Here is a 288358-nt window from a genome sequence, read left to right on the forward strand (position 1 = left end):
ATTTAAGATAATTATTTTTTATTGCTTATTTTGGGTAGATCACATCCAAACCCATTTTAACTACAAGTTTTGTTTGATTTGGTTTTTTAGAACCCAAAAATGTTAGAAAGTTACAAGGGTTTTTCTAATCTTTTAAGGTAATTTTGAGAAGCGCTCTTGCTTTAAGAAGAATTTAAATAATAAATTTGAAATTAATGTTATTTCTCATGAAAATTTATTTTAATTCAATTTATGTGACAAGTTATTTTGTTATAACAAAACTTTGGTTATTGAATAAAATTTAGATCATTAAATAAAGATACAAAAATAAAGAAATACGATAGAAATGAATTAGGGTAAAATTAAGGTACAAATTACAAAAGAATGAAACCAAGGTTCAAATAAAATGAAATCAATACACAACATGATGGGATCAAAGTATAAAGCAATAAAATTTATATGTAGTACAAATAAATGGAACTTGAATACAACTATGAGACCCAAATTGATGATACCTTGAGGATAGGTATCAAAAAGTTATCTTTTTGGTAGGTATCGAAAAGTTGTCTTTTTGGTAAGTATCGAAAAGTTGTCTTTTTGATAAGTACCGAAAAGTTATCTTTTTTATAGGTATCGAAAAGTTGTCTTTTTAGTAGATACCGAAAAATTGTTTTTCTAGTAGATACTGAAAATTTGTCATTAGATACTTAACAGGTTCATGATATTTATGACAAAAATCCATATCTTATTTTTTATATTAGAAAAACTATTTTAAATCTTTTAATTAATAATTTTTTACAATAAACTCAAATAGAATAACTTAATAAAAACATGGAATTCAAACCCAAATAATTATTATAATAACTTGAAAGTTGATGGATTTTGTATCAAATTATTTTTACTTTTTAACTTCTTCAAGAATTTTAGACACTTAAATCATATGTTTTGTATATATTGTTACTACAAAATGTATGCTATGCTATCAAAATAGATATCATATGGGACTTCAAATTTGGACCCTTGAAGTGTAACTAAATTTGAGCCATTGAATAATGATTAAAAAAATAAAATTTAAGTCTAAAATAATACAATCATTATAAGGTATAAAATAAAATAAAAAAGATGTTACCCAAAATGTAGGCATCAATCATAAAATGTCTTTAATTCAAGAATATCTCATTGACTTTTTATAGTTTGGGTCTTATTATTTTGTACATTATTTTTTTTCTTTCAAAAAATATTGAGGCAACAAAATAAAATATTAAAAAAATTAATATGTAATTTTATAATAAAAAATGTAAAAAAAAATCAGATATAAAATTAAAATTAATTCAAATTTATACCGTTTTAAATTATTTAAGCTTCATATAAAAAATTAAAATAAATAAAATAATTTTAAAATAACACATATTATAATTTATTATTTATAAATCTATTTTTATTTTTCTTTATTTTTTTCCTTTTTTATAATATTTTTGTCAAAATTTTGCAGAATCACACATAATTTCCTATTTATTTTTATTATTATTATTATTATTATTATTATTATTGTATTTTTTGGTGGAGGTGGACACGTGGCATTAAGATTCGGCGCAATAATTTTTTAAAAATACGGCCGAAACTAAAGTGTGTCGCCGTGTCTCACATAGGGGTTAGGACTTTAGGGTAGGTGTAGGTGTCTGTGTGGGTACTCACATCACGTCCACATTCATTAACGCACGTGCCATTATCTTTATTTGCCTGATTTTATTCCAATAGTCCGCGAAGCACGTGATCCGTTCCCGCCCAAAAATAAAGCCCCTCATCAATGGTGGGACCCACGCCAGTAGTGGGGTGGGTACTTTCGAGGTGGACGCGACGAAACAGCGTCCCCTACCACAACATGCTGCGAAAGTACAATTGTGCCCCTCTTACATACTTTTCTTTCTCCCTTCGATTGTGGAAAATGATGCATTCAACCTGCGCAGGTTGGTCGATTGATAATTAATCTAAAACCAATTCGATTTAAAAAACAATCAGACCAATTCGAAATTGAAACTTTTTAAATGTATTTATATAAAAATTTACTATTTTTTAAATGTATTTATATGAAAATTTAATTAATAAATAAGACAAAATTTCAATATAATAACACAAAAGAATTAATATAAATTTATATTTAAAAAAAATAAAATATATATATAATATAATATAATTTTATCTTTTTCTTAAAAATAGAAATTTTTTAATATTATTATATAAAATAATATGCATTATAAATATTATAAAAATATTAAATTGAATTCAGATTAGATTCAGGTTATTCAAATCTTAGTCTCAGTCTAACCTAAATTGAGGTCAAGATTGAAAAAATTAAATCCAAGTCCTACTTGAGTATTGAAAATGATTGTCCAATCCCGTCAAAATATCAGACTTTTAAATTGTACCCCTAGAAAAATAGTGGGAGAATTACCCAAAAGGGTGGACTGGGCAAAACAATTACTAGAAATTGTGGTATCTTTTAATAATTCTTGGAGAGGACTTTAATAGGCTTAATATGCCAAAACTGTCATTTAACTAAAACTTTTAAAATTCAAAGTATTTAAAGTATATCACTTGATTTGTCAATACATTTATGATACATGGGTCCCACATTTATTGTAATTATTGATATTTAAATTTTAAATCAAAATTTTGGGTTTAACCCTTACAATTATATATAATTTGTTATTTAGATTTACTATTTAAAACAAAAATACTTTTAAAAAATATTTTCAAAATATCATTTATTGTTTTTTTTACCTTTTTATTTTTATTCTAATTTTTAATTTTATGAAGAAAAAAATAAGTTTTATAATTATATAATAAAAATGATGATTTTTTCATATATATTATATAATTTTAAATTGATAAATTATATTTTTGTATTAAATTTAAGGAAGATAAAATGTTTAATTTTTCATTCGGATTCTCTAAAAAGAATAAGAAAATGATAGAAAATATTTAATCATTTTTTATTTTTATAATAAAATAATTTTAAAAAATTTATATGATTTTTTTTTTCCTTTGCATAGTGTTTTTTTATTTTAATTTTCATATAATTTTTTTTTTCTCAATGCATCTAGTGGATGATGTTAATATATTTGATATGTTGAATATTAATAAGGTATAAAAGGTGATCCTCAATATTATTACTTTTATTATAAAATACAGGCATAACAAAAATATGTTATAATTACAATATAAATACACTTACATTACAATACATTACAATAAAACCTAATTAAGAAATTTATGATTTTTTTTTATAAAAATGGTAATTTTGTATGATCATACTATATTTCACAACATACCTATATCATAAATAATTTTTGAAATCAAATAAAATACTAATTTGAATTCACGTAGTTTATATATATATATATATATATATATATATATATATACAAAAATTATTAAATAATTTCAAAACACTAAATAAATGTTGTTAATATATTAATACGATGTATTAATACCAATAGGGTATGAATAAACATTTTTAGAATTATTACTTTTATAATGAAATATAGATACGACATAAATGCATTATATTTACAATATAAATACACTATCATTACAATATATTACAACATAATTTAATTTATTTTTATTTAATTTTTTCACGTGCTATATTACCCAATGAATAATTGTGAGTTATTCCATTTAATAGGTGTGTGTTAGTCAATTGAATATTTATATATTATTCAATTGATGAGTGCTCGTAAAAAATAATTATTTATTATATTATAATAACAAAGTTTTTAATTGTATGTTTTATATATAAAACGATATAATAACTTTAGGATATGGTTTTTATTTATGAGATATTAAAATTTATTTTTTTTACAAGGTTCTTTAAAAAATCTCAATTTTTTTTTAAAAAAATAGCAAATTTTTAAACAATTAATTGTTCAAAAGTGACAACAATTTTTTCAAGTTGAAAAATGTACCGTTGATTGTCTATCAACTTGTACTTATCATTATGTATGGGCCCCACATCATTTATCAACCTGTATTTATCATCATGTATGTACCCCACATCATTGACAATCTCAATTTATTTATAAATAATATAGAAAACATATTCAAGGGTAAAATTGTCCTCTAAAAAAGTGAGCCTTCATAGTCATTATTTTTTCTAACCCACCCTTTTGAGTAATTCTCCCAAAAATAATATCCACTTAATAAAATTTATAAATATATTCTTAATTTTAAAGAATTTTTCATTTTTGAGAAAAATACTTAAATATGAATGAGAATTAAAAAAAAAACAAAAATATTTTTTATTATATATATATAGCTATGTTTAGTTTCCAAAAAATATTTTAAAAATATTATGAAAAATGATTTTATCATATTTGGTTAAATTATTTAATCTTTATGTAATAGAAGAAAATAAATAAAATAAATTTGAAATAACATATAAAAATAATTTATTAATTTCAATTTTTTTCTTTCTTCCTAATTTTTTTTTTCTCTCTATTTTCTCTCAAATTTCCTAAAAAAGTAATGGTCATTTCACATCCATTTTCCATTTACTAAAACAAATAAGAGCTTATGTTTGGCTTGAAAATGAAGCAAATTCTTGTACAAATTTTACTAAATATGAAGTCCTTTCACACTAAATGATGGTAAAAGAAATGTGCAAAATATGTTTTTATTTTTTTTTTAAATAACATTTTTCTTTGGCCCCATCACCACCATCCATACCATATGAGTAGGTGTTGAAAAAATGGATAAAATCATGGTAGGTTGGTATTGAAAAAAATGGTTAAGTGATGGCACCATATATATTTTTCATAAAATAATTTGATATATATTAATTTGGATTTGGATAATTATTATTATTAATGTGTGAAATGATAAATAATATAAATATTTAATTCTAGAAGAGTCTAAATACTAAAAAAAATATTATTCCATATTTAATTATATTAAATACCTTTGCAAAGAGACAAATTCCATTCATTAATTGTCATGTGTCAATAATTGACTAATAATATATCCATTCACATGTCATACAAAATAATTTGATAAAAAAATCAATCAAATCAAATCAAATATTATAATGATCATAATTAATTAATTTTAATAATTATCATAATAAATAAAAACTATTCTAGATATTGAAATAATTAAAATAAATGATAATTATCTCTAAAAAATCAAGGGATAATATTAAAATAAAATAATAAAATCCTTAAGTGTATAAATAGAGGTTTCTCTCCTTCCGAGAAAATTTGAAGAACTACTAAAGAAATTTCTTACGACTCAAGACTTCAAGAACATTCAAAGATTTCTTGAAGAATTGATGAAGAATTTGAATCAAAGTTTTCTTCTTTTTATTTAAAGACTTCATGATGTACTGTTTATTAAGGAGATTTTTTCATCCAAAATTAAGCATCAAATTACTTAAAATGATATTTCTATATTTGTAAGGAGAATGGGAAGATATATTGGAGATGATTTTTTCATCCATAAATTTCTTTTATTTTAACAAATTTGTATTTCCAACCTTATCTATGATCTCATCTACATAGTGGCATTTAGATGGTGTTTTTTTTTTCTAGTTTTTTCAAATTTATTTAATTTTAAATATAACTTAAAACTATAGTGTTAAGTATTAAGTAATTTATTTTTTTAATATTTTATTTCTATTAAGTATTAAAAAGTAAGAAAAAATTAATAAGCTACTTTAATATTTAAAAAAAAGAAATCAATATTTTGAATTTTTTTTATTTAGTAAAAAAAATTTAAGAAATAAGTAATTAGTTAAATTTGCTTTCACCAAAAAGTTTAAAAAACAATTTAAATTAAATTGTTAACTTAAAACTTATTACTTATTTTTTTATTTTTAGTATTAATGTTATTTAGTAAAATTAACTTAAAAAATTATTTTAAGTTATTGAATTGACATATTTACCCCACTTAGTCATAATTAATGTTTATTATTAAAAAATTTAACTTAATATTAAATAATGAATTTGTTTATTAAACATCCGTACTTAAAAGTATTACAGATTTGTAAGATAATATTAACATATTTATTAGAAAAAAATGAGTCATGATTTGGTAAATATATTCTCATTAGATGTGGACAAACAAGATCAAAAAGAAATTTGGGATTAGGAATAAGATAACTAATTTGTCTTAATACTTAAAGTCATTTTTAACATTAAGTTGTAATATTAATTTATTTTAACAAATATGTTTAATTTACTTAATAACTTAAGTTAAGTTATTAAGTTACTTTTAAGTCATTAAGTTAATTTAACAAACGCCTTCTTAATTTGTATCTAGTAACTAAGAAAAGAACTAATTTTTATTTGAAACAAATGTATAAATGTATATGAAAAATTACCATAAATTTTTTTTTCTTTTTTTGGTAAAATATTATATATAGTAAATAATTCATAAGGAGATAAATAGAATAAGATATAAATATTTTATTTTTTTAATAGGATAAAAATATGTTAGAACATCTCCATCATATATTCCAAGAAATGCAACTTGTTGTACCAACTAAAAGTGAATTTATATATAAATGGAATTTTTATTTATAAATGGATTTTTTTTTCCACAAAAAGCCATCCATTTAAAGTAAATATTTTGAAAAAAACCAAAAAAGGAAAATTTGTATTGAAGGGCACAAATTATTTTCTTTTATTCCTCTTCTTATTAATGATGGTGCTTTGTTCTAAATATCCAACATTATCCATTGGGATACTTCATAATAAGACAAGGAGAAGAGTATTTATCCTCACACTTAAAAACTATATATTAAAAGTAAAATAATTTTTAAAAATAAAAAATTGAAATAAGAAAAAAATATATATTAATCAATCATTTTTTATCATTCCCTTCTCAAATTTTGTTTCTACCATAATTGAGAAAATAAAGTATAATAAAGATATATTTTGTTTTTTTTCCTCAAATAATTTTATTCATTTCTATCATAAAATTTAAGAAAAAAAATAAAAACTTATATAAGTCTAAAAAAATTTGTCATTTTATATCTATATATATATATATATAAAATAAATTGTGAAAAAGTGATTAAAAAAAATTATTGATGTAAAGAGAAAATACAAAAAATAGAAGTACACTTCACAATTTTTTTATTTTTTTTTATAGAAACCAAGAAATTAAAAAAATATAAATTTATAAATAGTTCTATTAGTTTTAGTTTTTTTTATTAAAACCAATAAACCTTATATAATTTCATTGACACTTGAGTTTTGGTGTAAATACACTTAATTGTCATTGACTTTAAATTTCCGAAACTAATACTTTTATAAATTTATTAAATTTATTTTTTTTGAGAAATTTTAAATAAAAACATTGGAGATAGATTTTATTATTTAAAAATAAAATTTATATATGAAATATATTTATAGGGGTGTTATGGGTTAATGTATTTATAGTAAACTACTGGTTATCAATGAAATTAACCCTAATATATATATATATAAAAGAAAATTTAAAAAATATTAGGCTGGCTGGCCAATCAGCATGGGAAACCATTTTTATATGATTTTCCTTCTTTCCCACTTTCTCTGAACTGCTATACTTTCCAACTATTAATGGCCCCACCTTTCAAGGGCAAATAGTAAATTCGTAAAGGGAAGAGCAACTATAGTTAGTTAATTGAATCCGAGATTATAAAAATCCAATTTTCCAACAACTTTTGAGACACCACATCACCATGGCTTCCGTTTCAGCCAAAATCATTTTCTCCACCGCCGCCGCCGTCGCCACCGCCACCGGAGGCAACACCACCACCACCAGATCATCCTTTCTCCCCGTCTTCCGCCGCGGCGCCGCCACTCCTCTCCCCCTAAAACTCTCCCACCGCCGACGCCATCATGTCCGCCACATCACCAACGTCTTCAAAACCGTGGAGTCCCCTGCGGCCCCTCCGGCGCTTGATCCGGTCCGGCAGGTTCAGAAGCCGACGATTCTGGTGTCGGAGAAGCTGGGCGAGGCAGGGCTGGAGGTGCTGAGAGAGTTCGGGGAGGTGGAGTGCAGCTACGATCTGTCGCAGGAGGATCTGTGCAAGAAGATCTCGCTCTGCGATGCGCTGATCGTGAGGAGCGGCACGAAGGTGACGAGAGCGGTGTTTGAGGCCGCCAAGGGGCGGTTGAAGGTGGTGGGGAGGGCCGGAGTCGGGATCGACAATGTGGATCTGCAGGCGGCGACGGAGTTCGGATGCTTGGTGGTGAACGCGCCGACGGCGAACACTATCGCCGCGGCGGAGCACGGCATCGCGCTGTTAGCTGCCATGGCCAGAAATGTTGCTCAGGCTGACGCTTCGATGAAAGCTGGTATATATTTGTACCTCCCCTTTTTTTCCTTTTTCCTTTTTTCTTTAAATCTCGAGTTTATTTATTTACTTTCGTTCTTTTCATCTAAAAATTGGCATATATAAATTATAAACCAAAATCGATAGAGAATTTGTTAACTTTATGTTTTTTTTTTAGTTTATGATATTTATTTTATTATAAAATGTTTATTTTACAAATATCAAATATTGTAATTTATTTATTATAAAATCACGGAAATATTCTAAAAATTAAAGCTCCAAAACTTGCGGTTGACGTTGTACACTTGTGCCTCAAACGTCTCTCAATTAAATTAAGTGGCATGTATTTTGCCCTTTTTGATAAAGGGTATTTATGTACTTTAACTTCTGAATTTTGGAAATAAAGAATTATGCTCAAATTTTTTAGGAAATTATATCGTACCCCACAATCATCTTTTTTACATCCTAACTTATATTCCCACTATCAAATCCATTTTATCGTTCATTTAGAATATGTTTGATAGTGATTTTAAGAAGTATTTCTAATTTTTTTTAAATTACTTATAATTTTTCAAGTATTAGAAATATTAGAAACATTTTTTAAAATCAATGTGAAACATATTTTTATTTATTTTAATTGTTTTTTATTTTTAAGTGGGATAGTTGTGAAATTTAAAAATTAATTAAAAAAAATTGATCAATGAAAAATGGAATTATGATACTATGATCTTGGATAGAGAGGTAAATTATTGTCTCAGATGACAAAAGAATAATCGTATGTCTTGAAAGATAGATTATTACGAGTTTAAGAAGAAACTTGCCTGAAACTACCTTGGTGGTCGAGATCGAGCTATTATGTGCGATGGATCTAGAAAAAGGGTGATTCTAGTTAGAAAATTAGCAAGTTTGAACTGATTGAAGGTGTGTGGAAATAGTCAAATAGAACTTTCTATTTTTCTTTAATAAAATGAAATTTTATGATTTTTTGCCACAAGATTATGGAAATTTATACATTTTTTATACTAAATTCTTTTTTTGAATATTTTATATATTTTTACGAAAAATTACAAAGTATGCATATTTTGCTATACAAAGAGTATGATTGAAGTAAACATCATCTCTCTTGTTCTCAATGCTTTTATCTGGGGTCAGGGGAGCAAAAGCCATGGACCCCTCCACTGAAGTCTCTCACTCATGAACAAGTGGGTCAATAATTATCTGACTGCGACCCAACTTCTCTAGTTCCAGTGACTTGGGTTTTAATCTATTTCTTCGTACCATGCGGCGAAGAAACCTACCAAAACCTACCGAAATAATTGAATGCCAGAAAGTCACTGCTGTGCCTATTTAACCAAAACTTGTCCACAATGTGGGTCCTTGTTCTTGAAAATTCTAAAAATGGCGCCATTTGTCATTTTTTTTTAAATACCTTGATGTATGATACGATTATATTTGGGCCCACCTGCAGAAAGTTTCAGAACTTTGATTTTTCATTAACATTGCCGTGTTAAATGCTGCAAAAATATCTCAAAGTAATTGAATATTCGACAGGTTTGTTGAGAACTTGGCGAAAAGTGTCCATCGAGTCCCCGTTCTGGAGAAATTTACAAATTTTTTTTTTTTGGTATTTACAAAAATACCCCCATTATATGTGATGGTGATGGAGATGGGGATGAGGTGCATCATAGCATTTTTAGGTCACTGTCCAGATATCTTGTGATTTCTGTGTATGCAGAATAGTATAGCCGGGGGGATTGAATCTTCTCTTGTCGGTTTCTATTATTAGTGTTGGAGATTTTCTTTGCCTGTTTGGTTGGTGGCATGTCTTATTCATTTGTTCTTTGGTAGTGGGGGTCTTGAATTTTTCTGATCTGTTGCTTTGACTAGATGCATTTCTGGATGGCATATCAGCACATGCCCATGTGGGCGGTTGCACATGGTACTTATGTGTGGATTCTGTGGAACATGTCAAAATCATATCAAGAATAATGCCATTCAAAGATTATTCAAGTTTTAGAATTTGAACTGATTAGAAAGCTGTTGTGGGTTTTAACTGTGTTGTTGAAGCATTGTCACTGATCAGATGTTGAATGATTGCATGCTCATAAACACTCATAATCTAATTTCCTTCTCATTTGCTTTAAAGATGTATTAGATATAGATTCTGTTTATTGTGGATAAGGAACTGATGAACTATGAGCTTAATCAGCGATTGCAAGGATAGCCCACTTAGATTTGTCCTTGAAATCGGCCTTAATTTTTTAATTTTTGATGCTAGAGTTGGATCTGTACCCTATTATTCAAGAATCTAGCTCTGTTTTTCTTGTCCTTGACTGTTGTCTTGTTGCTCTCAAATTATAATTGGAACAGAACTCTGCATCTTGACCCTGCAGGATAGATTCTTTTATTTCATTATTTTGTTACTTTTTGGTCTTGAATGAAATGTTTCGAGTATCACCCCATGAGGCCAAAGGCAGAATTGAAACCTTAAAATTTAAAACCTACCAAAACCCTAATTCCACCTGGATACCATCTGAGTGTAGTCTGATTTGAAAGAAAATGCATTTGCCGAATGCTTGTTCGCGAAACTCCTTAGAGAATGACAATGAGGAAACAGCCATGAAATTCTTGATGGTTAATGATATGTATTATCTCAATGGCTCGATAAACAATTCATTGGAACTCTAAGTGTGAACAAATATTTCTCAGTATATCTGCCTACACTTGCCTAAAAAGCTATTAGACCAGAATGGTTCTTGCAGACAGGTATAACCAATGGTTTCTAGTTGAAGATTTATGCCTCCTACTCCACCTTGTCTACCAGAAGTTGCTTGAGAACTGATTGAACTATTCTTTTTTCTTAGCTTGAAATATGGCACCAAATTTTAGTGATGTGCCACATTCTTCATGATAAGACTTATTGTGCTACTAACCTTAAAAATTTGGAGAAGGGAAAATATAACTTGCTGCACTTCTGCAGGAAAATGGCAACGTAACAAGTATGTCGGTGTCTCTTTGGTTGGGAAGACATTAGCTGTTATGGGATTTGGAAAAGTAGGATCTGAAGTTGCAAGACGAGCAAAAGGCCTGGGAATGCATGTCATTGCACATGATCCATATGCCCCAGCTGACAGAGCCCGAGCTGCTGGTGTCGATTTGGTCTCTTTTGATCAGGCTATCTCAACTGCTGATTTCATCTCTCTGCATATGCCACTCACTCCTACTACCAAAAAGATATTCAATGATGAAACATTTGCAAAGGTGAAGAAGGGAGTCCGCATCATTAATGTCGCTAGGGGTGGAGTCATAGACGAAGATGCATTAGTGAGGGCCCTTGATAGTGGAGCAGTTGCTCAGGTATGATAAAAGCAAAGATTCCAATGTTTCCAGTAGTCTCATTAAGATAATCTAGAACCCCTCTATAGACATTTGTCCTTTCATTTGCCTATAAAGTAATATTCTTGTACTGAGAGAGAATTTTTTTTCTGGTAATTTGTGGGACAGGCAGCACTTGATGTGTTCACAGAGGAGCCCCCACCAAAGGACAGCAAATTAGTGCAGCACGAAAATGTTACTGTGACACCTCATCTTGGAGCTAGCACAAAGGAAGCACAGGTTTGGATCTTCTCATGGAAATTAGATATGATTCATCTCCTTTCTCGATTTCATGTTTTCATCTCACTGTTTTATTCCCTAACCTTTCTAACCTTCTGTACCAAACATAACATTTCAGGAAGGTGTAGCCATTGAAATTGCAGAGGCTGTAGTTGGAGCTCTGAGAGGGGAACTCTCTGCCACTGCTGTCAATGCTCCTATGGTCCCTCCCGAGGTAAAGATTGCCTATTATTTCATGTTGTACACACAGAGGTCTAAAGCTTACATATAAATTCATGTTGCTTATAGGTTATCTCGGAGCTGTCTCCTTATGTTGTGCTAGCAGAGAAGCTGGGTAGGCTAGCTGTACAACTAGTGGCTGGAGGGAGTGGAATTAAATCTGTGAAGGTGGTGTATAAAACAGCCCGGGACCCAGATGATTTGGACACAAGACTCCTCAGAGCCATGGTCACTAAAGGCATCATTGAGCCAATATCCAGCTCATTCATCAACCTGGTGAATGCAGACTTCACAGCCAAGCAGAAAGGCCTCCGCATTAGTGAGGAGCGGGTGAGCATCGACTCGTCCCCTGAGAACCCAGTCGAATCAATCCTGGTGCAAATATCCAACGTGGATTCAAAATTCGCAAGCGCTGTATCCGAGAGTGAATACATAAGCATTGAAGGGAAAGTGAAAGATGGGATCCCCCGCCTCACATGTGTCGGCTCTTTCAGTGTGGATGTGAGCCTGGAGGGAAATCTCATCCTGTGCCGACAGGTAGACCAACCTGGCATGATCGGACGGGTTGGCAACATACTTGGAGAATGCAATGTGAACGTGAGCTTCATGAGTGTAGGAAGAACCGTCAAGAGAACACGCGCCATCATGGCTATTGGTGTGGACGAAGAACCCGACAAGGACACCCTCAAGAAGATAGGAGAGGTGCCTGCAATTGAAGAGTTTGTGTTTCTCAAACTATAGAAGAGCACATTGATCCAATGCTTGTGATATAAGTTCAATTTTTGTCAGGCAAATAAAGCAGTCAGCTCTGCGTCTCCATAATTGCCCAGAATGTGAGTTTATGCAGTGATAGTCCGTCACCCTGCTATATAAAAGAAAACGGGAGGTAGTTTGTGTCGGTGTGGTGGCATTCATCATCAAAGTCTATAGTCAGGTGGTGGCATTCATCCACTTATGTGCCATCTCTTTTGTTGTCTTGTACTAGTAGTAAGCTGTTGTCCGTGTTTTTGTTGTTTTCGGTATTGTTGAAGGGGAGCAGTTCCATACAGGCGGATAGTATGGCTCCTAGGATTTTTAGTTGTGAGAGTTACAAGCTGCCAAATGAACTTTCCTCCAAGTTGTAATTCACATTTGTAGGAAAAATGGTATGTGAATCATAGAGGTTGCTCCATTTTTTACTTAGCAAAAAGGTGTTGCCTTATATGTAATTGGCTATTCACAACTCTGTTTTCTACTTCTTTTTTTTAATCATTGATGAAGCTATAGAAGTCCTTCCAAATCATCCTTTATTTTTATCAAATCCAATTTTATCAAAATGTAGTAAAATAAAATAGTAAGTATCAAACAATTAATAATGGATCTCATCATAAATAACTAATTAAAAATATATTTTTAATCTTGTTTATTTTTAATCCTGCATACCAAGCATATGCCAAAAAAAAAAAAATGTGGCTCATGATTATTTATATTTGTATAACTATCGACAAAAATTTTATAATCGTGAAATTAAAACAATTTTCTTTTAACTTATATAAGCTTGTCTATGGGCTTAAACGCCATCTTGGGTTAGGTTGCTTAAATTAGCCCACTGTGTCTTAATTAATTAATTAGTTTATTGGGCTCAATTAATTAATTAGTCCAATTGAGAAAAACCATTCATATTTATCAAAATACCTTTGTGGACACATATGAATAAAAAACCCAAATATTCCTTAAATAATGTGTTACCAAGGAATATGAACTCAAGTGGGGATAACTAAAACTCATAGAAAAATATTAGCTTCTTTCAAATCTAATTCTAAAGTTGATTCAATATCCCACTACAAAGAGTCAACTGCATTCTACCATCCTATGATATTAAATCAAGAAATAAAATTTGAGTCTTTGACATACCAACAACTGCACAGAAGCTCATTATGAACTGATATTCGTAATCTAAAAAGGTGAATGTTATCAATCTCTCAAGATTACCCCTATTATCGTTGAGTATCAAATCCTCTTATTATGTAATCAATTAACTTACTCTAGTCCTCTAAGAGCATATATCAAATTCCATTTAAGTAATTATTACGATCATAGTTTTCATGATCACATATCCCTAGGATCACCGAAGAGGATACATTGTCTCAAACCCATGAGATATCGTGATATTTATATTGAGAATGCATATTGTTAACTACCTTAATCAATGATGACTTAATCTATAAGGAATATGTTGTCACTTTTGGGTCTCACTCAAAATTACCCCTATAATTATTAAGTCTCAAATCCTTTTATTATGCAATTAACTGACATACTCTAGTCCTCTAAGAGCATATACCAAATTCCACATAAACAATTATTACGACCATAGTTTTCATGATCACATACTCCTGGGATCACTTAAGAAGATACATTTTCTTAAACCCATGGGATATCATGATATCTATTTTAATAATACATATTGTTAACTACCTTAATCAATGATGACTTAATCAATAGGGAATATGTGACCACTTTAGGGTCTCACTTGTAGACTACCGATAGTCAATCTTCTGACTTACTATTGATACTATCCCATGTGTAACCATACACTCTAGTGCACTCACCATAGAAACTCCATTTCGATGACCAAGAAAACTATCATTTCACTTAAAAGATAGTACACTATAATCTCAAATGGATTGCTTAAATTCATGGATCAGTTATGAATTACTCATCTACTTACAAGGAACCCATAATTTAGATCTTCCTCGCAAGTATTAATATACATAAGTCATATACAATGCAAGTAATATAAAGTTTAAATGTTCAACATAAATAACACATAAATAATATAATAAATAAAAAATCAATTATATTATAAATAATAATAAAATTAATTTATTATTATATCGTGTTATGCTTTTATGGACTCTATATGAACGAAGCACTTGTGTGGTTTTACAACTTGGGATAATGGTTCTCAACTTGTGATGTTGACTTGATCAACAATATCTTGAAGACACTATAGTTACATCATCGACGATGGTGGTGGTGGAGTCATGGGGCTCACGTGGCAATGAGTGAACCTATGAGGTAATGGTTACTTCATGTATGCACCTAGGATATATAAAAAAAAGAGCCACGTGGAACTCGATAAATTGTATAATAAATAGAAAAAGAATAAAAAAAAGTATTTTTAATTTTCCATAAAATAATTTTTGAGACTATTAAATGCTTTGTAATTTTTATTTATTTATTATTATTTTTTGGATTTTGTTTATACCAACTATTACCAAGTTTTCTTTCCTACAAATCAAGCCAAAAGAAAAGGCTCTATTAGGGTTTTAAAAGTGGCCAAATACTCAAGGTCTCCACTCTATCCCATATTCCAAACCCTCTGAAAATGGCCGGTGCCGGAATCCACCCCTACCACCAGCAGTGGCCGCCGGCCCCGGCTCCTCAGCCCTCCGCCCCCGGAGCCCCTCCTGCCCCCGCCCACCCTCCTCCCATTCTCGTCGAAAACCCTAACCGGCCCAACTCCGACGAGGTCTCTCCTTTCTCTATTTCTCTCTCTAAAACCAACCCCTTCCTCTCTGGGATTCATAGTGAATCTTTACGTGTGATTTTCAGGTACGTACGATCTTCATCTCGGGTCTACCTGAGGACGTGAAGGAGAGGGAGCTCCAGAATCTGCTGAGGTGGTTGCCGGGATACGAGGCTTCGCAGGTGAATTTCAAGGGGGAGCATCCCATGGGTTTCGCGCTTTTCTCCACGCCCCAGCTCGCGGTCGCTGCCAAAGATGCGCTTCAGGTCGATCTCTCTATCATTTTCATAGATTTTGTTTATTGAATCGGTTTGATTATGGCCTTTTTTTTTGTTTTTATTTTGCAAAAATTCTCACTTGATTGTATTTAATGCCCTAAACGCATGAAAACTGCTTACATAATGCTTAACGAAACAAACCTTAATTGAAAGATTGTCTTTTGGTAGTGTTGTTCTTGCTTTTAAGAGAAGGTTTGCTTTAGTTTCTGCTTTCAAAAGTAAGAAAATTACTTTAGAAATGATTAGGCCTGGAAGAGGAAATGAAAATGATCTTTAAGTAGTTTCATTGCCCCTTTTCTTGAAAGTGAAAATTGATATGATTTGATTGCATTTGGTGCCATAAGAGTACGAAAATTGCTTAGTAAAACATGCCTTCTGTCAATCAGTCCAATTTTTAGATTTTTAGTTTTTTTTTTCTTGATTTTAAGAGAAGCTTTTCTTTGGTTTTTTGCTTCAAGAACAGTCCATCCAGATGATTGTTTGAAAAATGTTATTTTCAAAGATGAAAACAGGGAATATGGTGAAATTTTCATCCTAGAAAGTGATTTTGTTGCTTTATATCATTTTTCTTGTGGGGGTTTTTGAAAGTGAAATTTGATTTGTTTGGATTTGGTTCTCTATGAAATTTTCTTTCAATATGCTGTCAAAGATAACCTAATTTAACCCAGTAATTTTGTTGAATTGTATTGAAAACCTTTACTTTTGTTTGTACTTTTAAAAGCAAGAAAAATACTTTTGAAATGCTTAATTACTTATAAATATAAGAATATAGATTGTGTTTTTTTATGGAGATATTAATTTTGGTTATGGGGTCTAGGAAATGGTTTTTGATGCAGAGTCAAAGTCAGTATTGCACACCGAAATGGCAAAGAAGAACCTTTTTGTTAAAAGAGGTGAGTTTTCCCTTATTTGATTGATGCCTTTACTTTTTCTTCCCTTCATTTCAGAGTGGAAATTATGTTATCCTCTGTTTAGCTGAATTCTATTATATTTTTCATGTACATGGTTGCGTAAATGCCAATTTTTATGTTTGAGGAAGGAACTGAATAACTTGCCTTTTTGGAATTCATTATTTCTTGAAGATGGTGTTAATTGATGATAATGACTTCTTTTCCTTTGGTTGAGTTGGTAATGTTTCCAAGAAGGTGATGGTGTCCTACCAGAAGTTAGTTTTCCCTAAAATTATTTCCTTTTATTAGGTGGCCTTTGTACAAGGATTTGGGCTTTAAGTTTTCATTAAGCTTGCCTTTTCCCAAATAAGGATTGAGGTTGTAGGAGGGGCTTGTGAGGTTAATAATTGGAAAAGGCTTATACTCTGCTAGATAAGGTTTCTTATCATATGTTTTTACATTGTACTTTTTGTTGAGATTGAGGTGGCTAAGGGAGTGGTGCTTGTCATCTTTTCTTCTGACATTTTGCTAGTCATCTATCTTAACATCCTCATTCAGTTACTCATTTTTGGACTGTTTTGATTAGGTGCAATGTCTTATTATCCTCTCCATCCCATTGCGGGCAATCAATCTCTAGTACTGAAAGTGGTTCTTTTGTATCCAATATGTATCATTTCAGTCCTTCTTATCCTAAAAACTGAAAACTCTAAACTTTCTCTCAATAGTTCTAGTTTAGAAATAATACCTACTCTTATCTTAGATGCTAAAACAATGTCCTCAACAAGCACTATGCATTATGCCCCACATGACCTTGTCTTAGATAATATGCCTACTGAATTCTGATGAGTTCGAAGGTATGGTCAATGTAAGTCTATGTTGGTAACAAATTGACTCATGTCTCCTCCAATTGTTTTGCAGTAGTTCCCTCTCTCATATATTTCATATTAATCCTCTCCTCCAGTTGTTTTTCATTAGTTCTCTTGTCCAATTGTGTCATTTTAGTTCTCTTCACTAATAGTTGTAGGCTAGCTAGTGCTTTGTAAACATGATCTGGAAAACATTAATGTATGCAATTGTATGATGGAGGTTTTGAATTTGCAGATCAACTCTAATCTCTTCAGATAGCTTTATTTTCCCATGTATGAAAGGAAGAAAGTAATTGGATAGAGCTCTATTTCTAAGAGGATGAAGGATCCTTGAGTAAAATGGTTTAAGAGGAAGGAGGGAGGAGCTTCAAGCTAGAGCATTGTAGTAATGGAGTTGGTAGATTCATTTGATGCTCTGTTAGCTTTATGAAGGCCAAGAAGTTTACTTTGATTTTCCTTGAAGGTAGGGGTTTCCTAAGGGGATGGATTATCCTTGCTGAAAAATTTGGAACTCTTGGGGTGATTTCGTACTCTTAGGGGTCAAGGTGAACAATGTGATATTGGCAGCTAGTAGTGTGAGTGAGGGTTATAGGACTCCTATTGCATTGTGGAATGGGAGCTATTCAAAAAATTAGGAGATAGTTGAGTTTGTTGTGGTAGATGAAGACATTACTCATATTGTAATCGACAATGGTTCAACGACACGAATGTTCTCGAAATTTTGTCGGTAGTTGTGGGATCGTCTACATTGCGAAGCAAGTTTGGTGGGAAGTCCCACCATGGCTATTGTAGGTGTCCTCATCAAGTGGCTCAGGGGAGCTTGAGCTTAGGGGTGAAGAGGATTGGTCGTCATGTGCTAGGGAGAAGGTGGAGGGTTAGTCCTTGAAAGGTCAAAGCGTGCAGTCTCTCTGTCATGCCCTGATAGGAGGAGAGAGATTAAAGTGGGAAGCAACTTTGCATCCTCTAGTAACGCGTGGAAGGATATGTCAGTCTTGGAGAAACAAGATGATGGAGGCTCTCAACTGGTGGGTCCTTGGTAAAGCAGGGATGCTTGGCTGGTTCAAAGGCCTAAGCTGAGGTGAACAAGGTTGGCAGAATGGGTTGAGGTAAAAGTGGCCCATTACAAGGTATTAATCGGCTAAGATCTTCAAACTAGAATTTTAAGGGGTTGAGCTGTTTGCAATCTTATGAGGCCCATGCTTGCATGGGCTAGGAGATAATTTGGTTTGGGTCTTTTTGACTTTTAAAGAAACAAAGAGATCCCAAAGCCTAATGGAAAGCTTTTTATGGGTTTTTGTTGGAGGGGAAAACCCTTGACCATCATTATTGTCACAATGTGGAGTTCTTAACTACAAACAATGGTGGCGATTTAATAGATTTTGTGTGGAACGGAACCGAGGATGACCGCGTTGGAGTCTTGTTGGCAGGTCGCACAATTAAGGGGTCATTCTTTGTGTATGAATGAAGCTTTGATGGTGATTTCAAGGTTCTTTAATTCTTTGGGAAAACTCTTAGGGGTATGGTCTTCTCCTCCTCTTCTCTAGGAGTTTCTGATTTCTTGCAAGTGGAGGGAAGTTTTGGAAATAAGGTTTCAAAGGTGTAACTCCATGTAAGGATGAGGGTCCATTAAGAATGGTTTTGTTGGATGTCACTATGGAGGAGAAGGTTGTGGAATCCTTGAGGAGTTCAAAGGTGGGGGTTCAAATAAAGGGTTTTGGAGATGATTGGGAAGGGGTAGTTTTTTCAAAAGAGTGGTCCAATAGTAGCTTGACTTTTTTGAACAAGTGGTTAGGTAATGCTGATTGTGGGCTTTGAGGAAGATATGTTAGCTCTCCTAATAAAAATAAAGGAGAGAAAGGGGTGGAAGGGCCATGAAAATTTAAAGAGAAGGGAAGCATTCACTTCAAAATTGAAAAAGAGTTAAGAAGGTTGGAATGCTTGGTGAATTATAGTGGAGCAAGAGGAAGGGGAAGTGATTATGGTAAGGTAGGCTGGGAGTTGGTTTCTATTGGCCAATGAAGCTAAGAATTATCTCTTGAAATGTCAGAGGGTTCAATGACAAGGATGAGAAAAATTATGAAGTCAATGGTGGTTAGAGCTCAAGAAGTAGAACTAGTTTGTATCTAATCTATTTTAAGGGATGGAAGGTGCTTCTATTGGTGTACTAATGGTGAGGAGCCAAGTAATGGGAATATTCTTGGGTTTGGGTGCAAAGGAGGCAAAAATGGTTGGTTAGGGGCATTGGTTTTGTATGGGGTGGTGGCTGTTGTTGCTATTTCCCTTTTGCTTGCCTTTTGCCACTATATGTATACATTGTGTATGCTTTGGTGTGCCCTTTTCAAGTGCTTTTAAAATGGCAGAGTTTTTTTACCTATCAAAACAATGATAATGATAATGATTTTACTTATAAAAAAAATTGATAATGATAATGATTTTATCATGATCTTACCCACTAGGGTAGCCCAGTTGGTTAGGGTAGATATTGGGAAGTGTGGTCTCAGTAAGTGGTACATGGTCTTGAGTTCGAATTTTGCCATTGATGATACCTTGAATTTACCTGGTGCTGGTTGTTGCTGGGTGGTTAGTACCTCGAGATTTGGGTCCCCATGGAGAGTCTTTAGGGTTTGGCCATGGAAGGTTCCTCAATTATAAAAAAAAAAAATGATTTTATCATGATCTTTATCATGGTGATAATGATATCATGATCATAATGTTCATAATGATGATAATGTATCCATTGGATGCCCTATGATAATGATAATGATTATGATCATAATGATGGAAAAACCTATGTTCTAATAGAGTAACACTCAGAGGGAGATGAAGGATGTTTCTTAAAGATTATAATATAGGGATTGAAATTCTTAACCCAGTCAAAACAAAGAGTGGGAATTAAGCCTCATTGAAACAATTAAGTCCTATAGGATATTATGAATAGGTAATAGAACACATCCATACAAGACAAATGATTTTATGTGGAAAACCTCCACATCAACTGTGGAGATCAAAAACCACAAGGTCTTACACCTCTAATCTAACAATCTGTTATATGAAATCAAAATACATAGATTTATCTAGCCGCTTATCCTAAAGACTTACTCTCCAATGCTTATATTGTGATCCATATCTGCAATGCAACACCTCCAATGCTCCTATGAGGGGATGCAAGTTCTTCCAACAACTTGAAAATTGAATCTGTGAGACTTGGGAGTTTAGGGAATGATAGGGCAAGTTAGGGTTTTCTCTTAAGAAAGCATCAACACCTAAAACAAGTTTAGAAAGAGTATATATAGGCCCAAGGGCCTAGACGGTCAAAAACGAATTTTTCTTCAAAAAATAAAATCTCTATTTTCCAAAAATTAATTAAAACATTTTAGCTCAATTTATAAAACGGATTCAGTCCATACCCTTCAACATACTAACTTGCATCTAACAAACCTTTTCGGACTGATGTGACAATCTGATTGAATGAACAACAACCTCGAATCTTTAATGGAGAGTAAGTTACTATCTAAAAAGATTCTTATGTCAGAATGAAAAGAAACAAAATTGCTAGCAAATAGAATGGAAACATAATACCTTAACAATAATAAAGATGATGATAATGTATCCATTGGATGCCCGTTTCTTTTCTAAGGGTCACCACATTACCTCTCTAGGAATCTATAATATGTTAACCTTTCTATCAGTTGCTTACATGCGTCAATAGTTTTCATGATTTATTTCCTTGACATGAAGTTAAAAATTAGTTTCCTAATACTCTTCTTTCATGTCTTATTCTTTGTCCAATTATTTTCCTACAAAAGTTTATGGAACTAAAGATACGCATCAAAATGGAATGTGATGTTGAGTTGTATCAATAATGAGCATGTATAACATAATAGGCAATATGTTAACTCTAATTAAAGAAGCCTCAATCCCACCTACTTGGGGTTGTTTTGACAAATCCTTTGTTGCCATTCAGCTCTACTTAAAGCATAATTTTTGGATTACATCTGTTCTATACGTTTCGGTTGACTTATTTCTTGAAAATCTATTGTTTTAAGCGTCATTATGGACTAACAAAATAAGAATGAAAGTTTGTATTTCTTATATTGGGAACTTCAAGTTGAGTGGCAATAACACCTTTGTAATAGTGAGTGAGGTTATTTTGGCCTATTGTTGTAATTTGAGTATCTAGAAGGAGAAGTCATTTGTGCACTTCTCCACTGTGACCTGTGAAGTGAGGATTAGAGAGGATATGTTCATCTTCACAAATGTAAGTGAGAATTAGAGAGGATTAGTGATGTTAGAACAGTTGGATGGGTATGAATGCTTATTTGATTATTTCTGTCATATGCCCTGAAATATGTAAAAGCAAGTGTCACAACAATCTCTGTGTGTGTAGAGGCACAATGGTATCGGGAGTCAAATTTTCTTCAAACTTCTAATCATGTTAGTAGGTGGGCTACTCAGTATCTTGTCTTCATAAATTTTCTGCATGTATATTGTTGTGCTTGAGAACATTTGTGTATATTTTTTTTTTTATCAGAACATTTTTGTATTATGCATGTCATTTTCCAGGATGCTTCTTGTTCTGTAAATATGGTTAACTTGAACTATTATGCTATTACTTCTACAAGCTCCCTTTGGCTTACAGACATTAGTTGAAATAATTGAGACTGCTGGTCAATGATCCTCCATAACATTGTGGGATGGCAGTTTTACTTATAAAAAAAAAACATTGTGGAATGGCTGTTTAGCATTTGCTAGTCTGTTTTCCCTTGTCCCGAAGTATGCTAATCTTAGTTGATCTGTAGGAATAGTAGCAGATTCAAGTGCATATGATCAAAGTAAGCGCTTGAGAACTGGTGGTGACTACACGCATACGGGTTATTCAAGTCCATCTCCTTTTCATCCTCCTCCAGCACCTGTTTGGGGACCACATGGGTAAGAACATCTTTCTTGATTGAGCTTTGCTTCTACTGTTATGTGGATACACCAAACAGAAGGAAGTACCATAACCTGGAAACAAGTGTAGTAATGTTCTGTTTATCACATAGTTGCTGTATTTCTAAGCGCTTATTAACATTGTTGCTTATTTGGTCCAGGTATATGGCTCCAGCTCCTCCTCCATATGACCCATATGGAGCTTACCCTGTCCCTCCAGTACCAATGCCTGCTCCTGCTCCTGTACCAGCACCCAGCAGTTATGTGCCTGTTCAGGTGATGCTTATATGCCACATTTCTGTTTTCATCATTAAGTTTATGATAGGTCTTTGCTGTCATTACCAGAATGATCTCTCTCAAGATCTAGCTTTTGGGCAAGTAGTGGGACAAAATGAAGGGCCAAGTGTCATGTGACTTTAATCTAACTGAGATGGAAGTCTAAAACAAAAAACCAAGATGCATGAAATCTCATGGGGATTGTTGATATGTTTTACAATATCATTTCGTTCCTTGCCCTCAATATCTCTGTTGATGTAGAAATTTAAGACACCAGCACATTAATTTGGTACCTGGTATTTTGTATTTGTGCTGCATCCCTGTATGCATGCCTAGTTAGCTTTGTCAAAGGTTCTCAATTCCATCATAATATGCTGTGTATGCATGAATTATGAAACAACAAAGTTTCTTGTTTGTGCCTCAACATCTCAGCTGTGACTTAGATCTAAGACCTTGATTATGAGCACAATAATCTGGTACTTCATATTTATGTATTTTCACTGCATTCTTGTATAAATTGTTGTCTTAGCTTGTATGAGGTTCACAAATTAATTCCATACCATAGGGTGCTGTTTATTCACAAATTATGGGACAACAAATTTTTTTATTTTTATTTTTTTTCTTTTTGTCCTCATTGGGACTTGAAACCTAGAACCTCCCATAAATCCACCCAAACTCTTTATCACTTGAGCCACAGGCCTCATGGACTTGGACAATAAAATTTCTTGTTCTCTAATCAATGAGTTCGGTTCAGAATGTTTGCCATTCATAAGGGGACAACAAAAATTCTGGTTGGTTTCCCATCTTGCTGTCATTGTTAATAAATCTGTTGAGATTTATCTATTTTAATATGGTAATGCTGTTTACATGCCACTATGATGGCAAGACAGATTCTTCTTCGAAGGATGCACCTCTGTTGGAACATGGGAACCATTGGATACTTGTGCTGGTTGGACACAATTGGATACAGGCAACAGATACTGTAAATTCTAAAATAGCATTTGAAAAATCAGATACTTCCTTAAGACTTAGGATGCACTTAATACACAATCTGATGAGCTTAGGATATGTTATAGTTCAAAAGAACATTTCTTTTTCTTAATAAAAAACTTAGTTATTATGAAATTATAGAAGTGTGCGCCAAATGTGAAATGTATAAATAGGTAACTCTTAAACAATAGTTTAAGTGTGGCCCATCTATTTGTTTATTTATTTATTGAGAAAAAAAAATATGCATTGAAACTCTTATGTATCATGTGTTGGATTTATTGCTGAATTGAATGCAAATTCATGTGCACATAAAAATTTTAATATTTTATTGACTGGATAAGAGGGAGCTAATGCCTTTTTATGCATTTGAGTTTGCCTCTCATTGTCATTTTGGTTTTCAATGCACACATGAAATTTTTGGTTTTATTCTTAGATTCAGTTTCCAAACGGATTATTTTGAAAAACATCAAAAAACTATTTTTAAGAACTACCCTCAAAAACTGTTTCTGAGGACCGTTTCCAAAAGCACTTCCCAAATAGAGCCTATGGTCCTATTTGTCAACTTTCTATTAAAACAATTTTTTGTTCTCCAAAACAAAAAAAAAAAAAAAAAGGAAAATAAGTTTAACAACCAAAAAATAAAAATGGTTTTTTGTTCTTAAAAACAAGAAAATGAAGTGTTTTCAAAGAACATCTTTTTGTTGTTTTCACTTGTTTTCTTAGGTCTACTTTAAAAAATAATCATACAAATATGAAGAATAATTAAAAATAAAGCACTAATAACAAAAGTTATTTTTAAACTGTGTTTATAAAAAACAGGTTAAGAACATTTCAAGTTTCATAACAAATTTTTATTCTAGAAAACTTTATAGAACAATTTTAAAAAACTATTTTCAAAAACACTTCTCAAATAGAGCCTATGATCTTGCTTGGTAACTAGTTTAAAAAACGGTTCTAAAAAATAGTTTATGAAAATTGTTATTTGATGTTTTGTAGAACAAGAATCTGTTTGGGAACCTCAAATGTTTTTAACCTGTTTTTAATATTTTTAAATATGTTTTAAAAATATTTTTAATATTTAGTGTTTTATTTTTAATCATTCTACATATTTGTATACTTATTTCCTATAAAACAGCCGTAAAAAAACAAGTGAAAATAACTAAATGATTATTCTCTGAAAATACCCGATTTTTATTTTTAAGAACAGAAAATAGTTTTTTGGTTTTCAAATGTGTTTTCCTATTTTTTTGTTATGGAGAACAGAAAATTGTTCTCGAAAACAATTGTCAAACAGGTCCTAGATTTCTAGTGTTTTCTTTTTTGTTTCATTATTTTTGGTGTCTACTTTAATTGCTTGCATTATTTTTCTAAAAAGATATGCCCTTGATGCTTGGCACAAGTTGTAAAAATTTGGGGAGGAGATGCTGGAGGTTCCAAATTTGAGTCCCACTAGGAACCACAAAAAATAAAATCTTACCTTTGAAAAATTTCTTGGGAATATATATTTCAAGCCTTGGTTGTTCAAGTTAAGAAATTTAGTAGGCACTTCAAATTTGTTAAAGCCTTTTATTTTCCCTTTTGCCTTGCAGAATACAAAAGATAATCCTCCTTGCAATACCCTATTTATTGGAAATCTTGGGGAGAACATAAATGAGGAAGAACTGAGGGGTCTTTTCAGTGTGTATGAATATCTCATCCTTGACTATTTTCTGAGCTGTGACCTTTTATTTTGTTTTACTTATCCTTGGGATTGGAGTTCTCTGTGGCACTTATACTTTTGAGTAATGCAGACAACCAGGTTTTAAGCAGATGAAGATCTTAAGACAGGAAAGACATACTGTTTGCTTCATTGAATTTGAAGTAAGTTTTTCTCCTAGTCTAGTACTTTACATAGGTGGTATGATTATCATATTAAACTTGTATCGAGGTTCATATTTCAGACTTTTTATCATTGAGTTGTGTTTGTGATCTCTTGTATCACTGATGCAGGACATGAATACTGCTACCAATGTGCACCATAGTTTGCAGGGTGCTGTTATCCCCAGTTCAGGTTCTGTTGGCATGCGAATACAATATCCTTAAAAGTATTTGGTTTTGGCATTTGATGTTTTCTTTCTTCTTTCTCTTTTTTCTTCTTGGTTTCCCCTTTTTGTAGTCAATTTGTTGCATTTTTCCCTACTGGACTTGTGATTCATATCTAATGTCCAAGGCCCTGACCCATTCTCATTGTCAAGAATGAGCATTATTTGATGATAGTGGACAATCTCTTTGAAAACTCTATAAATTTGTTGAGTAACTTTTTCACCAGCTGTATTGTCTCTTTGAATGCCAAATTTTTATTCTTTTGCTACTTCTTTCATGAAATGGATTGCAAAAAGCACAACATTCTTCACAAACTTTCTTTTCCCTTTATCTATGAAAATTTCATTGCTTTGATTTTGGAGGGAAAAAAAGGCGTTTTTCATGATACTGATTTCTGACATAGGTTTGTGCTCTTGTCATCGAGGGGGCCATCACCTTGAAACAATTTAACATTTTGAATGGTGGTGAATGCCAATTTTTTATTCTTATGCTACATCTTTCATGAAATGGATTGCAAAAAACATGACATTCTTCAAAATCCTTCTTTTCTCTTAATCTATGAAAATTTCATTGCTTTGATTTTGGAAGGGAAAAAAAAAACATTTTTCATGATAGTGTACTTCTAACATATAGGTTTGTGCTCTTGTCCTTAAGGGGGCCATAACCTTGAAACAATTTAACATTTTGAATTTAAATTGTCCTTTTAGCTTTCCCAAGCAGAAATGTATATGTTTTCTCTTGACCTCTTCAAACATATTCAAAGAACCCATTTGGGAAAAGGAAGGACTCTGGCCACCCTGTTGCCGTAGCTGGTGCCAATGGAGCTCCTGCACCTCCGACTTACCAATAGCTGGAAGGGGATGTACTCTGTTCTTTAAGTTCCGCAAATACAACTACTACATGATAGGATGCATCATGCAGCTGTTGCATGCATCCATTTCATTGTCAGGTCATCAGCATTAGCATCTCCTCATGTGATTGAATGCACATAGTGGTATCATGAACATAGCATTGAGCCCATGTTATGCTAAGTTGTTCAAGACATGCATTTGTCACCAGTATCTGAGACCCGAAGATCATAGCAGGACTCATATTTTGTTGTTTTGTTGAATTTGTATGCTGTTTCACCCCATCTTGACCATGCTGTTCATCAACATTAGGACTGCTTCTCTAAATAGACATATCGCAATATTACCTTTTTTCTCGTCTAGATTCAATTACATTACATGACATCTGAAGATGATCCTATGAGTTTCATTTCATGGCACGAGGTCATTATGATATGGAAAATCTAGGAACTCACGACATCGAGCATGAGGTCCCATTACCATTGCCATTGCGTCCATAACTTGAATCCATCATCCCTCCATCAATTTAAGCAGAGAACTGATAATGATGCTTTAACATTCAGGCTCCTCAAAGCATAATAACCCGAAGAATGTCAGAAAATATATGGTGCTGTAATAATGCAGGAATTATCATACAAAATGACAAAGCTTTCATTCGTTTGAAGAGGTTCCAAGTGCTGAAGCTGCTCCTTGTTTCAGGTAATTTACTCTAACAACCAGACTACCAATTCATTATCCCCCTACAAAGATTTTAGCTATGCAGCTCATATAGGGTAAAACCTTTGTTTCATTTTTTAACTGAAGCTGGCATGAGATCAATGGCCAAGCTTGGGATAACATGTTAAAGGCAGCAGGTTTCAGCACTCCTTATGATTGTGAGAAACTTATTTTCAATTTGATGTTGAAAATGAACATTTTTTGTGGCTCAAATATAAAATTAATATGAAAAATAAGATATCATTACTTTAGAACTGTTCCACTTTTTTGAAACCTTTAAGATTAAACAATTTATTTTCTATCCTTTCTTTTTGGCTAGTGGATGTTGCTATCTTAGCTACTTAACTGTCAGAATATATTATTCTTTAGTTCATTCATCAAGGGAATCTAATCTTTCACTGGTCATTCACATACTGACATATGGTTCAATCAGAAGTAGACAGTGGTTTAGCTATCATGAAAATGTAATCACAGAGCTCCTGTTTCTTAAAATCTCTGATTACAACATGTAAGAGAGCGACAGGTTTCATTTGAACCGTAGATTGAATTTATGATGTTAAAAACCCCTTCTTGGAGGCCATTGCTGCTGCAGATTACTCAAAATTTCAGCTTCCCTTGTACTTGTTGATTGCTTAACTAATTTTTGGCAAAATTCCCCCCCCCCCCTCTTTGCAGAGGCAGAACAAAATGCACCAAAATGGGAAGATCAGCATGTTAGAACCTTCAGTTTTTTTATGGTACAAATTTGTTATAAGTTTGGGTGATCATATTCACTTAAAAAATGGAATTTCTTGGTGGCTTGTTTGTTTATTTGCACAATCTGGACTTGGAAAAATCTGGTTTTGGAGGCAGAGCTCATGATTTTGGAAGAGTATTCATATATGCATTTAGACCGCTATCGATCAGCAATCCCGAATTAGTGGTTACATAGGAGAGATGAATTTAACACCTCTTGTTTTGTAGCTTATGAGCCTAAATTTGTGGATATAAGGTGTTTACTGAACTGATGATCCATGTGTCATTTCATCAAAAGTTTCCAGGTGAAAAAAAAAAACTCTTTAGATATTATTGGAGTCATTGTAGGAGTTTTTCTTTTGCTCATCACATACTTTAAGATGCCATGAAGGGTTTTGCCAATGGTAGTGTTGGAGCATGCAGTTTCAAGGAAAGCGTAATATGAATGTCATTTGTCAACATGCAACTTGAAGGAAAGGATTATTGCTTTTGAATATATCCTTCTTTATCAATTCCACCATTTTCATTAGGTATGTAATGAAGAGGTTGATGGGAAGATCCATTAGAATTCTGTGACACTATTTGATTTGATATCACAATGTTACAGGGTAAAGCTATTTATTATGAATTACAGTACTCATAGCTTTGGGGTTTCCCCCTTTTTTTTTTTTTTTTTTTTTTATCTCTAGTTAGATAATGAAATCAAGTTATAATTCATTTCTATTTGTTTATTTATTTGTTTTTATGTTTTTCCTCCTCTCTTTTAGCCTATGTTTGGATCAAGGAAAATTTGTGGGAAAGAAAATGGAAAAAAAGAAAGGAAAATAAAAATAAAAATAGATTCAAGGTTAATAAATTATTTTTATATATTGTTTAAAACTTATTTTATTTATTTTATTTTTTCATATAGTGATTAAATAGTTTTAAAATATATAAAATTTTAATTACTTCTAGTTATTTTTGTCGTATTTTTTTTATTTATAATAAAAGCAAATATTAGATCATTTTTTTTATCAATTTTGTTTTCTTAGGTGTGTGGTAAATTAATTTAATGACTTAAAGTGTTTTAATAATTTAATTTAAGTTATTAAGTGAATTAAATATGTTTAATAAAATGACTTAATATCATAATTTTAAAAGTTAAGAGCGATTATAAGTGTTAAGATAAAATAGTTAATTTATTCTTAATTTTAAATTTATTTTGTCTTCTTTGGTCATATATAATGAGAACATATTTTACCATTTCAAATTTATGAACCATTTTTTATGGTAGATATTTTAAGCTTAAATCTATAATACTTTAAGTATGAATGCATGATAAACAAATTTATTATTTAAATTTTTTAATAATAAATATTAATTATAACTTATAGAATAAATATGATAATTTAGCAACTTAAAATTTATTTTAAGTTAGTTTTATCAAATAATTTTAATATTTTAAATAAAATGAAGTAATAAGTTTTAAATTAATAATTTAATTTAAATTCAATTTAAATTATTAATTAATAAATATTAAGGTTTATCAAACCACAAGCGTGAAATGAAATATAGAAATCAGACGAGATGGGAAAGTGGCTAAGGGTAGGGTTTTGTGAGTGGGTGTTGTGGAAGAAAAGAATCCTTTTTTTTTTCAGTATAAACTTTTTCTAAAAAATATTTATCCAGAATATTTTATTAAAATGGAAAATTTTAGGGAACTTTGGGCTAAGGTTATAATTCCATTCATGAATTAAAAATTAGGCATTTATTTATCCAGGTGATCTTGCATGGAGATGGAGATATTTGTCAAGGAAAAAAAAAACGAGTGTTCCAAAGGATAGACATGTGACATCCCCCTTCAGAAAAAGGTTGGATTGAAGTAGTAAGTGATAAGGAAGGTTCATTTGAAGATGCCAATTGTGGAGCCGCACTCAGCTGTCAGCAATGAATTCATTTAATGGGTGGTTGTAAGCCTTTTTCCCAAATGAAAATTGATTATTAGATAAATGCTCTCAACTACCATGATTTCAACATTTATTATTTTCAACTCATTGTGAACATAAATTTTATCATTTATTTCATTCCAAGTTTGATGAGGAAAGACTCTTAGAGACTTGGGTATTGACCAATTTTGAATTAGGACACTATTTGAATTTTTTTTTTTTGGATTTTTATAATTTTTTTTTAAAAAAAAATCCATGAAGAAGATGCTATTTAAGTCATGTGGGATTTTTTTTTCTTTTTTGGGTTTAGGTCAAAAATAAAAATAATTTCACATGGGTGATCTTGATATTATAAAATTTTAATTAAAAATGAAATATTTTTTTTTAAATTAAGAAAAAAATATTGTCCTAAAATAGGGAAATTTTCTAACACATTTAAAAAAATGTTGTTAAGCTTGAAAAAAATGGTGTTTTTTAGCTTCTTTGAGAGAGATTACCCCATCATCTTTGATTGTTCTTGCATGAGAAAAAAAAAGTAAAAAATTTAGAATTTTTTTTTTAAAAAAGTAAGAAAAATGATAATAAATGAAAAATAACAAACCACTAAAGTAATTGAAGTGATAATACAAATGAAACTTTCCTTAATTACATAAGAATTTGAGGTGAAGTCTTCTTAAGATTGAAATTTAGATTTTAATTACAAACTTTAAAACTCTATAGCCCTAATGCTTGAGTTGTTCTCCATCCCTAAGAGGAAGTGTCAAGGCATTTGGGTAAGAGCAAGTTGTCATTTTTCTTCTCCTTTAAGTAGCTCACCTCAAGTCCATTACTTTATAAGTTTACTAAAGTGTCACAATTTTATAAAATATTCTCTCATTTATGGAAGCCTCTACAAGCTTTTCATTTATGGTCGATGTTGGGTTTTTTTATATTGATAACTATTAGGTGTCAAAAATAGTGATAATAATATTTCAAATACCCTTCATCATCAGTTAAGCAAATAAAAGCTCACGTTATTAAAAATGTAAATCGATTCTCATACCATTTGTAATGACTTATTTTTAGTTGTGTAAAAGGTTCTTATGATTTTAAAATGTATTTATATGATTAAAAATAATAATAGTGAAAATTAAAATAGAATTATATTTTAAAAATGTAATTTAAATATAAATTTAAAATTGAAATAAAAAGTGTTTTATGAGTTTTTTTTTTTTTTTTTTAAAAAGAGAATTCTTATTTTAAAAGTGCCTTTATTTTTATAAGAAATAACGCTATAAATTTGTTTTTTTTTAATATATATATATATATCCCCAAAATGAGTGGGTTTTTAGCGCGCCCACGATGGCAGAGGACAAAAGGTTATAGGAAAGTCAAAGAGGCAAGTGTGAACGGAACTAATAGGAGTGCGGGAACAGAGGATACTGCCAACCTGCAAATACTGCCACGCCTAGCTTCTCAATCCCAGCATTCACACGTCCCTCTTTGAATCCATCCTTCACCGTTATTATTAGAAGAGAATTTAAAAAAACAAAAAATTGATAAAAATGGTGGTGGTGGTGGATGCAGCACCGCCCTATTAGTAGCTTAACAGTCCAGCTGAAATGCCTTATGCCTCTGTTTGTTTGTCTTCAAATTACCATTGGAGCTGGCGATAACTCTCAGCATACTCCCAATTCAGAACCAATCAATCAAAACTGGAAAGGTTGTCTTTTTTTTTTTTTTTTAACTCTTTTTCCGACTAGTTGAGTTCTTATTCCTTGCCACCGCCATACTGCCATAACCATCTTCAGTGTTCCCTGCATTGCATATTATTGTTAGTATCACTGGTTGAGTTGAGTTTTCTCGGACTAATTCTACCTTTCGGGTTCCTGGGTAGCTTCACTTTTTCTTTCAAACTTTATTCCCAAGATGGGTTACGTCCTGGGTCTCTAAACCCTGCGTTTTGATGCTGATTTCGACCAGGTATCTTCCGTTCTACTCCCCTCCCAACATGGGAGTTGTTACTGTTGTTCTGTCGTTTTTGTTGTTGTGGAATTGTATGTGTTTGTTTCCTGTGTGTGGTTTGAGCTCTGATGGGAAAGCTCTAATGGCTCTCAAGAGCAAATGGGCAGTGCCCACTTTCATGGAAGAGAGCTGGAACGCCTCTCATTCCAGCCCATGTTCATGGGTTGGAGTTTCATGTGATGAAACCCACGTTGTGGTTTCTCTCAACGTCTCCGGTTTGGGAATATCCGGCCATTTGGGTCCGGAGATTGCATATTTGAGGCACTTGACCAGTGTTGATTTCAGCTACAACAGTTTCTCAGGTCCAATTCCGCCGGAGTTTGGAAATTGTAGTCTTCTGGTGGATTTAGACCTGTCTGTGAATGGTTTTGTTGGTGAAATACCCCAAAACTTGAACAGTTTGGGGAAGTTAGAATATCTGAGCTTTTTTAATAATTCATTGACTGGTGCAGTCCCTGAATCCTTGTTTGGGATTCCGAATTTGGAAATGCTTTACCTGAATTCCAACAAACTCAGTGGTTCAATCCCTTTGAATGTTGGAAATGCTACTCAGATTATAGCCCTATGGTTGTATGATAATGCATTATCAGGCGACATTCCTTCTTCCATTGGAAATTGTAGTGAATTGGAGGAGCTTTACTTGAATCTCAACCAATTTTTCGGGGTTTTGCCTGAAAGTGTAAACAATCTTGAGAACCTAGTTTATTTAGATGTGAGCAATAACAATTTAGAGGGTAAAATTCCTTTGGGTTCAGGCTATTGCAAGAAATTGGATACTTTGGTTCTGTCAATGAATGGTTTTGGTGGCGAAATTCCACCAGGTTTGGGCAACTGTACTAGCTTATCGCAGTTTGCTGCTTTGAGCAATAGGTTATCAGGTAGTATTCCATCTTCCTTTGGACTGCTACATAAGCTCTTGCTTTTGTACCTCTCTGAAAATCATTTGTCGGGAAAGATACCACCTGAGATTGGACAATGCAAGTCCTTGAGAAGCTTGCATTTATACATGAACCAACTTGAGGGGGAAATCCCAAGTGAATTAGGGATGTTGAATGAGTTACAAGACCTCCGTTTATTTAACAACCGGTTAACCGGTGAGATTCCTATTAGTATTTGGAAGATTCCAAACCTCGAGAATGTTCTTGTGTATAATAACAGTCTTTCTGGAGAACTGCCTGTAGAGATAACTGAGCTCAAGCACCTGAAGAACATTTCCTTGTTCAACAATCAGTTCTCTGGAGTCATACCTCAACGTTTGGGGATTAACAGTAGTTTGCTGCAGTTGGATGTTACAAATAATAAGTTCACTGGTGAAATCCCAAAAAGTATTTGCTTTGGAAAACAACTGAGCGTGCTGAATATGGGTCTGAATCTACTTCAAGGTAGTATTCCTTCTGCTGTGGGAAGCTGTTCAACTTTGAGAAGATTGATTCTTAGGAAGAATAATCTGACAGGGGTTCTTCCCAATTTTGCAAAAAATCCTAACCTTTTGTTGTTGGACCTCAGCGAAAATGGCATCAATGGAACAATTCCATTAAGCTTGGGGAACTGTACCAATCTCACCTCCATCAACTTGTCAATGAACAGGCTTTCAGGACTAATACCCCAAGAGCTAGGAAACCTTAATGTTCTTCAGGCTTTGAATCTTTCTCATAATGATTTAGGAGGTCCATTGCCATCTCAACTGTCAAATTGTAAGAATTTGTTTAAATTTGATGTGGGGTTTAATTCATTGAATGGTTCATTCCCATCGAGTTTAAGGAGCTTAGAAAATTTGTCAGTTTTGATTTTGAGGGAGAATCGTTTTACTGGGGGTATTCCATCTTTCTTGTCTGAACTACAATATCTTTCAGAGATACAGCTTGGTGGAAATTTTCTGGGAGGAAATATCCCTTCATCGATTGGAATGTTGCAGAATCTAATCTATTCATTGAATATCAGTCATAACAGATTGACAGGTTCACTTCCCTTAGAGCTTGGGAAGTTGATCATGCTAGAGCGATTAGATATATCTCACAACAATCTTTCAGGACTCTATCAGCTCTTGATGGACTCCATTCGTTGGTCGTGGTTGATGTTTCATACAATCTTTTCAATGGTCCTCTCCCAGAAACTCTACTTTTGTTTTTGAATTCATCTCCTTCATCACTTCAGGGCAATCCTGACCTTTGTGTCAAATGTCCTCAAACTGGTGGCTTAACTTGCATCCAGAATAGGAATTTCAGACCATGTGAGCATTACTCAAGCAACCGGAGAGCCCTTGGAAAAATTGAAATTGCATGGATAGCTTTCGCATCATTGCTCTCATTTCTTGTGCTTGTTGGACTTGTTTGCATGTTTCTCTGGTACAAAAGAACAAAACAGGAAGACAAGATCACTGCTCAAGAGGGTTCATCTTCTCTACTCAACAAAGTAATAGAAGCTACTGAGAATCTCAAAGAATGCTATATCGTTGGAAAAGGAGCCCATGGAACTGTTTATAAGGCTTCGCTGGGTCCACACAATCAGTATGCCTTAAAGAAACTTGTGTTTGCAGGGCTTAAAGGAGGAAGTATGGCTATGGTTACAGAAATTCAAACAGTTGGAAAGATCAGACACCGGAATTTGGTCAAGTTGGAAGATTTCTGGATAAGAAAGGAATATGGTTTTATCTTGTACAGGTACATGGAAAATGGAAGCCTTCATGATGTTTTACATGAGAGGAATCCCCCACCAATTTTGAAGTGGGATGTTCGCTACAAGATAGCCATTGGAACAGCCCATGGATTAACATATCTGCACTATGACTGTGATCCTGCAATTGTGCATCGAGATGTCAAACCGAATAACATACTTCTAGACTCAGATATGGAGCCTCATATCTCTGATTTTGGTATTGCTAAGCTGCTGGATCAGTCCTCTTCTTTGTCACCATCCGTCTCAGTTGTGGGTACAATTGGATATATTGCACCAGGTAATATCTGTACATTTATTATTGTTTAGCCAACTGTTTCTCCATTTATTTACATGTTTTTAATTTTAAGATTAAATTTGACTTTGTCATGTGACAGAGAATGCATTTACAACAACAAAGAGCAAAGAGTCTGATGTATATAGCTTTGGGGTTGTCCTGCTTGAACTGATTACCAGAAAAAGGGCTCTAGATCCTTCATTTATGGAGGAAACTGACATTGTGGGGTGGGTTCAGTCTATTTGGAGGAACTTGGAAGAAGTTGATAAGATTGTTGACCCAAGCCTTCTGGAGGAATTTATAGATCCAAATATCATGGACCAAGTGGTTTGTGTGCTTTTAGTGGCTTTAAGATGTACGCAAAATGAGGCAAGCAAAAGGCCTACAATGAGAGATGTTGTTAATCAGTTAACAGATGCAAACGCTCCTGCCAGAGGCAAAAACAGCTAGTTTTTATAGACTTGGTTGTGCTCACTGGTAAACCCCTTTTCTTTTTCGTTTTTTTCACTTTTCTTGTTTTGAGTGAAGTCTCTCTCAATTACATTGTGTTCATGATTGTCTGGTTTTTTTCATGCCCATATGAAGAAGATAACGACCCCGAAACTCTTTTGTACTCTTCATCTGTTCTCAAACACCCTCACTATTGAATTAGTTGCACCTCCAAGAAATTTGAGACAACAAATTGTTAATTGTCACTTGCTATTAGATAGTGTTGCTTGCACCATTTTCATTGACATGTTTGATTTGCAAATCTCTCAATTCTCAAATTAGTTTAAGTGAATCCAAAAATTATCTAGCTTGCTGATCTAATGAAACCGACAGGACCATGGACCCTGATGACATTTTTTCTTATATAGTTGATCTTTTAGTTTCTATAGCCACTAAATGAGAGGCCAAATGGATAGATGGGGTTTGCTTCTGGATTTTCTGTTGCTGGGCCAATTATTTTTTCTTTTTCCATATCAGGAAACCTCTGTGAACTGAGGTGGTCTGATGGCAGGTCCTATTGCCTATAGTAGGAGCCTCCAGATCATAGAAAATGCTATTTTCCAATCATATGTCGACATGCTGTGTTTTATGTAGTAAGAATCCAAGAGGAAGGCATGTACTAACGCATCCTAGAAGATGAAGCAAGTGTGGCAATGAGGAGGGTCTTTTCAGTTTTTGTTGAAAGACTTCTGAAGATACACAAGGAAAAAGTGGAAAGCCTCGGACAAAGGGAAATTCCCCTTCTAAGCATGATGATGAGAATGAAAAATGAAAACATTATGCACCGTCTAACTGAATCATCCTATTTGCTTCTTTGTATCTTGTTGAAAACCAACTTAAAAAATTTAGGAACATAACATTACTCTATATTATAGGGGTAAAAATGTGCGTAGTTTTGCAAGAGGAAAAAGATTATATTGAGGGTAAAATTGTGAATGAGAAACAAGCATAGAAGACCACAAGCCAAAATTTGTTCACCATGTTTCCTTGTAGATTGGGGAAACTATGGACCGTTCCGCTTCCCCTTTTTAGAAGAGTTCTTGCAAGAAATTTATTAGAGAGAATCCTTGATTTCATCGTAATATCTGAATTCACCTTGATAACAGCCCTTCATATACAACCTTAACTCAATTTCTTATCTTTCCTTTGTTTTCCCCAAATGATCTCTTCTTCATTCATTATTAGTGTTTGTTCTTCCATCTTTTCCAAATTCCAACATCACCTATCTTGAGCCCATTGAACTACACCAAAAATATCTAATGTGACAATCTCAATTATTTCCTGTTCCCAATTTTGACAAAAACAAGACCCTAGTTCTATCGTGATAGATACTACCACCAACTCTCTCTGAAATCATCCTTCTACATGTTGCTGGCCTCCCAATGCTGTAATCCATCATTCATGTGTACAGATCAACTCTCCAGTGCAATCTTAAGATCAAAAGGTGCCAAACCATGATTGATTATATTCATCATGCAAAGATGCTTTTACAGATATCTGAACCTGATTTTTAGTAGCTAATTCTTTGCAGTCTGCCCCCAAGTATGACTCAACTTAGGCATCCTTTACAAACATTGCTCATGGTTCCATAAAAAGCTTTCTACTTCCTGTCCTTCAAATTCTGTATAAAACAAGAAGGTTCCTGGATCAATATTTCATCATTTTTCACCAATGTTGCAAATTGATCTTAGGAGCATTTCTCCTCCTTGTAGTAGCCTTCAACAATGGTGGTTTACAAAACCCGAGTCCATAACTGTAACTTAAGAATCCTTTCTGTGTCTCACAATTCACAAAATATGTTCATATTCCCTTTGAATTTTAGGGGAACTTCTTCATTGCGAGAATCACTAGTCTATGATAGTTCTACCAAGTAAATGTGTCATTTGTTGCTTGGAGACTCCCAGTAGTTGTTCAGATTTGTTTTTGTGTCAAATCATCTTTCGATGCATGGCATCATTCTCTTGAACACCCGATGTGATTCTAGTACTCAGTTTCTTCACTTATTGTAAAATGAGCGAGTCATTGTTTCCTATTTCTTCGAATATCGTCATTCATGGTGTGATTTTTTTCAAACATTCAGGTCCTTATCCTCTTCATTCTATTACTTGTAGTCATTATGATATAAACTTTGTTGATGGTGTTATTCATTTTCATATGAACATTGAAAATCTTTTTACTAAAAAAAAATCAAAACATACGAACCGACCCTAGTAAAGAACACACGATATTCAAAGATTGTAAGTGTTTGGATGTATGGGTCTTTGGAGATCATAGGTGTTACTGACTACTACATGTGCAATGTAGCTTAGTTATTGTAGGATTGTTAACACTAAATACTAGTGTGATCATTGTATGAGAACCAATGAACCGCACTGATATCTTTTCCAGCTGCCGTTGGTATGCCATCCATCACCTTCTCCTGGCCCTTTGGGTAGTAAATTCCCGTCCGGCCATCACGAACCCACCAGTTACTGCCATTCTCTCCAATCCGGTTCATATTCTCCTTTGCTTCCTCCTTGTCCAATTTTCGTGCCTTATCGAAGGAAGAGCTTTTGCTGTGGTAGGTTTTTTGTGTCACTGGCCTGCATGTTAGGGGAAGATCAAGGGAGAACTCAAATGAAATCATCAAATCAAACTCAAAACTGACATCTTTTACAACATTCTGATACCATGTTAAAACTATCATTGGCTCGAAAAACTTAAAAGGTTAATGGGTATTAGCTCCATTTTCACAAAAACCCGGATTTCTTAACTATCATACACATGATCCATGTACCAATCATCATCTAGAGAAGCACATGAATGAAACATATAGGACCAAATCATTGAGATTTAGGCGCAAAGGACTGGGATAATCCAAAGAAAAACACCATTTTCAGGAAATCAGAAAAGCTTACTTGAGGAACATGGAGTTCACTGTCTGGGCTCCCCTAGAAAACACCCCTGCCATCTCTCTCTCTCAATGTGTGTGTTGGGATTGAGTGATCCATTTTCTCTGTGTTTTGAATGGCATATATATAGAGAGAGAGAGAGAGATAGAGAGTTCAAGGCTTGAAAGCAGTTATGAACTGAGACGTCATTTTCTGTTTAGAAATCGGATAAAAGAGGGGGTTGAAGAGTGTGCAGTTTGAGGATTACAAAAAGAAGATGCTGTTATCCAACACTCCATACTCTTATCTTCAAGCCTCAGCTTTTGGCCCATTCCCAACTGCATATCGTGAATGATGATTTCTTCCCATTCATCTCTTTTGGATTGGAGTTGGTTTTGGGTTTGGAACTTTGGATGGGATTTCCAATTTTCAGTTTTGTGATAATGGGACCAGCTTCATTGCAGAGGATCATCTACCCTTTTGAAATTGCAGTGAAAAAGACCTTCACATTTTCACACAATCTTTTTAAAGCTGTGTATGAATTTATCTACAATTTCTATTAAAAAAAAAAAAAAAAAACCTCATGAGTGGTTATTGGAATTGAAGTTACCCAATTCTAAAAATTTTATTAAATATGACATAGTTACTTGTATAAATTTTTTTTTATTTTACCAAAGCCATTATATTTCTAATTTTGTTATTAATTTTTTTATTAAAATTAACCAAAACAGTATAAAAAATAATTAAGAAAAAAAATTGTCATTTAAAAAAAATTAAATTAGCAATATTTCTAATTCCCAATTTCCAAAATCCAAGAGAATCTGTACTCGAAGTTTCCTAAAATCTTTTTCCTTTCCTAGTGCTTTGAAATGGAATCAAAGCCTGAGGGATTACTGTCCAAGGGATTGAAAGAACAAAAAGGAGTCGGGATTAAACGCAGCAATCAAAGAATAGTACAAATTTTGATTCAAGAACAAATGGCGGAATCCACATTTACAAACTCAAGTGCCCTATCAACCACAGACCCCAAAAGAATTACTAACCCCTTTATCATCATCCATAACATCACCCTAACTCAAAATGTAACCAACATCAAAATTAAATAATCAAGGGAAGAGAAAAATTTTACTGGAAGAAAGAAAATGAGAAAGGAAAAAAAAATGCTTACTATGATTACAAGGATTGGGCTGGCAAATCCACAATGGGTTCTGCTGCTTGCTGTCTAATTTACAGAGACAAGGTTGAAGCAAATTATGCATTAGGTGCTCCCATGAGATCGGACCGATGAGATTGATTGTGCTGAGACTGAGGCCGTTGGGCTGTTGGGATCCCGATCTCCATTGATGGCTTTTGGTTTTCCACTCAATCTTTCCATTGCTTCTTGACATATATCAGTAAACCACTCATCTTCCGGAAGTACACTGCCAGAAAAAACAGAGCGTGCACAAACACATTATTCTCTCAAGGTCCTAAAAACAACCCCATAAAATCACTTCTCAAAAGAAGCTCCAGATAAGCTTTATGAATGAGGACCATGGCCAGCTAGTTAGGCTATGGCTCAATCGTATGTCAAAACCGACTAACCCAACAAGCATGGCAGTAGGCTAATATCACTGTGGAAAGAAAAAGGCCCGTACCACCAGGATATACTCAAAATATGAAAGAACTGTAACTCGGCATTTTGCCTTCAAGTGAGAAATTTATAAGGGGAACTTATAGTGGAGTTGGAGGCATGCTCAATACTGAAACTACCTCCCCATCAAATCCATGCTCATTCAGCAGAAAAAACTTAAACCCCAGGAAATAACTAGAAAAAAGGTCCATGTGCTGGATTATATGATGGAGAATACACCATTTAATCTCAACACAAACACCACTTGGTGCTTCTTCCAAAGATATGGTGGTTAGTGCTTACAGCTGATTGCATAAAGCCTGGAGTAAATAACTGCTCAAACACATTGAATTATTTCTCACTTTCAGCAAAGCTAACTGTTAATAAGAGGCTTCATACATACAAACAAGTAGAGGGCCAGCCAGTTTACTTTTATTCTACTTGGGTTTTCTAAAACCAGGCAGGCCTCAAAGTGGCGCTCCTCTCTGTGTTGTTGGGATGTATTGGAGCGGCTTATCTGTGTTTGCATGCTCATATCAAACAGAATAGTCCACTTTTTTTAAGGATTGCAACTTGGGCGGGTTAGAAGGTTAACCCATGCCAAACCCACATATTAAAATGTCCAACCAGTGTCAGACCCAACCAAATGTCAGGTTGGGAATTTTTAACCCATGCCAAGCTCATGGGCAACTTGGGATCCCACGGGTTACCAAATAAAACAATTATTTTAAAGCCTAAAAAAAACAACATAAAAAAATAACATATTGAAAGCTAAATATCTCGAAATTATTAAATAAATCATCAGTTACTAATTTAATATATATAAGTATCTATAAACTCAAACTTCAACTATCAAAGATACTTAACAATTAAAGAAAAAGGACAAAATCATCACTCTAATTTAATTAAAAACTAGGGTCAAATTTCTTTCTTATCATTTTTAAGTTTTTATTTTATTTTATTAAAATAATATATAATATGATTATGAATAACTAAATAATCTATGGGTTTGGGTTTCAATGGGTTGCCCAAACCTTTAACCCACACCAACCTTAATATTTTTAGGTCGGTATTTTTCTAACCCAATCCCAATCCTAACCAGTTCAAACTTTGCCCAAGCCAATCCAAACTTCAGGTTGGGCAGGTTGAGCCCATCCAAGTCGCAGCCCCACACCTTTTGCAAGTCAATCCTAGAGATTTTTGGACTGTTTAAACTTACTAAAAGATTATATTTAATCATATGGCTAAATTCATCCAAACCAAATAATATAATTTTGATTAAAGTCTCCAACTAAACAGTAATAATAAGCATTGAACTTGATGCTAGTGGATCAAACTGAAGAAGCTTCAGTAACATACCTGTATGGATCCATCCCTGTTGAAGCAAATGCAGCCATAGCTTTAGATATGATCTCATTGACCACTCGGTTCAAATTCCGTGATAAGTAGCGACCTTGTGAAGCAAAGCAGATGACGAACTTCATGTCCAAATAGAACTACACATGATTTAGCAAGTGAATATTAGGTCAGTTTTAGGAACTCGACAGAAACAGAGCAGATGCAGATGAATGGGGATCAATTTCAAAAACCTGTTGAAGACCAAGAGGACCTAAAGGCCTCGGCCCTTCCTCAATATCATCCCAAAAGCTTTGGTCTTCAGAAAGCCATATAATGACAGTTTCAGTGAGTCGCATTAATAGCAATGTAGCATATCTTTCCCTGCCTACAAACATGTCTGCTGCTATGCTGGCCATCCTGTTCAGCTTTGTAAAAAGTTCCTGAATGGAAACAAAAAGGGGTAAAAAGGCCCAAATTAATATGATAAATAATGGTGCTATAGAGCAATAGGTTTTAATTCAAAATATCTCCATCAAAATGCTCAGAGCATTTTAAAGCCCAAACAAACAGGTACATGAAAAAGGAAAAAGGATAAAATAAAATAAGAGCAGCACAAATTCCTCCTAGCAAGTTATATAAAAATCTTTCTGAAGAAATTTATCAGTGATTATGGTTATTTCTCTATTGAATAAAAATTTAATAAGATGGTGATCTCCAATAATTAATATCTAAAAATTTTACTATCACATAGTAATAGCTTTAAAAAAAAATCCTTCTATATCATTTAATTATTTGAATAGACACACAACATAGACAAAAGAAAAATATTATTGAAAAAAAAAATTCTGTGTGTTCTCACAATGACGACTGTCACCAAGAAATGAACCATCTAGATGCGAAGTTTTGAAGTTGAACAAGATATTGCAGTCAAACTACCAAAATAGAAAATGTAAATATGCTCGAATCTAAAGTTGCTACAAGCAGAGTGAAAAAACTAAATAACATAAGCATTCATTACTCAAAATACCTGGAATATGGGGGATGGAAACCATTCTAGCTCATCCACATTTCCTTCCATATTTATGTACATGTCTGCACTAAGATTACTATCACCTTCCTCCGTAAAAATGAGATCAAGAGCATGTTGTTGACAAAAACTATCTTTCAACCTATCAACTGTGCTTACAAGTCGCCTCTTCCATTCTCTTTGCTCAGGATGTCGATTTTGCCTATCAGAAGGTCTTCTACGAGGATCATCCTTAAAATTTGCCTGGTTCAATGGAGAAAGTTTCATGGCTGCTCGTGGAAGCAACTCATCTGCTAATGATGATGCATTTGCTAGCAATGCAATCTGCTGCTCTTCAGTCTCAGCCATTCGGACAATTTTATTTCCAGTACCTTCAAAATTTGCTTCTTCTTCCATGGATCCTGGGAGTGCTTTTATGAGCAAATTCACATATGAATTAAACACCTGGAACAAGCCTTCAAGTGTTTGACCTCCTAACTGCATGCTTAAGAGTGGACCTACATCCTCAAAGAAATCCTGCAAGAACAATTGGAAAATGCAGCAAAAGAACCATAAGGAAAAAGTCACCATTATGGAACCAATAATCAAATTAGACCATATTCCATGGAGAATAAACCACCAATCTGAGATAAATAAACTTGAGATGTTCAGCTAAATAGGACAACATACTAACAAGTAACAACCAGGAGCACTTAAGATACAACTGGTGACAACCTGTTCTCAATATAGAGGACCATTGGAAGAAAGCTTATACCTGGATTGAAAAAAAACTGCTGCATAAACATACTATATCTTCTAGGTGATTGAGTGTATACCTAATAAGGATCAAATTCTTTAGCTCTTCCAAGTTCAAACAAAAGTTGGCTAACACACAAGCAACATGCAGAAAAGTGACAGTAGACAGCTGGGAAGAAGGAGCACATCTAAAAAGAGCAATCCAAGGAAATCATGAATAGACACACACATCATTCACAATTATCTGGAAACCAAAAGGAAGTTTATAAACAATGCAATAATTATTCCCCTTTAATATTAGCAGTACATGAAACGAATCATTTACTTAACTCAAGCCTCAGCCAAAATAGAGAATGAAAGCACCATATAAAGGGTCCATGATTAACAGGTAAGGGTGGAAAACAATCTTTTCTCAGTATACAGCACATAATGTAATCTTGATGTCAAGTCAAAACAGATCAAGGACATCTTTCAGCAACATATTGTACCAAACAATTAAAGGGTTGCTTAACAAAAAGGAAATGCTGGCACGTGCAAGCACACAGACAAATAGATCCAAGATATCAATTGATACGAATGTAAGCAAAAACAAGCTATTCACCTGGACCATCAAATTAAACCGATGAGCACTACTTGAAAGTCTATGGTGGAATGCTGTTGTGTTACCAAGAGACATACTAGAAGGCCTGCCAGATTGGCGTGTACCAGTTGGAGGATATGTAAGTACCCAATCATCAGCAGCAGCTAGAGCAGCAGTACTCTCTTCAATCCGTTTTAGGTTAGCATCTAGTGCTTGTTCAACACTAGGCCTAAAGAGTTTCAATAGCACAGGGCAAAGTGCCAAACCACGGGCTTCCAACAAAGAGCAATGCCCTAGAGCTATTTGAACACACTCTGCAGCAGCTCGTAAACCTCCAGCAGCTGCTGATGAAGCTAATGCATGTCTTTTAACAAGAAGCGCAAAAGCCTCAGATTGTTTTGTAGCCCACATCACAAGCTCAGATGTATAGGATGTCTCCTTACCAAATATAGCCAAAGAGTCGCTAGCTGCTTGAGCAATGGCAGAAAACACCAGCTGTGAGAGAGCAGCAGTATATGCTCCTCCATAGGAGGTGCTTGATGGGCGAAGGCTTTGCATGTTATACTGAAATCTTTGATAATGTGCGTTGAGCAGCAAAGTATGAGCACGAGGGCCATCCCCAAGTTTTTTAAGAGCTGAAATAGCTGCACGAAGCTCATTACCACGGGTAGAGGGTTGGCAAGCAGCTTCAGCAAGCTGGTCAGCTAATTTTTGCCTACGTTCAGTTATAGCAGTTTGTAAAGATGTAAGTGTATCAGGGCTCAATGTTTTCATTTCTATTGCTTCAGCAGCTACACGCTCTCCTTCATCCAGGGCCTCCAGAGCTTCATCCACTCTCCTCTCAGCTAATAAAACGTCTAGGAGATCAGGGAACTCTATTAACCATTTCTCCAGGTCCGAAGGTTCTCTATCTTCAGAATTAGATAATCCATTTGGAGTAGAACTTTCAGAAACAGTGATAGATAAAGAATCAATGTTCACTCCTTCAGCTAAACCATGAATTAAGCCTGACTGAGTAGATAGCAGGTTTCTGATGGATAAAAGCTCTCCCTCTAAATCTGATATCTCTTTTGATGTGCTGTAGATACAAATTGCAGATCATTTAACATCGAGGATGAATCAAGCCAATAATCAAAATATGCACACACTCAAACCATGAAAGTAGAAAATACTGGTATATTCTCCATTTAGGGAAAAGAAAACAAAAGGTGCAAATACATACACACAAATGCAGACCTGAAAGGTAGGAAATGGTGGCATCTTTTAATTTAGGGAAACGAAAAGAAAAAGCGTGTGTTCACACCAAATTTTTTCTTATAAGCAGTGGTGATGAAAAATAATTTTAAACTAATAACTAAGTGAGAAACTGAAATGGTGGTACTACATTGCACCACTTCATATCATCTACACCTTCAGTCCTTGTCCTATTTTTTGGTGTTGCATCCATATTTCCGTTTTTTCTTTCCCTTTTCCTTTCTTTTTTTCTGGTCCTGTTGTTATTTCAATTATTTTTTAGTTATCCAAATCAATGTTACAGTGGTTGGACGGTGAACTAAATAATGAAGAGAGGATATTAGTGTAAATTACAACTCCTTGTATGTTTAAACTTTTTTATCCTTCTTTTGGTGTTATGTTGATGATAATTTTTTTTCCTTCTATTTTTTTTTTTTTCATTTTTGGGATGTTATTGTTATTTTAATTACTTCCATTTTATTTTAAAATTAGTGCCATGACTGGCGACCATGATCCACCAATTTTTTTAATCCCTCTTTGTAAGAAAGAAAAGCTCAATTATTACCCAACTTAATTCTGTATTTTGGTTGGATCAGTGTCAACCAGAACTGAATCCATCCTGTCCGAAAAAGACAACAGAGGCAAGTAGGCTGATTGATCTTGGTTTGCTAGGGTATATAGAATGTTTAGATTTTGAATATGGCATTGCTAAAACGATAATAGCAGCTGCTAAATTTGGGAAAAGGTTCAAGTTAAGTGTTGAAGTTGCCTTGAGCTCAATTAATAGAATTTTCAGTTTTTTTTCTTAACAAGTAAGCAAATTTTCTAAATTTTCAATTTTTCCCCTCATAAATGAACTAACAATAATCTGGTTGGTTTTCTAGTTCAAGAAAAAGGAGGAATAGGTATCTTATATGATAGGTTACTTATTTCATGTTCTTTCCAAATTTTGAGTGTTATAACTTACAAGAGACAACCACAGGATCACAGGAACGCTATCCAGCTTTTCATGGATCAGTTGGGATTGATATGATCAACAAAAGCCAAATCCTGCCCTTACTAGGAGTCCTTTAAGAGGACTTTTATTTAGGGATTTGGAAACTCATGGTGGAAGAAGATTCCTTGGATGTCTTTTTTTAGTCACTGTGATGAATGGAGGTACTTGGTGTTATGTTGCTGATAGTTCGGGTTGAGTTAGACCAATTGGTTTTGTTAGGTTTTCTTCCTTTCTTTTGCCCTTGGTACACTTGTATACTCATATGAACTTCGGTTGTGCATCCTTTTGGTAAGCACCTTGCATAGTTTTAAAAGCTATGCTATACTTAAAGCATGCCTAGGCCCAATGCACAACCCCTGGTTAAAGTGCCTTGCTTGCAAAGACATGTGTCTCGTTGAAGAGGTGCACCTCATGTACTTTGCTTTTCCTTTTTAAACACTTTTATTCTTAAATTTTTTAATTGTATATTGAAATTTATATAATTTTATTAATTTTTTGTTCAATGCTTTTTTTTCCCTTTTTTTTTTTTTTTTTTGATGGACAAAGATAGATTGAATTAAGAAAATGCCAAAAACAGGGGGCGCACCCTATGTATACATGCAGTATACAATAAGAGCCAAACCAGGCTGCAAACACAATGTTCTTATCCCCTTTAAAAAAAAATTCAATTTTCCCTCTGATTTCAGTGTTCTTAGTCCTACAATCAGATTGAATGTTCGTGCCCTGAACAGCTAACTTTCTGAACCATTTTTCTTCAAACACATAGGGATTTAAGTCAATTACCAGGGGGGAATGGTAAATTGTTGGTTCTTATTTATGATTTCATTACAACTATAATGGCAGACTCCATGGTTATTGCAGAATATATACAGCCCAAAAACTTGACCAATGGACTTAGTCTCCTTGAATGCACACACAATAAATCAACTCAATTCTAGACCAAAAAGAAAGTCACCATGCAGAATCATTAACCATTCTCAATTTGATGAAAAATTTCGGAATCTCAACTTAGAAGCAACCTAGTCGCCTATATAATATTGAATATGTTGGGAATACAAAAGTAGTTTATTCAAAAAATATTATATTAATAAATAACATAAGAAATTTAATAATTTGTTTTCACAAGTAATCAAAAATTCTTTTTGATCCCTTTTTTTGAGGGGTCAAAGACCACAGATTGGACATAAAAGTAGAAGAAATATTGCTTGTCATCCAACTTCTTTTTATAGGCCATAGAAAAGGTGGGGAATGAAAAAACTGCAACACATATGTCCTTCAAAGTAAAAAGTGCCTAACAGATACAGGGTTGTTTGATCTTCTTTTCTTTTCTTTTTTTCTCATTTTATTTTGCAGATGGTATCCAAGACGTTGGCAGGGATTCTCTGAACCTCTCTGTTCTGAGACCCATAATATCATAGCTGATGTCAAGGTCTAAGAACTTGGCAGTAATTTGACTTGACCAAGTTCCTTATTTTAGAATCATTAACATGACTTAACTTCTTAATCCATATAATCGTGTCAATTCAATTAAGAAGTCTAACTCCCTGAGTCAAAATCTAGTACACTAAACCAGAATACCTCATGCTCAATATTATTATAATGAATGAATGTAAAAGTTGTCATCAAAATAACCGGGAGTTGACAATAAGTGATTCACATTAATTAAGAATGCCATGTTGCTATAATGAAGCAGTTTGAATAGAAGCTTTTAAAATGACATATAAATAAGATTTGAATGTCTTCCCAACTGGCAATTAAAAAAAATCAACAGACAACAGACTCACCGAATGAAGGCTGCATAATTAGCATAGACACTTCTACGCATTTCCTCCGCAGAAGCTTTTTTCAAATCCAATAGATATGAGCATAATTGCCTTATCTCCTATAAATAGGAAAATAAAGTTACTACTAAAGGTTTCATGAACATGAATAAAAAATATAAATATTTGGTTAAAAGGGATGAAATAATCCCCAAATTGTGAATCTAACCTTTCCCATGTTTCTACTTGAAAAGTAACCCATTTTTTTTTTACATAAATGCCCTTTGCTATTTCAAGTATTTATATGTAGGTTTTCAAATAAAATGTTATTTTTACAAGAAAATAGCAAGAGCATTTTTGTCAAAATGAGACAAAAAAAAGGATAGAGGGTTAAATTTCAAAAATTGAGTTTTCATTTATCCTTTTAATCAAATAACCCTAAAAAATAATCTATTGTTTCTTGATTTGCAGCATAGAGCATCAGCCTAACAAAAAGCAAACCTCAAAGCAATAAAGAAACTTTTCATAGCACAAATGGAGGACTTAACATGCTAAGTAATAACCATGTGTATGTTATCTAACTGCCTAACAAATAAGATACATAAACATAATAACAGAATGATATCAAGGCCAGCAGGATTTATGGTCAGCCTTGTGAGAAAATTTTACCAGAATGATATCATAAAACATAATAACATTTTAATATGGACAAATAATAAGGAAAACTCTTCCCAACCAAAACAGGTTTTGACTTAATTTTACATAGAAAAAAATACCAGACTAAAATTGTAAACAAAAAACCATCCACTCATCCCTAAAAAGCCTCAATATGAAAAGAAACAAAAATGCAAGCCACCTGCCCCAATGAAAGAGGCCTCCTTCCTGTGAATTTCTGCTCACAGCTAATAGTGACATTGCTCAAGGGTCTTGTGATGCCAAATGACACCACTTCAAAAATCGAGTCGATCAAGTCACACGTTTCATCGTCAAAGACCAACTAGCCTAGCGATACACCAAAATTTTGAGATGATCATTGCTACACTTCTCACCTCCTTCACCATCTCTTCCACCAACTTCATGTGGTAGCAAGTGGGGATTGGAGGAAGAAAAAACAAAAAGAAAACAATAAAAAAAGTGTAAATAACTCTTTTCATCCCGTCACCACCTGCAACCTAGCTAAGCGAAAAAAGGAGGGTAAAAGGAAGTGGGGAAGACTAGCATGTTCCTTTTGAGATTTGGCATTGCAGTGTGTCAGACGTGAGAGGAGGATATGAAGGCAAGTTGAATATCAAAAAGGGTGCAGTGGTATCCAAGGCTTGAAATGGAGATAGTAAGTATCACTACCAGCAATCACATAGGAGTGGAATGGATGGGTTTTAGAACAGGGCAGCCCCAAATATGCTGCAAAGCCAAACCCAACTAATTTTACAAGCATCTAGTTCTAGGTCCAGAATTACATATATGTGAGTGGATTGTTACATATATGTGGCAATGTGCACCAACACGATAAATACTACCGTTAGATAATCATAAAATAGGGTAACAAACTGAATAGAAAGCCAACTCATCACACTCAACAAAAATAATGGAAATGAAAATGGTCTTTAACCACGTTTTTTAGAAAGTGTCCATTTATAGATAATTTTTTATAAAGGAAAAGAAAAAACATGTTCCAAAAGCAAACTTGGAAAATAATTCACCAGCATTTCCACTCCGTTCATTTTCAATAGTCCCAAAAAACAACACAATTTTCAAACAACCCTGAATTTCTTCCCGAACTAACTAATAATAGTAAATTCATGATTTCAGCAAGGAAAACCAAATTAAACAAGAATCGCGATGATCAACACCATATCAAACCCGAAATTTTCAAAATTTTTAAAAGACGACAAATCAAACGCGCGTCAAAACATCCCAAACAACACAATCACCTGACAAAACCAACAATTAACCAAGCACAAGCTCAAAAACCACTTCAACCCTCATTTGACTCCCCAGAATCCAATAAAACTCCAACATTTTCCCACAACCAAACAGAACCACACAAAACACGAAAATCAACAAAAACTAAATTAAAAATCCGAACCTTCTCGTTGAGCGAGCACTTGGACTGCAGATAAGAATCAGCATCAAAATGATCGGTCTTGAAAACATTCAGATTCTCCTCGAACTTCGCGCCGCCGTTCTCCCGCGGGGCAGCAACGGTTCTGGAGCGAGACGACTTGACTGAAGTCATACCTCTCAAATCACCCAAACCTCGCAGTCTCTCAGATCCGCGACACCAAAATTCTAGGGTTTCTTTTGAAGTGCGAGAAATTCTAATCCTAGTAGATCTGAAAGTGATAGCTACAACAACAAAATGAAAATGCTAGGGGATTCAGAAAAGAGAGGAAATCATCATGGGAGGGCTGAGGAAAGAAGGAAGACGACGGGGAGGAATCGATCGGAAGCGTGTTGGAATTTGGTGGTGGAGGTGGTGGCTGGCCAGCACACCACGACTGCCTCGCTTTCTCTCTCTAGATTTTTTTCCCCTTCCTTTTCTCTCTCTAGTTTCTTTCTCTGTCAGTTCTCTTTTGACGGTCGTTTACAAGAAGTTGACGATCGTAATAACAAAATTATCCACGTTTTAGATTTTTTTTTTTTACATTTCTTAATAATTTAATAAAATTTATATTTAAAATAAAAATTATAAAATTAATAGTCTACGGCTCCATTTCAAAGAAAATGAGGGGGAAAGTAAACATTAAAAAATAATAAATAAATAAATAATTCCCTTTATTATAAAATTATAAATTTATAAATATCATTATTATTTTTTCATATTCTCTTTAATAATAACCCATATGTTTTTGGCATATATTATTGACTATTTTATTATTGAATTATAAAATTTGAATCAATTTTATTTCGTTTTTATTGTTAACTTGATCATATTATATATTTAACCTTTTTATATTTTGTTTTTTTATAGTTATTTTTAAAAATATTTTTTATTTTAGTTTTATAAAAAAAAAAATATGAAATAAATAAATAAATGATAATTATAAATAAATTTAAAAAATAAATAATTTTTAGTACGTATAATCATAAATTAAAAAAAAAAAAAAGCCCATAAAATTAGGAAAAGGACAAGGCGGAAAACAGCGAGAAAGACAGGTGTGAATGGGTGTTTATAGTTGAGCTGGCTTACAGCCTAATCGGCGGAGGGGCTTGTTTGGATTGTGAAATAAAAAATGGATCAATTATTCTCTGCCCTTGTTTTTTTTCTACTCTAGGGATGAATGTAAAGAAATTGCTCTCTGACTTCTCCCCACTTCAATTATTGTGATTTTTTTCTTTCTTTTTTTTTTTTGAAAATTATATTTGTCCATGAATTTTTCATATGGATTTGTTCATCCAATTAAAAAATTAAAATAAAATATTTGACATTTTGATTTAATTTAAAAATTAACGAGCTAAATTAAAACACTGGAAATATTATTAAAAACTAACTATTTAAAAAATAAATACAAAAATATGATAGTTTTGATCACTTATTTTATTTTTTTTACCAAATATTAAAAATATTTACTCAAACCTGTCCAAATATTTTATTGGATCAAACCAATCTATCCAAGTTGCGTCCTGATACAAATAGTCTTTTATTATTGGATTAATTTATATCAAATTTTAAATTTTAAATTTTTTTTTGTCTTCATTCAAAAGTATTTGGTGGGAAATGAAATATAAATGATAGCATGTGAATTATTTTATTAAATTGATTTTTAAAAGTCAGATCTTTTAAAATTCTTTTTGACTTTTTAAAAACTTCATAATTTGATTAATAATAAAGGACATGAAATATATTTTATTATTTTAAGAGTCAAAAAGATTTTCCAATGAAGTGGGCCATTCACTTTTGAAATTTGGTTTGTTTGGATGATGTTTTGATAAATCAAGCTTTTGTCACATATATAATTTTCAAAAAATTTAACATCATTTCAAATAACCTTGCATAAAAAGAATTTGTATAGGTTTGTATGCATAATTTCCAATTCCATTGGATTTATTATTGGTCTTCAAATGAGAAACAATGGATCAAATCCATCTAGTTTGATTTTATATTTGAAAAACCAAAATTGTTAATTTTTTTTAAGAAATTAGTTTATTCAAAAGGGTTCAATCCAATTCAGTCTACTTTGTCGATTCAATATGTTTTCTATATAGTACCAAAAAATGATTAAAAAAAATCAATAAAAAGTTGGTTTAAAGTTTATAAGATTTTCATCAAATATACTTAAAATTTAATATTATTAAAATAGATACTGAAATTAATTTTTACTTCACTTTATAATTAAAGCCAAAAGTAAGAAATTGTCTAAAAGGAGAGTTTATGATTCTATTTGATAATTCTTTTTTAAAGTAGTTCTGAAAATATTTTTTGAAAATTATTTTATGATATATTGTAAAACAAAGGTCTAAAACAGTAAAAAAAAAACAATTAAAAGATATTATTTGAAAACAACGTGTTTTGATTTTTTATTTTGAAAAGTGTTCTTGAAAACAGTTATCAAACAAGCCATATACTTCCATTATACTTTAAAAATAAAATAAAAATTCTCATCTTACTTTCAAATAGATTAATTTCACTTACCTCCACTCAGGTTTTAGTTAAATACACTTGATCCTATTGATTTGAAATTTTATCAAGTACCTTATCTTTTTTATTTATTATTTCCACTCACATCATCTCTGACTAAAAATAAACGAGCTATTTAATAAAATTTTAAATTAATCGGGGTTTGGAAGATTCAGCCAAAACCGACGAGGTGAATGAATTAACCCCTGTTGATTAAAATAAAGGAAGCATCATGGTAAAGGCAAAAGGCAAAGATTTGTGGAGGCATGTGGTAGGTGCAACGTCCCCAAGTACCCCAAGACTTTATGCCTTCTCCCACAAGTGATGTGGGGATACCCACTTGAGGAAGATGGACAGGAGGTTGCTTCCAAATATATCAATAAAATAAAATAAAATAATAATAATTATACAAATTGAAGCTATTCAATATGTTACAAATCTTCTATTTTTTAATTTTACAAAAATATCAAAATTAAGAAAAATATCCATATTGATAAAAATGAAGCATAGAATATGCTTGATTTATGAGGGGTAGAAATGAAAAAAAAAAATGCTATGATTTTTCTTTTACCCTTTTAACAATGTTTGAGTACAATGGACATGACAAAAGTTTAAGGAAATGCACATCCAAAATGTTTAAGAGTTTATTTTTAAAACTGCTTTTGAAAACAATTTTGGCTTTCTAAAATAGAAAACAAATTGTCAAAACTAAAAAACACATTTGTTAAAATGTTATAACTTAGGGATATTAAGAAAGTTAGACCTTAGTAAAAAATTGTGATTAAAGCAATTTTCTATTTCCCTAAACCAAATCAAAAAACACATTTGATGAATTTTTAACAGAAACCAATTCGAAACAAAGTTATTTTATTTGTATTTAGTTATTTTGTGATACAATATTCTTTGTAACAATTAAAAATTAAAAAACACTCAAAAAAGTTTATTTGAAATATTTTTAAACTATTTTTAATATTTTTAAATATATTTTAAAATAATTTTTATACCTAAAATATTATTTTTAATCATTATACATGTTTGTATAATTATTTTTTAAAACAATTCTAAAAACATTCTCCTAAAAAAACCCTATTTTTTATTTTTGAGAAAAAAAAAAACAATTTTTTAGTTACCGAATATAATTTTCTATTTTTTTATTCTAAAAAACATAAAAAACAGTTATTGACCCTAACTTTTCATATTTCATTTCTCAAATAAAATTTGTTCCTAAAAACAATTAAAAACTATTGTAAAATTTGTTTCCAATGATACCCTTATTTTTCAAATTTAAGTCCCAAATAGATTTTTATTTATGAAAATAATTAAAAACTATTTTAAAAACTATCCTTAAAATTTTTTTAAATGGTTGAATAGGTCATAATTTTCTTTCCTTTTTATTTATTTATTTTATACCTAAGTAACCTACTATTACCAAACTGTTAGAACTCTCCATAGGGATCCAAACAAAACAACTGATCACCCGCAACAACTAACACCAAATAAATTAAAAGTATCATTGATGACAAGATTCGAACAAGGACCATATGCTACTTATTAGAATCACACTTCTCAATATTTGTCTGGACCAACTAGACTACCGATATAATTTTCTTTTCTAAAACTTTTCTAAAGGAATTTTACAATTTTTTTCTCACCTTTTCCTTTTATTTTCTCTCCCCATTTTAGTTCCCTTAAAACGTTCCTAAACCATAGCCTTAGCCTTAAGAACAACAATGGTCATGAAATTTTCTTTCATAAAAATGAGAACCAAACAACAAATCACAATGTTCCCTCACTTTTTTTTTTCTCTTTTTTTTTTCCCTTATAAATTTCCAAGAACCAAGAACACTGGTCAGGAAAATGAGAAGCATTTCCTACAATCATTTCCTAAAATTTGAAATCAGAAAACAGCTACTCATACCCAGAACATGTTTGACAAAAAATCCTTCAAATTCCATGCTTCCCAGAAGTAAGTATACCGCAGAATCACCAAGAGAAGAAGAGGAAACAAAGGAAACTACTACCTATCAAAAAAGGAAACAAAGGAAACTACTACACTGTCTCCACATACAAAGCTCCCCTGTGCAACAATGCACATATTTGAAACCCCAATTCAAATGAAAATTGTGCAAAGCATACAGATGCAGTTTAATCTCAAGTGGTGACTTCACAACTGTTACGGTTTTATTTTGCAAACTAGACTAATCACAAGTTACATTTATTAAAAATGAGTCATTCCGTCCAAAACCCGAAGCAAACGTTAAAAATGCTTAGGCATTACATACCTGGTAGAACCCAAGTCTATTGAACTGAATAAACAGAAGAAAACTTTTTGGAAGAAAACAACTGCCTTCGAATTGGGACACTTGATCAACCAACCTTTTGCCTTAATCCTCTTCAGGTGTGTCTGAACGGATGGCTGAAAGAGACAAACCAAAGGAACATGTCATGAGAATACTGGCACAACGTGGTCAATGAAAAGAAATAAAACTCACTTACTACAAATAATAAACTGTGTTAATATGAAAATTGGACATGGAAATGCATACCTGTACTAACAGGATGGAAAAAAAAAAAAAAAGATTAAAGAATATGATTATTTTGAATCCAAGCTTTTTCCCATAAAGTGCTTCATTTTATGCATTGGCTTTAACTTTTTCTAACAAAAAAGCTGTGTACAGAAAAAAAAAGGGGGGGGGGGGGGGGGGGGGGGGGGGGAGGGACCTATACTTCTCATTATTCTGCCATTGGTTCAATCAAAGGATCTCATGTGGAAGACCAATTGTCACATCCCAAATTCTGGGCAACCCAAAATTCAACTCATGAGCTGAAGTTAGAGATTTGACCCTAAGGGTTACACCTATCCAAGCTAACCATCAATCTTGATAACCTGAATTATTTATTTTTATTTTTTCAAATCAACCATCACCTATTCACAAGTATAATAAATTCACCAATCATCTTACCAAGGGTGATAACCCAAATATTTGCAAAATAAATAAGTCATTTTTCTTTAGCCACAAACCCCAAAAAAAAAAAACTTCATAAATAATTCGTAAATCACAAAAGAAATTAACCCAAACAGTAACCATATTCCATATAGCATAAAGAATAGCCCAAATGTCACATATTCATTTTCCAACAACCAAATCTATGGTCTTTTTTTAAGAAAAGAAATAAAATAAAAGTTTTAGGGTTAAACCACCTTACCACAAATCCGAAAATCCAACCGTTGAAACTAAAATCGGACTCTATAGGAATGTTCCTCACATTGAATAGAATATTCTCCTAAAATTTTACACAAAATAGAGGTCATTTGATAGGTCTACTAACGTCCCAAAGTCGACGCCCCATTTCTTCCACTCTCAATCAACCTCCCTGCATCTCCCCCTTTTCTTTCTTTCTTTCTTTTCCTTTTTTTTTTTTTTTTTTTTTTTTTTTAACTCCTCCCATGCCCAACCACTCAACAATATATATATTATTATTACAACTTCAAAATACCACGCATATTCCTTTTAATAAATTAAACTACTATTTTTTATTTCATATTCCACAATTATAAATTACACTCAATTTATGATTTTCTACCTTATAAGAAATACCACTGTATTCTTAATTAAATTTACTACAAGTTTGCTCTTCAAAAAATATAATTTGACTTTAATTATCTGAAACATTTTTACTCTAATTCACTTAGGACATGATTCCATTAACTATTAAAATAAATAAATAAATTTCATAAAATGTTTGAAACATAAAATAATCCTTCAACATTCAAGAAGTTAAAATTCATAATAACCTTTAACTCATTAATTTTACCAATATTTATTTACCAACAAAAATTTAAGCAATATTTTGAAACTTAATTCCATCAATTATTTAGTCATTCAATTTATAAAAATGGAATATGAAATAAAAAAAATAGTAGTTTAATTTATTAAAAGGGATATGTGTAGTATTTTGAAGTTGTAATAATAATAATAATAATAATATAATCAAGCGGCCGGGCATGGGAGGAGTTAAAAAAGAAAAATAAAGAAAATAAAGAAAGAAAGAAAATGGAGGAAATGTAGGGAGATCGACTGAGTGGAAGAAAAGGGGTGTCGACTTTGAGACGTTAGTAGACCTATCAAACGACCTCCATTTTGTGTAAAATTTTAGGAGAATATTCTATCCAAAAAACATTCTTATAGAGTCCGATTTTAGTTTCAACGGTTAGGATTTCGAATTTGCGGTAACGTGATTTAAACCTAAAACTTTTATTTAATTTCTTTTCTTGAAAAAAAGAATCATAGATTTGGTTGTTGGGAGACGAATATGTGTTATTCTTTATGCTATTTGGAATATGGTTGTTGTTAAGGTTAATTTCTTTTATGATTTACGAATTATTTATGAAGTTTTTTTTTTGCTTTTTTAGACTTATTTTAACTTTTGCTAACTCTAGAAGTCTCTCTTTACCCTAAGTGAACATCCATGACATTAGAGTCTTTCCTCAATTCTTTGCATCAATACAAAACTCTAGGTGCCACATAATTATGGTCTTAAGGTAAGTCTCTATTTTGTTATCTTCTAAACTTATTAATATTAATGCAACTTTTTTGTTTTTTTTTACCCCAGTTGAACTTTTCAATCTTATCTCATAGAATAATTAAGAGTTTTCTCCTTCTCAAAGCCTTTTATTATTGTTATTCGACATACATTGAAATCAATTTGATTAAATTCACTATTGACATTATCCCTTAGGCTATTGTCTTAATTCCTCTAAAAGAAGTTTATAGTTTCTTTTTCTCATTGTTGTCGTTTTTTCCCCTTAGCAAGATACATGTTTCCTCCTCAATCTATTAACAAGATCATTCTCTAGATATGATTTTTCACTAATACTTATATAGTTTATTCATTTTCCTTTTGTTTTTCATGCATTCGATACTCATAATTTACTAGTATTGTATATCTTATTCAAATGCACTAATATTTTTAAATATTTCATTTATGCAATCTCAAATATCCCAATAATTATAACATCACTTGATTTTTATTTCCTATTAGGACCCCTCAATTCAAATGTCTTATATCTCTTCAATATTCTTAGTCAATTAAAGCCCCTATGTCACCTTCACACTTCTTTTTTATAAAATCTTTTCCTTGTCATTCAACAACACACCATATCTCCTATTAAGATGCATATAATATAAACAATCACACTAAATGTCACAATAACAAGGCAAGGGAGATGTGATAAATGAGATAAAACAAAAATAAGGTTCCGTAGTCCCTATATGGTAAACTGGTTGGCCCACCAATTGACCACTTAGGGTCTAAAAGAAACTCAATCTTCAACCCTATCTCGAATCCAATCACATATCTCTTCAACCAAGGCAACTCTTCACATCATATACAAACGTGCTTCATGATTAATACATAATACGTATCACTTTTGAACTCAACAACCCTTAATCAAATATATATTACTAAAATTGTAACCAAAACTTGAATCTGGAGCATACAAGAACATCTATATAAGCAATTACAATACCACTCATATTTGGAAAACTCCAAAATCATAGAAATGTTATGAGATGCAATTCTACTTCCCTTTTTTCTTTTTCAAGGCATTGCATACATCCATTTGCATAACAATATGCTAGCACAACCATAAATCTAACGATATCGACATATTCCATTATAAATATACAAAGAAATTTTATTTAGGCAATCTTTAACTCTTAATTACTTGTTTTAAAAAAAATAACCATATACTTAAAAAAAATAACCATATACTTATAATGTACTTTTTAAAATACATACATGTTTTCTACCTTTTTTTTTTTTTCTCACATCGTATCACCTCATCCGAGTCTTTGGGACATTCCAATCCCATGTTCAAATGCTTCACTTACTTCAATCATTCTACTTAAGATTAATGAAATATTCAGAACAATCCATCACAATAGAATCAAAATTACAATAAGACATAACATGATTTCAATTTAATCTCAACAAGAAATAGCAACATCAATCCATACTCTATTTAATCATTATCAACAATATTAATTACAAGCAATTTACGCGCCCACATGTAATTTGCATGCTCAGGCTATTTTCAATACTCATTATACACTATTCTTAAACACATAAATTGAAATCCACTAACAACTAATACAACATATCAAGCACCAAAGGAGGAAAACATAAGAAAGTAAGCACACATAACACACAAGCTCAAGTATTATCGCAACCTTCAACTTTGATACCATGTTGTCACGCCCCAAATTCTAGGCTACCCAGAATTCGACTTGTGATCCAAAGTCAATGATTGTTTGATCAATCATTAAGAGTTTAATCAATCAATTAAATCAATCATAGACAATGATCAATCTACTATATACACTCCAATCCACTCATAAAGTTGTACATAAATGATTGTTTGATCCGTCTTTTTAAAGTTTCCAAACACTCTCCAATTTCTCTCTTTCCATATGGTCCAAATAAGCACAAAAGGAGCTGCTCACCAAGTTTGTCTTCCTCTTCTTCCCAACAAAGGATACCTTCCAGCTTAGAAGTACATTTCTGAATAAGTAGAACATCCCCCACTGGACTCTAAAGAGAGCATAAATTAACTATCATAACATGACTACTTTGGAACAATGAAAGGAGGATGTGATCAGCCATTTCTTCTTCCCTTTTACACAAATAACATCCATTCAGCATCCTCCAACCCCTCCTTTTGAACTGACTTTTCCTACTTGAATGAAACTCTTTCACTTCCTAACCACTGCACGCCAAAATGGCCCACAACTCCCTCATAGTACAACACTGTAAAGGTTCATCTTTCCTCCAATTTCTCACAAGCAGCACCAACATGGGAAAACTGGCTCCTCCTTATAATCAAACTTCCCTGTGGCTAATATCATTTCCCCACCCCAAACTACATCCCAAGCTTGTAGATTCAATTGTATTCACCAATTTTATCAAGAAGGTTGCATCCCAAGCTTGCAGATTCAACAATGTTCATCAGTTTAATTAATAAAACCTTGTGGGTATAAACACTCTTATTTTATTAACAACATTTATACTAGGGAATATTTTTTATATTGTCACACAAAAAAGAAAGATCAAAGATAACAGGAAAATTCAGAGAAGTGGACAATTATCTCATGACAAACACTGAAATAATTTCCATATTACACAACTAATATGCATCACCAGTTGAAAATAATCAAAAGCAAACATTCACCGATATGGTTACTGACACACTCTGCAGCTAGCTAGAAAGCAGGGAAATTAGATAGCAAACAACAAAAAATAAATTAATGAGGGAATTTTATACAGCAGAATGAATGAAATTCATTTATACAACCACATATTGTTGGCAGTCTAACATTGAACAAGCAAGGATTTTCACCTGTAGAAGCTTATTCGGCACAGTTATAACTTCTAATGAAGTATTAATCAGTAAAAAAAAAAAAAAATCTGTATGGTGAAGAGGTTTCTATTTAACATGCAAAAAAGTTAAATTGTAAAACCTATCCATTAAGCTCTTCAGCAGAAGTATATCACCCTTTTAGGTCTCAAAACTTTGTAAGATTCTACCTTGAAGTACATTACCCAGCTGACCTATGAGACTCACTAACAGTCAAATAGGTTTTTTCAAATAAATTCCCTCTTGCTTAAAAAAAAATTAAAAATTTTATTTATTTTTGGAAAAAAAAAAAACAACAGCAGCAGGTCAAACAGCCTTTCACAATCAGAAAGAGCATGGAGTGGGGCTTTTGTCTACATTCTATTAATAAGTCGCATGGAAAACCAAGGGGATTATACGTTCCTTATAATTCCTCTACCACTCTAAACACGCATCAACACCATAGGCAGGAGATGGAAACGCATTTGTGAAGACAGAGGTTAATGCAACCAACATCATCACTGACACAGGAAATGGAAAATACTGTTAGCAAACCTTTTACCAATTCTTCACAATGATGACAGTTCGCATCATGCATGCTGACATGTTCACCCATTGCTCTGACATGTTAGCCACAAGGCGTTGTCATGGCAACATCCAAGTCATCTAGTACATGGGCTCAGAGTAAGATTATAGCATTTTCCTTTTCCAGTGTATATCTCAACCAAGAAGTACCAAGTCAAAATAATCCTAACCCTCCAATTGCTTGTTGAGAATCAAAGGAACAAACAAAAGAATGAAAATTTGAATCCTTCTTTTTACATTTCTGTTTCAGTTTCCAAAAGAAAAAAGAAAAGAAAATAAAAAAGTCCTATAATGCCTAGTATAGTCCAAGTTTCGTTCAGGCCAACGAAAAATAATTCAAAATTTCACCCTTATTTACTCAAAATGTCTCAGCAGCCAAACAAATCCTAATTTCAACCAAGATTCTCGTTAATCAAACAACCAGTTACCAAGAAATATGGCATACACTACAATCTGAAAAAAGAAAAAAAAATCCAAAACTGATTGAAACAAAAAGAGTGAGCTTGTGATTATTTTCTACGCAATTTTTTTAATCTCATTCTCCCTCAGTTTTTCTAGGCAACCAAACAGATCCAGAAAAGTATTCTAAAAAGATCCAGAGTCACCAAACCACTAAATTCAATGAAACAGACAAAATTAAGCTATGATGAATTTATGCTTTAATTCCTCCTCTTTTTCCTCACAATTTTTCTTGGCAACCAAGCGGATCGACAAAAACAAATTAAAGAAAAGATCAACAATCGAGAGAGATAGAGGATTACTGGGCTTCTGGGGAACGCCATTATCCCATTTGGAAATGGAGAAATGAACCTTCTCGCGAGTGAGGGCTTCGGATTTGAACGGCTCCTTGAGGCAGTTCCTCACCATATTCGCGCAGATGTTCGAGTAGGATATGTACGTCATCCCCGCTGCTCTCCAGAACGGCACCGCCGCACCTGATCCCACTGCCGACGCCATTGATTTTCTTTCTTTCCTTCTCTCTCTGATCTTCGCCTTCTTCACCGAGGAAATTCAAAGTCAGTGAAACCCTAACCCTAATATAAGATAGGACCCGGATATTCGCTTGAACTGGGTCCGAATATATCGAAATGGGCTGAGCCCAATTATGGTCCGGATACTGTATTTTCCTTAATTTAGATTATATCTAGAAAATTAGCTTACAAAATATTAATACCAGTATAATATAAATTAAAATATCATAAATTTTGTAACAAAACCCATCTGGATTCCTATGTAGACACAATGTCGTGTCCACGAGATTACGGGGTCCCAAACATTTGTATTGACCCACATCTATCTGGATATTACGGTGTCCTAAACATTTGTATCGACACACACCCAACCATGTAGGCTTTTGATACAAAGGGTTTTTAAAGTTTTAAAACCTATCTACGTAATTAAGAGAAATCTATATATATATATATATAGTTTTAATAACTTTCTCTATTCGATGTGAGATGTTACAAACAAATATAGGTTTTTTTTTATATATATTTTGTAATTGAATAAAAAATCAATGACAAAAACACTTCAAATATGTTTCTTCTAATAATATTATCAAAAACACTTTAGTCCACTTGACATAGCTTTTAGAAAGTGTACCCTTTTTTATTACCATACATTTTTCTTTCCTTTTTTATAATTTTGTAATAGCAATTTATTACCTCTCTCGGTCTTATCGAAAAAATAACTTAGACGACTTTGTTGATATGATATTAGGTTTTCTTTATAAATAGCAAAGTAATCTCCTCAAACACATGGAGAGCACAAAGTATCTTCTTTTGTTTGCCCAAACCTACATACCCTTTATGTGAAATCTCTCTTCATCTAATTCTCCTTTTTTTTTTAATTATTCATGACTTCATTTTTCACATTGGTCATAACCTTAATATTATTTTGTTGATATATCATTCTATGATTTCACTGAAAGAGATCTAACCAAAATCGGAGATCTATTTCGATTTATCATCGATTATTACCAATTCTTGCCATTTACTTCTAATCTTTGTAAGTATTTGCTCTCAAGCATAATTTTTTTACATGTTTTTTTATGAGTTTGTTTGATTTTTGAAATAGTATGGGAAAATCACTAGCCATTCTAGTGCAAGCTTATTCCTCCCCTTTAAAGTAGCATAGAAAGGTGTGTTTTTCTTTTTTTAATTAATAATAGCCTAATTAAGACTCCAATTCATTTTAAGAAATTTTCTTTACCATTAAAACAATACATAATGGTTAAACCTTTGATAATTATGTGTTGCATGCATATTGAAAAATAAATTACCAAATTCCTTTAATTCACTTTATTAATTTATTTTCAAATAAACCCTAAATCTTACCAGGAAATTATGGATTTTTTGTTCTATTTTTTAGACCTTATGAGTTAAGAATTATTAAATTTCTTTGATTTTTTTTCAGATTCTAAAACTATTAAAATTATATTTATAAGCCTTTTTATCTAAATTTTTTTATTTATAAATTTTAAAATTCATGTACCAAGATTTTTAAGTATTTTGCAATTTTCTTGGTAATATTGACTTAATTTATTCTTTTAAACAAATTTTGTCTAAGAATATTGTTGAATTTTATTAATGTGTGTCTCATGTACTTCTTATGTGCTGTTTTTCTCTCTCTTTATTTTCTAAAACTAAATGTAGAAGTGCTTGATTAGTTTGGTTGATATTTAGATATAGATGGGTTTTCCAAAGTGTGACCCCTTTGTTCTTAGTTTAAGGAAAATCCCTTTGTTTCTTTTCTTATTTTATTTTTAAATTTATAATTTTTTTCTTAAGTTAATTTTTGTGAACTTTTGTGCCCTATTGGGGTATTATTTTGGACTGTGGATGTTTTCAAAGGGTTTTTTTTGGCATTGAACCAAAGATTAATCTGTTCCTTATAATTTTCCTCTCATTATTTATATTCTTTTTTCCCACCTAAAATTGCCCTCCAAAATATTTAAAATTTCCAAGTGAAACCCAATGGACAATTAAATTCAATTGTGATGGGATTATTGTTTTCAAGAAAGACGACATTTACTTTTATTATTTTTCTTTGTTTAGGTTTACTTAGCTGAAGCTTTAATGGTATGAGCAGAGTCGGAAAAGGATAAAATGGTCAGTTGTTTCTAATTTTGCATAATTATTATTACATAAATTTCTGCACACACATTGCTTCGTACATAGTTTTCTTTTAGTCTGAACCATGGTGTTGGTTCTCAGGTGAGGACATAGGATCCATCTTTGAGGAGAAGAGCACCTGACATCGTTCAAGCTCTTCTAAATTCTAATCACCTGCCTCAAGAGTCTTCATCAAGTGCTGCTTTGCTTTGAGCACTACCACACACCTGGGCTTGAGAGAAGTACTCGGCAAACAACTGGATGTCTGCCGTTACTACCATGATACCAGGATGCATGCCATGATTTCCTGCATGTAAATGCCCTACATTTTCTATGGTCTTCAGTATTGTACTCAAAATTTTTGAATGAAATCATGTCTTTCTCCATCTCTATCTTTGTGTTTTGTGTTCTCTTATCTCTCACCTGAAAATTTTTAATCCCTTCTACTTTCAAGCTTATAACTAGCTTGAATATGCCTCATGCCAATTACTAGGTCCATCTCTCTCAGTGCCCCTTTCCGGTGGTTCTTTCACCTGAAAATTTTGAATCTCTTCTTCTAGTTTCAAGCTTATAAATAGCTCACATATGCCTCATGCCAATTACTAGTGCAAGCTCTGCAGTTGGTTATCACTATCAAGGGAAAAAAAATCAACATCAATATCCCTTCAATGCATCATCAATCACCATTTCAATATAACCAAAGGGTTTTAGCACCAACTCCAAAGAAGTTGCATTTGTTCAATGCAAAAGGGTATGGGATTTGAAAATGACATCTATTTCACAAAAGCACTAGATAAAATGAAGTCTTACCAAATAAACAGATGAAGATGAACAAAGTTATAAAGTGAGACAGTGAAAATCAAAATGCTAAACTTTTGGGAGACCCGCTTATAGATTTGTGTAAAGAAACTTTTCACTAATCAAAGTGAAATTTGATTGCCAGTGATGCCAGAAGCACAAAAGCACCACATTCAAATTAGTCATAGAAATGTTGGATTGCAAACACCCCCAAAAAACTACATACATACCTCATAGGTAAAAATTCTACACCGTGACTTGAGAAGAATCAATTTTCTGTACAGGGAATAAGGGTCAAAGAGGATACAGCAAGACATGACCCTCATCACTTGACACCTTTTATTTATTTTGGTGGAGCTGTTGGAACCTGGATCTCATGGAAGCACAGTTTAACACATTTTATTTATTTTGGGTGGGGCTGTTGGAACATTTTGGTAATTTTGGATCTCATGGAAGCACCCCTCTGACTTCTTTCCTATCTACTCCTGCCACCTGCAACAGAGGAGAATAACAGAGTTACACCGTCTAGTTACAGAAAAAAGAATTTTTACTTCCGATAATTTCAATTTAGAAAGCAAAAACAGGAGAATGATATTAGAGTATTTGTATTGCTTTCTTTCCAAGCTTCACCAGCTTCTTTTCTTTTGAAATTCATTAGTTTAATGAATTAGGTATTCATGCTTCAAAGATGATATTTGTTGCATAAAAGGCATAAATTTGCAATTGGATCTGCAATGATATTTTGTTCCAGAAATCACATCATGTTCTTGTTCTATGATGGCTTTGTGCGTGAATGCGCAAGTATGTTTGTGTTTCATCTCTGGCCTTTCAAACTTTCTTTTGTTATAATCAATTTTTGTGCAAGTGGCATATGTTGGAACTCATATTTGGATGGGAGCCTGTAAGTTATTGAGGATGATATCATAGATTTTGCACTGGAGGTATGATTGTGATACAAGTATTAAATGAACTATGTTTAAATGAAAAACCAGCTGTAAATGCGTAGTCTCACTAGATTATATTATAGATGAATTGAGGCCTCTAAACTAAATAAAAAATAAAAAAAAATCTTCCTTTTCATTATAATTTCTGTGTATAGCATAGGTTTGCCTCCAGTATACTTTCCCCCAATAGAAAGCAAGTTTATACTGGAAGAGCAATTTTGGCTTTCAAGAAACCCAAATAGTTTGCACAATATATAAAGAGAGAGTTCCCTGTTTATCAGTAAGAGGTATCTAAATCAATACCACTGACAGCAAATAAAATCAGGTAGAAACTTGTTTTCAATCTTCCCAAGAAGGGAATGGTAAGGAACAAAAGACTTGGAAAAATAAATGAATGAATAAAAAGGAGATAAAATTTACCTCAATCCCAAAACCTTTCACATATACGTTGGTGAAGAGTTCAGAAGGATCTGGCATTGGACTTTCCTGGTAAAACAGAAAAACAGCAAAGGGCATAAGTGCATAAGGCATATGAACAAAGTCTAAAAAGGACACAACTGTGCTAGTTATAGTATGTGGGCAGGAGGAAGTTCTTTTACTAGAGCTACAGAACAATCAAGATTAACATAACAATATCTTCTTACCTTGGCTCGTGCAATAGCGTCATCTACTTGACCTCTGATTTCCTTCTCAATACTCTGTAAAAAAAACAGATATATTATAACCATGCAGTTTCTCTTGACATCATTTACACTGTCATATCCAAATTCCCAAATTCTTTCTGCTACATAGATTTTCTTCCTAAACACAATGCTGGAGTCCATTCCCAAAACCAATTTGGGAGGAGAGAGACGGAGCAAAGGAAAGGGAAAAAGGAAAAAACACATTCAAAATAAAATAAATAAAAAGGACAATGACAAAGATAATCTCTATCCCCAATCATGAAATTTTCGAATCCAATGGCAAAACATAAAAATTTCAAAAACTAAAATGTATATATGCACCAAGTTGATAAAATACCTTTAGTTCCGCTTCAGTAGACAGCTCATGAGATAAGATCAGCTTTCTTACTCTTTCAATTGCATCACGCTCCTAGAAAACATGCCACCAAAACTATTTAATACATGAAACTTCCAGGAAATTGTCAACACACACTGCAGCAAACAAAAAAATGTCAAGATCATAGCATATACACCTGTCTCACACCAGAAATCTCATCACGCGTACGGTATGTACTCCCAGGATCAGACATGGAGTGACCATGGTACCTATAAGTGTCCATTTCAAGAATCTGAACACCAGCATTTAGAAGAAAGATAAATCAATTAGTCAATCTCATGTAAAATGATGACAGACATGCTCAAGCAAAGAATGAAAGAATTGCAGGCGGGTAGGATGGAAAATCCTTTATTTAGACAAGAAAAGCTCAAGCAAGAAACACAGAGTGAAGGTAAAACATAAAATCATTGCCATGCAAACAAAAAAAAAAAGACAAGGAATACACTTAATACCTGAGGAAATCAACATTGCCATTCAACTCTATCCGAGGTCATGTCCTCTGTTAAATCATACATTCATACTTCTACCATGCAAGGATAAGATACAATAATGATGCGTTGAGACAAAATAGAGTAATTTTATTGTATCTAACACACACACACATGTCAAATTAAATTGTAGAAACTTCAGCACTACGAACTGAAGGAAGCTAGACAAATAAAATAGCCATGTGTCCATGACTGCTAAATTCCTTACCATTGGTCTTCTGATCTCCATAATAGTTTTTTCTTTACAGCTGCATAATATATATATATATATTTGCGGCTAATGCATGTTTTGACTTGTGTACACTATACAAACAATCGCAATGGAAATCAATTTTTTGGACCTTTTTGCATTGTGTCCAGGAATGCTGTCTTACATGTGCCATCATCCCCATAAAAATTAACTTCAAAATATTTTCTTAAAAAAGAAAAAAAAAAATCAAATCCTGCTCCCATCCTAGCGTAATTTTGATCAGAAGAAGTATTTTTCTTTTATCAGAGGAATTATGCTCAGTATCTTTTCATAACAAATACCCTATTATTATCAATCAACAAACTATCACAGACTTCAAAGCTGTAAAGCACATATACATCAAATGTATTATCATTTAGGCATCTTTTTAGTAAATACTTTATGTAATAAATTTCTAGCCAGTCTGTAACCTGGAAATTTGACCAACAGTATGAGCAACAAACAATAGGAGATTGTTTGCATGGATAAGAATAAGGCAAGACTGGGATGTCTTTCTTTGCTTAATCAAGCTCTCGTTGGAAAGTGAAGTTGCAGATATGCATTTGAAAGGAAAGCTCTTTGAAGATAAGTTATAGAGGAGAAGTAAGGAAGGGGTTAGTGTTTGTGCAATGTAAGAGATAGGTATGGAGTTGGGTTATGGAAAGCAATTAGAAAAAGGTGGGATATTTAGAGGAAGTCCCTTTGAGTCTTCTCAAGTCTCAATCTGACTTCCCTTAGAATACTGAACAAGGACACAAAGTATATGGGAAGGCTGGATAAAGTGCTCCTGATCAACAGAAGTAACATTTTATTATAGGTTAGGTTGTACATAGAAGAAGACCCGGTGCCTTTAATTGATTTTATCATTTGGTTGGAAGCTTGCAGAGGGAGATAGAGAGTTGTTTTTTGTGTTCTCTCTTTATTGACATAGCCTTTTAGTATTGTCGTATATGTCCTGTTACTCTGCTGTACTTTTTTTTGTAGCCATCTAGAAATTTTTTATTTACCTATCAAAAAAATAAAATAAAATAAACCATAGGAGATTGACCTCTTGGAAGAAGCTGCATCTATCCAGAGGAGGTAGGCTGACCTTTATTCAGAGCACCCTTTTGAGTGTGCCAATTTGTTAGATGTCTTTCCTCATCATTTCTAATGCAGTGGAAAAACTGTTGAAAAGTATTCAACGAGACTTATTATATGGGAGTAGCTGTCAGAAAAAGGATGTTTCTTTTGAAGTGGGACATAGTTTGTCAAGAAAAGAAGAATGGAGGACATGCTTTAAAAATGCTTCCAACCAAAAACAAATCTTTTCTTGGAAAATAGTTATGGAGGTGTGCAGTGGAGTAAAATTGTTTTTAGAAAAAGATTATTGTTGTGTGATCAGAGCGACAATGATTGGATGTCCAAAGACGTTAGGAAGTCCTTTGGTGTGGGCCTTTATAAGGCTATTAAACATAGGTGGAATCAATTGTAGCATAGAACTAGCATCTGTGGTAGAATGAGCTTAAAACCCAGTTCTGGTTCGATAGGTGCAGTAGAGAGTCCCTATTAAATGATTCCTTCCCCTCCTTGTTCAAAATTGCTTCTAATAGAAAAATTAAGGTAGAGGATCTTTGGATGGAGGACTGGGGTGGTTTTTGGACCCCTTGTTTTCCTAGGGTGTTTCATGATTGGGAGTTGGAGAAAGTAACAAATTTTGCTAGCAAATTCATGTGGTGACTATTGGAGGAGCAGATGAAGACAGATTGGCATGAAAGGGAGTGGAGAATGAGAACTTTTCTGTCAAGTTTTATTATTCTTCCCTTATGCTGACATCACTGAGAAGTTTCCAACCAAAGAGATTTGGAATTGTGGGGCCTCGTTGTGAGTTCATTTGTTTGTTATATTGATGGTTGATTAGCATATGAAGAGGGGCTGGCAGTTGGCTAATAGATGTTGTCAACATAAGTTAAAGGAGGAAATGACATGTCATAATCTAATCCATTGTGTCAAAGCCTGAATGCTTTGGGACCTTATGCTAGCTTTGCTAGATTACAAATGGGTATTCCCAAAGTCTATCAAAGAGCTTCTCCTAACATGGCATCGTACAAGAAATGAAGAAAAATATGGAAAGTGCCACCCCCCAAAAAAAAACCATCTTTGTTTTGGTCTATTAGGAATGAACAAAGCAACAGAATTTTCAGGGATGAGGAGCATCTAGATCAAGTGTTAAAGGACTAATCACCTTTTTCTATTGGGCTAGGGTCCTATGCGTGTTTAACTTCTCCCTGATGGATTTCATTGTTGACTTGGGTAAAAGATGGGCTGTATAGATGTTCTCTTAATACTTGTTTTTTGCTTCCATATTTGTTATTGTGCTTTTCATAGACTCCCAACGTATTGGAATTGCACCCGCTTTTTCGTTAGGCACTCTTAGGTGGTGTTTGTTTTTTTTAACTTAAATTTAAATATAACTTAATTTGGCTTAACTCTAAACATAACTTAATAGTATTAAGTATTAAGTTGTTTGTTTTTTTATTATGTGGAAGAATGGAATTAGGGAAGTTGTGATTTTGATGAGAGAATTAGGCAAGTTGTAATTGAGTTAGGAAAGTTCTTAATTTAGGTGCTAGGATTTTTTGTATATATATGTGAGCCTTTGTACAGAAAAGGGTTAAGGGAAAAGAATTTTTCACCTTGTATTCCTTTCATCTCTCTTCTCCATGGTATCAGACCTTTAGGCTCGTAAATCTAGGAAGAGAAAAAAAAATTCGGCCTTCATTGCCGAGTTGAAGACCAGAATCGACCTTCATCGTCAATCTTAAAGTTTCTTCTAGTCTGAATCAAGCCATGGCAACAAATCAGATTGTGAATATAGCACCAAAGTAGTCGTCTTCATCAGGCCATGGTCATCATGCCCTCGCACCGCTGACGTCCTTGTGAACTCATTGCGAAACCGAGATCGTGCCCTCGACTTCGCACCAATGACCTTAGCAACAACTATCATCATCACATTACAAATCAGAGATTGTGTCGTTGCTCTCTGCATCACCATCGCCCCTCATCGTCAACCTTGTCACGACCTTGCACTATCCACCTCTTAGCCTCACCAAACGTCTCGTCCTCGTGCCATAGTCGTCTCCACCCCGCACTGTCATCACGCCATCTTCACTAAGATCGCTTCAGCCTCCCACCGCCATCCTTGCAACTGTCACTACAAGTATAAATCGCAAAAGCAGCCGGAGACCACCTTCGTTTTTGCACCGCTGATACAACCGGAGATTGACACCCTAGGATCCTTGACAAAGACCTCTGCTTGTTGTCCACTAAGATTATAACACGACTCAACATGTTATTCAAACCCCAAGTTCTTTTTTTATATCTTTCAAAGAAAAAGTTTTTTAAAGTTTGTTTTTATTTCTAAAAAAAAAGGAAAAAGAAAAAAAAAATGCCCTAGATATCAAAAACTATCATTGTCATTGTTCAATCTGAAAGAGTGATTACCAGTCACAACACAAGAGAATTGTAGAATATTCAAGCAGCATACAAACTTAATAGGAAGAATTATTTAAAATTGTCACAACTTGTTTGTACCCTTCTGAAGGGAAAAGGGAAATTAAGTCATCTCCTAAGAACGGGACCAAGGAGAGGAGACTCTTAGTTTGACGCCTGAGATAAGCAAGACTCAATGATTATGACATGGTTGTAGAACTCAATGACGCCTAAAATTAGTGACACTTGTATGTTCTTGACAATTGCTAAAGACATCTGGGATACAATTCACCAAACATACTCAAAGGCACTAGATGCAGCACAAGTGTATGAAATTAAAGTCAAGACCAGAGCAACAAAACAAGAAAACAAGACAGCCAAGGAGTATGCCAATATGTTGAAAAATTAATGGCAAGAACTTGATCATTATAGATGCATTGAAACAAAATATCATGATGATTCAACAGTCCTAAATAATTATATCGAAAAAAATCAAGCCTATAATTTCTTAGTTGGTCTCAATGCTGAGTTTGACCAAGTTAGAATTCAAATTCTAAGCAAAGAGCTTCCAACTTTGAATGAGACTATTTCTATTATCCAAGCGGAAGAAAGCAGGAGAAGTGTCATACTTAAACCTCAGAATATGGAAGGCTTGGCTATGGTTGCTAACAAAGGGAGTGATCAAAAGGCTAGCACTGTTGATAACAAAACGACTGATCATTTAAGAGCTTCAAACCATGATAACAAAAAGATTGTCACATATCATATGACTCATTCATCACACCAATTCAACAACCATAATTCTTATCCAAACAATAGGAAAATAGTCACAGCAAATGGTTCATTAACCATTGTCGCAAGTGTGGGAGGTGTCCAAATTAGTCCTACACTTTCAATTAGAAATGTGTTTCATGTTCCCAAGTTATCCACTAATCTTGTCTCTATACAAAAGCTTACACAAGATTTAGGTTGCAATGTGACTGTTTACCCTACTCACTATGTATTTCAAGACAAGGACTTAGGGAAGATAATTGGACTTGCTAAAGAACAGAACGAGCTATACTACCTTGTGTCTTTTGTGTATGTTCACGGTCCAAATAAGAGAAAATTGGACCCACAAGCAATCAAATGTATTTTTGTGGGATATTCCTCAACTCAAAAAGGGTGTAAGTGTTACCATCCACCATCAAAAAGGTTTTTGTCTTAACAAATGTTACTTTCAACGAGAGTGAATCCTATTTTTCTGCTCCTTATCTTCTAGGGGAGAATTCCATCAAGGAAGACAAGAATCAAGATTCCTATCTCATTGATCCCTTTTTCATTAACCCCCCTATAGTTTCTAGTCCAATGTCTATTCCATTATTCGTACCCTACTTCTCTAAACCCAAGTCGTCGCCACTTGAGCCTGCTCTTGAGGATTGAATGACTGGCAAAGTATACTCAAGGAAGAAAGTTGCAATTCCTAAACTTATACAAGTTCAAGAATCTAAACCAACTTTTGAAAATGAGGTAACAGTTTCTCATCCTTCCTCACAAACCCAATCAATACTTCAATCTAAAAAATCTATAGATCAAATCTCCTTATTGCCATCAGGAATAGAACAAGGGAATGCGCTAAATGCCCTTTGTATCCACTTTCCCATGTTGTGTCATTCGAAAAGTCTCCATCCCATAAGAGTTTTCTAACAAGTTTGAACAATATTCACATTCCTACCACTCTATTTGAGGCTTTATCTAATGAAAATTGGAGACAAGCCATGAATGCAGAAATAAAGGCCCTAAAGGAGAATAAAACTTAGGAGATGGTAGATTTGCTTGCAAGAAAAAAGCCAGTAGGATGTAAGTGGGACTGTACTATTAAGTACAAAGCTGACGGGACATTAGAGAAGTACAAGGTAAGACTGGTGACTAAAGGATACACTCAAGACATATGATATAGACTATCTAGAGACATTTACTTCGGTTGCCAAGATGAACACAATCAAAATTTTGTTATCATTAGCAACAATTATAACTGGGATCTACAATAGTTCGATGTCAAAAATGCATTTTTGAATGAAGATTTAAAAGAAGAGATTTATATGGAAGTCCCTCCTAGATTTAGCAGTGACTTGGCCACTAAAAAGGTGTGTAAATAGAAGAAAACATTATATGGGTTGAAACAGTCTCCAAGGGCAAGGTTTAAAGGATTTGCAAAAATGATTAAAAACATGGGGTACAGACAAATTCAAGGAGATCATACGTTGTTAATCAAGCATTCAAATTCAAGGGGAGTTACAACTCTTTTGGTATATGTAGACAACACCACGACGAGAAATGATGAACTAGAGAGGCAGACTTTGAGACAATGCTTGACCAAGGAATTTGAGATTAAAGAGTTAGGAAGGTTAAAATGCTTCTTAGGAATTGAGGTTGCACATTCTAAGCAGGGAATTTTTATTTCTCGACGGAAATATGTAACAAACCTTCTCAAGCAAATAGGGAAGTTGGTGTGTAAACCAGCAAGCACACCAATTGATCCTAATCATAGCTTGGAAAGGCTGAGGAAGATACTACGGTAGAGAGATGTATCAACATCTAATAGGAAGATTCATTTACCTCTCTCACACAAAACCGGATATAGCATATGCTATAAGTGTGATTAGTTAGTTCATGCACAATCCAAACGAGGTTCATCTGCAAGCTACTAACCAAGTACTATAACACCTTAAGGGGCCTCCAAGAAAAGGCATCTTATTTAAACAAAGCTCGAGACTAGTACTTGAAGCATACATAGATGCAAATTATGTTGGATCTATGATTGATAGAAGATCAACTACTGGGTATTGTACCTTTCTAGGTGGGAATCCAGTGACATGGAGACGTAAGAAACAGAGTTTGGTGGCAAGGTTCAATGCAAAATTAGATTTTCAACCAATGGCCTAAGGAGTTTGTGAACTACTATAGTTGAAGATTATTTTAGAGGATTTGAGGATTAAATGGGATGGGTCAATGAGACTTTACTGCAACAATAAGTCTGCAATCAATATTGCACATAATCCAATGCAACACAATCAAACAAAACAAATATAAATTGACAGACATTTTATCAAGGAGAAACTAGATAGTGGATTGATCTGTACTCTTTATGTATCTACTAACCGTCAACTTGCAGATATACTCACAAAAGGTTTAAGTGTATCCAAGCTACGAATGGAAAACATCTATTCACCAACTTGAGGGAGAATGAAAGACTAGAATTATGGAAGTTGTGATTTTGTAAAGAGAATTAGGCAATCCTGTGATCAAAAGGATTTGTTGTAAATGAGTTAGGAAAGTTCCTAATTTAGGTGTTATGATTTTTTGTATATATATATATATATGTGAGCCTTTTTATAAAAAAGGGTAAAGGGAAAAGAATTTTTCACCTTGTATTTCTTCCATCTCTCTTCTACACATTATTTTATTTTTGTTAAGGATTAAGCATTAATAGTGTGAGGGTAGTGCTGAAATTGTGTTTGATTGTTTCAAAAAGTTATTTTTAACATTCAACAAAAAACCAAATATTTTTCCTTTTTCTATTTAGTCAAAAAAAAAAATGTAAAAAAAAATAAGAAGAATAAAAAAAGTCAAAAACAAATCATATAAAGTCTAAAATCAAATTGCATTCAACATTAAGCTAAAAAAATAAACGCCACCTTAATCTTATTTTCTATTTGCATATCAAGAAAAAATAAGTAAATAAAAAAGGGTAACTTGTAGAATGCGAAAGTTAAAATGATAGGATGCAGAATTAGAAGATAGAAGATCTAATCAACAACAATAGTAGTTTGCAAAAGGAATTTTTAAGAATACAAAATGGAAACAGCAGGATAAGTAAACTTACAATGGGTCCATTTTTTAAAGCATGCTCCTTAGCAAATCTGCATGCCTGTTTCACAGCAAGAACATCCATACCATCTACCTGTAGTAAGATGTGAAACATGTAATAAAACCCACCAAAGAAGAAATAAAATATATTTTTTATATGAACCCATCAAAAAATTAATTATTTTTTGATAAGAAAATTAAGGAGAATTTACAAAAGGCACCTAACCGTAAAACAAATATGATATACATCATAAAAAATCAAGTTCTCAATTATCACTAATATTGTAAGCCTAGTATTTACTAACAGATGCAAGAAAACCATACTTCATTCAAAGAACCTAATAGTCCGACTCTCTTTTTTCCCTCTGGTAGGAGTCTGACCCTAGTCACAACACCCGCAATAATGACAATTGAGGTCTTTTTGAATAAAATTCCCATGTCCTAAGATTTTGGGATGCAAAGGACCTTACACCTAGACATACCCACACTTGACACCCGCAAGTGAACCCATGTAACATAGACAACAGTTTCCTCAACCTGCCAAGGTCAAGTATTGAGCCCACAAAGTCCACCCATTAGCCCACCAAACACCTATTCATAGAACCCATCTTCTTGGAAACCTCTAACACATTGAATTGCAACCAAACTGACTCGCTCACCTATTTCTCATACACTACCTTAGAAACTCCTAAGGTTACCTACTCATTTCTCTTTCACCATTAATTGCTTGTAACCATCAAAGAGAGAGCTCTTCAGCTTAGACCCAAAGTATGATTTTTTTCTACAAGGGACATCTAACCTAATAAGTTCTTTCCCTTAGGGAAAATCATGAAAAACCTTTTTGTCTCAACTGAGAATACTAAGCACAATAAAAATTTGTCATCTCTTCTGCTTCTTAATTCCAATCTATAAATCCTCCCATCATTCTCCTTAAGGAAAGAGTTCCATCTTTCCAGCTACAACAACTGATTGCACCATCCAATAACAAAAGGAGACCTTTTTCTTCAAATTTAATCCATCTAGAAAATCCTCTTCCTCTCTCCACAATCTTTTCTTCACAATTTCCCTTCTAGAAGAAAGAAGAGATCTTGAAAGACTTGGACTCCACCGCCAATCAACCCTTCTTTAGTGCTTTGATCGCAACAACCCCCTAGCTAAACTCACTATGATCTCCCCACTTCCACCAGCAAGACCCATCTCTCTTCTTCTCGTCATGTCTTCGGCTAACAAGGAGCCAAATAGCTCACTAGAAACTAACAAAGAAGAGCCTTAGGTGTCCAATCCAAATATATCAGCAGCTATGAGACCACTGTCACGAATTCAGCTTTTCAATCACCAGTTTTGGTTTCTCTTTGTCCTTTCAGGTAAGGAAGGTGCTCTCTATTCTTCTTCTACTTTTGAGTTTTGAGGTTCTTTTTTCTGTGAGGGATAGGGAGAAGGAATTTTTTTTTTTCATAGGCAAAGAAAGAATATATTAAAAGTGTCAAACAAAAAAGCGTGAAAGGGTATACATGATGTATACAAAGCACCAAAAGGCCAAACAATGCTAAAGGGAAACACAAAAAACAACTCTCTCACCTCACTTAGAGTTAAGTCAATCAATGAAGTCCAATATGGACAAAAAATTATCACCTATGTACATTTTAACCCACTCCCAAAAAATATACTTGAAGTTTTGTTTGATTGCTTGGTCCCCTTTTTCAATATTTTCAAAAGCTCTCCTATTCGTTTCTTTCCAGAAGGTCCAAAATAAACACAAGGTAGCAACTCTCCAAGCTTTCCTCATCTTCTTCCTAACAAAAGATCTATGCTAACTTAAAAGGATCTCTTTCATAGAAAAGTGAATCACCCATTCAATCCCAAAAAGAAAAAAAAAAACAAAATGCCATAACATTGATTGCTTTTGGACAATGTAGGAGGATAAGATCAACTGTTTCATGGAATGTACTCCTTAGGGTTAGGCCTACTTGGTGAGGAATTGAGTTAGGCTTTCAAGTTGTATTTTTGTATAGTCTATTTATTCTTTTTGTACAAATCTCCTAGTAAAACGGAGGTTTTCATGGGTGTTTTGATCAGGTTTGTATTTCAAGTGGAGGATTTCTAATCCTTCTTATGTTTTATTATCTTTAATTAATACATTTTGGTTTTTTATCCAAAAAAAAAAAAGATCAATTGTTTCTTCATCACCTTTGCACAAAGTGCATCTATTTAGGAATCTTCATCCCTTCCTTTTAAGTTAATTCAATGTCTAAATCCTCTCCCATGTAGCTTTCCACGTAAAAAATACTCACCCTCACTGAGACCTAAGAATTCCAAACCATGCTTGTAATGAACATCTCTGAACTTCCAAAAGAGAGAGAGGAATAGAAATACTTAATTGAGAAATTGGCAACTCTTGTATCATGTGAAACCATCTTATCCTCTATACCACTACAAATTGACTGCACCTGCAATTGCTTGAAAAGGCCTCCACCTCATCTAATTCCCAATCATGGATTTGTCTAGTGAATCTGGGGTTCCAACATCCCCCCTCCCCGATTTGCTCCCACATCTTGGCTATGCATACATTTTTGGTAGATGCAATTAAGAAAAGCATGGGGAAAGTCTCACCTAAAGTCTTACCCTCACACTACCTATCCTCCCAAAACTTTACTCTCTGCCCATTTCCCACCCTAAAGAGCATTCTATTTTTAAAGTCTTCCCGCCTACTTCCAATAGCCTTCCATACTCCCATCCCAAACCCTGCTCTCATTCCTCAAGAGCACCATCCCTCCACTTCTTCCCCATACTTCCCCAAAATTATCTATTTCCAAAAGGAGTCACTCTTGCAAGCAAATTTTCACTATCACTTGCCAAGCAAAGCTTTGTTGAGGGTAAATACACTTCTAACACCCAAACCCTTACTTCACTTCTCTTGGAAATTAAAGACCAATTTTACCATATACAACTTGATCTTAAGGGCTCTGCCCCCCAAAGAAAGTCCCTTTGGATCTTTTCCAAACTCAACTTCCTTGGAATAGTGAAGAGGGACATGAAGTAAATTGGTAAGCTAGAAAGGGTGCTCTTAATCAAAGTTAGTCTTCGTCCTTTTGATAAGTGTTGTCTTTTCCACATAGGAAGTTGTTTTTGAAATCTCTCCACAATCGCATCCCATACCTAAGTTGACATGAAATAAGCTCCTAGTGGAAGGCAAGGCCAAGATATCTAGAAGTAAGGGATCCCACTTTGCACCCCATTACCTTAGCAAGCTACTTCACATTAATAATCCTCAACATGAATTAACTTGCTTTTCTCCAAATTGATCTAGAGGCCTCAGATTGCCTCAAACCACATGAAAGTCCAACTGAAGTATTTTATATTCTCTTTTGAGACATCATAGAGGATAAGAGTATCATCAACAAAAAGTAAATGGGACACACCTCCTGTCCCACTCCTCTTCTACTAATTGAGAAACTCGAGATAAATCCCCCTTCCTTTGCCCTATGTAGTATAGAAAAGAAAGCCTCCATAGCTAGGTAAAAAGATATGGGGACAAAGGATCACCCTACCTCAATCCCTTAGACATTTGAAAGTAAAATAATGGGGTTCCATTTATCAAAAACGAGTCGTTGAGATACACCACTTGATCCAACTTATCCACTTAAAGTTGAAACTCATTTTATCCAAAACTGCTAATAAGAAGCTTCGATTGAAATGATCAGAAGTCTTCTCAATATCCTACTTATAAATGTTAATATACACTCTCTTTATCTATCAAAAAAAAAAAAAAAAACTACTTATAAGTGATATTCTTATCCACACATTTCATCCTCAAGTCAATGGCTTCATTAGCAATAAGGACCGCATCCATAATTTGTCTTCCATCCACAAAAGCGTGTTAGAATGCCTAGACCACTTTACCCACTACTCTGTTAAGCTTGTTAACTAAGACTTTTGTTAGCAGCCTGGAATAACCACCCAATAAACTTATTAGCTTGAAATCTTTTAAGTCTTCAACACTCCCTTTTTTCACAACCAACACTAAGAAGGTAGCATTTAGACTTCTTAGAAAGATGCTCAACTCGAAAAACTCCTTAAACTGGATCAACTCTGAACAAACCACCATTTTAAATCTCATTGCTACTTGGTCTGTCAAAACTTGAATTTTAAAATAAAATAGCCTATGTGGCTTTCAGCAACAAACAACTACCATTGATAACAAAATAGTTATTTCAACCTTGATAGAACCCATATCCAATTTTGTACAATCATAAAAACAGAACTTCAAAAATATGACACAACTCGAAGAGAGTTCAAGTAACTCCAGCAATCACATAGTTAAAAGTCTATGGCAATCCATAATCCTGAGAGTCCAATTAGAGGCATGTAAAAATTACCTTCAACCCAGGCACATAGTCCCCACGCTTGTAATATGCTGGACTCTTGGCTGCTCTCCACTCTGCCGTACCCATTCCATCTGCCCATAAAAGTTCAAATAAATTTAAACTCACACAACCACCCAATTCCAATTATATAAAATCCCTCATTTCTTACAGTGATTGTTCTCGCAAACCAAAATCGCCGGCAAATCCCAAAGCGCCGCCATATTAAGCGCCTCGAACAACTGCCCCTGGTTCGCTGCTCCATCACCGTACATGGCGAACGTCACAGTCTCGTCCTTGGAGTACTTCTGCGCAAAGGCCAGCCCGCAACCAAGAGGAATTTGAGCTCCGACGATACCGTGGCCGCCATAGAAACCGTTTTCCTTCTTGTAGAAATGCATGGAGCCACCTTTCCCCCTGGAACACCCAGACTGGCGGCCCATGAGTTCGGAGAAGATCTCAAATAGGGTTCCGCCGCGGCCGAGGTAGATGCAGTGGTCGCGATAGGCGGTGATGATGCAATCCCTTCTGGTAATTGCGGCCTCCATACCAACTGCCACCGCTTCCTGTCCATCGTAGAGGTGGCAGAAACCACGGATCAGCTTGGATTTGTAGAGGGAGTCGGAAGCAATCTCCATCCGGCGCATCAACGCCATATCGCGGAAGAATCCGAGCACCTCTTTGGGAGTGGTTTCGACGTTGCGCGAGGGTGGCTCGCATCTGTGGCCGATAAAGGGGACGCTGGTCTCGATGGTGAGGACGGTGGTGTCGTCGGCGGAAGAGGAAAAGGGACTGCGGAGATGGTGGGTGGATGATAAGGCGGTGAGGGCGGTGAGGGGTTTGATGAGTTTGGAACGAAGAGATGTTGATAGAGCCATGTGGTCCGTTGGATTTCTTCCCTGATCTGCGATTTGAAACGACTGGTTTGTTGCTCAAAGGGCAGAGAAAGGGGGTTGGTGAGAGTCAGGGAGAGGCGAGGGAAAGGAAGGGAAGGTCGGAAGAGGAACATGTAATATGTAATAATAAACCAGACAGTGCAGAATATTGGGTTCGTGTATTTTTTAAAAATATTCAAAAAAATATCTTAACATAAAAAATAATTCTAAAGTTACCGCAATTTTCAATTTCGAGTACAATATATTTTTGAAAAGATGAATTCAATATAAAAAAATTTAAGATGAAAAATGATTAGTCTTTTAAAATGAAAATCTATAAAAACTTATTTCGTATTTAAAAAGACGAGTTTAATATAAAATATTAATTCCTCTTTTAAAAATACAAGTTTAGTAAAAAAATAGAAGAAATAATAAAATATATGATTTTTTATTTTTTACTTTTTTATTTTTTTTCAACCCTATGAAAAGATGATTATAAACTAAAAATATTTGACATCGCGATAAATTACAAGATCTAACCTATCAAGCATATCTTTTCTTTTAAAACAACATCCAAAAATTGTTTTCAAAAAATATTATTTTAAGAGTTATTTTCAAAAACGTTTTCAAATAAATAAGTTTTTAGAGTGAGATCGACAATAAATTTAAAAAGTCTTTCTAAATTTTTTAATGTTTGAAAAATACATTTTGTTTAAGTATAAAAAAAAAAAAAAAACTAAAACTACTTTTTATAATCACTATCAAACTCACTTTTAATTATCAACTATCGATTTCTATTGATTTAAAAAAAAAAAGTTTTTAGGTTAAGAGTGAATTTGATAGTAATTTTGAGAAGTATTTCAAATATTATTAATAATTGAAAAATAAAAATTTTTAAGTATTCTAAATATTGAAAACACTTTCTAGAATCACTGTTAAATGTATTCTAAAATCCGACAAAATTTTTAGAATTTATTTTTTCTATAATACCAATATTAGTCTCTTACGAGCTCTCTACATATTAGATTATTAAAAATAATTGAGTTTTGAGTTATGAAAATCCATATTTGCATCCATGTATATTCTCATTATTTTTATGACAAAAATCTAAATTAGTAAAAGAATAGAATACCATTTCAAATCTATGCGTTGTCATCTTCTTATTTTCTTCTTTTCTAATCCCTCCATCACCCCAGCAACATATTTGGAAAAAAAATTGTATTTTTTGAATAATAAATAAGCAAATAATCATCTTCAATGAAATTAAAAATGCATATATACAATTTTTTATCTTTTTTTTTTAATTTTTATTTTTGGAGATTAGAAATAGAAAGATTGAGAAAAGTATTATTCTACATTTTTTGAAGTGTTTGATGTTATCCCTCCAAACACTTTTTAAGGACATTTGGCACTATGATTTTCCAACATCCTTAAAGGTGTCTAGTGTTGTAGTTTTAAAACATCCTTAATAGCATTCCATCTTTTAATTCTACACAATTAAGGATGACAATGGTACAAGTTTGGGACGGATCACCTCTCATCCCAACCCTCAGTGCACGTATGAGAAGTTCTATTTTTTTTTTAAGTTTTAATTTTTAAAAATTAAAAAATTTTAATTACATTAAAATAAATATATTTTATAAGTAAATAAAATATTATAAATTTTTATAACTTATTTTATTGATTATTATTATAGGAAAATAAAAATTGAATTAAATTAAATTAATTTTATATATAATTGAGGGTAGGACAAGGCAAGGTGAGATGCATAATACTCAAACCTGCTTGGAACTTATTCTGGATTTTTTAAAAAAATACAAAATTTGTTTATAATTTATTTAAATTACAAATTTGTCTCATTAGAAGCAAAGTGGAGTGGGTGTCCGAAAAAACCTATCCCCTTGTCACCTCTATGGACAGTCCCATCAGTTTTTTTTTTTTCATATTTTAAAACGTTTTCATCTATAAATCACTTTATAAATTATTCCTAAATATTGTCTAACTATTATTATAATAAATATCTATTAATAATTACATAAATAATAAATCTTAAAATATATTTATGTGAAACAAATATAATATTAGTATGTGGATACAAGCTAAAATGTATAAAAGATGCTATAAAGTTCCACCGACTTGACTTCTAAGACCTTTTCATAACACAAACAAGCTTGGGATATTATATTAGGGTGGTAAATGTTTTTAAAAATAATTTTTTGTTTTCCAAAACAAAAAACAAAAAAATATGTTTCGCAATCAAAAATTAGAAAATATGATGTTCATAAAACATACCTTGTAGTTATTTCCAATTTTTTTCCACTTATTTTCTAAAAATTATTTCAAAAAAATAATTACATAAATATGAAGAATGATTAAAAATAAAGTACAATAAATAAATATTACTTTTAAAACATATTTAAAAACATAGAAAACAAATTAAATGACATTTTCAATTTTCCAAACATACTTTTGTTCTTCAAATCATTAGCAAATTGTTTTAAAAAATTATTTTCAAAAACTGTTTCTTATAACTATTTTCAAAAACACTACATAAAACAAAGCTTAAGATTTTGCCCTAAGTTTCAATTGAAGATAAGAAAAATGAGAGAATAAGGTATAAGAATGTTTGATATAAAAGAAAAAATGGCGATGGGACTATCCATATATTAAAGTTATGTTCGGTTCTCGAAAAATAATAAAGAAAAAAAATATTGTTAAGAAAAATGGTTTTCTCGTGTTTAATTTCAGTATAAAAAATACACAAAAAAAATCAAATATAATGAAAAAATGTTAAAATGTATAATTTTTAAATGATTTAATATTTATACGATAAATAAATAAGTAAAATAAGTTTGAATAAACACATAAAAATAATTTATTGTATTTAAACTTATTTTTTATTTTCTTCTACTTTTCCTTTCTTTTTTTTTTCCCTCACATTTTCCAAAAACCAAAAGTACATAAGGGGATGTCTAGACCTTGAAAGATTTATGTCTAAATAATTTAAAAATATATTAATTTCTTAATAATTTTAATTATATTTGACTTTCTTTCATATTTTTTATAACAAAATCAAATATGAGAAAATCATTTATCCGAGTACAATCATAGCTTCATTCATTTGTTGAACCTCGGGGATAACCATTACTATGGAGGTCAATCATCATACCACCTCGATCATATATACGACATTACATGTCGCAAAAGTGCATGGTTAACACATAAAAGTGATTGTTTTTTTATTTTTTATTTTCTTTAGTAATGGAGAACCAAACCTAGGAAAAAATCAATTGAAAAAGGTGAAAAGAAGAAAAAGGAAGCATGTCAAGTTTGTCTTGAGGGAGTGTAAGATAACCATTGAAAATGAATAGCTTTGAAGTAAATTAATAAAGGAATTCTAAAGGCTTGAGTGGTCTTAGATGTAAGGAATCTTTGATATATATAAACTTTTTTTTTCTCCTTTTTATTTTTTTACATAAAACTAATTAGTAAAATATTGTGGAGACAGAAGGCATCTTTGAACTTTGAAAAGCCAGCAAGGCATTTCCCCATGTATATATTTTACTTTTATTAACATTCCCCACACATATTATAATATTATCATCATAGTCCTTACACCTTCCCTTCATTTCTTCTATGTTTAAATATATCAACTTAGTTACTAAGGCTTTGTTTGGTTACACAAAGTTTAAGGAAAAATGTAAACAAAATAAAATAAATAGAAAAAATAGTAAGAAAAAAAAATGAAATAAAGAATAAATTTAAAATTAATAAATTATTTTTATGCTCTATTTCAATCTGCTTTCATTATTTAACTATTATATATAGAGATTAAATAATTTAAAAATATATAGTTTTTTTATTAATGTTAATTATATTTAATTTTCTTTTATATATTTTGTAATAAAACAAACATGAGAAAATAATTTTTCTTATTATCTTTTTGACTTATTTGTCATGAAGTTACTGCAAACTTGTGCTAGATACAAAGTTTTTAAAGCGATCTCTATTTTTTAAAATTATTAATATTTGAAACATTCTAAAAAACACCATTAAATTTGTTCAAAAAATCTATCTATTCTCAAAACAAATTCTGAAAAAAATTGTTTTTTTTGTCAAAGTTTCTCAAATATGTTTTATATAAGTTAGAAAATTGTTTGTTTATCAGGTATTCTTTTTTTTTTTTTTTTCTCAAAAGTATGACGTAGATTTTTGTTTAATTAACAAATTTAAAAATATCATAATTATGATTATATTTAATAAATAAATTTAAAATATAATTTCCAAATATAAAATTCTTCCCACCATTTTTATTTCTTCTACCATTAAATGTACAGGTTAAATGTTATCTTTTGAGATTAATACAATAGAAAGTTAAGAAAATGTTTGAGAATTGTTTTTAAAAAATAAAAAAATATATATTTTTTTAGACTCAAAATATGTTTGAGAATTTGAAATTTTGTTCCAAAATTTAAAACAAATTCTCAAAAAAGCATTGTTTATAAATATATATATATCAAATATGTTTTTAAGTTTGAAATTTTTTTTCTTAAATGACAGTAATAAAATATTTTTTGGATTGGGTTAAAAAATGATCCAATAGGTTTTTGAGCCTGATTTTTATTTTTAAGAATATAAAACTATTTTAAAAAACAGTCAACAAACATATTTTTATCGTCAAAAAGAAATTAATTTGATATGTAATTATTCTTGATGTGCTTTTCACATTACACCACTAATAGGTCATTCAAATAGAATTAATTGGTTAAAAGGAATAAAATAATCTCCTATTTATTAATTTAATCCTCCCATATTTTTATTTGAAAAGTAATTCATTTTTTATATAAACACCCTTAATTATTTCAAGTATTTACATGTATATTTTAAAAAAAATATTATTTTACAAGAAAAATATAAGGGTATTTTTGTCAAAATGAGGTGAAAAAAAGATGATGGGTTGGTGTGGACCCTGTATTTCGGCTCATGCGTTTCCCACTCGATGGCGAGCTCGATTTTTGTTTTGAAAAATTATGATTTTTATTGATTAAGAAAATGATTTGGAGTCACCACTTATTTTTGTTTTATTTTTAAAGGGTAAACAAAATAAGAAAGAAAAACCCTAAGTGTAACTCTTTATTTTGGAAAATGTGGTATGTGAAAAACCGGATCGGGTTCGGGGGTCAGGTTACTTATCGGGAAGGTACGGTAAAAACCGTAGCACCCCTCTAAGTCCCTAAAGTCGGGTCCCTACTAATAAAATGAAGCTAATGTGACAATCAATAAAAAAATTAATGAATATCCTGAATGATTATGCATACATAAAAGTCGAGACATGCATAGACAACAATTAGAGGAAAATGGGTACATATCTGGTCAACGAGCCACCTTGCACTATCAATAGAGAGGGTTAGTGCACAATTTAGGAATAATCGCATGTAGGTTAGAGAGTAGGGTAAATCAATCATGTATGATAATCAAAGCAAACAATCAATTAATCAATCATAAAGTCACATATGTTGGACTCCCACCAAAACCCATTTATTTTGCATGAATTAATATCACAGATTCCATTATTCTGGAATTATGAAAAAAAACATTCATGCCTATTAAAATCAAGAGGAGCAGAAGATTGCGGGCGGAAATGGATCCGGTGAATCGCGAGTGTTTGACGAGCCAAGCTGTCCGGGGAATCTGAATTGTCGGCTGCGGATGCTCTCCGGGTAAGCGCTATCAGAGGATCTGAACATGTCTGACCGGGGAAGTTGAATCGCCCTCCTCTCCCATCCGGCGTCAAGCGCCGGATGTGAGATATCTGGAGAAGGTGGAACGTCGGTCGGACGGAATTCCGGATGTGAGATATCCGGAGAAGGTGGGACGTCGGCCAGACAGAATTCCGAATGTGAGATATCCGGAGAAGGTGGAACATCGGCCGAACAGAATTTCGGATATGAGATATCCGGAGAAGGTGAAACGCCGACCGGACAGAATTTCGGATATGAGATATCCGGAGAAGGTGGAACGTCGGCCGGACAGAATTCTTTCCCGGGTGGAATGAGCTATGTCGCGCGTCGCAAGGAGGACCGTTTGCGTGTACAAGGAAGAGAGAGCCACGTGGCATTTTTTAGGGAGGATCCCACAGGTAGGTGAAAGTTTAGAAAGAGAAGCGGGTTTGGTGGATTGTATGGATATGGGGGCTTGGGTGAGTGGTTTTAATGGGTATGTGAAGGAGTGAAAGATAGCATGCACTCGTGAGACTCCATGTAAGTGAGGGAGTGGGATGGAGAATGAATGAGAGGAAAATGGGTGTGGTGGAGGATGCTTGATTCCTGAAAGCTTGAGTGAGGAAATGGGTATGGCTGATGCGAACAGTGAAGAAGGCGTAGGCATGTGGTAACCGTGTTATTCATCATGAGAACATGAAGCCTTTGCTCGGACAAGCTAAATTGGATCGAACTAACAAGCTCTTTCCCCGCTCTCCGCGACTCCGCCTGGGCCTCTCCTCACAGCTTCAACTTGCTTCTTCAAACCTCAAATGTCTCCACCCTTTTCTCTGCAGCATTGCCGTCCAAGAAAGGATCTCCTCTTTTCAAATATCTCCAGCCAAACACCAGGAAAACTGAAATGCTCTCCTCCTTTCACTCTGCAAAATATACCCAGGCAGTTTGCTACTTTGCTTCACCCTCAAGCTAACGAATCTCCTCTCCAGAAAATGCCAAGAATAGAGGGGAAAAACGAAGAAAAAGAAAAAGAACAAAAAAAAAAGAAAAGAATAGAGCAATGTACAAGGGGAGATAATACCACTAAAACCAAGCTCTGCATCACGAAGACCAAAAGAGCTTTCAAAAGAGCCTGGTGGGAGGATCTCAATGAACTTAACACACAAACACAAAATATATCCAACATGCAGCTCATACGGGAGAAATAAAAGATCAAATAAACCAAAGTCAGAAACAGGTTTGCCTCCTTAGGTAATCAAAGCAATCATCTGAATATCAGCAAGAAACGTAAGGTGATCCTGAAAAATAAGATAAGATAAAGTAAAAGATAATCAAACCTGACTCATTCTTCTCCTACCTCTCTAAAAAAATGCTTTCTCCCTTACTCCTTCTCTCTTCCTCTCCAGCCGTTCCCCTCCTCCTTTCTTTCTTGGTGTCCTCTTTTGCAAGCCACTCTTCTGCCCTCCCATTCACCGATTAGCAAGCATGGCTTGCCCAACCACTCTCCCTGTTGCTACACGCCTACTGCAGCCGGCATCAAGCCCTCAGCTTCATGGCTGCCCGTCCCATCTGGCCGGGATTCATGGTAAGAGAGGGGGGGTCCCCCTTCAAAAAGAATAACCAAACCCCACTCTAACAGCCCAAAAGCTCTTCTGAATATCCTCCAACAGGTGTCTCCACCCCATTGCATTTCCAACCCACTACCTAATTCACTGACCACCCAACCAGGAAGCAGCATCTGACTCTTTAAGAGCCCTCCACTTGGCAAGAAGTGTGACCTGCAGGAAATGAAAAAAAACAAGCCCTATATGGGGGTCTATAGTTGGATTTTTAAAATTGGGTTTTCAATAACCTGTTTTAATCAAATAAACCATTCAAATAAGAAAAAAAAAACATTTCTCATTATTTTTCTCATAATGATATAGTTTAATTTAATGATAAGATACATAACAAAAAAAAATTATGCCAATCTAATAATATGACAGCCTTATACTTTAGTAATATGTTAATTAAAATTTTTAAAAATAGTGATATATAATTAATTAAAATTGTTGTAAAAACAACAATAATGAATGGGGCAGAGGGATGTCCAAGTTGGGGCCATGATTGACAAGTAGAACTAGAATCATTTACTAAGTTTGTAGTACCCAAATCCAACAAACCCATTTATTGGGGTCAACTCAAAACCAACCCACCAACCCATGAATCTACATTTTCCAATTTTATCTTATTTCTCAATTACTGAAAAAATAGGATTAATTTCACAAATTCAACCAATTGTTCTAATACTAATGAAATTAGTTCATACTATTAAATAATTTAATTATATTATTTAAGAATATTTTTTTTTTCATATTTTACTTGTTATATATTGATGTGATAAATGATCATTAAATGAAAAAAAAAGAATTAATAAAATATTTTATTTATTGATGTTTTTAATATATTTTCTATTTTTTAACAAAGTTTTACTCTAAATTAAAATGACAAATCCATTCACATTAACATTTGTCTAAAGGGTTTATTTTAACATGCAACAAATTAATTATGTTTAAGAGGATTGATTTGGACTAATCACCTCTTTCCATTGTCTAATCATTTTTAAATTTCATGTGATTACCACAATTAAAATTAAAATAAAGGTAAGAAATTAAGAAGAAGTTTCCACACCTTACTTTATTAAAATAATAGTTTTTATTTTTTTATTATTATTTAATTATTATCCCAATTCTTTACTTCTTTTACCACTACAAGTTTTATATATTTTAATTATTTATTTATTCATATTTTTTTACCAGATCTAGGCCAGTTGGGACTTGGGATCTGCTCTGTCTGTGACCATTGCTCACGAATATATATATTTTTGTCCTTTCCATATAATTATTGTATTTTATTTTATGAATTTAGCTTATTTTAATAATTACTGTTGGGGTCTCCTCCATCATTTCTGCAACTATCAGGTGAAAACTGAAGGGATTCCTTGTGGGTAAGGGTTTAATTCATGCTTCCTTGTTACCTTTATCTTTTTTCTTTTTTTCTTGTAGGGATTTTTTGGGATTAATTATTATTATTTTCCCCCCCTAAAGAATCAATCATATCTAATCCACCCGATGCTAAGATGTGGAAAGGTAAAATGAGTGTTGTGCAGTTGTTTTTATGTTTGTTTGGATTTTACTTGTTGACTGGTAATGCCCATATGGATTGGTACTTAAGGGTTTTAACATATGCAGAAAGCAATCCCCATAATGGTAATTTGCTTTGCTGGGGTAGGCCTTGTAGAGCTTTTTGGGAGTAGGAAGAACCCCATGCTCTTCTCTTCCATTCTCTCTGGCCTGTTTATTTGCTGCATTGGGCGTGTGTACTACACAAACTTCATTCAAATGAGTTCTTTACTTATGGATCTGTGTTTCTCTGGTTAGTCCTCAAATGGGTATGTGAGCTTCCTCCATTTTTGTGGTTCCGAGTCTTGCAGTCTTTTGTTTTTTTTTTTTGCTCACTTGAGGTTTATGAGTGGTGGGTGTGGTTTTTTTGGTTGTAGCTGAAATGGGTTTGTGAGTTTTTTTCCATTTTGGGATCTGGGTTTTGGAGATTGCTTGCTCATTTTGGGGTTTCTGAGTGGTGGTTGTGGTTTTTGTATCATGTATGTGGTTTGAACTGACATGGGTTTGTGAGTTTTTTTATTTTGGGATCTGGGTTTTGTGCATTTCTTCCTCACTTTGAGGTTCTTGAATTCTGGTTCTTGGACAGTAGACTCTGTGCTGCGTGGTTAGTGTTTAAACTCGGTCCAATTTAGAAGGCAGAAATGGCTCCAAGCATAGATTTCTCTAGGTTATGGGGAAAGGATTCTTCAAGGAAGGGAACTCCAGTGGTGGTGACCATGGAGAACCCCAATTACTCTGTACTAGAAATAGATGGTCCTGATGCTGCATTCAGGCCAGTGGACAAGGACAGAGGGAAGAATGCCAAGCAATTTACATGGGTTTTGCTTCTCAAGGCCCACCGAGCTGTCGGTTGCCTCTCCTGGCTTGGCAATGCCCTTTGGATACTGCTTGGTGCCATTAAGAAAAGGTTGATATTTGGGCAAGGAGTGACCATGGAGAATGAGAAATCTGGCAGGGGAAGGTTGTTGTTTAGGACCATTCTAGCATTCCTGTTAATGTCTTTAGCATTTCTGGCTTTTGAAGTGTTTGCCCACTTCAATGGTTGGCACTATTTCCACAACCATGGCCTGCACATCCCTCAAACTTTGGAGATTAAAGGATGGCTTCATGCCATTTACGTTGCCTGGTTGGAGTTCCGCGCTGACTATATTGCACCTTTAATCCAAGTTCTCTCTAGCTTCTGTGTTGCTCTGTTCCTAATTCAGTCTGCAGACCGGATGTTGCTTTGTTTAGGTTGCTTCTGGATCAAGTACAAGAAGATCAAGCCTCGAATTGAGGGTGATCCATTCAAGTCTGATGATTTGGAGGGTTTGGGATATGATTATCCAATGGTTCTTGTTCAGATTCCAATGTGCAATGAGAGAGAGGTAAGGATCTCAATGCTTCTTGATTCTTCAGAATTTCTGATAATTTATCTTTGTACCTATTCATTCTCGATTAGATCTATAAGTTTGAGCACACTGTTCAAAAGTGAAGTACCCCTTTTATGTAGCAGTGGAAATCATAATAGTAGAATATAATATGAAGTTAATACACTGCTACAGTGGATTGTTCACAATATTTATTGTGATTGATGACTTTGAATTGATCCCCTTTAGGTTTATGAACAATCGATATCAGCAGTGTGCCAACTTGATTGGCCAAAAGACCGACTATTGATCCAAGTTCTTGATGACTCTGACGATGAGAGCATACAGTGGTTGATTAAGGGAGAGGTGTCTAAATGGAGTCAAAAGGGCGTCAACATAATTTATCGGCATCGACTGGTTAGAACCGGTTATAAAGCTGGTAATCTCAAGTCTGCTATGAATTGTGATTATGTGAAGGCGTATGAATTTGTTGCAATCTTTGATGCTGACTTCCAGCCAAACCCAGATTTCCTTATGCAAACAGTTCCACATTTTAAGGTGGCTAGAACTCAAAATAGCTCTTCTTTTAGTTTCTGATCAAATGTTCTTTTTTAGGTAGACTTATTTTTGTTTCTGTTTTTCCTTGTGTTGCAGGATAATCCTGAGCTGGGATTGGTTCAGGCTAGGTGGGCTTTTGTGAACAAGGATGAAAATTTGTTGACTCGCCTCCAAAACATCAATTTGTGCTTTCATTTTGAGGTGGAACAGCAGGTCAATGGAGTCTTCATAAATTTCTTTGGCTTCAATGGGACTGCTGGTGTTTGGAGAATCAAAACACTTGAGGACTCTGGTGGCTGGCTTGAGAGGACAACCGTAGAGGATATGGATATAGCAGTCCGAGCCCATCTCAATGGATGGAAGTTCATCTTCCTTAATGATGTGAAGGTAATCTTATTGCTCAGTCCGAGACCATAAATTATATCGTTTTTCTGTTTTGTGCAAACATGTAACAATCCGGGATTCAGTTCAATTTGGGAAATCTTGTAAATATGCTCAACAATCTGTTAATGTTTCCCGAAGGAATTAAAAAGAGATGAAAATTAGGAATCTGGAAGTAATGCAAGGCTTATGCACAGTTTGCTTTGTGAAGATGATTATATCATGCCAATTTTCAGGTCCTCTGTGAAGTTCCCGAGTCTTATGAAGCTTACAGGAAGCAGCAACACCGATGGCATTCCGGTCCAATGCATCTTTTCCGTCTGTGCCTTCCAGCCATCATAACTTCTAAGGTAGGTAGTCCTCAAAATTATTTTCTACAGTTGCTTTTGCAGTTTTAAATCTTCTGAACTGTGCTTTGCACCTACAACTTTGCAGATAGCAGTCTGGAAGAAAGCGAACCTAATACTACTATTCTTTCTTCTGAGGAAGCTTATCCTCCCATTCTATTCTTTCACATTGTTTTGCATAATTCTTCCTTTAACCATGTTTGTCCCCGAAGCTGAGTTACCTGTCTGGGTTATCTGTTATGTCCCTGTATTCATGTCATTCCTAAACATTCTTCCAGCCCCGAGATCATTCCCCTTCATTGTTCCATACCTCCTATTTGAAAACACAATGTCTGTGACCAAATTCAATGCTATGGTATCTGGGTTGTTCCAATTGGGAAGCTCATATGAATGGGTTGTCACCAAAAAGGCAGGGCGAGCATCAGAGCCTGACCTATTGGCTGCTGCAGAGAGGGAAACAAAAGCCATGAATCATCCACAGCTTTATAGAGGATCTTCTGATAGTGAGCTCTCTGAGCTGAACAAACTGAAAGAACATCAAGAAACAGCTCCCAAGCCAAAGAAAACCAACAAGTTATATAGGAAAGAGCTTGCACTGGCTTTCTTGCTACTAACTGCCGCTGTCAGAAGCCTGCTATCAGCCCAAGGAGTGCACTTCTACTTCTTGCTGTTTCAAGGTGTGTCGTTCCTCCTTGTGGGTCTAGATCTAATTGGTGAACAGATGAGCTAAGGAGTAGGCCAAAGATGTCAAATAAGAATAAAGCAGAGGAAAGAAAATTGCATCTGCACCAGAAACCCTCGTGTTGGTAGTTTCTATCAAAGGCTTTGGGTGGCTCAGGTAAAAGCCACCCACCTCATTTCAAATAAGTTCATTCTCCTTGAAAATGCCCAGCTAGATTTTTTGTGTTCCTTTGTCCATCGATAGCTCTATATTGCAATCATTTTTTTTTTTTTTCGGGTTATTTGTGACATAGGCCAATCCTCAAAATCACATCATCCTCTTCCCCCCAGCCCCCTCCTCCTGATGTCAATGTTGTGCCTCATTTATATGTAAGAAAAGCCGATCCTCTTCATTTTTTACCATGTATTCTTGCTTGGGTGTGGTTTATTTCATCTTGTATTCAACTACCCAACATATCTACACATTGTGTAGTCCTGGAAACTACATTACCTGTATAACTATTTGTAAATTTGCATTAGTTCAGTTTATGTTACAATAACAACTCCTCTCCCCCTCCTTCCCCCCCTTCCCTCTCTCTGTGTGTAAGCTCATTTTTCATGTGTTCTGTAGTAAATATGGTGTCGGCAGGCGGTTCAAACTCAAGGCGGTTATCATCCATGGTGACAGCCCCACTGGTAAGTGAGACCCACCTGATAAAATCTAGGATCCAACCACAGCAATGGAGGGTGTGAGGGGTGGATGGTATACAGGGCGTCTTGTAGCATAGCCCCATCACTGGGATCATGAAAGGGTATACTGTGGTAGGGCTTGGCTGCCTCTCAGGAGGCTCATGTGTGGGCCAGTGCAGCTTTTCTCAACAACCTTTTCCTTTTTTTTCTGCTTTTGAACACTTCTTTTTTAAGCTTTTAGGGTGTGTGGTTTTGCCTTGTGAGAATCACAGGGAATGGGGTGTGTGCTTTGAATGTGAAAGTGAGGAAAGTACATAATGGTTCCTATTGGGATGGGGAGTTTGTTTGTGAGTAAATGCTTCAATTGACTTTGTCTTGGGAGTAAATTTGGCTGAGAATTGTGGGTTTCTTTTGCTTTTTCAAAATCTCAAAAATGGTAAGGGGTATTTATGTTAAAAATTAATTATTTTTCAAATAAAGATATGAGAAGAATTAAATTCACAAATTTGGGGCTCATTTTATTCCTTTTAAGCAATTAATTATCATTATTATTGATGAGAACATTTAAAAAAAAAATAATTAAAAACACTTTTAATTTATTCTAGAAAAACAATTTTTTTAATAATAATTTTTTAAAAAAGTGTATCAAAACTTTATCAAATATATTTTATAAGAGTTTGTTTGGCTCTGATTCTAAGAAATGTTTTTAGTTTAAGAAGTGTTTTTGCAAAAGAATTATATGTTTGACAAAATTTAGGAAATACTTTTAAAAATATGAAAAATCACTTATAGTGTTTTTTGAAAAAATATTTGATAAGTGATTCTCCTCAAAACACTTTTACAAAAAATATTTTGAGTCAAACTTAGGGTAAATTAGAAAATTGTTTTGTGTTCTAAAGTACAAAACTATTTTTAAAAATAGTTGGAATAGGTTCCAAACATATCTTTAGGAGCTAAAGTTGAATTTTTTTTGGATGTTTCTTCTTTGTAATGTTAATGTTTGGTTTTAAGTAAATTTAAGTAAAATATTTGAAAAAAATAAAATATTTTAGGAATCAAAATTTTCCTAAGAATAGAACTTTCTAAAAAAAAATGCATGAATTTAGTCAAAGACCAAGAAAATATGTAGATTAACATAGATTTTTTTCTCCTAATCACATAGACAAGATCCAAAGAAAATAAGATTGAAAAGATGGGTTAACTAACTTGTTTTCTAGTGTGAAAAATCCCCTTTTAATTGTAATTATTAATGAAACCATTAATTCTAGAGTCATTTTTGTCAACGTACCCAAAGCTTTCACATAATTCAATATTAATTTGACTAGAAGTTGGAAGACAATTTTTATTTTTATTTTTATTTTTAATATTTATTGATTTATTTATTTTTGTGTCGGTGGATGGAATTTGAATAGGGGTGGAAGTTTCTTTGATGTTATGGGGGGGAGTGCATGATATTTTTGGAATCTTGCCCCAAAATATGAAGAAGGTGTGAGGGAACATAGGCCTCTTTTGGCCTTTGTGGCCTCTATTTATATTCATATGGGGACCATTTCCTTTGTACACAGTTCTTTTTAGGGTTTTTTGTCCTTTGGGAATCCAAAACCTATCCCCACATGAATTTCAAATTCTCATACATTACTTTTTTTTTTTTTTTGGTAAATATTTGGATATTTTTGGGAATTAGTACCCATTGGTACATAGGTTCAAATTTCCCATCATGTGAATTTTTTTTTTTTTGAAATATGGATATGACTTTAACATTTACATGAATATTATAAAAGCACTTCTTAATGATTAGAAATTTTTTTTTTTAAAAAAAAAGAAAAAAGAAAAAAGAAATCAGATAAAATAAACTCTTAAAAATCATTGACAAAAAATTTAAAAATTATTTTAAGTAATTTTTGGACAATTATTTGGTAGTTGATTTTCCAAAAATCAACTTTTTGTAATATAATAAATTACCTAAAACATTGTTAAAATATTGTTTTTTGTTTTTGTTTTTTTAATTTTGTTTGAATTAGGTTTGGGTGCCAAGTAGGGTGAACCAATCCAATCCAACAAAATAAGGGGAATAATTTCGGGGAGTTAAAATTGCTTATATATATATATATATATAATCTTTCACACTCACTCTCTCCCTTTGAGAAAAGCCTGAGAGATTGTTTTTTCTTGATTTTTTGTTTAATTTTTTTTTTTAATAGCTTTTGTGTTGTAAAGATAGTGTGGTTCTCATTTTTTGTAATTCCACTGACGAGTTGGGAAAATCAATCTAGATTTTAGGTATTTCAGAAAATACCTTATTTCTATCCGATCTAAACATCAATCCCTTGGTTTTTTGATAATTTAAAAAAAAATTAAAGTTAATAAATTATTTTTGCATGTTTTTTACTATCCATTTCACGTATTTTTCCCTTTATAAATAGAATTAAATAATTTAAAAATATATTAATTTCTTATTGTTAGGAATATTAGGCTCATCCAACCTATGGTAATCACCCTGAGGGGGGGTGAATAGGGTGATGGTCTCTTTTTGCAAATTTAAACTATGTGAATGTAAGAGACAATTATATACAACTATATAATAAGCAATATAAAGACAATTGCATATAAATTAAATAGTAGGGAAAAGAGAATGCAAATACAAGAGTTTATAGTGGTTCGGCGCAACCCGACTTACATCCACTTTCCTTTAGCTTCAATTCCAAGCTTGAGGTTCCACTAAAGGCTTCCAAACCAAGCCTTCAAGCAATACAATTGAATTATGGTTCCAATTCACCCTCTTAGACTTTTGGCTCCAAGCAAATTTTACACTTCTCAAGAGATATCCCACTCTTGAACAACCCCTCAAGTGATACCCCACACTTGAGAAACTTCCTCTCAAAGATTTACAAATAAATGATCTCACAAAATCTTAGTATAAAAACTTTAAGCTCAAATGATACAAGAAAACTAGGATTGAATGGTGCACTAAGGATATGCAAGTTTTAGAATAATGGTGCACTCAAAAACACTCTTTAAAGGCTCAAATATATTCAAGAAAGGTTTGGGAAGGTTAAACTCTTTAAACAATGAAGATTTGAACATTTTTATAGAAGAGAAAAACCAAACTAACCTTTTGGGGGTTCGACCGGTTGATTAGCCGTTAACATTTAATGCTTGGCAGGTAACCGTTAGACCTCAACCGGTTGAGGTTCAACCTTGACCGGTTGAACAACCATTTTGGAAGAAAGAAAAAGTTTTTTGCACCCTTGATCGGTTGAGTTGGGGGTTTACCCGGGCCTCGACTGGTTGAGCTGTGGGTCGACCTAGACCTCGATCGGTTGAGTTGGGGGTCGACCCGAACCTCAACCAGTTGAGCTGGGGGTCGACCTGAACCTCAACCAGTTGAGTTTGCGGTAGACCGGTTCCTCACCCGATTCAACTGGTTAAGCCGTTTTTTGGCTCAACAAGTTTGAACTTAAAACCTTTTAAAACAAGTTTGAAAGACATTTAACACAAGGTTTTAGTTGAAAACATGAAATCATCCAATTCTTAAAATATTTAAAACAAAATAACTCTTAGATGATTTTGGTGTATAAGTAAAAAATGTAATGCATGAAAATCCTAGTGCACCAACAACCTTACAAAGAGATCTTATGAAGTTTGAGTCTTGAAAAACACTTCTCTTTGAGGTGGTCTTATTCTTCATGATTTCTTCTTGCCTTGATTTGTCTTTATAATTGCCATTTTGGAAATCGTCTTGCCTAATCACACTTGAAATATAATCAGTAGTTCTAAACTTTGTTTTGTTATCATCAAAATCAAGATTAACCAAACCTTGATTTCACACTTATTAATTTTAATTACATTGGATTTCTACAAACATTTACATGCTTAAGCAGATTTTATTTAGTTAAATTTTTTTAAAATATTAAAATTAGTTTTATTTTTATTTTTAATAAAATTATTTTGACATTTTTTTTTTGTTTGGAGTAATTTGTTTTTGTCCTTTTTTAAATGATATTTTGATAGGTAGAACTTTTAAAATATGACACGTGCAATTCATTGTTCCAATTTCCTTCACAAATTTTCAGAGAGAAAAAGAAAGAAAAGGACATCACCATGTTACCTATGTCCTTTGTTTATGACACACCCACATTTAATTGATTTGTATTCTAGTTATTCACATTCTTAATCAAACAACAATCATTAATTATATTGAAATAACCCAACAAGAAAATTGTCGTCTCCTTTTTTTTTTCCCACTTAAGACAATATCAAATCATATTATTCAAATTAAATCACATGTGACAATATTCAATTCAATAATTGAATTTCATTTCTATGTGACACACATGTTGTCTAAGGCTGTAATGATGGGTAATTTTGAATTTAGATAAGAAAATGGTAAAAATAGTACAAAATTTGAACATGTTGTCCAATATCATGTGTTATAAAGGTTGACTTCTATTTATTTATTTTTTTTCATTTGAATTTTGGAAAATGTAATATAAAATTGGCTTCATGTATAAAAATTATTTAGAAATATTTATTCAACTCGAAAATAATAAATTTAAGAATCATGTTGGAACTGTTAGATAGTTTTCTAATTTACTTGTTTCATTTATCAATGAGGGTAAAATAGCCTTTTCGCTTTTTATTAGTCTATATAAAATTTTTTATGTAATCTCTTTCTCGAGTCTCTTGTCAATAAAACCTTAACTTTTTTGTTTTTTTTTTTACTTTCTTCTTCTTCTTTGTTACCCTACTGAACTTCGGTTTATATATAGGTTTATATATATATATATATAAATATATATATTTCAAAGTAGTTAGAAAGTAAAAAAGTCTGAAAAGTTATACCCTCTTACTTGCAATTAATGAATGGATTTATTAAGTCAAGGGGCTTAGATATGTTTCTTGATTTTTGTTTTTAAGCATAAAAACAAAGATAAGGTTTTACCTTATGTCTTTAAAACTATTAAAATTTGAGATGGTACAATTTTTTTAATAGGACAATTTAATAAAGGGGTAGGTGGAAGTGATAATGGCTCTAAAGGTTATATATTTTGCATAATTGTTGTCAAGTTCTTAAAAATTTTTGGACAAAAACGTTTTTTATCATTTACACGTCTTTATTTGTATTTTTTCTAAATTCTTATAATTTGTTTTTGATATCAAACCATTGGAAATATTATTTACACGTACATAAATGTCAAGTATAATTATTTTTTTCCCCACATTTCCTTATATGTATGAGGTACTTGTGCTAAATATACTAGACACTTGTACTACATGTACAAATCCGTACAAGTTTACCTATTATAAATGTATTTATGTGTTATTTTATTTTATTTTCGCTTTTTTATATCATCGAGAATTTTATTTATACACATGCATAAATATCAAATACATTTTTATTACACATATATGAGGTACTTATACTAAATGCATACTATATTTATACCAGCTGTATGATCGTGAATATAATTATGTGTTTGTATGAATGTTAATAAAAATACGAGAATGTCATATACATTTAATACAATTGTCTTGTATATGTGTAAAAATATGAAAAAAAAAATGAGAAGTTATATTTGACATTTATGCATATGTGTGAATAATTTTTCTAGTAATTTAATATGGAAAATAAATTAAAAAAACATGTTAATAAATTCATGATTTACAAATTTGTACATGCTTTATACAATTGTTAATTAATTTAATTTCAAAAATAAAAAATAAAAATAATTGACCTTAAAATTAATGAAAATATTGTTTCCTTAAATTTTAAAAATAAAAAATTACATAATTTCAATATAAAAATAAAAATAATCGAGAACTTTAAATTAATAAAAAATTTAATATATAAAAATAGAAAAAACTATATAAATATTAAATAAAATTTGAGGAATATTTTTTTTTATTTTTCTTGAAATCTTAATATATTAATTATCACGGATGATTAAGGATAAGTTTTAATATACTAAATAGTTGTAATACTTAAATGTATTTTACATGGACCTTAAGTCATTGTTTTGAAATGGAGAAGTCGATAATTTGCTATTTTTGGGTGATAAATCGTCCATACATCATTTAGAACAATTTTGAAACTTCTACTTTTTTAAACCATTGCTAAAATATATTATTTTTGGTTTTTAAAAATGAAAAACAAAAAGTATGTTGTGGACCCTGCATTTCGGCTCATGCGTTTCCCACTCGATGGCGAAACTCGCTTTTTATTTTATTTGATGAAAATTCGATTTTTTGAAAAAGACTTGGAGTCGCCACTTATTTTTGTTTTATTTTTAAAGGGAAAAACAAAATAAGAAAAAAAACCCTAAGTGTGACTCCTGAAGAAAAAAACGGGTCTATGAAAAACCGAGTCTAGGTTCGGGGGTCAGGTTACTCATTGGGAAGGTACGGTGGTGAGTCGTAGCACCCCTCTAAGCCCGTATATGTACGACTGTGGACCCCGCATTTCGGCTCATGCGTTTTCCACTCGATGGGGAGCTCGATTTTAATTTTGAAAAATTGATTTTATTTGATTAAGAAAACTGACTTGGAGTCGCCACTTATTTTTGTTTTATTTTTAAAGGGTAAACAAAATAAGAAAGAAAAACCCTAAGTGTGACTCCTTACTTTGGAAAAGGTGGTCTGTGAAAAACCGGATCGGGTTCGGGGGTCAGGTTACTTATCGGGAAGGTACGATAACGACCGTAGCACCCTTCTAAGTCCCTAAAGTCGGGTCTCTACTAATAAATTGAAGCTGACATGGCAATCAATGAGAAAATCAATGAATACTTGAAGCGATCATGCACATATGGGAATCAAAACATGTATAAAGAATGAACAAAATATGAGTGGATACGTACCTGGTCCTCCAGTCACGAATGCGCTATCATGAAACAGGATTAGTGAATCACGAATAGATAAAATTATGCGCATGTCAAGGAATAGAATAAATCAAACAAGCATGATAAATCAATCAATCAGTCATAAAATCACATATGTGGGGCCCCCACCAAAGCCCTGAATTAATCTCGCGAAACCCATTATTTCGGAATTATGAAAATTCGTTCTTGCTTATTAAAGACAAGAGGAACCAAAGGTTATTTGAAAATCAGAGTGAAATTAAAACTGCTCAAGAGAAAACTAGATTTTTGAAGTTTTTTTGAAAATTGGAAACTCGAAAATTATTTGAAAATTGGAGCCTTGGGAATTGAATTTAAGAATGGGTATTTTTGAAGTTAAGTTTTGAAAATTGGAATCCTGAAGAATTATCTAAAGATTTGAGTTTCAAAAATAAACAAATAGATAAAATAATAATGATTAAATAAATCGATATGGGAATTAAAAATTTCAAAAATCGGAATTTAAATTTAGAAATCGGGATTTTGAGGAATTGTTTGAAGATTGAATTTTAAAAATAAATAAATAAATAAAATAATGAGGATTTAAATAAATTGATGTGAGAATTAAAATCTCGGAAATTGGAATTTGATTTTAAAAGTCGGAATTTTGAAAGATTATTTAAATGTTGAATTTTAAAAGAATAAACAAATAAATAAATAAATAAAATGATGACAATTAAACAGATTGATGTGAGAATTAAAATTTCGGAAATTGGAATTTAAATTTAGAAATCGGAATTTTGAGAGATTATTTAAAGGTTGAATTTTGGAAATAAACAAATAAGTAAATAAATAAAATAATGATGATTAAATGAATTGATGTGAGAATTAAAATTTCGGAAATTGGAATTTAAATTTAAAAATTGGAATTTTGAAAGATTATTTAAAGGTTGAATTTTGGAAATAAACAAATAAGTAAATAAATAAAATAATGATGATTAAATAAATTGATGTGAGAATTAAAATTTTGGAAATTGGAATTTAATTTTAGAAATCGGAATTTTGAAAGATTATTAAAGGGTTGAATTTAAAAAAAAAGCAAATAAATAAATAAATAAGATAATGATGATTAAATAAATTGATGTGAGAATTAAAATTTCGGAAATTGGAATTTAAATTTAGAAATCGGAATTTTGAAAGATTATTTAAAGGTTGAATTTTAAAGATAAACAAATAAATAAATAAATAAAATAATGATGATTAAGTAAATTGATGTGAGAATTAAAATTTCGGAAATTGGAATTTAATTTTAGAAATCGGAATTTTGAAAGATTATTAAAGGGTTGAATTTTAAAAATAAGCAAATAAATAAATAAATAAGATAATGATGATTAAATAAATTGATGTGAGAATTAAAATTTCAAAAATTGGAATTTAAATTTAAAAATCGGAATTTTGAAAGATTATTTAAAGGTTGAATTTTAAAAATAAGAAAATAAATAAATAAATAAGATAATGATGATTAAATAGATTGATGTGAGAATTAAATTTTCAAAAATTGGAATTAAAATTTATTGAGGAATTGATGTTTTTAGGGAGATAAATCATGCAAATTGAAAACAAAAGGGCTAATTTGAGGTGGGTATGGGCTTGGAATGGACATGGACTAACTTAAGGTGGGTGAACAAATCAACTTGAAGTGAGCATGGGCTTGGAATGGACATGGGCCAACTTAAAATGAGAGAACAAAACAACTTGAAGTGAGCATGGGCTTGGAATGGACATGGGCCAACTTAAAATGAGAGAACCAAACAAAGGGCCTTTCATCAATGCATACGGGCCTGGGCTCCAACTTAAGCCCACATCTCCAACTAGGCCAACTTAAGATGGGAGAACAAAACAAGGGGCCTTTAGGAATGGGCCTAAGGGGAAGAAGGCCTTCAAAGGACGTCCATGGGCCTTGGCTCGTGTAAATGAATGTGATGCTATATGGGAGCCCAACTTATTCCTTGTATGGTTGTCCCAACGATTCCTTATTGCATTATTTGTCCTTCCCGGCTAGAGTTTTGTCGACTCCGCCTACTTGTTTCCATGCGCCTTATGAACATGAATCAATCCCAACCCTTCTTCTTGAGTCTTGCGGGGGGGTTATTGATGGAATGGATGATAGAGGGTGGTGAGATGAGAGGATTCAATGGTGGATTTAGAGAGAGTATGGGTTGCTATTGGTGGGGATGAGCAATGAAGGATAGTGGTAGTGAGAGAAACGAGTGAGTGGGTGATGGCTATGCATGGGATTGGTGGCATGGTGGTGGTGTAGAGAGAGAAAACAGTGCATGAAGGGTATGTGGTGTAGAGAGAGAAAAGGTGGTGAAGTGGAAAATGGGTAAGTGAGGGATGGCTATACATATTGGGTAGGACATATAAGCGTGGAGAGATGGAATGAGATGGATATGAGTAGTTTTGGGTGAGCATGAAGGGTATAGACATGAGGTATGGTGGAAAGGTGATGAGATGAGGTGATGAATACACATGCATGGGGATATACGTATGAAGAAGATGTGCATGGGGTGAGTATGCTTGATAGACTTGAAGAGAAAGATGGGTATGAAGAACATATGGTATAGAGAGCTGAATGAGAGGGGTGGGTAGTGAAAAACGGGTATGTGGTGTAGAGAGAGAAAAGGTGGTGGCATGAAGTGGGTATGCATGGGATGAATGAAGTATGGTGGGCATGAGCATGAAAGATGAGAGGATGAGAGCTTGAAAGTGTGTACATACATGGAACCTTAGGCACGTAGGAATCAAGCAAAGAACGAAAATGGGTAAGTGGGCATAAGGGGGGTGGTGATATGCATTGACATTAAAGAAAATGGGCACCCGGTGTGGCTTAGAGAGAGAAAGGTGGTGACATATATGTGAGTTTAATGGGTGTACAGGGTACAAGTGCAGGGTATGGAGATATTTGTAGAGAGAGAAGCGGATTAGAGGTGGGCATGGAAGACACGCGGCTACTGCTTGGTGCTAGTTGACTCGACAGTCCCTCAAACAACCAAGACCTCCCGATGCTCTGTATTCATCACATTTAACTCTCCATGGATGGGCATCAAAGCAGGGGAAAAAGGAAGAAAACACAACAAATAAACAGGGTATAGATACAGGAAGCATAACGGAACCATTATAACAAAATAACCATAGCCTCACATTCCATATGATAGCTAAGAACTAATACAAGAGGGGATGATCGGGAGACCCTCAATATAACAAATCAAAACCAAACCAAGCTCAAGGGGAATCCAACCATTTACAGAAGAAAAGATCAAGAGTATGAGAGAGACAAAGCAGAGCATCATATATGAATAAACATGTTCAATCAAAACAATCCCATGGCCCTTGACGTCCACGGCAAATAACCAAAACCATGCTCATGAATCAGTAGAGAATGGGACAGTATATTGAGAAACAAGGACGTACCTAACCCGAAGGCTGTCCGGGGATTCACAAAGCAACCTTTTTTAGCTTCTCCTTCTTTACCAGCAAGCTTTTTCTTTCAAAAAAAAAAAAACTCACCAGAACCAGCAAGCTAGACATCCCACGGCTTGTTTGCAACTCGGACCACTCAAGCGAGTTCTCCCCTGTTCTTTCTCCAGCTTTTTTCCTTTTTTTACCAGCAAAACTCCTTTCCTCCACAGCCGAAGCCCCCCTGTCTTTTTTTTCTTCCCCTGTTGGTGTCTTCTTTAGCAAGCCAACCCTCTATTTCCTGTTCATCACATCAGCAAGCATGGGCTTGCAACCACTCTCCTGGCTGCCCACGTCTCTTGTCCCGTCTGATGCAGTCTCCTCACAGCAGAAAAGGGGCCCCTCCACTCACTCATCCGAGGTGTCACCAGCTCCTCCAGGTGGCGAGACATTATCTTTCCCATGCCAACAAAAATCCCTTAAAAACAAACTAATCGTCTTTGCTCTCTTAAGGGGGTCTACAACGACCTTTACTAAACGAATTGAGGAAATTGTGGCAATTAATTAATTAATTATGGATACCAAGAAAAATAATCAATATACAAGTCATGGTGAAAATTAATATGCACAAAAACGATGATGAAATCTAATTACAAGAATACACAAAATAAATAATAAGAGGATTATGCAAAATGATTTATTGAATTAAATAAATAAAAGATATTTAAAAAAAGGTTTTAAAGAAGTTTCAAATGATTGTATTAAAATGATTTTGAATTAGTGATTTCCATTTATTTACTTAAAAAAAAGAATTAATTTATTTTCTCAATTTCAATTGTGTTCAATTTTCAAAAAAAGCTATTTACACTTATTGTATCAAAAGAATTTATTACAAAATTTCAATTTGGGTACAAAAATTATTTTTACTTGCTTTTACTAGAAGATAATGAATGTTTACAATTTATTTACAAAAGTATTTAGATTCATTTTCATTTAAAAGAGTGATTTTTATAAATTATTTAAAATGACATAACTTTATTTACAAAAGAATTTTTAATTAAAAGAAAAAAATAAAAATAAAAAAAATAAATAAATCATCTATTTCTAAAAATGACTTTTAATCCAATTTTAATTAAGTAAAAAGAATTCATTAAAAAAACATTTTTTGGATGATTTTATTAAAAATTAATTTTTGGGACAACTTTATTTACAAAACAATATTTGGAGAATTTTTGTTAAACAAATAAATTTTTGGACAAATATTATTTAAAAACAAAATTTCAAATTCCATTAAAAACATTTCTTTTGGGATTTTTCTAAATGCATTTTTTTTGAATTTTTATAAATAAAAAATGAAATAAAATAAAATAAAAACTTTCTTTTATTAAAAATAATATTTTAAAATTGTTGTTTTATTAAAACACATCTGCTGACTTCCTCTTCTCATTTAGACAAAATTTCTAGTTTGTTTGATGTTCAATTCTGTACACACTCAATAAATACATGCGAACGAATATTTGTACAAACTAATAAAAATAAAACCAAATAAAAAGTAAGAAATAAAATATGTACCCAAATAAACTTACAATAAGTTCCACGTGTCATCAATTCGTACTCAGCCAACAAGATTGCAGAGTGGGTCCATGCAAAAAACAAAAATGGCACAGATGTAAATATCCAGAGATGTATAAAATCCCAAACAAATATTCAAACCCAAATTCCAATTTCAAATTAGTCCCATAAATTTCATCAATTAAAATGAGCCCAAATTACTATAGGTCTTAACCTAGAACATCCAAATTAATAACAAAAAAATACAAACACAATCAACAAAACCTAAAATTGGATAAATTAAAATAAATTCTACTAGACCTAAATTTAATATTCCATAATCTAGGTCTAATTTAATATACTCCACAATTGTCCCATGGCCAAATTAAATAATTCAAATTAGCCAAGCCCATATCAAATATTCAAATAATTCAACAAATGTCACTCACATTATGGGCCCCAAAATTTACATCAATTAACAAGCCTACATAAAAGAAATATACATGGTCAAGGAAAATAATATTTCAAGCCCAATCCGATAAATCCAAACGAATAACAAATTGACAATAGACCCAACTCCAAATTAATAATATGCAATTGATATAGTCCAAATATCCTAAATTAATCCCACAAACCCGAATTAACCAATTTCAAATTAATTTATCAATAGTAAATTAACCCAAATTTCATATTAATTAACAAAGCTCAAACATAATACCCACAATCAAACATAAATACACAAATCCAATTTCAACAATAATTATTATTAACATCAAATCAAAAAAATAGTAATAATAATAATAATAATAATAATAATAATAATAATAATAATAATAATAATAATAATACACGGGAAATAAATAATAAATAAAAAAAAGAAATGGAAAAGGAAAAAATTTTGGGGTCATATGGGAATTAGGAAGGGAATGAAAAATGAAAAATAAAAAAAATTAAAATAAAAAAATAAAAATGGAAGAGGAGATAGGAAGATGGGTCGACTATGGGAATTAGGGGATGAAGAAAAAAAGAAAAAGAAAAAAATGGGGGGTCGGCCCTTCTCAGGAAAATGGGAGGAGAAAAACTAAAAAAAATAAGAAAAGAAAAAAAATGGAGAATGGAGGGGGAAGGGGGGAAAAATAGGAGCTGGCCGTGGGAAGGAAAAGAGGAATGGAGGAAGAAATAAATAAAATAGGTCGGCTCTTTCTATCTCCAAGAAAAGTAGCAGCAAAAAGGAAAAAAAAATGAGGAACCTCCTCTAATGGGGGGCCGACCAAAGGGAAGAAGAAGGAGAATGGGAGGGTTTGCCGTGTGGGGGGCAAGGGGAGATAGAGGGCTGAAAAAAAATGGCCCGCCCGAAACCCGCCTGCATAGAGATGAAAAAAGATAAATAAATGAGGCAGGGGGGAGAAGGATGGGGGCCCGCGGTGTGGGAGTGAGAGAAGAAAGATGAATGGAGAAGAAAATGGGGGAAAATTTTGGGGGGAAAAAAAAGGTGAGGTAGCCGGCCAAAGGGAATCGGAGAGAGAAGAATTGGTGGGTGAGAGTAGGTGGAGGAAAAAAAGGAAGAGAGAGGAGAGAGAAAAATAAAAAATAAAAAATAAAATAAAATAATAATATAATAATAATAATAACAAGTAAAATTAATAAGTAAAAATAAAATAAAATAAGATAAGATAATAATAAAAATAATAAAAATTAAAAATTAAAGGGTGAGTGGGCCTAAAATAACACATGTAATCGAGATTTAAAATTGAGCTCAAAATTAATGTAAAGATAAAATTGGGACAAATTTTGGGGTCTACACATGTGCAAAAGGATACTTAATTATTTATTTTTATATTAAATTATAATTCTGATTTGAATCTAGAATTAAAATCCTAATTTTTTTAATAATAGTTGTTAGTCATATAAAGGTTTTATTAAGGCTATGTTTGGTGTTTGGTTCTCGGAAAATGTGAGGAAAAAATGTGAGGGAAAGAAAATAAAAAATAAAAATGAAAGGAAAGAAAAAATAAAGACAAATAAAAATATATTTAAAATTAATAAATTATTTTATATGCTACTTCAAACTTATTTCACTTATTTTTCCTCTTTTATATAAAAATTAAATAATTTTAAAAAGTATAAATTTCTAACTAATTATAATTGTATTTCTTTCTTTTTTTCGTATTTTTTTATGTTGAAACCAAATATGAAAAAAATCATTTTCCTTAAACTATGTTTGGTTTTTTTATGAATATGAAAAAGGTTTTTTTTTTTTTATGCTTGGTTTCATTGTGGAAAATTACGAAAGAAAATAAAAAATAATTAAAATTGGTTAGAAATTTATGTATTTTAAAATTATTTAACCTTTATATAATGAATGAAAATAAGTGAAATGAGTTTGAAAAAACATTTAAAAATAATTTACTAACTTTAAATTTATTTTTTATTTTCTTTTACTCTTTTCTTCCTTCTGTTTTTCCTATTTATTTTATTTTTGTTGCATTTTTCCTCAAATTTTTCGAGAACTAAACCTACCCTTACTATGTTTGATTCCAGGAAAATTTTGAAGGAAAATGCAAGGGAAATAAAATACAAAGGAAAAATAGAAGGAAATAAAAAATAAAGAAAAATAAAAAATAAATTAAAAACTTGATAAATTATTTTTATTTGTTACTTCAAACTCATTTTATTTATTTCAATTTATCGATATAAATATTAAATATTTAAACATACATGAAATTTTAATTAATTTTAATTATATTTGATTTTTTTTTTCATAGGACAACCAAACATGAAAAAATAATTTTCATTTATATATATATTTTTTAATATTTTTCGGGAACCAAACACAATCTTAGTATTTTTTTTTTCTTAGTACTTTTCGAGAACCAAACATAATATAAATATAAAATAATTTATGTTGTAAAATAATTTTTTATGAATAACATGAAGCCAAATGAAATACAAGTTAGAGAATCATTTTCATTTTTTTTTTTTGGGTTCATCCATGACAAGGTAATAAAGAAATTATTGATAAATGCATTTTTTTTCAAATATTTCACACTTTGTTTTTTTTTCCACAAATTATGGAAAAGAAAATCCTTTAATATTTTCTCTCTTTTTTTTTTTTAATATTTTTTTCACTTTTACATCAACCAAACATCTTCTTAGGTATAAAATTAATCTAGTATACAAATATACAAATAAAATTTAAACTATGATGATTTTATTAGTAAAATAAATATTATATGCTAATAAAATTATACTAATAAAGTTAATAGTACAAAAAATATAATAACACAACACAATCTTAAATGATATACATCTAAAATGATTACAAAAATAATATAGCTTTCAACAAAAAGAAAAAATTATGTTGGAATAATATATATATATATATATATATATATATATATATATATATATATATATATATATATATATATATATAATGGAAAAAATATTATTGCTTGGTTTTTAATTAGTAAAATATTTTTAATCTTTTAGAAAATTATTAAAGTAGTATTTTAAGATTTTGTAGAATTAATTTATTTTTGGAAAATATATGGAAAACATTTTTTAAAGAAACTTAGGGCTATTTGGTAATTGTTTTAAAAAATAATTTTAAAAAATTGTTTTTGAATATATTTTTTTAATTTTTGTAAAATAAAAATATATTTGAAAACCTAAAATATTTTAAATTTATTTTTAATATTTTTTTAAATATATTTTAAAAATAATTTTTATATGTGATATTTTATTTTTAATTATTTTACATATTTGTATAATTATTTTTTAAAACAGAAAATAAAATGTTTTATAAAAACAATTTTTTATTTTTAAGAATAAAAAATATAAAATAATTTTTTGGTTATCTAAGCGGTTTTTTTTTTGTCAGAAAACTTATTTTATTATTTTTAAAAATGAAAAAAAATAAAATCTAAAAGGGGACCATTTTAAAAGTTTTGAGCCCTAACCCAACTCCATGGGACTCACTTCCACTCCCAGAATGAAGGCAACGACCGTTACATGGCAGCGGCCTCTTTGCCGCCAAATCGACTTCTCATTTCAACAGCCACGCCTAGGGTTTCCAAATTTCAAAGGTTTCTCCGCTCCGTTTGGCCGCCTAGAAAAGAAAACAAAAGAAAACAAAAGAAAACAAAATAAGAGAAAGGAAAAGAAAGAAAGAAATGATTATTTTTTTAATGGGTTTTTTCAATGATAATGCAGTTATTGAGTTGGGTTTCTTCTTTTCGTTCTCTTTCTCCCTAACCAAATGGAGAATTTTGTTCTTGTTTTGATGTTACAGGTGCAGAGTTGTATGGACATAGGGCAGTGAGCTCTTTCTGTGGGGCGATCAGGGCCGTTAACGGAGGCGAGAGAGCGAATGGTGGGACGGCGTGGGATGAGAAGCCCTATGATGTCCTGAGTGCTGGTAGGAGAGTTTATTTGGATGAGGAGGATGTGGTCACGTTTCTCGATCCTCCTAAGGAGCTGATTCCGTTGGACCCTACTTCTTACAATCCAGCTTCTTATCTTTGGTGAGTTTCATTGATTTGATTCGTTCTTTGTTCGATTTGCCTGAATTTGAACTTCGGTGGTATAGAATGTGTTTGGTTTCTGAGAAATGCTGGAGAGGAAAGGAGATTAAACTTTTGGACCATAGCTTGTTCACTAGTTGGAGCTTGTCATGCTTAATTCAACTACTTGGTGACTTACATTATTCCAATGTGTTTTTTAATCTATTTGTTTGGATTTGGATTTTTGTAGCATAACTTGGTACGTTTTGATTATTCAGTAATTGGAAGATAGAAACTAAAACCGCCACTTAATTGTGCTGGATACAGTTATCTTGTTTAGTTGAGACACCAAAACATGAAGAAAAATGCTGAACTATAAAAGCTTCAAAATTCTTAACATAACATTAAAAAAATAACTAACCCCTCTCTCCCATTTAGATAATATCTGCTTTAAGAGACACAACGAGGATGTGGTATCCCACAAGATTGTAGGACCAAACCGATAGACAAAGACATACATTGAGGTTTGGGTGTAACAACTGCTCCCTCCTATGTTGATATTGTTTGCTTTAGACTCAATGGACTCTCATGACTTCAAAAGGTGTTTAGATGGTTAAGAGGAACCTATATATATATATGGTATTAGGAACTTCTTTGCTTATCCAAAGTGGGATATTACAAAAAAAAGTATAATATATATATATATATATATTATGAAGAGGCGCTAAAATAGCGACTCAAAATGTACAAAATAGAAAGGGAAATACTCACCCCTTAACGAGTGTAACAAAAAATCGTCCACAATGATATACAAAAAACAACAACCCCTCCCTCAATGGGAACCCACCCAATCCATAAACTCCAAAAAGGTCGATGGACCATCTTTTATAAACAATTTAGTCTCCGGCCAAAGTGAGTTAAGAAAAGAAGTTTTCAACCTTTGGATGGACAACACCTCATCTTCAAAGGCGATTCTATTCCTTGTCTTCCAAACTGTCTAAAAAAATTCAAAGAGGACTCTCTCTCCAAGCTGTCTTGCGCTTTTTTCCCACAAAGAAGCCGTTCCAACCCAATAGGGTTTCTCTAACCGAGAACGGAAATATCCAAGACACTCCAAAAAGAGTGAAAAGCATCTCCCACAATGCCCTTGTCTTTTCACAATGAAGAAGGAGGTGATCAATGGATTCCTCTTCCACTTGACAAAAATAACATCTATTTGCTAAGGCCCGTCTCCTCTTTTTAATTTTGTCCAAGGTTAAAACTTTGCCCTAAGATGCCTCCCAAGCGCAAAAGCTTACTTTTGGCTGCACACACGATTTCCAAACGTTCTTCATTGGAAACAAAACTTAAGAGCCCGACTCTAGGGCTTTGTTATTGGTTGTGTCCAGTTGGAGAACCAATATGGAGAGCTGCCTCGTGTCATTTAGCATTACACAAACATAAAAACATGAGATTCTCATTTTTTTTTTACCACTCCTTTCCTTCAGAGCTATTTATTTATTATCAGCAATCAAAATGAGGGAAAGGAAAAGCATTATGGAAGTCTATAAGAGCCATATGCTCAAGAACTACTTTTCCTGGTTATGAGAGCCAAACTCCAAGCACTTTTGGTTTTTCAAAGGAAGAAAAAGTACTTCTGAACTGTTGGCCAAACAATGCCTAAGTATGTTCTTAAATAATATTGAAAATTGTAGTTGTATAAGATTCTGGTCCCAGACCACAGCACTCTCAATATAATGTTGTGAATGCTATAATTTCTGTTCAATTATTTGGATATATTGAGGGTGCTATGATTTTTATTCAATTATTTGGGTGTATTTGTCTTGAACTTGTATCTATGAAAACACTCTTCCATCATCAAAGAATGTGAAGAATTTCTGAATTCCTTTATTGATTCTTTAGGTACACACCATACACATATATATACACAAATGACTGAATAAGAAAATATCAATCTAGCTTGATTCTCTCCTAAAATTAGGAAACTGAATCATCCTAAATGATCTCTCCTTTTTTATTCCTAAAATACTTTCCTAAATTAAAACCCTAACTTTGAATGCCAAATTTCAACACTCCCCCTCAAGTTGGAGAATATATATCATATAATCTCAGCTTGCAAGTTAAGTCTTCGAAGATAGGCCTAGGTAAAGCTTTGGTGAGGATGTCTGCTGTTTGGTGCTTGGTAGGAACATAGTTCAATTTAACCGTCTCACTAGTCACCTTCTCTGTGATGAAGTGTCTGTCAATCTCAACGTGCTTGGTCCTGTCATGATGCACGGGGTTCTTTGCTATGCTTATAGCTGCCTGATTATCACACATCATCAGAATTGGAGATGAACTCGTTTGTCCCAGTTCACTAAGAACCCTTTTTATCTAAATCCCTTCACAGATTCCCTGTGCAAGAGCTCTGTACTCAGCTTCTACACTACTTCTGGCTACAACTGATTACTTCTTACTCCTCCAGGTAACAAGATTTCCCCAGACAAAAGAACAATATCCAGAAGTGGACCGCCTGTCAATGATGTTTCCTACCCAATCCGCATCTGAGTATACTTCAGTGTCACGGTTCTCTGTCTTTTTGAAGAATAGACCTTTCCCTGGTGTCATTTTTAAATATCTAAGAATCTTGTAGATTGCTTCCATGTGTTCCTCAATGGGGCTGTGCATGAATTGACTTACAGCACTCACTGCAAAGCCAATATCTGGCCGAGTGTGTGAGAGATAAATCAAGCGCCCGACGAGCCGCTGATATCTCCCCCTGTCTACTAGTGTACTTTCTTTCTCGATACCAAGTTTCTTTTGACTATCCATAGGAGTATCAATTGGTTTGCATCCAAGCATACCGGTCTCCTTAAGAAGATCGAGTATGTATTTTCTTTGAGAGACTACAATTCCCTTCCTTGATCTAGCCACTTCCATACCAAGGAAATATTTCAAATTTCCAAGGTCTTTAACTTCAAACTCTTCTGACAAATACTTCTTCAAATTCTGTAATTCCTCCATATCATTCCCAGATAGAATAATATCATCAACATAGACTATCAATATGGCCATTTTCCCGGCATGAGACTTCTTGACAAATAGAGTATGATCAGCCTGACCTTGTTTGTAGCCTAGCTTCAGGACTGCTTTTGTGAATCTATCAAACCAGGCTCGGGGAGATTGTATAAAGCCGTACAAGGATTTTTGGAGTTTGCAAACCTGATTCTTTGCCATACTTCCTTCGAAACCAGGTGGCATTTCCATGTAGACTTCCTCTTCTAGGTCACCATTTAGAAACGCATTTTTTATGTCCAGTTGTTGCAAGCACCAATCTTGATTGACAGCCAATGAGAGAAGAATCCTGATAGTGTTCAGTTTTGCAACAGGAGCAAAAGTCTACTGATAGTCTATCCCATAGGATTGTGTAAACCCTCTAGCTACCAAACGAGCCTTGAATCTCTCGACTGATCCATCTGCTTTGTATTTTATGGTGAAAATCCACTTGCACCCCACGGGCCTCTTCCCAACCGGCAAATCTGTGATAGTCCACGTCCCATTCTTCTCAAGTGCATCAATCTCATCTTGTACTGCCTTCTTCCATTCTGAAATTTTGAATGCCTCTTGTATTGTGTTGGGAACCTGAGTATCATCAAGAGAAGTAGCAAATGCTCTGTAAGATGGTGATAACCCTTCATATGTAACATAATTCCCAATTGGATGATCTGTACATCTCCTAACACCCTTCCTCAATGCAATCGGCAGAGTAGAATCATCAATGCTGGGAATTAACACCTCTCCAGCCCTATCCTCACCTATGTTCTCTTCAGGAAGACTTGAATTGGAGTCAATATATTGGCCACATGTTGACTGTGATCCGTGCTCTAATTCCTGTCTTTTCCTTCTCCTGATGTAAACTTGTAAGTTCTCATTAGCAAGTTGTGGGGCTATAGGTTGAATAGGCATGGGAGACTGGATGGTCACAGGAAAAGGAACATTTGTGTGCTGGGCTGGCTGGACTGATGATGGCACGGGTGTGGACAACTCAGTGGGCGCGAATTGGGAAGGATTTGGTGACTCTGAGTGAAAAAAAGGTACACCCTCAAGAAGAGACTCCCAAACTTGATGTTCATTCATACTCTCCCCCTGAACATGAGATTTGGGATAGAAGAAGACATGTTCAAAGAAAGAGACGTCCATGGTGGTGTAAAATCTTTTGTTGGTTGGAGAATAACATTTGTACCCTTTTTGGGTTGGAGAATACCCTAGGAAAATGCACTTATTTGGCTCGAGGAGCAAATTTGCTACGATTTTGAGGATACACATGAACGAATGCCGTGCAACCAAATACTTTGAGTGGTAAATCAGAAGAAGCTGCACGGGTGTGTGGAAATTGTTTTAAGAAAAATTGACGTGGGGATTGAAATGTAAGCACTCTGGATGGCATACGGTTAATCAAATAGGTAGCTGTGAGAATAGCTTCCCCCCATAAATAGTTTGGAACATTAGAGGAAAACATAAGGCACCGGGCAACCTCCAAGAGATGTCTATTCTTGCGTTCAGCCACCCCATTTTGTTGTGGGGTGTCAACACAAGAACTTATGTGGATAATGCCGTGATTTTGAAGATAAGTACTGAGACTACTAGTAAAGTATTCCTTTGCATTATCTGACTTGAGGACTTGAATTGATTTTGAACCATAAGATTGAAGGTTTGAAAAATGTGCCCGACCTCTGACTTTTCTTTCATAAGGAAAACCCATGTTACCCGTGTATGATCATCAACGAATGTCACAAACCATCGAGTGCCAGAAATATTTTTTATCCGAGAGGGACCCCACACATCACTATGTACTAGAGAGAAAACAGTCGAAGGTTTGTATGGGATTTGAGGATATACTGTTCGAGTATGCTTTGCAAACTGACAAATTTCACAGTGATAAGATGCTAGATTTTTATTGATAAATAATTTGGGAAACAATTTTGCAAGGTAAACAAAGCTAGGATGACCAAGGCGATAGTGTAACATTATAATCTCACTATCTTTATTGACCTTAGAATTTGACACAGAATTGAAAGACTCTAACATACTCTGAGACTGTACGCAACTTGCTTGAGAGACTTGGTTTGAGAATTGGCCACATGAGAGGAGGTAGAGCCCGGAACACAGTTCAGCACTGCCAATCATCTTCCCCGATTTCAAGTCCTGAAAAACACACGAGTTTGGATAAAATTTAGTAACACATTGGAGATCACGGGCCAATTTGCTAATGGACAAAAGATTACAATCCAAGTTTGGAACATGGAGGATAGAGTCAAGATATAAGTCTTTAGTAAGTTTTATAGAACCTGTCCCGACAATTTTTGACTTTGAACCATCAGCAATATGGACGGATGAATGACCATTACTTGGCTTGTAATTTTGAAGAATGGCAGCATCTCCTGTCATGTGATCAGAAGCACCTGTGTCCACTATCCACGACTTCATTCCTCCTCGATTAGCAGTGAAGGCTACACTGGTAGTACTGCCACTGCCAACTTGGCTTAATAGTTTCTGTAGCATCTCCATTTGCTCTTTGTTGAATGGACTCGGCTCGGGAACAGATGTGCTCTCAGAGTTGGCAGCCACGTGTGCTCTGCCATCTCTGTCAAACCGTGGCTTTGGTTTCCAATCAGCCGGTTTGCCATGAAGCTTTCAGCAAGTCTCCTTATAATGGCCTGGTTTCTTACAATAATCACACCAAGGCCTATCCCGTTTCTGACGATCTCCACCACTACTATTAAATGACCGAGCAGCAAGGGCAGAGGCATCCAATATTGGGGCAGGTTGCTCTTTGGATCCCATCATCACTTTCTTTCTACTTTCTTCACGCCTAACCTCTGAAAAAGCCTCCTTGAGACTTGGCAGAGGTTTAATGCCCATGATTCGGCCTCTAACATCATCCAATTCCCTGTTTAGTCCTAGGAAAAACTTGAACAGTGTCTTTTGTTCCACAATTTTCCTGTATGTTGCTGCATCATCAGAACATTTCCATGAGTGAGTCTCGAATAAGTCAAGGTGTTGCCAATACCTTGTTAGTGTGTTGTAATACTGAGTAACTGTCTGCTCTCCTTGGCGGAAGTCATGTAGGGCTGATTCAACCTGAAAAAGTTCTGAAGTATTTTCAGAACTTGAGTAAGTTTCTTTGGCTGCATCCCATATGTCCTTTGCAGTCCCAAATAGCAAGAAGTTTTCACCTATGTCATTGTTCATGGAATTGATAAGCCATGACATGATCATACTGTTTTCAATCTTCCACTTCCTGAAACCCGGTTCTGTAGTTTCTGGCATGGCTGCTTCTCCAGTGAGGTACTCATCCTTTCCTTTACCGCAAATGAACAGCAACACAGATTGTGACCACTGTAAATAGTTATGGCCATTTAATTTGTGTCCTGTGATGAGAATAGGAGAGGAATCACTGCCACCAAGGTTTGGAATTTCAGATCTGCCCCTTGATTTTGGTGACGTGACGCTGGATACTTGTGATGATGCCATTCCGTATTTTGTCATAGACCGGAAAGGTAGAAGAACACTTCCCAAGGCACGTGCAGGGATTGGAGTTGAGAAAAAATAGTCGGAGGACGTTGGAAAAACTGATCGGAGGGCCCGCGGAGGCAAAAGAACCCCAAAAGAGGCACGTGCAGGGCTCGGATGGCAGAAACAGGTACGAAGGGTGGCTGGTCGGCGTCAGGTGAGCCTGGAGTAGGAAGCGCGTCGCCGGAAAGTGGCTCACGCGCCCTCACGCGCCGGCGCGTGAGATGCAGTCGCCGGCCGGAAAAACGCGCGTGGGCGGCGCGTGGATGGTTTTCTGGCTCCGGTGCTTTGGGAAAAGTTGGAGATCTCCTCCAGGCGCTCCTTGCGGTGTGAAAAAAAAAAACGGTCGCCGGAAAGTTCGTCGGAAAAGTCGCCGGCGGTGAATGTTTTCTGACGATGATTCGACCAACCGGGAAGCGTTTTTTCCCTTGGCTCTGAGAATAGGGACTGATGACCGGAATGAGAGATGGCCAGAGAGAGAGATGACCGGATTGAGAGATGGCCAGAGAGATTTGGCCGGAATGAATGATGGCCTGAATAAGAGGTGGCCAGAAGGGATTAGGGTTTCAGAAAACTGGCTCTAATACCATGAAGAATTTCTGAATTCCTTTATTGATTCTTTAGGTACACACCATACACATATATATACACAAATGACTGAATAAGAAAATATCAATCTAGATTGATTCTCTCCTAAAAGTAGGAAACTAAATCATCTTAAATGATCTCTCCTTTTTTATTCCTAAAATACTTTCCTAAATTAAAACCCTAACTTTGAATGCCAAATTTCAACAGGATGTATTGTTCTGCTATAAACATTTATAATGCAAATTTAAGGAGCTTTTAAGCTGCATAGCTAATTTTGAAATGAATGCTAAAAAGTATTGGGACTGTAGCTGCTTGGATGCTTATCGTTCTATAGACACCATTTTAGACAGTCTACTCTTTTTTACTATTAGGGCGTGCTGGCATCAACTAAATTATTCTACTATTTCACAAACTTTCCACTGTCTTTTATTTGATTATTCATGTGCTTTTTCTTCTTTGCTTTTATAATGGATTACACAACATATAAGTCAAACAGCTAATTTAAGGTGGAATGTGGTTTTTAATCCTGTATCTATAGGTAAATTATTGGACTGGTCAACTTTGTCCAATTTGCTGAGATGCTGACTATGGACAGTCCAAAATACTTGTTCTCAATTATCAGGACAAATGTCATCATAACCTATTTAAACAACTCAAGGGCTTGGCTTGTCTGAGGACATGATTGTGTGGTATTATCTCCTAGGATGCCTAAGGTGTCAACTATTTAAGGTGGAAGTGGAACAATAATTTACAGTTAGTGTGTCCGATTGATATAATAGAATATATGCCTGTATTCTGTTTTTCACTTTACTATAACAAGATGGGCCTTACTTATAGATTCTTAGGCTTTTCATCCCTATATGAGTGGAAATATCTTTGATAAGATTTTTAGAACTTTGCTTTTATTGTGAGGTGCAGATAATTGTTATGTTGGTTTCACTTTAAATTTCATTTGTGGTCTTCAGGAAAAAAATTGAAGACATTCCTGAGGAAAGGCGTCATCGGTTGCTGCACTTGCTAAAACCTAGGTTAGTTCTCACTAAAAATTTTCAAGCTAATTTGGTTATTTGTTATGTTGTGATCCAATTGAAAGTAATTTCTTTTCTCCAATATGAGCCAATAGAATTTTTTTTGCTGAAAATTGTTGCACAGTTTGATTTTGAATCATGGTTATCCTTCAAAAATTTAATGCAGACTTATATCAAGAGCTTGGCAGATAGCTGGAACACGATATGAGGATCCTATGTTAGCAAAGAAAATTGCATCTAAGTTGTTGTCTAGTGAAGATGGTGTTATGTCACTAGAATTTTGGAATTGCCGAAAAAGTGGAGGTAATCCATTTGAATTCTGCTTTTATGTCTAGCATATTTTAGTTAAGCTTCAAAAGAAAAAGCACATTAATTCAGTATACATATTATTATCATTAACTTAACCATTGTTTTTGTTATGTTATTGTCATATTACTATTTTTATTTTTATTATTAGTGGTAGTACCAGTAGTTGTTCTATGCTTTTCGTCTATTACCTATCCTCATCTGTGACATGATCAATGCTTGTCTCCTCTAATATTTTATTCCCATTTTTGGGTTGGGGGGAATGTGGTGTTGGTGGATCACAAAATGGAGTCATGCTCCAATTGAGGAGTCGTGGTACACTACCTGTCTTCCTTTGAGAAAAATATTGAATCAAAATCTATAGTTTCAGCTGCAACAGCTCCCTAGTTATTTTATTTTGCTTTATTTTTTTAAATGCTGTTAGGATATGGAAAGCAATTATGCATAAGACAAGAATTCCAGAAAGACATCCCTTTTGGGTCTTGGCAATGGCAACATTGCAACAATTTGGGATGCTATTTTCTACACCAACATTTCTTTGAGGTTGAAATTCCTGGTGCTGTCTTTTTTCATATCTGTATGTTTCATTACAGCGCTTGAGGTGGTGAATGGGATAGGAGTGATGTTTCTAACCCTCTTGAGCTACTATGAAAAGTGAGCCCTTTTGGCAAGAATACTCTTGGGTGGCATCTGGGGTTAAAACATATATTGACATTCAACATATTAATGGAGTCTACTATGGGCTAACTCTGGCCTCAATTGGCTGGGGAAAAAAACTTTTCCTTAGCCTGGGAAAACCTCAAGCTATGGGGTGATTTTCTTAAATCTTATCTCATGGGAACATAAATGGAGTTTCTTTATTTGAAACTGCCATGTAACAGTCAGAATAAATCAGATGCAGGGAGGACTCCAGCTGAGGATGGGAGGCTCCACATAATCTTTCTAGTATTTGCCACATGAGAAGAAGAAAACTAATCAAGAGCTGTCTAGATTCAGTTTTGGTGCAGAAAAAGAGTGAAGAAAAGGAGTAAATATGAGTCAATCACCTTTTGGTTCATTTTGACAATAAAAAATTGGAACAATACACAATGTCTTCTGATCAATTTCAATTTGATATGCCTGTGTTTAATGATGAATTTACTATAAGTATAGATTTAGTCACTTATTCTGATAGCTTGTATTACAATGTAAACATATGTAAAAAAATGAATTTATTTGTTTTAATGTATTTGAAGTTCTTTTGTTGTTATCATTTTTTATGTTTAATATGTGATGACTTCCAGAATCATGAAATTGATACTGAATTTTGTAAAATAGGACCACTGCCTATTTCTTGGATAAATTTCTTCAAGAAGGTAAATTCTCTACTCTATTTTTGGCACGTTTTATTCCATTGTTTCTCATCTATTCTCTCTCTCTCTCTCTCCACTTCTCTATTTCCCCTTCTTTCCTTGTACATTTCAGTTAAGCAAATTTTGTCTATTTTAAGATTTTTTCCTTTCCTTGTCCTGTATTAGGCTATATTTTGTTGCAAGGATGGGAAGGCTTATGGAAGATTTATTGGTAAATTTATCTGCCCTAAGAGAACTGTTACATTGCTTAATATATTCTTTTTTGGATGTAAGTCTTCGTGTAGTTAGGTACTTGTCACTCTTCTGTGGTTGTGATGGATGATGCAGGTTTTAATGATCTTGAGTTTCTCTAGTATATTTTTGGCTTTAAAATAATGAAATTGGTTCACCAAGATGCTTAGTTAGTGATTGGATATATAATTGAAGTAGAGAATAATTGAGAACTTCTTGGCTGAACTTATTTAATTCAATTGAATTTTCAGAAGTTGGAACTTTTTCAGTATCTTTTCTACGTATAAAACAGGTAACGATAGTTAAACTTAGTTTTGTTAAATTGTTATGTAAGGCTATAAGTTTTTGTGATTCTGAGTGCAGTGCCAAATCTATACTAGTCTTTCAAATTTAAGATGTTTATGGTGGTCATGGATTGTGTCTCATGGATATTCTGTAAAACATTTTATACATCTTAGAAATGCATCCAAATTCATGGATGCTTCAAAAAAAAATTTTTTGAATGAAAAAAATTCTATGATGGTATTCTTTATGTAGTGTTGTATCCCAATCAAAGGTGTAACATCTATTCAAATGGAAATCGTGTGGAAATCCATGTGCATTAGAAAAACCACTTCTTTTTCCTTGAATAACTATAAGAGAAAAGGGAAAAGAGGATGAAAGATCCTCCAACAGAAACTTTCGTCAGTATGGAGGTGATTTAACTTCAGTTGGAGAAATTAACGGGTTAGAGACTGGAAAAGACACGATTAGATTGAAGTGAGAAATGCTCAAATGAACTTAACTATTTCTCATGTCTACGAGGTCAGCTACTTCAATTTTTTTCTACTGCTATTCCCTATTTAGGAGCATCTCTTATCTTCAATATAGACTGCTATAACATTTCTCACAGCCTTGCTCGACACTCCTTTCAGTTTTCACCTTAATCTTGTAGTACCTTCAGGTTGAACCAACTTCTTGGTTGTTAATCTTTGTCTTAGGTGAAAAAATATCTCATGACTTGCATATTGTCTTCAATAGATGCTAGTTCTATCTTCTCACTAGTTTATTCACTTGTTATTCTATTTTTCTTTGTTATTAGTCTCAACTGAAATATTGAGGAGAGACTTCGATAACATGCTTGAGCTCAAGTTGCAAAGTCATAATTTTTGTGGGTACAAAATATTTGTTTAGTGCTAAGTTTAGAGAGGTAAAGGCATTGCTCATATAGTTCTAGAAAATATATCTGCTTTCGCTAGAAGATGTGGTCCTTGAATCGGTCCATAATGTGGGTCTTACGGTGTCTTTTGTGGCAAGCATGGGCATAATCAGGAGCAACATGACAAGTGATATAAGTTTCTGTTAGCCCCATGACTCTTTAAGTTTGTGGCAAAGGGCCTCAAAGGTGAGAACCTTGCACTCATGAGGGCACCTGGGAAAGTGACAAGGTGCCGGAGGTTTGGTGGGCATCACAAAGGCTAAGGCTAAGTGTTGAGGGAGGCAACACTTGGGTGTGCATAGGCAGTGTGTGCATGGGCCATGCGCACAGGCGCGTACACAAGGGCCATGCACAAAAGCCCTCGCAGCAGGCGTGCACAGAACCTGGCGCCTGCAGGCGCAACACCACACACCCACATGCACAACGCCCTTTCTTGCATGCATAGTACCTCACATCTGCACGCACAACAGTAGGTGACAAGAGCCAAGTTGGCCAAAATTCAAGGTTGGAATTTTGGCACGCTGGTATTTTTCCCTTAAGGGGAACCTTGAAAAGGAGATTTGAAAGTTGAAGTGAAATTTTTGGATTTTTTTAATTATTTAATAAATCCATTACTTCTCCTCAAGTATAGGTGATGTTTCCTCCAGAAACTTCTAAAATAGCTTAAAATGCTGTTAAAAGAGTGGGGGGTAGATGGCTTAGGGTGAGCACCAAGGCAAAACATGGTCGCACCAAGGGGGCATTGAGGCATAGCCTTGGGCATGGTCATGTCACATGGATGAGTATGTTAGCACACACACATGGGCTCCACGACATGTGTGGTGTGCAACCATGGGGTGTGATGTACCCTTTCCCCTCCTCGGCGCTGGCACAGGGGTGCTCAACCTTATACACTGAGGTGGATCAAAGGGCCATGGGTGCAATGCCATGGCATGTCATTGCAACCAAGGAGGGCCCTGGGCTGGGCATGGCATGGTGCTGCTGCAGCAACGAGGATGCTTTAAATGAGTGGCTTGCACAAGGGCGTAATGCCCTGTGCATGGGAATGGCAAGCCATGGTACATTGCTGCACCAAGAAGGGTCTTGGATGTCGGCATGGTGTTACAGCAACAAGGAGGCCTCAAACACATGATTGATGCTAGCACAGGGTATGCATGAGGATGACAAGCCATGGGTGTAATGCCATGGCTCATCATTGCAATTGAGAGGGACTTGGGCATGGCATGAGTTGCCACTGCAATGATTAGATTGAGATAGATATGTTGGTATATGGCTGACATGAGCAAGGTGAGGAAGGGCCTTGCAATAAGATTAATCCAAGGGCATGGACAACAAGCCTTGGTAACCATGGGTGCCTAGACATGGCACAAGGGTGGCACTAATGCGTTGGATTGCATTGATGCATCAGAGATGGCTAAACACATGGGCATGGCTAACGCAAGATGACCGATGCAAGCAAGTGACATGCACACAAGGTGTTTGATGTGGGCCTCACTCACATGCGAAGGGGCTAAAGACTGGACTGGCATGGGCTTGGCTTGTAACAAGGGGACTGGACATGACCTTGGGTTGATTGGATTAGAGGAGGGTGTGTTTGGCTGAGTTGCATGACGTGGCTCAGCATGCAAGGGACTGTTAGATAGGCTTGTGGCTGCATGCAATGTGAAGATACACCTCTGGCTGAAGGGGTGTGATCAACTGGGTGGTTGTGGCAGTTCCATAACCACCTCCCCAGGCTCTTATTTTGAATTCAAAGATTTGAATTCAAAAATTCAAGCAGGAAGACATCCTCTATGAAATCCTCCTGCATTACAGAGAGACCGATGGTGAGCAATTAGAGAGAATAATCAGATTTTAATTTTCTCTAGTGGGGATTGGGTTCTCTAAGTGTTAGGGCATTTGTAAAGACAATTTTGTAATCTTGTAGTTTAGAATAAACACAAGTTGGGAAAGTTTCCGTAAATTGGTTGTTTCTTGTGATTACATTTGCTTTTGCCGTGTGGCTTTTGAGAAGGTTGGCTAAGGTTGGTACCTTAGCACTGCACACTTGGAAAAAAATTGATCAGTTTTTTGTGGGTGTGACAGTTGCCATCTACGGCTTCATTTACCAAGCAGATATTCATCTGCTTCCACATAAAGCACCCTAAATGTTTCCATCTTTCCTTTTCCACAAAAAAAAAAAGAAAGGGAAAAAGAAAAATATCCTGCTTCTTGTGATAGCACTTTGCTCTTTAGAATGTATACAGCACAAACACCATCCAATGGAATAGGTTAAACACTGTTTCTCAGGGTGGCCTTGATTTTTTGCTATATTAATGCATGCCTTATACCTGCTTTCGAGTTTGACTGCTTGTATTCATTCATGATTTATTTTTCCAAATTTGAAAGTTGATTTCCCCAGACTCTTTTTATGATAAACATTACTCCCATCTAACAAAAGTTCTAAATACTCAGGTGGACCGGTTCTGTCTGGATTTGCAAATTCCATTTATCCATTATATTTCATGGTGAGACAATGTAAGGAAGTAATGGCAACAGAACATCCCTGTGATTTAGCATATGAGTTTGGAGATGGGCTCTGGGATATCCAAGACTTCCCGCCTGGCTTCCCAAAAGCAGGTAGGAATATTTTCTGATATTGAAGGCAACAAGATTATTTTGAGACATGAAGTTTGTGATGTACGTTTTGATTGCCAAATCTTGGTGAAATTTGTTGGTCATGCCCTTGCCTTGGCAATGTTATTCCTTAAATGTGTCTTTTTATTGGTGTTATTAGTGATTCCTTGCTTGTGAAAAGCTACATTATTCCTAAAGCTAAGGGGACATGGCAAATTGGCTCCATGGTAAAATGTTCATGAAAATAAATGGAGCACCAAAGAAATTTTCTCTTTGACAATTTTTCTAGAATGTTCCCTTGCAACAAATGAATCCCTGGGAAATCTACTGAAACTTTCAGAAAAGGAGTGGCCCTTGTCTGTTTTTCTGATGAGGCTTGGGATATCATGCATGTGATTTGCATTAGATATGGAACCAATGACCCATAATAGCATGATTAATTTGTAATCTTTCAATAATTTGTTCTTGAAAGAAAATTATTTCAATAATTTGTCTTTGTTATTCAATTTGTGATATGGGCAAGCTCTTATATTAATTTCTTCTTTTCAATTGCAGCAAAACATCCATGGCCTTTCAATGATCAAGTTGTGATATATGTCCGTCATGTGGGACCGGGAGTGTTGGTAGGACAAGCATGGCAAGAAGGAAAAGCATTAGAACAACTGCCTCAGAAATTATGCAGTGAGATTTTAATGGTGAAAGATTATGCTGCAGCCCGATAAAGCCATTGGAAAAACCCGGTTTCTCATCCTTACTTTTCACAACCAAGTAGGTTGATGTCAACTTGCAATCTCTATAGCTTCAAGCCTTAAAGTAGGTCTACCAAATGGGCCATACTCTTGCTGTTACGAACCTCAATCCCCAATTTTGCTTCAGATCTTTTGTCGATCTCTTTTGAACTTAAGTATGGTAGAAGTTGTGATATTGCAATAAAATCAATAGCTTATTAGGAACTTTGGTAGATGTTGTTAGATTGTAATCAAATCAATGGCTTAATATAAAACTCTGTAACATATCTTCTTAGGGAGGAGGAATATTGAAGTTTGAATACCATTGCTATGAATCTGTGATATATTGAAGTGTTTGCAGGGATGATAGGAGGCCTTATTTGATTCTTTCCCACAAGGCTTTTTGTGTTGCAATTGCATATCAGAACTAGTAGTCATTGTTTGCTCTCTCTCTCTCTCTCTCTCTCTCTCTCTCTCTCTCTCTATATATATATATATATATATATAATTAAATTTATTTTCTAGCAGGGGCGGGGCATAAGAAAAAACTAGAGTTTTGGGGTAAAATAGATTTTTTATAGGAAAAAAATATAAGGATTAATGTTTAAGTTGAAGCTTTAATCGTCAATTAGGATCTCAGTTTTGAATTGATGTCGTAATTGATAATTGAGGCTTCATTTTTGAACTAAAACCTTTATTGCCAACTGAGATTTCATTTTTGAATTGAAAAGGGGAACAGATAGAAAGAATGGGGGAAATTAAGGTGGGGGGAAAGTAGAGTAAATTAAAAGAAAAATAAAAATTTCTAATTGGCATTCAAAGGGGTTAGTTTGCATATAAGTTTCAAAAGTAGCCCAATCTCCACATTATGCATGCATGGATGCCCAGGTTGGCCTAAAATTCTCTATATTATGACTTACGAATCATGAGCAATGGTGAAAGGGAATTTTGGGCCAAACTAGCCTTCCGTGCATACATAATATGAAGATTGGGCTACTTTTGAAACTTTTATGCAAACTAGCCCCTTTGGATCCATGTTAGTTTGAGAATTTGGTTTTTTTTTATTTTATTCTTTTAATTTACTTTACTTTCCCTCCACCTTTCCCGGTTTTCTCCGTATTGTTCCCTTTTCAATTCAAAAATGAAGCCTCAGTTGGTAAGTGAGACCAGGTAACAGATACCATGAAGTTGCTCTTTTTATTTCTCTCTTAATTTCTATTAAATTTTGGTTTTTATGCTCTGCATAGTTTGAGGAAAAGCAGGAACAAAAACTACTTTCTACCATATTTTTTCAAATTCATTTCTTTTCTTCCCCTCTTATAATAAATTTCTAATAACATGTACAATATTGTAATTTTTCATATTATTTGATTCAAAAGTAATTAAAAACTGTTTTCTAAACAAATTTTTAATAAAAATATGTATATATTTTTTCAAAAAAATTGTTTTGAAAAGATATTAATTTTGAAAACATATTTGATGCAGTTTCTGTTTTTTTTTTATGTTTGGTTCTCGGAAAATTTGAGGGAAAATGCGAGGGAAAGAAAATACAAAGGAAAAGTAGAAGGAAAGAAAAAGTGAAGGAAAATAAAAAAATAGATTAAAAATTGATAAATTATTTTTTTTGTTACTTCAAACTCATTTTATTTATTTTAACTCATCAATATAAAGATTAAATAATTTAAAAATACATAAGTTTTTAATTAGTTTTAATTATATTTGATTTTCTTTTATATTTTTCATAGCACAACCAAACATGAGAAAATAATTTTCCTTAACATTTTTTTTCTTTCCTTTGTACTTTCCGGAAACCAAACATATTCAAATTGTTCTGAGTAACAGCTAAAAAAAATATTTAGAAACTTTTACACCATATAATTGAAAATTGATTTATGTATTTGAGTTTTTGGATATAATTTTGATTTAAAAAATTATCAAGAATTGTTTTTCAAATTATTTTCTGAGAGCTATTTTGAAAATATTGCTTTATGGATTTATATATTTTCTACTTTCATACAAATAAAGTTTAAAATTCTAATCTTATTTAAAATATTGATGCATAATTGATTGGGAAGAGAGTATAACATATAGTAAGAAAAATTATTCCATTATCCAATTGAAAAGAATTTTTAAGGCTATATTTAATTCTCGGGAATTACTATGGATAACGTAGTGTTGGTTTTTTGGCTTAGTGAAAAAAGCTAAAATATTTAACTTTTTTTTTATTCAATTAAAAGTAATTTATTGATAAGACAAATATAATTAAAATGAACTTATTATTAATATATTTCGTTTAGTTATATTGATTAATATTAAAAGCTTACTTTTAGTTGAATAAAAATTTTGACTTTTTCCATTGAGTCAAAAACTAAACATCACTTAAGAAAAATGATTTCTCGTGTTTGATTGTCATTAAATATCATTAAAATTAATTATAAACTAATGCATCTTCAAATTGTTTAATCTTTACATTAATGAATTGAAATAAGTGAATACATTAATGAATTGAAACAAGTGTAATGAGTTTGAAATATTATATAAAAACAATATATCAACTTTAAATCTATTTCTTATTTTTATTTTATTATATTTTTCCTTTCTATTTTCTTTTCTAGAATTTTATGAAACTAAATATAACATAAGTCTATTGATTGAAAGTATTTTAATCCACAGTTAAACATAATATGAAATATTGGGGTAATTAAAAATATTTTTAAAACAACTAATATATTGAATACTGCATAAATCTTTAATAATTTTTTTTATTTATATTTTCAATATTTAAATAATCAAAATATAAATATGAAAAAAGTATTTGTAAATGTTTCAATATATTGTATGCAATATTGTATGCAAATAATTTATTTTCTATTTATTAAGAAAAGGCCAATTTGGTTAAAAACAGCTCTTTCCTCAGCCTGTTATCATCTTCTTCTTTCTTCCTCTTCGTCTGTGTCTCTGCTGTCTGTAAAATCTCTGTAGAATCTGAGTCGTCTTCGTGTTTTTCTCTTCGTTCTTAACCCCCAGATATCATACCCATTTCACTGAAATCTTGAAAAACCCCATTTGACTTTGAGAGTCCCATGATTCACCATTCTCAAATGCTTCCTCAGACCCAATCCCTCACAACCCACTTGTGGCCTTCACTCCCTCTCTCAAAACCCACCACTATAACCCATTTCAGTCCTCCAAAAGCAACCCCATTTCGCAAATCTTTGTTTCAGACACTGAAATGCTCGGTTTCTGTGGCTTCAGAGCCTGCCCACTTGGAATTGGTGAGAAATAAGCCGTTTCCAGCTGAGGTTTCCAGGACCATTATGGAATTGTCTTCTGTTGCCACGCTTTCTGCCTTAACCCAAGATGGTTGGCCTCTGGGTGTGGGTGTTCGCTTTGCAGTTGACCCACAAGGGACTCCCATCGTGTGCTTGAATGCATCACATAGCCACTTCTCCATTGACAGGAGGTCTAGTCTCCATGTCCAGGTGAAGTCTTCCTCTATGTATGTTTATGTGTTTACTAGTGTAGTTTTTCGGTTAAGCTTGTCGGAAACCTTCAATTTTCTATCTTGTCACGTTGGGTGGTTCATTGGGGGTTTCTATTTAGGTGGCATTACATGTTTGGTTTGTGGGAAAGGGGATTAAAAGATCAGGAAACGGAAAAACTGAACCTTAATCAAATAACCCTATATTTTTCATGTTTTCTTTTGATAGTGAACCTAAGATATCTGGTTCAGTCATTTATTTCATTTCAATTTGTTGGGAAAATTCAATTGTACTATTTTTCAATCTTGTCTGGTTCATGGAATGTGCTTGTTCCTGGGGCTTGCTTGTTTCTTTGTTTCCCTTTTGGATAGATTTTATTGTCATCTGTTTGGTTGCTGAGAAACAGGATGAAGAGAAAAGAAAAAAAAAGTGGCAGCTTATATTTTCCATGATTTGGTTCTCATATTGAAATGATCAGCTCAATTATATGTTGTACAATTATTTTACACAGTTGTTTTGAGTTTATCATTTTCTTTGAGTGAATAAAAGGTGTGAAAATTTAATGTTCTCTACATTTTCTTTTCTGTTTTGGGCAAACAAAGAGACAATCATGTGAATTTTTCTTTTTGGTTTGTAATAAGTTATGATTGTGTTTTTGTTTAAAGCAGTTAGAGCAGTGTGGATTACGAACACCACAGTGTACTATTCAAGGTAGCCTTGACAAACCAGAAGACAGAATGGCTTTGAAGGTAAGATTTATGTCAATTTTTTCGGATGGCTTATGAAGTTGATATAATCGAATCATATGAATGATGTATCTAAAGGAGTGTTGTATAATTTGTTAGTTGTGTTGGAGATACTGATACAATATGAGGTGAAGACAATTTCTCAAGTAAATAGGGCAGTCTGAACTGCAACAATATCGAAATTAATCCAACTCAAGAATCTTGTCTAACTAATTTGTGCTCAGCTAGACTTTTCTTTTATGGTGTTTGTCACAGGCACGAGATCTCCCATATAATTTTTTGCATTTGTGTGATGCTTAGACACCCCTCTAAGTAACCCACACAAGGCACACACTAGATAACAGGGCACCGACCTGAACTTGTGTTTTATTGCTTCACTAAATAAGAATACAAGATATGACCTTTAGCAAGACTCCTACAATAGTACTGATGAGTTCACGCTCTCTCTAGATCTCTGTCGGGAGGCTGTCCCAATCCTCCTTACTTATAGAGTGGCTGCCACCCACTTGTTGTTAGATTAGGAGTACACATCCTAGTTCTACTAGGACTTTTCTTGATGTGTTGTGGCACCAACCACTCCTATTAGGACTCTGAGTCCTACTCATACTACAATTACAATTTCACTAGGAATAAGACTTCTACTCATACCCAACTTGTAATCCTACTTCGAGTCCAACTCTAGGTGCTAATGTTGCGTGCACCTATATAAGCAACTCATGTGCATGCTAGCCCTCTTCTTGGTCTATAGTTCTGAGTCTCATCCATGTCGAGGCAATTGACCGTCTCTATGCCCACACCCCATATTATTGCGCACATGGGTTGCATCACACTTTGGCTCCTTGCCCATGGTTGCATTGCTTTGGTAAGGGTTATTGCCACCCCTTGCTCATGTCTGAAGCCCGCGCCTCTTCCTATTGCTGTGATGGCACCATGCCACATCCCACTCCCTCTTGGTACAACAACGATCATGGCATTGCACCCATGACTCCTCATCTGTGCACAAGGCATTGCACCCTTGTGCATAGTATGCTGTGTCATGTCTTGAGGAAGCTTTGTTGTTGTTGCATCCTCATGTCACACCCAAGCAACATACCATGATATTACGTCCATGGCTCTTCAAGTTGCCTTGCACAAGCCATTGCGCCCTTGTGCCACTATCAAATGGGGAGTCTGTCACGCCTTATGCCATTGCGGCCATGGGTTTCACACCACCACATGTTGTGGAGCTCATGTGTGGGTGCGAACAAGGCTTGCCCCATGTGCGTTGCTCATATCTGAGGCCTTGCACTGAGGCTCCTTGGTGTGGCCACACCCATGCCACCATGCCTCACCTTGAGTCACCTACCTCCTCCTCTCTTAAAGAGCATTTCAGGCCATTTTAGAAGTTTCTGGATGAGACATCACCGATACTTGAGGAGGAATAATAGATTTATTAAATAATTAGAAAAATCTATTAATTTCTAGAAACCCTCTTGTTGCTTGTGTGCACGCCCCATGTGCACGGCCTGCTTTGCACGTGCTTCGTGCGTGCTTGCGTGGGGCTTGTTGCGTGTGGGCCCTGTGTGCGTGTGGCTTGCTGTGTGTGCATGTGGCCTGCTTGTGTGTGCACCCTGTGCGTGCGTGCCCTGTGTGCATGGCTTATGCATGCACTCTGTGTGCGCGCCTTGTGCGCGCAGCTCCTTGCACCTGCCCAAGTGTTGCAGCTTGATGCCACAAACCCTCCACCACCTCGCCTCTTTCCTCAGGGCTTCTCCTATAGGTGCAAGGTGCTCACCTATGAGGCCTTTAGTGTCGTATGGTCCGTGTCAAGGGGCTAACAACGTTCCTCTATGGAAGCCATAACATGCCTTGTTAGATTGCCCTACAATAGATGAATGGGGGAAGAGGTGGATACTTTGTTATTGATCACATTAAACCTTGTCTATTTTAAATTTCAATAATCATTGTTGCAGTTGTATTCATTACCAGAATGATGGCCTTGTCCACCATATCAGTTGGCTAACAATCTTGTTCCCTCTATTTGTGTTCTATGTGACCACATATCAATACCCTTGGTGTGAACTGTAAAGAACCAATTATATCCCTTGAAGTGGAATCAAGATTTCTCCTAGAGGAGTCTAGGTCCATGGCTTGGTAGATTTGAGATGTATTTTTTGGATATACTCTTGTTGGAGGGAGACAGGAGTAGAATAAAAGCAATAGATAGAGACAACTGCCCTTGCAAGGCTATTTTCCATATAGATTGGGGGGATTGGGAAGGATAGTTTCACCATGGTAGTCTATTGTTTCTGAAGGAGGGTTTAGTGAAAGTCTCTGAAAAATTCCATGAGAATGGGATTGTGAATAGGAGCACTAGTTCCACTTTCAGCTCCTTAGTTCCTAAGAAGGATAACTCATATTATTAGGGACCATGGACCGTTAGTTTTTCTACCAGCCTTCACAAAATCATTGCTAGGGTTCAGTTTGCAAGGGTTCTAGAAGTACTGAAAGGAGACATGAGGGAGATTTTGAGAAAGCGTATGAACATGTAGGATAGGAATGGTAGGATTCTAGTCTTCTAGATGGAGGAATGGATGAAAAGTTGCCTCTCTTTTGTGAGATTTGCGGTAATTATGCTTAAGGTTAGATATTGGAAGTGTGGTTTTTGTAGATACTATCATGAGGGAGATGATAGGTATCTAATGGAGAATTATTATTGAATTTCAAGAATTTCAAGAAACAAGAGTCCTAACTGGTCCTCAAATCCCTACTAGATCCACAATATTTCTCTCCTCTGTAATTCCCCCTCCTTTCCTATTTAAACCTTCCCCTCAGCCCGTATCCAACTGTGACCTAACCTCCACTAAAGCTGTTACAACTAACTGCCAGGTGGCAGTATATTCCTCTTCCCTTTTCTATTATACACATAACGTATAGGAGGCCTATCAGGAGATTTTGGAGTGTTCCGGAGAGCTGGACTCATAGATGGACTGGGAATTTGTCAAATCAGGGGAAAGATTTTCTAGCCTAAAGGGGTTTCCAGTCTAGAGGTCTTTAGGATCATTTCTTACCCCCTTGAAAGTGAGTCTTTGGGGGTTCGTTTTGGGACTGCTTGTAAATCATTGTTGGTTCTTCTTTGTTGCTTTAAGGCTTTGAGTAATTTCTCGTCCTTCCCTTTGCATCTTATTCTTTCTATATAGAAATCTCCATTTTGTATTAGAGATGTGGAAGGACAGCATCAAATTTTGGATTCTCAAGTAGAACTTTGCATTTTTCTGGAGTTCCCAGCCTTTGATATACTTGGAGAGGTGCAATGGTTAACTACGTCCCTGTCTCATGTTTTTCTTCTTTCACTAGAATTTTACATATCCTGGGGGTTTTCTTGATCATTTCCTCAATGTTTGAACCATCAAATTTGGGGTGGTTTTGTTGAACCATCCTGCATTACATAGTCATTGCTTGGGTAGAGCATGTTAAATATGGTGTCAGGCCATCCATCTGTGGCATGATGGCCTGGAAAAGAAGGCTCAAGAATGTATGTGACATGAGGGTGCCCGGAATGTCTTGGTATATGCCTTGTACCAGGCCCTCATTGATGTAGATGGAGGATTTGCTGCATTGGAATCTTGTGAATAAGTATACACTTCAGCTTATGTCCATCATAATACATATCAGTAGGTTTCTGGTGTCTTTTAGCGACATAAGAAAGACTAGATGCATGGTTTGTTTCTGTATCCATATTAATGAGAATTATGCCATAGATTACCTTTTTCACTTGGATATTCAAATATCTTCTTTCTTCAGAAACTTCATTCAATATGGGAAAGGAGGTTTGGAGAAGAAGTGGATGAAAACCTTCTACATGTTGTTTCCGTGGAGCGGGTACTCCAAATGGAAGATTTCCAGGAGGTATGGTGGGTTTTTCACTCTTCTTTGTGTGGTTTGACCTATAATTTCTCTTGAGATGTGGCTTTGCTCTACTTCCTGGTTAATGTTTTTCTTTTCCTCTCTTTTTCTAAGCAGCTGGCTTATTGTTAATCTTGTTATTATGCTTTAATATGTAATTATTTGGAGCATATTAGCTGATTTTGTTTCAAGAGGAAATTTGATGTCTATGACAATTTCAGGTAGGCACATGGGTCACTTCATCAGATTATAAAACTGCAAACCCTGATCCACTTCGAGACTGTGCAGAGAAGTTTGTGGATGAGATAAACACCAACAACATGGAAGATGTTCATCGGTTTTGCAACATTTATGTTGATTTGGATTTCCAGGTTTGGACCCAACACAAATTTTATTATGGTTTTTATCATTTTCAGTTTATTTTTCCAACTGATTTGGATATAAAACTTGAACCCCTGAAAAAGATTTTAAATTGTTCCTAAAATTTCTTCTAGGCTTAGTTTGAAGAGAAACTCTGCAACTTGATAGGGCACTAGCACATTCCAGGAATAACACGTCAGTATGTGGGGAACTTGCAGTCTGATGGGTTTTACCACCCATGGGGTTCCAATAGGACATGCCTAGTCCTCAATATCTAAACAATGATTTGAATAGACGATAGTAACTGTCAGGATTTTGCATTCATGAGTATGACATGGGACATGACCGAATATCCGAAACTTGATAGCATACTTTCTATGGCTTATGAGTGCCCATCAAGTATAGGATTACCAGTCTTGAGATATATCGAATGAATTTAACATAAAAATGCTTAGTTAAATCAGATTAGAATTATATAAAGTTGTGGTATGTAAGGTCACTTTTGAATTAGCAATTGTGTTTGCCTTTTCTCAATGCTTTATGGAAAACAACGTTAACCCTTCTCTCATTTCTTATTTTATCCATTTTACCTTTGGCTGTTTGGTAGTTTAGAAAATTGTTTATTAGCCATAGAAAATTGTTTATTAGCCAAACTTACCTATCTCCATTGAGACAACACATAATTATTATTCAATAGGGGAATCAAGGGTTGAAAATAAACAAAGAAATGTAATGCTTTTGCCTATTCTAGTTTATTCTTTCCTTTTCTCACATGAAGATGTTCAAGAGACAAGTAACCATATGTAAACTTGGGAATTTTTTGTTTTAGTGCAAGAGACATAGATAACACTTGCTAAAGTAACCATATATTCTGAAATTTAATTAGATAGGTGCAATTGGATACCCAGCTATTGGGTTAGGTAAAAGAGACAAGTTTCTGCCTTGGTTTTATTTAAAATTAATACAAGTGGAGGTGAAGTGTGTCATGATGATAGTGGGAGATGATGCTGGGAGGAATGGAAGTAGATGATAGGTCATGTCATGAAGGAGAGATTATAGTCCCCCAATACCTTTACTTTTCAGTTAGCAATATTGTCCTTGATACTTAATAGCAATGGTAAATCACCAAATATTATTGAGATAAGAGTAGCCCAAATCTCATATCTTGCCTTTTGTTTTAAATTTCGGTCTACTCTTGCACTTGTAGAGCTACAAGGATGATCCCTATGAGAACTTAAAATCATCTGCACAAGTTTCATCAGAATCTTGTACTGTTTGGCTTGTTAGATGAATACAAGGATTTTCTACCCAGAACACCCAATTACGTGATTTATATAATTCTTTTTTGGAAAGTTGGACCTCAAGTGCTGTCATGTGATATTGGGCCTACGCATCACTGTGCCATCATGCATGCATTGCTTCATACATCTACCCTTGTTCTCACTCTCTCGAGTATCAGACACAGGCTGCTAGAGTGTGTGTAATGCCTACTTTTAAGACATTTGTTATTTTATGTGCCTTCATATTTGCCCTGCAGGGTTTTTGTTAGACATGGACCTTTGCTTTCTATTCATAGTGTTAATGATTGTCTCTGTAACAAGGAAACTGAATTTCTGATTGTACCTGAAGAAGACATGGTTTGTCGGTTACCATGTCCATGCATAGGTCTTTGGTGTTTGACTTGATGATTTTGAATGACCAACTCATTCCTTTGATGATTTGGAATAAGCAATCCAGAAGTTGGGCTTATATTATGTTGCTTTTAGTTTCTCACTGGATGCCATTTCTTGTGGCAGGCATCGGAGGCAAAGCTGATATGGGTTGATCGGTTAGGCTTTGACATGCGTATTTCCTCTCCTCAGCAAGATGTATTTGAGGTTCGAATTCCTTTCCCTAGAGAAGTGACCGATGAGAAGGGTGCAAAGTCATCATTCAATAGTATGTCTCAACTTGCTTGGGAGGTGGAGAAGAACTACAACGCACCAGATTTTAAGAAGGTGAAACAACTGAAGCAAATCGCATACAGAGGACAGTAAGTGACAATTGCATTTTCCTTTATTCTTTGATGCTAGAGGCCAGTCTGTTGCTTTCTTTCTCCTGTTGTGCTTATAACAAATATGTGCCCGGATTATGTTGAGTAATTCAACTATAAGGAATAATCTAAGTAAAAGAAATATTACTTAGGTGGGAATGACTTGCATTTTTTCATTTCTCATTACATTTTTAGAAAAAAAAAAAAAAAAACCATGTTCGTAAGGCTGGATAGGCTGGAGAGAATACATCTAATTTGAACTGAAAATTCAGCTCTCAATGCTGAAGCAACAGGAAACTAACCATCTTGCTTGTCAGCTGTGGTGAAGCAAGAAATTCTTTCTGTGAAGGTGATTTATTTAATGATTATAATGGAAAGATTTGACGTGGAAAGAAAGGCTTTTCAGGTTAAGTTTGAAGGCATTAATGGGGGAATGTGGATTTCATTAACAGAGAGAAGCCGAGGTTATGCTGTTTCATTAGGCTTTGGTGAGGAGGAGATGGATTGGTTGGTGGAACATTTGAAGAAAGCTGTGGAGTTGGAGGCTTCCAGGGGTTTTACTCGGAAGATGAGGGGCAAAACGAGGACGCATTTGATGGAGATTTGCATCAATGGTAGAGGGAGATTTATGAAAATCACAGAAATTGTTGCAAAAAGAAAACCTCTAGTGCTAATTGTTCCTGAGGGTGTTAAAGGCAATGGGTGGGAAACCCTTAGGAAGGCGATTTCTAGAGTCCAAGATGTGTCTGATCAGGCTATAAGAGCCTCGAAGGAGAAAGATAATGAGTCTCAGGTGAGCAAAGGAATGTACAGAGAAGGGCGGTCCTATGCAGATGTGGTTGCAGAGGAAGGACATAGAAACCGAGCTTCGGTGCCAGTTGGAAAATGGGCAAGAGCTGTAATCTGTGAGAGTAAAGGAAAAATACTTGATTGGTTTGATGTAGGGAAAGGTATTGCGAGGATGATGGGCACGAAAGGGATGGTGTCGGTAACTCCCATTTCTGAATACAAGGGATGCTTTTTTGTGGATTCTGCAAGGAGAGCTATGTGGTTTCAAGACCAAGGGAGTTTAACAGCGAGAGGAGGGGTTGTTGCGTTGAGGAGATGGCCGCCAAAAGAAAACTCGGTTGTGGGTGGAAAGTTTAGAAGGGGTTGGTTAGAACTGAGAGGCCTTCCGTTCCATTTATGGGATGAGATTCAGTTGAGGTACATTCTGCAGAAATGGGGGAGGGTAACGAAGGTGGCAAAGGAAACTTTGAAGCTCGTAGACTTGTCGAAGGCAAAGATGTGGGTGGAGATGAATCCAAATGTCGTGCTACCAGCGTTGCTAGAGGTGGAAGATGGAGCCTGGTCATTTACGGTTGCAGTTTCCGTCATCGGAGAAGCTGAAGAAGACGCTCTTCTCAGGCCAGAGTCAAATCGCAGCAAGGACGAAGTTACGTCAGCGGAAGGTTGCGTCTACTAGAGGCCAAAGAACGTTGAAGGGCTACGAGCTACTGCTAGGGATAATGAGTACCACAGATGGAGGCCTCGTCAGCGCTTTCGTGCTCAGTCTTTAGCTTCAAATGCAGCTACTAAAGTGGAGAAAGGAAGGGGGAAGAACTGTTTGGGCCTAACGGCGGGAAGTGTTGACGGGCCAACAAATCCAGAAGCCATTTTTAAAGGCCGTTTGGCTAGGGCCCATTTTGAGGAGAAGAACATTGGGCCTTTTGCGGGTGCGGGTCCAGTCCACGAAACTGAAGCAGGGTCTTCTAACGATGGCCCAGCAACGCCTTCGTCTTCAAAGCTTCAGCGATCAGGAACCTCTGCAAAGGAGGTGTTGCCGAAAACACATTCTCAAGAGTCAGCAAAGCTAGAAGGCAAATCAGTTACCGTAAGACGCAAGGCGAGGAGTTGGCCGCCGAGCCTAAAGGTGTCGTCTTTTGACCCAAAGAGCAACCTAGATGGGGATGACGCACCGGAAGCAAATCGAGGCTTTATTTGGGGTAGATCAGTATTCAAGAAGGGCGCCCTTTCTCCTGTTTCAGAAAAATCCCGACACTTCACCGGGGGGACAGAGGGAGACGAAGGGATCTCGCCTTGCAACTGGGTAAAAAAGGTTCGTCCTCCTTCCTTAGCTTTCTCTAAGAAGGGTCTTCCTTTGGCTGGGGCTTTTAATCCAAATTTTCTTTTCGAATCCTTTGTTTCTTCGGTTCTTCCTTCTCGATGTCAGGCTTTTTCTCCAATTCCTTTGGAATCAAGCCCTATCTCTCAGCGTAGTCCCTTTCCGAAATTTGCTGTTGTTGAACCCAGTCGTCATGTTGGCGTGTCCTGTTCTGAAGGAGTGGAGTTTCCTCTAGAAACCTCTAACCGAAATTCTGAAGACTGTCCTTTATCTAAGGATGCTCTAAGTAGCCCAGAGAAGCTTTGTGTCTCAGGGAAGGCTCCGTCCCCAAACCCAGATCCTCCCATCCTCCCTTTGGAAGGTTTTCAGGTTGAGGGACTCACGCCTGGAAATATGGTCAAGGTTCAGTCGGTTTTGGAGAGTTTGAGGATCAGAATAGTCAGAGAAAATGGAAAAGATGCGGAAGAAGAAAACGAGAGTATTTCTCTTGCGGACAAGGTTTATTCCAGAAGGAAAAGGAGAAATGCTTCTGGAAACCGAGGAGAGGATTAGGTTTGGATGCTGGTTGTACTGGGTTATTTTTGGTTTATATGAAGATTTTAAGCTGGAATACGAGAGGATTAGGATCTAAGAAGAAAAGGAGGACTGTCAGAAGGTTTTTAAGTACTCACAATCCAGATATTGTGATGCTTCAGGAAACAAAGAGGGAAACTTGGGACAGGAGGTTTATGAGCAGTGTTTGGAAAGGCAAGAGTTTGGAGTGGGCAGCTCTTCCAGCCTGTGGGGCCTCAGGGGAATTGTGATTTTGTGGGATTCTAGTAAGTTTGAGTGTACAGAGAAGGTGTTAGGATCCTTTTCTGTAACTGTGAAGTTTAACTCTGGTGAGGAAGGACCTTTTTGGTTAACTTCAGTGTATGGCCCGATTAATCCGTTGTGGAGGAAGGACTTTTGGTTGGAGCTTCAAGACCTATATGGTCTAACATCCCCAAGGTGGTGTGTAGGAGGGGATTTTAATGTTATTAGGAGGATATCTGAGAAATTGGGTGGGACTAGATTAACTTTCAACATGAGGTGTTTTGATGAGTTTATAAGGGAGAGTGGCTTGCTTGACCCCCCTCTAAGGAATGCGGCTTTTACATGGTTAAATATGCAAGTTGATCCTATTTGTAAGAGATTGGATAGGTTCTTGTTTTCTTCTGAGTGGGATACCTTTTTCTCTCAAAGTTTTCAAGAGGCGCTTCCTAGATGGACCTCTGACCATAGCCCTATTTGTTTGGAAACAAATCCTTTAAAGTGGGGTCCGACTCCTTTTAGGTTTGAGAATATGTGGTTGCTCCATCCAGAGTTTAAGGAGAAGTTTAGAGTTTGGTGGCAAGAATGTACGGGTGAAGGGTGGGAAGGTCACAAGTTTATGAGGAAATTAAAGTTCGTTAAGTCAAAGTTGAAAGAGTGGAATATAATGGCCTTTGGTGATTTAAAAGAGAGAAAAAAGCTCATTCTGACGGACTTAGGTAGAATTGATCTAATTGAACAAGAAGGGAATTTGAATCTTGATCTGGTGTTAGAAAGGACCTTAAGAAGAAGGGAGTTAGAGGATGTGTTATTAAAGGAAGAGGTTCAATGGAGACAAAAATCTAGGGTTAAGTGGATTAAAGAAGGGGATTGTAACTCTAAATTCTTTCATAGAGTGGCCACAGGAAGGAGAAGTAGGAAGTTCATTAAGTCTCTGATTTCTGAGAGGGGGGAGACTTTGAACAACATTGAGGTTATTTCTGAGGAGATTGTTAATTTCTTTGGGAATCTTTATTCCAAACCGGTAGGTGAGTCTTGGAGGATTGAAGGAATAGACTGGGTCCTATTTCTAGAGAGAGTGGAGTTTGGCTGGATAGGCCTTTTACTGAAGAGGAGGTTCGCATGGCAGTTTTCCAATTAAATAAGGAAAAGGCCCCTGGTCCTGATGGTTTTACTATTGCAGTTTATCAAGAGTGTTGGGATGTGATAAAAGAGGATCTTATGAGGGTGTTTATTGAGTTCCACACTAATGAGGTAATAAACCAAAGTACAAATGCGACCTTCATTGCTTTGGTGCCTAAGAGAAGTCAAACTTTTAAAATCTCAGATTATAGACCGATTAGCTTGGTTACAAGTTTGTATAAGATAATTGCTAAGGTCTTATCAGGGCGTTTACGCAAAGTTCTTCATGAGACAATATCTGGTTCTCAAGGAGCCTTTGTTGAAGGGAGACACATTCTAGATGCTGTGTTGATAGCCAATGAAGTGGTGGATGAGAAAAGAAGGTCAGGGGAGGAAGGAATTGTTTTCAAAATCGATTTTGAGAAGGCCTATGATCATGTGGATTGGGGCTTCTTAGATCATGTGCTTCAAAGGAAGGGGTTCAGCCAGAAATGGAGATCATGGATAAGGGGCTGTTTGTCTTCTTCTAGTTTTGCAATCCTAGTTAATGGGAATGCAAAGGGTTGGGTTAAGGCTTCTAGAGGTTTGAGACAAGGAGACCCTCTCTCTCATTTCCTTTTTACTTTAGTGGCAGATGTCCTAAGTAGATTGTTGTTTAGAGCAGAGGAAACTGGGATTACTGAGGGTTTTTCTGTGGGGAGGGATAGGACAAGAGTGTCTTTGTTACAGTTTGCAGATGACACTATCTTTTTCTCTAAAGCCTCTTTGGAACATCTTCAAAACCTCAAGATTATCCTTTTGGTTTTCGGGCAAGTTTCTGGTTTAAAAATCAATTTAGAGAAAAGCACCATGGTTGGTATTAACACTAGGCAGGAGCTATTGTCTTGTTTGGCTTCGGTTTTTGATTGCAAAGTGTCTGAGTGGCCTTTATCTTATTTAGGTCTTCCTTTGGGAGGGAACCCAAAGACAATAGGCTTTTGGGACCCAGTGGTTGAGAGAATTTCGAGAAGGTTGGATGGTTGGAAAAAGGCCTATTTATCTTTGGGAGGGAGGATTACTTTAATTCAGTCGTGTTTGTCTCACATCCCTAGTTACTTCCTCTCCCTATTTAAAATCCCAGCTTCAATTGCTTCAAAGATTGAGAAGATGCAAAGGAATTTTCTGTGGTTTGGGGCAGGGGAAGGGAAGAAAGATCATCTTGTCAGATGGGAGGTTGTTAGCAGACCAAAGGAGTTGGGAGGTTTGGGTTTTGGGAAGATTTCTTTGAGAAATATTGCTCTCTTAGGGAAATGGCTTTGGAGGTTCCCTAGAGAAAGGAGTGGTCTTTGGCATAAGGTTATAGTGAGTATATATGGGACACATCCTAATGGATGGGACGCCAACATGGTGGTTAGATGGTCACACAGATGTCCTTGGAAGGCTATTGTTCAAGTTTTCCAGGAATTTTCCCCTTTTGTTCGTCTAGTGATGGGCAATGGGGAGAGATTCGCTTTTGGGAAGATCTTTGGTGGGGTAACCAATCTTTGTGCTCGCAATTTGCTGATCTTTATAGAGTTATTTCTGTGAAAAACCTCACTGTTTCAAATGTCCTTGGCAATTCCTTTCCATTGGCTTGGAATTTAAATTTTCGCCGCAATCTTACCGACTCAGAAATTGATCTCCTTCAGAGATTAATGTCCTCCCTCAGTTCAGTGCGTTTCTCTCCTTCTTTGGCTGATTATAGAGCGTGGTCTTTGTCTTCATCAGGCCTGTTTTCAGTGAAATCTTTTTTCTTGGCCTTGTCAAAAGTCTCTAATCCTATTTTGTTCTTTCCGGCCAAGTTTTTGTGGAGTTCAAAAGTCCCTTCAAAGGTTAAGGCCCTCGCTTGGTTAGTAGCTCATGGGAAGGTGAACACCAATGACAAGTTGCAGTTGAGAAGACCTTACAAGTCCCTCTGTCCTCAATGGTGCATTCTTTGCAAAGGAAATGGGGAGACGATTGATCACCTTTTTCTTCATTGTCCTGTTACCATTGGACTCTGGAACAAGCTGTTCAAGCTAGTTGGGCTGGTTTGGGTCCCTCCAAGGAGGTTTGTGGACATGTTGGTTATTGCTTTTAAAGGCTTGGGGAATTCCTTAAGAGGCAAGACTCTTTGGCAAGTTGCTTGTCTCACTTTGGTTTGGATAGTGTGGCAAGAGCGAAACAATAGGATTTTTGAGGATAAGGGGAGATCGGAAGAGACGTTATGGGATTTGATTTTGTTCTATTCCTCTCTTTGGGCTTCTTGTTCTATAGCTTTTAGAGGAGTTCCTCTAAATGTGTTACAACTCAACTGGAGTGAGGTTTGCGCTTCAAAAGTTTGAGTTTGGGGGTTTCTCTTTGTTTTTAGCTAATGTTGGGGGTTTTTATGTTGTTCAGATTGTGTAGGAAGGACCTCTCATCCTTCTTGTGGTTTCTTTTGTTTCTTTTTTCTTTCTTTCTCATGTATCTTTCCTTCTATTAATATATTTCTCTTCGTTTCTGATAAAAAAAAAAGGCTGGATAGGCTGGATTGCTCCAACCTCAACTCAGAAAATCTTTCACTGGGTTCTGTTAGTGCCTAATGTTAAGAATTTGTGTTTGAGTTAGATTTAGGATTAGTTGGTGTATCAAATTCAGGTTGGGTAAGTCTTGTAGTGTGGATTATGCTTTTGATTAGTTGCTGAGGCAGTGGAAAGGGATTGAAATTTGGCATCTTTCAACTCTTCGGTCATAATGGCTTGGGAATTCCCTTTTTAGCTCTTTCCCGTTTTCCCATTTTTTACTATAGCAGAACATTATACATTAATGTTAATGTTATAGGGATAGGTCAGATGTTAAGGTTAGCACTCATCAGGTTAGTGGTGAAGAAAGGTTTTATTGAACAATACTGACAAACTTCATAATCAAGTTAAGTAAACATCCTCTAAGATCTGAACAATACTCTCAAACTTCATCATCAAGCTAAAGAAACTGTGGCTTTGAAAAGTCCATCTTATGCTACCAAAGAAAAAGAGAAGTAGGAAGGGCAGTTGGTGTCATTGAATCTACAGATGAGAAACCTGAGTCTCCAAAACCTGGGCGATGAACTTGATGATGCATTCTGCTATGCCTCTGCTTTCTCTTGTAGTTTGGTAGGAACCAAGCTGTACCCAGGTCCTATTCCCATCTCTATTCCCTCCCCACTGTTCTTTTTACATTCAGAGTAGAACACAGCAAACACAACATAGGACAACATATTTACTAGGCAGAAAAGAACGGTTGCAAGGAACCCGAAACCAAAAAGGGTCACTGCACCAATTTCATCATCATCATCTGTTGATGCAACATAGAATAGAATGTAGATTGGAATGCTTAGTAGTTCCAGAATCAACATTAAGAAAAAACCTTGGAGCTTTCTACCCCTGCTAAGTTTTACAGCTTTTTCGAGTGCCTTTGCTCCATAACACTCATCATCCATGACTGAAACAACAAGCCCAAGAGTTGAAACTGAGGTCAAGTAGATGTAAAGCAGTGCAGCCATGACAGCTGTTGCCCCCCTCCATGCTTGCCCTGCATCTTCCCTAGTGATTAGGTTGATCGATTTGATCAAACCTATAACCAAAATGGCATACACTACCGGAATAAAAGAAACATACAGTGATGTTATTATGGGTTTCTTCCATTGTATGCATGAGAGCAGGTCCTTTAGGCATACAGATCTTCTGGCATAAGTCATGGCTGCTGCATAGATTGTTATGGTTATCCCAAACATCGAAACCGCCCAAAACCCAACCAGGAAAGGAACTTCGATCCCCAGAAGAGCTCGTAGATCTTCCCAGTGAACAGTGGGCTTGTTGTAGTCATCTTCAACCTTCTCCATCAATGGCGCGGCAAACAGATGATGCAGGAGAGCAAGGAGAGTGCAGGGAGAGACGACAAGAAGCATGATCTGCAGCATAAGTTTCCCATTTCTAGCTGGTGTTTTGATGGCTTCTCTGAAAATTCCAATAACATTTATCGGCTGGCCGGTGGCAGAGGATGCAAGAGAAGTGGTGGTGGAGGAGGAGGATGAAGGTGCCTTTTCAGCCATGGAATCTTCTGCTTGTGAGTTGTGACTTGGTTTTCCTGTGCATTGGTTTCAAAGAGGTAGATCTGGTGTCTTTTTATCTCTGTCTACAATATATAATAATTATACTCTAGGCTTTGCTTCAAGAAAAGTACGAAAATTTTTCTTTAGAAAAGGGATTAAATGGATCATGATCATGTCAAATAAATCATATGTTAACTGATTATTCGTGTCAGTTAGTATTTCAATCGTATTTCAATTTGTATTAAACCGATAATATTTAATAAAACTTTTATAATATATAATCTCAAAAAAGTAGAGAGCTCATTTGTTTAATTATTCCAATGAAACATATCGATGTGTTTTTTGTGTCCCTTCGTCATGTATGAAGGAATCTCATAGGAGATATCAGAGGAAATGCATTACTGAGGGAGGTGTATATTGGGGAAGGCTTTAATACAAAGGGCACTGCTTTGATCAATGGGGGTCACCATTGGGCCACCGGCCGGTGTCTCTATTGGGCCGTACCCCTCTTATTGGGCTTCTAGTACTGTGTCGCTACAAATTTGGGCTATCTCAGCTTGCCCACTAACGGGCTGGGCCACTTATCATCATCATCATCATTTGAGCCCATCGGATGAGCCCAATAGGGCAAATATATGGTAGGGCTTCATCATCGTCATGGATGAATACGTCGTCGTCATCATCATTTGGATGAGCTGAAATGGCCAAAATGACCGACATGGCCCACATCATCATCGTCGTCATGAATCATGATCATGATCATCATATTGGTTAGGGCTTCATGATCATTATGTGGGCTCACATCATCATCGGATGAGCCCAATAGGATCGAACATGGGCTTGGGTTAACCCAACTTGTCAATTGTAACTTCTTAAAGGCCTTGCTCGGCCTGTTGTGAGGAGCCACGTGGCTTGGCCTATTGTGGGTTGCTAGGCCCGGCCCACTATGTATGTCAAATAAGCCGAATGGGCCAATATGGGCTCAAGCAAACCAGCTTGCCAATTGCTGAGTCGAGTCATGGTCCGGTTATAGCCCTGGCCGAGCTCATTGTGAGGGCCTAGGTGGACCGGCCTATTGTAGGCCTTACTAGCTTTCTCTCATGATTATTGGATTAGCCCAATAGGGTAACTATGGGCTTGTTCGTGGGCCTTGTTTTAGGTATTAATGTTAATCTTCCGAAAAAAACTTACCAAATATTGGCTAAGTAATTAGGGATATTTATGAAGATTACCATGTACAAACATCCTCTTTTTCAATAAAAATGGATATTGAAAATTATGAGTCTGTTTGGCCATGTGATCTATTTATTTTTTTTTAATTTTTAAAAATGGAAAACTATTTTTAAAAATTTCTAACATTGTCTAAGAACAATTTTTAAAAATAAAGTGAAATGAAAAACAATTTTTAGAAAACAAGTAGGAATTGTTTTTACCATTTTTTTTATAAAAAAAAAAGGTCTATTTGGCTACGTTTTCTGAAACTTGTTTTTAAACATATTTTTTTTTATTCTTTAACTTAAAAATAGTTTTTAAAAACAAGTTTAAAAAAACATGACCAAACAAGCCCTATAATTATCATAAATTACTACAAAAATGGAATATATTTGTGGAGAAATCGAATTCAATCAAACCCAAAATCATTTTTAATTAAATCAACACAAGAATGGGAAACATAAAGAGAAGAATCTTATCCCCATTCATTATTGGGATGATAGATTTTTGGCATAAATCAATTGGGGAAAAAAAATGACAAGCCCCTTGATGATTATTATAATAATATAACACATTATCAAAATCATTGTTGAAAATGTCTTTTTATTTATATTTAAATACTAATTTATATTTGATAAAAGCATTTATGAAAACAATACTATCATCTATAAGGCTATTATGAATTACAACCTTTTTATCAAAATCAAATCTAAACTAATATCTTTAACCTTTAAAATCATTAAATAAAAAAAAAACATTATTAATTATTAATTAGGAATTAAGAGACGACCATCTTATTTAGGTAGATGAAGGCACAAGCCCAAATTATATTTTCCCAATGACAAAAAAAGAAAAAAAGAAAAAAAAAGCTGCAAATAGGTCCATACTGATTTATTTATTTATTTTTCAAAAGATACCAAGCTTGCCAAATTTTGCAAAAAATATTATTGTGATATATTTATTTACGGAGAAATTATATTTGCGCCCACCAAAACTCTCTTTACATTCACCCTTTTTACATATGCACTATAAATTTAAAATATAGAAATATATTCACCCGATAATTTTAAAAATACCCAAAATACCATTTTCATTCTTCTTTCTCTAAACCCATCTTATTTTTTTTCCTTAAACTATTTATTTTCAACCACAAACCCTACAACCACGTTTAGATGGTGGGAAGAGATAAGATAGAATAATATTAATATATATATATATATATATTTTAGGATATTATACCGCCTTCATATGAAATATATATCATAGTATATGATTTTTAGTGGATATAATATGAGATATATTGTATTTATATTTAGTTTGTAAAATAAAAAAAATATATAAAATATATATTATTTTTCAATATTTAAAATAAAAATTATATTACATTCCAATATCTTCTATTTTAAAAAATAAAATTTCTCTTAAGTTTAAAAATATTTAAGATTAAAATACTAAAACTTTATAATTTAAGTTTATGTATTAATATTATTTTACAATTTTTTGGTTCTTTTTAACCACAAATTTAATTTTATGATAAAATTTTTATTTTTCAAAATAAATAATATAAAAAATTAATAAAAAAATAAATTTACAATGCATGAGATATATATATCTTACATCTTTTCTTAACATTAACTTTTTTCGTAAAAAAACGGATATAAAAAAAGAGATGGATAATATATTTTACTACTTTATCCTATTCCATGTTAATTATGTTAACTAAACATAATATATGATAATATTATGTTAAATGATGTCAACTTTTTCTATCTTATCATCAACCAGATATGAAATAGAATATAATATCTCATCTTTTATGTATCAGTATCACTTCATAATAACCATTTTATTATATCTAATTTTCCTTCATATTTTTTATATGATAACCAAATACCGAAAAAAAAAAAAAAAAAAGAAAGAAAAAAAAGAAAAAAAAGAAGAGATTCCTTAATCCTTCTTAGTTGGGTTATTTTTATTTTATTTTTCCATTTTCCCTGTATTTTTCTATGATCAACATTCAACAGAGTCTAGAGTCTAAAATATGAGATTGAGACAAGGACAATAATGAAGGTTATACAAATTACCAACTTTAGCTATTGAAAATTATGATAAAATAATGTAAAAAAAAAAAAAAAGAATATATTTATGAAGAAATTCAATCCAATCAACAATCCGACATCATATTTTAACCTAAAAAGAAAGAGAAAAAAAACAAAAACAAAAAAGGAAAAACAGTGTGGAAGTGTCACCCAAAAAAATAAAAAAAATGTAAAAATAGAATATATTTATAAAGAAATTCAATTCAATCACAAGGAAAAAAAAAGGAAAAACAATGTGAAAGAGTCATCTCCTTTTCAAGCCAATGCATCACTGGATTGGAAAAAAAATGAATTCACCATAATGATATGTTTCAAGATAGACAAGAAAATAAATCTGAATTCTCAAAATATGAAAGAAATGACAAATAACTCTATTATCAATTAGGCAACAACAGTGGTGATTTCCTAATGAGGAGAAAAGGCAAATTCAGCCATAGCTAATGAGGATACATTTCTTTCAATGAGCATGTCTGCTATCTTGTTGGATTTGGATTTAATGATCAGTATACTGTGGTACCTACACAACCCACCTTAATTTTTCTGGAATTCATCCCATCACCATTGATAATGGGGTCTCCAACACCTCTCCATGTGGTGGTCTTCCCTTTCATGGCACAAGGCCATACCCTCCCTATGCTAGACCTCTCCAAGCTCCTAGCTCGCCGCGGCATCAAGGTCACTATCATCACCACCCCTGCAAATTTTCCAGGCATCCATTCTAAAGTCTCTAAGAACCCAGAAATCTCTATTTCTGTAATACCATTTCCTAGAGTTGAGGGACCACTAGAAGGAGTAGAGAACACTGTTGACCTTCCCTCAGAAGACCTGCGCGCTCCTTTCATCGAGGTGATCAAGAAGCTTAAAGAGCCCTTTGAGGAGATCCTCAGAGGTATGTTTGAGGCTGGGTGTCCACCCATTGGCGTAATCTCTGACTTCTTCCTAGGCTGGACGCTCGACTCATGCAACTCTTTTGGCATTCCTAGGATTGTTACTTATGGTATGAGCGCCCTATCTCAAGCAATACTGATTATATCAGGCTTCCACACTCCATATATTTTGGCATCATTGCCTGAGGATCCTGTACAGTTTCCTGAGTTACCAACCCCATTCCAGGTAACACGAGCAGACTTCTTGCACCTGAAACATGACCCCAGAGGCAGTCTAATGTTCTCTATAATTCAAGAGTTCACAGAGGCAGATTTAAAGAGCTGGGGGCTCCTTGTTAATAGCTTTGAAGATATTGAAAGAGAGCATATAGCTGCTTTGGAATCACTCTATAGTACGGAAGCCAAAGCATGGTGTGTTGGCCCTCTACTGCTTTGTAATCAAATCAAAGAAAAAGAAGAAGACGCCAATGAACCACAAGCTGGGAATCAAACTTCCGATCCATGCATTGAATGGCTCAACAAACAAATAGGGTATGAGACTGTGCTTTACATATCATTTGGATCAGAAGCACATGTAAGTGATGAGCAGTTGGATGAGATAGCTCTTGGGCTGGAGATGGCCATGCACCCATTCATCTGGGTGGTAAAATCCAGGAATTGGGTGGCACCAGAGGGATGGGAGGAAAGAGTGAAGGAGAGAGGCTTGATTGTGAGAGGCTGGGTGGAGCAGTGTAGAATACTAGCACACCCAAAAACAGGAGGGTTCTTGAGCCACTGTGGCTGGAACTCAGTGTTAGAGGGCTTGTCAATGGGGGTGCCACTGCTGGCTTGGCCAATGGCAGCTGAACAACCATTCAATGCCAAGATAGTTGCAGACTGGTTAGGAGCTGGAATAAGAATTCTAGAACTGAGTGAGTGTTCTGAAACCATTGGAAGTGAGATAATCTGTGATAAAATAAAGGAGTTGATGGAGGGAGAAAAGGGGAGAAAGGCTAGGGCAAGGGCACAGGAGGTGAACAGAATGGCAAGGCAAGCTATGAAGAAAGGTGGATCTTCCGATAGGAATTTGAATGAACTAATCGAGAGTTTGGCTCGTAGAAGAAAGCATATAACCTAGTTGTTTCACCATCAATATTGTTCATCTATATGTTCACCATTCAGGTGTCTACCTACATTTATTCATTATATGCCAATACATAAACAGAACATACAAGATGCTACATGCAACTAGAATGGTTCTCAATGCTACATTATGTCCTTTTAAGACATGTAAACAAGCTGTCTGGATATAAAACAAGGATAAAATTGAGTCAAATCACATTGATATCTGTATTACAACTAGTGAGAGATTGAATAATGAGGCTTACTTCTAATATGTATTGAAAAATAAAGTTACAAACTCATACAAATACCAAGTTAATTAAGGTTAGTACATGATTTAGAAGTTGCACAGAAATGCCAAGTACATTTCCAGGAGAAATCTGGGTGTTTTTCTTTTTCGGCTAAAGAAACGGGCAGATTGATTGCAAGCAGATCATGAATTAAATATGCAACCAATCACAGTGATTAGTAATGTACCCACTTGATCAAACAAATTTACCAAAAACTGCTTAACTGTTCATAAGTGAAATTGGTTACCTAATTCTGGTAACTATGGGTAACTATATGACTTTATCTTGTTTAGTTGTTCACTAAACTCTAATCTTTGTTGGAAGTCATGAGAGTTAACAATGCTATACAAACAAAAAAGAAATAAAAAGGAGTTAAACTCAATCTATTCTTAGGCTGTACTTTAAACATCTTTCTCACAAGGACAAAGATAGTTGACATGGACACCACACCATTCTGAAACTTCTTGTGATGTCTGTGTTTTGATGAGCCCACCCATGGTTTAGAACCCTAACCATGCATGCCATGCATCTCAAACACCACGCTGAAAAGGTTTTATTCACATTTGTATGCATTTATTCATTTGTAAACTGCATTTTCTAATCTTGCATATAACAACAAACATGATTTAAATATTTAATTTATTCCAGACCAGGGAATATTAATTATAAATGGTTTAATTGGGTTTAGTTACATTGAAAAAATGTTACTTAAACGTGGAGTTGGTCATTTGCATAGCAGAAAATATCAAGCATTTTTGAGGGATTGAACAGAATAGTCTTAAGATGCCTCACTAATACTTACTGAAAGAACAGAAAGTATCATTACATTTTAACAGGGAGTTGGAAAGAGTATGCTTGAATGCTAAATTATTGTTTGGTTGTTTGGTTGTTAGTTTTGTCACTACTTCCTTGGTTTCTAAAGGAGCAAGTGTTGTGTAATCAGATAAAGCGACATTCATAAAAACAAGCCCATAATAAAAGCTTTGATGAAGTTCATTCAGGTGAGCATCACATAAGGCGAATATCAAACTTTCAGAAGCTCCAATAAAGTGACATCTATAAGATCATGGTAAATACTATACGAGGAGAAAACGATTATCCTATTCAACTTAAGACATTGAAGATTACCGTAAAATACTATAAGAATGGAATAAATTAATCATGCTATAATTCAATCCAATCAAATACTCAAAAATTGTATACAATTTGATCCAATCAGAGACTTAAAATCATATATTTAGCTTCTTTTTTTTTTCCCTATATACTTTTTTATGATCAACAGAGTGGAGGGCCTAAAAAATGAGATGGGGATATCAGAACTTCTACTCTCTCCAATAAGGACAATAAGGAAGATTACAAAGATGCCAACTTTAGACATTGAAAATTAGCAAAAAATACTATAAAAATAGATTATATTTCTGACAAAAATACTACATAGATGCCAATCTTAGACGTTGAAAATTAAAAATGAAATACTATAAAAATAGAATATATTTCTGAAGAAATTCAATTCAATCAACAATCCCATATCATATTTTAACTAAAAAAGCACAAGAAAAAGAAAAAGAAAAAGAATGTGAAAGAGTCATCTCCTTTCAAACCCATTCATCACTGGACTTCAACAATGGCAACATGCATACAATAATTCAAACGAAAAAAAAAGAAGTTTTCTTGATGATATATTTCATAGACAGATAAGAAAATACCTCTGAATTCACAAAATATGAAGAACTCTATTATTAATTAGGCAACAACAATGATGATTTCCTAATAAGGAGAAAAAGCAAATTCAGCCATAACTAATGAGGATGCATTCTCTCAATGAGTATGTCTGCTATCTTGTTGGATTTGAATTTAATGATCAGTATAATATGGTATTTATAGATCCCACTTGAATTTTTCTGAAATCCTAGAAACTGTAGGGGTTGTCACCATTGATAATGGGGTCTGCAACACCTCTCCATGTACTGGTCTTCCCTTTCATGGCACAAGGCCATACCCTCCCTATGCTAGACCTCTCCAAGCTCCTAGCTCGGTGTGGTATCAAGGTCACCATCATCACCACCCCTGAAAATTTTCCAGGCATCCATTCTAAAGTCCCTAAAAACCCAGAAATCTCTATTTCTGTAATACCATTTCCTAGAGTTGAGGGGACCACTAGGAGTAGAGAGCACTGTTGACCTTCCCTCAGAAGACCTGCGTGCTCCTTTCATCGAGGCGATCAAGAAGCTTAAAGAACCCTTTGAGGAGATCCTCAGAGGTATGTTTGAGGCTGGGTGTCCACCCATTGGTGTGATCTTAGACTTCTTCCTAGGCTGGATGCTTGACTCTTGCAACTCTTTTGGCATTCCTAGGATTGTTACTTATGGTATGAGTGCCCTATCTCAAGCAATACTGATTACATCAGGCTTCCACACTCAATATATTTTGGCATCATTGCCCGAGGATCCTGTACAGTTTCCTGAGTTACCAACCCCATTTCAGGTAACACGAGCAGACTTCTTGCACCTGAAACATGACCCCAGATCCAGTCTAATGTCCTCTATAGTTCAAGAGTTCACCTAGGCAGATTTAAATAGCTTCGAAGATATTGAAAGAGAGCATATAGCTGCTTTGGAATCACTCTATAGTACGGAAGCCAAAGCATGGTGTGTTGGCCCTCTGCTGCTTTGTGATCAAATCAAAGAAGAAGAAGACACCAGTGAGCCACAAGCTGGGAATCAAACTTCCAATCCATGCATTGAATGGCTCAACAAACAAATAGGGTATGAGACTGCTTTATCTATCATTTGGATCAGAACCATGTGTTAATGATGAGCAGTTAGATGAGATAGCTCTTGGGCTAGCCTAGGTGTTTTACCATCAATATCGTTCATCTATATGTTTATCATTTGGGTGTCTACCGATATCAATACATTATATTCTGATGCATAAGTAGAACATACATGATTTTTTTTTGATAGGTATAAATAGAACATACATGATGCTACATGCAACTAGAATGGTTCTCAATGCTACACTATGTCCTTTTAAGAGATCTAAGCAATCTGTCCGGATATAAAACAAAGGTAAAATCCAGTCAAATCACATTGATATCAGTATCATAACTTGTGAGAAATCACATAATGAGGTTTACTTCTAATACACATTGAAAAGTAAAGTTACACATCCGTACAAATACCGTGTTAATTAAGGTTTGTTATTATATGATTTAGAATTAGCAGAAATACCAAGTACATTTCAATGTGAAATATAGTATCACACTATATGATTGTCAGTCACAACACAATTTGATATGATGTCATGACTGAAAATCTAATACTAATCTCGTTTATCGTTCTTTGACAAAATGTTTTTAAATTAAGGATTAAAATCACAATATTAAGATAACAACATAAGGTCAATTTCTTAGAAATTGAATCAATCCAGTGAAACATATTAACTTTGATTTGTTAATCTATCAAATATAGCAATCTATTTGTTCTGTGCATACTACTCTAAAATATGATGGAATTTAGAACCATTTGTGTGTTATTACTTTTTTTTTGATAGGTAAACAAGAAATGCATTAAAAGTGCCAAAAAAGGTGCACCAAAGAACACATGACGTTTACAATGACTGCCAACAGATGGCTAAAAATGTTTTTAAATTAAGGATTAAAATCACAATATTAAGATAACAACATAAGGTCAATTTCTTAGAAATTGAATCAATCCAGTGAAACATATTAACTTTGATTTGTTAATCTATCAAATATAGCAATCTATTTGTTCTGTGCATACTACTCTAAAATATGATGGAATTTAGAACCATTTGTGTGTTATTACTTTTTTTTTGATAGGTAAACAAGAAATGCATTAAAAGTGCCAAAAAAGGCGCACCAAAGAACACATGACGTTTACAATGACTGCCAACAGATGGCTAAAAATAGGGAAACAAAAACAAAAAACTACTCCCTCCCTTAGTGAGAACCCAATCAACTAATAAAATCACATAAGGACATTGGGGCTACTGCTATGCACAACTTGATCCAAGAAAACAAGTTATAGAGCAACAAGTTTTTTAGTCTTAGGATAGAGAGCTCTTCATTTTTGAATGATCTTCTATTTTTCTCCTTCCAAATTGTCCAAAAGAGACACAAAGGAGCTGTTGCCTACACCTTTTTTGGTTTCCTCCCAACACGACACAACCTAATCTAACAAAGTCTCTCTTACTGAGGAAGACAACACCAAAGAGAGAACAAAAACTGTCGTAAAGCCCTTGCTATACCACAATGAAGCAAGATGTGGTCAATTGACTCCTCCTGAATATGGCAAAGGAAGCATTTATTAGCCAAAGACCACCCTCTCTTTTAGAGTTGATCTAAAGTCAAAACTTTACCCCACAAAGCCTCTTAGGTAAAGAAACTCACCTTAGGTGGAACCCAAGAGTTCCAAACAACAACTTTTTGGGAAGGGGGTAGAATTACCAGGCTTTAGGCAAGTGTAAAGGGACTTCATAGGGAAAGAACTGCTCTTGTCTTTGGCTAAATCACCGTCTTATCTTGAAGCCTTAAAAGAAAATGCTCCATAATATCAATCTCCCAATCATTTAGATTTCTAGAGAAATTAGAATTCCAACAACCACTAACATTAGATTGATTTCATAGATTCGCCACCCACACCTCCTTTGAGTTAGCTAAGACAAATAAGGAGGGGAAAGAATCACACAACGACTCACTACCACACTACCTATCCTTCTAAAACTTAACCCCTCCTTCCAATACCCATAGAAAAAGAGACTTTAGTGTTAACAATCACCTACAATTTCCTTATGGCTTTCCATAGCCTAACCTTGTACCTATCACTCACTTTCTTAGAACACCACCCCCTTCAACTTCCCCATATTTGCCCTTTATACATTGCTTGTAGATAGCCTCCCTTTCCGTTGCATACCGCTAAATCCACTTGTTAAGAAGAGCCTTGTTGAGTGAATCAAGACGCTTCACTCCCAATTCCCCATTTTTCTTATCTGGGGAAACAATAACCCACTTCACTAAATGAGGCTTTCTCTCTAAATTCCTTCCACCCTAAGGGAAATGCCTTTGAATCCGTTCCAATCTCATCCTTACTTCCTCGATATCTGGAAAAGTGACATAAAGTAGATGGGCATGTTAGATAAAGTGCTTCAAATCAGTGTAAGCCTCTCCCCTTTGGAACTATACCATCTTTTCCACATTGCCAGTCTTTTGTGAAACCTCTCTTCCATCCCACCCTAAAATGTCAAAGAATTTGAAGGAGCACCAAGGGGAAGACCCAAATAAGTGGTTGGAAGACCTCCCACCTTACAACCTAGAACATAAGCCAAATCTTTCCGAAAGCATCTTACCTCTAGAGCCCACCTATCCAGATGTAACACCTTTTCCTTAAACCTTCTTAAGCCCCTTGACAACACCCTCTCAACATTAGAACTTTCCTTAAAGTAAAACAGAACAAGACATCCCCCTAACATAGAGATCTTCACTCCTCTTAGAGGCCACTTATGGGCCACCCAAGAGTTTAATGCCTCCAACCCTGGACCTAGGTCAGCCCCTTTGCCCTATCTCCCAACCAATCACGGCCTCAATAGTTCCTTACTCTGAACCTCCTTAGTCTCACTTTGAATCCAGATGGCTTCACCCATCCTATTGCATGCTTTCCTTATAGAATTTGTGTACGACCCTTCCACCACCTCCAAAGATCTGCCCCCTTGCTCTGCAATCCTTGAGAAAGTTGGGGGTAGGTGCATCCTTGCCTTTGTAGAAGAAACTACACCAAGACTACAGAGCTTCTCGGCTAAGATAGCCCACCCCCCTGGAAGAACCCTTTCTTCGGGAAAGATGAGAGAAAATCTTTTCGCCTCCATAGAACTAACCAAGCAAAAGATATACCTCCTTGGCTAGTTTGACTAACCCTCCAACTTGAACTCTCTACCATTTTCAGCCTAGACTTTGTTGCACTGCTTACCATCTTCTTCCCTACAACAAGCCTCCATCCCATCTAGCAAGTTGCACAAACTAAGCTCCCCAAACCTAATCCACCAAGAGAGCCCTTTGTTTCTCCCAACGATTTTTCCTCTTAACTTCCCTCTTTCCTCCACATAGATTTCAAAGGATTTGGCCTCCGCTGCAAACCAACACCTACCTCCTTTCATTTGGACCCCAATGTATCATTTGTTTGTTATTATGGTGTAATAACAACCAGACAAAGCACCAACTTGATCTTGGAAATAATGAAAAATGAGTTTAAATATTTACTAGTTTTTTTTTGGAAAACCAACTTGATTTCATAATTTGTTGTCAATATTTTCTAATATTTATTAGTTAATGATGTTTAAGTGTTAATTTGTTGCATGAATAAATGGGTATGCAAGGGTAGTTTTTTGAGAAGTATTTACCTATCTAAAACAAACATCCACATCATCTGTTCTGAAACGAGTTCATAAAACATATTATTTTGAGCAGAATAATTTATTTTAATGTGCCCACAAAAAGACAATGTGATAAAATGCAGTCAGTGATATGGATTGATAATTTCCAGAAGTCAAATGGAATAAACCATAATAAACAAATTATTTTTTTTCCTTTTCTTGGTGGGCAGATTGATTGTAAGCAGATAAGTAGAACATCTTGTACAAAAAGTACAGATTTACCTTATGTCTTTAAAAATCACTTTCAGAAATCCTAAAATTTGAGGTATGAAAAAACAAGAAATGTACTCAAATGAATACTAAATAAATAAAAGGAAGTTAAACTCTATTCTTATGCTGTACTTTAAATGTCTTTCTCACAAGGACAAAGACACTTTGACATGGACACCACACCATTCAGGAACTTTATATGATGTTCATGTTTTGATGAACCCACCTGCAGATTAGAACCTGAACATTGCATGTCATGCACATCAAACACCACACTGAAACGGTTTTATTCACATTCATATGCATTTATTCATTTGTATACTACATTTTCTTATCATACAAATAACAAGAAACAGCATTTAAATAATTTATTTATTAGAGATTAGGGAATATTAATTACAAATGGTATAATTAGGTTTAGTTCTTCTACTCAATCAAAAGACAACTGCTCTTTACCACTTCCAGTAAGTGAAACGGAAGGCTTCCTCAATAGAAACATCGACTAAAGTATGGGGGCAGGGGTGGAATGCTTGAATTGGTGTTCTCCGTTGGCTTTACTACTTTCTGGTTATAAAGACCTCTTTTCTTCCTCTATTAATGACTGTAATAATGTTTGCTTATTATGGTCAGTTAAGGCAACTTTAGTGCTTTAGTGTCAGTAGTTTGCTTTCTGCCTTCTGACGAATAGCTGGTGCTAATGACCTTACTTCCAACTACCTTCATTCAGTAGTGGGAAGTCTAAAAATGGTTACTTGTTTGGTGTTAGTTATTCGTATGGCAGAACGCATCAAGCATTTTTTGAGGGACTGAACAGAACAGTCATACTATGCCATGCTAATATTTACTGAAAGAACAGAAATTCCAATACATTTTAACAGGGAGTTGGAAAGAGTTTCTTATTCAGTAAATTATTGTTTTGGTTGTTTGATGGTTAGTTTTCTCCATAGTTCTTTGGTTTCTAAATGAGTAAGTGCTGTCACTGCTGTGTAATCACTTAATGCAATATTCATAAAAACAAGAGTACATGTTGTGTAATCACTTAATGCAATATTCATAAAAACTCCATAATCAGAGCTTTGATGAAGTTGGTTCAGGCGAGCACAACATAAAGGTGAATATCAAACTTTCAGATGCTCCAATAAAGTGACATCTATGAAGATCATAGTACATGCTATATGAGGAGATGACAAATATCCTATTTAACTAAATACATTGAAAATTACCCTAAAATACTATAAGAATTGCATAAATACATCATGGTATAATTCAATCCAATCAAATACTCAAAGTCATATATATTCAATCCAGTCAAATCATACATTTAGATTTTCACCAAAAAAGGAAAAAAAAAAAAATTGCATTTAACTAATGAAGACGGGAAACCAATGAGACGAGTTAGTCTCCTGTCAAATTCATTCACTACCATACCTGCAGTATGTCAATTTGCTTATCTTATTGGAAAAAATGACCTGTCCTCTTAATAAGATAATTGATATACAGATATGAAATATCTCTGATTTTATAACATACTAAATGCAATTACCCTCTATCATTAATTAAGGCATGACAAAATTATTTTCGGTAGGTGATAGCATAATCTCAAATTTTGGTTCCATAATAAGAAGAAAATCCAAATGGATATCATAACTAATAAGGACTGATTCTTTTCCATAAATACCCTTTTCTTTAGTCAAATCTGAGAGAATTTTCATCTTTCATTGAAGAAAATAATTAGCTTCCTAAAAGAAAAATTATAAGCTTCTATCTTAGTTGAATTTGAATTTATTTAGAATTTAGAGATGATTACAAAGTAATCCCTATAAAGCCCATCTTAAGTTTTTGGAATTCAACCCCCCTAAAAGAGAAAAAGAGTCACCATTAATCATGGGTTCTGCATCTCCTCTTCATGTAGTGGTCATCCCTTACTTGGCACAGGGCCACACTGTCCCACTGATAGACCTATCCAAGCTCCTTGCTCGCCGTGGCATCAAGGTAACCATCATCACCACCCCTGCAAATTCTCAAAACATCCTTTCTAGAGTCTCTAGAACTCCAGAAATCTCTCTTTCTATAATACCATTTCCTAGAGTTGAAGGACTGCCAGAAGGAGTAGAGAACACTGCTGATATTCCTTCAGTAGATCTGTTCCTTCCCTTTATTTTAGCCACCAAAAAGCTAAAAGAACCCTTTGAGAACATTCTAAGGGATATGTTTAAAGCTGGGTGTCCACCCATTTGCATAATCTCTGACTTCTTTCTAAGCTGGACAATTGACACATGCCGCTCATTTAACATTCCTAGGGTTGTTTCTCATGGTATGGGGGTTCTACCTCAAGTGATATCAAAAGCTGCTTTTTCACATGCTCCACAAATTTTAGCATCACTGCCATCAGATGTCATACAGTTTCCAGAGTTAACAATCCCATTCCAGTTACACCGAGCAGACTTCTTTGACTTCCACAGGTACACTGACCCCAATGATCCACTTTCCAAAGTAGTGATGGAGGCTGGGAAAGCAGATATAGAGAGCTGGGGGGTGGTTGTAAATAGCTTTGAAGAGCTTGAAAGTGAGGATATAGCTGCTTTGGAATCATTCTATGGTAATGATGCCAAAGCATGGTGCGTTGGGCCACTTCTGCTTTGTGATCAAATTGAAGATGATGAAGGTACCAATGAACCAAAAAAAGAGAACCAAACTTCTTATCCATACATTGAGTGGCTGGACAAACAAGATGGGCCAGATACTGTGCTTTATGTGTCATTCGGCACACAAGCACGCTTGAGTAATATGCAGATGGACGAGATAGCTTTGGGATTGGAGATGGCCATGCACCCATTCATCTGGGTGGTGAAATCCCAAACTTGGTTGACACCAGAGGGATGGGAGGAAAGGGTGAAAAGGAGGGGCTTGATTGTGAGGACATGGGTGGAGCAACGTAGAATACTAGCACACCCAAAAGTGGGAGGGTTCTTGAGCCACTGCGGCTGGAATTCAGTTTTGGAGAGCTTGTCAATGGGGGTGCCAATGTTGGCTTGGCCGATGGGGGCTGAGCAACCATTCAATGCAAGATTGCAGAAAGATTGGGAGCTGGGATGAGGATTCTAGAAGTAGTGGGAGAGGGTACTGGAACAATTGGAAGTGAGATTATCTGTGATAAAGTGAAGGAGTTGATGTGTGGAGAGGAGGGGAGGAAGGCTAGGGAGAGGGCACAGGAGTTGAAAAGAATGACAAGGCAAGCGGTGAAGAAAGGTGGATCTTCTGATAGAACTTTGAATGAACTAATTGAGTGTTTGGCTCATAGAAGGACAGACATGTAAAATGAAATCTTTTAAGGCGTGTTTAATTTTATGAAAAGAATAATGTTTGTTTGTCATTTCACACAAGTGATATAGTTATAATGTATGGTGGCTCATCATCGATATTATATATCAATGTATTCATCCTTTGTGCATCTATCCAAACCAAGGAGTAAATCAAGCACAGCTCTTGGAGGGTTCCCAAACAGCCCTAGCAGGCACAAAGAGCTTGTGCAACAATCCCTATGCTACAGGACACTGCAAGAAAAAAAAAAATTCAACTGTCTTACCACTGCCCAAACACAAAATACACCACACATGATTCAGAGCTCATCAAGGCCCCATTAGCTTTAACATGTCATTTGTATTGAAATTTTGTCTTTAGAAGCCAAGCAAAAGCCTTAGGTTCCCAATTGAAACTTGCCATAGGTAAAGGAACTGAAAACACAGAAATACCCAGAGTTAAAAAAAGAACAGGTGTACTCAAATATTTGGAAAAGATGGCAAAATTTGGACATTCATAATAGACTGCAACAACAAGGATTGATCATCACTTTCAGTCCAACGAGTTGAGATGGAAATTGAAAATTCCATGATTTGGATGGAGATAAAAGATTTAGTATTTGTGACAAACGATAAAATCTCTTGACCTAGAACGAAGATGAAGATTATGAAATTGAAAGCACAACATTTGATCTATCCACTAGTGCAACTACCTAACCTAGCTTGGCATCCCACCATCAGAAAGTGACCTATAGAAGGTCCTAATTATTGGCCCTATGAAATAGAGTATCAATCTTTATGGAAACCTTAAAGCTGCTTCCCAAGAATGTTTTATTTCTTAAGGTCGCCTTACTAATACTCAATCCTCCTCACCTTTTGGTCCTCACAACTGATTCCAACCTATCAAAAGATCCCTCCTACCTTCCCTGAAAGCAGTCTCCCAGGTCCCTTTGATAGCCAAGTTGTTAACATGACTGCAATTGTGAAAGTCCAAACGAAGTATGAGGGGATTGAGCTAAACAAGATTGTAACAAGGTAATTCTCTCCCCTAAGGAAATAAATAAGCTCTTCCAATATCTAGCCCTCTAGAAACTCTTTTTAGAACTAGGTCCCAAAACAAAGGGTTCTCCCGCCAAAGGGAAGTATTCCTTCCCTTACAGGGCTCATGGAGTAGCTTATTTTGAAAGAGGAAGATGGGGTGAGAATTCTCTACTGGTTCTTGTCCACTTATCGTTGACCGTGCCTCCCACTATAGCAGTAGCGCTGGTGACAAAAGCTCTCTCCTTCCTTTCCGGAGTAAGGGACTGAGTCTATGGTTAAAAGAGGGACATATCATCAATTAATGCAATTAGTTAATCTATTAGAAGCAAACATCTATTTATTCCATCCATACGGCTCCAAAGTAGGATGGAACCTGGAATCTGGAACCATTTGTTAGTTATTATCACAAAACTATGACAAGGGCAATTTCAGTCCAACTGCATGTTCTAAACTAAATAGGTGCCCACAACCTTATGGCATGTCAAAAGTGGACTGAATTCATATTATGAGGGTAATACATCAGGTTACCTTATACTAGTAGCTTACAAACTAATAACCTCTAATTATTAGTAATTTTTTAGGAAATAGACTTGATTTTGTAATTTAGCACTAATGCGTAATGTTCTCACAAATTGTTATAAGGCACTCTTTTCAAGCAAATAATTCAAGAATAACTACTTAGATGAACTTTGGGGGGAAAAAGCAACATCACAATCTATTATGGGTGTAAGGTGGCTCTTTCAACTTAAATGTAGATGCCTTTCCATATGAAAGCACTTAAAAAAAAAACGAAAGAAAAAGAACATAGTAATATATAATGTTAACTTTTTTTTAATATATATATATAAGAAACAACTATTTCATCTCAATTAATAACAAAGAAGCAAGAAGAATAAGATGTCCTTCCAAGAAGAATAAGACATCTTTCTGCCATATAAAGTGTGACAGAAAAAGAAGAAAAGCCCCCAAAATGCGTACAACTGAGATAGATACAACTCAAAACCCACTAAGAATAGCTTAGGGAGGCAAAACAATCTTCTCAGAGAGACACCAAAAGCTTAGCTCTTGTGTAGCTAAGAGATTCACCACTTCATTAGCTAAGCAAGGAACCCAAGAGAAGAAACACTTTAACGCTGTAAAGATATAAAGGGTTTAGCAAAACTGCCCATTGGACCTCCATGGGCTCCTTTCCTTCTTGGTTGCTCATGAAATGACCACAAAAGAGTCTCCTTCCACCATACGGTTGAAAGGACCTAAACTTTGGCTTGCACTAGGCCTTCTAAAGAATTAAAATTTTAGTCTCAATAACAATCTTTGTTTGCTGGTTTGGAGAAGGCTTTTACCATCGCAATATGATGATCCCCAAGCCCTCCACCAATTCCTAGCTGCCCTTGGTTACCCAAAGAGCATCCATCAAAACCTAGGTTAACACAATCTTTAAAGTGAACAAAACAGTAAGTATTTCCTCATGCATCCTCTTGAACTTGCACACATTAAGTTGTACTCAAGCAAAAGAAGGCTCAAAGGACTCCCAAAAAGAGGTTTCCCTAATCACTACTCTAAGCCTCCAAGGGCTCTTATACCATATTGTTAGAACATTACTATTAGTGCAATTATTGGGAACCCCAGATTATTCCATTCTTAGGCCCTGGATTTCGTAGGGTGCATGTTATCTATCCTTAGGTTCTTTAGATCAAATGCAATGGAAAACAATGGCAATAAAAACCATATTAAAACCTAGATCTAGAGATATAGTTACATACCTGCAATTTGTCTGTTCCTAAATCAAATCTAATTCGAAAAAGATGTCGTGGGCATCGTAGAACTCGTCTATCCAAAGGTCTTTCACCCGATCTCTCTCTTCGCAGACCTTGGTGCAAGAGAAAGTTGAGCTTCTCTTCCTTTCTTGAGCATGGCTAGAGTTTGTTCTCTTTTTCTTTTTGGAAGACGATGGACCAAATGGCAAAAGTCTAAACCCTAAACCCTTGAGGATTCGACCTCAAATTAGGTTTGGATCACTTAATCTAGCTCACTTGGGTCTTAATTAAATAATTAGTCCTAATAGGCTCCAATTAATTAATTAGCCTACACCACTAATTCAAAAAGACTATTCAAAAGATCTAATGCAAATTTTTGCTTTTATGCACACTTATGAACTATAAACCCATATGTGCCACCATGAGCAAGAAACTCAAGTAGGGACCACTAGGACCCATAGCAAAATAATGACTCCCTTAGAATCCAATTCTAAGGTTGACTTAGCACTCCACTAAAGAGAGTCAACTGCACTCCAATATCCTATAAAATTACAACAAGCCAAATCTAAGCTTTGTAGACTCGACAAGTCACTTAGAGAATGTCAACTACTAAGTGAAGACTTTGAACTTTCTTTAACACGGGAAGGGGGGGGGGGGGGGGGGGGGGGTTGTGATCTACCATACATTGCATACAAACTCCCTATGAATTGGTGTCCATAATCTACTAGGGTAGTGTTATCAACCCATCAAGATTATCTTTCAAATCCTTAAGTTATAAATCCTCCTACTATGTCATCAACTAACATACTTTAACTCATAAAGTGCATATGTCAAATTCTACTCAAGGAATTATTGCAATTATAGATTTCATAATCACATGTCCTTTGGATCAGGGGACAAATTGTCTCAATCCAAAAAGATATCATGGTGCTTTTATTAATAGTGACTCAATTTGTAGGGACTATATGACCACTTTAGGGTCTCACCCATAGGTCAAAACCTCCTATTGATTTCAACATAGATTCAATATCCTCTCAAGGTTGAGAGTCTATGCAATATAGTAGCTTTGTGAATCATGATAATCTGATAGTTTTATGTCATGATTTACTGTAGGTCCTGTCTAATGTGTAATCATATACTAGTGCACTTACCATGAGAACCTTATCTTGATGGCCAAGATAAGTCATCCCTCAAATTAAGAGATGGTGCATTATAGTCTCTGCTAGATTCCCCAAATCCATGAACTACTTATCATCTTGTAAGGAACCCATGACTTATATCTTTTGTACAATTCGTAATACGTCTAAGTTATGTACGATGCAAGTGATATGGGTTTGAATGGTCAAACCAATATCAATGCATACAATGGATAGGTAAGTGGAAGCCCAAGTCTAACTTTGTTGCATTATGTCTTTCTTTTAAGGGCTTTATCCCAACAACAATAACATAGAAGATAAAGTGCTTCAAAAAAAGAGCACGACCACCACACAAAACAAAGATAAAGCAAACTCTTGTTGCACAAAAGTATGTGAGGTTCGGCCAGTTATGTTTATATCCATGGATAAGAGAGAATGAATCCACTATATTATAGAAAAATTATAGAGGAAAGAGAGTTCACACACAATCCTAAGCCCCAAACAACACCAAGTTTGTGATCTCATAGTATTTAAATCCTGAACTTGAGTCATGTTCCACCAGGTGTTTCCCATTTTTCATCATATTTCTACCTACCTAGCATAGACTCTATATATATTTTTTTTGATAAGTAAGAAGAAAGTATATTAAACACAAAGAGGAAACACCAAAAACCAGTGCCCTCGTAGTATACAGGGAGTATGCACACCGCCTTCTCTTACTAGGAGCCTATCTAGTCTAAAAAACTTACAAGAGAAGGGGGGCTTGCTACTAAGGAAACCCTAACCCAAGACCAAAGATTACAAACAAAAGAATATTTCAATCTTTGAAGCGAGAGCTCCTCATTCCCAAAAGCTAATCTATTCTGCTCCTTCCAGACTGACCAAAATATACACAAAGGAGCCATTTGCCAAACCCTCTTGCGCCTTTTCCCCACAAACACTCCATTCCACCCAAGAAGGGTTTCCTTCACTGTACATGAAAGAGTCCAAGACACACCAAAAAGGGAGAAAAGAAGGTTCTACAAGACCCGCATCTTAACACAATGAAGTAGAAGATGATCCACCGTTTCTGCTTCAGATAGACAAAGAAAGCACCTGTTTGCCAAAGAGAACCCCCTCCTTTGAAGTTGCTCAAAAGTTAAGACTTTACCCCAGGAAGCCTCCCAAGCAAAGAAAGCTACCTTAGGGGGCACTCTTACCCTCCAAATACTTTCGCTAGGGAACAAAGAAGAACCCCCGCGCTCCAAAATAGAATAAAGCGACTTAATTGAGAAAGCACCATCATTTGAAGCTGTCCAGATCACTCTATCTTCCTCCTCCCTTTGTACGCAGAAGGCATGGATCTTTTGCAACAAACACTCCACCAATTCGATCTCCCAATCATTAAATGCCCTTGCAAAAAGAGGAGTCTAGCCATCCCCATCACCAACGGGATACCAGACCTCCAAAACCCAAGCATTCTTAGACAAGGAAATGGAGAAAAGAGAGGAGAAGCACTCACAAAGCGGCTCATCTCCACACCACTTGTCTGTCCAAAATCTCACTCTTTGCCCACTACCCACATGGTAAGCTAACCTACCATATAAAATAATAGATAATCTTGTTTACATGAATTCCTATTCAATAAATGACATCTTTATGTTCTAGATTAATAGTAGTCCATGGCATATATCTCATATATAGAGAACTATGAAATGGATTGTTGGCAATTCAGAGCATGAAATGCATGGTAGTTCCTGTACATAAGATTGACCATTTTTTCTAAGGACATGTCCACTACTATGAGATGGAAATGTACATGTAGAGCCTATATCAAGTAGGTAGGGATGTAAGGAAGAGAGGGAGACATTCAATAGAACAAACTCTAATTCATGGGATAGATACTAGGAGCTAGGGAAACTTGGTATTGTTTTAAGGCTCGAGATTGTATATGTGACCACCTATTGCCTCTATTGGCCTCCACATATCCTAACAAATCCTTGCATTTCCTTCTTACTAAATAGTTGCAATAAAAATAATGGTAGCAATACTCTATAAAACTTTGCATCAAGGAAGTCCCCCAAAACTCTTAAAAGGACTAATTAACATCTACTCCACACTTGTTTGCAGAATCCAATCAACCTCAATTGAATCTAATTAGCCTATGCCACAAACTCAATGCTAGTGGGCAACATGGAAAGGGATTATCCACTAGTTCTCCATCCCTCTTACACATAACAAATTATTCCTGGTCGAAGGACTTTTAAGGCCTCCTCACCTTAAACAAATCATTGATATCAACCCTTTTTGCATGTAACTCATGCAAATTTAGCTTACAAGGGATTTTGAATTTAGAAAAGGAACATCATTGGTACAGCTAGAGAAAGCTTTAAAGAATTAACCAATTGCAAATAAACTTGATGAAGTCAATAACCAAAACCCTCACATCAGGGAAGGTACGCAATAAATAGGCAAGAGTTAGAATTTATATTAGAAAAGCTAGTTTCTTGGATTCCTGGTTGGACAGGATGCAGAAAAAAATTGAGGCTCCAAGAAGGGGATGAGAAAGAGGAAGCTAAAATAGAAGATAAGTGGGAACCTCTCATCTTCACCACCCCATAGAGATTTGGGCATTGAAGACAAAGGGTAAATCACCACACGACATAGCTTCCTAAAAATGAATTTTTGAACCATTATTCACTAAGAAACACATATAATAAAAGAAATTGAAGAAATATTGAGCAATAGCCTTCCAAGGGCAATGGTGTGGATATGCAATGATAATTTTGAGAAAAAAGGAAAAACAATGACTACATGTAAGTCATAAGTAAGAATCTTCAATGCTTTATTATTATTATTTTCTAAGTAATGATAGTCTTTCATGCTTGATACAACAAATGTTCACAAGCCACATCTAACTATTTTTTTTTTTTTTCATTTCCAACAATTTTCTACCATGATTATTATTATTTTAAAGTGTCTTAATGGAAATAAAAGCTTCTGGTTCTGCAGTGGAATATGCATTGGAATAATAATGTAAAGGACAGTCTTAGTGTCAAATCTCTGGAGCTGCATGAACTGGGAATTTGTGTAGATTGGAAGAAAGCTGTAACATGTGCATGCTTCAGCTAGACTTGGATTGAACTCCCAACATGGGGAAAACAAAAATGGATTGGCAGCTTATAATAAGCTTTGAATCATCTGCACCCCCTACTGCTGACCAACGCCAGTAAATGAGCATATTAGCTTCTTCTGGCTAAAGAAATGGGCAGATAGATTGCAAGAAGACCACGAATTAAACATGCAACTGGTCCCCAGAGATTAGAAATGTACCCACTTACCTGATTATTGAATTCACTATAGACTAACTAACCATTTTTACTGAAACCGGTTACTTGATTCTGGTGCCCATTGCTAAATGGTCAAATGAAGATATCGCTACCATCATTAGTTGTTCAATAAATTAATTTTTTTTTCTTGTCAATCAGTAGGATAGCAATCAATTTAAAAGAGAAAAAAAAAGGAAAGAAAAAGAAAAATATTTAAAAAAAGTTGGTCAAATTCATTTATTGACTGTACTTTACATATCTTTGATCTTTCTGACATGAATGAAGATACCGGATATGGGCACTACACCCTTCAATAATTTTATGTCACACTCATGTCTCATCCATCATAGCCGTGGATAAGATACATTAACCATGCATGTCATGCATCTCAAATGTCACATTAATAAACTATTTTATTTACAAATACATTGGTATATTTATTTGTAAACTACAATCTTTGATCGAGCAAATAACAAAAACTTATTAAAATATTTTGTTTACTAATTAAGAAATTAAAGAATTTTAATTATAAATAGAGTAACTAAGTCATTTTATCCAAAAATGATTAGATATTTGGAATTATTTGTTGTGGCCAGGCCTACTGTTATTGTGTAGCAGAAAACATCAAGCAGGTTTAAGTAATCAAACCAAATGGTTCAAAGATGACATGTTAATATTACTGAAAGAACAAAGGTTCCATAGCACCATTTACAGGGACTTGGGGAAGAGTATGATAATGATAGGACAATCTTATTTTTTTGGTCCCTTGACTATAAGTTCTCTTCAAAGTTCTTAGATTCTAAAAAAAATTAACATTGTCCAATCATTTAATGCAATATTCATACAAAACAATCAGTGAATCTACATATATCAGAAATCTTACCAGTATGAGTTTTATGGTTGAAAAAATAAGCATTATATCACTTTGCTATGTCAGCATCTGATTTGAGCATTGATATTTATTTAATCATCCTGCAATTCAACAATATAAGGTAAGCATTATCTAAATTGGCTTCTACACTCAAATTTTATGGGATTTTTCCAAAGAGACATTGATAATAGCTTCCAAGGCATGTATCTTTTTATGAATGAAAAGTTCAGCAAATATTTGCAAAATGAGTGACCAAAGTAAAAACATAGAAGTGCAGAAGACAGGAAAGTGAACAGCTGAAATTGCCAGGTGAAGCAACTCTTCATGAACAACACTTTTTATAGTAACTAAAGGTTTAAAGCAATAACAACAAAATGAGTGACTAAAGCAATAACGCAGAAGTGCAGAAGAGATTAAAGTAAACAGCTGAAATTGGCAGGTGAGTGGTTCCATGAGCCACTCATGCATAGCAACTGAAGCTTTACAACAACAGCAGCAATAATTATGATGATGATGATGGTGGTGGTGTAATGATAAACCAGCTTTGCAGCATCTTGGTGACTTATGTGATTTGCTTCCAACATAATATAAATGATTTTGTGCACCAAAGAAGAGGAGCTTGAGCCTTTGCCCATGTGTTGGAAGCACTAAACATGACAAAGAACATAAAGTACTAAACCGAATTTGGAAGATGATCCGAAGATGCTGAGATTTAATCAAGAAAATCAAAACCAGATAACATTGATGATTTGTATTTTAGATAATGGTAAAAGAAAGTAGGGAAGATGACTCTTGAGTTTGTTTTGGTGTTTATGGAAAGAGAGTAAATAATTTTTAAGGCTTAATAGTGGTTGGAGCTGAATCAGAAAGACATCTTCCTTCAAATCTCTGTTTGCCTTGTCGGAGCATTTGCTGAAGGAAGCTTATCTTTTTAAATTTCATTGGTGTGTTAAGGGTGCTCTAGGACTTGGACGATGGCTTTGTTTTTCTCATTTTTCTTCTTTTTTCCATTTCCTTTTGTTTATGGGTGATCCCTGTATACAACCTATGTATCAGGGTAGCTCAACCTTTTTTTTTTCCAGTTTTTTCTAATGCCTTGACTTACAAAAGAATGTTTGCATATAGTTATGATAGTGGTCCATACAAATACCAAAAGTTGAGGTGGAAAAGGTAAATTAAGAGAATAGGTGTAATTGTTTTCCTAGTTATCACAATAACCAATAAGGCATATAAGTGCATTTGGTTTGCCGGAACCTAAACTAGGAAATTGAAATTATATTTTTCTGAAAAAAAAATTCCTGGAATCTAATTGATAGGAGATTTCCATTTTCACATTTAGTTAAAATTGGGAATTTGAAACTCCTATGCTATTTCCATTATAGTGTTTGTGTTTGGTGTACATGGGAATTAGTATCAATTTACATAACAAGCTTTTGAGTAATATTTACAAAAATTGAATCAAGTTGTCTACCTTTCTTTCATCTTCATTCCTTAGAAATAGGACCATAAAAACTTCCAAGTCCTCCATGGGTATTAGATTTCCCCAAATTTGAGGGAATCTCATATTGAAAGAAATTAAGAATCCCAAAGTTATATGCACCAAAATACGGTAATCTTTTTTTTTGATAAGTAAATTTTGGTAAATGAAAGATTCACAATGGTAGACCAAAACACGGTAATCTTGTACTTGGATATAAGCTACTCATTCCCTAGTTAAGAAACCCATGAACCAAATGCATCCTTAAGGCAAAGAATTTCAAGTTCTTATTCCTACAAAACTAGCCAAGCATTTCGATGAGGTTTCATCAAGCATTTGAATTTCCCAATGCTGAAAGGAGTTCTTAAACATCAAATAGGAAATATCTTCTCTTCCAACACCAACATATCTAGAGACATGAGCACAATTTTTTGGTGAGTACTGTCTCTATATCAGACAACGATTGAAGGATTGTCTTGCCTAGCAAGAAATTAAAAAAAGAATGAAGCTATGCAAAAATGTTACAACATATATAGCCATGAGAGATCTCTAAGTATGCACATATAATCTAAAATGAAGATATATTAAGCTGAACGCAGAAAATGTCATACACTATGCCTCTATTAGAGAAACAAATGGGAACAAACACTAATGAGAAAGAATTTTGTACCTTTAACAAGGTACAATTTTATAGACCCAAATTCCAGATCTGATGTCATTACATAGCAGTGACAATTTTTTCCCTAGCTAGACAAATTTGGTTAGCTTGTTTGTCATCAAGAACATGAAGATTGCATGCTTCTAAGAAGACTTGACCCTTGGTTTAGGGTGCCATTGTGTAACTTTGATCAAATGCATGTCACTGTATTTTCCATGACACAAGTACCAAGAACCTTAATCAGTGGGTCTGGTTATATCTCTTTCATAGGAAATAGAAGAAGTGAATGGAAGAAAAAAAAATGCCTTCACAATCCAAAGACCAACACCTCTCATTCAATGAATATAAGGATATTTGCCTTTTCAAAGGGAAGGACAAGAAATGTCATCAATTTCATGAAACCAAGTTTTTCCCAAAGCTGAATCGTGAGCTGGAGAATAACAAAGAGAAGAAAGGCTAGATATGGGAGAGTCAAATATTATAAAGCTGTTAGAGAAGAGAGAAATAAAAAAGATTGGTATTCTTATGTAGAATCAATAAACAATCCTTAACAATGAATCTAACATGTCAAGGGAAATTCTGATAGCCTTGGGAGACGGCTTTCCAGAGAAAGGAGTAGAACTCTTCCACCAGAAAATTGGCATATCACCCATCATTCTGCAACCTATATATGCCCTTGATGATATACATCACACAGAATCATTTTTTTGATAAGTGAAGAGGCCAAAGTATATTATATATAAACAGTAAAATACATCACACAGAATCATGCTCTACATAGAATCACTATAACCACTTACAAATGAGAGCTTTATTTGGAACACCCCAGGCCTAACCATGACAAAACAAAGACATCTGGTGCTCCAAAAATTTCAGCCCAAACATTTGACTTAGATGGTTTATATTCCCTTCAATCAATCTCAGCCACTATAACCTCTTGCAAATTGAAAATAGTTTTGTCCCATCTGCTAAACCTTGAAAATTTCCCAAAGGACTAGCATTTTCGGGTCCAATATGTAGCCTGTACTCTGCAGATATTTCTCTTTCTAATCACACAATTGCTGTCATCCTTTTGGATTCCAATACAAGACTAAATATGTACAAGCACCCATACAATCCCATAGACCTCTTTCAAATAATCCAATCTAAAAAAATAAAAAATGGAATCAAAATCTTGTACTTCTAGCATGAGTGCCCATTTCAACAATTAACTTCTCCTTTAAGGAAGCATAGGCCTTCTTCAACCCATTAAGCTATTTAAAAATTTTCTCAACTATTGGGTACCTATAAACTACATCAAGGGCCAGCCACTTGTGACTAACTCCCTCTCTATCAAGTACTTTTATTTATAATTTAAACAGATACAATCCCAAAAATTTTAGGGATAAGTTTAGAATTAGAAACTTTCTTCTTTTTAGAAATAGAGGGAAAAAAGCTGACATCTATGAATCATAGAGGAGAAACTTTACATACCACCAACCCTACTGCCACACCAACAATCATAGCATTAAGTATATCTATCATTGCACTGGCCTCAATCCAAGCCCCAGGATTCTCATTCACAATCAAGAACAAATTAGTGAAGACCAATGTTGCTTGGATTTGGGCATCAATGTCAAGTGCAAGTATGCATATAGGTGTTTTTGATCAGTCACGCCTCCAATTTTAGAATACAAGGACTTGCCTAAAAAAGATCTTAATAATAACTATTTGGATGTAGCACAACAAAAGGAAGGAAGATTTTTTTTTTTTACGGTAAACAAAACTAATTCACTGATAGAAGTTTTAAAGCACAAATGAAGGATGATAAATCCTTCCAAAATCTGATCAAAATCCACAGGAGCTTGTATAAGGTAAAATGTCTCTACTCCCTCAAAAATTCCCCTACTAAAGGAACCAAATGCTTAGCTCCTCTCTTTGCTAAAAGATTGGCAACTTTATTAGCTGAATGAGGAGATCATGAAAAGTAAAAACCCAAGTCTTAAGTTATAAATAGAATTTGTCGAAGATATCGACAATACCGCCAACGCCCTCCCTCTAACTTAGACACCTAAGATATGAAAATAGAAGAATCCTCTTCTAACCTTGGTTAAAGGGTAATGAGCTCAAGCCCATAGCAAGCCCTCTAAAAGGGCTAAAATCCTTGCCTCAATGACTAAACCATCTTATACTCGTTTTGAGAAAGCTCCCACCCCTAAAACACTCTATCCTATGATCACCCCTCCAATTCACAACTGACTTAGATTACCCAATGCACAACAATCAGAATTTAACTTGAATGAACCCACTGAAAACAAAACCTAAATAGGGAACAACTTCTCTTTTAACCCTTTCGATTTACATACCATTTTCAATAAAGTTGTAAAGCATTGTAAATTTAAGCCACTGCTTTGGTGGTTTTTTAATACAATCCCTTTACTTATCAAAAAAAAAAAAAAAAAAGTTGTAAAGCATTGACAGGAATATCCACATAAGCTACCTTCTTTAGCATGTTTAGAATAAGATCCCACACCTACCAATTGCTCTTTAAGCACATTTCTAATTCATAGTGTCCTAGATCTTTACCTAGTGAGCACCCATCAGAGTTTAGCTTCATAGAACCTGTAAGAGGTGGTCTGAACATAAGATGCATCTCTCTAGTTGTCTTCTTATAATTGCAAGATGGGTTCCAATTTAGTAAAAAATACCTTAAAGGTGTGCCCTAAAAGGTGTCGGTGACAAAAACCTATAGGAGGCAAAGAAGTGTAACATCTCCCAAATATTCTATGTCCTTTATATATCCTTGAAATTTTATGCATTCCTCTCCCGTTGGATAATATATATCAAAGTGAAGCTCTCCACATATCAAAATAGTATGACTCTTAGATGAGCCTCTCGATCCTCAAAATCCTAAAAGATATGGCTAACATATTCGCCATGCTTTTAGTGGGAACCCTCACAATTCCAATGCTTTTGAATAATGTATGCTATAGCTCCAATGCTACAAGATAGTGTAAAAAATGATAATCAATCAATTTGCCACTTGCCGAGCACATAACATAGCGGTTTGGATTAAGGGTTTCGCAAGGTCTCCTTAGTTGTAGCACATGATTAGTATTGACCTTCATCCTTGGGTCCTCTTTTGGCGGCTCTTTTTAATTTAATTTAAGTTTTTATTTATCAAAAAAAAAATTATTAGTATTGACCTTCATATTAGCCACTAACCAAGCAAAAGCTTTTACTTAGGCTTTAGATTTCCATGTGACATTGGTTACGGAAAAAATTTTCACTCACAATTGAGAAGCAACTTCAAAGATTGAATTGACTAAGACTTACCTTGATGAGGTTAATGACCAAATGTTACATTTTGTAAGGAAGGGAACCAGCACACATGAATGAGAAATGGCACAAGAAGTGCAAACTCATCAATTTTCTAATAAAAAAGATAATGATAGAAATTGAAAATCCAAGTTGGTGTAGAAGAAGAAAGGCCCAATATGGATAAGATAGTAGAGGCCCTAGTTCTTGTAACCTAAAAAGATTTGAGAACTGAAAACATAGAGGTGGATATTGCCACTAAATATATTCCAAAAGAGAATCCTATTTTTACCACCATTCATTGAAGAACGAATAAAACAAGAAAAATCAAAGGGAACCTACACAATGACTTCCAAGGATAATGATGCAACCACTTGACATGGTGTTAACATCCCATCACTATTAGAATTCTTAGTTGGAAGGGCTTTTCATTGTTCATATTGTAAATTGTTGCAATTCTTAAGTAAAAGTTCCTAAGTTAGTTATAAGAGAAACGAAATTGGAATTGCTTTTGTTTTTTTCCTTTTTCTCCATTTGTTGGTTTCAAAGCATCTTTGAAATTAACCCAATTTCAACGGATAGTACTTATAATTAAAATTTTGCCCACAAATGAATAGTGGAAAAATCATTTATGGAAAATGGAGTAGAACAACAACTTTTCTAGATCCATCATCCATCAATAACTCAACCTCATACCACCTACAAGTAGTGTTAGGTGAGTTTATTTTTAAGTGCACATTGAAAGCCAAGTAGAGTTGGTAATAATCTACCTTCTAGAGCCTAAGATGATTTTCCTTTTTTCCAAATAAGACATTTATCTACTAAAGATCCTTGGATTACATACATGGAATGATTTTGGGAATTCATTTATGTCTACATAATGCACACAACGTCAATTGTTTTTTATTTTTTTATTTTTTATAGGTGACGTCAATTGGTTATTGGGCCAATTTGATGGCATGACATATATTGGTGGTTTTTATCCCTTTAACCTTATTCTTGATCCAATAGGGAGACAAGGTATGTTTATTATACGATTTATAACTAGTATAAGAATAACTAATTGATGGATCAAAGTATAATATGCTAGATTATAATAAATCTTGAACATTTGGAGTTATATAGGTATGCAAAGGACACATTGTGCTTTCTAGCTTGTGCTTCTTGGTACTTATCGAGTATCTAACCAAAATGACAGGGTAAATGGGATTCCAAATGTTGTATATCACAAATGATCCTTTATAGACCTTAGATTGTCACATAGGCGTGAGTTTCATCTTAAAAATGTGAAAAAAGGTATCAATATCTCTATATACCCAAAGCTCATGAACAAGTAAGCATCTTTAGAATTGTAATGTTCTTAGGAATATATACATTTTTTTCCCTAAAGTGAGTTCACAAATTGTAGCTAGACCATTTCCTACAATTTATCCATTTTCAATTCATTTACCCAGTCAAGCTTTTATATGCATATAAGTAATTTATCGAAGAACTGATACATAACAATTGGAGTACTTCATCTATCTTCATTACCTATTATAGCTCATGTGAGCATTGGTATAAACAATATTGCCAATATCAGAAACCATCACAAAACAATTAAGAACAAGAAAACGACACTGCTAAGGTAAAGGATATAGCTCTAAACACATTGTATTTGCTTTCTTAGTAGTGGCTTCATTTTTGGAGTTTGGAAATGTTTGCCTTCTTACCAAGTTGGGCCTTATTGCCTCTATATACCTTATATGAACTAGCTTATGGTCTTTTTCTTTATCATCATTTTTTTACTTTGTTTATAAAAAAACTTCAAATGCAAAAATGGTAGAAGTTATCTTCAATGCAATTTTCCACTTTTCCATTGTTGGGCAGCCATATTTCCTCACAATATAAGCTTCCACAATGCTTTGATACCCTCCTCATGTGTGGCCCCATACTCACTGTGAGAGGCACATATCGCATTGCCAAAAAACAGAACACATTTTTTGTCATAATAATTAGATAGATAAATTGATTGAGGGAGGACAAAACCCTAGACCTCCAATTAAATCTAAGTTATGATATCATCTTAAACAATCAATTTTCCTAAAAATTTAAGATATTAGGATTTGGGTCCAACACATATGCCATGCTTCAACACCCATAATAAGAAAAGCTTCAAATGCAAAATGGTTGAGCTTATTTATTTATTAATGGAGGTGACAAAACACAAGTATACAATGAGAGTGTTATGAAAATAAAGGGCATGGAGGAAATAAAAAAACAAAAACGAAAAATAAAACTCTCATACATCACAAGAACCTAAGCGTTCCAAAAAGTATAGAAAGGAGCACCGCTTAAGCCCCATTATCTCTTTGGACTGAAATTATAACCTTTGACGAGATTGAGCGATCGGTTCAATCTTTAATAGGTGTTTTTACTCACTCTGCATTTGTGGTTCGAAGGTTGAAGGTTGATGTCTTCACTTTGTTTCATTTCATTGATTGTATAAGGTCCCATCATCTTTCTTTCCTTTTAGCCTTTTTAGTACTCTTTATATACTTTGGTGCCCCCCCTCTCTCCTCTTCCTTTAGCATTTGTCAATATATAGTCTTTATTGCCAATTTAAAAATATAAATAAACAATGAATGCATTCCACATTCTTTGCGCATCCTTTATGGGAATCAAACCCCTTAAATCTCTACTATTCCATTCTTTTTAAAGACACCAAGCCAAGATAAGGGGTATGGTTCTTCATAGCTTCTTCTTACGATGAACCTAACATATCCATAAGCAAGCAACTCTCTAACTTTTCATTTCCTTCTACTTCTCCTCTCTATTTCCATGCATTTTCTATCAAGTTTTCAAGAAACTAAACATAGCCAAAGTATAAGTGGTTTCCTCTAGAAGCTTTAGTCAATGCTTCAAAACAACCCCCACCAAAGGAAAAGTATTTGCAATTATAAAGAGTTATTGGCATTATAAATATTTTCGATTTCTTTCTTTTTCCATTAAAGGTTGATTTAACTTTTTTCAAATAAGAGACTTCTTGCCAATTTCACTTATTAGACAAAAGAAAGTAAGAAAGAAGAGAGACAGATCTTTTACCTTTACATGGTGATTGCAATTTAAAATGTAATATACATACATACATAAATATATAGCTGATGGTTCATTTCACACTCTAATTGAAGAAAGCTGATAGATCAAAGAACAACAGTTTTAACTACTGTACAACACCAATTTGTATCATTTATTGCTCAAGTATGATCTTAGCACGCTTGTCATTTGGACCATCCAATTTGCATTAGTTATTACCGGTACTGATGATGATCCCAGCATCTGCATTAGCATTAGCAATGGCATGGGCAATACAATTGATTTCAGTATCAGTTCAATTCTAAAAGCCTTGAATCCCAACTGCTTGATGAAGACAACAAAGATCCTTTTTGCCCTTCAATACAAGACTAGGCAGGAAATGACCATGTACAACATAATTTAAATTCATGGAGAGAACAAGACAAAATTAAAGAAAAAAAAAACGAAAGAAACAAACCGAAAAACAAAACACAACATAAGCATGACTCAGATCAAGGGTTGAACAAAATAGTTCAAAAAAACTATAAACAGATACAATTGCAAAATCCAACCAAGTAAACCAAAAAAGAAAAACAGTGATAATCATTTAAATAAACAACATAACTAACCATTTTTTTCTTCAGTCTCCACTGACACCATCGGTTCAGCAATCAAAGCAGAAGTCCCACTTTTACCGTCCTCCTTTCGCTGTCTCTTAACAAAAAGTCTGGCAATCTGCAGCTGAGTTTTTGCAATTATCTCTGTCCTCTTAAGCTCCATTTCCGCCCTCCTAACCTCTGCCTCCACCCTCAACCGTTCTGAGTCCTTATACATTTCCATCCGTGCCTGCTCAATCTTCAACATTGAATGAGCCAACAACCTAATACTCTCTGCAACCTCGCTCCCTAGTCCCTTCCTCCGCTTAAATGGATTCACTTTTCGGGACCCATCTCCTACATTGCCTATTTTGCTCTTTGGGGCACTGAATTCACTATCATCTCCGACAGTGTTTGACCCATCATTCTGATGACTACCCTGTATATGATTCTCTCCTTGTAAATCGGCCGTCTCACAATTTCGACCTTTTTCAACAACCTGAGCATAAACTCTCCTTGGATCATTCTCGGAATCATCCACCACCACCTTTGGTACTGCCACCGGCGCATCCTCTGCCACCCCATTACCAAAACCGACATCTCCGCCCCTATTTTGGACGGACGTTCCTTTCAACAAACCATCCATTCTGCCATAGAATTGCCATGAAGAACCAGGACCATTCACCGAAGATTCAATGCGATACCGTTTCTTCATGGACTCGATCTTGTTCTTGCATTGATTGGGGGTTTTCAGGGCTTTCATCCCACTGTCTCTTATAGAAACTTGCTGGGCAATGTCCTCCCAATCAGTTCCCTTCAATTTCGCTCGATTTCGCAGCAACCATTTGGATTCGTACACATCCAACAGGCTTGTGACCCCACCTTCGCTCCACTCATCTCTCTTGCTCTTATCGGGGTTCTTGGTCGCCACAGTCGTCGCCGTCGCCTTTGCCGCAGCTGTCACCGTCGCCGCAGCCGTTGCCGTTGCCGGAGTCTGCGCCACACCCGATTCCATTCTCAAGAGGAGCGTTTGACGTTGAATTCTCAAAAACTCTTCACCAACTGAGACAAACCAAGAAAAATCTCATGAAAATGAGTTTTTTGGAGTTGAATTATCACACACCCTTCATGGATTCAGAGTTTGTTACAAAACACTTTAAGAAAAACTCAGAAAAGCCTCAGTTTCTGATAAAATATCTGCAGAAAACAAATGAGAGCGCAGAAAAAAAAACCTGAAAAGGTAGTTTTTGCTGTTGAATTCTCAATATCCTTTCATGAGCTCAGCCTTTACAGCAAAACCCTCTAAGAAAAACTCGGAAAAAGCCACACTTTGCGATAAAATTCCTGCAGACATCAGACGGGGCCTCTGAAGCAGCCCTCAAAAGGAAGTCTTATGTGCTGAATTCTCAAAAACACAACATGGGTTCACTCTAAGAAAAACCGCAGAAAGAAAGAAAGAAAAAAAAAAAGCGGTAGTTGGAGTTGAATTCTCAAAAACCCTTCAGGAGTTCGATGTTTTGAGCAAAACCCAGTAAGAAAAACTCTTCAAAAAGCTTCAGTTCCGGACGCGATTTCAAAGAAAACCTCTGAAAAGGCCACAGTTCAGAAAATTTCCGCAGAAATCAAACGGTTGGAGCTCTCAGAACTGCAGGTGACCGCTGCTGCAGTGCAGTTACAGAGCATTAGTAGTGGGGTCACCTCTGTAGCGTCGAGAGGGGGGGGAGACACGAGTGCGTGACCACATCGACGGTACGCATCGTCGAGCCCCCGGATGACGACGCGTGGGAGAATGTAGGACGTCGATTTGGGGTTTGGGCATCTCTGGAGGAAGAGAACATTTTGGTGGTGGTGCTGGTGGAAGCTGGCGTCAGGGTGAAGAGTATGGAGCCAAAAGGAGGACTTCTCACCCCATTTATTGCAATATCCTAGTTGAGGGTATTTTGGTAAAAAAAATATTGTTTAGAATAACAAAAGTTTATCAAATTATTGCGGGTTTTTTTTTTTTTTCACAAATCTATCATGTAAGTCGATAGTAACATATGAAAGTTTTAGTTCAAAAAATCATTTAGGGAAGCTCGAAAATTGGTTTTTAGAATTGTTTTATGTTTTTCAAAATAAAAAACACAGAAAACATATTTAGAAACCAATAACTATTTTATCAGAAAACATCTTTTAGTTATTTTATATTATTTTCACTTATTTTTTGTGGTTGTTTTAAAAAATAATTATACAAATATGTAGAATAATTAAAAATAAAATATTAGATATAAAAATTATTTTTAAAACATATTTTAAAATATTAAAAATAGGTTAAAAACATTTTGGGTTTCTGAATATACTTTTGTTCTACAAAAATTAGAGAACGATTTTCAAAAACTGTTCTAAAAAACTATTTTTCATAATTGTTTTAGAAAACAATTATCAAACAGACTTTTAACTTTTGAAAATATATTTTTCATAAGATTTATTTCTTTCAAAGTATTTAATATAGTTTTTAAAAATAAAATTAATAACATTTATACCATCATCTATTTAAGCTAAGCAAATGAGTATATGTATATTCACTTTGCTTATATTGTATATGTTGGAAAATTGAGCAAATACTTTGATGGGTGAATGAATTTAACCATAGAATACATTGAATGGGTGAATGCATTAAACCCTTTTTCCAAAATCCTAAAACCCTTAAGAAGCCAAAACATTTTGGCTTCTTGAATGTTAAGAGTCTCTTTCTCCCATTTAAAAGTCTATATAAAGAGAGACTTAGACTCTCTTTAGGGGTTAAGTTTTTGAATTCTGGCATTACAATCATCAAACCTTCATTTCCTTTTTCTGTTGTGATAGAGTTGGACACAATTTAGCTCATTGGGAGTGGCTGCAAAGGTGTTGTTGCTGCCACTCAAAAACTGTTTATCTTGGGAAATAAACGCCTTGCAATTCTCAAAGCACCAGTAGAGGAGGCAAATATGTTTTAAGGAGATCGTGGTTTCATAAGACTTGATTTTGTCTCTTCTTCCTTCTTTGTTCATTTATTTATTTATTATTTTCTTTCTTTCTCTCTTTTCCTTGTCTGACGGATTAACCAGATGTGGTCTACAGTCTTAAACACAAACTATAGGTAGTGTGGTCTACAGTTTTAAAAGATGGCAGCAAAAGATGTTATTCTATTTAACCACTCTGAATCTCGTAAGATTCTTGACTGAGAATGCTCCTAAGCTCTAAAAAGATGAGCTCAACATCCAAGTATCAGTGTTGTGGATGCTTGGAAACATACTGACTTCCTATGTAGAAATTATGTCATGAATGGGTTAGTTGATTCTTTGTACAATGTTTACTCTGACAAGAAAACAACTAAGGAGTTATGGGAGTCTCTAGACCGGAAATATAAAACTGAGGATGTTGGGGCTAAGAAATTTGTCATAAGCCGCTTCCTCGACTATAAAATGGTACATTCCAAAACTATGGTAAGTCAAGTCCAGGAACTTCAAGTAATCTTGCATGAGATACATACTGAGGGAGTGATTTTGAGCAAAACTTTCCAAGTGACAACTATAATTGAGAAATTATCTCCTGCTTGGAAAGATTTTAAGAATTACCTCAAGCATAAAAGAAAGGAAATGAGCATTGAGGATCTGATTATTAGACTTCACATTGAACAAGATAATAGAATATCTGAAAAGAAAGGGGCAAACACTTTGAATGAGGCCAAGGCTAATTTTGTGGAACATGGTCATAGTTCCAAGGCAAGGAAGAACAATAATAAATGGAAAGGATCTAAGTTGGGACCTAAATGAGGGATCTCCAAGAAGGCGAAGTTTGAAGGAAAGTGCTTCAATTGTGGAAAGCAAGGTCACAAATCTGTTGATTGTAGACTGCCCAAAAAGAACAAACCCAAGGAAGCTAATGTGATCAACGACATCAATAAAGACGTTTTTGACATTAATCTCACAACTGTAGTCTTTGAGGTGAACTTGGTGGGATCTAACCCAAAGGAATGGTGGATTGATACTGGTGCTACTCGCCATGTATGCTTTGATAAGAAAATGTTCGCCATTTTTTAACCAATTGAGAATGGGGAAAAAGTGTTCATGGGGAACTCTACCACTTCTAAGATCAAAGGTCAAGACAAAGTAATCTTGAAAATGACTTCCAAGAAGGAGTTGACTCTAACTAATGTTTTATATATACCTCAAATCTGCAAGAGCTTGGTGTCCAATTCATTGTTGAGTAATCATGGATTTCGGTTGGTGTTTGAGTCAAACAAATTTATTTTGTCCATGAGTGGAATGTAAGTTGGAAAGGGGTATATGAGTGATGGAATGTGGAAACTCAATGTAATGACTATTATTAAGTCAAATATGAATAAAGCTAGTTCTTCTACTTAATACTTGAGTCTTCCAATCTCTGGCATGGTAGATTAGGACATGTTAATTATGATACATTATGTAGATTAATTAACTTAAATCATATGCCAACATTCCAAATTTCCAAGCATAAGTGTGAAACTTGTGTTGAGGCAAAACTAACAAGGTCATCTTTTCAAAGTGTTGAAAGAAACACTAGACCCCTTGGCTTAATTCACAGTGACATATGTGATTTGAAATTTGTACAAATAAGAGGTGGTAATAAATATTTTATTACTTTTGTTGATGATATAACCAAATACTGTTACGCGTATTTGCTAAGAAGCAAGGACGAAACTTTAGAGAAATTTATTCTCTATAAAAATGAGAATCAACACAACAAGAAAATTAAGGTGCTAAGAAGTGACCGAGGTGGTGAGTATGACTCGCCATTTGTTAACATCTGTGCTCAATATGGGATTATACATGAAACCACAGTACCTTATTTGCCTCAGTCCATTGGAGTGGCTGAGCGAAAGAATCATACATTGAAGGAAATGATGAATGTAATGTTAATTAGTTCTATATTGCCACAAAACATGTGGGGAGAAGCCATTTTGATTGCTAATTACCTTTTAAATAAGGTACCTAAAAAGAAAGCATAAAAGACTTCATATGAGTTTTGGAAAGGAAGAAAGCCTTCCTATAACTACTTTCGAATGTGTAGATGTCTTGCTAAAGTGGCAGTTCCTCCACTTAAAAAGGTGAAAATAGGACCTAAGACTATTGATTGCATTTTCATTGGTTATGCACATAACAGTAATGCTTATCGGATTCTTGTTTATGAATCGAACATTCTAGATATTCACAAGAACACGATAATGGAATCAAGGAATGCATCGTTTTTTGAAGATGTATTTTTGTGTAAATCTAAAGAAGAGTTAAGTTCATCAAAATGAATGCTTGAGACTATTAATGAAAATAGTTAGGATCAAAATAAAGAAGTTGAGGTAGAACCTAGACGTAGCAAAAGGGTTAGGATAGAGAAATATTTTGGTTTAGATTTTCTCACTTATATGCTTGAAGGCAAACCTTGGACTTTTAAAGAGGTAGTGAACTCTACAGAAAGTCTTATGTGGCAAGAGGCATTTAAGAGTGAAATCGATTCCATATTGCAAGATCATACTTGGGAACTAGTGGATCTTCCACCATATTATAAACCTTTAAGTTCCAAGTGGATTTTCAAAAGAAAGATGAAAGCAGATGGGTCAATTGACAAGTATAAAGCAAGACTTTTAATCAAAGGCTACAAACAAACTGAAGGCTATAGACAAACTAAAGGCCTAGATTATTTCAACACGTATTCTCTTGTGAAAAGAATAAATTCCATTTTGATGGTACTTGCAATTGCTACATTGAGAAATCTTGAAGTACATCAAATGGATGTAAAAACAACCTTTTTAAATGGAGATTTAGATGGAGAAATCTATGTGGAGCAACCAGAAGGTTTTTTTTTTTTTTTTTTGGTCTAGGACAAGAAAAGAAAGTGTGTAAATTGGTGAAATCTTTGTATGGCTTAAAACAAGCACCAAAACAATGACATGAGAAATTTGATAATATGAAAAGTGTATTTATGTCAAAGATACTGAGTGTCGTTATATCATTGTATGTTTGTATGTAGACAACATGCTTATTGTTGGTAGTGATGATAAGATGACCACATCTACAAAGACCATGTTAAATTCAAGATTTGACATGAAAGACATGAGACTTGATGATGTAATATTAGGAATAAAAATCATAAGAACATCAAATGGACTTATCTTAAGTCAATCACATTATGTAGACAATATTCTTGGAAAGTTTGATAAAGATAATTCTGGAGTAGGCAGAACACCAGTAGATGTAACTCTATATTTGACCAAGAATAAAGGTGAGAGTGTTTCTCAAATAGACTACTCTAGAGTAATAAGCAGTCTTATCTACTTAATGAGTTGTATAAGACTAAACATAGCCTATGCAGTTAGTAAACTGAGTAGATACACAAGTAATCCTAGAACCAAACATTGCTAAGGAATTATAAGAATACTAAGGGCTTGTTTGGTTGCTATTTTTGAAAATTGTTCTGGAAAACAATTTTTGAGAACAATTTTTAAGAACAATTTTTTGTGTTTTCAGAAAAAAAAAAAAAAAAAAATTGTGTTTGGGAACTGAATTCTGGAAAACAGTTTTTGTTCTCAAAAAAAAAAAAAAAACATGTTTGGTTGAGTTAATTAAAACTTTTTTTAGAATAAGTAAAATAAAAAACATGTTTGAAAGTTATTTTTTTAATTAATAAAGTGTTTTCTTTCATTAACTTGATATTATAAATATATAAATAAATTTCATCTGCATAATTCATTTAAATTGAAAAAAAAAAATTATTCCATTTTGAAAATTTTACATTAGTTATAATTTTCTTAAACAAAGAATGACTTAGTTACCATGTGTAAGTATATTAATTTCAATAATTTAAGGAAGAAAAAAAGGTTTGCGGGTGAGGGTGCGGTGGTTGGGTGGAGCTCACCTTTGTGAAAACATAAAAATAGTTAAGAAAACACAAAAAAGAAGGAAGAGAAAACACGAAAAACAATCTATTATTTGAACAGTGAAAAAACAAGGACAACATCTTTTTATTGTTTTCAAAAAAGTGGTTTTTGAGAACACAGAAAACACAAAAAACAAAAACGCCCCTCCTTCCCCCAAACAATTTTTTTGTGTTTTTTGTTTTCAAGAATAGAAAACAATTCTTGAAAACAGGAACCAAACAGGCCCTAAAGTAATTATTGTTTACTCGTGATTATGGGTTGCACTATACGAGATATCTAGTTGTACTTGAAGGATACAATGATGCAAATTGGATATCTAATGTTAAAGACTCAAAATCCACTAGTGGTTATGTGTTTACACTAGGAGATGCAACAGTGTCATGGAAATCCTCGAAACAAATGGTTATTGCCCGATCCACAATAGAAAATGAATTTGTAACACTAGACAAACGTGGAGAAGAGGTTGAATGGTTACGCCACTTCCTAGAGGATATTACAAGGTGGCCAAAGCCTGTGCCTCCAATTTGCATGCATTGTGATAGTCAATCTACAATTGGTAGAGCATAGAGCAATATGTATAATGGTAAGCCTAGACATATTTGTCGTAGACATAATACCATTAGACAACTACTCTCAACTGGGGTTATCTCTATGGACTATGTAAAATTTAGGGATAATATTGCGGATCCACTAACTAAAGGGTTAAATAGAGAGTTAGTTGTAAAGTCATCAAGGGGAATGAGACTCAAGCCCATAAAAGAATAAGTTGATACAATGGATACCCAACCTAGTTGACTGAAGATCCCAAGATCTAGGTTTAAAAGAGACAACTAAACTATAAAAGCTGTGTTAAATCATCGTGGAGTTCTTCTCTTGTTCATTCCTATCATGAAATAGTAATACCCATAAGAAGAAAGGGTAAGCTATGCTTTTAATGATCCTTATGCGTCAGAAATCTGAGCAGGGTAATCCGGGTTACTCTTAATTAAGATATCACCTATGTAAGAGTAAAGTGGGGTTGTTTCTAAGGGAATTGAATATGGCACAATTCTTATTAAACTCTTACTAAACCAGGCATATGTTCATGGCCAAAATGAACATAATAGTAAGAACTGAATGTGTTAGGAAGATTCCTGTGTAAGATATGTCATCGTCCTCACATATGACAAAACAATTCAAGGATATTGTGTCTACTATTTAGTTAGTAGAGTAAATATATTTCCATAAGGGAAGGTTCAAAAGGTAACACCTACCTCTCCTTACAAGTTTCAACTGTTGAACTGTATCATAAAGTTTGTTGTGTTTTTAGTTGTTAATTTCATTCATGTGGGGAATTATTGGAAAATTGAGCAAATACTTTGATTGGGTGAATGAATTTAACCCATGAATGCATTGAATCGATGAATGCATTTAACCCTTTTTCCAGAATCTTAAAAGCCTCAAGAAAACAAAATGTTTTGGCTTCTTGAAGGTTAACGGTCTATTTCTCCTCTTTAGAAGTCTATATAAAGAGAGACTCATACTCTCTTTCGGGGTTAAGGTTTTGAATTTTGGCGTCAAAATCATCAAACCTTTCTTTCTTTCTTCCGTTGTGATAGAGCCAAATATAGTTCAGTTCATCGGGAATGGCTACAAGGTGCTATTGTTGTCACTCGAAAACTGTTTTATCTTGGGAGACAGATGTCTTGCAATTCTCAAAGCACTAGTGGAGAAAATGAATTTGTTTTAAGGAAATTGTGGCTTCACAAGACTCAATTTTGTCTCTTCTTCCTTCTTTGTTTATTTATTTATTATTTTCTTTCTTTCTTTCTTTTCCTTGTTCGACAGATTAACCAAATGTGGTCTATAATATACATATAATAAAATTATATGGTAAAGATAAAAAAAGAAAAAGAAAAAAGAAAATTAAGATAAAATGTAACGAGATTGAAATATTTAAAACATTATGATTAATCATTTTCGTTTTCCCTTTTAATCTAAAAAGTTTAAAATAGGTTATATCAAGGGAATTTAAGGTAGCAACCATTCTTCCCAACCCGAGGTTCAAGTTTACAAATGCAAGATTTGAATATATTATGATGGGTTTTGGGTTAACAAAAATCAACTCGAAAATATTAGGGTTAGTGTGGGTCGAGCATTTCTCACTTTTAAATTATCTCATACTATGATTTATCATTTTTGAATTATGTCAAAATAATAGGTTTATCGTTTTTGTTTGATTAAAATATTTTGGAACATTGAAATTTGAGTTCATAAATTATTATTTATATTAAATCAAACTAACATATTTTAAGATTTTGAGACGATTATTTTTTACCATTTTATTTGATAACATGGTTGATACAACATAAACCTTAAAATAATTATTTTATTTAATAATCTATAAGAATCAATGGGAACTTGAATCGTGGATGGGTTTGACGTAGGTCAATGGTTTTCAATCTAACCTTGAGTTGGAGATGATGTAGATTGAACATATTGATAGTAAATTTGATATGAGTTAGTCTTCTAAACTGTTGTAGTATTTTAAGCTTAATAGTTAAGAAAGAGTGCTAGAGACGATTTTTTTCTACGGGTGATAATTGTTCTCTACCTCAAAGTCATCCACCGGCTTAAATAATAAGCCATTGTTTTTTTTTTTTTTTTTTCTTTTGCATTATTATCTTAAGTTAGAAGACTGAAATATACGACTTAAGTTAGAGGCTGAATTCGGTGGAAGGCACGCTAATGACATTTCTCCCATACAAATTCATCCTTGTCCTTTTCAGTCTTAGGAGTGATAAGAACGCATAAATTTTCCTTGAATCATTTTCTATGAACTTTCTTAGGGAATTGAATGAGTCAATGAAGCAATGCAAGTCTACTTATTCCTAGGAGGAGCAACTTCAATGATGGCCTTTGCTTTGTTGTGGTGGACCTATAACTTTTGTGAAACAAAAATCATAGGAAACACTCATGCAAAAGTGGTATTGATTAAAAGGGATAAAAATATTCTCAATTTGTAAATCTAATCATTCATTTTTTTTTTTTAATTTTAAAAAACCTATTTTTGATATATATATATATATATATATATATATATCATCACTTTTTTCTTGAAAAAATATATTTTTTTTAAAATAATTTATGTGTGAATAAGTGAAATATTAAAAGATATTTATAAAAAAAAAATGAGTTACTTTTCAAGTTCCGAAGCGAAAGAGGTTACATTTATAAAAAATGAGTTACATGAAAGATTATTCTTCCGTATAACCCAAAATTCCATTTCTATAGGCAAATATTTCTACCAATAGCTCTATATAGCTTCTAATATTAAGAATTCAAAAATTTATCGATTATTTACTTGTTTTGTATAGTTTGATATATAAAATATTAATTTTTGATAATATATTATAGGATCTTAGGAGCTACCAATTCTTCTAAAAACAATTGTTATTAGGAAATGCGCATACCCTAAGCGCCCAAGACGAATATAAAGGGAGTTGATGGATGTGGTCAACCTCCGATTCGCCAACAATCTCCCCCCCAACGATACCCTTGGGGTTCGAACCCGTGACCTCGACTCTGATACCATTTGTAGGACCTGAGGCGCTACTAACTCTCCTAAAAGCAATTACTATTAGGAAATGCACATACCCTAACCTTATAGTGCATTCACCCAAGCGCCCACGATGAACACAAGAGGAGTTGATGGACGCGACCACCCTCTGATCTGCCAACATATATAAATGTTATTCACATCTTTGTTATTTAATTTCAAACTATAAAATATTTTTATTTAATTTTATTACAACAAGATGTAAAACTAATAATTGCATAATTTTAGACTATAAAATATTTTTCTTATAACTTTTGGTTGCATAAATTTCATAAAATTTTATAAAATTGTTAATTAACAATTATATTCTTTATAGCTTCCGACGATAAGAAAATACATATTTACAACCTTGGCATATCCTCTAACTAGTATGAAGAATATTACTTTTCTCATTTTCATAATTTTTTGTTATGAATAATAATAATTATATAGCTTCTCACTATGTATAATTTAAGTTTATGATATTTTTTATATAGATTCTAGCTATATGAGTTTTAACATTTATTAATTTACTAACGTTTTCTAAGTAACTTTAGATCGTAAATTACTAAAATTTGAGTGATGTTATAATAACATAAAATAATTAAAAAATTGTAACAATTACAAAAAAAATAAAAATTAGGCTGTGATATAACTTTTGGTTATACAACATAATTAAAAATTGTCTCTACAACTTCTAGCTATAAAATTATTAATTGATAGTTTTATTTTATATAACTTTTGGTTATATAAAAGAATTAGAAATTGTGTGGATGTCGTCTAATTATGAAGTAATTGTCATAGGGATTGTCTTTATGACTTCTTATTATGAAAAAATTTCTATATCGCTTTTGGCTACTACAAAATTAAAATATCAACAATTACAAGCTTCTAGTTTAATTATATAAAATATGACTTACATAGCTTCTAATTATGAGATAAAAGAAATAAAATTATAAGAATAAAAGCGGAATACAATGACATACTGCTTTTCATCTATATTTTGAAATAAAAGTATTTGAAGAAAATAAGACTTCGTATGTATAAAAATTCTTGTAGATAAATTGTTCTCTTTTTCAACCCATAGTATCATACTAATAATGTATTATAAAATAAACACAAAAATTTAAAAAGAAGAAGGTGAAGAAAATAGGATGAGAAGATAATTTAAGTGTTCGGTTTTTCTTTATTAATTTATGAATCCTTATTTATAGGTTAAGGGTAATAGCAATATGATAAGATTATAAACATGGTAATAGTATTGTCATTCGCGATATATCATATACATTTATAATAGTAAATGGCTTTTTTTATTTTTATTTTTTATTATAAAAAATTTTGGAAAATATTTTAAAACAAAGGTTATATTTAGTAAAAAAATTCCTTTGTTTTATTCATTTGAGTGAGTATATCCAGTCCAATCTCTTCACCAAAAGTATCCATACCTTTTTGAGGTCACCCAAAGAACACACCTTAGAATTGGCATAGTTGGTGTTTTAGTTTTTAAATGTCAATGGCAGATGCCTCCAAAGGTCAGAAAACTCATGACCAGGCCAAGGCCCAGCCATGGGCCCAAAGTTTCATTATAACTGGGCTCAAGCCAAATTGGGCTTGAGCTGGGCTGGGCTGGAATTTTATCACACCTTTGTTTTTTGGGTGGTGGAATGTATTCTTGGATTTTGGACTATGGTGGTTGAGATTGAGTGAGATTCTTGGTAATTTTGAGAGTCGTGTTTGGTTTGAATCTGGTACTCTTCTTTCTACTTGTTTTGGTGAGTTTGGTGGAGAAAGAAACTGAAGATTATGGTTTCTTTCACACATTCAATAAACCCACTTACAATATTTAGCTCGCTTCATTTTCAATATGTTCCAAAGCTAAAACTCCAGTGAGTGTTCAAAGCTTTCAGGCAATGGCTGAGGTAGACAGCTTTCAGAATCTGCTAGCTGCAAGGATGTTTTTGAAAACAAGCCTAGAGAAATCAAGAACTGTAGCTTCTGCCCTGGAGAAAACCGGCCCCAGGTTGGAAGAGATTAAGCAAAGACTGTCATCATTGGAAGCTGCGGTTCGGCCTCTTCGGGCACAGAAATGTAGTCTTGCTGCAGTTGGGGGCCATATCAGCCGCGCAGTTGGCCCTGCTGCTGCAGTTCTGAAGGTGTTTGATGCCATCCATGGGCTGGAGAAGTCGCTTTCGTCTGACCCGACTTCAGACCTCTATGGGTACCTCTTAGTCGTTAAAAGGCTGGAGGAGGCCTTGAGGTTTCTGGCTGAGAATTGTGGATTGGCAATAAGGTGGTTGGAGGATGTGGTTGAGTTCTTGAAAGATAATGGCGTCACCGATGATCACCGGTACCTCTCCAATGTGACTAAATCTTTGAACATCCTCAGGGAGTTGCAGGCGAGCGAAGAACGTGCCCGTCTCGATGGAGGGCTTCTCAGTGCTGCATACGACAAGCTGGAAACCGAATACAGACGGCTTTTGGGAGAAAATGGTGTTCCTCTTCCCATCATTTCCTCGTCATCTTCCATTGTTGCTCCATCATCTTTACCGGTTTTTGTTATTCAGAAGTTGCAGGCCATTATTGAGAGGTTGAGTGCCAATAATAGACTTGAAAACTGCATTTCTACTTATATTGATATTCGTAGTTCAAATGTTACAGCATGCTTAGAAGCTCTTGGTTTGGACTACCTCGAGATATCTATCTTCGAGTTCGATAATTTTCAGAACATGGAGAGTTCCATAGATCTGTGGAGCAAGCATTTAGAGTATGCTGTGAAGAATCTGCTGGAGCTCGAGTACCAGCTCTGCAACGACGTTTTTGAGAAGATCGGGTTGGATGTTTCAATGGATTGCTTTGCAAGGATTGCTATCCAGTCCGGATTTCTGGCTTTCATTCAGTTTGGGAACACTGTCACAGAGAGTAAGAAAGATGCAGTCAAGCTCTTTAAACTATTGAAAATCTTCCATACTTTGAATGAACTGAGATTGGATTTCAACCGCCTGTTCGGGGGAAAATCTTGCATTGAAATTCGAATCCCAACCAGGCATCTCATCAAGAGGGTGATCGATGGTGCTTGTGAGATATTTTGGGAGCTTTTGCCGCAGGTGGAGGCTCATAAGGGGACTTCTCCTCCTTCCAATGGCAGTGTTCCAAGTCTGGTGAGCTTCGTCGTTGACTACTGTAACCAGCTGCTCCAGGATGATTACAGGCCAACCATGATACAGGTTCTGGAGATTCACCAGAACTGGAAACACCAAAAATTTCAAGGGGAACTCTTGAGGAAGGAGGTCTGCAACATTGTGGAGGCAGTTCAGCGGAACCTGGATGCCTGGTCCAAGGCCTATGAGGACACCTCACTGTCCTACATTTTCTTGATGAATAATCACTGTCACTTGTACAAGGCCCTCAAGGGGACAAGCCTTGGGAACCTCATAGGTGACTCTCAGTTGAGAGAACACAAAAAGTACAAGGACTATTACGCGTCGATCTACTTGAGGGAGAGTTGGGGAATGCTTCCAGGCCTTTTAGGCCATGAGGATGAGACCTTGTTCTCAGGTGGAAGGGCCATGGCCTGCAGTCTGGTGAAGAAGAAGCTGAAGGCATTCAATGAGGCCTTGGATGGAACCTATAAGAAGCAATCGAACTGGGACGTGGCCGACGAAAACCTCAGGAAGAGGATATGCCAGCTTGTGGTTGATGCCATTGTGCCTGTATATAGGAGCTACATTCAGAAATATGGGCATTTTATTGAACAAGATGGCATTAAGAATGTGAAAATTTACTCTGAAGAGGGTTTGGTGAATATGCTGAGCTCAATGTTTCAGTCAAAGAAGGGGAAGCGTTATAGCACTAATACCAGGCATTCCATTGATAAAATGAGTGAGATTGTCACCAGTCGGTTTCCCTCTACTACTGTTGTAGCATGATTATGTATCCTGTTTTTGTCTCTCATTAACCATGAGGGACTCCTTACTTCTTATAATCTTGATCTAATTTGCTTATAAGAGAATTGTGTGGAAAAGTAATGAATTAATGAGGGGATTGGAGTGTATGCTATGATATTTTCTCGGACTTGCAATATTTAGGTTAAGGGATGTGATTAGCACTCGAAATTATCTTTCTACGCTCAAAAGAAAGATTTTATATACCATTTGAGTGTCATTTAGTATTCTTTAACCTAAATATATACTAAGCCTACTTTTGAGTACTAGTGATTGAAAAATGCAATATAGAGAGAACAAAGAGCATCATGTAGGGAAGTCTCAAAAGCAACACATAAATTTGAGGATGGTGGAAACATGAATGCTTAAGGGGCAAAGGAAGACTTGGGGAGGGATTTAGGTGATGTTTGGTTTTTTACTTAATTGTAAATAGAACCTTAATGCTTAATAGTGTTAAATATTAAATTGTTTATTTTTGTAGTATTTTATTTCTATTAAGTATTAAAAAATAAAGAAAAACCAATATGTTATTTTTTCTATTTAGAAAAAACTACATATTTTGACTTTTTTTATTCAGTAAAAAATTTATAATAAGTCATGAAAAATTAGAAAAAACAAATAACTTAAATTTTGAAAACAAATTGCTTTCAGTAAAAAGTCAAAAAAATAAACACCACCTTAGACAAATAAAAAAGGTAAGAAAATATGTGAAGGAAAGGATGTATTGGTCTTAGGATTCTCAAGTGGATAACAAACTGATAAGAAAAGTCAATAAAAAAAAAGGAGAATGCATTGTTGGATTGAAAGCCTCATTTCAATACCATTTCCAATAGCAAGGGATCATTCCAATACAAGCTGGCTAAAGGAATTTTGGTAGGACTTCAAGAGTTAGCATAATGAGTAGTGGAGGCTTGACATTTGATGCTAGAATGATAACAGTCTAATACTGGTTTGAACTTCAGAATTTTATCAAATCAAGTGGACATCAAAATCAATAGAGCATGAAAAAGTCCTAACTAGAAAAGTAATCTAAACCATAACATAAGAATGTTGGTGTGAGAGTAGAATTGTTTAATTGAATATATATTATTGACTAGTCACCTTTTCAATCTTATTTTCTAATAATTAAATTATATCTTTTCGCCTTATCAGCATTTGATGTGTATCCTTGAAACTTATTTTGAGAATTTTATTTGGACTTTCAATCATATCTTTTATATCATTCTTAATATTTTATACCACATTTTTAATTAGTCATATAAATGTTTGCTATGAGGTATTTTTTTTTCATTATATATATATATATATATATATATATATATATATATTTTTTTTTTTTCTTTTCCATATGTATAACAGTGTGATTTGTCATATTCATCTTCTTAATTCATAGACATGCCAAAATGTTATGACTTCTTCCACATCAAGTTTGAAATGTCTAGATTTTTTGCCAAAATATCGGCGAAATATTGCTTGTCGGACAAGATTGACACAAATATCAACGTTTCTACCAATTTTTCAAGAAATATCCCAATATTTCGGGAGGCCGATGCCGAAATATCAATGTTCCTACCAATTTTTCAAGAAATATCCCAATATTTCGGGAAGTCAAACACCAAGCCCTCTGTTGCCTCTGGTCAATGCGCCAATTTTTGCCTATGACGCCTTCCATTTCAATTTTTTTTAGGCCTGGTATTGCCAAGATTAGAACCTAGGCCAAAAGGCTTGGGCTCAAGCTTAGTTACCACTAGAACATTTTCTCTTTTGCCAATATATATATACATAATAAATATGTTAAAGTTCATTATTAAAAAATAAGTAAATTAATTCTAATTATATTATTTTAAAATTTAATTAATTAATTAATAAATATATAAAAACCACCATTATAATTTTCTTAACAAATGTTTTTTTGATATCATTTATATGATAATTAAATATAAAAATAAAAATATTAAAAAATCATATATACATAATCATTTATTTTACATTATTGAATGCATTTGAATTAAATAAATTATAATTTTAATATTAAATATATTATCATTATCTCATTAATCATATTTTAAAAAATTACTATCACTTCATTTTTAAATTTTTTATATTTATCCTTTTAATTTTATTTAATTTTGGATGTCTTTGTTTTAAAATATTAAAAATATAAATTTATTCAAAAAATAATAAAATATAAAAAAATAATTAAGTTCAAATATTTTTAAATTAAAATTAATTTGATTAGATAAATAATAAATTCTTAATATCGACATATCATTACTTATTGATATTTTTCTCTTTAATCATACTTATGTCAATTACACTTAAAAAAGAACTTTAACATGTGTATTTTTATTTATTTTATTATTTTTCGGAGTTTCTCCAAATATTTACATGAATTTTAAATAATTTTTGTTTTACCGATATTTTTGTCATGTTAAAATATCTACCGATATTTCCATATATCCGTAAAATCCAAATACCAATATATCATTGTTTACTGATATTTCAAGCATTGCTTCCACATAATTAAAATATTCACAAACATATAGTGTGCAAAATGAGATAAATGATTGCTAAAGTTATAAATATCATAAGTCTAGTTGATGCATATTTGATATGTTAATTAGATAATTCAATTTAACCGATGAAGAAGTCATTATTAATACAATTGATTAAGGATTGAAGTATAGGAGGAAATTTTAAAAAAATGTCAAATAAATTTATAGGATTATTATAAAACCTAATTTATATACTAAATATGTTTCCCTCAAACTCACATTAAGTATTTTTATCATATAACTCATATGGAGATATCTTGTAATAAGATGTGCAAATAGTAAATAGTTATCATTAAGTTTTTGCTTTTCTTACTTTCAAGTAAAAATAAATAATTATTTATGTAAAATAATCAAATTAATAGTTATATATATATATATATATATATATATTCTATTTTAATTAGATTATGTTTAATTATGAGAAAGTATTTTAAAAAAAGTATTCAAGAAAATGATTTTTAAATCTATGAATGTCATAGGAAAATGTAAAAATAAAATCATTAAAAGAATTTTGTTCCCATTTTTAAGTTTCCACCTTATTTTTTCCATAAACATTGAGAAATTTTTTTTTTTATAACTTTTCATTTGATCTTTTTTCTTTCTTTATTATAATTTAACTCTTTTTTTTGGTTAAACATTCAGGCAACTATATATATTCTTGCTTTTTTTTTTTTTCATTTACATTAAACTCCAAACATGGATATAAGTAGAAATCAATAATGGCTTGCAACTACTGAGTAACTAGAGATTGGCAAAGGTGATGGAGCAATGCATGGTTGATCTCTCTAAAAAATTGTTTTAATTTAATTTTCAAATTGTCATTTGCTGAAAATTGGACAATGTGATCAGGAGTAAGCCATAACCCAAAAACTTTTAAACTACCACATACTGAAAATGTAGTGAGCCAAATATTGTAACTTGGTTAATTTCTTTGATTATGTGAAGAAACCAATACTAATTAATTCTTCGGTTTCTTTATCCATCAATAGAGTTTCATTATTACAAATTGAGAATTATTATTATTATTTTTAATATAATCATACATTTAGTTTAGATGTAGGAATGGTATGATTTGTTTACCCATTGAAAGATTGGTGCAACCACATATATTGCATGATAAATGAGGTATTTGTTTGTTGAAGTTATAAATATCATAAAACTCATTAGTACAATTTAGATTTGAAATAGATTAAGATGTTTCTGACTAAATTAGTTTGCGACTTAATATTGTAATTCTAAATTCCGTTATAAACATTGGAGTATCGGAGGAAGTTAAAGAGAAGATTCCAAAGACTTTGTGTAATTAAAAGCATACTTCCATATGAGTGTCTGACCACTCAAATTGTTTACTTGGTGGTAGATAAAACAAATATTGCTCTTTCATTTTTTTTTTCAAATAGATATTAATCCATTGTTCAAGGAGTATAGGGTGAAATTAAAGAGTATAATAAGAAAATGAAAATGCAAGATTATTTGTTTGGAGAATGTCCATTTTCTCCACTAATGAATTGGGATAAAGATAATGAACTTAAGTAATGTATTATCATCTTTCTCCTAATTTTGGAACAATAATTTTGTTTTATTTCTAATATTTACTAGTGAATTTGATTTTTTATGATATTCATAGTTGCATTACTTATAACTTCCTTGTTCGTAAACAAACTAGATTCATAATTGTCTTTCATTCTAAGACAAAGCTTGTAATCAAGGTAACATAGGGCTAGGAACCACAAATCTTTTTATGATTTAAGTCATTTTATTCAACATTTCTATAACTTGTTGACAAAGCCTTCATTCTCATAATTCACTAATTAAAGGGCCACTATTTTATTCATATTTAGTTTACTAAGGACTTGTTTGTTTTTAACTTAAATTTTAAAGTAAATTATTATAGGATTTAAGAAAGTAAAAAAAAAATTATTTTTTCATTAAAACAAAATTGTTTTAGAAAAAGGGATAACTTAAAAAAAAAGAAATTATTTAAAAATGATTTACATCTTATAATAACTTGTTTTAAAATTTAAGTAATATATATATATAACTTAAATCTTAAAATAAAAGTAAACAACTTAGAGTACATTTTGATACACTTTACATGCTCTATTTCAAATTAGGAACTAATAGTAATAATAGTAACTTTCATATAAAATATTATAGCTTATAGATGCTTCCACTAAAATTGTAATCATTTTAAACACTGCTTAAAAGAATTGATGTGTGAAAAAAATGGACTATTTCAAATTTTAATTTCTTTTGAAAATGATTTTTAAATACATAATGTAAATTCATAATTTAAATGTAAGAGGTTCTACCAATGTTTTTAGAACCGGATTGATCATTGAATCGGAAAAGTTATCGGTTCACAGTTCATTGGTCGGACCGGTGGTCGAACTGGTGACATCATAAATATATATTTTATTATTTTATATATTATTAAAAATTTTAAATTTAATAAATTATATCTAAATTTTGACAGCATCTACTTTGTTTGTTGAGTTTTTTCACAAAATTTTTTACCTGTAAAAGTTATCAATCATTATATATGATGTCTATAAGACAATATAAGATGTTATACATTCATAACCCAATATTTATCAAATAATCAAACCATTGTTATCTATAATAACCAAATTATCAAATAGTTGTTAACTTAACACATTATCCATAATAGATAATACAAATGTCAACCACAACACTTAAATAGTTACTCAAAATATAACATGTCAGTGTTTGAATATCCATGAAGATTTTTGCATACTAATAAATATAAAATTCATGTCTTCATTCATTTTGGAAATTGAAATATGGAGATTGAAAATGAGCATATGGAAAACCAAAGTTTTCCACATCAAGCCCTTCTATAGCCATGCCACCACCATCCTCATCATTTATAAAAATATTGAATATATATCAACAAGAAATCATTTTTGAAGAAAAAAAATAATAATTATTGAACTTTTATAAGTTTAAATATTCTACTAACCAATGTGAGAACTTGAACCTTCTACTTCATTTATTGGAATTGACCCTTCTTCATATAGAAGATTTTCCAATTCTTCAACATCTAGCTCTATTGGCTGATCCTCATCAACTATCCAAAAATCAGTCTCATCAATGCATGCATAGTCAATGGGATCATAGATTCTTTTCTTGTTATAGAACCTAAAAAAGAAAAGCATATAATTATTCATAATTGTGAATAAAAGAATTTAAATTCAAAACAATTAAGAAAACATTTATAACGAATTTTTAGCCGCAAATTGTAATGAACATATACAAGATCATTAAGCCTTTGATGTTCCAATCTATTCATTCTTTTGGTATGTATACATTCAAAGACACTCCAATTCCTCTCACATCCAGAAGACGATGTAGTTTGGCTCAATATTTGAATGACCAACTTTTGAAAATGTGGTACACTGTATCCATGTGGCCTCCACCATTCATCTAGTTACCATTTCACATTAAAAAGAAGAAAAATAAAAAGCATTAGCAAGTTTAAAATATTAAATAGTAAGTAGGTAACTAATAAAAAAGAACAAACGCACTAATAAATGAAAATAATCTTTTACCAAGTTGAAGTACTTCATGTGAAGAATAAGCAAGGTCTCTTCCAAAACTTCCCAATTGATCACAAAACAACTTCATTTCATTCATTGTATCAAGCTTGCCTTTCAGAACTTTCTGATCAATAACATCCATGACACCTCCAATAACAGTTGACTTATTACAAAAGTTTTCCTAATCATTTTGGAAACATGGATTCAACCAATAAGCTGTTGAATGAATGCTTTTCTTTAGTTGTTGATCCCAACGTTGCTTTATGATCTTTGTATAAGGCTTGTATAGTCTTTGGTTGTAGTTAAACAATTTCTTGATGCCCAAACGAACCCTATACATGCCTTCATACACATATCCCATCGAAAGCATCTCATCACAATCAACAATACGCAATAAGCGCAGTAGTGGAGACATAAAATTCACAACAATCAAACAATCATTCCAAAATCTATTATCCAAGATGATGGAAACTGCAACTTTGCTTTTATTATCTTTTGAATATCTAGAGTCCACAAAGAACTTATTAGTCACCAAAGCTTGCAAGTCATGTTTATGATCATGAGGACTCTTGAGTGCAATGAATGTAGTAGTAAAGCGAGTTGCACCAGGTCGGAGAATCTTTGTCCATCCGTCTCTTTTTCTCAACCAACTTAACAAAGCAACATGACTATACACAAAAATTGTCACCTTTGATGCACGTCTTACAAGTTCAGCAACATGATCCATCTTACCAATATCCTTAAAGATCAAATTAAGACAATGAGCTGCACAAGGTGACCAATTGATGTGTTTATGCTCCTAAGAAATCAATCTCCTCGTGGCCACATAATTTGCTTCATTATCAATCACTCTATGAACTACATTGAGGGGACACACTCATTCAATCACCTCATCAAATAACAGAAACAAATTAGTTGCATCCTTGACAATGTCTGAAGCATCAACAGATTTCACAAATGATATTTCTTCAGGACAATACACAAGGAAGTTGATGAGTGTTATTTGTCTATTATCGGTCCAACCATCACCCATTATTGTACACCCAACTTTTGCCCAAATTGCATGATAAGAGTTCACAAGTAACCGAATTTCCTTCTTGGCATCCTTTAAAAGATTAACCCGCATCTGATGGTAATTTGGACCCTTATATCCAAGACAAATAGTAGATATAGCATCCAACATTGGCTTGAAGTAGAAGGAATTCACAACATTAGTAGGAATGCATGCATCATAAAAGAATCTTCCAACCGCCATATCCACTCTCCAAATAGCTTCTTTCCTAGCTAATACACTCTTCATGGAAGGTTGAGCTCCTTGAGCATTTCTTAGTGCAAAATACTTATCCACTGTTGATTTTTTTTTTCTTTTTCCACTACTAGCTTCCATAGGACTTTGCATTTCTTGAACCTCTTCTTCACCTTCTGCCATATCCCCTTTAAATTGTGACACATTAGGACCATAAGGATTTCTATATTCATATGCTTATTTGGTTGCTTTCTTGGAATTCACAAACTCTTGCAAAGAATTTTCCATTTGAAATCTAATATTAGGAGGAATCGATTTACATGGACCAATATCTCGTTTCACTCCAACAAGATGTTGTTTCATTCTATGAATACCCCCACCTTTTGCAATCTTTTTACAATACAAACAAATAAGAACTTTCCTTCCATTTGCATATCTTTCTTTAGAAACATGCTCCCATGCAGGATCAGTCTTACTTCTAGTTGATTGTGAATTAGTAGTTGAATCTTGACCAGAGGATGGAGTCAAGTTTGATTCCATTTTTTATTTCGCTATCAAATTAGAAACAAAAATCCCACATTAATCTAGAGAATGAAAGTCATCAACAATTTAATGATTTATAATCAAGTCATCAACAATTTATAACAATCACAGATCAATGAGTAAATTTATATAAATGAATAATGGCACGGAGCAGTGGGAGTTCTTTATGAGTTTATGCAAGAAATCTGATATTTTTCCATATCCCAATTGGCTCTAACCCCATCACCCATCACCCCCACATTCAAATTAAAATGCCTCTTTCCTATGATTGCTTCACCCATAAATTATTTTTCAAACTACCAAAGTAATTGAACCCGCCCGCCCCCCCCGCGACCTCCCCCCTAAAAAAAAAAAAAAAAAAAAAAACCTAGAAAGACAGTTTTTTCTTTGCAATTGAACCTCCCAAAAAGAAAGTACCAAATTGATTGCATGAATAATGACAATTTTTTTTTTCTTTTTTCGTTTCTTTCACTTTCTTTTTTTTTTTTCTCAGTTTTTGATTGAATGGATCAAAGTGCCACAACGGAACAAGAAGGGCACTTGATTAGAGCATTTTCATTGCAATTCGTATAGCTCCTGAACCCAATGGTGTCACATTTTCTCCGTTCACAACCAGTTGGGGTGCGGACGGGAGAACGGTCAGGGTGGTTTCCAATGACAGGAAGGTTTGTTGGCTTCCAACGTCGTGACAAGGAACTGAGAAGAGGCCACGATAGAGAGGGTTGCTGGCTTGTAAAGGCCGTTGGTGGGAGCTGTCTGGGTATCATGGGCCGTGGCGTGTCGGGGGTGAACAGAGCGGTAGGCCGACAGTTGTTATGGGGGAAGGAGGGAGGGTTTGTAGTTTTCAATCGTGATTTTCATTATATACCTTCCAAAACGATGTCGTTTTGATGCTGTTTAAATAATAATAATAATAATAATTTTAATCGAATCAACCAGTTCGTCCGGTTCACTGGTCGGACCGCCGGTTCAAGCAGTCCGACCCTGATTCAATGCAATTTTGGTCTAATTGACAGAACTAGACCGGAATCGTGACTGGCCAACGGTCGATCCTGTCCGATTTTTAAAACCATGAGTTCTACTTCTTATATTTCTTTTGAGATTTTTTAGACCTCTTAGATGCTTATATTAAAATTGTAATTATTTTAAAAACTATTTAAAAAACTTGATGTATGAAAAAATTTGGACTTTCAAATTTTAAAATATTTGAAAATAATTTTTAAACGTATCAAATATTTTTTAAACACATAATGTAAATTATATATATTTATATATAACAATGTGATTTTTCATATTCTTCATCCTCTTAATTCATAAAAAGGGCAAATTTTATGATTTTTTCATATAATCTTGCGATAGTCGAAGTTGTAAATATCATAACTCGAGTAGACATGTACTTGAGATGTTAATTGGATAATTGCATTTAACCCGTTTAAAAAAAAGTTATTATTAATATAATTGATTAAAAGATTGAAGTAGTTGAGGAAATTAAATAGCAATGCTAAGTAAATTTAAAAGATTATTGGAGAGCCTATGTTGTGGACAGGGTATGATTATTGGATAGCTTATTGTAGACCTCAAAAATTGTCACAGCCCATTCCTGTTTCTTATTTTTTAAAAACCATTTCTTTTTCTTTTTCTGGACCTTTGTTGTTTAGTTTTAGGCCCAAATTTCTAACCCATTTCCTGCCCATTTTTAGAATATGACAACTCTTTCCTGCTTATTTTCTCTCCTAGTTACGTTTAAAGATTGTCGATCTTTTAAGAACAATATCACAATTAGATGTTAATTTTGTGTTGCTACCAGTTTAAGATTCATGACTAAATTAAAAGAAATACTAAAATATATTGAGACTTTGAAAGATAAAGAATCATACAATGCCTCTAAACTTGAACTACTTGTAATCGAAGCCAATTAAAAAATCTAAGGTGACAATGAAAATTTTAAGGTAGTCTCACCCAAAAAAACTAACCTATAACATAAGAATGTTGGTGTCAAACTAGAATTATTTAATTGAATATATATTCTTGACTAGTTACCTTTTCAATCATATTTTCTTATAATTAAATTATATATATTTTTTATTATTGGCATATCATGCCATATTATCATTGAAACTTGTTCGAAGAATTTTATTTGGACTTTCAATTATATCTTCTATATCATTCCTAACTTTTTATACCACATTTTTAATTAGTCATATAAATATTTGCTATGAGGGGTTTTTTTCATTAATTTTTTAATTTCTTTTCCTAATGTATAATGTCTTGATTCATAAACATGCTAAAATATTATGACTTCTTCCACAAAATTGAAATGTTTACAAACATATAGTGTGAAAAATGAGATATATGATTCTTAAAGTTATAAATATCGTGTAAGTCTAGTTGATGCATGTTTGATATATTAACTAGATAATTCAATTTAATTGATGAAGAAGGATTATTAATACAATTGATTAAGGATTGAAGTATTGGAGGAAATTTTTAAAAAATGTCAAATAAATTTGGTGGGTTATTGTAAAACCTATATCCTATACTAAATATGTTTTCCTAGCTCTTGTAACTCGCATTGAGTATCTTTATTACATAACTCATACTGAGGTATCTTGTAATAAGATGTGCAAATAGTAGATAGCTATCGTTAAGTTTTTGCTTTTCTTGCTTTCAAGTAAAAATAAATAATTATTTATGTAAAATAATCAAATCAATGGTTATATATTCTATTTTTATTAGATTACGTTTAGTTATGAGAAAGTATTTTAAAAAATGGTATTCAAGAAAATGAATTTTTAAATCTATGAATGTCATGTGAAAAAGTAAAAAAATGAAAATAAAAAATAAAAATATTAAAAAAAATTCTTTCCCATTTTTAAGTATGACTAAATTTGGTAAGTTCATTTCTCAAAAGGTTTTTTTTTTTCATAAACATTGATAAATTTTTTTCTTATAAATTTTCCTTCATTTTTTTTTCTTTCTTTATTATAATTTTATTTTTTTTTCCGTCAAACATCTTGAGAACTACATATATTCTTACCTAAGTTTTTTTTTTTTTCATTTACATTGAGCTCCAAACATGGATCCAAGTAGAAACCAATAATAGCTTGCAACTTCTAAGTAACCAGAGACTGACAAAGGTGATAGGGCAATGCATGCTTGATCTCTATAAAAAATTGCTTGAATTTGGTTTTCAAATTGTCATTTGCTGGAAATTGGATGGTGTCATCAAAGAGTAAGCCATAACACAAAAGCTTTTAAACTACCACATATTGAAAATGTAGTGATCAACCAAATATTGTAACTTGATTAATTTCTTCGATTATGTGAAGAAACCAATACTAATTAATTCTTTAGTTTCTTTTTCTACCAAACCCACCAAAATAAGGAGCAAGAAGAGTAACAAACTATCAAAATTAAGAATATTGCTATAAACACCAATATATTAAATCAATAGAGTTTCATTGTTACAAATTGAGAATTATTATTATTATTTTTAATATAATCATACATTTAGTTAGATGTAAGAATGTTATGACTTGTTTACATATTAAAAGATTGGTGCAACCACATATATTGCATGATAAATGAGATATATGTTTGTTGAAGTTATAAATATCATAAAACTCATTAGTGCAATTTAGATTTGAAATAGATTAAGAGGTTTTTGACTAAATTAGTTTGCCACTTAAAAATTGTAATTCTAAATTCCATCATAAACATTGGAGTATTGGAGGAAATCAAACAATATTCCAATGACTTGGTGTAACTATGGCTATCAAAAGCATACGTTCGTTATAGATATTGGAGATGTGGCTGACCACTCAAATTGTTTACTTAGTGGTAGATAAAACAAATGAGTCTCTTTCATTTTTTGTCAAACAGATATTACTACTTGATCCTTTGTTCAAGGAGCATAGGGTGAAATTAGAGAGTACAATAAGAAAATGAAAATGCAAGATTATGGAGAATGTCATTCTCCATTTTCTCCACTAATTAATTAGGATAAAGATAATGAATTTAATTAATTTATTGTCATCTTTTTCCTATTTTTGGAATAATAATTTTCTTAGGATAAAGATAATGGAGTTAAAGTAATTTATTGTCATATTTTTCCTATTTTTGGAACAATAATTTTCTTATTCCTAAAAAAATAGGAAAAGTTTATTTCGGTCTTATTTATTGCATAATATGTAAAAATCCTGTTTTATTTCTAGTATTTACTAGTAAATTTGATTTTTCATGATATTCATAGTTTCATTACATACAACTTCCTTGTTTGTATACAAAGAAAATTCAAACTTGTTTTTTACATAACTTGTAATCAAGGTAACATAGGGTTAGGAATAACAAGTCTTTATGATTTAAGTCATTTTATTCAACATTTCTATAGCTTGTTGATTGAGCCATCATTCTCATAATTAGCCAATTAAAGGGCCACTATTTTATTCATGTTTAGTTTAACGAGGACTTCTTTGTTTTTAACTTAAAATTTAGGAAAGTAAAAAAGATTATTTTTTCATTAAAACAAAATTGTTTTAGAAAAAGTAATAACTTAAAAAAAAACTATTTAAAAATGATTTACATCTTAAAATAACTTGTTTTAAGATTTAAGTAAAAAAAAATATTAGAAAAGCAAACAACTTAGTGCCCATGTTGATACACTTTATATGTTCTATTTTTAAATTAGGAAATAATAATAATAATAATAATAATAATAATAATAATAATAATAGTAACTGTATACCTTATACATGTTTACATTAAAATTGTAACCATTTTAAAATCTGCATAAAAGAATTGATGTATGAAAAAATTTGGTCTATTTCAAATTTTAAATTTTTTTGAAAATTATTTTAAAACACATAATATAAATTTATAATTTAAGTTTAAGAGGTTCTACTTCTTATATTTCTTATGAGATTTTTAAGACCTCTTAGATGCTTACATTAAAATTGTAATTATTTAAAAAAATTTGAAAAAAAAAATCTATTTGGATAATAATTTTTAAAATATTTGAAAATAATTTTTAAACACATAATGTAAATTTATATTTAGGTGTAAGAGATTCTACTTCTTATATTTGTTCTGAGAATTTTATTTGGACTAAGAATAATATTTTCTATCATTCCTAACCTTTTACACCACGTTTTTAAGTAGTCATACAAAATGCTTGATATGAGTTTTTTTTTCTTTAAATTTTTTATTTCTTTTCAGATATATATATATATATATATATATATATATATATATATATATATGTGTGTGTGTGTGTGTGTGTGTGTGTGTGTGTGTGTGTGTGTGAGATAACAATGTGACTTGTCATATCCTTCATCTTCTTAATTCATAAAGAGGCCAAAATGTTATGATTTTTTCATAGTCAAAGTTACAAATATCATAACTCGAGGGGTTTTCAAACTTTGAATATAAAAACTCTCCTTATATGTGTGTTAGAATAGAATTTGTAAAAAATTGGTTAGGATGCATATTTGAGATGTTAATTGGATAATTCAATTTAACCTATTAGTAAAAAAATCATTATTAATATAATTAATTAAAAGATTGAAGTAGTTGAGGAAATAAAATAGAAATGCTAAATAAATTTAAAGGATTATTGGAGAGCCTATGTTATGGACAAGTTATGATTATTGAAGGGCCTATTATAGACCTCAAAAATTGTCACAGCTCATTCTCATATCTTATTTTTAAAAAACCATTTCTTTTCCTTTTCTTGGACCCTTTCTGTTTGGTTTTAGGCCCAAATTTCTAGTCCATTTCTTGCCCATTTATAGAATATGACAAATATGGTAAAAAAAAATAGCTCTCTTTTGTTTATTTTATATGCTAGTTACATATAAAGATTATCAATCTTTTAAAAACTACACCACAATTAGATTTTAATTTTGTGTTGTTGTCAAAGGAAGGCATAATTCACTAGACTTTTTAAAGGTTAGAAAACTTACCATGGAAGCAAAGGAATATGAAAAGAGTTTTGGTGGGGAAATGGAGTGCATGGGAAATGAGCAAGCTTTGATTTCTGAATAGACGAAGAGAAGCCTTTAGGAGGAAGGATTCTAAGAAGGATATAAACAAAATTCTAATTGAAAAAAAGTATGAGAGATTTCAATTTTTTACAAAACCAAAGAAAGAAAATGAAAAGGAGAAAAAAAGATTCAGGAGATGTTTGGGAAAAGGATTTTGATTTTCAAAGGAGAGGCAATAAAAATATTCTGAAAAAGGGTTCTCTAGTTGGTAGATAAAGCATGACATAACGAGAAGCCCAACAAATCTTGCTGGTAAGAAGCATTTCTAGGTACGTTTGCTATAGGTTCTTTGTTCATTTCCATTATACTCTTGTTACTCATCATTTTTTTTTAAGTTTTGTTTGAATATTTGGGTGTGGATAATCACAGGCCACACATTTGTTGTTCTTGATCTCTTTGTTGTCATGATTTGGTTATAATAATTTCTTGTCTCATTTCCTTTAGTTCTGTTTGAGTGTGGTTTGTCTTTATGTAGCTTTCTTGTAGATGTCTAAATAATAATTATGTTTTCATTCAAAATCAATTTGGGTTCACTCACCATTTTAAGCTTGTTGATATTTTATGAAATGTGACGTCGTTTGAGGGTTGTTTAGGTTTGTTCTACTTGTCCTGTTATTTCTTGTTATTTTCTTCTTCCTCTCATCTTCTGCTCCTGGTGTGGTTTGGACAAAGAGGCTTGGGATGACTCAGGTTTTCATTGTGGGTGATCCTTAGTTTGTTCAGTCATTTTATGGACGATTGAAAGATGTTTTGAAATCTTTAATGGAGATTGTGGTTTTCAAACTTGGTGAAGGAGAGAAGAATTTGAGAGTGGCAGTCATGAATATTTTAACATTGAAGAAAGGAACACGTTCGACTGGATTGGAGAATAGATCATAGATTGTATTTTTTTTTTGGTATTATTGAATTTTCTCTGTATTATTGAATTTTAGTGGGAGAATTGGAAAGTGACAATCAAGGATGAAAATATCAGTAATCACTGATATATTAGTAATTTGATTTTACGGATATATCGGAGAAATATTAGCGGACATTTTGGAAAAAAAAATCGGTAGGCAAAAAATTGATCAAAATTCATGGAAATGTAAGAAAAACCTCATAGCAATGTAATTAGAAGTATAATAAACATTTTAAAGTTGTTTTATTGAAGAATTTGATATATGTATGATATGGTTTGCAATATTAGAAGTAATTATATCATGTCGATTGATAAGAAATGTGAATTTTGTAATTGTACACTAATTATGAAGCTTTATGAAAGACTTGATTTCATTAAATATCAATAATTTGTACATATTACATTTGAATGACCTTTTAGTACCAAAATGAGGATCGATGTGATTAAATGGAATTGGTAGATGAAGGAACCTCATTTTGCTGTTAGAGACAATATTGGTACCAACTCATTGAGCCTCGATAATATTGGTTAAAAATTCTAACATGCCATGCATATATCTCTTGAGTCCTGCCCACTACCTCTACATGGATAGGATACTCGAGGTTAACCCATGTGTTCATGTCAAATCCTCTTTGCATTTGATATGGAAATTGGTATGACATTTATGCATCAGAGGGGTAGCTCAGCATACCATACTCGTCATCAGTTGAACTTGAAGGTTGATCATAACCCATCACATAAGAAGGGTAGACGTTAGCCTCATTTGAGGGGTCACTAAATTGAGTTCCTATACTCATAGATTCAAAACTCCCTGAAAGTAAGTCTTCCTTATATGGAGTCATAGTCCATTCTCTTCCTTTGCAGGGCTTTCCAATAACTCCTATGTTTGGACCAGCTTTTCTAAAGCCATGGTCTTCATCTTGTGTGCAATGTGTGAAATCATTTTCACAAGTGAATTGACTCATTGGATATTGACTTTGTTGGCGTTCCCTAATATCTCCTCCTGCATTATCACATCCATCATCAGTTCTACCTTTTGAACCGTTGTAACTAGAAGCAAAAGTACCAGCAACGCTAGGTCTATTACTTTGGCCAGCATTTGTGGAGTCAATCTCTTAGTGGGAATCCAATGTCCCTTGAAATGAATCCTCAGTATTTTTGCTAAAACTTTCATTATGAACTTCTTTGGACAATACATGTTCAACATCAATTCCAAATTCTCGAGCATGAGTGGCAATTCATGGATCAGGATTATCAACTTCATCATCCAAGTGTATAGGCTTGACCCATTGGAATAACTGATTATCTTCTTCTTCACCCACCTCGATTGAAATGTCAAGAAGATTAAGGTAATTTTTCTTAGCAACTCGATCATTTTCTGCCTCCATATCGCATAACTTTAGCTTCATATTGTAGTAACAAAAAATCAATTTCTCCAATCGGGGGTAAGCCAAACGATTTTGTTGCTTTGTGTGGGTTGGAGCAAACGTGCTCCAATTTCTCTCACAAGCAGAAGATGACGCAGTTTGTGAGAGAACTTTAATGGCCAACTTCCTCAATGTAGGTGTTTGGTTCCCACACATGAACCACCATTCAATTGTGAGAGAATTCATAATTATATAAATACTTATGTGATGAATTTACAATAATGATAATCAATTTTTTTATATTAAGAAATAGTACTCACTGGGCACCATGGTTGACCTTGATGCAACCGTCGCTCAATCATCAAACCCTCTCTTTCCATCTCGAAAAAGCCCAAGCTATGTATTCAATATTTAATTTGTTAATATCATATTTGTTAGTAATCATTCAAATAAAATGATGAATGGAATTATTCTTTGATTAGATTAAGTAAAATAAGAGTTTCTTATTTACCTCATTTCTAAATTGACCAATCGATTTAGCATTTGGGTCTAATTTAGTAAATACATCATGGACTACTTGAATTAATTCCGAATCACTACCGACTTTAGGCCTATATTGAAACCTTGGATTCAAGAAGTATGCTATAATAAAATTATGTAGATTTAGTATTGTGTAAGAGAAAATGAAATAAAATCAAAGTAACAATTGATGATAATTAAGTACCTACTGCATGAAGTGGATGTTTTAATCTTTTCTCTCAACAATATTTGATTATTTTGAAGATCCAGTCGCCAACTTATTGACGAATGAGATTCTCTTTCATCACTTGCATAAGCTCATACACAAACGACATTGTGGGAACAACTTTTGAATCCATGAACCACGTATAGTGGCTCAAAGTATGAAACAACATGTGTCACTCTATCCCAATACTGATGGACAAACATTAATTTCTCCATATCTCATCCAATGTTTGTCTAATTGAGCTTGTGTAGTGCCCATTCATCACTTATAAACAATTTCTTCAAATCAACCCATTCTTTTTAAGAAGACTTTCAAGAGTAATATAATTTGTAGTAAACCTTGTAGCTCTCAGTCGAATAATGTCTCCACCACAATACTTTCCCATTTCTGTGAGTAACCAACCATGATTGTAAATGAAATTGGTTATCTTGTGGCCACTACGTATCACATCTGCAACACTAGGTTTTTTCTTGATGTCTTAAAAAATTAGGTTGATGCAGTGTGCTGCACATGGGGTCCAATATAAGTTAAACTTCTTCATCAACACCTTCCTTGCTTTCACGAACGCTGACCCGTTCTCTGTGACAATTTGGACCACATTATCTACCCTGACTTCTTTGATAACATTCTTCAATAGCTTGTATTGTGGTCTTTGATATTGTTCAATGTATCGACTGACTTAAGGAACACCGTACTCCCTTTTGAATAGACCATGAAATTAATTATACTTAATCTCGTGGGCCTTTTCCATCCATCTAACATTATGGTACAACCATATGTCTTCCATTGCTCTCTTTGCTAGTTCATATAAGCTTCCATATCTTTATACTCCATTTCCAAGTACTTATTCTTTATTTCATATGGAGATGGAGGTTTGATTCCCATTCTTACAAATCATATGTAAGAAATATTTGAAACATGACACAAAAGACTCTACCTACTCAAGGTATGAAACAATATAAAATTTGAGAACTTAGAAATTACCTGTTTGTTGTGCACCAATAGTCATATTCTTGAAGTGGTGAGAGTTTGCTTTATTGGGCGCGACACTATCATAAATCAATAATTTGATTATTAAGCATCCCATCGTTTCTTTAATTGAACCACCATTTAATATATTTTTAATATTTTTTTGTCTTGCTGCTAAAGACTTGTAGAGGGAAGGTGTAATAGGCGGTGATAGGTTTGAATGTTGCATACTTTGAGATTTGTGCACTATCGGTGTACCACTAGGGCATGACAATCCCTTATTTTACGCTTTGCTTCCCACAATAGTTTCATATTGTTGCCGCTCCCATTTTGTTGTCTTCGATGCATGAACCGTTTCTTGATAACCATCTCACTCATCTGGGTGCATATCTATTAGATACATGTACACTTCTTCATCTGCATCATCATCCTTGTCCATGACATGTGTATGCCTGGCCCCCATAGTGCCACGTAAATGGGTCGGATCTCTTCAATATGTGCAGTTTTCTTTGCTTTTGCTTTACTTGTTTCAAGTAACATCTCTTGTATCTATTCTTTCACTTTGGGTGGCATTGTAAGACACTTTTTAGTGTTGTTATTTGGGTCTCCATGCGCTAAATAATACTTGAATCGACTAATGCCTCCACTCTTCATCAACAATCCACAAGAATTATAAATTGTCCAATTTCGGTTCCCCTCTACTGGTGAACAACACTTCCAAGCTACATCTCGGCTGAACATGCCGTTCCCATCACCTCCACCTTCTCCTCTACCTCCACTTCCACTTGCACTAGCCATTGCAAATCTATTGAACATATACTATTTAATTACAATTGAATAAAAATTTAAATTAAACAAGTAATTAAAAATAAACTTATTGCAAATCTAGTAATCATATCAATCAAACTTATTGCAAATGTACTATTTAATTATGATTGAAAAGAAAAAAATTGAAGAAATTGGAAAGCTACTAATATTGTTAATTAACTTAATAAATTAACTAAGATAAATTAATTATATGAAAATATACTAATTCATTCAAGAATTAAAAAATGTACTAATTAATTCAAATGTACCAATTAATTACGATTGAAAAGAAAAAAAATTGAAGAAATTGGGAAACTACTAATATTGTTAATTAACTTAACAAATTAACTAAGCTAAATTAATTCTATGAAAATCTACTAATTCATTCAAGAGTTAAAAAGTGTACTAATTAATTAAAATTGAAAAGAAATTTTTTTTTGAAGAAATTGGGAAGCTACTAATATTGTTAATTAACTTAATAAATTAACTAAGCTATATTAATTCTATGAAAATCTACTAATTCATTCAAGAATTAAAAAATATACTAATTAATTCAAATGTACTAATTAATTACAAATGAAAAGAAAAACAAATTGATGTACTAATTAATGACAATTGAAAAGAAAAATAAAATAAAATTGAAGAATTAAAGAATATACTAATAAATTACACTTCAATACAAAAATTATTAAAATTTAAAACAAACATACGTTAAAAAAATGAGTAACCTTGGGAGAAATGAGATATCAAAGATGAAATGTGGATGAAGTTGGTGAAAAATGAGCTATTTATAGAAAAAAAATTGGGCTAAAATAGCTATTGGAATCTCATTTTACCATTACAAAACAAAATTGGCCGTTGGATTGAAATCTGGGCGAAATTTGACCATTGGATCATCATATAGGCATTGGGGTTCAATTCTTGTTGTTGGATCACATCCAGATTCAATTTGGACCATCAGATGCACGTGAAATTAATCGTTGCCCGTGTTCTTGGAGACTCGACTTTTATTTTCTTTGTTGTAAATGGTCAGGGAATTAGAACTTATGTTCAGGGTGGAAAGAGTAGGAAATATGCGATGAGAATTTTCAAGTGTTTGATTGCTTTTTGTTTCCTAAATAAACGGGTTCTTTAGGGTATACATGATGGAAAATACATTCTCATTTCCATATGATTGGGAAATCTTTTTCTTTTTTTTTTCACTGCCACATTTATGTTATTTTGAAATTTGTATTTTATTTATTTGAAACCTGGAGTTTGAAAATTTTGAAGCTTGTTATTGAATCCAAGATGTCTCAAAACTCAATAGGGTTTGACCTTAATGCCCAATTTTTGGTTCTGTGGCACTGTCAATAGAGCAGAGCATACCCCCTTCCACTTTTCCCTCTCTCCAATCACACACATATACCCGGTCATCAACCCATAACTGTAGGCATATTGAAAGTGCAAAACTCTCATTTTTTTTGTATTCCATGCATTGATTTTCTTAAAGAGAAAATTCGTTGTCTTGAAATCTTATACATCATTTTTTGTGTGGCTGCCAATAAAATGTGGGTGGAGAAGTGAAGAAATGGAAACTTTCAGTATTTTATGCATATCATTTATACTGTTTTGGTTTCCAGAAAACTGGAAATCCTAGTTCCATGTAGCCTGGTAATGGTGTTCGCACTTTTTGATAGCCTAGAATTTGAAGAAAATCATATAATATTTTTTATAGGTTAGCATTTTTTTTTCCTTTTCATAAAAAACCATATTTTTTATGGTTTTCATCATTTCTTCCTATTCTTGAACTACCTTTCTTTTCCTATTATTTCTCTCATCTTAAAGTAGTGTAGATGAATTCTATTCAATAAACCAAACCTCTAGATGATAAAGTGTCTACATGAGCATTCATTTTGTTAGAAAACAAGGCTCTTTGAAGTTGAAAAATTATAAGGTTTGAATTATATTTTTGTTTCTTAATTTTTTTTAAATAGAAAATTGTGCATTAACCATGGTAATTATTTTAAAATTTTTGTTTTCCTATTTTTAAATAGAAAACAAGGCATATTATGTGCATTAAATATACAAAATCACACACATTATTTGTAGGCATGGGAGTGGAGCCCATCAGGGTAAAAATAGGAAGGTTTCCAATGAATAGTTTATAGATTCATAGCTACTCTTCTTCCTTGTAGAGAATAGATAGAAGTATATTTATTAACAATATTGCTTTACCATGAAAATAGGAACTTGGTTTTAAAACCATTCCAAATTCATTTTAGAAAATCGATCGTGGTATAGGTTGAGTTGGATTGCTTCTGGGCATTATTCATTTTTTTTTCTTGAGGCCACTGATGACTTGTGTTTGACTAAACCACTAGAGGGTTATATTAGAACAATATAGTATAGCAATTGCATTCAAGACTCTGTTATAATTTGTGCACTTAGTCCTCCTTTGCTGCTAACAATTTTTATTCTCTCCTATCTCCACTACTTATTGATATGGACTGATGTACATGAATACTAAAGCAGAAAGTGTTGTAATTTGCTTTTTTAACACAATTGATCTTTAGTTTGCTCTTTCTCTCTCAAAATTCGGACCCTAGGGTTGTTGATTAGGTGGCTTTGTTTTTGTATGAAAATTTTGTTTACAATTAGGATTTTTTTTGTTTCTTTTTTATATTTGATTATTTCCAAGGATTAGTTTATTATGAATTCAATTTTAGATTTGATTTGTAATCTAGATTTTACCAAAAAAAAAAATCACTAAATCTATGTTGGTAGAACCTTGAGTATCCTAAGAAATTTCCATAGTTTTGCCATAGCCTTTTGTAATTGAGGGTGTGATGGCTATTCATTTAATGGGCTTTGACCATCAAAGAGAGAGAGAGAGAGAGAGCAATTTTTAATGTTTATAAGATGAAATCATTCTCGGCATAATTTGGGTTTTAATGTTTCTTGTGTTAGATGAATTCATTCTTTACATAGAATGGTTACATGTGAATGGATTGATATTTGTTGTCTATTCTTCCATCATCCAAACTATATATTTATTGTCTCTAATTTAATGCTACTATTTGAATTTAATTTTCAAATCCACACACTAGATATATATGCAAAATGCCACTAGACATTTTTTTTATAAAAAAAATTGAAAATTAATCATTAATGTTGGTTGTTTTTTTGTATAGTAATGAGTCAAAATGTTGAGATTAGTAGGGCAAATTGGACTGACTCCATCCAAAGAAAGCTCTGTATTGATCTTTGTCTTCAAGAGGCAAACAAAGACTTTAGATGAGGTAGAGGTTTAAAGTCTAGTGCTTTGCTTTGAATTGCTGAAGAGTTGGAGAAGTTACTTGGAAAACACTGTACTTCAGAACAACTTAAGAATGGGTGGGATTACATGAAAAGACAATATTTCATTTGGAGTAAAATGATGACTATGATAGGACATGGTTACAACTCTATAACCAAAACTTTTGATTGGCCAGCTGAAAAATGGGAAGAATATCTATAGGTAGTTTTCTTATGGATTTGAGTGAATTTTAAAAATAATTGTCTTATATATGTATGCATGACTAATTTGTTGTTTATCTTGTAAAATAGAAATATCTAGAAGCTAAACAATTCCGTTTTAAACCATTGGCAAATGTGAAAGAATTAGAGGCATTGTTTGGACGAGTGTTAGCTACTGGGTCTAAACATTGGAGCACTGGAGGAGTGATAGCTTATGGGGCTGAGGAATCATCAACACATTCTACATCTATGCCCAACAAAACTTTAATTAGTTTAGAAGAAGATGAGAACTTGCCAAGAAACACTAATGATGAAGCAGAAGGTTCTAAGAAAAAACAAAAGAAATGAAAGAAATAGCAAACTCAAGAAGAAATGAATAGAATAATGAATGTGCTGGAGAATTTTGAAGGACCCTCTGTCAAAGAATGCATGAAGATTTTGAAGAGGTTCTTGACTTATGAGGATCCATTATACTATGTAGCAATTAATGCGTTTTGTAAGAAGAAAGAGTATAGAGAGGTGTGGGTGGAGATGGAAAGTGACAAAGAGCGAATAACATGGATTCAAAGCTTGCAAAAATAACTTTTTAAATATTTGTTTTAGATTTGTGGAATGCATATGGTATATGGCTTATATGATGATTGTAATTTGGTACATTTGGTTTGTTAGTTTGGGATATTTGATACATTTAAACTTTTCCAATTATAAGACTTCTCTCTACATTTTATGGATATTTGTTACTCATACATTGTTATAACTATTTGATTATATTGTTATGCTTTTATTTCATAACTATTGTTTATTTTTATTTTTATAATAGATATTCTTATGAAGAATCCTTCACATCACTCAAATAGTTCAAGTTCATCATCATCAAGTGAAGATGAAGGAACAAAGTTAGAAGTGACTAGAGTTTTTTTAAAAAAGATTGGTTGTGTTGTTGCTCCAATTAGTAAATGACTCATCCATTAATAAGGAACGAGTCTCTACATCATCATTTACAGGTTCACTTTTCATTCAAGAGCTTTTAGATGGTTCATCTAGCACATGTTATGAACTAATGTGGATGGAAAAACATGGATTTATTTCTCTATGTCACATGTTTCGAGAAAAAGGATGGCTTGTTGACAGTAAACATTTGAATGTTGAAGAGAAAATTGTCATGTTTCTTATGACTATCAGTCATAATCTTTGGAATCAATTGATTAAGAATAGATTCCAACACTCAAGTTAAATAATTCACAAATACTTCCATGAGGTTTTAGTGGACATGGTGAAGTTCTCAAAAGAGATGATTACTCCTCCATCATTCAATGGTAGTTCAAATGGTATCTCCAATTGTCATCGAAGACAAATTTTTAAGGTATATTATTTTTTATTTCTAATTATTCATATCATATTTGTATTATTCTCATATAAAAATAATTATTTATATTTTAAAGAATTATTACCATGTAGGATGCTGTTGGTGCAATTGATGGAACTCTTATCCATGCATGCATTCCTACTAATCAACAAGTACCTTATCGAGGTCGTGGGAAAGGAGAATATTTTCAAAATGTTATGGCAGTTTGTGATTTTGACATGATATTTAGGTTTGTTGATATTGGATGGGAATGAACAACTCATGATTCAAGAATCTTGATAGAAACTATTCATAACCTGCAACATAATTTTCCAATTCCCCCATCAGGTAAATATTTTATTTTCATTTTATTTAATATAATATGTATTTATTCATTATAATAATCAACTCAATCTTTTTTTTTTTTTTTTTCAGAAAAATATTATTTAGTAGATGCAACATACACACACTCAAGGTTTTATGACACCATATTGTAATGTACGCTATTGGTTGAGTGATTTTCGTAGTGGTGGTAAAGCTATAGGAAAAGAGGAGATATTCAACCAATGTCATGCAAGATTAAGAAATGTCATTGAACGTGCTTTTGGTGTTGTTGAGGCGCGCTTCCCAATATTGAAGAGAATGACACCTTATTCGTTTACTACTCAAACAAAATTTGTCATGACATGCTTCTCCATTCAGAATTTTCTTCGACAAATCTCAGTTGTGGATAGATTATTTTATGAATATGACAATGAAGTGGAATTGGAAAGTGACAATGCAAATCAAAATCAAAACTCAACTACAAGCAGTTTTTTTGTAGCATCTGATCAAGAATTCATGCAACAGTTCCAAGACCAAATTGCAAATGAACTCTTTCAAGTATTTAATTAACTTGTCATTTTTAGTTTTTTACCATTGTAAGAAATGCAATGTTTAGATATTAGTATCAAATGTGATGTTTTTAGATATTTGAAAATATGTACTTGAATTTTTATGTTTTTTTCTTTAATTTGATTTAGGTTTTATCAATCCATTATTTTTCAGATAATTAAGTTTTAATATTTTTTTTAATTATATAAAAAATAAATATATTAATTATTTTTTGTAAGAATGATAATGATAAATTATTTATTATAAGAATTTTATTATTTTGAACTTTTTAGAAATACGTTAAATTATATTTTTTTTAATATATTAAAATATTAAGATATTCGTTTTTAGTATATAAAAAAACAAACAACTTAATACTTAATAAAAAATAAAATATTAAAAAAACAAACAACTTAATACTTAATACTATTAAACATTATTTAGTATTAAGTTAAATATAAGTTCTATTTAGAATTAAACAGAAAAAAAAAACCAAACACCACCTTAGTGTTTTATGCTCAAGAGAGGTCAATTAAAGCAAGCAAGCATCTAAAATTGTAATTTAGATGACATACTCAAATAGTAGTTTTTCTCAAGCATATCATAAAATTTGGTTTGATGTAATATGAGACATCGTATAAATTTTCAAATTCCAATTAGATGCATCAAATATGTACAATATATTTGATACAACTAATATTATCTTAAGTAATTGAATACAAACACTGTTATATATATATAAATTTACTTGATTATCAATGAATACTTACATATACAATATTGACATAATCTGATAAATATTTTAAAATGACTTGGTTTTTATGAATTAACCAATTGATTAAATCAACTTGGATATATATATATATATATATATATATATATATATATATATATAAAACTATATTTGTTTATTTGAATGCAATGATCCAGTAACTTCTTAATGACTCATAAATTTTATAACATCTTAAAGTTAGGTCAATTATAATTATTTCTATCTAACATTCTCCATTACGAGAACTTTATTAGATAGTAATTGATTTGAAGAATCTACATGCTTTTTTTATAGGATAATTATTTTTTCACTTATTCAAAGAATCTTACTTTCATAGTTGAAACTTTCAAATCCTTTGTCTAATGGCCCCACAATTCCTCATTCATTGATATTTTATATTACCAATTATTTTACAAATGAGTTAACTACTATAAAAGAAATGCATAGGATGACGCTTTCTTCCTTGATGCTTTTTAAAAGTGTCAATAATTAGTCCCAGGAGTAATGACGCTTCCGTTCAAATTCAACGGCTTTTTACAAGCATCATCGATTGGGGAATTCTTGGAGACGTTGGCGCTTTATTTAAGCGTCGTTGAATAATTTCTTCCTCGTCGCCTTTTTTAAGGCGCCATGTTCTAAAACAGTATATATATACATATGAGAAATTTCCGCTAAACACAGTTGTTCCCTCTAAAATTTCCTTCTCACACCCTCGTCTGTCTCAGATCTAAGGACACTCACACCTTGAAAAGCTATTGGTCATCTCGAACACCCTATAGCCTTTTACTCTTAGCCATCTTTGGTTACCCAAAGCCTGCCTAGAGCCTGTAATTTGCTCTCTTCATCATCTGTGACCTCATATCCTCAAACCCTAAGCCTCTCCTTTGTCTCTTCTCACCATGGCTGTTGAGAGTTTCTAACCCCGAAATAGAGAGCTTGAAATCCACCTAGTTAGCAATGACCTCAAACCTTTTCCAAGTTCGAAACAAAGAAGCGTGATAGTAACTCTCTCCTTCGATTTTTTATTTTATTTTAGGGCTTGTATGAAGATTGCTTCGTATGTGTTTTTTCCCCTTTTGTGCTTTGCTCTTTTGGTTTGTTGTTTCCGAAATCTATTAGTGTTGATTTGGGTTTTAATTTTGTGTTTGGGTTTCTTTACTTTGGATTCATTTGTTAATGGTTTTGAAATTTAGTTTTTTCATTGGTATTTTAGGATTAATTTTAACATGTATTGCGTGGTTTCGGAGGAATACTTCCGGAATTTGAATTCAAGTCAAGGAGACAGACACAACAATTTGAACTTGTGTCTGGAGATTTTTTTCTTGGCAAGTGTGAGGTTCTGTTCTTGATGACGTGAAATTTCCCAGTGCAGTCTTTAAGAAGAAAGGAGTTTATTGGCATGGACAGTCTCTTCAATGCCCACCCTGGTGGATGCTTGATGATTCTATCGCCAACAGTGGATTCCCAGCATAGGGATAGTACACTAAAACCCCTTCATGATTGAGGGTTTAGATTGCTTGAAGTCGGACGAGATGTGCATTTTTTGTTCAAGGATACCCCGACTAAAGCATGGTTTACTAAGATAAAGAGTGGGAACAAGGACCCTAGTAAGATAGTATTAGCTCTCAATTTATCCATTCTACTCAGACTCACAAGTCTGTACAAGTATGGAGGTGTGTACTTGGACACCCATTTCATAGTATTAAATAAGTTTTTAAGTTTGAGAAATACAGTTAGAGCATAGAGCATAGATTTGGTGTTTAGGAGCTGACCAGAGTAAAGAATGCAGTTCTGGTGTTTGATAAGAATCATCCACTTGTATACAAGTTCATAGAGGAGTTTAACTTGATATTTGATGGGAACAAATGAGGTCATAACGGGCCCTACCTGGTTTCTAGAGTTGTGGACAGAGTGGCCAAAAGACGTTGACACTTTTCTGTATTGCTGCCTATGGCCTTCCATCCTGTGGATTGGAATCGTACTGGAGGTCATACTCCATTCTGTGAAGTGTTAAATTCCAAATTCAGTTTGATTTCTGTTTGAAAATTATAATTGTTGTGAGTTTTTTTTAACTGTATTTAATTTCTTCTGGATTTTGGGCATTTGAAATTTTGATTTGATTTGCTGAAAATTGATTTAAAGCTTGATGATGATTTTGAACTTAATTATGTGATAATACTTACTGAAATGAGTCTATGAATTTAGTAAGGATGCTTGCTTTCATTTGTGTATTCGTTAAATCTCTTCCATGACAACTCACCTCATCATGCGGTCTTGAGTCGATGGAAGCTATTGTAGAAATAAATTACACTTAAAGATGATTAAGAGGTACTTGATTCTTTAATGCATTTGTCAGCTTAATTTTCTTTTGACATCATTATATTATTTCAGTCTACCAGTTCATTAGATTTGGAGATGATATTTACTAAGGAAGAGAATGCACCAAAGAGTTGGAGAAAGAGAGACTTGTGAAGTCAAGAAACGGTAAAAAGAAAAGAAAAAAAAAACAAAACAGAGAGGGTTCTCAAATAAGGTAACTTCAGCAGGGACTTTGCTGGTAGGTTAGTATTAGTTTTCCTTAGATATTTTGTTTCTTCCTTGCTATTAAGTTTTCTTTCTTAATATATTCCCTTTGTTTGATACGTGAGAAGTTGATTGAAAGTTATTGTGTATTTTCAACAGCCCTCAGTATACTCCAGGCCATGTTGATTTTGCAGTTTATAGTACCCCAATTAGTGTCCTTCACACCTATCTAACTGAAAATGATTTCACAAAAAATGCCGCAGGTAACATAGAGCAGATTTAATAAGGCATTTGAGAATGCCCTGGCAACTTGTCTTATGGATTCATCACATCGGTGGGAGAATATCGCTGGACATGTACCAGGAAAAACCCTAGAAGATAAATAAATAAATTATGAACTTTTGGTTGAAGATGTTACCTAGATCAGGTCTTGTTGTGTGCCTCATTCCCCAGTTCACACACTTCACATCTTATCTATGTTTATGTTAACAGCTTACTATATATAATTCATGTGTCTGGTTTTGCATTTCCAATTTAGACTCTATTTCTTCTACAAATTTTACTATTGGGGTTCCTGTTATTCTAATTCTGGATTCATATTCTTTTTGTGAACTAGAATTCACATAGGTTCAGTCCTCTATAGTGCTTGAATTTGATTCCTGCTATGCAAGTTATATACAATGGACAGTAGTTTGAAATGAGAGCAGAAGACTCTGGTCAATGAGCTTTCATAAGAGTAGGTCATGTGCAATGGTAAATTAAGAGACAAGGAAAAAAAAAATTATTGAATTGCAGTTTTGGGAGAATATGGAGTTCCCATGATGAATGTATCCTTAGTAATATTTTGTCTTGGTGGAGTATGCCAACATGCAGTAAGTTTAATAGAAGTGTTAAGACGGTTGTCAATATGGATTTGACCCATTAAGATTGACTTTTATAAATGCATTCCATGTAATCTAGGAGCATAAAGTGGAGTTATATAGGAGGTGGGTTGGATTTAGACTAAGGATAAGATTCTATTGATGACTAGAATTTATCTCTTATGCATTAAATCATTCAGAAGAAAATGAGTGTGATGGATTTTTTGGTGCATAAGATGGGTTAGGAACGTACAACTATTGCCAAATATCCACTATTTTCTGGTATAATTTGGATAAGACGATCATTCCAAGGTGTTCACTGCTAAATGCTGTACTACTGAAGGCCTTGTTAAAGAAGGATTTGAGTTTGGTTACTTTTTAGGCTCAATGAGTGGTATTTCTTGGTAACTTTGTGATCAAATCCCATAAATATATTCCTCAGTTGGTAAATATATACCAAGGTAAAATGAGTTTTCTGGAACTTGGCATTGGATCTAAGGAGAAACATTTATGTTTTATCAACCATAGTAAAAAACAGAGAAGAATAAAGGAAAACAGGGGAAATCTAAGTGAAAAAAAGAATACCTTTGCTTTTTGAGGGAGATTATGGAGAGAGAATTCAACCTCCAATCTGTATTTGTGCATGATCCAATTGGTTTTCTCTCCCTTTGGAGTTCTCCCCTCGTAGAAGACTATAGTTTTCTTCATTCTAACTAGAGATTTTCCTCTAAAAATCTCCTTGTCTTTCCTAGTGGCTTTCCAGTAGCCAGCGTCAATAGTCCTATTTTTCCTTAGACTGATTAGGTATTTCTTGTTTCTAACATAGAAAAAACACCACTTCTTTTCTCTTAGAATTATTTCATTATCATTGCCATGTGTAGGGTAGACATGTTGGGTTTTTCAAATATATCATAAATTTTTATGTTTCTGACTGGCTGTGGAATGAAAGCATCTTCCCACATCTCATTTTCAACCTCTGCAAGCTCTCCTACCCCGACAACTTAAGTCTCGAACTGAAATCTTCTATACTTGCTTATTTCTTCTTCTTCTTCTTCTTCTTCTTCTTCTTCTTCTTCTTCTTCTTCTTATTATTATTATTATTGTTATTATAATTTGTGATAGTGGCCCACTTTGACAAGGAAAGAAAATAGAAATTCTACTGTTCACTCGGGTTACTCTTACAAAGCTGAGTAGATCTGCTAGTTCAGTTACGAAACAAATGTGAGTTTGAGAAGAGAGGTAAAGTGAGAGAAGTGTTAGAACTCAATACTCATGGTCATAGATGGTGAAATTCTTCTTATCCCATCAATGGGCCTATCCAAATTAGCCAAATCATGTTGTTGATTTCTGAATCCAAATTTTATGGGTTCACTATATTTTTCAAATATGTGCTTGTCATTAGGTCAATTTTGCTAAATTGTTTAATTTGATACCAAAATCAATGTGCTACTTATTAAAACATGGACACATGGAAAAACCCTCAAACTCATTTGGAAAAAAAAAAGAAAATTAGAAAAAAAAATCATAAAAACCCGACAATTAGGAAAACCCTTTTTATTTGTGAAAACATGACATGGAAGATCATAAAGAAGCATGAGAGTGAACATCTCAAATGAATTGTAAAACCAATGAAAATAAACAAAATTTGATCTTAAAATTGAAATGTCCCTCTTATATACATAAAGTTTATTACATAATTAGTGGATAAAACTAGATTAAAATTCTGTCCTAGTCTTGTCCATGAATGAACTGATAATCTAGAACCCAAGTTTGTATTAATTTTTCAGTTACCATCTGCAGTAGTGATTCTTGCCGGCCACAAAGTAAGTTTTGCCATTGTATGTTGAAATTGTGGATATATTGTTTATGAATTTATGTAACTTATTCTCATCTTTTTTCTATATTTATGTTATGTTGAATACCTGTATATAAATATTAATGATAGACTTTCAGGTATGTTCACATTGTAATCTGGTTATCTTTTTTGTTAGTTTGCTTTCAATCTTCTCATCAAAAGATTCAAGATGAGTATTGCGAGGTTGTAAAGAGAATGGTCATGACTGGTTAGTCTGCAAACTCTCAAAGAATGACAAAGAAAAAAAGAAGCCATAAGTTGTCTTTTTAGGACTTTGGGCTCTCACTGAAAGACCCTATTTCTATCCATCCACTCTGTGTTGTGTTTGAACAGTAACTAGAACTAGACCAAATGAAGAGGTGAGTCTGAATCCTCTATTAGAATTTGAACTATAATGGATATAGGTGTTATCATAATTGACAAAAATTTAATTAATTTTTTAGACAATAGACAACCTGGATGAAATTGGAAGCAGCGAGCAAATCTTTCAGAAGACAATGCAAGAGATGGGTAGAGAACAGTTGTGTTAGCTTTTGGTAGTTGAAACTCAAATGCCTTGAATATTTCCCTTTAGTCCTTAATGAGAGTCATGGTTGCAGGTGTTGGCTACACTAGAAGAAATTCAGGAAAGACACGACACTGTGAAGGAAATTGAGAAGTTCCTTGACTTGAATCAAGTATATTGGCATCCAGATGCAAAAGCTTGAAATATCCACAATGTGTAATCTTGTTTTGTGTTTTCATTTTTAGATTTACCCAGATATGGTGATTCTCATGGATGTCCAAGGAGACCTATTAGATAACATTAAAACCAGGTTTGCTTCTGCTTTTACATTCATTTTTTCCTTTAGGTAGTAAGCTTGGTTTATTAATGATGGCATTGGGATAAGCGTTCTCTGGTTCTCAAGTCCATTCTTATATTTCTTCTAGAAGATGTACTCAGAACATCAAGACTATGACATGAACATAAATGACCCAACCTATTTCATAATCCAAATTCTACTAGGACTTCCAAATTAGGCTAGGAATCTTTACACATGCACGTAAAATCCGGGTTCTTGTGCAATTAATTAGTTATCCAATCAATAATAGTGATGACATTGACTTATTTACTGTATGTTATGCACACAACCCTGTTGTATGGTATTGTAGCATGTACTGTTGTTTCCCAGTTCTATAATTAAGATAAATTTGAGACAAAATAGGAAAACCCAGAAACCTGACAAGAAAGAGGGATAACAGTAGTAAATTTACCCAAGATTTATAACAAGAAAACAATTCCCATCATCACCACATTATAGAAAATTTCAACTTCACTCCATAAAACTAATCTCTTTAGCCATCTTTGCAATAAACCCAGAAATCAGTTTGTCACTTCTATTCCTAGTTGTTATTCTACTCCAGTACAATCTCACTTGAACCAAGCATGTTAATTGTAGAAGTTGTAAGGGTTATGAAGGTACTATAGATATTTATTTGTTCTTTGTTTGTAATTCTGAGTGAGAGCATGGTCATTTTACTGTAGCATTACCATTTGTTGGAAACAATCAGAAGGATATGGAGTGACCAGTTTTGGTAGAATGATAAAAGATAAAGAGTAGTCGAGCACCAACCTTATCATGTCAAGTAATGCAATATAAAACCTAAAACTTAATTTCTTTTGTTTCACAATCTCTTCTCAACAGCCCAGCAAACACTGAAACCCTCTTAGGCTTCCAAGAAATAAGAGAAAATTAAGAGTCTAACTCTATATTTTATTAAATAGTAGAGAAAGATGTTTCTGTCTCTACATATATGAATGCATTGGTGGTTATTAATTAAATATAATGACACTTTCCACTTGTAATGCAATGGCTGCTCTAGCTGTCTTAAGCGTTTTTCCTTCCCAATTCAAAGTAGATTTTTTAGTTATTTATTTATTTTTAATTTTTTTACTTCAAGTAGATAAAGTAGATAAAGTAGAATTCTTAGCAACTTTGGTTTGCTCACAGTAGGATTCTACAACCTATTTCAATGAGGTCACCGAATGGAAGCATCTTGAGGTCCTTTACTAGGGAGCACTTTTCAATCACCTCCCCATATCTCTATCGATCCATGGCAGACCCAAAAATAATATTTTCTTATGTAGTCCCTGTTTTGATCCATTCTACTAGAGAGACATAAGCTATCTTTCCATATACTTGGACCTGGAAAATATCAATCCAAAAACTCTATTGAGACATCTACTATAGAATTACTATCAACCAACCATTCTGCTTGATCAGTGTATCTACAATTTCTTATCCTGGATCCTTGGGAAAACTTCAAATATATCTTCTTTTAATTTGTAGATAAAAAAGACGCCCTGATAATTTGTCACTCTTGTTAGCTGCCATGGTTGTGTCCTCATTCTTTGCTTTCATTTTCTTTCCCGCCTAGATTTAAAAATATCAATCCAAAAACTATATTGAGACATCTACTATAGAATTACCATCAACCAACCATTCTGCTTAATCAGTGCATCTACAATTTCTTATCCTGGATCCCTAGGAAAACTTCAAATATATCTTCTTTTAATTTGTAGATAAAAAAGACGCCTTGATAATTTGTCACTCTTGTTAGTTGTCATGGTTGTTTCCTCATTCTTTGCTTTCATTTTCTTTCCTGCCTAGATTTAAAAAGATTGATTAAAAAAAACCTTTTTTTTAGTTTATTCAAAATATTATGTTATATTTAATGGTGAAAAGTTTTATTAACAAAAAAAAAATAGAGTATTTTGTATAAAAAATATATGTTTACCTTTTTTTAAAAAATAAGTTTTAGAAATTTCAGAATTTGAGATAGTAAATTTTGTTATATCTTAATTTTTTAAGCTTATTATTTTTCAAGGTAATTCTTTAAGAGTTTTTTTTAATCTTATATAAACATTATTTCTATTTTCTGGTTTTAAAAATAAAAATAAAAAGCGTATGCAAATAAACATTAAATTAGTATAAAACAAAATTTATAATAAGTGAGTATCATCCTACTTTAGAGCATGTTTCGGATTTTTATTTGGTTTTGGTTTTATTACCATTCTTTTTTATGTTATACTTTGTTTGAAAATATTTGTAGAAATGTTTCCTTGAAAATAAATTTGGAGCTATTTAGAATAATTATAATTATAATAAATTTGTGAAAATAAATTTATGGTACTTGTAAGAATTTGATTCCTTATAAAACTATGAATCATGAGATATAGTTGTACAAAATATTTTATTAGAATAATACAAAACTATGAGTACCATACACCACTAATGAGCAGTTAACACATGACCTATATTATGTAGTATATTTGACTTTACTATTGAAAGTTGTATTCCATGGTTCTTACACCAAAACAAAACTACACAAGCTAAAGCATATCCTAGCTAAAATCTGATAACTCTGTATAGGTAGGAGAAAAGAGACACCTATTCCTACCATCATATTTGTATCTTGAGGGTTCCATATCCAACACATCCAAGTACACATTTTATTATAAGAACATGTATAAGAACCAATCCAAAGATGATATATATATATATAAACATATGTTTTCTCATATTTCGGATCTTGGATTTTGTTAACACTGCATTAACAGGCACATATGTTTTGGCTTGCTGCAAAGCAACCAATCTTTCAGTAATATGGGTACATGTAGTATATATAAAAGAACATATGTTTTCTCAATTTTGGATCTTGTCAACACTGCATTAATAGGCACATATGTTTTGGCTTGCTGCAAAGCAATCAATATTTCAGTCATATGGGCACATGTAGTATTTTCAAAGTATTTTGATTTTCTTTTGAAGAAAAAAATGGTGTATCATTTTCTTTTATGAGAATAATAGTTAAGGTTTCAAATATTGCTGTTACCATTATTAACAGCTTGTGAGTGGGAATTGAAAAACCTTAGGCTCATCTGTTTTATTGGTGGTATTTTCAATAGCATCCTATGTTATGTTGAAGAATGAATAACATCCCACAAGGTATTCTTCTTCCAATAATTTAACTTGTTCAATATTTCAACTCAACAAGTGATTGGAATTAAATTGTTTAGGCATACTTTAAAGCTCTATGGTCAGTATCTTTTTTCCCTTTTGTTACAAATATTGCTTTATCATTTTTATATTCACATCTTATTAGCTTGTGATTTACTTGTTTAGAGGATGAGCAAGATGAGTAACCCTAGATGCTAGTGATTTAATTTTTGCTGAAAATTTGCTAATTCTCTTTTAATTCTTCAAATCCATGTGCTAAAACCCTAGATGTTCTTGGTTCCTTGATGCTAAAAGCTACATAAGGTCAATGTCATAATGTTTAACATTATTATTAGTGGTTTGCAACTCAATGCGGAAATTTTTTCTTTCTAGTCCTTGTGGCAAAGATATCAAGAAGTTCAAATTTACAAGATGGGAGTTGTAAACCAAGAGACTAACTTAAAAGGGAAAAGAGAGAGAGAGAGAAGAGAAACCCATGTTGTATTTGGTAGTTGGGAAAGCAGTGGAAAAGAATATGGTACGATAGCGGCCATTTCAATTTGATAAATGTTGAGATTCCAGAGTTTCTTCCTTTTAAAATGATGTAAACTTCAGGACCAAAGAAAAGGAAGAAAAAGTATTATTGGATCATCTAATTTAACTTGATAAATGACCAGTTGTTCTGTTAGGTTCCCACTCAAATCTAAATCGTCTTCTCACATTCCGTAGAGCTGCTTCACCAGAAATTGAGAGAGTAATGGCCCCATGAAGAGGAAATCTAGGACCACAAAAGTAATTTTGATGATCTAAAGTTGGTTTGTCCAAATGAAAAATAAGAAAAACCAGAGGAACTTCATGCATCTTAGTAATTGTAGTAGACTTAAAGTTGCTTTCAAGTCAAGTTCATTTGACGGACTATTTTTGTTTTGTTTTGTTTTCTTTTTTTGTTTTTGGTCTTTTGGATATATTTTTTTTTTTCTGTGGATTCACGTTGTAACCTTATTTGAATATCCAAGTCGGCTTTGTTATGACACCCTACTCTTTAATTAGGCTATGATAGTAGGCATGTATTCTCATAGCCACTTGTTAAACCCTATCACTACTAACTCTTAAGATCTTTTTAGTAGAAGCGCATGGTGCATTGATTCATTAGCCTCATCATGAGGTTGAACATCCCTCCTTCCTCCTCTCCAACCTACACCTCCTCCGCCAAATTGATTATGAATTTACAAGTGATATTTGAGTAGGTTTTGTTTATATATAAAAATAGAAGTAAAATTCCCAATTTTTGCTATTAAATTCTTGAATCATCGAATGTAGAAATTTGGATCTTCTCTTCTCTATCTTCCATTTTAAAGGAATTTTTTTTTTCTCGAAAAATACAAGGAGAGCATGTCTAGAACGCAATAGAATAGGGATGGTTACCTCCCATTACAACCAACAAAAATGGGAAGTCTATTGGCGAAATTGAGAACAAGTAAAAAGAGGATATGATTGGTAATGAGAATAGGTGAGGCTAATGCCAAAGACTATTTACTGTTTTTTTCAATGGCATCACCAAAAACAATATTTCCAATCTTCAAACTTAGCATACAAAACTAATGATTTTCTTTTTTTTGCTTTATATTTGGATTTTTATCATGCTACATATGGTTATCATTTTCCTTTTTGTATGTGTTTGTATTCCTTTAATACTCATATATTTATGTTGATTATTGTATTAAATTTCTTATAGTACTATATATATGATGATTTATGGTTGAAACTTATAAACCATATGTATTGGTGTGTTCATATATTTATTTATAAGAAATCAGTTTCATATATACTAGACATAGATAACCCTGATGGGTAGCTCAGTTGGTCCGGTATTGGGTTTGCTCCCCAATGGTCACCAGTTCGAGTCCCCTCAAGGCCATTGGAGGCTTACCTGGTCGTTAATTTCAAGGCCCTATGGGATTAGTAAAGGTGTGCGTAAGCTGGCCCGGATATCCACGGAATATATATATATATATATACACTAGACATAGATAAGAAAATATAATGTTGCATTTCATATTATAGATTTATATCATTGAAACCCTTGTTTGCTTTAATTTAATAATGAACTAAAAAGTCTATTAACATTTTATGAACTTGTATCAAATTAAACCATTTTCCATCTTGATTGAAGCATAGGATCTCATTAACCATCAAGTTATTCTCACTTGCATGCACTTCTTTAATGGGCTACTTATAGATTCAAATTTAATTTTCATTACATGTGTATTAACTAAACATAAATTTTCTCTATCGTTTTATTTTTTTAATGTATACAGGTAAAAGATTTCTAGCTCAACTGTTGATATGCAACCACCGGGAATACTTTTGGCTTGTTCTTCTTTTTACTTGTAATATTAATTTTGATAGGGAATTTAGATATCTCGTTTTTTGGTACATATATACTTGTTTTTATGTTGGGGTTGGAAAATATGTTTGTTGTAAATATTTTGATATATTAACAAATTCATGTATTAATTAATTTTGTAAACATTAGTTCTTTATCAAGATATTATTAGCAAGTTTGTTCAATTTCTTTTGGAAGATATAGTTATTAATATTGAATTAAATTCTAAATGGGTGAATAATTGTTATGTGCTTTATAACAAACCATTTGAAAAATTATATATAATAGGTACAAAATATACTATATCAACAAGGGGTTAAATTTGTAATATTATTATCCACATAAGATGACACTTTTAGTGTATTTAAGGTATGACTAAAATTAAACCTTTTAAACATATTTAGGTATATGTGTTTAACAAAATTTTTACTCTTTATTTTTCATTCAATGTCTACATTTTGAATAGACATTAAAAATAATTCTTTTTCCCATATGGTAAAAAGGGATTTGAACGCCTCTAACAATGATATATTGTAGTAAAATTAAAGTTTCATTAGTTGGTATTTTATGCTTTTGAAAGTTCAATTAAAGTAAGCAAGCTTCTAAAATTATAATTTAGACTACGTACTCAAATTGTAGTTCTCAACATATCATAAAATATCATAAAATTTGGCTTGAAATAGTCTTAGTCATGTTATAAAATTTCAAATTCCAATTGGATGCATCAAATATGTACAATATATTTGATAAAACTAATATTATTTAAGTAATTGAACGTGAACACTTTTTTTTTTTATATACAAAATACTCGATTATCAAAATTTTAAAATAGTATTAAAATGACTTTGTGTTTTATAAATTATATATATATGTATTGAATTTGATAGTCAAGTCAAGTCATAAACTTTATATCGTCTTAAAGTCAAGTCAATTGAATTTAATAGTCTCACAACTTCATATTTACTCCTAAACTTTATATCACCTTAAAGTCAAGTCAATTACAATTATTTCTATCTAGCCTTCTTCATCACGAGAACTTTACAAGATAGTGATTGATTGAAAGAATCTACATGCCCTTTTTGATAGGATAGTTGTTTTTTTATCTTATTCAAAGAATCTTACTTTTATGTTTCAAATCCTTTATGCCTTGTGGTCTTATAATGCCCTATTTTTTGGTATTTCATATTATCAATCATTTTACAAATGAGTTAATTTCATTCACATCTTCTCAAGTTTGGTGTAAGTACGCCATCAATAATTTCAAATTTCATTAATTAACACTCTCGTAAATGTAATTTGTGTATAAAATTTAATTTTTAGAAAAATTTTAGGTAAAAATGTTTTAGGATCAAGTACCTCTTAATCATCTTTAAGTGTAATTTATTTCTACAATAGCTTCCATTGACTCAAGACCACATGGTGAGGTGAGTTGTCATGGAAGAGATTTGTATTGATAATTGATATTTGTAACATCTTTTAATATTAAAAGAATTAATATACTTAAAAAGATATTCAAGATCAAGAGAGTATTTGATATGAAATTAATTTCTTTATTTTTTATATTTTAATAAATTTTCACATCCATTAAAAAAATTTTATTGTTTATTTTTCATTTCAATAAAAGGAAAAAAGAAGGAATTGAATGCCCCTAACCATGAAATATTGCAATAAAATTAAATTTTACACTACAGTTCTCCTTGAGCATATCATAAAATATGGTTTGAAGTAGTCTAAGTCATCTTATAAATTTTCAAATTCCAATTAGATATTTGATATAACTAATATTATTTTAAGTAATTGAACACGAACACTTTTTTAAACAAAATACTTTATTATCAATGAATACCTACATGTAGAGTATTTACATAGTTTCATAAATATTTTAAAATATCATTAAAATGACCTTGCATTTTATAAATTAACCAATATATGTATATATATATATATATACTCTATATGTTTATTTGAATTTAAAAGTCCCACAACTTCATAAATACTCATAAACTTTATATCACCTTAAAGTCAAGTCAAGTCAATTACAATTTTTCTAACCTTCTCCATCACGGGAAGGTTATAAAATAGTAACTGATTGAAAGAATCTACATGCCTTTTTTGACTGGAGAGTCATTTTTTATCTTATTAAAAAAATCTTGTTTTTATTGTTGAAACTTTCAAATCCTTTATGTCCAGTGGCCCCACAATTCCCTATCAATTGGTATTTTATATTACCAATCATTTTCCAAATGAGTTTAATTTTATTCACATCCTCTCAAGTTTGGTGTAAGTATGTTTAACCATCAATGATTTCAAATTTCATTAATTAGCACTCCCATAGATGTAATTTGTGTATAAAATTTAATTTTCAAAAGAATTGTAGGTAAAAATATTTTAGGATTAACAATTCTTTAAAAAATAAATTTTACTTACTAAAAAATAATTTATATAGATAGAATACATCTACGAGATCTAAATAATGAAATTTAAAACTAATGATAGTTTAGTATATTTAAACTAAACCTTAGCGGGTGCGACTAAAATAAACTCTTTTAAAAATATTTTAGGTATATATGTATAACAAAATTTTTATTTTTTATTTTTTATTTAATGTTTGCATTTTGTAATAGACATTAAAAAGGAACTGCTTTTCCCTTATGTTAAAAAATAAAATTTGAGTACCTCTAAAAACAAAATAATGCAGTAAAATTAAAGTTACATTGTAGGACTTTTACCGAGTGTTTTATACTTAAGAGAGGTCAATTAAAATAAGCATGCATCTAAAATGGTAATTTAGATGTCATGCTAAAATAGTAATTCTCCTTCACCTTAGAATTGGTATAGTTGGTGTTTAGTTTTTAAATGTCAATGGCAGATGACTCCAAAGGTCAGAAAACTCATGACCACGCCAAGGCCCAGTCATGGGGCTAGAGTTTCATTATAACTGGGGCTCAAGCCAAATTGGGCTTGGGCTGGAATTTTATCACACTATTTTTTATTGGGTGGTGGAATGTAGTCCCTAGATTATGGATTCCTGGCCACTGTGGTGGTTCAGGTTGAGTGAGATTCTTGGTAATTTTGAGAGTCGTGTTTGGTTTGAATCTGGTACTCTTCTTTCTACTTGTTTTGGTGAGTTTGGTGGAGAAAGAAACTGAAGATTATGGTTTCTTTACACATTCAACAAACCAACTTACAATATTTAGCTCACTTCATTTTCAATATGTTCCAAAGCTAAAACTCCATTGAGTGTTCAAAGCTTTCAGGCAATGGCTGAGGTAGACAGCTTTCAGAATCTGCTGGCTGCAAGGATGTTACTGAAAACCAGCCTAGAGAAATCAAGAAGTGTAGCTTCTGCCCTGGAGAAAACTGGCCCCAGGTTGGAGGAGATTAAGCAAAGTCTGCCATCATTGGAAGCTGCTCTTCGGGCACAGAAATGCAGTCTTGATGCACTTGGGGGCCATATCAGCCGCGCAGTTGGCCCTGCTACTGCAGTTCTGAAGGTGTTTGATGCCATCCATGGCCTAGAAAAGTCACTTTCATCTGACCCGAGTTCGGACCTCTATGGCTACCTCGTAGTCGTTAAAAGGCTCGAGGAGGCCTTGAGGTTTCTGGCTGAGAATTGTGGATTGGCAATAAGGTGGTTGGAGGATTTGGTTGAGTTCTTGAAAGAAAATGCAGTCATCGATGATCACCGGTACCTCTCCAATGTGACTAAATCTTTGAAGATCCTCAGGGAGTTGCAGGCAAATGAGGAAGGCGCCCGTCTCAATGGAGGGCTTCTCAGTGCTGCATACGACAAGCTGGAAACCGAATACAGACGGCTTTTGAGAGAAAATGGTGTTCCTCTCCCCATCATTTCCTCAGCATCCTCCATTGTTGCTCCATCATCTTTACCAGTTTTTGTTATTCAGAAGTTGCAGGTCATTATTGAGAGGTTAAGTGCTAATAATAGACTTGAAAGCTGCCTTTCTACTTATATAGACATTCGTAGTTCAAATGCCAGAGCATGTTTAGAAGCTCTTGGTTTGGACTACCTCGAGATATCTATCTTTGAGTTCGATAATTTGCAGTACATGGAGAGTTCCCTAGATATGTGGAGCAAGCATTTAGAATATTCTGTGAAGAATCTGCTGGAGCTCGAGTATCAGCTGTGCAACGACGTATTCGAGAAGGTTGGATTGGATGTTTCAATGGATTGCTTTGCAAAGATTGCTATCCAGTCTGGATTTCTGGCTTTCATCCAATTTGGGAACACTGTCACAGAGAGTAAGAAAGATGCAGTCAAGCTCTTTAAACTATTGAAAATCTTCCATACTTTGAATGAACTGAGATTGGATTTCAACCGCCTATTTGGGGGAAAATCTTGCAATGAAATTCAAATCCCAACGAGGCAGCTCATCAAGAGGGTGATTGATGGTGCTTGTGAGATATTTTGGGAGCTTTTGCCGCAGGTGGAGGTTCATAGGGGGACTTCTCCTCCTTCCAATGGCAGTGTTCCGAGTCTGGTGAGCTTCGTCATTGACTACTGTAACCAGCTGCTCCAGGATGATTACAGGCTAACCATGATACAGGTTCTGGAGATTCACCAGAACTGGAAACACCAAAAATTTCAAGAGGAACTCTTGAGGAAGGAGGTCTGCAACATTGTGGAGGCTATTCGGCTGAACCTGGATGCCTGGTCCAAGTCCTATGAGGACACTCCACTGTCCTACATTTTCTTGATGAACAATCACTGTCACTTGTACAAGGCCCTCAAGGGGACAAGCCTTGGGGACCTCATAGGTGACTTTCAGTTGAGAGAACACAAAAAGTACAGGGACTATTACGCATCGATCTACTTGAGGGATAGTTGGGGAATGCTTCCAGGCCTTTTAGGCCATGAAGATGAGACCTTATTCTCAGATGGAAGGGCCATGGCCTGCAGTCTGGTGAAGAAGAAGCTGAAGACATTCAATGAGGCCTTGGATGGAACCTATAAGAAGCAATCGAACTGGGTCCTGGCCAACAAAAACCTCAGGAAGAGGATATGCCAGCTTGTGGTTGATGCCATTGTGCCTGTATATAGGAGCTACATTCAGAAATATGGGCATTTTATTGAACAAGACGGCATTAAGAATGTGAAAATTTACACTGAAGAGGGTTTGGTGAATATGATGAGCTCAATGTTTCAGCCAAAGATGGGGAAGTGTTATAGCACTAATACCAGGCACTCCATTGATAAAAAGAGTGAGATTGTCACCAGTCAGTTTCCCTCTACTACTGTTGTAGCATGATTATGTATCCTGTTTTTGCCTCTCATCAACCATGAGGGACTCCTGACTTCTTGTAATCTTGATCTAATTTGCTTAAGAGAATTGTGTGGAAAAGTTATGAATTAATGAGGGGATTGTTGGGATTTTATTTCTCCTACATCTTCGGTAATAAACCGAAGACGTGATTGGAATGTGGTCCACATCATTTCATCAATTTAGGAACGAGGATTCATGCTCCAAACCATGTTCGCATCACTACCACATGTTTTGTGCACATTCCAGGTAGACTCAGTGATGGAGAGAGTCTTTTAAAATGAGGCAGAACACTAACGGGAGGGTACCCTAAGCCTGCAATCTCTTTTCAGCTTTCAAAACACCATCTAAGTGGAGATTGTGAAGGTTTAGAAGCACCTGAAACCCAAAATTAGCAAAACCCATTTTAACCTATAGAATGGCAATGGCGGGAGGTATGTTTTCCGATCAGTTTATAATTCCGTTTATGATCTAATTGCTATTTAATGTTTTTTTATAGCATGTTTAGATATAGAGATTACAGTTGGTATCAGAGCCTTGTATGCCTTTGCCTTGTTCATTTTACAATCTGCATTTTTCAATCAAGTGAGTTTTGGTATTTTGGAGGTTTTGGTTTTAGAAGTTTTTGATGAAAAATATTGTTAGAAATCATTAGGAGATGATATTTATAACATTTCGGTGTTTTAAATCATCAATTTGGTGTCTGGAATGCCTGGAAACCGTCGGGTTTCATTTTGGGTTGCAGATGGGTCAAATAGACCCGACTGAAGGTAGGGGACGACTACAGGGGCTTATAGTTTTGACTGTCAATAAGATTTAAATAGGTAAACAAGTAATCAGAAAAGGGGCAGTAGTCCAGTTGGTTATAGCCTTGTTTTCATTCATTCATTGCACAGGTTTGAGTCCTCCTACAACAACCTATAAACTTATTTTATTTTTAAAGGGGTTGACTGTCAATAAGATTTAAATAGGTAAACAAGTAATCAGAAAAGGGGCAGTAGCCTGGTTGGTTATAGCCTTGTTCTCATTCATTCATTGCACAAGTTCGAGTCCTCCTGCACCAACCTATAAACTTATTTTATTTTTAAAGGGGTTGATTTAGCTGGTATTTCTTTCCTTCAAAAAGCCTCTGCCTCAAGACTTGTATGACATGGATTTCCGTGTCCTGCATTTGGATTTAGTGAGTGTAATAATAATAATTAAAAAAAATCATAAAATTTAATGTTTTTTTTTAAAATATGTTAATTTATGGATATTTTATGTGATAGATTATTTATTTTTGCTAGTTGAATGCATATTTCTATTTTTAATGGTTTATTGTGCATACAACATTAAATTAAATAATTTGCACATTAAATTTATTCTTAAAGGCTTTTATGGTTTTAATTTTAGATATTAATGTGCTTATAATTTATACAATTTCAGAAATTTTGCACATTGATATTGAGTTTTGTGTAAAAATTGCTTATGGTTTCATGCAATTTATATAAGTTTTCTTGTGAATTAATTAAAATGTCAAGTGATCCATATAATTTTAATTAATTAAGGAGTAGCCACAGCATATTTAATTATGCAAAATTATATATTAATTGTTTTAGGATCACATATAGGAAAATGACATTATGGGTAATTAATTATATTTGATATAATAAAATTTTATCCCACAGGAATTTTTTTATTAAATTTGTATAATTAATTAGGGTGGAATATCAAATTATATTTCTTAATTACCCACAAGAATTAGGAAATGAAACATAATTTGATAGTTTTATCATAAGGTTTTACATGGATCTAATTGAATTAGAACTTTAGCCCACAAACAAGTTTTATGTTACTAGATTCATAATTTTTTAACATGAGTTACATTGGTAAAACATGATATTTGATTATTAGTCTCAAAATTGAATTATAAGCATGTATGTTTAAATTTTTGTGCAGTCATGCAACCTGCGAATTTCTCTAATATAAAATGTGACATTCCCGAATTTAAAGGTGATAACTATAAGGTTTGGAAGGAGAGAATTCTCCTTCATTTGGGGTGCATGAACATTGATTATGCTATTAGGAAAGACAAACCAACCATTATTGACACCAGCACTACAGCAGAAAAGGCTCTTTATGAACAATGGGAGCGATCAAATCGCCTTAGTTTGATGTTCATAAAGACCAAAATCTCTGATGGTATTCGTGGTTCTGTGGATCAGCATGACAATGTCAAGGCATTACTGAAGGCTATTGATGAACAATTTGTGACTTCAGATAAGGCACTTGCCAGCACCCTGATAATGAAGTTTTCATCTTTAAGGCTCACCAATGTGAGTGGTGTGCGAGAGCACATAATGCAAATGAGGGATATTGCGGCGCAATTGAAAATACTTGAGGTTGAAATGTCTGACTCCTTCCTTGTGCACTTCATTTTAAACACTCTTCCACAACAATATGGACCTTTCAAAATCTCCTACAACACACACAAAGATAAGTGGTCAATTAATGAGCTTCTGACCATGTGTGTTCAAGAGGAGGGAAGGTTGAAAATGGAATTGGGTGAGAATGCATTAATGACAATGGAAGGAAAGAATCAGAATTAGGCTAAAAAGAAAGGGAAAGGTAAAATACCGCCCCAAGATGGAATCAAGAAGGTCAATAGGTGCTTCTTCTACAAGAAGAAGGGGCACATGAAAAAGGGTTGCACCAAATTCTAGAAATGGCTTGAGAAGAAAGGTAAACCAATCTCATTATGGTTGATGTTATTTATAACACATAGTGGATTGATTCTGGTTCTACAATCCATGTTTCGAATACCTTGCAGGGTATGCGAAACCTAAGGAAGCCAATGCCAAGTGAGCAATGCATTTATTCAGGAAACAAGATGCATTCACATGTGGAGGCTGTTGGAACATGCAGTTTATTTTTAAGTAGTGGTTTTATTTTAAATTTAGAAAAGACATTTTATGTTCCAAGTTTCTCTAGGAATTTGATTTCAGTTTCAAGAATTGTACCTTTGGGTTATTCCTTTAGTTTTTATGAGACATCTTTCAGTTTGTTTTATAAATCTAATCTTGTTGGAAATGGTACATTGTCTAATGGTCTTTTCTCTATCAATTTGAAAAATGATACCACTAATAATACTATGCATGTTCACATTGGTACAAAACGATGTGTTATGAATGAAGATTCCTTTATGTTGTGGCATCGGATATTGGGACATATCTCCATACAGAGAATTAAGAGATTAGTAAATGATGGAGTACTTAGTACTTTAGATTTTACTGATTTTCACACTTGTGTGGACTGCATTAAGGGAAAGCAGACCAACAAGTCTAAGAAGGGTGCCAAGAGGAGCACAAACATATTAGAGATCATACATTCAGATATTTGTTGTCCAGACATGGACGCGTATGGTCCGAAATACTTCATCTCCTTCATAGACGATTACTCATGATACATGTATATCTACTTGCTTCATAACAAGAATGAATCATTGGGTGCCTTTAAAGTTTTTAAGGCTGAAGTAGAAAAACAATGTGGAAAGCAAATAAAGATTGTGAGAACGGATAGAGGTGGAGAATATTATGGTAGACCGAGGATGGACAAGCACCTGGTCCCTTTGCGAAGTTTCTTCAAGAGAATGGGATAGTTGCTCAATACACCATGCCTGGTTTCCCAGACCAGAATGGTGTGGCTGAAAGAAGAAACCGAACATTAATGGACATGGTTAGGAGTATGCGTAGCAACTCCAAGCTTCCTGAATCCTTGTGGTTTGAAGCTCTTAAAACGGCAGTGTATATATTGAACCGAGTTCCAACAAAGGCTGTCCCCAAGACGCCATTTGAATTATGGAAAGGTTGGAAACCGAGTTTGCGACATATACGCATTTGGGGATGCCCGTCTGAAGTAAGAATTTACAACCCACAAGAGAAGAAACTAGACCCAAGGACCATTAGTGCGTATTTCATTGGATATGCCGAAAAGTCTAAAGGGTATAGATTTTACTGTCCATCTCACAACACTAGAATTGTGGAGTCAAGAAATGCTAAGTTTCTTGGGAATGACTTGATTAGTGGGAGCGATCGATTTCAGGACATTGTTTCTGAAAAAGATCATATAGATGCTCAACCATCCACTTCAAGTGATAGATTGATTGTCATTCATAATGCCCCTCAAGTTCAAATGGGTGATAGACAACCAATCATTGAAGCTCCACAAATTGCTAATGACAATCCAGTAGATCAAGTTGTTCAAGATTCGCCAGAAATTGCTGAACAACTCGTTGAGTAACGTGATCCTCAGGAAAATGTTGATTCAATATTAAGAAGATCTACAAGAGTGAGAAAACCAGCAATACCTAGTGATTATGTTGTGTATATGCAAGAATTGGACTATGACATTGGAGCCAAAAATGATCTTGAAACGTTTTTACAAGCCATAAGATGAGATGAATTCTATGGCATCTAATGGAGTCTGGAATTTTGTTGAGTTGCCTGATGGTGCAAAAGCCATTGGATGTAAATGGGTCTTCAAGACAAAGAAAGATTCATTGGGCAACATTGAAAGATATAAAGCGAGACTCGTTGCTAAAGGATTCACTCAAAATGAAAGAATTGACTACAAGGAGACTTTTTCTCCTATATCTAAGAAAGATTCTCTTCGTGTCATTATGACATTAGTTGCACATTTTGACTTAGAGTTGCAACAAATGGATGTGAAAACGGCATTTCTCAATGGAAATCTAGAGGAAGAGATTTACATGAAACAACCAGAAGGATTTTCCTCTAGTGGTGGTGAGCATTTGGTATGCAAGCTTAAGAAATCCATATATGGATTGAAACAAGCATCCTGTCAGTGGTATTTGAAGTTTCATGATGTTACCTCTTCATTTGGTTTCGTGGAGAACATTATGGATCAATGTATATATCAGAAAGTTAGTGGGAGTAAGATATGTTTCCTTGTTCTGTATGTGGATGACATTTTACTTGCAACCAATAATAAGGGTTTGCTACATGAGGTGAAACAATTTCTATCTAAAAACTTTGATATGAAGGATATGGGTGATGCGAATTATATCAATTAGACCCCCCAAACAATGTTTTTATTTTATTTTATTTGATTCTACGTTTACTCTTCTGACCACCCCGAAATCAAGTTGGGGGTGGCGGCGAGATGGGACGCGGGGCAGAGAGTAGGTGAGGGCTGTGGGGGAAAGGCGGGAAAAGAGAAAAAATATCTATGAGAGAGGGGATCTTGAGAGAGTTTTTTTTTAGGGAGCTTGGGCGGGAAGGCAAGCTGCCGGGGGGCTAGAGAAGAAAGGAAGGGGGAAACCATTTTTTTGGCTTACGGGAGAAATATAGGTATGAACGCGGCAACCATCTCGTTTCCCTCTATTCGTTATTTTCTTCAGTTTTCTATTGATCATTTCCGGGCATTAGGTTGACTGTGAATGGGTAGGAGGGTCGTACGACTATTTTGAATGTTTTCATTTTCTTTAGGTTGCTTTGAAAGGTCCTAACATGTTCGTTCTCTTTTGTTTGGTTTTTTTTTTTTTATTATTGAGATCTGCTGGGCTCTGTTTTCTTTTGACACTTGTAGTAGTGTTTTTCTTGTTTGCATCATCCTTACCCATTTTCCCTCCAAACTCTCCACCCATTTCATGCCTACCAATCACCATGCATGCAAAATTGGACGTGGAAGCCAAGATAGTTAAGCTGGGGATGAATGCTGGTCGTGAAGGCTACGCAAATGACGGAGCTCCCAGCAGAATGCGCTAATGACAGCCACGCGTGGCCCCCGTGACGCCGGCGCTGATGGCGCCCTCCTCGCGGACGACGAGTGCAGCATCTTCCGTGTCGTCACCCGCACTCACGACGAAGGCCTCCATGTCGCCGGCGTCGGGGATAGTCCCAACTCCGACGACCGCGGCGTCCATGATGGAGGTTCCTAGATGGAAGGTGGCACCCAGGCGTGAAGGTAAATTTTGTTAAAGATTAAAAGCTTGGGTTTCACGCTAGTGGACATGGGCTAGAGCTGAAGCCCAAGTCCAAGCTTCTGTCCACCCACTTTACCTTGGCTCATGCCAATTTCAAGCCCACCCACTTTAAGTTAACCCATTTGCCTTTTATATATATATAATTTACATTTCTAAAAAGCACTAATTCCTCAATAAATTTTCTAAATTCCAACCTCCCAATCTTACTCACAATATATACAATCTTCAAATAATCTCAAAACTCAAATTTCCGAAACTTTAATTCTCACCTCGATTTATTTAATTATCATCATTTTAATTTATTTACTTATTTGTTTATATATAAAAAATAAAAAAATAAAAAATAAAAAAACTCGACCTTTAAATAATTTATCAAAATTCCGATTTTAATTTCTATTTCTAAAAAATTCCAATATTCACATTAATTTATTTGATTATTATTATTTTATTTATTTATTCTAAAATTCCATTTTTAAACAATTCTTTAAAATTTCTGACTTCCGATTTTAATTTCTAATTTCAAAATTTCCAATATTCACATTAATCTATTTAATTATTATTATCTTATTTATTTATTCTGAAATTCAATTTTAAGCAATTCTTTAAAATTTTCGACTTTCAAATTTAATTTCTAATTCCAAAATTCCAATATTCACATTAATCTATTTAATTATTATTATTCTGATTATTTATTCCAAAATTCCATTTTAAACAATTCATTAAAATTTATGATTTCCGAATTAAATTCCTAATCCCAAAAATTCCCATATTCCCATTAATTTATTTAATCATTAGTATTTTATTCATTTATTTCAAAACTCCATTTAAAATCAAAATTCTTTAAAACTTCTAATTTCCGAATTAAATTCCCAATCCCAAAAATTCCCATATTCCCATTAAATTATTTGATCATTAGTATTTTATTTATTTATTTATTTCAAAACTCCATTTTAAATCAAATTCTTCAAAACTTCTGATTTCCGAATTAAATTCCTATTCCCGAAAATTCTCATATTCTCCTTAATTTATTTAATCATTAGTATTTTATCTCCATTTTAAATCAATTCTTTAAAACTTCAGATTTACAAATTTAATTCTTAATCCTAAAAATTCCCATATTCACATTAATTTAATCACTAATAGTTTGTTTATTTATCTTAAAATTCTATTTTAAACAATTCTTTAAAATTTCTAACTTCTAAATCTAATTTCCAATTTCAAAAATTCCAGCATTCCCATTCATTTATTTAATCATTATTTTCGTCCTTATTATTATTATTCCATTTATTTATTTCAAAATTCCATTTTTAAACATTTTTTTTGAATTCCAATTTCCGAACTTAATTTCCGATTTCTAAAATTCTAATTTCTTTCAAATTTGACATCCAAAATTCCAATTCTTAAATTTAATTCCCAAGACTCCAATTTTCAAATAATTTTCGAGACCTCAATTTTCAAATAAATTTCAAAGAAAAAAAAATACAATCTTCCATCGAATAGTCTTAATTCTATTATGGTTTTCAAATAACCTTCTATTTCTCTTTTCGGTGGAGGCCCGAGATCCGAGTTTTAAAAATAAAATTTGAATGAACTGAAACGTGACGCTTGATGATTTATTATCCAATTTGGTGGCGGGTGTGCTATATTTTATATCTATTCGTTGTGCACTAACCCTATTTCATGATAGCGCATTACGGTTCGTGGCCCAGGTATGCATTTGCTCATTCTGACCGTTTTCCTATACATATTCTGATTCTCATATATGCATGATTGATGTGAGTATTCATTGATTTACTCATCAATTGCCACATCAGCTTCATTTTATCAGTAGAGACCTGACTTTAGGGACTTAGAGGGGTGCTATGGTCTTCACCGTACCTTCCCGATAAGTAACCTGACCCCCGAGCCCGATCTGGTTTTTCGTAGATCGCCTTTTCCAAAACCAGGAGTCGCACTTAGGGTTTTTCTTTCTTATTTTGTTTACCCTTTTAAAAATAAAACAAAAATAAGTGGCGACTCCAAGTCATTTTTAATCAACAAATCAATTTTTCAAATAAAAATCGAGCTCGCCATCGAGTGGGAAACGCATGAGCCGAAATGTGGGGTCCACACATTGGCATTAAGATACAGAGAGATAGATTTCGAGGCATTTTAGGTTTGTCTCAAGAGACCTATATCAACAAGGTTTTAGAAAGATTTCAGATGAAAGATTGTTCACCAAGTATAGTTCCCATTGTGAAGGGTAATAGGTTCAATTTGGACCAGTGCCCGAAGAATGATCTTGAGCGGGAACAAATGAAGAACATTCCTTATGCTTCTGCTGTTGGAAGCTTGATGTATGTTTAGGTCTGCACAAGACCTGACATTGCATTTACTGTTGGGATGTTAGGGAGATATCAGAGTAATCCAGGTATGGACCACTGGAAAGCTGCAAAGAAGGTGATGAGATACCTTCAAGGGACCAAAGACTACATGCTTATGTATAGACGAACTGACAATTTGGAAGTGATTGGCTACTCTGATTCGGACTACGCTGGCTGCATTGATTCACGAAAATCAACTTCAGGATATGTCTTTATGCTAGCCGATGGAGCTGTTTCTTGGAGAAGTGCAAAGCAAACTTTGATTGCAACTTCCACTATGGAGGCTGAGTTCGTGTCTTGTTTTGAGGCTTCCTCGCATGGTGTATGGTTAAAGAGTTTCATTTCTGGGCTTAGAGTTGTGGATTCAATTTCCAGGCCATTGAAGATATATTGTGACAATTCAGTTGCAGTTTTTATGGCTAAGAACAATAAAAGTAGCAGTCGAAACAAGCACATCGACATCAAGTATATAGCCCTAAGAGAACGTGTTAAAGAGAAAACAATGGTTATTGAACACGTTAGCACTGAATTGATGATTGCTGATCCTTTGACTAAAAGCATGCCATCGTTGAAATTTAAGGATCATGTAGATAGATTGGGACTTGGTTCCTTTGTGTGATTTTCGTTGTAAGAACGAATGTTATTTTCAATGAAACTCTATTTGTGATGTTTTCTCATATATGATTTTCTTTGTGTACACTTTTATTCATTTATTGAGAAATATCATTAATGTTTGGACCTAGAATAAACATAAGGTTTATTCATTAAGCCATATGAGCTAGTGTTTAAGAAACATGATGCATTGTGATACATGGAAGATAATACTCAATATTAGAGGACCTATCGCCATGATTCATGTGTTTTGTTTCTTGCTATGATGTATGATGGAATATATGGACCAAGTGGGAGAATGTTGGGATTTTATTTCTCCTACATCTTCGGTAATAAACCGAAGACGTGATTGGAATGTGGTCCACATCATTCCATCAATTTAGGAACAAGGATTCATGCTCCAAACCACGTTCGCATCACTACCCCATGTTCTGTGCACGTTCCAAGTAGACTCAGTGATGGAGAGAGTCTTTTAAAACGAGGCAGAACACTAACGGGAGGGTACCCTAAGCCTGCAATCTCTTTTTAGCTTTCAAAACACCATCTAAGTGAAGATTGTGAAGGTTTAGAAGCACCTGAAACCCGAAATTAGCAAAACCCATTTTAACCTATAGAATGGCAATGGCGTGAGGTATGTTTTCCGATCAGTTTATAATTCCGTTTATGATCTAATTGCTATTTAATGTTTTTTTATAGCATGTTTAGATATAGAGATTACAGGGATTGGATTGTATGCTATAATATTTTCTCTTACCACTATGGACTTGCAATATTTAGGTTAAGGGATGTGATTAGCACTCGAAATTATCTTTCTATACTCAAAAGAAAGATTTTATATAACATTTGAGTGTCATTTAGTATTCTTCAACCTAAATATACACTAAGCCCACTTATGAGTACTAGTGATTCTATCTAGTGAAAAATGCAATATAGAGAACAAAAAGCATCATTTAGGGAAATCTCAATGCAACACTTGAATTTGAGGATGGTGGAAACACGAATGCTTAAGAGGCAAAGGAAGACTTGGAGAGGAATTTAGACAACTAAAAAAGGTAAGAAAATATATGAAGGAAGTCTGTATTGGTCTTAGGATTTGGGATTCCCAAATGGATAACAAACTGATAAGACATGCAAGTCAATGGAAAAAAGGAGAAGTCATACTTGGATTGAAAGTCTCTTTTCAATACCATTTTCAATAGCAAGGGATCATTCCAATACAAACTGGCTAAAGGAGGAGCTTCTATGGAATTTTGGTAGGATTTCAAGAGTTAGCATAATGAGTTGTGGAGGCTTGACATTTGATGTTGGGATAATAGTCTAATATTGGTTTGAACTTCAGAATTTTATCAAATCAAATGGACATCAAAATCAATAGAGAACAAAAAATTGATATGAAGCTTGTGAAATCTAAAAGGATTCAAAGAGTAAAAGAGAGAAAAGAAAATCTAGAGTTTCTTATTATAAACTCTCTTAAAAGTAGGTATAATACTAGTATTTAAATTAGACGGAATAAAAGGAAATAAAGACCAATTTATCATTACTTCTAAAAAAAGAGAATAATTTTTATATAGTAACTAAATAAATAAAAGATATAGTAACTGAACAAATAACTCCTAATAAAGTTGAAAAATTCAAATTTGAGCTTATCTCGAGGAAATTCTTGAGTTCCACAATCTCTGGAAAGTTGTCCTACCATTGGTTCAATTCAAGACCATGTGCATCTCATCTCCATTCTATTAGATATCAACATTTTTGGATTATTCCATTTTAAGTATTATTTGTTAGTTGTTCCTAAGTGATTAATTTAGAATTTAATATTAGGGTTTTGATATATGTATGCTACATTGTGATTTTATAACTATTTCATTTAGCTCGGTGGAAGTTTTCTTTTCTGTTGATTTTTGTTGGTTGATCTTGAGTGGCTAAAATCATCTATATCCAAAGGGGGATTACTACCCTAGTGAAAATCTCAAGGAGGAATCTAGATTGATCACATAATAACCTTAAATCTTCAATGGAAAGTAAGATACAATCTAGAAAGGACCTATACCTAAATGAATGAAACAAAATTACCAACTTAAAATACATATCCTAATGTATTAACAAATTAGATTACATAAGTATGAATAACTATCATACTATAAAGTACGGATAACTGTCATACTATAAAGACGGATATGATAAAATATTTTTGAAAAAGATACACTCTAAATTTAATTGGAGGTAAATATTTGTGAGATACAATTGGAAGGTAAATATTTGTTAGATACAATTGGAATATGTAATTAGAATCATTGTAACATAATTAACGGAGTTATAATCTAGTAAATATAGTAAAAAGGGAAGTTAGAATTTGACAAATATGGTAAAAGAGCTCTTTCCTACTTATTTTCTTTGCTAGTTACATATAAACATCATCCATCTTTTAAGAACTACACCATAATTAGATGTTAACTTTGTGTTTGCTACCAAGTTTAAGATTCCTCACTAAATTAAAGAAAATAGAACTAAAATATGTTGTGATTTTGAAAAATGGCCAATAAAAAATCTATGGTGACAATGAAAAATTTAGGATAGTCTCACCGAGAAACACTAACCCGTAACATAAGAATGCAGGTGTGAGACTAGAATTATTTAATTGGATATATCTTATTGACTTGCCACATTTTCAATCATATTTTCTTATATCTTTTTTGATACCATTGAAAATTATTTTGAGAATTTTATTTGGATTTTCAATCACATCTTCTATATCATTCTTAACATTTTATACCACATTTTAAATAAGTCACACAAATGTTTGTTACGAGGGTTTTTTTTTTCTTGTCCCATATAAGTATGTATAACAATGTGATTTGTCATATTCATCCTCTTAATTCATAAATAGGCTAAAATGTTATGACTTCTTCCACATAATTGAGATGTTCACAAACATATTGTGTGAAAAATGAGATATATGATTGTTGAAGTTATAAATATCATAATTCTAGTCGATGCATATTTGATATGTTAATTACATAAATCAATTTAACAAATGAAGAAGTTGTTATTAACACAATTGTTTAAGGATAGAAGTATCGGAGGAAATTTAAAAGAAATGTCAAATAAATTTGTAGGATTATTATAAAACCTATGTTATATACTTAAATATATTTTCCTAACTCATGTAACTCACATTAAATATCTTTATCATATAACTCATATTGAGGAATCTTGTAATAAGATGTGCAAATAGTACATAGTTATCATTAAGTTTTTGTTTTTCTTGCTTCCAAGTAAAAATAACTAATTATTTATGTAAAATAAATAATAGTTATATATTCTATGTTCATTAGATTATGTTTAATTATGAGAAAGTATTTTTTTTTGAAAAAAAAGTATTCAAGAAAATAATTTTTTAAATCTATGAATGTAATGTGAAAATGTAAAAAAATAAAAATATTATCAATAATGACTTGCAGCTTCTAAGTAACCAAAGACTGACAAAAGGTGATGGGGCAATGCATGGTCGATCTCTTTCAACAATTGCTTGAATTTAGTTTTCAAATTGTCATTTGCTGGAAATTGAACAGTGTGATCGGGAGTAAGCCATAACCCAAAAGCTTTTAAACTACCACATACTGAGAATGTAGTGAGCAAAATATTGTAACTTGGTTAATTTCTTCTGTTATGTGAAAAAACCAATACTAATTAATTATTCTATTTCTTTATCCACCAAACCTACCAAAACAAAGAGAAAGAAGAGTAATAGACTGTCAAAATTAAGAATACATACTATAAACACCAACATTTTAAATCAAAAGAGTTTCATTATCACAAATTGAGAACTTTATTATTATTTTTAATATAATCATACATTTAGTTTAGATGTAAGAATGTTATGACCTGTTTACATATTGAAAGATTGGTGCAACCACATATATTACATGATAAATGAGATATTTGTTTGTTGAAGTTATAAATATGATGAAACTCATTAGTGCAAGTTAGATTTGAAATAGATTAAGAAGTTTTTGATTCAATTAGTTTGCTGCTTAATATTGTAATTCTAAATTCACTTATAAATATTGGAGTATTGGAGGAAATTAAAAACTATGTGTAGTTATGGCCATCAAAGCACACTTTCATTGTAGATATCGGAGGAGTTAGCGATATTGGAGAAGGTATGGCTAACCGCTCAAATTGTTTTCTTAGTGGTAGATAACTTTCATCGTTTTTCGCATGGCTATTTGATCATTTGTTCAAGGAGCATAGGGCAAAACTAGAGAGTATAATAAGGAAATAAAAATATAAGATTTTGTATGGAGAATTTCCATTTCCTCCACTAATTAATTGGGATAAAGAGGATGAAATTAAGTAATATATTCTCTTGTCCTATTTTTGGGATAATAATGTTCTTATTTTTTTAAAAATAGGAAAATGTTTGATAATATATAGAAATTTTGTTTTGTTTTGTTTCTAGTACTTAATAATGGATTTGATATTTTATGAGATTCATGCTTGTATTACCTATGACTTCCTTATTTGTAGACAAAGCGGATTCAAAATTGTCTTTCCCATAACTTGTGGTCAAGATAATATAGGGTTAAAAATAACAAATCTTTGTATGATTAAGTCATTTTATTCAATATTTCTATAACTTGTAGACAGAACCCACATGCTCACAATTTGTGAATTAAAGGGCTACTGTTTTATTCACGTTTAGTTTAATAAGGATTTGTTTATTTTTAACTAGGCTACTATTTTATTCATGTTTAGTTTAATGACTTGTTTATTTTTAACTTAAAATTTTAAAGTACATTAATTTAAGATTTAAGAAAGTAAAGAGGATTATTTTTTCATTAAAATAAAATTGTTGTAGATAGTGATATCTTAAAAAAGAAACCTAAATGATTTACATCTTAAAATAACTTGTTTTAAGATTTTAAAAATATATTAGAAAAGCAAACAATTTAGTGTCCCTTTTTTCACACTTTATTTATTCTATTTTTAATTTAGGAAATAATAGTAACTTCTATATGAGATATTATACCTCATAGATGCTTACATTAAAATTGTAATAGTTTTAAAAACCACTTAAAAGAGTTGATGTATGAAAAAATTTGGACTATTTCAAATTTTAATTTTTTTTGAAAATGATTTTTAAACACATAACTTAAGTGATAATTTAAGTGGAAGAGGTTCTATTCTCATATTTCTTTTAAGATTTTTAAGGCCTCTTAGATGCTTACATTAAAACTGTAATTATTTTAATAATTGTTTGAAGGAATTGATGTATGAAAAAATTTTAGACTTTCAAATTTTAAAATATTTGAAAATAATTTTTAAACAACAATGTATTTCTTGACATTTTGGGCGCATTCTCACATGCACAGCCCCACACAGGCCACGCTAAAGTTGCTGCTACTGGAACGAAGCCGAGTACAGAGGATTGTCATGGAAGAGGAGGCCCACAGAATATAGTTGCTGGTTCAGGAAAACAAAGCTCACACCAAGAAGACTCGAAACGGAGTACAGCGGATTGTCATAGTACAGGACTGTCATTGAACCATATGTGAATTTATGATTTTAAATGTATATAGAATTATATAAATATATATATACACGTAATGTAGATATTTTTATACATTATAATATCTTTTGATAAATTATAAATATTTTTGTAAATTATAATTATAAATTAATTAAAATATTATTATAAATAAATTAATTTTAATACAAGACAAATATACATTTATAAATAAAATATTAATATTTTTAAATAAAAAAATACTTATCTAAATATCATTGTTTTCTTTTATACTTAATATATTTAAATTAAACATGTTATCATTCTAATATTAATGCATTTTTAAATTAGTATATTATTATTTACTATTACAAATTTATTATATATATATATTCAATATGTTTATTTTTTATTGTTTTTATAATTTTAAAACAAATATTTTTTTATAAATTTTAATTAATTTTTATCTTATCAATTTTTTTTTGGTCAAAATATCTATTGATATATTTCGATATATCTGTAAAATCTAATTACCAAAATATTTATGATATTGATATTTTCATCCTTAAATATATGACGTGACTTATATCTATTATAACAATGTGACTTGTCTATCCTTCATCCCCTTAATTCATAAAGAGGTCAAAATGCTATGATTCTTTCATATAATGATACCAAAGTTGTAAACATCATAACTCAAGTGGATGTATATTTAAGATGTTAATTGGATAATTTAATTTAATTTAATTAGTTTGTAAAAAAGTCATTGATATAATTGATTCAAAACTGAAGTAGTTGTGGAAATGAAATAAAAATGCTAAATAAATTTAAAGAATTATTGGAAAGCGTATGATTATTGGAGAGCTTATTGTGACCTCAAAAATTGTCACAGCTCAATCCCATCTCTTATTTTTAAAAAACCATTTCTTTTCCTTTTCCTGGACCCTTGCTGTTTAGTTTTAGGCCCAAATTTCTGGCCCATTTCTTGCCCATTTTTAGAATATGACAATTCTTTCCTATTTATTTTCTCTCCTGATTACGTATAAAGATTGTCGATCTTTTAAGAACAACACCACAATTAGATGTTAATTTTGTGTTGCTGCCAAGTTTAAGATTCATGGCTAAATTAAAGAAATACTAAAATATGTTGATATTTTGGAAGATAAAGAACTACGCCATGCCTCTAACAGTGAAAAGTTTAGGATAGTCTCATCTAGAAAAACTAAACTGTAACCTAAGAATGTTGGTGTGAGACTAGAATTATTTAATTGAATATATATCATTGATTAGTTATGTCATGCTCCAAAACCCACTCTAAGGGTATCATGGTCATTTCATAGTTTAAGCCGAAAGGTTCAAAGTGGAAAACAACACAACATCTTGTAATTGAAAATTCCAATTACCAACTTGCTATTTAAAGTAATAGAACAAAAAAAATTCTAAAATCTTCAAATATCAATTTCTAAATCAACAAATCAACCATAGTATTATTGTCTAAGTAAGTCCAAACTAAAATAATTCAAATGGGAAATAAATTTTAACATCTAAACAACATCCAAAATAAAGAGAATTTTAACAAAAGTTCTAACAAGCCAAATTTCTTTCTTAAACGTCACTCCTTGCCCGAACTGAGGGTATCTAGAAAATTATCAACAAAGAGCGATGAACTCAAAGCTCAATAAGGAACATTAACATAGTTTCATGATCAAATATTTTCAATTATACTTGTAAACAAGAGATATAACACATACTCTATTTATAAAACTTTTGAGTTAAATATGATAATACATTTGAACTGCTCAACCAAACATTTTCATATATATCAAAATCATTTCATATCCATTTCAAATCAAATACATTTCAATTGTTTTCATTCTGGTTATCAAATAACAAATGATGCCCAATTAGGTGAGACTTCACAAATAAGTGACTAGTTTTAAATTTGTTCCATTTAAGGCAAACAAAACCGTCAATAATTATAACCCGTTGACTAATGCCATAAGATCAACTATTATAACCTGTTTTCTAGGGCCATAAAGTCAACTATTGTAACCCGTTGACTAGGGACATATAATATCAACTATTATAACCCATTGATTAGAGCCGAAAATGTCAACAATTATAACCGGTTGACTAGGGTCATATAAATTAGAGTCAAACACTTAATTTCATTAATTCAAACTTAGAAAACAAAACATTATATCTTCAGAATTTTTCATTTTTCATAAATAAAGAAAATGTTCAAATATATTTTCCATACAAAACATATATTTGATTCATATATAAAGATAAAAATAATATTTTTACATATTTCAAAATATAATATAACAAGAAAATTATTTTCTTTTACAAAATTTGCATTAATTTTCCTTATCTTGAAGAAGCATTAAAAAACTTGAAGTATTTATCTTGGCGAATTTACTCCTCACCTAACATAATATCATACACAATTATCTAAAGGTATAAATTTGACAATCTTAAAAATATTTTATTTAGTGTTAGGGATCCTAATTAATTTTCCATGTTAATATTATTACCACCCAATATTATTTTCAACTTCTTAAACAAGAATAATATAATTTAATGAATTTTCAATTTTTTTATAAATTCATATTTATTTCAAATCTTATTCTAACCATTTATTTCTTTTGTATACTTAAACTAAATTAAAAATTTTATTAAAAATAATTACTATTATTATTATTATTATTATTATTATTATTATTATTATTATTATATTTTTCAATACCCAACAACACCCAAACAACCCTATTGTACGTCGCTTACACACATCCAAATCATACAATTCTTACTATTAATATTAATATTAATATCATTATTATCAGTATTCTTATTAATCCCAATGTACCCTCTTACTTAACAAAATACCCCATGTACTTTTAACAACTTCAACAACCCCACCAACTCTACTCATTATTATTATTTTAATTTATTCCACTACTACGTACCCTTTGCCTCTCATGGTTATATATTGATTTTTTTTTTTTTTTTATTGCCTCAACACAGTGCCTCAAATCCAAAATCCAGAAACATGCAATTCTTCTTTTTATTATTTTCCAATCCCTTAAGTCATATATAATTATATATTTATTTACTCATTTAATTTTTAAAATTTCATTGTTTAGATCAATTCATCTAAAAAAATTTATAATTTTCCTATTTTCTTCAATGAAACAACCTATATTCATAATTTCAATATTTTGATCTTAAAATAAATTAAATAAACTAACCCTAATCTAAATTAAAATTTCCCAAAGAATATCTAATGTGTTCAAAACTAACTAACGAATATAATATATTAACCTAGGGTTAGAATCTTACTTGAAAAATTCTGAACTTCAAACTCTAGACCTCCAAACCTTTAACCCTACGTTCTCCAATTCTCTAATTTTTGGTTAATAGAGTTTTCTGAATAAAGAAGACAAAAGGAAAAATCTAATTTATACCTAGGATTATTAATTGTAAAAGGACCCTTTTACCTTTAATGAGTTTAATTAATTAATTTATAATTTACTATTTTACCCCTAAAGTTTATTTTGGGGTGTTACAAGTTGCCTTTTCAATCATATTTTCTTATAATTAATTTTTTTCTATTATTAGCATTTGATGTCATAGTTATCGTTGAAACTTGTTTTGAGATTTTTATTTTTATTTTCAATCATATCTTCTATATCATTCTTAACCTTTTATACCACATTTTTAATTAGTCATACAAATGTTTGCTATGAGGTTTTTTTTTTCATTGAATTTTGTTTTGTTTTGTTTTTTTTGTTTTTTTTTTTTTTTTCAAATTTACATATGTATAATAATGCGATTTGTCGTATTCATCATCTTAATTCATAAGCATGCCAAAATGTTATGACTTCTTTCACATTATTGAGATGTTCACAAATATATAGTGTGAAAAATGAATAAAATGATCACCAAAGTTATAAATATCATAAATTAAACAAAAAATGTGAAGTAAATTTGTAGGATTATTAGATAGCCTATACTATAAACTAAATATGTTTTCCTAACTAATGTAACTCATCTTGAGTATCTTTTATCATATAACTCATATTGAGGTATCTTGTGATAAGATGTGCAAATAAGAGATAATTATCATTAAAATTTTGCTTTTTTAGCTTTCAAATAAAAATAAATAATTGTTTATGTAAAGTAATCAAATCAATAGTTATATATTTTGTTTTAATTGTATTGTGTTTAATTATGAGAAAGTATTCAAGAAAATAATTTTTAAAATCTATGATTATCATGTGAAAATTTTAAAAATAAAAATATTAAAAAATTTATTTCTCATTTCTAAGTATGAGTATGATAAGTTTATTTCTAAAAAGATTTTTTTTTCTTATTTCTTCCTTCATTTTTGTCTTTATTTATTATAATTTTATCTTTTATTTTTTCTCTCTCTCAAACATTCTAGCAACTACATGGGCTTGGTTCATAACAGTTTCTAAAAATAGTTTTCTATTCCTTAGAAAAACAAAATAAAATAGAAGAACATGTTTGATAATCAGAAAACAAAAAATAGTTTTTTGTTTTTAAAAACAAAAAAAGGTATTTTTAGAGAACATATTTTAATAATTTTTACTTGTTTTCTAAAGATTGTTTTAAAAAATAACTATACAAATATGAAGAATGGTTAAAAATAAAACACTATATATAAAGTTAATTTTAAAATAGATTTAAAAGGATAAAGAAGATCAGGTTAAAAATATTTCAAATTCTCAAATAGACATTTATTTTACAAAATATTAAACAACAGTTTTTAGTAACAGTTTTTTAAAACTAGTTTTTGAGAAGGTTTTCGAAACATGAATTACTTGAGTTTTTTTCTTTTTCTTTTTTCGTTTACATTGAACTCTAGGCATGGATACAAGTAGAAATCAATAATGGCCTGCAACTTTTGAGTTGTAGAGAATGTCAAAGGTGATGGAAAATGGACGGTGTGATCAGGAGGTAAGTCATAACCCAGAAGCTTTTAAATTACCACATATGGAAAATGTTGTGAGCCAAATATCGTAACTTGCTTAATTATTCGATATGTGAAGAAACCAAAATTAATTAATTTTTCGGTTTCCTTCTCCACCAAACCCACCAACACAAGGAGAAAGAAAAGTAACAGACTCAAACCAAATACTACTGTCAAAATTACGAATATATTATAGTAATATATGACAAAAACCAACATATTAAATCAATAGTTTCATTATTGCAAATTGAGAATTATTATTATTTTTAATATAAGTTTTATCTTTATAGAAATTTGGTTAGCTATAAAAAAATGATTTGCTATATATATAAAATATGCTTTTGCTTATAAAGATGCAAGAATGTTGTGACTTGTTTACATATTCAAAGATTAGTGCAACCACATATATTGCATGATAAATGAGATATTTGTTTGTTGAAGTTATAAATATCATAAAACTCATTAGTGTAATTTATATTTGAAATATATTATGAGGTTTTTGACTCAATTAGTTTGCCACTTAATATTGTAATTCTAAGTTCTATTATAAATATTGGAGTATTGGAGGAAACTAAACAAGGTTATAATGAATTGGTAAAAGTATGGCCATCAGAAGCATACTTTTGGTATAGATATTGGAGAAGTGAATAACCACTCAAATTGTTTGTTTGGTGGTAAATTGAACATATATATTGCTCTTTCAACGTTTGTCAAAATAGATATTGCTATTTAACCCTTTGCTCAAAGTGAGAGTATGAAATTAAAGAAGTATTAAGAAGGTGAATCTCAAAGATAAAACACACTTAGAGGGAGGTTGAATAGGTGTTATTGACCAATTTAAAAGGTCTTCCAATACAAGTTATCTAATCTTAAAGATTTTTACAAATTTTCCTTTTATTTACAACACTTTCAAACATAAAATAGAGATCACATGTAAATATAAATATGAATGCAACAACACTCCTCAACAAGATTAAAATGCAAGTCACATGCACATGTTCCAACACTCTACAACACAATTCCTTAAATCAATTTATGATTACTAGTAAGAGTATAGTATCTCAAATATACCTAAGAACAATATTTAGAAATAACATTCAATTACCTAAAGGCAACTCATATCTATTTCACCTCAACATTCAACTAAGTATTAGATGCCCAAATTATCAAAGATGGCTAGAAATTGAAAAATGAAATTAAGAGGAGAATGAGAGACAATAAGACAACACCATAATTTACGTGGAACACCTCTAAGGAGGTAAAAAACTACAAGGCTACAACCGATAAAAAATTCCACTATGAAGAGCAATTAAGGTGTACAAGGATTTACCTAGCTCAAGATTTCCAATCTCTCATGAACTACTTGAAAAACACCTTCTCACCTCACCACCACACCTTCATCTTTAGGAACATGCTTGGAGTCCTTTCCAAGTTTGATCTCAATCTTCTCCTTGAAGCTCCATTAAAAAGAAAATGAGTTTTCACCCAAACCCAAATGATTGAGAGATGAATGTTCAAAGAACTCAACCCATTTTTATTTTTAGAAAATCTATCAAAAGATTGGCTTGAAGACTTGAATGAATTTTTCTTAGAAAACAAACAACCTCAAAAAGAAAAGGGAACCAAGAGCACAAGAACCAACTGATGCTCTCTTCTATCCACAAATGGGAAATTTTCTTTTTAAAGGGAGATGAAACCCTTAATCCAATGGCTGTAAAAAGATCAAAGAAAAGGTAACTTGGATCGATCTACCCATGCACTTGGATCGATCCAAAAATAGGGTAACATCAAACTTTTAGCAAAAATATTTGTCCTATGCTTTCTTAACTCTTTTAAAATGATTCAAGATGATCAACATTTTGAAAATAGGGTTGATTCAAATTCATTTAACACAAACTCAACTACTTACCTTGGCCTCTTAACAAATCCAATGTTTTGATCTTCATAAGTCAAGTAGTCTGACAATGGATTTAGAGAACCATAACTAGTAGATACTTGGGTATTTTGTCCATAATTGCCAACTTAACTACAACACTCACATATTGTATTCTCATTTATGTTGGCTTTTTGAAAAATTATGTTATTATTCCTAAAAAAGAAAAAAGAAAAAAGGAACAATATACTAGGCGTTAGAGTTATTTATTTGATATAGATAGTTTTTATGTAAATATTGATACTATGATTTTTTATTTTTATGCTCTTTCCTCTCCTCCTATAGCTACTCCTAAAAGTTGTTCTTGATCTTCTTTGGTAGTAGGCTATGATTGAGGAACTTCGGCTTTGCATAAGACCGATACTTGGTTTTTGGTACTTCGATTAAGTGGTACAAAACTCAATTGGTTGCTAAGGAATTTTCTCAATAGTATGATTACAAAGTTGTTTACCAAGTCACACCTATTTTTTTTATTTTTTATTTTCAGTTGGCAAACTCTCAATGCTTACAGTAGCATGTGAGTTTTGGAGGAATGTTAGAAGTTATTAATATATTTAGTTACTATTGGGATTAAGCCCCGAAAAGCAAGACATGATGTAACAAAGGTAGATTTAACTATCCCCTTACTATTTTTTTTTGATGTATTGACATTGATTTGAGTATTCAGTCCATGTCTTTTACATTGTACATGACTTGGGTGCATTAGAAGTTGTACAGAAGATATAAGTCATGGGTTTCTTGTGAGTAGATGAGTTGTCCATTATCGATTCATGGATTTGGGCAATCTAGTGGAGACTATAGTGTATCACATCCTAATTGAAGGGATGATTTGTCTTGGTTGTCGGGATGAGTTTTCGATGGTAAGTGCACTAGTGTATGTGATGCACATTGGATAGGACTTGTGGTGAATCATGATGCAAGGCTATCAATTATCATGATTCATCGAGCTATTATGTTGCATGGACTCTCAAACTTGAGGGGATATTTGAGCTTGTGCCAAAATTAACAGGAGGTTTTGACATATGGGTGAGGCTGTAAAGTGGTTATATATCCTTATGGATTTAGTCACAATTGATGAAGGCTAGTGACAACAAGTATTCTCAATAGAGGCACTATGATATCTCATGAGATTGATACAATGTGCCCCATTGGGTGATTCAAAGGACATGTGATTATGTAATTTGTGGCTACAATAATTTCTTTAGTGGAATTTGATATATGCTCCTTGGAGCTAAAGTATGTTAGTTAATCACATAATAAGTGAGATTTGTAACTCAATGATTCAAGAGGTAATCTTGATAGGTGATAACATTACCTTGTTAGATTATGAACATCAATTCATGGGGAGTTTGCATGCAGTGGATAGTAGGTCATAGACCTGAGTTTGTACAAGACCTACGATGAGTTATGACGTAATACACACACACACACATACATAATATCTTTTATATTGCAAATAATAAAGTTGGTCTCATGGCATAGTTGTTTCCTTTTATACTTGAGGTCATGGGTTCAATCACGAAAACTTTTTTATTGGCGAAGTGAAGAAAAATTCCCATCGACTAATCCATTGGTAAATGTTTATTCCGACCGTGTCTATCAATTGGAAAAAATAAAATTTCTTGTGTATATGTGTATATATATATATAATAACTTTTATATTGCAAATAACAAAGTTGTCCTAGTGATACAATTGTTTTATTTCATACTTGAGGTCCTAGGTTCAATTCCCATAAATGACACCCAAGCCAATATATTGAATCCATTAGAGATGAAAAATTCCCATCGATAACCTTTCCTCAAACACATGCATTGGTAAATGTTTATTCCGATAATATATATTAATTAGGAAAAGCAAAATTTCTTGTAGTGGCTATCAGGTTGTTGTGACTTCCTTGAGCTACTATATTGTATGAACCCTTAATCTTGAGACATAATTGAGTTTGTACTAAAATATATAAGAAGTTTTAACTTATACGTGAGACCCTAAAGTGGTAATATATCCCTTATAAATTAGGTCATTGCTTATGGAGACAATTGACAACAATAGGTATTTGTAGGGATCCTCAGATTATTCCGTTCCATGCCCTAGATCATTAGGGTATATGCAATATATCCTAGGCTTCTCTAGATTTTTTTTTTTAATTTTTTATTTATTATTATTTGTTTTTATGTAAGAGTTCTTATATCTTATTTAAAAGTTATTATTATTTCTTGATTAAAAATAAAAAACATCTATCAAAAGGAACACTAAGTTATTTATTTACTTAAATTTTAATTATTTTTAAATGGTTTGTTTATTAATTTATTACTTTTTTTTAAAAACAACTTTATTTCAATGGAAAAAGGTAATTTTTTTTTTTTTTAACTTTGATCTTAATTTTTTTATTTAAAAAACTTGCTTTTAAATTTAAACAAACAAACAAACAAACAAACACCTCCTAACATATAATATTAAACTAAATAAACCACTTTAAAAAATGATTTACGTCATAATAATAAGAAGAGAATGCATGAGCAATAATATTTACTAAAATAATAGTTTTAGGCCAATTGTGACCACAAGGGCTTTGACAATGACAATTATATGTAATTCATGTCCATAATCAGTAAAAGCATTGGTTGAATCTCTAATAATTTTCTTCCCTTCTATCTTGTATATAATAATAATAATAATAAATTTACATGCTATCATAAGTTTTTCTCAAAGCTACAAGTGACTTTTTAACATTAGACTATTTTGTCATATTTATATTTTAGTTAAAGTAAAAAAAATAAAAATCAAGAACTTTTTCATTGTTGAAGTAATAATTTATCACAAAATTTATTTGGTATTGGATCATTCCTTTCTTGAAAGTAATATTTATTTTTATAACTAAGAAAATAAAAAAGTTTTCAATAATAAAAGATGTTTTTCTCACTACTAGCTTATTGGACTGTTTTGAGAAACTATGCATTATCTAGCTCCGACATATCTCTCCCTTATCATGTGGGAAACACCCAACACATGATATTTTGACAGTATTTCACCTAAAAAACTGATATTTTTATTCTTGAAAATTAGTTATATGAATTAGTTTATAACATAGTATGTCCAATAATCCTTTAAATTTATTTAGCATTTTTGTTTAATTTCCTCCACTATTTCAATCCTTAATCAATTATATTAATAATGACTTCTTCACAAACAGATTGAATTGAATTATCTAATCAACATATCACATATGCATAAACTAAAATTATGATATTTTATTACTTTGACAATCACAAATCTCATTCTTCACACGATATGTTTATAAACATTATAATGATCATGTGAAAGAAGTCATAACTTTTTGGCCTATTTATGAATTAAGAGATGAATAACAAGTCACATTGTTATACATATATACAAAATGTGGTATATAAGAAAATATGATTGGAAAGGTGATAAATCAATACTATTTATTCAATTAAATAATTCTTATCTAATAGCAACATTCTTAGGTTAGTGGTTAGTTTTTTTTGGGTGAGACTTTCTTGATTTTTTCATTGGCTTCGATTATAGGCATTTCATATTTTAATACTGTTTCTTTTAATTTAACTATGAATCTTAAACTTGGTGGCAACATCCTTAGTACTATTAATTTTAATTTAGTCATAAACCTTTAAACTTTCTAGCAGCAAAAATTTAAGATGACAAAATTAAGTTATTTCATTAAAAGGAATCTTTAAATTTCATTTATTTAGTAGTTAATATTTTTCTTTAATCATTTTTAAATTAAATAATTTTATCTTGTAATTGATTATAGGCTTTAACTATCTAAAGGCTCACAATAAGACTACGATTTTGTAACACACTTATTATAGGTTTTGCACTTATCCCAAGGATTATTATAAGAGGTTATAACCATGGTTTTAAAAATCAGATCGGATTGGCCGGTTCAACCGTTGGTCACGGTTTTGGTTCAATCTGGTCAATTGGGCCAAAAATGGGTTGAACCAGAATCGCACTGATTGAACTGGCGGTTCGACTGGCGAATCAAATGAACCGATCGGTTCCCTCTGAATTAAACGGTTCAATTGATTTGATTTGATTTTTTTTCTTAACATCAAAACGACGTCATTTTGATGCTCATGGCATAAAAAAGAAGCTGTTTTGATGAGTATAAAGTCTCATTTCACCCCTTCCCCCCCACCCTAGCAGCAACACCTCCGCGATTGTCCTACTTGGACCCTCCACTATCGTTTGCGGCATGGAGCTCTCTTAGGAGTACCACCCCCCACGATGTACCTTTGAATATATATATATATATATATATATATATATATATATATATATTACATATATTTTTTTCATTTTCAAAATGTTTTCGTACTTAAATAGTTGAATAGAATTTTTTTTTTACCATTTCCAATAAATTTTCATATTTAAATATTATATATATATATTCTTTAATAAATTTAAAATATTAATAAATTTATATAAAAATGAATAAATAATATTAATTTTTAATTATATATATTTTAAATATTTTGAAATTAATTTTAATTTTAATAAAATATAATTTATATATTTATGATATCACCAATTCAACCATCGGTCCGACCAATGAACCGTGAACCAGTAACTTTTTCGGTTCAATGTTTGGTCTGGTTATGAAAACATATATTTTTTTTTTATGTGGAAAACCTCTATGTAATGTGCGGAGATAAAAAAACATAGGTTAGAAACCTTAAATCTATAATCCATTATATGAGAATGTAATACATAGTTTTACCTGACAAATGTATCCCTAAGACTTACTTTGTAGTTATTAAGATACAACCCTTAAAAGCATGATATGATGTAACAAATTTAGAGTTCATTATTCATTTATTAAAATTTCAGTTTCACTTTAATCTATCCTTATTCCATGCATTACATCTTATGAGCATTCTAACCAACATCTCTTACATTGCACATGACATGCGTGCATTAGAAGTTGCACATAAAAGCCAAGTCATGAGTTCCTTACAAATAAATGATTTGTTCATGGTTGATTCATGGGCTTAGGCATCCTATTTGAGGTTGTAGTACACTATCTCCTAATTGGAGAGATATTGGTTGGTCTTGGTCATTGGGATGATTCATGGGCTGAGGCCCCATAGATCCATATGTATCAAGTCAAGAGGGTGAGAGGCTCTAATTGAAACAAAACAAAAGGTAATCTATGACTTTTTTTGTATATTGACAAGTTCAACAAACATTTTGGTGATGACATGAATAAGAATATTACAAGTAGTAAAAATTCTTTTCAAAACAGCATCAACAGGATGACTAAGATGGGAATGCCAAATTTCAGCCATGTGATGTCAAGGCTTAGATGTGTGGATTGAGCAAGAAGTGAAGAATGTAGTAAGTGGAGAAATAGATTGTGGAGAAAATTCGTATAGGCCATTTTTAAGGTGACCTTGAAGTAGGGCCTTTTTCGTAACTTGATCCCTGACAAGAAAAAGAATTAGGATGAAACTTAAAGAAGATATCATTGTCAGTAAAAGATTTGGAAACACTAATGAGATTAGTAGTGAGATGAAGAACATGAAAGACCTTGAGAGTGGAAGGAAAATATTTTGTACCAACATTGAGGATGGGAATTTGCTTACAATTACTCACAGTCACTTGATCTTTTCCCTTGTATGGTTGGATGTTTGAGAGAGCACCAACATCTTAAGTGAGGTGATATGTAGCCCTAGTGTCAAGGAACCAGACTTCATCATTTGTGGTGGATGGGGATGCAAGCATAACTTGCATTTGGGTATTGTTGTTGCCAGATTTATGGAGAGTATTAGAATTATTGGTGGTAGTGAATCCTTGAAAATTAATATCAAACCAATGGTTACAACTTATGACAATGTGACCAAAATTTTCCAGATAGTTGACATTGTGGACGTTCAGTATTATTATTTTGATATCCTTGACTTGGTCCACCATTTGAGCTTCTACTTGGTTTGTGTCCATAGCCATTTTTTTTGGAAATGAGATTATTTCGATTGTGACTTCGATCACCATTCTTATTGTTGTAATTCTGGTGTTGTGAAGTAGACATATTTGCAGCAATGACATCATCTTCTGCTACTGAATTTTGAAAGCATAATCTTTGCTCATGAGTAAGTAGAATACTATGTACCAAGTGGAGAGAGATATCATCTTCACGAGCTGTAAACAAGGCTACTACGGAGTTGTAGTCGGCTCCAAGACCTCCAAGAAGTTGTAAAATTTGATCCCTTCTGTTACTGGTTGACCAATAGTCGCTAGGTTAACAATAAGATTCTTTGCTTTGAGATACATCTTATCATTGAGAGTGAACCTTTTTCTTGTTGTTTGAGATTCTAGTCTTAGTTACATAATCTGAGCCTTGGATAAGGTTGAAAAAAATAATCTCTAATCAGACCAAGTTGCATGAGAAGTTTGATAACCAATGATTTGTCCCATAATTTTGGGAGTAAGTGAGGAGTAGATCCAACTCAAGATCATGGGATCAAATCCTCATCAAAAAATGAATTCTGGATTTGAATCGCTAGAATTTGTTATCTTTAGAGGAAAAACTCTTAATCCTTCAATATAATCTTCATGTAAAAGAAATGAGTGAGGAAAGGATTGAAGAGTAGAAAAACCCGTGTGAGTGGTGGGGAGACCAGTGCCATCACCAATCATGATATCATTATGACCAGTGGAATCAGAGTGGAGAGAGAGATTCTGTAAGTCACTTGTCACATGATGAGAGGTGCTAGAATCCAACAACCAGTTAATGGAAGAAGGAGCAGTCGGGGAGGCAAAATGAGCTTGGGGAGTTGTCGACCCACCAAATAGGGATGGATGAGCAGTCTAGGGTATATGCTTGTAGGTAGAACATCATTTGGTAGAGTGGCCTTGAATACCACAAAGCTGACAAAAACCCCGATAAGGTTTAGGAGGTGGGCGAGGTTGGTGGGGACTAGTAGGAGGAAGCGTTACAACGATAAGAATTGGCCTTATAATTATGATGTGGGGAAGAGTTAGGATTCTTGGCGGTCAAATAAGCAGAGGCTGGAGTTAATAATTTCTTCTCTTGGTCTTGTTTCAATTGGGTTTCACAGGTGATAAGCTTCTCATGAAGCTCATTGAAGGAAACAAGGGTTTCTCTAGCTTTGATTGCAGAAGCAAGAGAAGAATATTCGTCACCAAGACCACGAAGAATTTTGAGAGTGAGCTCGTCAATATCGTAGGCGACATTCATGAGGAGAAGCTCATCATTGCACGTTTTAATGAGCTACATATGCTCCGTAATGGTTGTCTCACCCTTGTGCAGATTGTCCAGGATTCCCTTGAGAGACATGATACGACCTCAGGATGGCTTTGCATAAGTGTTGAAGAGAGTGGTCCAAGCAGCTCGAGATGTTCTGACAGTCGTAATGAAAGGAATGAGAGTGGGTGTGATAGAACCGATGATGATGTTGAGAATAGGCTGGTCTTGGCGCACCCAAAGAGAATACGCGGGATTGAGAGTCGGGTCGTTTGTTGTGGTGAGGATCGGGGGTGGACAGGGACGAGTGCCGTCAACAAACCCAACAAGGTTGTAGCCAATAAGAAGGGTAGTAAACTACATGCGATAGGCAAAATAGTTCATGTGATCAGTTAATTTAAGTGGGGCTTGAGCGGCCCATGACCATGTGCATCTCAGAACTGATATAAGTAGTTGCCTATTTACATGCTAATTCAAAAATAAAACAAATATTAATGCAAATAAACTTGCTATCCAAAAATGTAGTGAAACAATAGATATACAAAATATACTAATATTATCCCAATCTTTTAGGCAAATAAGGAGACGTCTTAATAAGCCATGTGGGATTGGCTTGCTCTAGCAAGAATAAGAGAGAGGGTTGTTATTGAATGGTTGCAATGGTGGCAGCAAGGCAAGGTGATTTGTAAGATAAGCGGACATGAGTTCCTGGTGCACGTCGGAATTGAGGGGATGCATAGACTAGAAGGAGACAAAGAGATTTTACACAATTATGTTGGACTATTTAAAAACATTAGCACTAGGAATTCACCATCAATTAAAAAAATATTGTTCATCCCAGCTTAGTCATGATTCTTTAATTTCCTCCAATACTCCAATTTTTTATTTTAACAATTTTTATAATAATTTTTTAACAATTTTTATAATATTTTTTTTTATCACTATAATAATACTAAGAATAAAGCTCCAATAAAAACTTGTAAACATTTAAATACACATAGTATCATGTTTATAAGTTGGATATATCAATATCTCATTTTTTTCACACAACATGCACATGTGTTGGAAGTCATGATATTTCTGCCCATGAAATAAAACTGCACAATATTAGCACCTTAATGTCCAGGGCAAAACACAAGATAATTTTTTTTAATGAATTAAAGATATGACATAAAAAACTAGTTCAAAAAAGGAAAAAATGCTTTGAAATCTAAATTAAAAAAACAGATGACAAAGTCTTGTTTGAATAGCTAAATACATAAAAAGGGGAAAAAATACATTTGGGAGAGTAAACAGATTTATTTGAAACTGTAGTAAGTTAATGATGTATATATCAAGTTATGAATTAGTAGTTGCTACATAAGGTGAAATTTATATCTTTGTTTTAGATTTCCATTCAGACTTTATTGATATTGAAATTTTAAAAATATATTGGGATAGACACAACTTGGGTGGGATTGTTTGATCTAACGTGATAGTTGGGCGAGTTCTAGCAATCATTTTTAATATTTATGTTGGATTTGAATTAAGGTTTTTTTTTTTTTTTTTTTTAACCCAAATTCAATTTTGGTTGGACTTGAGATAAGACTCGAACAACCCAAACCAAACTGTAACCCGATTTAACATTTTTATAATATTTATAATTTATATTACTTTACATAATAATATTTATTTTATTTATCTTCATTTTAGATTTGAAAGGAAAAACAAAAATTATAATTATATCATGTAATTTTTCATTTTGGAAAAGATATGTAAATTTTATTTTTAATTTTTATTTTAATGTTATCTTGAAATCTAATCTAACTCCAACTTAACCCAAACTTAAAAAGATGAGATTGGATTAAGTACCTTAGAGTAGAGATAGTTTAGATTGAGCTCAATTGTTTGGGTTGAACTTGGTTCAGCCCAAGACACCCAAATTATAACCCTAGTTAGAATTGCTAAAATTTCATCCAGATAAACTCTAATTTTAATTCCAATCTATACATATACATTATATATTTACTAAACTTTTTAATGCAATGTTGATCATAGAAAATGACTAATAAATTTAAAAATCATTAGGACTAAGAAGGGTAAGTGATTTGCTCAATGAATCAATGATGTTGTCAAGCCGAATTTTTACTTTATTTTTTGAAAGTTTTTTTTCAAATATAAGAAAATAAAGGAATTTAAAGTATCGAGTTTAATAAGGTTTTTATACACCACAAATTAGGAGGTTTTAATACACCATAAATTAGAATTATGTATTATCCTAGTGATCCCATCTCTAGGTGGTATTTCTAAAACATAGGCACATACCGTCTAAACAATGTGTGTTTTTTTAACTTTTTGTTAAAAATAATTTGCTTTCAAACTTTAAATTATTTATTTTTCCATTTTTTATGATTTATTATGATTTTTTTTTTGCTAAATAGAAAAAGTCAAAATAATTTATTTTTTCTAAATCGAAAAAGAAATATGTTGAATTTTCTTTATTTTTTAATATTTAATATTAATAAAATATTACAAAAACAAACAACATAATATTTAACACTATTAAACATTATTTAATTTTAAGTTCTATTTATAATTAAGTAAAAAAAAACAAATACCACTTAAGTAAATTAATACAATAAGGCCATTTGTTGATTGAGCAAAAATTGAATATTTCCTTTTGCTGCAACTAGGATTTAAGTGCACCCATAGCTATTTACTAGTGATTTTATAGGGGTAAAAACATTTTCTAATATTTGAAAACATTTAAAATCACTAATAAAAAGCTAATTTTTTTTACCCTATATTTGGTTATTAGAGAAATTTGAAGGAAAATGCTAATGAAAAATAGAGAAAAGGGAAAAATAAAGCAAATCTTAAAAAGAATTTTTTTTTTCAAACTTATTTAATTTATTTTTCTTCTCTTTATGTTAAGATTAAATAATTTTAAAATACATAAGGTTCTAACTAATTTTAATTATATTTTATTTTATTTTATCTTTTACCTTGGCCATCCAAACATACGAGTAAATCATATTTTTTTTTTAACTTTTTTTTATTTTTTTATTTTTTTATTGTTTTCGTATCTTTTTGGAATCAAATATAAACTTAAGCAATTCTTGAATTAACACTTGACATATGGTTCAAAAACAAAAAGCATTTATTTGTTATGCAAGACATTACCAAAAACACTTTTAAGAGGAATTTTTCGAGTTAGTAGCCAAATATTGATAGATTTCTCATAAAAGTATTTTAATAAAATTGATACTAATATAAACACTAAAAGAACTTTTACCATATTACCCTCAATCAGAACCATATATTACTAGTAGAAATATCAAATTGAATAGTGTCTTGAAGGAGTTCCATTTTTGTTATATTAGAAGGTTAAGCATTAGATCAAACTAGATTTATGCTATGCATTTCAAAAGCTAAAGTATTACATATTCAACATATCTCTAAAATTGAATATCTATAAATATGACTTATAAAAAAAATACAATTGGTATACCTTTTGTGTGTGCAAGCATTCTCGAGCACTTTCACTCCGTTTAGATGGGCAGTCGGGTTGGCATTAAGTGCACCGACACCTTTGACTTGGGGAAACAACTATCAGTTGAATAATATAATGGTTAAATATTAGTAAATATCATCTGATTAGTATAATGGTTATATTTAGACTTTGGATTTTTATTTGAAAGAATATTTTGACAATCAAGCAAGTTTTCCACCATTCAATTGGTTCATAAAAGCTTGTAAAAATGTCGAGACTTATGCTTGCTTGAGGAATTTGATGTAGACGATTGGACTTATTCTTTACATAAATAGGGAAGAATGAAAAGGCCATCAATATTATAAGAAAGCTGAAGATGATTATCACCAAGAGCATGAGGGAGGAGTACTTATGATACTGTTACTGCCCTTATTGTTGATTTCTTTGTTCTTGGACCTTCTATTCATCCTGAGATTTCTAAGACACACCAACAGTCCAGATGCCTGAGTCTTTTGCTAGGACTACTATCAGTTCAAGCCCTTCTATTTTTGTGGTTGGAAGAGTTTATTCTGTGAATTTTTGTCATGTCCCTCCTTATATTTTTTACTTAAAGGTTTAGAGCATGTTCTTCATGTTACTAATATGGACGATAATTTAGGTGTTGGATTGTAAAGCTTGAATCAATTTTGTTGTCCCCATTATATATATAACCATGTTATGATTTAGGGGTTTTTTAGAGAGTGTGTGATCGTAATTGAAAAGAGTTAAGAGTTTTACCATGATAACCCTTCTTAATTTTATTTTGATTAATAGATCCTTGAATGTTGATACACTTTGTGAACATAAGAATCACATGCATTGATTATCGAACTACATTAAAAATCTTGTTTTCTTTATTTACTATTTATGTGTGTGCTTGGTTTAGTTAGCATTAGGGGAGGTTGATATCGTTGTATATGATGGTACAATTAGGGATGTTCATGATAATGGTGCTGAGGATGAGGCTAAAGATATGGATGTTGCCATGGATCATGTAGAGACTGATTCTCTTGATGAAATTTTGGGAGCTGATTATGATGAAGCTAAGGTTAACGGAGTACAAACAAATAGACCATTAGAGATGTAAATGTAGTTTTTATTGATAACAATAAGGGGAACAGTAAAGAGGAGGATAGTATTGCAACGATTGATGATCATGCATGTTAAGGGCATGACATGATGATATGGTACAGTTTAATTTGTTTACTTTTACCTTTCTATGCCTATGGATGTCGATGTTGTTAGTTTGAAGTCTTGCAAATCTTCGAATTAGTTTTTGAGGTTTTTCTAAGTAAGGGCATGACATGATGGTATAATCTAGTTTAACTAGTTTGGTTTACTTTTCTATACCCTTGGATGCTGATATTGTTAGTTTGAAGTCCTAGAAAAATTTATATTAGTTTTTGAGGTTATTTCTTATTTGAGACTCGAATCGCACACTATACATGATATGTACTTGTGACATCTTACTTAAAAAGTGACCCTTTAGCTTAAGAAAAATTGTTTTAAGGTTGAAATATATATTTACCAATGAAAAAGCCAACAAGCCAAAGAAAATAAGAATGAACAAAATGATGGAGTGCTATGATTGGTTGATAGCTTGAACATAAGGGAATCATAGCATTTTTGTCTTTGAACATGAGGGGATCATACTTGGGAGTAGTCAGTTGATTCCTTTCGAGATTTCAATGAAAATGATACAAAAAAATTGATTTAGGTGTAAATAAGATGAAAATTAAACATTGAAGCATGTTTAGGTATACATTGTGAATTGGATTTCTCAAACCTTTTATGATCCTAATGAATTTTAAATTTGAGATACAATCTAGTTGATGTTTCCATGAATATGATTTGAGTGTCTGATTATTTTATTATCTTAATTTTCTAGGGAGTAGAAAAAGCTAGGTTGAGAGGTTGAAAACAAAGATGGGTGGTTGATATATGTTGACGAAGGATATGCTCTTATCTACTCATGTCAGTGGGTTTTTGTGTCCCCTCAATTGGAAGAATGCCAATTCAATACATGACTATAAAGGCAAAATCTATGGCGGTTTGAAGGGTTCAAGATTCATGCAGTGTTGGTATTAGTTCTATATTGCTATGAGTTGCTTGACATCATTTTCCAATTCAACAAATTATCTATATTTTTATCGAATGACAAAAATGGAGTTTTGAGGATAATTTGTAGTTTTTACCATGGGTCTATTGATCTAAGATGAAGCATTTATGATTTTTACAATACTTTAGCTCTCGATGATATGCATTATTAGAGAGTGCCACATAACATGTTTAGTACTATAAATAGGTAGATTTGAATTTGTTAGTTAGCTTTTGGATAGCTCATTTTTGAGTTTCCAAAGATCTTTATTTGTCTTTAGAGGGAGCTAGAGAATGTTCTAGATGCTATTTTGAATTTCAATTTCAATTTTCCTTTTTTACTTTTCCTTCCAATTTACTTTATTCCATTTTCTAGTCAATGTAAGGAGAAATCTTCCAAGATATGTGGTGCTTGATGCTTTATTTATTTATTTTGAGAAAGAAGTAAGGGAGAAGAAGATATCACTAGAGGCAACTTAGATTGATTATATCATTGCATTTTAAACTTGTGATTTATAATCTATTTTGTTTAAAGATTCTCTCCCGTGGTTCTCTCTAAATAGAGAGACAATCAATGTTTACTTGGTGTCATTGATGCTTGATCATCCTTTAATAAATAGATAAGTCATTTGGTTGGTTGTGCATGCAATTAATGAGGAATTTCATAAGATGAATTAGCACATAAACGATTGAATTAAGCCGAAGATCAAGAAAAAGAATAATCTTATAAGAGTTTTAGATTTGAATTTAAAGGTTAAATCTTGTTTCTGAATCAAAATTCATCACTTGACCAGACTAGTCTCAGCTTAGCCTTGATCTATAGTTGAGATTATCTAGACCCTTTCTATGGTTCTTAACTTCAAATTGCAATCTTCTCGAGTTTTCTTCATTTCTTACTTAGTGTTCTCGTAAAGTTAAAGTCCTTTGATCTTTGATCTTAGTTTCATAATTGTTGATGATTATATTAGTTTTATAACAAGAGATCAGTTTAATATATGCAACAAAACACTTAAAACATGATTATGCCATTTCATGTCACGAGGATGAACTTGGCTTACTGTTCATTATAGTAGTCTTTTTTCTAATTTTGGATTGATATTTTTGCACTTTCCAATATTTGATCCTTGATGGTAGCAACTATACTTACCTATGACCTAAATTTTGATCCTCGATTGTAGCATTTATACCAACCTATAACCCAATTGTTTTGATTAAAAAAAGTAAGGCTAAAACTTTCATATTTAGAAATACTATTTATTAGCTTTATAGTGTTTTTTTGTATAAAATATTTTGATGTCACTCCTTACATAGAAGTTATGTTTAGTTTTGCACTATATAACACATGTATGATAAATAATAAAACCAATTGTACCAAAGTTTTGTACTCAAAATAATAAAACAATCCCCAGCTTGTTGAATAAAGGAACACATTTAAAGATTAAAAAAAAAATATTATTACCTAATCCATATTCATTAGTAATTAATAAGTAGAGTTGATAAATAAAAATAAATTATAAAAGATTAGGATAGTAACAAAGAGTAGGCAACGGAAGCAAGAATGTATTAGTGTCATGATTTTTGTTTCAAAGTAAATCTTCTTTAATTTCCTCCAATAATCCAATTTTTATAATAATTTTTTATCCTCCAATACTCCCATGTTTATAATAATTTTCATAATTTTAGTAATAACCACTTGTATTTTTATAACTACTGTAAATAAAAATCTCATTTTTCACCAAACATGAACTCTACACATCCATCAATATCATTCTTTTCTGATTCTTCACCCAACTTGCACCAATATTGTAAGTCATGATATTGGTGCCCCATTTATGAATTAAAATTAAGATAACTTTGAATATTATTAAAAATAAAAATCAACTTTATATGTAGGACAAAACTCAAGATAAGTTTTCTTTTAAATGTATATAATTAAAGATATAACATAAAAGATTGCTTGCATAAAAAATAAAAATAAAGATAGGTCATTTGAAATATGAATTAAGAAGAAAACATTACGAGAAAGTGTTGTTTCTATGGTTAAATATAAAAATAGTTAGTTTAGAAACACAACTTAGAAAATGTTTATTAAAATAATAATAACTTAATATTTGTATTTAAAGTTTTGAATTAGTAGTTTCCAGAGGTGCAATTTATATCTTATGAAAGAATTTTTTTGTAGTCTTGATATCTGAAATTAGGAAAAATATGGTGAATAGCTAATTATGAGTTCAATTTGTCTCGTTAAATTGATTATTTATTGAGAACAAATAATCTAATATTCAAATAAATAAAATTGATCGCATAAATGAGCACAAGGATATAACATAGAAAAAACACTTAGCAACCTACAAGGTGTAAAAAAACCACAAATGACTACTAATAATCCACTAACTATAACAAAAGGCACACAATTTTACTTGATCGGATGCACATACTCTTTAAGATTTTATACTGTCATAACCTATGTACACTCCTTTTCTATCTTGACCAAGCACTCCCATCTACATAGATCTTTCGAAGCTCTTATTAAAGTTTTATGATAACATCTCAAACCTTTGTTGGAGTCGAATGTATTTTCAAGACACATTTTCAAATGTTTAAAAGATGGAGGTACAAGCTTTTTAGAAGGGAAATGCTCTCTAATGATTCTCTTCTGGAGTTGACTAATTTTGAATAAAAGAAATTATTTTATACTTTAAAAATCTAAAATCCCATTATAGATAGTTTTCCAATTTTAAAATAGTCTAAAAATCTTATTAATCAATTAGGAGAGTTTTCAACTTTTAAAACCTATAAAATATTAGTTTTTAATTTTAAAAAACAAAATGAAGTTAGAAAACTACAAAGCATGGAGGACAATTTGAAGGGTCACACCATTCCTCCCAATTTCCATGCTTTTTGAGCTCCTTTTTCATGCCATATTCAACCCAAAGTATATAATTGTTATTCTAAGATCTTTACCAACCAAGAATACATACTTACCTTGAACTCGAGGACTCCAAATTAATTCAAATCCAAATCTCAACAAGTTTAAAGTTATTTTGAGACAAATAAGGCTAAGGAATGAAGTTTTATCTATTCAATAAGAAATGACACAAAATTGCCAATTAAAACTAATACAACAATAATTCCCCCATTTAGCAATTTTGCAACAAAGCACAAAGATTACAATAAGGTCCCAAACTCTAGTAAAAATCTCATTGAGTCCACTATTGAATCATAGTTTTTTGTTACAATTTTCTATTATTCACACACACTTAAAAAACAATCCTAAAAAAAATCCTGTGAAACACTAAGTGTGACAAAAAATAATAACATATAATATCATGGTTTTAAAAACCGGACCGAACCGGCTGGTTCGACTAGTTCGACCACCAGCTGGTCATGGTTCTGGTCCGGTCTGGCCAATTGGACCGGGAAGCAATCGAACCGGAATTGAACCGTTTGAATCGGTGGTTTTATCGGCAAACCAGACGAACCAGTCGATTCCCTTCGTACCCAATAGTTCATTTTCCTTCCCCCTTCCCTATGCGATTGGTACCCCCACTGTCACCTGGAGTGTCGTTTGGCCGCCTTGTCACCTGGAGCATCATCCCGCCAACAGCACCCCCGGCGTTGGGAACCCCACCCCACCTCACCCGCCATGCGCTAAAAAGCCCTCCCAACCTCGGCAGCACCCAACACAAATTCCATCACCCCACCCTCGACGGCGGACTGTAAAACTCCCCCCTCCCCCCACGACGGCAACAACCTTCCCACTAGAAGTTCCCTCCACCTCTGGAAAGTTCCTCTCTCTCTTTCTCTCTCTTTCCCCCCACAATTGGAAAAGTTGCCTTCCATTTTAGTTTTTTAAAATTTAATTTTTTTTCTCTCTCCTCCCCCATCCTCCCACGACTAGAAAAGCCTTGCCTCCCATTTTTAGTTTTTAAAAATTTTATATTTAATTTTTAAATTTTTTATTGATTATAATTGTTGTGATATGTTTAATATTTAATTATTTATTTATTTTATTTATTACATATTGACATTTTAATTTATTGAAATTATTGAAAATATTGGGTTGATTAACAATTATAGATAAAAAATTTTGTGAAAAAAATCAACAAACATGATAGATACTGTCAAAATTTAGATATAATTTATTATTTTTATTTATTAATTTTTTTTAAAATAATAATATATAAAAATATATATTAATGACATCATCGGTTCAATCGCTGATCCGACTAGTGAACCGTGAACCGGTAACTTTTCTGGTTTGATAACCGGTCCGGTTTTAAAAACATTGTATAATGTGATAAAAAAGAAAGATAAAAATTACTCTCAATATCAAGTTTTTACTTTCTTTTATCACAAAAAATAAAGCCTAAAAATAAAACGAGGAACATTTATCCAAAAGATAAACAAAAAGTAAAAAAATAATCATAATGAAAAATTGTTGGGAAGTTTCAAAAGAATATTATGTTGAATATTCTTTGAGTTCATATGTGATTGTAACCACAATATTTCTTGTAGAATAAGGAAATGTAATAGAAATATCTAAATAAATAGTCTAGGTTATGAGTGAAAAAGTTATGAGAAAGATGGACGTGTGAGGACTATACCGATGGAATAAGAGGACTCACTAAAATATAGATGTGAGGAGAAGTGAGAGACACTTGATGAAACAAAAGATCTCCTAGTTCAAGGTGAAAATACAGAAGGTAGAAAAAAAGTGGGATATTTTGGCATTTAATAGTTTCATTAATAGTCATGGTTATGCAAAAGGTGAACCACTGGATTGCTGTTTTTTCGTATCACTGGTTTCATACAGCTATTAGTTATGCAACTTCGAGATGGTCCAATCCATACAGGAAGCCTCTGGATTCTGATTCGGCTACTGTTACTGCAGACATTGAATTCTGGCACTTTTCGCCCCTTGATGATTCAACTTCAGACAAACTGGTTAAGGTAGGTTTGAATTTGGGGGCAGTGAATAGTTCGTCCATTATGGAATTGAACCTTCTCTCAGCTTCTTTAGCCATTGTTTCCAGAATTGTGTCAAATGCGTGCTTGGGTGTGGCTTGGGAATCCATGCTCCTTCTAACAGTTTGCACCAGATTTTGCATGAAAACAATCCACTTAAACATCCTCCTCCCAGGGAGCCATGTTCTTAATCTTTTCTGCCTCTGCCAGAACATACTGGAGTGCGTCATCAAGAGCATCAGAACCGATAGAGTGAAGATCCATCCATCTAGATTGTTAACAAAACTTAGGGATATGCATTGCGGCCTCTCCTTCTGAACAACAACAGCAATGAGTTCATCATTCAGGCTGAAGTTTCATCAATTGCTGCTATGATGGCAGTTGTTGTGACTGCGGCCCTTGTGTATCCTAGTTATCTACTGAGGAAGGGTCAAACCACCACCAGTTATGAAAGCTTTCAGATTTGGCCTTTGAAACAGCTCCAAGAACCTTCCTTCTGATTCCTGATCCATGTAGGCCAATTTCAATGGGACAAGAGTGTGTTCTCTTTGCGTATCAGACACTTTGTCACCAAGGCCGATTTCCATGTTGCCGCTCTCTTTACATGATACCATTGCTAGTTTCAATCCTACCTTCAAAGTGGCTTTTCTGCTAGTGGGTCCAGCTCTGTTTCAAAAATATTACTGACAGAGCAACTTTGAAAATATTCTTTCAATCCATCAGCACCTTGAATTTGAATCTGATTGTTGGTTTCACAAATATCTAACAGCTTCTCCTTCCTCTGACTTACAAAGGTTGCTTAAAACACTGAAAACCACGGAACCACTTAAGGTACTCAGCTGATTCATCAGTAACCTGGACTTGATTAATGCTCACATGAATGTCTTCCACATCTTCTCCTTTGGCATCTTTCTCGCTCTGAAACTCGTTTGCTACACTCTTTGGTCCATGAGTCAGCAGGTACTCAGGCAGGTTCAGGGAATTGTAAGAGGCCCTCCAATTCTTCCTATCAAATCTCAACAATCTGCCGTGCAGAATCTCCACAATTCTCCCATAATCAGCTTGTGAGTATAAATTTACCATAATGACACTATTACCTGTGTTTCCAGGCTCAATCTCGAACAAATGATCACAAACAAACTTCTCAAGTTCGACATCACCAGAAACTGAAACCCTATTGAGCAGTGCACCCTAGACTTTGGCATTTGGTTCAATTGACATTTTAGAAATGAATTCTGTTGCTTCGAGAGCATTCTAACTCGGTTTAGAACTCCTACCATGCAAACATAATGTTCAACAGAGATTTGAATGCCTTATTTTAGAAACATCTCATTAAATATCTTCCAAGCTCCGTTGACCATCCAGAAATGGGCACAAGCCGCTAACACTGCAGTGAAAGTGACATGATCAGGCCTAGTTCCAGATTGAATTTCCTGTGTTGCTGCTTTTTTAAAGAGATACATTTTTGTCTACTTCAACAACCTTCCTGGAGAACTTCTCTAACTGATGGGGTTCTGTATATTTCCAATGAAGGGAATGATCTGTGGAGGAAGAACTCAAGCTTGATATGACAAAGCTATAGAAGAGCATTCCCTGGCATCAACTTTCATTTGTGCAGACCCTTATGAGGGCAATCCCAACTGGTACTAATAATTCTGAATTCCCTGTCCATATCTGATGAAAATTGATGACGTAAAGCAAACTGAAGCATTTTATCATATAAATACATGGCACAATCTCTTGTACCAATAGATGCCTACTTACCCAACCTGATATTTCCTTAACACCCCTCAAATAATCAGTTTCTGCATATTCGATGAAACAGGTGCAGCTTTCATGACAGTTTTTGGAAAAGTTCCCTTGGCACTTCTCATCAGAATCTTTGACCACAAGAGTTTCAAGCAGTGGGGTTCGTGGAGATGCCCTAACTAGCTGTCTAGGACTGATTCCTCCCAACAAATCTTCCCACACCAGAAGTTGTATGCACTGATCTATCGAAGGGATCATGCACCACTTCCACTAATATTTGACTTGTCGTCTAAGCAAGAATGGTTAGATGAAACCATGTCTAATGATTGCTCACTAATTTGTTTTAGAAAAAAGAAAAAAAGAAAAAAAAACAAGCTTCGTCTGTTTAAAAGGAAGCTGTAGAAATTTGAAAGTGCACAAGTACCATTCTTGGGCATATACAGCTTTTCACGCTAGTTCAACTGTCCTGGCAAAGGAAGCAGGGCCCCATTGCCAAGGACAAGATCACCGCATCTGAAATCTCATGATGCCACCTGTAAGCTTGTTGTCCTTTTGAAACCCATAGCAGATCTCTTCAAGATTTAGACCAGGGGAAATAGTTATTGGATAGTACTAGATTATCAGTTAGTTTCAACTATGATGTAGATTCTGGAATTGAACCCATAAGCTTGTTTGCACTCAGATCCAGAAATGCTATCTTCTTGCAATTGAAAAGGTCCAAAGGGATCTCTCCAATCAATTGGTTTCCAGGTCCTCTCTTGAAACAGAATCATTTTCTACAAAAATCACCATCTGGGCGATCATTGGGCATTATGTCAAAATTTCCATCACAAATGAATTTCTTGATAGCACCATTAGTAGTCTTAGCAGTCAAGCTCACTGAATCAAGTCCTTCACTAGCTTATTCAAGTGCTCAATAGCAGCCAGGAAGTCTCCATAGTCCATTGTTCCACTGTTGTCAATGTCGGCTACATCCAATGTTGTGTCATCCTTGAGAATCTTTCCAAATGCAATCAACTGGTAACACAGCTCATACAGTGTCCACTGATCTAGCTTGCATAGCCTTGGCCAGAGGTACTTTTGAATGGACTCCAGCATAAGGCATAGTTCCTAGAGATACAACTAGAGCGGCTTTAGTAGTGGTTGGAGAGGGACTCATCCTAATCTCTCAGCTAGTCGACCAACATTTGTGTCCCCGGGAAAGCAAACTGATGCAGTGTTAACAGCCTCACACTTTCCATACTTTGCAAACATATCTGTCAATGCATTCCCCAAGAACAAGCCCAAGACCATCTCTCTCCGACTGATAAATCCATCAATCCACTGCCCCAAATCAAGTGCATAAAAAAAATCTAAAGAAAAAGAATAGAGACCAGAATAAAGGAGAACTAGAGAAAACAAGAAAAAACAAACAAATAATACATGAACCAAGAAAAGCCACACCTCATGCTCTTTCAATGGGCTCGGACCGATGGGAAAAGTACTAGCAGATTCAAATAAAAAAAGGAAACCAAAATCTTCAAATAAGACAAATGAAACAGAGCTTCACTGAGTTCAAATAATACTAAAAAGAACAATGAATGAAACAATAACAATGAGCATATGAACAAGCCATAAATCAGCAAAACTCATGTGTAGCTTCTGTTATCCATAACCAAACATGTAAACAAAGCCCCAAACAGCAAGAGGAGAAGATGGAGAATAGTGGCAGTAAAGATGAACAAGAGATACACCATAAACTTACCTTAGAGCTCCTCTAAAGCCAAGATTGCTCGACTTTGTTACAGAAGCTAAATTGGATGGAAGGAATGAAGAAGAAGACTGAACTTGATAAATAAACATAAGAGCAAAAAATAAAATAAAAACAAAAAAAATTAATAAATTAAGAATATCCTCTAGGCAATAAAAATTAGGAACACAAATATTATCTTAAAAAAGATGAATTTTTATATCAAGATTTTGATTACAAAGCCTCTCAAAATAATTTATTAACTTTTAATTTTATAAAATTCTTATCGATTTTCTCTTCCTCTGCAAATCTTATCAACCAAACATAGTTGTAATTGTTATTGATTTTGGATTTAATCAAACAACTTTTCTTTACACTTTCCAAAATATTCCAATCAGAAACCTTACATTCTATTTGATTGTGAAAAGTTTACGCTTAAGATCTGTGCGCTCTCTGATCTTCAATAATGCTTTGTAATTTTTTCTTCTTGTTTCTGTCCTCCGCCTAAGTCGTAGTGAATGACTCCTCTCTCATGCATGTGGCAAAGAGCCCTAACTATCATCCTCGCGTAACACAGAACTTCAAATTCCAATAATTTACCTCTGCGCATCTCCATCAAACTCCTCAGACTTCCTCCAGGTGCGTACTCAAGAATCAGATTATAAACCAAACTGCCATCAACTTCCGTGCTTGAATAACCACCGAAGCACTGAACAACATTAGGGCAAGCCCCCAGAGAGCGGAGTATGTCTTCCTCCCAGATCAGAAACCAAGAAGAACGAGAAGAAACCCAAGATTTCACAGCCCAAGATTTTAAATCTATTTTTAAAATAATGCTTAAAAAACAAACGGAAACAATTTAAAATAGCCTAAATATGTTACAAGAAAGTAGATGTTTTCTAATTTTAACAATAGAAAACTATATATATATATATATTTCGTAGATAAACTTGTTTTGGAGAACAGAAAAAAAAAAAAAAAAAAAAAATCCCAGTATCGATGAGGATGATCAGATCAGTCTCCTCATTATTTATTCCTTCTTCTTCTTCATTGAGGGGGAGGATGATCAGGTTCACTCTACTTCTTCTTCTTCATTCCTTCCATGGAAATTTTTTTAAAGAGGGAGAAGAAGAAGCAGAGGGAACCTGATCATGTTGGGATTTTATTTCTCTTGGATCTTCGGTAATAAACCGAAGACGTGATTCAGAATGTGGTCCACATCATTCCATCAATTTAGGAACGAGGATTCATGCTCGGAACCACGGTCGCATCATTACCCCATGTTCTGTGCACGCTCCAAGTAGACTCGGTGATGGAGAGAGTCTTTAAAAAGGGGCATAATACTCCTGGGTAAGGTTCCCTAAGCCTGTAATCTCTTTCAGTTTTTCAAAAACATCATCTAAGTGGAGGTTGAGAAAGGTTTAGAAGCACGTGAAACCTGAAAATTGAAAACACATTTTAACCTGTAGAATGGCAATGATGGGAGGTACGTTTTTTATCTGTTTATAATTCCGCTTATGATCTAATTGCTATTTAATGACTGTTATAACATGTTTAGATTATTTTTGTCCATTAGTTGGTATCAGAGCCTTGTATGCCTTTGCCTTGTTTGTTTTACAATCTGCATTTTTCAATAAAAAAATATAATGAGTTTTGGTATTTTGGAGTTTATGGTTTTTAGAAGTTTTTGATGAAAAATATTGTTAGAAATCATTAGGATATGAGATTTCTAACATTTCAATGTTTTAAAACATCAATCTGTGTTTGGAATACCTAGAAATCGTTGGGTTTCATTTCTAGTAGACCGTTTTGACTATAAATAAGTAAACTAGAAATAAGAAAAGGGGCAGTAACCTAGTTGGTCACAGCCTTGTCTTCCTTCATCCACTACACATGTTCGACTCCTCCTGTCAGCAACCTATAATTTTTTTTAAAAAATTCATAAAATTTAGTGTTTTAAGATATGTTAATTTATGAATATTTTATGTGCTAGATTATTTATTTTTGTTAGTTGAATGCACATTTTTTATGGTTTATTGTGCATACAACATTAAATTAAATAATTTTGTGTATTAAATTTATTCTTAAAGGCTCTTTATGGATTTAATTTTAGATATTTATGTGCTTACAATTTATACAATTTTATAAATTTTGCACATTGATATTGAGTTTTGTATACATATTGCTTATGGTTTCATGCAATTTATATAAGTTTTTCTTGTGAATTAATTAAATGTCAAGTGATCCATATAATTTTAATTAATTAAGGAGTAGCCACAACATCTTTAATTATGCAAAATTATACATTAAGTGTTTTGGGATCAAATATAGGAAAATGACATTATGGGTAATTAATTATATTTGATATAATAAAATTTTATCCCATAGGAATTTTTTATTATATTTGTATAATTAATCAGGATGGAATATCAAATTATATTTCTTAATTACCTACAGGAATTAGGAAATGGAACATAATTTGATAGTTTTATCATAAGGTTTTACATGGATCTAATTGAATTAGAACTTTAGCCCACAGGCAAGTTTTATGTCACTAGATTAATAATTTTGGAACATGAGTTACATTGGTAAAACATGATATTTGGTTATTAGTCTCAATTTTGAATTATAAGCATGTATGTTTAATTTTTGTGCAATCATGCAACCTGCGAATTTCTCTAATATAAAATGTGACATTCCCGAATTGAAAGTTGATAACTATAAGGTTTGGAAGGAGAGAATTCTCCTTCATTTAGGGTGCATGAACATTGATTATGCTATCAAGAAAGACAAACCAACCATTCCTGACACCAGCACTACAGTAGAAAAGGCTCTTTATGAACAATGGGAGTGATCAAATCACCTTAGTCTGATGTTCATAAAGACCAAAATCTTTGATGGTATTCGTGGTTCTGTCAATCAACATGACAATGTCAAGGCATTACTGAAGGCTATCAATGAGCAATTTGTGACTTCAGATAAGGCACTTGCTAGCACCCTAATAATGAAGTTTTCATCCTTAAGGCTCACCGATGTGAGTGGTGTGCGAGAGCACATAATGCAAATGAGGGATATTGCGGCACAATTGAAGACACTTGAGGTTGAAATGTCTGACTCCTTCCTTGTGCACTTTATTTTGAACACTCTTGCACAACAATATAGACCCTTCAAAATCTCCTACAACACACATAAAGATAAGTGGTCAGTTAATGAGCTTCTGACCATGTGTGTTCAAGAGGAAAAAAGGTTGAAAATGGAATTGGGTGAGAGTGCATTAATGGAAATGGAAGGAAAAGATCAGACTCAGGCCAAAAAGAAAGGGAAAGGTAAAATATCGCTCTAAGGTGGAATCAAGAAGGTCAATAGGTGCTTTTTCTGCAAGAAGAAGGGGCACATGAAAAAGGGTTGCACCAAATTCCAGAAATGGCTTGAGAATAAAGGTAAACCAATCTCATTTGTTTGTTATGATTCTAATATGGTTGATGTTATTTATAACACATGGTGGATTGATTCTGGTTCTACAATCCATGTTTTAAATACCTTGCAGGGTATACGAAACCTAAGGAAGCCAATGCCAAGTGAGCAATGCATTTATTCAGGAAACAAGATGCGTTCACATGTGGAGGCTGTTGGAACATGCAATTTAGTTTTAAGTAGTGGTTTTATTTCAAATTTAGAAAAGACATTTTATGTTCCAAGTTTCTCTAGGAATTTGATTTCAGTTTCAAGAGTTGTACCTTTAGGTTATTCCTTTAGTTTTTCTGAGACATCTTTCAGTTTGTTTTATAAATCTAATCTTGTTGGAAATGGTATATTGTCTAATGGTATTTTCTCTATCAATTTGCAAAGCGATACCACTAATAACACTATGCATGTTCACACTGGTACAAAACGATGTGTTATGAATGAAGATTCCTCTATGTTGTGGCACTAGAGATTGGGACATATCTCGATACAAAGAATTAAGAGATTAGTAAATGGAGTACTTAGTACTTTAGATTTTACTGATTTCACACTTGTGTGGATTGCATTAAGGGAAAGCAGACCAACAAGTCTAAGAAGGGTGCCAAGAGGAGCATCGACATATTAGACATCATACATTCAAATATTTGTTGTCTAGGCATGGACGCGTATGGTAAAAATTACTGATATTGTTTTATGGAGAAACACTATTACATGATTCTCTTAAAAATACTTCAAGAGAAAACACTTTTATCAAAAACACTTTGAGTATAAATATTGTCAAATGCACTATAAATCTCTCCAATTTATTTTCACCCACTTTATATTTTATTCTCCAAAAATATTATTAATTTATTTTCACCCACTTTAATATTTTATTCTCCAAAAATATAATTTTTATTTATTTTCTAAAAAATTTATAAAAAAAACATTTTTTTAAGTCTTATTCATTTTTTTGCTAAAAATAGCAATATGCTTGGTTTAAGAAAAATGGTAAAAATAAATTTCTCATATTTGATTTTATTATATAAAATATTAAATATGATTAAAAATTGAATGCATTTTTGGAAGAGGTTTGAATAAGAAGAAATAAAGTTTTTCAATTAAATGCAGTTGTTTCTTGTCAATAAATAATCTAAAACTTTTCAATATATAGTTTTCCAACTCAAGACCCCAAAAGCCATAAACATCCCTTAACCAATTGAGCAGTCGGTTCAACCGATTCACGAATTGTTGTGCATGAGCATTGAGGTCTAAACCCTCAACCAACTCTTAATTGATCAAGGCTCTATCTCAACTTACTACACCCCAACTACTAAAAGAGAGAGGGTCCAAAAATACTCCTCACCTAGTCTTGACTCAATTGGTTCCTTACACTCTCATTTAGTTGTACTATAAAGTGCTTAAATAGACTAGTTTGAGGTTTGAAACCTCTGATAACTTATGTTAACTTGCTTAAAACCTTTAGGATAAATTTAGAAATAATTTAAGTCAAGATTTTAATACAAAACAAGAAATCATCCAATTTTTTTATAAAAGTTATTATTATTATTATTTTTTAAGTTCTTAAAGTTTTAAGTTCATGAAAATGATTTATACTCAATTTGACCAATAAATACCATCTTACACAAGGCCTTAGTTCATTTAAGTCTTTATAATATTCATCTTCTTCATGATTGCTTAAGCTTCTTTAAATTTTCATAAGTAAATTTAAAATACTTAACTTGATTTGAACCATTAATAATCTTAATCATATTTTGTGATCATTAAAACTTAATTGGGAGAACCTTTTAAGGTGATAGAGAACAATTAAAAACAGTTGCCAGTCTTAAACCCTAATTGGGTTGCCAACAATTTAAATCTAAGTACAAGAAATTCAACCAAAATAGAATATATATTTAATTATAATATAAAAAAATTCGCATGATTGTCAAAATTTAATTGGAGTACTCTTCTTCCATCTCCGATATAAACTAAAAATCAAAGAAGTTCTGCAACAATTCTTCTTTTCAAATATGATTCTACAACCTTCTTGCTGCCTCTGTCCACCACCTCATTTGAAAGCTGTGAAGGAATTACAGAAGGTAATCTGGATGGAAGGAATGAAGAACAAGACTGAACCTGATAAATAAAAATAAAATAAAAACAGTAAAAATTAATAAATTAAGAATGTCCTCTAGGTTCATTACCATAGGGATAGGGGTACGTTTAGGTTTAGGGAGGAGGACCACAAAGGGGTGATTCATCAGTATATCGGCCGTCCATCTCCTCCTAGGATCCCTCACAAAACATTTTAGGTATTCAGGTACTTCCCTCTTGATCAAGTATCTCATTCACACCCTTACACCAGACCCATTTTCAGCTCACTATCTCAACCACGGTGCATCCCAAAGACCATATATCCATGGGTGCCTCATGCTTATGCAAAGCCAAAGACTCCAAAGACTCCAGCGACAGACATGTAAGCCGGATGCCCCAGAACCGGACGCTTGCACTTCCTGCTCTCCAACTCTTCTAGCCAGTCCAAGATCGGCAATCTTAACCACATTCCCACCATCTCCGCCAGGAAAAACTAGTACATTATTCGGCTTCAGGTCGCAGTGAATGACTCCTCTCTCATGCGTGTGGCAAAGAGCCCTGACTATCATCCTCGCGTAATGCAGAACTTCAAATTCCGATAATTTACCTCAGCGCCTCTCCATCAAACTCCTCAGACTTCCTCCTGGCATACTCAAGAATCAGGTTATAAGCCAAACTGCCATCAACTTTCGTGCTTGAATAACCACCGAAGCACTGAACAACATCAGGGCAAGCCCCCAGAGAGCGGAGTATCTCTTCCTCCCTGATCAGAAACCAAGAAGAACGAGAAGAAACCCAAGATTTGACAGCCGAAGATTTTAAATCTATTTTTAAAATAATGCTTAAAAAATAAACGAAAAGAATTAAAAATAACTAAAATATGTTACAAGAAAGTAGATATTTTCTATTTTTAACAATAATAATAATAAAAAAAAATTCCCAGTACCGATGAGGATGAGGATATCTCCTCCTTCTTTATTCCTTATTCTTCTTCTTCTTCTTCTTCTTCGATGAGGGGGAGGATGATCAGGTTCACTCTACTTCTTCTCCTTCTTCTTCTTCTTCTTCTTCATTCTTCCATGGAATTTTTTTAAAGAAGAAGAGGAAGAAGAAGCAGAGGGAACCTGATCAGTCTCATAGTAGATTATAAACCAAATATCCATCGAATTCCACGCTTGAATAACCACCGAAGCACTGATCAACAGGGCAAGCACCCAGAGAGAGGAAGATCTCTTTCTCCCTCCAAACGAAAGAACAACGGCAAAAAAACCCAAGATTTCATAGCTAGCAGGAGACCATCGTCTCCGCATAGACTTTTCCATAAGTTCCCTCCCAACAACATGCTATTTAATTCACTATCCAAAGACCACCCCAGGAAATCTTCAGGGCTTACGGATAGAATTTTAGTTATAGAAGCGGTAGAGATGGTTAGGGGTTGTTCTTTAAAATGTTTTTTTTTTTTTAATTTTTGATTTTAAATTTTTTATTTATTTATAATAAAAGAATAATTATGAAATTTTGAAAAATTCTAATTAAATTAAAATTTAAAAGTAGCTTTTCGAAATATAATTAAGAACAACAAAAGTATGGACCCCTCAGATAATATAAAAGATTAAATAAAAAAATATTATTAATATTTAATTCTTATATGTTTTAAATTTTTATGAATATCTTAAATTTTAATAAAATATAAATTATATAGTTATAATGTCATCGATTTAACCACATTTGTTCAATGATTAGTCCCATTTTAAAAATATTGTTTTTTAAAAAATAAAATTGTTTGGAAATTTAATGTCATATTTTTAAATATTTCTTAAAAATAATTTTTATGTATAATATTTAATTTTTATTTATATTATTATTATTATTTCTTAAAAAAATAAAAACAATGAAAAACAATCATTTTTTATTTTGAAGAATAAAAAACCCTTTTTATACCATCTCCTAATTGAAGTTTTAATTCATTTTGTTCTTATGGATTATTGTGGAAATTCATGTAAAAACTTAATCAATGATAGCATAATTACAAATATACATTCTCAAAGCATGGCTTGTTTAATAGTTTATGAGTCACGAAGACACACAAAATATTCTAGACTCCACTTCCTAAAAACAATATTGATTGGATAAATCAAATAATAAAAGAGATTTTTATTTTTTTTATTCTTAGGCTTAAAAGAGATTTTTTTACTTGAGCTTTTTTCATGGTTGAAAATGATTTTAGCTATGAAATTTTGTTAAAATTAAGAGAGTGTTTGGTAAAAATTAATATTTATTATTTAATGACTTAAGTTGACTTTAGGTTAAATTATACTTTAATTATTGACTTAAAACTTATTAATTGATTTTTTACTTTAAGCATTAAGGTTATTTGATAAAATTAACTTAAAACTTATTTTAAATCATGAAATTGATATATTTATTCTCATAAATTATAATTAAGAAAAAAAAGGTCAAATAACTATGAAGGTTGTAGAGTAGCAAAAAAAAAATCATGAAAATAATTAGGACAAATAAGGGTAAAACTATAAAATAAAGATGTGCATTTAAAAATAAATTAATTATTTTTACTTATTATTAAAATTGAATTTTATTTTAAGTCATACCATTAAATTATTTTACTAAATATACTTAATTTACTTAATAACTTAAATTAAGTTACCAAGTCACTTAAAGTTATTAAGTCGTTAATGAAACACCCACCCACTTTTAGTGACTTTTTTCGGAAACTAATTTTTGTGCACTTTGTTTGTGACATTGTGTCTGTGAAATTTTTTCGTGATGGAAAGTGACTTTTTGCTAGAAATTAATATTCATGCTTCAAGGTAACACTACCATGAATTCTTTTCATGCCTAAAAATTAGCATTTACCATGAATTAACATTACATAATTGTGACATTTTGCCATAAAATATTTTCCTACTTAAAGTAATTTTTTTGGTCCCTCATAATTTGGATTGTTTTCAAATTGAAAAGTCCTGATATTTCAATATTTTCTACAATTATCTCATTTTAATAAATATTTCTTAAAGGTACTATATATCGATTTATGTACAATATAAAAGGTTACAAAATATTGTTTATATTTTTAATTGTTAACTCAAAAACAATTAAAAATACATGAAATTAATTTTTAAAAACAATCAAATTCTTAAAAAAAAAAAAAAAAAGAGTTAAAAGAACTTTTTTATTTTTTTTAAAGCTTGTCAAAGGTGTTGTTATTATAAAGGATGAAAAATAAAAAATAAAAAATTTTCAAAGACATCATACATCTTTCAAATATTTACCTTATAAAAATATTTTCCCTTTTCAAACACTCAAAATATAAAAGAAAAGAAAAGAAAATATAATTAAAATTAACCGTAAATTTCATGGTTTCAAAAAACGGACCAGATAGGTCGATCTGACCGTTGACAATCATCGTTTTGGTTTGGTTCGGTGATTTGAATCGCCTAAGGGTTGGACCAACCTCAAACCACCGGAACTGACGATCAGACCAGTGAACCAGTCGAATTAGCCGATTTCCCCCAAACCGAACGATTTACAGTCTTTCTATTTTTTGGCCATCAAAACAATGTCGTTTTGCTCTATATGTAAGCCCCTTCCCAAGCAAACCTAGCCGCTATCCCTGATCCATTCTCCACCCTGTACGCCTCTAGCTGCACCATACCAGTGCAACCGCCATAATAGCCACCTTTACAAGCCGACAAGGACCCACTGGATTCCAAATCTCCCACTGAGAATCTTGCAATTTATTTATTTATTTTTCTTTTTTATTTTATTCAAACTATACCTATATTTATTCCTCACAATAGGCCTTTGTTTTCTATTAAATATATAATAATATTTATACCATATTATTATTTGATTTGTGAAATGAACAGAAATAAAATTATTTCTAAAATAAAAATATAATATTTAATACTAAAAAAATGAAATCTCTCTCATGGTATTATTTAAAAAATCTCTTTATAATTTATTTCTAATAAATATTTTTATTCCTTTATTAACAATACTAATAATTAAAAATTAAAATTATACATTTCCAAATTAAAAATTTAATATTTTTACTTCACAAAGTGACTAACATCAAAATAAAAAAAAGAGCTCAACAAACATAATAGAGCTTTCATAAAATTTATTATTTCAATTTTTAGTTTTTTTAATAATATATCAAATATAAATTTATGACATTACCGATTTAATCGCATTTTGATCGTCGGTTCAACCAATAAATAATGAACATGTAACTTTTCTGATTTAATAACCGATCCGATTTTGAAAACATTAGTAAATTTATATATTTAAAAAATATTTAATTTTTACGTAACATATAAAAATATTTTATTGATTTTAAATCTAGTAATTTTTTTCATTTTCTATCTTTTACAACTTTTCTTTTCTATTTTCTTTCTTTCCCATTTTCTCTCAAAATTTCCTGTGACAGAACATAACTTTCAAAAGTTAAAATAAGTGAAATAAGTTCCAAAAAACATTTCAAAATATTTTATTAATTTTATTTTATTTTTAAAAGAAAATTCTCATCAATTTTCCCTTCCTCTTCCCTCTTGAAGTTTTACCAACTAGTTGAAATTGTTATTGATTTTGGATTTAATCAAATTACTTTTCTTTACAGTTTTCAAAATATTCCAATCGGAAATCTTACATTCTATTTGATTGTGAAAAGTTTAAAAGATCTGTGCCCTCTCAGATCTTCAATAATGCTTTGTAATCTTGTCTTCTTGTTTCTCCCTCCACCCAGCAGTTCATTGGCTGTGAGACCCAAGACTCACTTCTTCATCAACACTGTCAGAAGATGGTGAAACTGCCTGCCATCCAGAAGGAAGAGAAATATTCGAAAGCAATCCATGGATAGAAGGCTTCTCGGAAGAATGCAAGGAATGAGGAAAAGACGTACAGAACTCGGAGGAAAGTGAAGTAGTTGGAAGCAATCAAGGAATAATAGAACAATCATCCCAAGGGAAACTTGGGGACGGTTGCTATCCCTAGGCACAAAGAGAACAACATGAAGATGAGAGCTAACCAGTCATTACCATAGGGGTAGGGGTAAGTATAGGGACGAGGAGGGCCACAAAGGGGTGATATTCATCAGCATATCGGCTGTCCATCTCCTCTTGGGATCCTCACAAAACACTTTTGCAAAAAATCCTTCCCACATGGGGAAAGATATTCAGTACTTCCCTTTTAACTATCAAATAATCAACTATCTCATTCACACCCTTACACCAGCTCCAGACCCATTGTTCGTTCACCATCTCAACTACTATGCACCCAAAGACCATATATCCATGGGTGCCTCATGCTCATGCAAAGCCAAAGACTCCGGCGACATGTAAGCTGGTGTCCCTTGGAATTGACACCATCCACTTCCTGCTCTTCTATTCTTCTAGCCAATCCAAGATCAGCAATCTTAACCACATTCCCACTATCTCCGTCAGGAAAATCTAGTACATTATCAGGCTTCAGGTCGTTGTGTGTAGTTTTTCAAAAACAAGGATGAAGAAAAACAAAAAGATATCGCAGAAGTAAAACAAACTAGAACGACAACAATTCATTAATCATCAGAAATTATAAATAAAAAAAAACTTAATCAACAACTACCCACTATAAACGTGGACAAAGGATTAAGCCATGAACAAAACATGCAAAAACCGAAAAATAACCAACACCTAAAAACTAGCAACAACTTTGAAACATTTAGCAGTCCTAAGCATGTCTTCAACACTCCTTGCTTCAAGAACTGCAAACACCAAGTTTTGTCCTTAGAATTTCAAATTTGCTAACTTGCAGTGGCTTGGTGAAAACATCCGCAACCTGATATTTTGTTTTGCAATAGAGAAGAATCACATCTCCATCTTTCTGCACTTCTCTTAAGAAGAATAATTTAACATTAAAATGCTTAGTTTTCCCATGAAACACAGGATTATGAGAGATAGCAATGGCAGCTTGGTTGTCAATAAGTATCATCGTGCTTTCCTTTTGCTCCATGTTAAGATCGATCTTCCTTAGCCAAATAGCTTGATTTACCGCAGCTGTGGCAGTAATAAACTCTACTTCAACTGTAGATTGGGCTACAATTTCTAGTTTTTTTGAACACCAATAGAAAAAACCAGAACCAAAAGTGAAACAATAGCCTAAAGTCTTCCTCATATCATCAATGGAGCCTCCCCAATCACTATGTGAAAAACCAACCAGCTCGAACTCTTTGTTTCTCGTAAATTTTATGCCAAAATCACAAATGCCTTTAACATATCTAATCAACCTCTTTGCTGCCTTGAGATGCATTTAACTTGCACAATGTAAAAACCAAGACAAAATGCTTACAACATTCAAGATGTCAGACCTTGTTGCTATGAGATACATCAAGCAACCAATCATGCTTCTAAAATATGTCTGATCAATCTTGCCAGTTCCATCATCTTTACTGAGCTTATCCTTTTGTTTCATAGGAGTTCTTATCTCCTTGCATTCATCTAATTTGAACTTCTTGAGTATCTCTTTGGCATATTTCTTCTGACAAATTAAAACTTCCTATTCACTTTGTTTGATTTCCATTCCAAGGAAAAAAGTCATCAAATCTAGATTTGTCATCTCAAAAACTTTTATCATCTCTAGCTTAAACTTCTCCACAAGACTTGTGTAGTTCCCAGTCACAAGCAAATCATCCACGTACAGTGAGATGATAAGAATGCCAGCTCCATTGTGCTTAACATACAATGTTGATTCATATAATCTTTTAGCAAATCCTAAATTTAGCAAATGTTCATCAATTCTACTGTACCGAGCTCTTGGAGCTTGTTTCAGGCCATAAAGAGCCTTCTTGAGAAGATAAACCTTGTCTTCTTCTCCTTCTTTCACAAAGCCCTCAAGTTGCTCAACATAGATTTCTTCCTGCAAGTAACTGTTTAAGAATGCTGATTTGCATCAAGTTGATACACTCTCCAATCATTTTGAGTAGCTACATCAAGCAGCAGCCCGATGGTATCTAATCGAGCAATTGGAGCAAACGTATCTAAGTAGTCCACACCAAAAAATTGATTATAACCTTTCACAACAAGTCTTGCTTTGTTTTTGTTAATAGAACCATCAACATTAAGCTTAGTTCTATAAACCTATTTAACTTCAATCACCTTCTTGTCTTTAGGCCTTTCAACAAGAATCCATGTTTTGTTTTTCTCTATCATTGATAGTTCCTCCTTCATTGCAATCATCCAATTATGATTCTTTATTGCTTCTTCATAGTCTGTAGGTTCACATACAACAATACTGCATCTCTGATATACATTAGAAAGCAACCTCGTGCCTTTGACTGAAACGTCATCTACCATGTCATTCTGCCAATCTCCATTATTTTGTTTTGCATCTTCCCAGTTCAAATTTTCATTTTCCATAAAGTGCACATCCCTGCTTATAACAATATTTCTAGTTTGTGGCTAAAAAACTTTATAAGCTTTTGTAACCGAGTTGTAGCTAATGAAGATGCCTGGAAGTGCTCTTTTATCTAGCTTATCTCTCTTGATCTATGGAACGTGAGTGAAGCACAAACAACCAAATATTTTAAGAAAGTGCAAGGATGGTTTATAGCCATACCACGCCTCAAAGGGTGTTTGATCCTTTACTGCTCTTGTAGGAAGCTTGTTTTGCAAGAAGACAACTGTGTGTGCTGCTTCTACCCAGAACTGCTTAGGTAGATTCTTCTCATGTAACATATGTCTTGTCATCTCCAAAATGTATATATTTCATCTCTCACTTACTTCATTTTGTTGTGGGGTATATGGAGTGGTAAATTGATGTTGAATGTCTGCCTCATCGCAAAATCGATTGAATGATTCAAATGTGTATTCCTTGCCATTATCTGATCTAAGAGTTTGAACTCTACAACCACTCTCATTTTCAACTGACTTTAAATTTCTAGAAGACTTGTGCTACCTCAGATTTATACTTCAAAAAGAAAATCTAACACATCCGAGTAAAATCATCAATAAATACAACATAATAAAGATTACCTTTTAGAGAAGGTGTTCTTTGAGGGCCTATAATGTTTGAATGAATCAATTGTAGCTTCTTTGATGCTCTCCATGTCGCCTTAGGGAATGGTTTTATGTTTTGTTTACCAAACTGACATGCTTTGCAATTCGGAATGTGATCATCAAGGTTTGGAAGGTTATTCGCCATCATCTTAGATTTCATTTGTAACAACCCTTGATGATGATAGTGCCCAAGCCTTTTTTGCCACACCTCTGTGATATTTTCTTTGATTGGGAAAGCAATTTGCTCATCCTCCAATGGATTTAGAGCAAAGTTTTTCCCTCTCATTTTTACCCTGAAAATATCTTGGCCAACCGTATATTTAATCAAGCAACTTTTGTCTTCAAACACAACTTTATAATCCTTTTCAATTAGTTGTCCAACACTTAACAAATTTTGATCTATTTTAGGGACATACAACACATCAGAAATGAGCTTTGTACTTGAACAACTTTAAATTGCAACTGTTCCCTTTTCTTCCATGGTTATGTACTGGCCATTTCCAATTCGCACCTTCGACGTGTTTGTGCTTCTTAGTTCCCTGAATAGATCCTTGTCATGTGTCATGTGGTTACTGCAACCACTATCAATGAGCCAACTCTCACTTGATTCCAGGCTAGAGAAACATGTAGCCATGAATAGTTGATCCTCCTCTTGATCAGCAACTTGTGCCTTTTCACCATGTTGTTGATTTTTGTTTTTGTAGATGACAGCTTCATGCCCCATCTAGTTGCATTTGGTGCACTTGGCGTCAGGTCTTTTCCAGCATTTGAAATGCGGATGAGATTTGCCACCAAAATGCTGACAGGGAGGATGGGGT

The 288358-nt window shown here is 33.3% G+C and overlaps 17 protein-coding genes across 24 annotated transcripts in view; 12 read left to right on the forward strand and 5 right to left on the reverse strand.

Annotated features, from left to right (window-relative positions):
* Positions 1–7675: 7675 nt before the first annotated feature.
* LOC117922268 (D-3-phosphoglycerate dehydrogenase 1, chloroplastic-like) lies at positions 7676–13396 on the forward strand. The gene is made up of 5 exons (XM_034840341.1): positions 7676–8321; positions 11280–11656; positions 11804–11914; positions 12033–12128; positions 12203–13396. Exons 1-5 carry the CDS (start codon positions 7703–7705, stop codon positions 12872–12874), a joined length of 1875 nt encoding a protein of 624 aa, XP_034696232.1. The 5' UTR covers positions 7676–7702; the 3' UTR covers positions 12875–13396.
* A 2053-nt stretch (positions 13397–15449) lies between these two features.
* Positions 15450–28888, forward strand: LOC117922125 (cell wall integrity protein scw1). Of its 4 annotated transcripts, none has more exons than XR_004652436.1 (10): positions 15450–15644; positions 15728–15907; positions 16737–16812; positions 22475–22604; positions 22766–22880; positions 25460–25551; positions 25661–25730; positions 25860–25942; positions 26706–26901; positions 27364–28888. XR_004652436.1 is itself a non-coding variant. In XM_034840153.1 (9 exons), the coding sequence occupies exons 1-9, from the start codon at positions 15501–15503 to the stop codon at positions 26800–26802; spliced, it is 987 nt and encodes a 328-aa protein (XP_034696044.1). In that variant the 5' UTR covers positions 15450–15500; the 3' UTR covers positions 26803–28711. The 4 variants fall into 4 exon arrangements, 1 of the variants encoding a protein (XP_034696044.1); XR_004652434.1 differs by having other exon boundaries at positions 26706–27499; positions 27605–28711; XR_004652435.1 differs by having other exon boundaries at positions 26706–27499; positions 28193–28711.
* Positions 28889–31621: 2733 nt separating this feature from the next.
* On the forward strand, positions 31622–35820 carry LOC117921653 (receptor-like protein kinase). The gene is given in 3 exon segments (XM_034839603.1): positions 31622–34211; positions 34214–35134; positions 35232–35820. Coding segments are annotated over 3 exon segments (3360 nt in total). The 5' UTR covers positions 31622–32122; the 3' UTR covers positions 35582–35820.
* A 2293-nt stretch (positions 35821–38113) lies between these two features.
* On the reverse strand, positions 38114–50330 carry LOC117921654 (exocyst complex component EXO84B). Of its 3 annotated transcripts, XR_004652402.1 has the most exons (8): positions 49859–50330; positions 47797–47894; positions 43804–44860; positions 42468–42983; positions 41692–41880; positions 41462–41598; positions 39659–39911; positions 38114–38202 (listed from the first exon to the last, which is right to left on the reverse strand). XR_004652402.1 is itself a non-coding variant. In XM_034839604.1 (7 exons), the coding sequence occupies exons 1-7, from the start codon at positions 50006–50008 to the stop codon at positions 39749–39751; spliced, it is 2310 nt and encodes a 769-aa protein (XP_034695495.1). In that variant the 5' UTR covers positions 50009–50330; the 3' UTR covers positions 39421–39748. The 3 variants fall into 3 exon arrangements, 2 of the variants coding, with proteins under 2 accessions (XP_034695495.1, XP_034695496.1); XM_034839604.1 differs by lacking the exon at positions 38114–38202 and having other exon boundaries at positions 39421–39911; XM_034839605.1 differs by lacking the exons at positions 38114–38202; positions 47797–47894 and having other exon boundaries at positions 39421–39911; positions 49859–49947.
* A 4140-nt stretch (positions 50331–54470) lies between these two features.
* On the reverse strand, positions 54471–61391 carry LOC117922753 (ATP synthase subunit epsilon, mitochondrial). Its single transcript, XM_034840959.1, has 2 exons — positions 61133–61391; positions 54471–54806 (listed from the first exon to the last, which is right to left on the reverse strand). Exons 1-2 carry the CDS (start codon positions 61326–61328, stop codon positions 54775–54777), a joined length of 228 nt encoding a protein of 75 aa, XP_034696850.1. The 5' UTR covers positions 61329–61391; the 3' UTR covers positions 54471–54774.
* Positions 61392–64349: 2958 nt separating this feature from the next.
* Positions 64350–79693, reverse strand: LOC117922231 (pyruvate dehydrogenase E1 component subunit alpha, mitochondrial-like). The gene is made up of 8 exons (XM_034840283.1): positions 78856–79693; positions 78699–78778; positions 74339–74416; positions 66422–66517; positions 66247–66318; positions 65871–65924; positions 65647–65712; positions 64350–64774 (listed from the first exon to the last, which is right to left on the reverse strand). Exons 1-8 carry the CDS (start codon positions 79559–79561, stop codon positions 64730–64732), a joined length of 1197 nt encoding a protein of 398 aa, XP_034696174.1. The 5' UTR covers positions 79562–79693; the 3' UTR covers positions 64350–64729.
* Positions 79694–88333: 8640 nt separating this feature from the next.
* Positions 88334–92294, forward strand: LOC117922509 (probable xyloglucan glycosyltransferase 5). The gene is made up of 5 exons (XM_034840640.1): positions 88334–89803; positions 90035–90343; positions 90440–90730; positions 90961–91074; positions 91160–92294. The coding sequence occupies exons 1-5, from the start codon at positions 89078–89080 to the stop codon at positions 91799–91801; spliced, it is 2082 nt and encodes a 693-aa protein (XP_034696531.1). The 5' UTR covers positions 88334–89077; the 3' UTR covers positions 91802–92294.
* A 15945-nt stretch (positions 92295–108239) lies between these two features.
* LOC117921582 lies at positions 108240–123782 on the forward strand. 2 transcript variants are annotated; one of them, XM_034839501.1, is made up of 8 exons: positions 108240–108352; positions 108559–108790; positions 116875–116937; positions 117104–117240; positions 118561–118598; positions 118761–118863; positions 122479–122643; positions 123196–123782. In XM_034839501.1, the coding sequence occupies exons 1-8, from the start codon at positions 108259–108261 to the stop codon at positions 123360–123362; spliced, it is 999 nt and encodes a 332-aa protein (XP_034695392.1). In that variant the 5' UTR covers positions 108240–108258; the 3' UTR covers positions 123363–123782. The 2 variants fall into 2 exon arrangements, with proteins under 2 accessions (XP_034695392.1, XP_034695393.1); XM_034839502.1 differs by having other exon boundaries at positions 118761–118806.
* A 2498-nt stretch (positions 123783–126280) lies between these two features.
* LOC117922516 (glutamyl-tRNA reductase-binding protein, chloroplastic) lies at positions 126281–134028 on the forward strand. Its single transcript, XM_034840646.1, has 5 exons — positions 126281–126850; positions 127519–127599; positions 131380–131484; positions 131703–131852; positions 133638–134028. Exons 1-5 carry the CDS (start codon positions 126452–126454, stop codon positions 133875–133877), a joined length of 975 nt encoding a protein of 324 aa, XP_034696537.1. The 5' UTR covers positions 126281–126451; the 3' UTR covers positions 133878–134028.
* An 11810-nt stretch (positions 134029–145838) lies between these two features.
* On the forward strand, positions 145839–147275 carry LOC117921902 (scopoletin glucosyltransferase-like). The gene has a single exon (XM_034839848.1). The coding sequence runs from the start codon at positions 145839–145841 to the stop codon at positions 147273–147275; it is 1437 nt and encodes a 478-aa protein (XP_034695739.1).
* Positions 147276–149489: 2214 nt separating this feature from the next.
* Positions 149490–150114, forward strand: LOC117921904 (UDP-glycosyltransferase 73D1-like). Its single transcript, XM_034839849.1, has 2 exons — positions 149490–149631; positions 149693–150114. Exons 1-2 carry the CDS (start codon positions 149490–149492, stop codon positions 150112–150114), a joined length of 564 nt encoding a protein of 187 aa, XP_034695740.1.
* A 5976-nt stretch (positions 150115–156090) lies between these two features.
* LOC117921905 (UDP-glycosyltransferase 90A1-like) lies at positions 156091–157302 on the forward strand. The gene has a single exon (XM_034839850.1). The coding sequence runs from the start codon at positions 156091–156093 to the stop codon at positions 157300–157302; it is 1212 nt and encodes a 403-aa protein (XP_034695741.1).
* An 8078-nt stretch (positions 157303–165380) lies between these two features.
* Positions 165381–176562, reverse strand: LOC117922670. 2 transcript variants are annotated; one of them, XM_034840847.1, is made up of 3 exons: positions 175933–176562; positions 174734–175762; positions 165381–165719 (listed from the first exon to the last, which is right to left on the reverse strand). In XM_034840847.1, exons 2-3 carry the CDS (start codon positions 175713–175715, stop codon positions 165715–165717), a joined length of 987 nt encoding a protein of 328 aa, XP_034696738.1. In that variant the 5' UTR covers positions 175716–175762; positions 175933–176562; the 3' UTR covers positions 165381–165714. The 2 variants fall into 2 exon arrangements, with proteins under 2 accessions (XP_034696738.1, XP_034696737.1); XM_034840846.1 differs by lacking the exon at positions 165381–165719 and adding an exon at positions 174259–174368.
* A 10533-nt stretch (positions 176563–187095) lies between these two features.
* On the forward strand, positions 187096–189190 carry LOC117921976 (exocyst complex component EXO70A1-like). Its single transcript, XM_034839924.1, has one exon. It carries the CDS (start codon positions 187119–187121, stop codon positions 189132–189134), a length of 2016 nt encoding a protein of 671 aa, XP_034695815.1. The 5' UTR covers positions 187096–187118; the 3' UTR covers positions 189135–189190.
* Positions 189191–229076: 39886 nt separating this feature from the next.
* On the forward strand, positions 229077–231344 carry LOC117921985 (exocyst complex component EXO70A1-like). Its single transcript, XM_034839934.1, has one exon. It carries the CDS (start codon positions 229233–229235, stop codon positions 231237–231239), a length of 2007 nt encoding a protein of 668 aa, XP_034695825.1. The 5' UTR covers positions 229077–229232; the 3' UTR covers positions 231240–231344.
* Positions 231345–231675: 331 nt separating this feature from the next.
* LOC117921906 lies at positions 231676–233839 on the forward strand. Its single transcript, XM_034839851.1, has 2 exons — positions 231676–231685; positions 233190–233839. Exons 1-2 carry the CDS (start codon positions 231676–231678, stop codon positions 233837–233839), a joined length of 660 nt encoding a protein of 219 aa, XP_034695742.1.
* A 54213-nt stretch (positions 233840–288052) lies between these two features.
* The window catches only part of LOC117921907, a 1068-nt gene continuing 762 nt past the window's right edge, over positions 288053–288358 (reverse strand). Inside the window, exon 1 of the mRNA XM_034839853.1 lies at positions 288053–288358. This exon is cut by the window's right edge and continues 762 nt beyond it. Coding sequence (XP_034695744.1) covers positions 288290–288358 — 69 coding nt within the window. The 3' untranslated portion in view covers positions 288053–288289.

This window comes from Vitis riparia, chromosome 9, assembly GCF_004353265.1.
Source record: "Vitis riparia cultivar Riparia Gloire de Montpellier isolate 1030 chromosome 9, EGFV_Vit.rip_1.0, whole genome shotgun sequence".
NCBI classification, from domain to species: Eukaryota; Viridiplantae; Streptophyta; class Magnoliopsida; order Vitales; family Vitaceae; genus Vitis; species Vitis riparia.

What these genes read in the sequence shown, in the direction of transcription:
- LOC117922268 (XM_034840341.1), top strand. Translation starts at nt 7,703, where the DNA reads ATGGCTTCCGTTTCAGCCAAAATCATTTTCTCCACCGCCGCCGCCGTC. An exon ending in ATAGTGGAGCAGTTGCTCAG is followed by an intron (nt 11,657 to 11,803) that starts GTATGATAAAAG and finishes TTTGTGGGACAG; the next exon opens with GCAGCACTTGATGTGTTCAC. An exon ending in CTAGCACAAAGGAAGCACAG is followed by an intron (nt 11,915 to 12,032) that starts GTTTGGATCTTC and finishes ATAACATTTCAG; the next exon opens with GAAGGTGTAGCCATTGAAAT.
- LOC117922125 (XM_034840153.1), top strand. Translation starts at nt 15,501, where the DNA reads ATGGCCGGTGCCGGAATCCACCCCTACCACCAGCAGTGGCCGCCGGCC. An exon ending in ACCGGCCCAACTCCGACGAG is followed by an intron (nt 15,645 to 15,727) that starts GTCTCTCCTTTC and finishes TGTGATTTTCAG; the next exon opens with GTACGTACGATCTTCATCTC. An exon ending in TCTGTTGGCATGCGAATACA is followed by an intron (nt 25,943 to 26,705) that starts ATATCCTTAAAA and finishes ACCTCTTCAAAC; the next exon opens with ATATTCAAAGAACCCATTTG.
- LOC117921654 (XM_034839604.1), bottom strand. Translation starts at nt 50,008, where the DNA reads ATGACTTCAGTCAAGTCGTCTCGCTCCAGAACCGTTGCTGCCCCGCGG. An exon ending in AATTATGCAGCCTTCATTCG is followed by an intron (nt 44,861 to 47,796) that starts GTGAGTCTGTTG and finishes TTGTATCTACAG; the next exon opens with CACATCAAAAGAGATATCAG. An exon ending in ACAGGGATGGATCCATACAG is followed by an intron (nt 39,912 to 41,461) that starts GTATGTTACTGA and finishes TTTTTCTGGCAG; the next exon opens with TGTACTTCCGGAAGATGAGT.
- LOC117922753 (XM_034840959.1), bottom strand. Translation starts at nt 61,328, where the DNA reads ATGGCGTCGGCAGTGGGATCAGGTGCGGCGGTGCCGTTCTGGAGAGCA. An exon ending in TGGCGTTCCCCAGAAGCCCA is followed by an intron (nt 54,807 to 61,132) that starts GTAATCCTCTAT and finishes TGTCTCTTTCAG; the next exon opens with CCATCCGTTCAGACACACCT.
- LOC117922231 (XM_034840283.1), bottom strand. Translation starts at nt 79,561, where the DNA reads ATGGCTCTATCAACATCTCTTCGTTCCAAACTCATCAAACCCCTCACC. An exon ending in CTTTAAAAAATGGACCCATT is followed by an intron (nt 66,518 to 74,338) that starts GTAAGTTTACTT and finishes GCTGGTGTTCAG; the next exon opens with ATTCTTGAAATGGACACTTA. An exon ending in ACGCTATTGCACGAGCCAAG is followed by an intron (nt 65,713 to 65,870) that starts GTAAGAAGATAT and finishes CTGTTTTACCAG; the next exon opens with GAAAGTCCAATGCCAGATCC.
- LOC117922509 (XM_034840640.1), top strand. Translation starts at nt 89,078, where the DNA reads ATGGCTCCAAGCATAGATTTCTCTAGGTTATGGGGAAAGGATTCTTCA. An exon ending in AAACAGTTCCACATTTTAAG is followed by an intron (nt 90,344 to 90,439) that starts GTGGCTAGAACT and finishes CTTGTGTTGCAG; the next exon opens with GATAATCCTGAGCTGGGATT. An exon ending in CAGCCATCATAACTTCTAAG is followed by an intron (nt 91,075 to 91,159) that starts GTAGGTAGTCCT and finishes ACAACTTTGCAG; the next exon opens with ATAGCAGTCTGGAAGAAAGC.
- LOC117921582 (XM_034839501.1), top strand. Translation starts at nt 108,259, where the DNA reads ATGAAGGCAACGACCGTTACATGGCAGCGGCCTCTTTGCCGCCAAATC. An exon ending in CTGCACTTGCTAAAACCTAG is followed by an intron (nt 116,938 to 117,103) that starts GTTAGTTCTCAC and finishes AATTTAATGCAG; the next exon opens with ACTTATATCAAGAGCTTGGC. An exon ending in GGATAAATTTCTTCAAGAAG is followed by an intron (nt 118,599 to 118,760) that starts GTAAATTCTCTA and finishes GTCCTGTATTAG; the next exon opens with GCTATATTTTGTTGCAAGGA.
- LOC117922516 (XM_034840646.1), top strand. Translation starts at nt 126,452, where the DNA reads ATGATTCACCATTCTCAAATGCTTCCTCAGACCCAATCCCTCACAACC. An exon ending in AAGACAGAATGGCTTTGAAG is followed by an intron (nt 127,600 to 131,379) that starts GTAAGATTTATG and finishes TTCTTTCTTCAG; the next exon opens with AAACTTCATTCAATATGGGA. An exon ending in ATGTTGATTTGGATTTCCAG is followed by an intron (nt 131,853 to 133,637) that starts GTTTGGACCCAA and finishes TTCTTGTGGCAG; the next exon opens with GCATCGGAGGCAAAGCTGAT.
- LOC117921902 (XM_034839848.1), top strand. Translation starts at nt 145,839, where the DNA reads ATGGGGTCTCCAACACCTCTCCATGTGGTGGTCTTCCCTTTCATGGCA.
- LOC117921904 (XM_034839849.1), top strand. Translation starts at nt 149,490, where the DNA reads ATGGGGTCTGCAACACCTCTCCATGTACTGGTCTTCCCTTTCATGGCA. An exon ending in CACCCCTGAAAATTTTCCAG is followed by an intron (nt 149,632 to 149,692) that starts GCATCCATTCTA and finishes ACCATTTCCTAG; the next exon opens with AGTTGAGGGGACCACTAGGA.
- LOC117921905 (XM_034839850.1), top strand. Translation starts at nt 156,091, where the DNA reads ATGGGTTCTGCATCTCCTCTTCATGTAGTGGTCATCCCTTACTTGGCA.
- LOC117922670 (XM_034840846.1), bottom strand. Translation starts at nt 175,715, where the DNA reads ATGGAATCGGGTGTGGCGCAGACTCCGGCAACGGCAACGGCTGCGGCG. An exon ending in GGAGACTGAAGAAAAAAATG is followed by an intron (nt 174,369 to 174,733) that starts GTTAGTTATGTT and finishes ATGCTAATGCAG; the next exon opens with ATGCTGGGATCATCATCAGT.
- LOC117921976 (XM_034839924.1), top strand. Translation starts at nt 187,119, where the DNA reads ATGGCTGAGGTAGACAGCTTTCAGAATCTGCTAGCTGCAAGGATGTTT.
- LOC117921985 (XM_034839934.1), top strand. Translation starts at nt 229,233, where the DNA reads ATGGCTGAGGTAGACAGCTTTCAGAATCTGCTGGCTGCAAGGATGTTA.